The 288,358-nt window shown below is 38.7% G+C and overlaps 7 protein-coding genes, 1 long non-coding RNA gene and 1 other non-coding gene across 32 annotated transcripts; 6 read left to right on the forward strand and 3 right to left on the reverse strand.

Moving 5' to 3' along the window:
• The first annotated feature begins 349 nt into the window (after window positions 1–349).
• Window positions 350–6,441, forward strand: LOC146544316 (uncharacterized). 2 transcript variants are annotated; one of them, XM_085225258.1, is made up of 3 exons: window positions 3,813–4,117; window positions 4,316–4,454; window positions 5,685–6,441. In XM_085225258.1, exons 1-3 carry the CDS (start codon window positions 3,826–3,828, stop codon window positions 6,058–6,060), a joined length of 807 nt encoding a protein of 268 aa, XP_085081384.1. In that variant the 5' UTR covers window positions 3,813–3,825; the 3' UTR covers window positions 6,061–6,441. The 2 variants fall into 2 exon arrangements, 1 of the variants encoding a protein (XP_085081384.1); XR_014883644.1 differs by lacking the exon at window positions 3,813–4,117 and adding an exon at window positions 350–3,800 and having other exon boundaries at window positions 4,316–6,441.
• A 2,376-nt stretch (window positions 6,442–8,817) lies between these two features.
• LOC146544317 (uncharacterized) lies at window positions 8,818–12,024 on the reverse strand. Of its 2 annotated transcripts, none has more exons than XM_085225261.1 (2): window positions 11,638–12,024; window positions 8,818–10,662 (listed from the first exon to the last, which is right to left on the reverse strand). In XM_085225261.1, exons 1-2 carry the CDS (start codon window positions 11,827–11,829, stop codon window positions 10,513–10,515), a joined length of 342 nt encoding a protein of 113 aa, XP_085081387.1. In that variant the 5' UTR covers window positions 11,830–12,024; the 3' UTR covers window positions 8,818–10,512. The 2 variants fall into 2 exon arrangements, 1 of the variants encoding a protein (XP_085081387.1); XR_014883645.1 differs by lacking the exon at window positions 11,638–12,024 and adding an exon at window positions 11,260–11,630 and having other exon boundaries at window positions 10,532–10,662.
• Window positions 12,025–13,378: 1,354 nt separating this feature from the next.
• FOXA1 (forkhead box A1) lies at window positions 13,379–18,075 on the reverse strand. Of its 3 annotated transcripts, XM_085225257.1 has the most exons (3): window positions 17,690–18,075; window positions 14,573–15,796; window positions 13,379–14,342 (listed from the first exon to the last, which is right to left on the reverse strand). In XM_085225257.1, exons 1-3 carry the CDS (start codon window positions 17,759–17,761, stop codon window positions 14,283–14,285), a joined length of 1,356 nt encoding a protein of 451 aa, XP_085081383.1. In that variant the 5' UTR covers window positions 17,762–18,075; the 3' UTR covers window positions 13,379–14,282. The 3 variants fall into 3 exon arrangements, with proteins under 3 accessions (XP_085081383.1, XP_085081381.1, XP_085081382.1); XM_085225255.1 differs by having other exon boundaries at window positions 13,379–15,796; window positions 17,690–18,068; XM_085225256.1 differs by lacking the exon at window positions 17,690–18,075 and adding an exon at window positions 16,196–17,619 and having other exon boundaries at window positions 13,379–15,796.
• Window positions 18,076–18,319: 244 nt separating this feature from the next.
• LOC104911190 (uncharacterized) lies at window positions 18,320–22,627 on the forward strand. 2 transcript variants are annotated; one of them, XM_085225260.1, is made up of 4 exons: window positions 18,320–18,654; window positions 20,176–20,463; window positions 20,566–21,201; window positions 21,449–22,627. In XM_085225260.1, exons 1-3 carry the CDS (start codon window positions 18,595–18,597, stop codon window positions 20,719–20,721), a joined length of 504 nt encoding a protein of 167 aa, XP_085081386.1. In that variant the 5' UTR covers window positions 18,320–18,594; the 3' UTR covers window positions 20,722–21,201; window positions 21,449–22,627. The 2 variants fall into 2 exon arrangements, with proteins under 2 accessions (XP_085081386.1, XP_085081385.1); XM_085225259.1 differs by lacking the exon at window positions 18,320–18,654 and having other exon boundaries at window positions 19,745–20,463.
• Window positions 22,628–27,824: 5,197 nt separating this feature from the next.
• TTC6 (tetratricopeptide repeat domain 6) lies at window positions 27,825–84,224 on the forward strand. Of its 13 annotated transcripts, none has more exons than XM_085225266.1 (33): window positions 27,827–28,003; window positions 28,376–29,249; window positions 29,391–29,474; window positions 35,115–35,198; window positions 36,008–36,097; window positions 38,799–38,938; window positions 42,254–42,463; window positions 47,714–47,870; window positions 48,355–48,459; window positions 49,032–49,133; window positions 49,912–49,974; window positions 51,381–51,796; window positions 53,102–53,585; window positions 54,926–55,055; window positions 57,750–57,925; window positions 58,299–58,435; window positions 59,591–59,760; window positions 60,241–60,361; window positions 61,587–61,737; window positions 63,001–63,083; window positions 63,504–63,580; window positions 64,434–64,594; window positions 65,717–65,851; window positions 67,093–67,242; window positions 67,460–67,600; window positions 68,745–68,858; window positions 69,273–69,392; window positions 71,971–72,044; window positions 73,407–73,617; window positions 75,326–75,478; window positions 75,675–75,845; window positions 77,705–77,930; window positions 79,888–84,224. In XM_085225266.1, exons 2-33 carry the CDS (start codon window positions 28,689–28,691, stop codon window positions 80,022–80,024), a joined length of 5,334 nt encoding a protein of 1,777 aa, XP_085081392.1. In that variant the 5' UTR covers window positions 27,827–28,003; window positions 28,376–28,688; the 3' UTR covers window positions 80,025–84,224. The 13 variants fall into 13 exon arrangements, with proteins under 13 accessions (XP_085081400.1, XP_085081390.1, XP_085081391.1 ...); XM_085225268.1 differs by having other exon boundaries at window positions 35,118–35,198; XM_085225264.1 differs by having other exon boundaries at window positions 27,826–28,003; window positions 28,376–29,474; window positions 35,118–35,198.
• Window positions 84,225–98,799: 14,575 nt separating this feature from the next.
• Window positions 98,800–132,686, forward strand: LOC146544318 (uncharacterized). 7 transcript variants are annotated; one of them, XR_014883651.1, is made up of 6 exons: window positions 98,800–103,101; window positions 103,595–103,685; window positions 107,566–115,277; window positions 116,066–116,143; window positions 116,354–116,519; window positions 119,118–122,921. It is a non-coding gene; the product is annotated as an uncharacterized LOC146544318 (long non-coding RNA). The 7 variants fall into 7 exon arrangements; XR_014883647.1 differs by adding an exon at window positions 123,015–132,686 and having other exon boundaries at window positions 98,800–115,277; window positions 119,118–122,899; XR_014883652.1 differs by adding an exon at window positions 118,601–118,774 and having other exon boundaries at window positions 98,800–115,277.
• A 63,065-nt stretch (window positions 132,687–195,751) lies between these two features.
• Window positions 195,752–197,606, forward strand: SSTR1 (somatostatin receptor 1). Its single transcript, XM_010711703.4, has one exon. It carries the CDS (start codon window positions 196,000–196,002, stop codon window positions 197,176–197,178), a length of 1,179 nt encoding a protein of 392 aa, XP_010710005.3. The 5' UTR covers window positions 195,752–195,999; the 3' UTR covers window positions 197,179–197,606.
• A 12,973-nt stretch (window positions 197,607–210,579) lies between these two features.
• Window positions 210,580–212,158, reverse strand: CLEC14A (C-type lectin domain containing 14A). The gene has a single exon (XM_085225275.1). The coding sequence runs from the start codon at window positions 211,991–211,993 to the stop codon at window positions 210,953–210,955; it is 1,041 nt and encodes a 346-aa protein (XP_085081401.1). The 5' UTR covers window positions 211,994–212,158; the 3' UTR covers window positions 210,580–210,952.
• A 19,866-nt stretch (window positions 212,159–232,024) lies between these two features.
• On the forward strand, window positions 232,025–232,311 carry LOC146544320 (RNase MRP). Its single transcript, XR_014883853.1, has one exon.
• The last annotated feature ends 56,047 nt before the right edge of the window (window positions 232,312–288,358 follow it).

Consider the following 288,358-nt stretch of genomic DNA (forward strand, 5'->3'; position numbering starts at 1 on the left):
GGGAAGGGAAGGGAAGGGAAGGGAAGGGAAGGGAAGGGAAGGGAAGGGAAGGGAAGGGAAGGGAAGGGAAGGAGGGAAGGGAAGGGAAGGGAAGGGAAGGGAAGGGAAAAAGAAAGAAGAAAAGAAAAGAAAAGAAAGAAAAGAAAAGAAAAGAAAAGAAAAGAAAAGAAAAAGAAAAAGAAAAGAAAAGAAAAGAAAAGAAAAGAAAAGAAAAGAAAAGAAAAGAAAAGAAAAGAAAAGAAAAGAAAAAAAGAAAAGAAAGAAAAGAAAAGAAAGAAAAGAAAAGAAAAGAAAAGAAAAGAAAAGAAAAGAAAAGAAAAAAGAAAAGAAAAGAAAAGGAAAGAAAAGAAAAAAACCTGAAGTGATCATGCAGTTAATCTTGTTGGTTTAGTTGTGTTCTATGGTGATTTTAATTGCACTGTAATTTGAGCTAAGTCAAAGGATGGCAAGAAGGATGGCTGGGCAGAGGCTGGTGGAATGTGCATGAGAAGCAGTGGTGCTGGTGTTGGTGTCAGTGCTGGGGCGGATCTGCTAGGCAGGATCTGAAGGCTTTTAGGGGGGCATAGCATGAAAAGGGAGTGATTGGCTCTGGGGCAGGCAGGGCTGGCAGTGGGGGTGGCAGCCACTTACAGGTGACATGATGATATGGTAACATGGTGCTGACCTTAGCAGGGGAGAAACACAGCACTGAGGATGTTTAGGAGGAAGTCAGAAGGACCCAGGGCTGTGAGAAGGGATATCACAAGAACAGGACTGCAGAGCTGAATGGCAGCATGGGGAATCCACCAACCCAGGCAGGCACCACACAATATCTGAGGCAATACCTTGAGTTCTCTTGAGTTTTGCTTTAGCTTCCAGCAAGGCCTGCCCTTCATAACAGGAGGGGCAGCCAGCCCCCAGGAGTGACCGAGTGCCCAGGTCCATCAGCAGCAGCTGCACTCTGTCATTGTTATGGCACTGACAAACCATAGATGACTGCTGTTTAATTGAGAGATGCTATCAAGGATGTGTGCTCTGCAGCAATTGAAAGAAAGGTCATGTAAGTCGACTGGCATGGAGTGGCAAGAATTTTTGACCAACATATTCCTAGGAACATTAACTCTGGTTGAAATATAGTTGGCATAGCCACTGTGGGCTCTAAAGATGCAAAGGATGCACTGAACTTTCACTCCTTCAGTCTGTGCTGCAGCCTTATAGTAACAAGGTGCTGACTGAATATTAAGAGCACTCATTTCAGTGATATTTCATATAGATCAGAAAAATGAAAATTGAAATGAATTTGTGTTTCTGCAATATATACTGTGCATGTGGCAAATATTACAGAGGCAAGACATGGCAGTTTGTGCTGGCATGCAGCATATCTAGAGGCCTCATATTAGAAGACAAAGCAGCTGTTAGGAACAGGGCTGGCTGACAGAGCAGTGCAAGCAGAGGTCCTGGGGCTCCTCTGAGAGCCAGGAACTCCCCTTCAGCAAACCCTTACTGCCTCAGGGATCGAGCCCACAGATTTCCCCTTTGATTTCTCAAGAGCCCTTGTCATACCAAAGAAAAGACAACATTAAATGCGTGCCACTTTTGTCCCTGAACTTTGGGGAGCTCTTATCACGGGAGAAACTGCATTTCGACTGCAGATTTTAGCCAGACACAGAATCTCTTGCACTTCCTCACAGTGCCCTGAACACTGCTTCAAAGCAGAACACCAGTGATGGACAGGTTGCAAAACAAATGCCATGGGGTTTTCTTTGTGAACAAGCTGATCCAACTTTTTTTTTTTCCACAACAAAAACTGTCTCAGAGGGCCAACTAGAAGCCTCGCTACCTTTTTCCCTTCAATACAGCACCTAATGTTATAGATTTAATAGCGCATTTCATATTCAATTTATTTCTGTTACATACATGTACAGATGAGATTTTAATTTGCCTTCAGATTTTCAAGCACTGAAAAGTAAGAACTGTGACATTTTAGGAAAAATGACTTGAGCTCCATGTATTATTTTCATAATCCCCTCTCCCATTCCTGTACATCAGCATTTTTTCTGTATAGACCCTTTGGCTTCTGTAAGGTCCAACTTTCTATAGCATTTCCTGCCAGGTGCTGCCAGGTGCTGAGCAGCCGCTGCTGCCGTGGCTGTGGGTGCGACACCACAGCTCTGAGCTCCATTCTGTGGAATGCTACATTTGTATTAACATGTATCTCCCTTTGTGACTTTTTTTTTTCTTCTTTTTTTTTTTTCAGAACTGAAAATGATGTCCTTTAAAACCTCTTCCTGGAGAGAGAGAGAGGGAGGGAGGGAGGGAGACTGAGAGAAAAAAATACACTCCCCTTGGAATTTAACCTTAATTTGAACCAAGATCAGTGAAAGAAAAGCACTTTCGTGCATTGTTCGGCAGCTCCACCCAGCCAGCCCCTTATCTAACCTGAGTCTCTATTGCCCACAGCTTTGTAACTTTTGCAGCAGGAGCTCCACATGCTCTTACATGCTTTAAAGCAGGCTTGGAGACAGGGTGGCATTGCAATAGCAAGAAACAGTGAGCAGTCCCATCTTGCTCGTCCCCAGACCGCACTACACTGCACCTCTGAGGGCATACAGGGGCCTGGGAGCAGGGCATGCAGCCTGGGGTCAGCCCCCGCCTGCACCCCGAACCAGGGGATTTAAAACGTTTGTAACTCTTGGGTTTAACCCAGCTCTTTGGATTTCTTCTGCCTTCAGAGAGGCAGACAACCCTTGTATTGCATGACGTCAGCTCGAGGTCAAAATTCAACCTTAAGCACACACATAAACCAGCGAGCTTCCTTGTTTGCTATTCAGAGGCGGACTTCCACTGTACGTCTCCTATCGTCTAAGCTAGGGGAACAGCCCGTGTATTGCCTTCCTATCTCTTCTCACTTCCTAGAGAAGGCAGGCAGCTGCTCCAGGTGTGGTCCACATTTACACCGTCCACAACTCCTGCCAACCACCTGCTCCCTGCAGCCACCTCCCGCTCCCTGCTCCTCCTTGGAACTCTCCTGTCCCTGCATGCCTGCTGCTTGATATCCGTCTCTCCATGTCCTGCTTCCTCCTGCTTCATTCTTGCTGTCCTCCAGGCTCTGCTTTTCCAGTCCCACAGCTCTTTGGGCCTACTGCTGCCTCCCCTCACCCACACTTTTCTCTGTGGGGCAAATGCTTTAAATGTGAGGGCAAGAATAAGGCATCCATAGTAACTAAAAATAAGTACTCAAAATAAAGACCCACTATCACCGAGTTATAGAATCGTGGAATCATTAAGGTTGGAAAAGACCACTAATATCATCTAGTCCAATCATCGACCCATCACCACCATCACCATATCATGCAGTTCACGTGGAAAGGAGGATGCTTTTCAATGCAGAGCACTTTGCCACGAGTCCTCCCCTTTTTAACGACTGTCGGTTGCTTTTCTTCCAAAGGGAAGTTTTGCAGAATGCTGTTTGGTTTTGTTTCAAATCGAATGCAATAAAACCCTCCAAGGAAACATGTCATGTGGCATTGTTCTCATACTCCTCGAGCATTTGGAGGACCCCTTGGAAGGAGTGTGCACTGGAAGATAGAGAGAGGAAGCAGGAAAAACAAATAAATAAGAAATATCAGGGAGACACGGTCAGCGTGAATCATTTCAGGCTGTCGATTGACCCTGAGATGAGATCATGTTTCACTTCTACCCTCGATGGAGCGTTCTCGTGCCCTTCAAACCCATGGGCACGGAGTCTAGTAGTTAGCATGGAGCCATTGGCACATGTTTCAGCCAAACGTACACGAGTTGAGATTTTTTGGTGTTTTAAGGTAACCGCTGATCAGAAGAACGGTTATGCTTAAAGCAAAGAAATCACAGGTGCGGGCAGATGGGCGGCTGGGGAGGTCCCCCGGAGGAGAGCTACATGGGGCGGACCGGGAGGCTCCCTGGCAAAGCAGCCGCAGCCCGTGGAGCCGCCTTCCACGGCTTCCTCCGAGGCTCGGCCGGCGGCGGGAGGAAGAGGTTGGGAAATCCCCGGCGTGCGGCGGCGCTCCGACCGCTGCCCCTCCCCGCTCCTCCTGGGCTCGGCGGTGCCCGCACCGTGCTCGTTGGGCGGGGGAGGGGAAGCCTCTGTGCCCCGCAGAGGGTGAGGGTGCGGTTCGGAATCCCACTCCTGGTCCCAAAGCCACACTCCGTTCCTCCAAAGCACCCTGCTAAGTGCCGTCGCTGGGAGGTGCCACGTGTTTAGTAACCTGAGCGATCCGTTTATAATTTAAACCAGTGTTATTTTGTATACCCTTCTTTTCACCTTTTTTTTTTCTTTTTCCCTCCTCCCGTTTTCCAGCACCCCGCTGTGCCGACGCTGGCGCAAGCGCCGAGACGCAGAGCCCACGGAGCACAGGTCCTTGCAGATATGGAAAGCTCGAGGCTGCGACTGTGGGAATTGAGGAGCTCTGTGTCCTCATGTGTCTGTGCTTTGACCAGTTACGTAAGGCTCTATCTGTGCTTGGCATCTCAGTACTGAAAGGCGTTACTGATACTTAGAGGGAAAAAGCGAGAAAAAGATTTAATGGTATTGGTATTTGTATGGGTATTGGTACGGGTGTTGGTATCAACGTTAGTGTTAGTATTTATTTTCCCCGCTTCTATTCTATTCCCATCGCCATGGAGAGGATTGCTGCACTGCACCCCCAACACTGTGTGCTGGCTGCAGTCTGAAGGCTGTTAGAAGTTTTCCATCCAACATGTATACACTGTCTGGCTGTTGCCCTGCCACAGACAACGCACCCGGTTAGGTGCAGTGATACTCCTTTCTCTGAAATGAGAAATTTGAGAAAGAAAGACTCGTTTCCATGAATGGCTTTCCTGGTTAATGCATACTGCAGCTTTTATCCTGTTCCTGTATTTCTAGAATAGTGGGTACATACAGTGGGAAAACAATTACACTCAGAAAACTGATTAATGCACATTGGAGCCTTGCATGTATACCATGACTTGGAGAAATTGCCAGGCATGGCAGCATAGCAACTAAGGTGTTCTAGTTTCTCAGATATTTGCTCCAAAGTTCAGAACTGCTGTGTGAAGAAACCTCATTATCAGATAATATGCACGAAATATCCTATCCCGTTTTTACTTTTAGTGAAAGACCACCAAGACGAGACTGGAAACGCACGTCATTTCTCTAAGCTTTTAAAACCCTCACTGTGGTTAAGACTCCCTGAGCAGCTCTTGCAGGGCCGTCCTGCAGAGTGCTGTGCAACTCGTGGAAGCACCTCAAATCACTGTCATTTAACTGCGCGTTACTGGCTTATGGCATTCTGCACTGCACTCTGTAGCTGAGGGACTCCGTGGCAAGGTGTACCCCAGGGCTCCCACAGACACCTACAGGTACCCCGCTGAGAGAGGGAAAGTGGAAACCACCAGCAACACTTAAGCACTCTTGTCTTTTCTTAGAGGTTTTAAGACCTCAGTTGGCCTCGAACTTAGAGCAGGATGGTTTCGAGGAGAGACGGACTAGTCGGACATCTTTTTCATGTAGAGGGACACTGCAAATATCTCTCGGGGCTGTCTTTCCTACCCATCTCTTTTCCCAATGTTTACTGAACCAACAACTTGCATGTCCCTGGTTCGGTTTATTTGTTTGTTAATTTGTTGGTTGATTCATCCATTCATTTATTCATTCGTTCAATCGTTCAGGTATTTGTTTCTTCCAGGAGATCGCGGTCTGTTTCCATCTCACTGTTGCCAAACGGCAGTGATGGGGCGAAGCTGAAGCACAAAGGGCGAAGGGGCCGGGCCCATGCCGCTGCCCCCGCGGCCACTCTGTCCCAGGGCGGCAGTGCGGACCCGGGGGAGCCTCCTCGAGCCCACGGAGCGATGCTCTCAGGGCAGGCTGAGGGCGGTGGGACGCGGTTTGGGGTCCGCTCGTTGCTGCGCTTTTCTTCCGAATTGTCGCCGACCGCAAGAAATGAAGAAATCGGAGATCAACCCAAATGGAACTGCTATTGTAAATCCAATCGCCATTGCATCTGTTTCACTGGAAATGCGGACTGCACAGTGAAATGCACGGAGCTCACTTTATCTCGTTAGATAAATCGTGATATTTGGGGGGAAAAAAGAGAGAGAGAGAGAGAGAGAGAGAGATTTGGCGTGTCTCTTCCGTTTATTTTTGCTTAGCACTGCATGCCTTACACGCAGCTTTTGCCCCTGGGTTGTGTGAAGGGCAGATTCAGGGCAGCGGGTGGCGCTGAGCGGTGTCCGCCGGACGCAGAGGTTCGGGTTCTCCTCCTACCCGGACGGGGTCCGACGTGACAGCGGGACCCTTGTTGCCTAGGAATTAAGTTGTTTCTGCTGCTTATTCCTTACCTGAAGCCCTAATCCTCTGTTTGTGCTGCAGCACAGAACAAATTATTTCTCATCGACCAAAGAGCTCCCTTGTAACAATTAAAGTCTATTGTGTAAAAGTATAAATGGCGCCTTGATCCTTAAGGGAAGATGAGCTGTAAAAAGCAATCTTTGGGCATGATGTGGTCATTGAATGGATAATGTGGAGAAGTTCAGGGAGATAAGCTACAAACAGCAAAGCCCTCGGTTAGCTAACTTGTGTGCTTGGTCTGCATAGACCTCAGCAGAAAGAAAGTGAGGTTTGCTTCCATTTCTGCAGAAGATATTTTGCCACTGTTTTCCCTGGGAGCATCCACATTATTCTCTACTTTTAAAATTATTATTATTTCTTAAGCAAAGAAACACACAAAATCATCAAATAAAAATAAGCCCCAGAGCACTTTACAAAGTGGGACATTTTCTGAGATCCTTGAACCTCGGACTCTGCTGAGGTCAGTGCAATCTCGGTTCATACTCATTAGGGAAAAAAAAGTCTCTCCCTGCCCGGGGAGTGTTTAAAAGCAGTGAGGATCCATATAAACCAGCGCTGTCAAGGTCAGCTTTGCCTTGTGAAAGGAAAGGCGACAGGGTCAGCATTATTGCACATGAGGAAATCCCCACTGGGATGGAAGAAATCATCTCTCCTTCTTTCTCTCAAATGCCAATGCGCCCCTAATTCGGGAGCCGGACCGATGGGAACCCCTCATATGCCCGATTTGGGGTTCCCGGCTCCCAGTACAGGGTGGGAGGACTCGTGTTTCCCGAAGGAGTCCTCTGAGTTGTCGAGATGCTGTTTGGGGCCCCTTCCCCCGGGAAACATGAAGGGTGCCGCGTTGGGACGAAGGCACGGAGCTGAATCTCAGCCCACCGCGCACACGCGTGAGACCTCACGCACCCTACGCACAGGGACCCCCGCAGCCTCCCGCCCCACGTGCGATGACTTTAGCCGCTCCTTGGGATATTTTGCTTGGCTTTGAAAATTAGCCTGTTTGGATAACACTGGATAGAAAACATTGACGCTGGAAGCCAAGCAGACAAATATTTTGATCTCTCGTACGGGGTTTCCGATCGGTCGGGTTTTGTGCCCGATTATTTATTTATTTGTGCGCATGTTATTCATTCATCTACTGCGCTCGTTCATTCATCCACCCACTTCCCCCATTCACTTGCCCGGCCACCCTACGCACTTCACTTGACTTGACAGGACCCGGCGTCGGGGTGCGCTCGGTGCCGAAGACCCTTCCCCGACCCCCATTAAGACACACTCCGGGGGTCCACCCGCTCCGTGAAAGTGCTTCTGGGCGGAGGGGACTGCTCGCCCACTGGTGCTCGCCGGTCCCGTTCACTGCGACTAATTCGACGCGATGTCCCCGGCTGCTTAGGGGACCGCGGGTGCCCCGACGGCACACGGGGTGTCCAAAGGCAGGGAGAGAGAGCCCCGTGCCCGCCCGCAGCCCGACCGCCGCGGGGATAAGTGCGGGGACATCAGGGCAGAGCAGGGCAGGTAGCGGCAGCCGAGGGCAGCGGTGCCGTAGCCGTTCTGGAGGGAGACGTGTCAGGAGTCTCTAACTCGCTGGGTGCCGACTCGGCCGGCAAAGGGAGGAATTCGCAGTCGGACCACCAACGCGCCTTGATCCGTACAATGCACCACTTAATGCACTTCTGTAATTTAAACTGCCGGGGACCCCCTCCTTCCAAGCTGATTTTCGGTATAGGTGTTTTCTCATCCCCCCTTTCCTTTGAAATGCCCCCACCCCCCCACCCTCTCGCTCCCTTTCTTCTGAGCCCCGCTCTCTAATTCTAGATGAGTATTACTTTGCTCTTTTCGTTGGCCAAGCACAATTGTGTTATTGGAGATAATGAATTCAATCCCCATCAAAGAGTATTAGGAGCGCCTTGGCCCTGTAGTGCCTTTTTTCAAACAGGGAATGAAAGGCAGAGAGAAAATTCTCTGGGTAGCCTCCGCGATGGCCGCTTTTGAAGTGAGGGGAGGCGGGCATTGTTGTTCACATTTTTGTCCATACGGCTGAAGAAAGCCCGGCGGCTTTTGATGAGGAGATGAGAACCGCCTCGTAAGTTGAGCAACAAGTTCGATGGCGGAGCCTCACCGCTGCCCGCTGCCTGTGGATAACATATGTCCCGCATTAATAGGGGCTCGGGGGAACAATTGCTGGGGGGTGGGGTGGACAGAGCCGTGCACCGCCTCACGGCCCCTTTTCCCCTTTCCTCTGTGCTTAAGGGAGAGACGGGGATAGGCGGGGAGGGGGAAGCGGTTCGGGGCTCCGCGGCGGGCACCGCACTGGGGCATGGGGGGGCCTTTGAGGGGGACATGGCACCCCCCTCTCCCACAGCCTCTTCCTGGGTGATGCTTCTGGGAGCGATGCTGAGCGTGGGCACCCCCCGTCCGAACAGGGTTCTCTCTCTCTCTCTTAAAAAAAAAAAAATTTAATTTTTTACTAAATGTGTACTTGAGACTTCCTTTAATTTCCTTGTTTGTCTGGGTTTTTTCCCCTTTCTGTTTTTTACAGCTTAATGAAATACCTGAAGTCTGCAAAGTACTTCCTCAGATAAAGCAGCCAAGCAAGGAAAAAAGAGCAGAGGGAGAACGTCTGTTGGTACTATCAGATAACCTCAGAACTGGAAAACTTGTTGCAGACATGTGAATGAGTTCGAACGTGCTCTTATTCCCATCTCCTGCCCCTCAGTTCAGAGATTCCCCGCCCCGGGGTCTTTATTATGCTAAAGAGGTCATTACTGGGAATCGCAATGGGGAGATGTCGGTGTGCAGAGTGGGGCCCACCTCCTGGTTACCGACCTGTTTACATTTTCCGCCGGTCAAAACCGGAGGAAATGCGTGTTAGCAACCTGCCGGGCAGGCTGGGTGTAAAGAAGGAATAAAGGGGAAAAAAGAGATTTCTGCGCGGTAGCTCGCAGATGGAGGTGATGAACAGGCAGCCCCCGGAGCAGAGGGCAGCGGGGCGGTGTGTGCCGCGGGATGGGTAGCGGCTACCGTCCGAACCCTTCCCCGGGCGATCCCAGCGGGATCCACGCACGACGGCATGGGAGCTCCGGCCCGAGAAGGGAACGTCCCTTCCCCGAGGGCAACTCCTTATATGGCAGACACCATAAGCACGATCAGCCTACAGATGCTGCCCCCCCGCAGCCCTCTCTGGTTCACAGGGCGCGAAGCCCCAGCCCTGATCACGCTGCAGGTGGGAAGGTGCCGCTGTCCGGCCCCGGCGGCCCCGCAGCTGGTCCCGGTCTGACCTCGCGCCTGCTTCGGGACCCCGGACATCGGCCAGGCGGTGGGAGCACGGCGAGCTCGGGCTCGCAGCTGAATGCAATAGTCATCATTACCGTTAATAAAAAAATTCCGTTCTCTAGTAGGTTCCCCTTGGAATGAGGAGCAGGTGTAAGAGCTTTGATGGGTAAATTATAGCACCGATAGTAAATCAGTCGTGGCAAAATAACGATAAAAGGCAGCGAGGGGTTTGCCCTTAACAGAATCCTCCTGGGCAGAGACCGTTCGAGTAGCGCTCCTGTAGCGGAGACGCCATGTGGGAATTCAGTGTTCATGTGGGAGTTTTGGGGCGGGGGAAACAGAACATTTTTGCCTCTCACGGAGACCGATGGGTCCCGTCATGAGGCTACATGTGTTTTAAATCCTACTGCCCGGAGACAAAGGTGAGTGCTGGCAGTTTGATCCGTCCAAAGTTCAAAGATCTGAAATCTCAAAGAGTTTCTGTTGGAGGTGAAGGGGAGGAACACAAACACGGCGGCACGGCTCGGGTCGGGCGCTGCGCGGTGCGGGGCGAAACGCGGTGTTATGTACACTAATCTGCCCTTAACTGCAACTTTGTCACAATGGGCAGAATAATTAGCAGAAAATGACCAGGGAGAACAAAGGCAGGTTTTCTTCTTATCGCCTCCCATTTTCCACTCTTCCTCATTTGTTTCTCCCCCTGTAATGATCCGCAAAGCGCAGAAAAAGCACACTCCATTTCTTTTCTTCTTCTTCTTTTTTTTTTTTTTTTTTTTTTTTTATGAGTTTTTACTCTGCATTTGCTGGTGGATGGGTTTGCGTTAAGATAAAAAATGACTCCTTTTCACAATGCCGCCCTCGGCATTTAAAAAAATCAAACTGATTGCGTTTTGATTTCAGCTGTTAGCCGTTATCCCGCATTTCCGAACCCGGCACCGCAGCGTGGGAGTGCGGCGCCCACATTCCTCTCCGCTGCCGCTCCGCGCTCCTTTGTGCGGTGATTTTCTCCCGGCCATTGTGTGCTGTGTATATTTCCACTTGTCCCCCTGGAAACAAATACATATTAATTATCTATATGTTAATACATCCAATGTACGCACCTATGAGCCTCCCGAGAGAACTTTTCATCCCATTTATATGAGGATAATTAACTTCTCTATGAATTAAGATGCTCACTGTGAGTGCACACGAGAAACGTCAATTCATTAAATGTCTGTTTAAAACCGTTTTTGTCTTTTTTTAGAGTGACCGAACACGTATAGACACACCTATGTGCCCAGATCCCACTTTATCCCAGCAGAGAAGAATTAATAGTAGGTGCGCTACTACCGCAACCAAGCGTTTTAGCTACGCTATCTCTGTAAAATTAGAAGAAATTCAATTTCTTCTAAAGGAGAGTTGGAGCTGCAGCGAGAGGATGCCTTTAATTCTCGTTTAGCCATCGAAGTCTTCAGCATCAACTCCACCATTCAAACCAATATCTGAAGCCACGCCAAAGGCTGAAATGTTTTCTTGCGCCGTCCCTTTACGAGTCACTTTTTCTCTTTGAAACTGAGTCGCGTCGATAAAAGTGACCGGGAAATATTTTTCCTCATCTTTCAGTCCCGAAAATTTTAAACTAATTCCTTCCAATAAAGACGCACCCGCGGCCGATGTAGGTGCCAGCATTGTCCCTCCGGACCCCGACACTAGACCGAGACGTTCATGTGCCTTTATTCCCATCCCCGATTTGGGTGATGGAAGAGCTTTTATCCTACCGAGCCCCGTGGGGGGGTGTGGGGTCGGAGGGACCCGGACAGCGCTGCGGGGGCCTCGCAGTGCCCGGGGAGAGAGCGGAGCCGAGGGGGCAGCGCCGGCCCCACAGAACAACGGGGATCGCTGCCGGCCCCCGCTCTGTGTGCAGCTTTCAGTGCCCGCGCTCTGCGTGGGTGTGCAGCGATCCCCACCGCCCCGCATCACTCCCCTCTCTGCTGCACTCCGTGAGCCTGTCTCTCTGCCTCGCACGTGGCAGAAGTAATCACCGTGAAGCAAAAGGCGAAAAGCCCCTGTGAACGGCGCTGGTCGTGGAGATTGCAGCCCGGCGGGTCCCGCTTTGCTATGCTCGTGGCCGAGCCCACCACTGGCACGGGCACATCCCCACACCTCCCTCCATCTCCCTCCATCAGCGAACCGATCCCGTCGAAGGGGTCGCACGCTGATGGAGGGAGGGGCATCCGGGATTCGCCCTGTTTCTTCTCGAACCCATTTCTATCTTATTTTCATACTGTTGCCGGGTGCTACTTGAGCGTGGGCTTAAAGTGGGGCAGAAAGTACGGGGCTCCTCTTCCCTCTGTTGGATCCCGAGCATTACACTGCACTCTGCAGTGCCCACTGAGCCAAGCACCCTGATTTTTGCCCGGAGCCATATGCCTGCGGTGTCAGCGGGTCACTGCTCACCATTCGCCTGCAGCGAGAAAAGGAAAGAACAAGCTCTCGGTGGCGGTGGGGCACACGCATTCTCTGTGACGGGCTCTGCTCCTTATCTCTGAGAGGCTGGGAGCCGCGGCGCTCCGCTTAAGCCCTTTTACTACCCACGCCCCGAATATTTCCATTACACACGGTCTGTGCTCCTCAGCTGATATGCGAAACCCGCTGCCTTATCGCTGTCGGTCGATTGATATTTTCTGTGCACAAGCCCAAGGCATTAAATCAATGTCTCCGCTTCGAAGCGGCATATTCTCCATAGAGTGGTCTGTGGGAGACAAGCGAGGTCTTGCCGAGGACGGGCTCCATCCTGCCGCGGTGTCTCACCGAGCAGCTCCTGGCAGCAGCAGAATTGGCACTTTGAATAGCATCCACCTGCCTGGATCCGGGGCCGCGCTGCAGGGGCTGTGGGGACGAGCCGGGCGGAGGGCTGAGCCGGGGCCCCCGCTCCGTATGCCTACCCGTATCACAGAATCACAGAATGGCCAGGGTTGGAAGGGACTTCAAGGATCGTGAATCTCCAAGCACCCTGCCACATGCGGGGCCACCAACCTCTCCATTTAATATTAGACCGTAGCAAAGCAGAAGGGCTTTAAAATAATTTTCTCTCCTTTTTTCGCCGAGTAACAGCGTTGGAGTAATTGGGTTGGCTTAGGAGATTTCTGGGACGCTTGCTCGTTTGTTTTTTTTTTCTCCTTCCCCTTCCTTCTCCCCACCCCCCATACATCACCTTCTAAATGTAGTTTGTCGCCGCTGTCCCTAACCCATCAGGAGGCAATTATGCGATAATTACGAGAATGACACAGAGCTTTCATCGAGCCGTCTGGCCCGAGGGGGCTGAGCGCAGGGAGATCTGCGGCGGTGCCTCTTGTGGGGGATCGGCGCTGCTGTTGGGATTCCCGCGGTCAGCCCGAGCCGACACAGCGAGGGGGCATCTCCCTCAGTGGGCTCCGTGCCTTCTTCCCGCCACCGGAATGTTAACAACAACGACAACAACAACAAAGGTATATATGTATATATACATAAATACATATGATACCAACCCAGGCGCACGCAGCCCCTGCCCAGTGCGTGCGCGAGCTCTACAAAAGGAGCTCGAAAACCCACACGCATCGGCGCAAGCTGCGCGCCCCGCAAAGCCTCGCGCCCCGCAAAGCCTCGCTCTCCCGTGGCCCGCACCGATCCCCGCACGGACGGTGCCTCTCCGCACCCGCTCTCACGGCCGCGTCCGCCCGCACCGCGCGTGACTCCGCGCCCGGCGCCCACTGCAGAAATTTCGGAAGGAAACGGTGGCAGTCGTTCATTGTTAACATTTGATTTATTTAAAGTCCTTAACTGCAAATGATCAAAAAACCATACTTCACGCGTTAAATTCTCAGTTATCGTTTTAAATCAAAATATTTTTTTTCAATTACAATCACATTTATAAAATTAACAAAAAATTCTTAAATTCACGTGTAATTCTTTTTACTGTCATTTAAAGCAATTTCCAGCTGTAAAGAAAGAAAAAAAAATATAAACCATGCAATAAATTAAGGACATTGAGACAGCGAACAGGAATAATAATAAAACCCGTCTGGCTATGCTAACACCGTGTAAAACTGTGGAAAGTGCATTAACACTGGATGAAACAAGCTAATGATGGCGATAATTAAACGGCCACAAAAATGATGGGTGTGTAATGTATTAAACGAGGTGGGAAAGGGGAGAGGAAGGGCTCTCCTCTGTTCCTGGCGCTGGTGTGAGGGCCAGCGCCTCCCGGGAAGGCGATAACCTTGTTTTCAGTCCATAGCTCCGCTGGTACGCGACGAAGAGACTTTAAATTAAATAAGCATGTCATCCACACGTCGGCGAGAGTGCCTGAGGAACGAGAACCTTCAGTAACAGATGGGAAAGAAAAAAATCCAACTGGCTGTGACCTCTTGTAACTTTATATTACATCCCAAGACAGGTAACACTTGGAAAAAAATATAGGAAGGTTTGGGGGGGGTCTGTCCCGACCCCGGGCTGCAGCTGGCCGGGGTGCGGGGTGCGGCTGTCCGAGCCGGAGGTTTGTTTTGCAAGTATCAAAAGGATGATCCGAGAGAGCAAACAGTCCTCTTGTTGCTTAGAGATTCTTTTAGTGTGTTGCTACTTCACAGCAGTATTGTCCTTCAAAGCCTTCTTAATTAAAAAAAAAAAAAAAAAAAAAAAAAAAAAAGCCTTAAATCTCTACTCGCTTCTTCATCTCCGTATTGGTAAAGTATTGCCACATACCTGTAAACTTACATGAGATTATAGAGCGGGGCGGGGGGCGGAAAGCACAACGAGTAGTTTACAAGCTCACCCATTTTTCTCCTTTTCAATGACACCCTGCGGGGCGCGGGGCATATGTACAGCGGGGGGGATGCGGGACAGGGACAGCGCACGGCCATCGGGAAGTAACAGTCCTGTGCACGGCGTGCGGCCCGAGACAGCGAGCTACGAGGTGTTGAGCACGGGTCTGGAGTATACCCCCTGGTAGTAGGAGGGCTCCAGCGCCGAGGGCTCGATGCTGCCGCGGGCCGCCATGGAGCCGCCGCCCAGGGGCAGCCCGCCGGGGATGGCGGCCCCGTACGAGGAGTACTGCAGCGCCTGCTCGTAGGCTTTGAAGTCCAGCTTGTGCTGCTGCTCCGAAGAGGACATGAGGTTGTTGATGGAGAACGGGTGGTTGAAAGAGTAGTGGGGGTCCCCTTTGAGGTGCAGCTGGGGTTCGTGGGCCAGGGAGTGCGGGGGATGCGGGACGGATGCCAGGGCGGGCACGGAGCCGAGCGAGGAGGCGGCGGCCGGGGCCGAGGGCTTCAGTTCGGTGCTCGGGCCGCTGTGGTCCATGGGCTGGGGGCTGGCGGCCGGGTTGGGGCCGGGCAGGGGGGCGGCGGCGTCGGGCTGCGCCGCTTTTCCGTGGGCGCGGGGCAGGGGAGAGCCGGAGCCCGAGGCGGACGTCTGGTCCTTGCGGCCCTCCGACGTGGCCTTGCCGCCCGCCGGCTTCTCGCACTTGAAGCGCTTCTGGCGGCGGAGGTAGCAGCCGTTCTCGAACATGTTGCCGGAGTCGGGGTGGAGGGTCCAGTAGGAGCCCTTGCCGGGCTTATCGGGGGAGCGAGCCACTTTGACGAAGCAGTCGTTGAAGGAGAGCGAGTGGCGGATGCTGTTCTGCCAGCGCTGCTGGTTCTGTCGGTAGTACGGGAAGAGGTCCATGATCCACTGGTAGATCTCGCTCAGCGTCAGCATCTTGCTGGGCGCCTGCTGGATGGCCATGGTGATGAGAGAGATGTACGAGTAGGGCGGCTTGGCGTGCGGGTAGCTCCGTTTGAAGCTCTTGGCGTCCCGCGTGCGGCCGAGGTTGGACTGCGAGTAGGCCATGGGGCTGACGCAGGGGTTCATGCCGCCGTAGGGGCCCAGTCCGTTCATGGCGGCCGGCTGCCCCGACATGGCGCCCAGCCCTCCGGGGCTCAGCGCCGCGCCCATGGCCGCCACGCCGGCCGTCATCCCGTTCACTGCGCCCGCAGAGCCCGCCGGCATGGCGGCCACCGCTCCGGGGCTCAGCCCGGCTCCCAGCCCCGTGTTGGCGTAGGACATGTTGAAGGAGCCGGACGTCATGTTGCCGCTGGTCGTCATGGTGTTCATGCTCATGTAGGTGTTCATGGTGTTCATAGAGCCCAGCCCCGAGTTCATGTTGCTCACGGGCACCGAGGAATAGGCCTAGGGCAGCGAGACGAGAGAGGGTTAGCATGGAGCCCGGCACCGCGGAGCCTCCGAACCCGCCCAGGACCATTGCCGAGAGCCCGAATCCTCGTGACGGGAACGGAGAGAGACCGTTCTGTGCCGCCGAGCCCAGCTCCGGCACCGTGGGCCCCCAGCTCGGCTGCCCGAGTGCTGCTGGGCTCTGCGGCTCCGTGTCCCGTGTTTGAATCCGTCCGATTACTGCAATCTACGGGCGCACGCCGGTGTGCCAGGGAAAACTTTCCCGAAATAACCGCACGAAGCTCTCCCTCCGCGCTGATGTATATTTCTGTTCCTACAGATAATGTCTTGTCACAAAAAAAAAAAAAACTATTTGGGGAAAAAAAAAAAATCATCAGCTCTGCCTGCACATCATACCTATGGAAAGCTGCCCCTGTTCGCATTTCCGAGTCGGGCTTAAAGTTCAAACCCACCACCCCAGCCTTTCCGAAGCACGCCGAGCTCCTGCTGCACTGGATTCTCTGTAGCCGCCAACGTGGGGTATTGCAGCCCAATCTCTCCGCTCTGCTCTCATAAAATGCAGAACCTGGAGCCCCAAAATGTGCCTTCCGGGTCCGCATCTGACTTCACATGAGGGAGAAGGGCTCTGCGAAATGCGTTCCCGTTCACCTCGAACAAAGGCAACGCGGCCGAGGAAAGGTTGTTAGATGCGGGTTAAGCGCTCGGTAACATTCCCCATTATTCCCTACAAATTCCACGAGCTTCTCAATGCGGTTTGAATTTGGAGGATCTCTGTAACTATTCGAGAGGGCTCAACGCGGCGGGGCTCCCACCTCACACCCAAACAGCGATTCCAGTTCAATAGCACGGGAGGAGAAAAGAGCGGGGCTAAAAAACAGCAAAAGGGCAGGTCATGTAACTTAAGGTGCGTGGACAACAAGCGTGGCGAGGAAAAACCAGCGCGGTACTGACACCCCACGGGGATGCTCCCGTTTTCTGTGAGCTGTCCCCGCTGAGGGGGTGGCAGCGAGGTGACAGTGGCGTGGCAACGGGTGGCTGTGGGGTGACACAGCGCTGTGCGGCCCTGCAGGCGTGGGGACGGCGCCGTGTCCGGGTGCGCTGATGCAATGCCGGTGTGCACCTCGCGGCTCCCGCACTTCCTTAAAGCGGCTCCTGCCCGGGCACAGCTCCCGGTTCTTCCGCGGTGGTGCCCCGCTGCCTTCCTCCGCGGACCCCCGCAGAGGCCAGGCTATACCGGGGTCTGGATCACGGCGCTCCCCGGCCCTCTCCTAACAGCCTTCGAGCCGCTCCTCTCGCACCACGCCGGAGCACGGGGGGGGCCCGGAAGCGGCTGCCGGGTGCCGCGGGTCGGCGGCGGGCGGCCGGGCCGGGCCCCCTCCGGGTTCCCCGGCCGCTCTCCGCAGCGCCGCCCGCCGGTATCTGGGCAGTAGCGCCCACCGCGGGCGGGCTGTCTCGCAAAATCCGAAAAAACGGCGATTTATTCTTTTTTTCTTCCTTTCTTTTCTCTCGGCTCTAACAGGTGAGGCCCCGGCGGCAGCCAGCAGCGTGGAGCCCCAAGGGAGGGGGGGGGCGTGGGGAGTGTGCTGCCCTCGGCCCGGCGCGCCCTGTGCCCGTGCCATATGCTGTGGGGAGCGGGACGGCAACGCGGCGGTCCCCTGCTCCGAGCCAGGAGTTCTCTGGGGTGAGCTCAGTCCTGCCCCCAGCCCCTCCAGTTCTCCTGCGGGCGGTGCGGAGCTCCTCGGGGCGGCTTGGCCGAGGAGAGACACGATAGCGCTGGCGGGAGCCGCAGAGCGAAGCAATCCCCCCTCTCGCTGTCCCCCTCAGCACCCCAGCCCTTCCCAGCCCCCTCTCCTCCCCCTCGGAAGGACAGCGGACCCAGGGCTCGCTCACCTCCTGCGTGTCGGCGTAGTAGCTGTTCCAGTCGCTGGTCTCATGCCCTTCCATTTTCACAGTCCCTAACATTATGGAACCAACCTGCCCGGTGTAACCATCCAGCCCTCTTGCAAGCGAGCGACGGGTGGCAGGAAAAGAGCCCAGGAGGCCGACCTAGCAGGAAGCCAGCTCCCAGGAGGGGCGGGAGTGCCGAAATCGCCTCTATAATGAAGTCAAAAAGGAGGCAGGGAGCGGTGCGGGGCGAGACAGTCGAGAAAGTGAGGAAGTGCCGGCTGGGATGTGAGTGGAGTTGAGCTGATGTGGATCTTACGTCGCACAAAGTACCCTCCTCCTTCTCTCCCCATTTGTCCGCCTCACAAAGGCGTTCGCACCTACAAAGCCGGAGATGCACCTGCCAGCGAGGCAGCTCCCCTCGCCTGCGGCTCCCCTCGGGGCGGCACTTTATTTGCAAAGCGGCGTAATTGGTTTAAGCTTGCGGGGAAAGAAGGAGAGACGGAGGTGGGAGAGGGGAGGGAGGAAGTTCCCCCTCATAGACGGACAGGACAAGCTCTAGGAGGGCTCACTGGAAATGAAATGAGGTAGATAAGGGAAGGGCAGCCCCCTCTGTTTGAATAGAATACTAAAGGCCATCCAGCCCTAAAACCCCGAGATTAGGGGCCATATTTATTGAAATCCAGTAGATGCTCCTCTAACCAAATGGCAGGGAAGTCCTCGCACGCTCCCCCTGTTCCTCCCGTCGAGGCACCGGGGCTCGATCCGGGTCCCCGAGCCCTCAGCCCCGCGGAGCCTTCCACCCGTGAGTGTGACGGTGACGGCGATGGTGATACCTCTTTCTTGGTGTCTTACTTTTAGAAACTCTATGAGTCACCACGCTGAGCGGTAACACTCTAGACACCCAATAAATGCGGCCAGAGACTCGAATGTGGATCCACCGAGGTCAGCCTCCGCCTGACAAACACCAGGTGAGTCACTGGAACCATTTTATTTCTTTCCTGGCAAAAGCCTCCAGGCCAGAAGGCTGTTTGAGAGCCTTGGGGAGCCTTCTCTGGGGCCGGGCATCCTGGAAGCACCCCCTGCCTTCTTCCCAGGTTCTCTTGCGGAAGAAGGAGAATCTGCATAGGCTGGAGGGCGAAAAGGGGTTACAAGATAAAGTAAATAGACATTGGACAAAGCTCTTTAAAGTATGGATGCAGGGAACCTCAGTCTTCACAGATGGATCTAACACGCTCCCATTCTGTCCCTGCCCTGCCCGGCTCTTCAAGCTTATGCCAAGACCGCCGACAGTTCCTGGGTTTCTTGCCTTGTGCATTTTCGTTCCCAGCGACATTTATCATCTGATAGCGAAAAAAAAAAAAAAAAAAAGTAAACAAACCCAGAAACAAAAATAAAACACACACACACACGCCAACGAAGCAAAACGTAAAACCCCAAACTCAAGTAGCTATTCGTGGAATGGCAATTTGAAGGGGAAATATGGTTGTTGGGATTTTGAAAACCCTTTGAAAACCCTAGGCAAATGACACAAAATACAATGCCTGGATCCGATTTTTTTCCTGGCGTATTTATCACTCAGCTCCCGGTGCTCCCACACCAGTGTGTCCTCCAAGGCTCTGCGAGGATGTCACCACCACAAAAACGTTTTTTAAAAGAAGTTTATCATATAGAGTCCCGAGACCGAAATTCCAAGTTATAGGTTGTCTCCTCCTCGAGAACAATGTTTTAACTTGTCCTCTGAGTTTTCTGCTCTCCCTTTCTTTGTTCTTTCCCTCCTGTTGCCCCCCCCCCCTCCCCTTTTTTTTTTTTTTAATTTAAATCTGGGAACAGAATTAAGTCAGATCCCTGAAACAGACGCAAACCTGGAATAACCCAGCGAGAAAAGGAGATGAGAATGTGTCTTCAAGGAAACAAAATTAAAAAGATAAAAGCATTGAGTTAAACTTCTCCTCTCAAGTGGTCAAACTACACAAATGGAAATTGGATCAAAACCCAGAGGAAAATCTAACAGATACTCAAATTGCGGTCTTTATGTATGCAGCCTCTCTCTTTCCCTAGTGGAAACAGTTTGAACACAGAGACCCTTCGGTACCGGCTCGCTCATCCCGGTGCTCCGGCTCCGTTCAAAGCCTCCCAAAGGAAGGGAGGGCTCCGTCAGCCCGCTGCCCGCCGCAGGGTGACCTCGGGGCGGTGCTGCCGCTTCCCAGCACGGCCCCGCGGGAGCAACGCCCGGCGGGACGCGGGCAGCCTGTTCAGGGCTCGCCGTGTGCCGGGAGGGGAGCAGGCACGGACCCCACGGGCGGCACGTAGCTCTACGCTGGGGCACGCGCTGAGTCGCGCTGACAGTGCCGTGCCGAGCCGTGCCGAGCGGTGCGCGGAAGCCGGGGTTGTGCAAAGCCGCAGCGCCTCCTGTTGTCCGGCCGCGGCTTACTGCTCCTAACGTTGCCCCTGAAGGTGAGACTCAGGCAGGCGGTCTGTTATCTTCTTAGAGAGCGTTTCAGCTCGTTGCACAGATGGATCAGCGCGCCTCAGGCGCTGACAGCCGCTCCTGGAAATCCCCCTCCAGCCCCGGCGGCCGGAAGCCTCCCGTGTGCGCAGCGGCGGAGCGCGGCGGTGCGGTGCTTCCCGTCGGGCCGGGGCTCAGCGCCGTGAGGGATGCGCGGGGAAACCGGCTCGACGGGACCGTGTCCTTCCGCAGCCCTCGAGGGGAAGGGAGAGCAGGGCTCTGCGGGGATGGAGGACATAGAAAGACTTCTGCCATTCTAGCCGTTAGAACGGTAATCCCGGCCCCAGAGCCTTTCCCCGAATCTCGTTAGAGCAGTGCCGTTTTGCCGGTTTCTCATCAAGCTGTACCTGCTACATCTTTTTTTCGCCCGTAGGATGGCACCAGGGCCGGCACCGCGCGGGAACTCCGCACAAACCGGGAGCCCCGGCCCCGCGCTGCACGGGCACTGACCCACTCGCGGGATGGGAAATGGAATAGGCGAGAGCGATCATTTTTACTTCAAGGGGCGGATGGGACAGCGCTACTTTAATCCGCTCCTGCGTAAGAGCTCCTTTTCCTCTCGAAGAGGCAGCTCTTCTGTTCAACTTGTAGGGTCTTGTTTGATTATTTCCAGTGGACGGGAACCTCTCGGCAGCGTCCGTGCGGGGCAGGTTACAATCTCGGGAAGGAACCTCGAGACTGCATCAGAATGCCTTCCCTGTTCATCGCTGTTCGGCCACCTTTCCATTTCCCCGGCTCTGACTCCTGCCCACCCATCCCTTCCGGCGGTAGGAAACTCCCGTTCCACCCGTTTCCGACCTGGAATCCCCCCTCCACGTAAAAGTGAACACAGGAATCGTGTGCGAACCGCGCCGGTGCCCGCAGCCGGATGGAAGCCCCGGGACGCTGTCAGCGGCGGCCGGCGGCAGCCCCGCACCGAGGGACGCACCGTGCAGCCCCTGCCGGACTCTGCCTCCCCTTCTTCACCCGCCCTGAGCCGCAGGGCCGCCCTCCGGCCACAACCCCGCCGGTACGGAGCTCCCACTCGTACCGGAGCCGCCCGGGGTCTCATGCATGGAGCACGTAGCCTTCCACGAGGCCCCCAAGGACGTTGCAGCAGCGACTTGACGCTGCTGGATTTTGTTTTATTTCATTTTATTTATCTTTGTTATCTATTATTTTGTTACTCTGTTTCAATTTATTTCCTTTCTTTTCATTTCTCTCTCTCTTTATTTTTCTTTACATTTCCTTATAATCCATTACTTTTCTTTTTTCAGGCATCATTCAGCACACAGGTAGTGACTTGATACGCTCCTGACACAGAAAAAAATACGTTGCCTACACCCGAAAGCCCTCGCATATCACAGCCCAATTAAAGGAGAAAGAAGCACAAATAACGAAATGAAAAGCTACACATAACCTACTGTCCGACGGCCGCAGAAATCACAGTAAGAAGCCCCTGGGTTTGGATTACTTTTTCTTCAGTGCAACAGTATAGTTCTTAAGCAGGTAAATCACACGCCGGTGTATTCAGTCACTTCATTTTTGTTAATAGGGCTGGCTGTGGGCTTGCAGAACTTGAGCTAGCAGGATGCCCACCCAGCTGTGTATTGTTGGCAAAGTCTGTTTTTCTCTTCATAAAAATAAATGCATTTCACGCTTCTCACTTGAATCAAGAAGAGCTATATTGTATGCATTTCAATTAGTGGCTGTATTATTTATGTTATATTTCCTGAAACGTGAGTGGCAATGCTTCTGACGCTTATTTCAATCAGTGTGCCAATTCTGCAGCCACTGTCCCTTTTTGAAAGTTTTGTTTGCAAATTTTTTAAAAACTGTTTTTTATTTCAAAGTAACTGCAGTAATAAGGCACAAAAGAAGCAATATCAGAAGAGATGGGACTACGCATAGATAAATATACTTAATTGGCACCCAGCTTGTAGAGTTTCACCTGAATAGAAAAATTATTTTTTTAAATAATTTTTTTAAATAAAACATGCACAGACTTCTGCAACACACATATAAGGAATAAAGAAATCAAAATCTGCACAGTTAGTCTACTAAAATCAGTATCAGACACACTTTTGTGTAGAACCTAGAACTTAGAGAGTGACTTTGTGGACCACTGTCTGTCCATCTTTTCCAATATTATCTGCTGATTGAACAAAAAGTATTTTCATACCCCATGAATCTTCAAGCACTGCAATGAGTTCTCTGGGACAATATCTATTTCCCTGATATAAACCAAATATTGCTGTACTGGTCAACTGATGCAGAGCTGATCAGCGACTTGGGATATTCATGTCAACAGAAACACATCATTTCTTCTGTGAACTGACCTGCCTATGCAGAAGATTGAATTGGCAACCTGGATTTAGCACCACATTTTTAATTTTTTAATTCGTATTTTCCTTACCTAAAAATAAATAAATGAAATAAAAGATTATTTTCCCTTCTCTGTGTCTACAGTAGTTTTACAGAAGATAGAGAGCAGTATCCACTATAAATAGCTTCCTTGACTGCCTTCAGCTCTGAAGAATCAAATGTATAAAATCAAGGCTGGCTTACTTAAAGTCCTCCCCAGAGAGGAGTTCTGCAGTGTTACTTGGCTTGCACTTCTTAGAACACAAATTAATTCTGTCTGTATTAACGGCACTTTTTTTTGAGCTGCGTTAACAAGGACACCCGGAAACTGTGGGATATATGGCAGTGTGTGATCACATACATACAGAAACACTTTGGCCATTTTCTCCATCATGGGACATGCATGATATCCTATGATGTCCTGAAAAAGGACGCACAGAGGCCCTACATAACAATGTCCCATGGTTGTACACTGTACATTGAAAGTGAGACTGGAAACAGCCTGAAATCATAAGCAAGACTTGTAAAATAGGACAGTCAACTCACTTTTATGGGAAAGTAGAGGGTGATCTGGATTCAGGAGCATTTTGGGACTCCTCAGGGGCAGCGGTTGTTCAGCAGTTTGGAGAGTGGCTGGCTCGCCCAGCAGTTGGTCTGAGCTTCAGCTGCTGCTTCAGGCATTTCAGGGGTGAATCTCCCTGCTGAGCAGATTTAAAGGAATGGCAACAGGAAGGTCACTTTGCTCACCACATGCCTTCCCTTCTGCCTCCACACAGACTCTGCTCTCTGTGCAACTACTGGCGAGACAAGGAGAGCCAGGTTGGGCAGATGCAATTCATTCCTCCTCCACCCTTCCCCAGGCAATGAGGCAGGTGTCTGAATATTCCTGAAGTTCATGTGGTTTCAGGGTTACTCCTTTTTAGGTAGTTCCTTAAGGTGGGATGACTGGGAGAGAATCCAGCGCTGCTTTCCTTCATCTCCTCCAAAGAGGAACTTAGTCTTCCAGCCTTCATTGCTATTTCCTGTTATCTGTTGAACTTACAATCTTTTGCCTTTTTTTCAGGACCAATACCAAGGAATGTTCTGTTCACTACTCACTCTGTGTTCTTTTTTAACCTTTCCCTTAGATACAACAGAAACTTCAGCCTCTGCAGATCTCTCTTTTTACCCCTTGCAGGACATGTCCTTTTGCTGAAGAAACTGAGCAGATGTGAAAATTTTTCTTGTGATTAAGTGGGATTTCTATGTTCCCTAATGCTGACACTCCAGCTGTGAAACCTACGAGATCTACAAACACACAGACTTGTATCTTCCTATATATCCACAGTCAAGCTGCTGTCCTAAGAGAAAAGAGGAGTTGGACAGGAATAGGGGTCTGGAAAACCTGCTGTTTTCTAATATTAACTGAAAGACAGTGGAGAACAGAGATAATATGATAAAATTTTAGAACTTAAGCAAGTAAAGGGCTGAACCCAACAAAGACTTTGGCAGGTGCTTTGCTGCCAAAGTAATTTATCCGTTTATTGCTTACAGCCCTTTTTAAAGCCAGGAGTGCCTCTGACCTTGTGCCTATAATAAAGGCTGTGAGTGATGGGTTGCTAGAAGAAACTCATGTAATTTCTCTTGGGCTCTATAATAAAATGGCACATAACTGAAAATATTACAGTATCATCATACCAAAAAATAAACCTGGGATTCATGATCACTCAAGACGACCTGATTTTATCATTTCAAGTATAGTTGAAAACGAAAAGGTTCCGTCTTGTTTTCATCTTCTTATTGCATTTTATTTTCAATTATAAGGGATACATCATTATTTAAATAAAGTCTTTCAATTGTGTGGAGGGAAGCAAAGCTCAAAATCATAGGAGGAAGAAAAAATTTAACTACTTTTTCTGGCTTAGTACCAGCAAGTACAGATATCACACAATCACAGTGGAGATTAGTAGGGGCTGGGTGTGCGTATTTGTAATGCGTCAAAGAGAGGATATAGTGATTAGAAGCATGACGATGCTTTCAACACTCACAGAGGGATTGAATGTATGATTTATAATACTAATTCTGCAAAACCTTTCTATGCTTGTGCTTACTGCTCAAGGGATTCAGCATGGATTGATCACTGAAAAAAAAAAGGTGTTTTCTTCAGCTCAGCTGGATCAAACTCTTGCAACTAATCAAAAGCCTTTTCAGTATTGACACTGTCTGATCTAAGAGATTACTTGCCACCTACCTGTTTACTCCATTGTTCTGCTGCAGATTATCGTTCCCACAGTGCAATTGTCAGAAAAGTTTGTTCTGTGTCCACAGTGGCAATACTTCACTGATCGGCATTTTAGCTGATAATCATTTGATTTTCTCTGAGTATTTATGGCCATTTAAAAAATATATGTGTCGGAAACATTAAAACAAAGATGTTGATGCCCTTAAAGAGCAAGCAGTAACCCATAATCTGAGGATACGTATCCTTGATTTACCAGTTACTGCAAATCAGAAACACAGACTCACTTATGGGTCAGCCACCGATTCTACAAGGGCAATTTGGAAAGTCACTCAAATTCTACATGTCCTAGTTCCTGGGCTCTGAAATGGTATACTGGACACTGATAAGTAGCCTTGAATGAGTGAGTCCCATTTTGAGGCAGGGCACGCTTTGGCTGTACCAAAGGGAGATCAAGAGCACTCAGAAGGGCTGCTGAGGATTTATGCTTTTTCAGGTGAAAAGGTTTTCACAGCCAGCTGCAGCTGGATGCTAAGGTGAGGCTCAGCCTCTAGTGGCTATCTGGGTGTAAACCACAGAACTAACAACATAGTTCTGCCCTTACTTGCCTTTCCTTTAAGTGATTGCTATTTAGCTTCACAGGAACTCTTTCTGGCATTGCTGGGCAGCACATACCAAGTTGTACATATTTCATGTGCTTTCTGCTGCCCCGATTCACAACTGCCTAGATCAAGATGGCTTCCAGAGAGCACAATGCTTACTCCTGATTTCATGTTTGCATCCTCCCAAAGCCTGGGGGAAATGCCGTCAGTGTCTCACTCCAGCTTGAAATTGTATCATGGCAAATGTGTGCACCAGGGTGTGGACTCAGATGATAAATGAGAAAAGAAGCTGCACTTTCTGACCTTTTTCCAATCAACAAAAACAATTTTTAATAACTGCTTTTCTTCCTAGAAAGAAAAAAAAAAAAACTTATCTGTAACATTTATGGACAAATAACCTTACGTGATATTAGAAAGCTTAGTGATCTGGTAAGGCCTAATTAAAATAAATAATAATAATGTGCACCAAGGAATAAAATTGCAGAAGGTTTTCCAAAGCTTTCTCAGTATAAGGATTCATCTGCTTATTAAATTTTGGACTTTGCATGCTACATAGATGAGGCTTAACCTGTTTAAATAAATACTTCACGTTAATAAAAAAAAGAGAACCTGCTGGCCTCAAGTGGCACTGTGATTATGAAAGGAGGGGAACATACTAATAATAGTTGGGGAAATGGGAGAAAGATTTCCATGAATTCCTGTGTATCGGGACCCATTGTCATCTCCAGAGCTCAAGCTGAGGGATATACTTACTCCTGGGTTGAATGCTAAGCAAGGTATGGGGCTTAGTAGGTGAAATACATCACATTTTGGATTTAACTTGTCATCAGCCACCCTTGGGTGCTAATTCCCTTTGCTACAAAACTGAGAACCTCAATGCTGTAGCACAGGAAATACTTTTGAACTACTGCTTGAACCTTTCATGCAACTTAACTGCATCCTCCTGTAGCCAGTCCGTGCTTTACTACGAGCAGAGCTGATGAATAGCAGACACAGTAAGATAATACAGCATACTTGTTTTCCAGCTGGACATGACCACTTTACCACAGCTATTAACCTAAAGAAGAAATCCATGCCTAAAGATTTTTTCTCCTTCCTAACATTTCTTTTGATGCAAATACTTCTTGCCATTCAGCAGCTCCTTACTGGAACTTCCTGATGCAAATACCTCTTCACATGCAGGGTTTTTCCTTCCATGTCCCACTGTGACTCCTGCAGAGAGGAGCTGCTCTCAGTAAACCAAATTGCTGGGGCTTCACTGGCTGTGTAACTAGTTTGGAATTGATCTTCTCTTTCGACTCAGAACTACATTAAACTCCTGATCAGGTTTATCTTCAATGAGGAAATTAAACACTTTCATTCCTGTTTAGAACATCTCCAATGGCTTGGACAGGAAGTGGGAATCCTTCCACGTAGAACAAATGCTTTCTATTCCACCCACTCCTCTTCCTGCTATTCTGGTATTGCTGCTAGAGAGCAGGAGAAGCTAAGTAATACTAAATAGATATCGTTCCTAGGGTGTTACATGGCTTTCATCAGTTATCTATCTATAAAAAGAAGAAAACCTACTTTTAATTTGGTTTTAATGTGACTGGCTAATGAGTTTCTAATCTTTAACAAGTCCTTAGGTGCCTCAGGAAGACAAAATTTGGTCACCAAACCTGGTGCAAGGCATGTTGTCTGCAGGAAGTGCATTGGCCATCCCCTTGGGCTCCAGGAATGCAATTAAGAAGGAAAAAAGCTGTAGCTGAAAGCCACAAAGAAAGGAGAGGACAATGGAAGACACTTTTCCATTAGATCAGTAGAGGCTTTTAATCAGTTGCGTGGCTTATTTCAATCCAATCTGTGCCAATAGTTGTGACATCCCCTCGTTATCATACAGGTATTTGGTGATCCAAACAAAAAAAAAAGATTTTATTTTTTACCCACCATGAAAGGCATACTGGTTGCAAACTTAATTTCGTGAAGTGTTACAGCCCAGGGACTTCTGAAAAGCAGGCAGTGCTTTGAGGTGATTGTTAAAGGTCCCCACCAACCCAAGACATCCATGGCTCTGTGAAGCCCATTTTCCCTCTTTATGAGCTGTGAACTGCCTAAGGGCCCCTGTGAGGACCTTGTAGACCTGTACTTTTCACACTTTCCTTTAATTTATGTTTTGCTTTGTTTTGTTTTTTTGGTTCTTTCTTTATCTCACCAGATAATGGTGATTTTTGACACGCGCCATCGTTCCCACAATTCCCCTAAGAGAGCTGTTTCAGACTTCCAGAGGCATTAACGCTGCATAAGATCTGCAAGGAGCCTATCCTGCTAATAACTGACAAAGCTATTGGTGATGGTTAACCAGGCAAACGCAGCTGGGTTTATCTTTTGCGCTCCAGCTGAGCCTCCGACAGCAGGAGTGTGCGCGACTGCGTGGCACGCGCACGTGTCCTCCCCTCCGGTAGGGGGCACTCGCCCCCTGCTGGCCCTCTTGCCTCCCGGTTGCTTGGTTACGGAGCGCGTCCATCCGTACGACGGGAGCGGCGTGGCCCCGTCCGCGGCGCTGGGCGGGGAGAGGCGAGCGGCGGGGTCTTTGGGGGCTCGGGGGCCGTGCTGTGCCTGCTGGATGTGTTTGCGGTGTCGCGGCTGCTGGCGTGTCCTCGTGGGAGGTACTTTTCCCGCTGTGGGGGGGAGAAGAAAGAGGAGGAGGAGGGGGGCTGGCAGGGGCCTGAGGTCACTTGTTTTTGTAGGTGGAAAGCCTTTGTAGTCACTTTAGTAAGCGCAGAGCTTCAGCCTGCCTCGTTTCTTCCTCTGCTGGGACTTTCTGTGCGACTTCTGGTTTATGTTCCCAAAGATAGCAACAATTCTGTTGGTTCCCTTGGTAAAATGGTAGTAACTGTCACTGGTGCTTCCAGTTATATGCATCCGTGTTGGTCTTGATGAAATCCACGGGGATCTCAGCAAAATGCAGTCCTCTTAAAAGGATTGGGTTCTGCACTGGTGTATGAAGTATTTAAGCTCATTTCTGTTTGAGTTTACAGGCTGAGTACTGCAGGAGAGAATCGCTGGAAAACATGAGCACTTTGAACTGAGTTATCTGGAAGAGCTGGCTGTGGTTACAGGAACAGGCTGAGTGCGGGGAATCTCAGTGGGACAGCCTGAAGATCAAATTAGCAATAGTTACTGCTCCTAGAAAGTGAGCGTGTGCAAGATTTAACACCAGGTCAATTGCACTGTTTAAGAATATTATCCTCTCCAGAGGTCAAAGAGTTCACATAAGCCTGCCATGAATATAAATAAAAATATTCCTGATTAATTAATTGCTCAGAAAGTAAGGCTATCCTCTGAAGAAAAATGAAAAAACAAGCTTGTGATCACAGGGTAATGAACCACGGAAATAGAACTCTGAGAGAAGACAGTGATGAGAAAAATCAAAGTTGCTCTGAAAAAGTTAACAGTGAAAATGCCACTCATAGTCATAAAAGTAATGTTGTAAAGCTGCCAGTAATAGCATCGTTTGCAGGTACTGCTAAAAAAATTCCACCTCAGAAGCCAAGACATGGCAGATCTAATTTTCAAACCAGTAACTCCCCGGTCTTGTTAGAAAAGACAAAAGCTGTTAGTAAAGTAAAGGATAGAGCGCGTATGCTACAGGTGAATCCCTACAACTTAAGGAATGATAAAGCTGAAAAAATAGGTACTGTGATTAAAGATAGTGATGAGTTTAGCTCTGCAGATTTAGAGAGAAATGAAAACATTCCCAGGAAGGAAAAATTAACCAGGGAAAGCTGTAAGAAGAGAAGCAAAGAGATTTCAAAACTAAAGCAGCAAGATTTACGTGTTGAATTGGGACGATTGCTGAGAAAAGGAAGCAAGCAGCCAAGTGTGAGGTCTGCTCAGGAACAGTTGGAAGAGGTAAGAGATGTGATTAGACTAGACACTTCAAAAATATATGAGAACTTCCAGCAGAGCAAACCTGAAGAGCCTACTTCCACAGCAGCATTGCCTGTGAAACTGGTTGCAACGTCTGTTGATGAAATAATTGCTTCCCTGCAGTCTACTTCTCCATCTTCCTCAGAACAGATGATCAAAGAACTCCTGGAGAGTGTTCTTGGCCAGAAATGCAACATAAAAATGGAAGTAGGTGAACCAGAACAAGAGCAATATTTTTGTCTTAAGTAAATATTACTTTTATAGGAGTTGTATATTTTTTTTCCAGCTCTTACAACACAAAGCCAGACAAAACAAACAGACACAAACATTAATGTACCATAGAATATTCTCCACTGTTTCTTCTGCCAGATCTTCAATTCCCTTAACATATGAAAATGAGTCAATATCAAAATCTATTAAAACATAAACCCTTTGGGGTGAGAATTGTGTTAGTCTATTTATAGATTAGTACAGCTTTTTCTTTATGCTCTTTCCCCCTTTTTAAGGTGGCATATTCCAGTCTAAGAGATGATGAAGTGCACTAAGTATACCTGAAGCATTGTTCTTTTCAGTTTGGCATATGAAGTCTCAAGAAAATGATTTCATTATTGTAGTTAGGTAGATTGTATCAGCTGTTGTAAGAGTCCCTCACTTACAATAAGAGGCACCAGTAACATCAATATCATAGAAGGCTTTCCTGGATTCTCACCAGAGGGTAGCTCTTTTGTTGTTGCTGGTTTATTTGTTAACTAGTAACTTAGATTCACTAGTAAATTACTCTCAGCTCTTTGTCTTCTCTGAGCAAGAGTAATGGTTTTGTTAGAATGAGCCATTTCACAAGGGCTGAAGCTCATGTTACAAAAACGGCCATCATACTTTGTATGCATGCTAGCTTTTGTTGTGAGGAGGGCTGTGGAATGAATACACTCATATAGGATGCAATACTTACAAGCAGGAACTGCCGTTGCAAGGAATTATATGAAAGACCAATGTGTTTGTGTTTTAGGAAATATTAAAATGCTACCTTTTATGATTACAGAGTATCTTGCACAGAATGTAAGTGTAGTACCTTAATATTCCTTTAATGTGAGATTGATTGTCACTGGTTAGATGTAAGGAAAAAAAAAAGACACAAGAATGTAGAACTGATTTAATTTAATTATGTCTATGAGCAGCAATAGTCTGAAACTGCGTTTCTACTAGATTTATGTCCTATGATTTGATTTACTTTTGTTCTCAGAGCTGTTTGTGTGGCTAAGGTACTAGAATGTCTTTTACTCTGTATATTTTCTGGTGTATGTTTGGGTTGAAATGAGAGAAGCCTTTCCTCAGTGTGGCAGCATTGATATGATCCCTCTTCATTGCTTTACTCTGATTTTAGGAACGTAATAATTTGAGTCTCTTCTCTTGTTAAGTCTGGTTGAAGTTTGCCAAAAGACATGAGAGGATATTGGGAAATGAAGAAGACTAAAGAAAATCCCAGATATGGAAAACCATTTCTTGTTCAACTTACCAAAAAAAAAAAAAGTCATTAGTGTTGTGGTAATTGTGTTGCATTGCTTGTCCTGTCTTACTCATTTACAATCATGTTTTATGTGTTATAGGTAAGATTTTCAAAATCTGGTCTCTGTCAGGTCCTAGTGTTCTTGATTTGAAGTGAACTAAGTTTTCTGTTGTTTGTATTGGGAGTTACTATGCTCTGAGCTTTGAAAGTGATCTCTGTGATAACTAAACATATCAATCAAATTCAAAGTAAAACAAAAGTTGAAACTTGGTGATGACTTTCTGGTCCAGTTGTTAGTTGTTTAGTATTTTTTTTAGATATGAATTTATGGAAAATGAAGATGAATGACACTTACTGATTGCACTTTTTAAATCAAAGGCATTTACAGCTGGCATCTTATGAACTGAAGTGACCTTACAAATAGGATGAGGACTCTAGCAATTCTTTGTTATTATTATGTGTGGTTTGTTTGCTTTAGACTGAGCTTCAAGACTTGTCTTCTCTAATGAAGTAAGGAATATATTATTTTAAATGAAATAGAACAGAACGACTAAAATGAAAACAAGTTTTCAGAATTAAATGTGATTTTTATTCCCTTAAAAAAAAAAAAAGTATCTTATTTTTCATTTTGAGTTAATGACTGGTTAGTATTGATAGTTTGTGCTGTTGCTGTGGAGTCTGAGCATTTTTTTTTTTTTTTCCACTGTGATACAAAGAGCATTACATGGGAAATGGGATGCCAGCTCTGTGGGACGTTAGTACTTAGCCCTGTTTCCTTGGAGGAAATAGGTTATAAATAATTATTCCTACCACGTTTTCTGTTAAAAAGTGAAATGCTTATTATAATCAGAATATCATTTCCAATGCCTGGAGTCACTTTGTTGCCTTGGGGCATGTTGCTACCCCTGAAGTATCTTGTTATCAAGTTATATGTTGGATTTAGTATCCGTAGGAGGGTGTTTATATTCATTCCAGAAATACATTTTCTTGGTGTTCAGCTTTCTTAGTGATGAGTTTGCAACTCATCTTCTTTAGTTGGCTTATTGTTTTCAGCAGATCAATTGTTTGGTATCTCAGATGAGCATGAGAAGGTGGTAGCTAAAAGATAACACATTTTTTTTTCCCCTCTGGAAAAATAGAATTAGATTTGAATGCTTCTATTAAAGGATGACAATACAGTGTATCATGCCACCAAAGAACAAACATAAAATATACTTCTGCTTTGGTACATGTCTTTAGCTTTTCAACTACTCAACAGAAAGTGAGGCCTTGAGGGGCCTTTCTCAGTAAAGTATTAGTACTCTCTCAGAAGTACAGTTTTGTTTGCTTTAGCTACAAGCAAATATAAACAAGTATTTGCTCATCACTTTATAGCATCTTAAGTACTTACTGTATAGGTTCTTTATATTTCAGTTGACATGAAAATTATACATCAGATTATGTATTGATTTATTTTTTTTTTTTTTAACTAAAATGGTAGGAGGCTCACTGGAAATATTTTTCTGAAGTGCTGAAAGGTGTATTCTTTTCTTGGAAGTGAATGAGACTTCTATTTATTTAGCTGTGTAAAAAGTTCATGAATCACGATAGTGAAGCTTTATATTATGATTTTTCTACTGTATTATTAATTCTGTAACTGCATATTATTGATTATACTCAATAAGGTTATCATGGCATAGCAAAGGCAATGTTATTGCCTACCCTTGCGTAAGGGAGTCAGTTTTCAGGAGTAGACATTAGCAATCCTGGATATATGTTTGATTTTTCTTCTTTTATTTATTTTTTTTCCTGTGGAACAGTTGGCCTGTACTACTTCAAATGTTAGTGTTTTTTTTTTTTTTTTTTTTTTTTAAGATTTACAGTTTTAATGATGTTACAAGAAGCTACCTAATGAGAAATGCTTATTATATGATATACATGTGGGAACATCTGGAATCTAATCTGTTTATCTCTTCAGAGTTACTAATACAAGTAGCTAACTGAAGATAATTCAGTTGTGCAGTTTGTGAGACTTGCATCAACCATCACTTTCCAATATCCTGGTTCTTTATGCTTATTAGCATAATTACCACATAATCACCTCTTGTTGCAAGACATGCTGCAGGCTTCATGGACTGTCTTTTTACCCTGAAGTCTAACAAAAGGAGAGAATACTCCTGATTATTGTGGTGGGATGCTGTTATGAGAACAAACTGATTTTAATCAGATAAACCGTAATTTCATAGAGTTTCAAGATTTGTCAAAGGGGTACAGGATGAGTACCAATGCTCAATGTATAAATAATCTGTACAAGTTCACCAAGCTAAAAGAATGTTTTAGAATATTCGCATGATCACACATCAAGACTACATTTATTCTGCCATTTATCAGAGTCTTTTCTACACTTATGATTGGTTTCTATCATCAAAAGAGAGGAATCAATTGCAGTGAATGCAGAGCAAGGCTATGAAGATGATCAGGGTGTTGGAGCACCTCTTCTGTGAAGACAGGCTGAGGGAGTTGGGGTTATTTGGCCTAGAAAAAGTGTGGGGAGACCCCATTGCAGCTTTTCAGTACTGAAAGGGAGCCTGCAGTAAAGATGGGAAGGAAATCCTTATCAGAAAATGTAGTGACAGGACAAAGGCTAATAATTTTAAACTGAAAAAGGGTAAGTTTAGATTAAATATATAGAAATTATTAATGATAGTGGTGCTGAGACACCAGCATAGGTTGCCTGGAAAAGCTGTGGATGTCCTGTCCCTAGAGGTGTTTGAAGCTAAGTTAGGTGTGGCTTTGAGCAACCTGCTGTAGTGGAAGGTGCCCCTACCCATGGCAGGGGAATTGGAATTAGATGGTCTTTAAGGTCCTTTTCAACCAAAACCATTCTAGAATTCTATGAAAATAATTTATTTTAAAAGCATTTAACTATTAAAGGAGAAGTTGAAAACTTTTAGTAAGATGAATTTAGAGATAATTATTAAAAACACTAAAAAGTCTTAATTTTCTATATGTCAAGAGTCTCAAGATGTCTTTTCAGCAACCGAGGATACCAAAGACGTATCAAAATCACTGGAAACTGTTTCAACATTATTAGTTAATTATGAAGGTACTTAAATCCATAAATTGTTTTTTAAAATGGGGTGGAAAGCTATGATTAGTAAAACAGTATTGTTTTTTTTAAAGGCACAATAAAATTTTCTGTCACAAAATATCAGTGCTAGAAGAATCATCAGAATGCTTGAGAATGGACCCACAGGAATTAAGAGTTGCCATGGTCTCAACACTTTTATTTCTAAATAAAATTGGCTTAGTTTTTGTTATTATAAACACGCAACCCATAGTACATATATACACAGTACACATCATATTAAAATACCAGAACAGCATTGTGCCTGCAATTCTCCCATGGGGAATGAACAAAAGAGAAAACACCACACCCAGCAAAGAAAAGCAGTCACATAACATGTACAGGTGTCTAAAATAGCATGAAGATACTGTTTGTTCATATAATTTTGATGATTTTGATAAGGAAATTAGTATATAAAACTAATCTACCTATTCTGTCAGTTTTGATCCAGCCTGTTTGAATGAAAGGGTTTGTGAAAAATTCTCTTTGAATTCATGCATTAGATAATAAATTGTGTGGGGGAAAGAATTCCACTTAGGTAAGATGGAGTCTAATTAATAGTCCATTGTAATCACTGTGTCTGAAAATGTGCACATGTTGCAAAAAAGAGGAGCATTATTTGGTGTAGTTTAGGAAGGTATTGCTGAATCTGTATTTTAATCCAGGATGTTTCATTAGTTTATGTTTTTCCTTACCCTCATAGTTATGAAAAATGTATGTAATAGGATTTTTTTTTTTAAATTAAGCTCTGCCTTTTCTGTCAGAAGTAGCTATTTACTAGAGCTTTGTCTAAAAATAAAATCACTACTGCATGCAATATTCTGCAACTAAAATTTTTTTCCTTTTTACTATTCACTTTTTTTTTCTTGAGAACTCCTTTTGTATCATCTTCATTTTCTAATACTCGAGCAAAACAATGTGCAACTCAGACTACATTTGTTACGTTTTGTTAAAATTGAATTGTGTATGGCATGCAAAAAAATCCTAGGCATTAAAAATACACTTCTAGATTACTGGTTGAGCAATGCACAAAATAAGGAGTGAAATGTGTAGAAATCTTTTCGAAAGATCACCTTAAATTTGTTTCTGCATGTGTATGTTGATTTCGAGTATATTTCAAATACATATAATAAGGACCCAGCCTTTAATTTGTGCATGAATATTGATTTGATGTTTTATTTTATTAGGTAGTGAAAATTGCACTATATATATATATTTTTCTCTCTGGTTTGTGCAGCAGGTCCCAATTGAATGTAAGGAAATAAAAACTGATTCTCAAGCTAGCAAGGAAGTCCTGCCAAGTTTTCACCAAGCAAGCCTGGTAACATTCTACATTATCTAGGAATGTTGAAATATAATAAGTTAATTGTACTTCTATTTGCTTGTAGAGTTGTTAAGATAGGCAGATCATATTTTAAACTGATAAAACAGGGAAGGAAAGGAAATAGAGCTTGAAAATGTTTTGGTACCTCATAAATTATAAATATACTTTTATTTTTATGTCTATCCCTTTTGGGTCTCTTATTCCTTTCTTTTCTTTGGGAGTTTGATTCTTTAGCTACTGGATATGCAGAATTTCCCTCTTACTAAGTAGAATGAGGATTAGGGCAGTGAACTTGCAAAGCATTCATAGATATTCATGTATATTAATGCTCATCACTTTATGTCTTGCATTCAAACTGTTTTTAAAATTTAAATTTGTAAGCTTAGATGTGTTTGGAGATGTTGCTTACTGTTTAGAGGTGTTAACAATTTATTTGCTTTAAAAGATCTATAAATATTGATATACATTTCTGATGTATGATAATTCGTACATTTTTGAAGGATAATTTGTAGAAGAAGCTTTTTAGAAGAAATCTCTATACGTATTATTATTTAGTGTTAATCATTGTAAACCCTTTGCCCGTTAGTATACTGATTTTGTAAATCCAGTTCTCGATCGAAGAAATATTTGGCTTAAGATAAAATAGGTACAGTGATCCGGGTGCTTCACAAAATGCATGTACAATGAAAGAGTCATTGAAAACAATAAATATTGTAATGAATTATTTGCCAGGGAGCATAAAAATGTTTTTGTAAGAATATACTGTATGTTCATCTCCTAAATGGATTTTCCCTTTCCCTTAAAAGATACCAGTTGTTCAAAAAGAATCTCGCGCAGCAGAAAATGAATCTCAGCCTTCAGATGAGCTGTTAACATATAATAAGCAGGTGAAACAGGTAAGCAGGCTTAGTACTATTGTGAGATAGTATTAGTTTTCCGTGCTTGAGGTTTTGATGTTTTAAAGCATATAGAGATTTGTAAGCTTTTTTTTTTTTTTTTTTAACCAACTGCCATTTAAAAGACTCTTCTATAATACAGGTCTCCATACTGGTCTTGCAGCTTAACGTTAGAGGAAAAAATAAATTAAGGTTCATTCGGTCATATGTTGGGTTAGGCTTTTCATTATGAGATTGAGAAGATTAGGAATGAAACAATGTATAAATAGAATCCTCATTTACATTTAACAACTGTGTGCCTTCCTGGAAAATGGCATAATGATCAACATCCTTTTGGTTATGTGATGTTTCATACATGACAAGAGCTTTCATTTGATATCAACCCCTTAAAGCTTTTCTAGTAAAGAACATATACCAAGTTTACAGAGGCAGGACAAATTTGTTACAAAGACCAAAAAATGCCTTTGGCCATATGTTGCCAGTTTTAATCATTCTGGTATTTTGAGAATACAACCTTAACGTGCTTCCTTCTACTACTTCTATATGAGTAATTACCTTAAAATTACTACATTTGCTAAATGTATTATGTGAAGAACAACCAAGACTGGGAGTGTTTCCACTAGACACTTTTATATGCAAAAAATACTGAATAGTCTTGGCAGAAAGTTAAATAGAGGTGAACACAAGGTTTGATATGTTACATGAAGACAGATGCAGGTATTGAAATGGAGGAGATAAAAGGGGACAAGAGAGAGAGATATTTCTATCAACAAGAAATCCATATTATTGCAGAGCAGATTGTTTCTAGGTCTAGTCATAAGACAGATCTAATCAAAATGAGAAACTTTCTGCATGCCTAAGGGCCTCCCATTGACTGTAGTTTGGCTCTGGTTGTGTCTTGTCAAAAGGCATGGAGAAAGGCAGAGAGAATGGTTGTCATACCCTTAGGAACCCAGAATAGTAGTGACCATTTTCCTCATCAGTCTTAGGATAGCTAAGAACCTGTTCCGAAGAGCTAAAAGATGTGGGCTACTCAGAGAGTGATTTACAGGGAAATAAACAAACTCCTCATCATTCCTGGTGCTGCATTTTGTGTTGGAGCTATAGTGAATGTGAAGTAAAACCCTAAATGGTCTGAGTAGTTCCAATTGACTGGCGTTCTTCTACAGCCAAGGATTTGGGTGTATCAGTTCTTGTGGAAGCATAATAATTTCTGTTAGACAGATTGGATTGCTAATGCTGAGAGCATGAATGAAAACAGTAATTTAAAAAATTTCTTCTAAATTAGAAATAATATTCTTTTGACATTGTCCTTACAATATTTGTCTGTTTATAGGTCAAAAATTTTTCTAATCATTCATACTGTCTGTTCTTGACTTTAGATAATTAACAATGATGCTTGCCATAGGTAGTTGTAAGAAATTACTCTACAATCATACCCTTATATCTATCTATCCATGTATCTAAAAATATCCTAAAACTACATATTCTAAATTATATACTGTTGGTTAACAGAGTACTTTCACAGTTAGTTAAACAGAACTGGGGTACTCTTATGGTTTTTAGACAGTATTATTTTGGGCAACATGCTACTTCTGTAATGCTCTAGCAGTGTTGTTGTAACAACACCTATTAAATGTATGTTTAGTGAGGTTACAACAAAAAGCAGTTTCCACGATAGGTACCTGGTTCTACTTGATGTAAGTACTGCAGAATTTAAATGTGCTTTTTTTTTTTTTTAAAAAAAATTGGTTTTCTACAGTGTTCTGTTTCTATCTTTCATATAGCTTTCGTTATAGCTTTTAATTTTCTTGAACCTGCTTTGCTATATTATGTATGGTAACTTTTCAGGGGAGCTCAGGCGAATCCTTTTTGTTGGTTGCAGTTAGTCTGTTTTATGAAGATGTTAAACATCTTGCAGGAAACAGAATTGTCAAATGCTTGAGGTTGGAAGGGGCTTCTGTTTCTTCTAGACTATGATGGCCTCCAGCATATTCTGTAGATTTTGAAGCTCAAGTCAAGAAACAAATGTAGATGCCTTGGGAGTAGTAATATCTCAAGAGGTTCCTTCCCCTTGCTGTTTGCTCTTGCTCCTGGACTTCAGTGAGCTGCTCCATGACAAAATTTTTGGGTGGGACAGGGTTCAAAGATCAGGATTAATTTCTGCCTTCTCCTTGCATGCTCTTTACTATGTTTTTCAACAGTTATCTGGTCTGCTTTAACTGTGTGAAAAAAACAATTATTGGCATTAGTAAATTAGAATGATCAGCTGTAGGTGGAAACAATAGCAATTCCTTTTGTGTTGCTGTACTGAATAAACTTTTCTAAGTTTTATCCCTTAAAACACATTTGTCTATCTTAATTTGCATAAAAATACAAATTTTAGATGTACTCATGCGCTTCTAAGAGTAATAGTTCTGAATTTTGATGCTCTTTTGATTATTCTATTGATTATCATAATGGATATTTTGTTTTACCACACTTTTCTGCATATTCTATGCCCTGAATAGCTGTAGGTGTTACTGTGATCTGCTCAGTGACAGCAGTTATATGCTACTCTTGTTTAAATGAGTTTTGTTTTCTGTTAATCAGGGTTTCTTGTGTACCATTGCTTCTTGTTCTTCTCTGGAGTGCATATGAAAATATCTGTAAGCTTACAGTCTATAACACTGTGCTTATTTTTTGCTTGTGAACATCTTAGGCTCCGTCCACAGATGTGCTATGGGTGGAAGGGAAAACGATATCAAAAATTAAACCAAATGAGGTTCAGAAAGATCTACAAGAGGAACACAACTTGCAACAGTGTTTGTCTTTCCTGCCCACTCATGCTTCAAATGTCAAGTAATACTTTAATCTTACTTCATTATAATGAAATTAATATTGAAAATGTGTTAAGTTATAAATACATACGATGGCAGATAAGGATGGAGAAGAAAATGTTATCTCCCAAAATCTGGATCTGAAACATGCAGTTATGAGCAATTTCTGATCTATCAAGTTTAGCTTGGTGGTTTGTTTGCTACTTATCTCCTTGAAATGGATTTGATTTACTGTTTTTAAAATCTAGAGGGCCTGCTCATTCCTGCTATATGCAGATGAAACTTTTCTTGACTGCAGCAGAGACTGAAGTTGCTTATGCAGGGGTTGAATTTGTCCATACAATTCCAAGCATAATCTAATCAAAATAATTAAAAACAAACAATGGAACATACCACAAATTTAATATAAGCAATGCCAGCTGTAAGTCATCATCTTTAAATAGAGAAGACATATTAAAAATTCATTAACTTGAATTTGTATTACAGTCAGTGCTTGTCTGAAATTCAGGAGATTTTACACAGAGCAGTAATTTAAGGACAACTGCTTATTACCTTGCTGTTGTCATAGGTGGCATCTGTCATTCTCTAGTAGGAGTGCAGATTACAAAAGTAGTACAGCCTGTGTCCTGATTTAACTGATCTTGTCTTGTCCCATGTCAAGGGAGACTCCTCAATTTTATGGTGTTCACTACTAAGATCTTTATGGCTAGCTTTGCTTAGATATACCGTAAGTTGCTTCTTCACTTCTTTCTTTCGAGTTTTTTTTTTTTTTAAAGAGTGAGAGAAGCGGCTTTAATTATTAGCTTTTGTTGTTCTTAGGGTCTTGAATGGTCTGTTGGATACAGAAGAGAGCCTTTTTATGGGAGGTCTGAAGTTTGTAAATGGATAATACTTTCAATTAAGTAGCTGAGAATAGTCATGGGAAAAGAATGCTTAAGTTTATGAAACAGTCAAATTGGCATTTAAGTGACCCTTTGCATGCCATTGCTTATCTGCATTGCTTAAAGATCATTTGGTTAGCAAGATTATATATTAAAACAAATAGTGACAACAGACAATGAGTGTTTTACCTTCAATAAATACTTACTGTCAGATTATCAATGGTGCAGAAACTGCATCATTTTCTAAAAAACCTGTATTTAGTGCATTAAATGAGGGTAATGTAGGCCACACACATAGCATTGTTTCTTCATGTCCACTTTTTCAAAGAATGATAAATAGTCTGTTTTAAGAGTGTGTGTTGTAAAAACATTCACCTTTACCTGAGGCATGCCCTGAATATTTTAGTTTACATTCATAAAACATTCAGTTAGTTAATTCAATGAAATGATAAACTTCTATAAAATAAAAGTAATTATACTACAATTAAGATATCATTCAAGCTGTTTTTATTGATTTTAAATAAATTACAAAATCTATGTCAAAAAGTTCCCAGATGATTTTAAAATAATTTACATACATTACTCCAACTGTTTTAAGTTCAAAGTTGAATTGTTTGCCTATTTTTATTTTTAAACGCATATGTATTGGTTTGCAGAGTAAGTGAACTGTTAGAGAATCCTGAAATAAAATATTTCATATTAGGTGTTCTTTCTCCAGTTAAGGTATCATGGAATATTTCTTTTTATTTTAAATTAGCATGATCATCTTCTTAAAGCATTGATATCTGGAACAATTGCTTATTTCCATTTGTGCTGTGAGATGTATGAATTTAGTTCCAAAAAAACCCAACTCTATCGATTTCATTATATGAAACTGCTGTAAGCATTAAATTCTAATCAGTATTATGTATTCTGTGTTGCTTTTCCAACCGGATATTTCATTTTAAATGTTTAACTTCAAAATTTTATTCAATTCCTGTTTTCTTTTAGGAAAAAGAATCACAAATTTGAGTTATAGTTTATGGTGAAAATGTCTTGTTGAAGCATGAAGTGGCTAGGTTTCCTTCTATGTGTTATTTCTATATATTACATATATTGCATAAAACATTATGGCTTGACAAAAATTATTTTAAGATTTTAATTAAAATTAAAAATGTTATTTTGTTGCCACTCATTTATATTTTGTTGTCATGTGCCTGTAAACATCAGGACTCAGTTGAGAACAATGTAACTGATGTGGTGATCTTTTGCGAGTCAAATTGATCTTATACTGCACTGTTTTTTTGTCTATTTTCTTTACACGTATGATTTCTTTAAACAATGCTGTCATTGTTTTTCAGGAATTGTAAATACAAAAAAAAATATTTTACATTAACTTAATACGTATTGCATGATTAGACTGATCTTGTATTTTTTTTCCCCCGTTTTGTAGTTCTTACTAATTTCCCTTTTATAATCTTTTTATTAAAAAAAAAAAAAAGCCATAGTTATCAGTAAAATAGACAACTTGTTGAAGGACTAAAAAAAAAAAAAAAAAAAAAAAAAGTTAGACCTGAAAGCTAATCAGTATAATTTCAAAGTGGAGTTTTAACCATTTTCATTTAAGAATTTCTTTTAAATACGATGATATTTGTGAACTTTAATTAAAAATAGCATGCGTTTGGGGAGCCATTTCAGGGCTGGGATATTTTCTCTATGCTGTTTTTCACATTGTAGCTGTCTGCACCTTTAGATACTTATTAACTTTGTAGAGTTCATACAGTAGCTGCAGACTGTTTTTAGAGCTTGATCCATGGCCTGTAGAAGTCAATAGACTTTCATCACTTTTAGCACAACTTAGATTGGAGGTTTAAATGGTAGATTTTTTTTTTTTTTAGATATTAACTTTTTAAAGATAGTCAAAGGTACCGTGCTTCCCTCTAAAATGAACAGCTGAATTGAAACGTTGAAAATTGAAAGGAAAAAAGTTCAAATGATAGCATATAAAAAAAAAACTCATTCCAAGATTTAAGAGTACTTACGCGGTGTTCTGTCACGAGAGAGAATGCACAGATGAATGTACACATAACATTTGAACATAACATTTATTCAAATACCCAATTCAAGATGTAAATATACGCTACTTAGATACTTTGAGCTTTCAGGGCAGACAGCGTGAAAGCTCTACTTTGGGAAAGTAGAAGTGTGACTACTGCAGTTATTCTTTAATTTTAAGATTATTACCAACGTTTTTGTTTTTACCTGTGGGTCCCCTCACCTTCATCCCTACTCCAAATGATATTAACTCTGCTTTCAGTAGAAGTCATCTGGATTACCAGGCAACTTTTGCCAAGTATTTATTATTAGCAATTTATATACTATGGTCTGTAATGTCACAATGTAGTATTTAGATAAGTTGCATACTTCTACAATTCAGAGAATGGTTATTAAGACTTTTTATTTTATTCCCTTTCTAGACAGCAAAGTTATTTAAGCATTCATCATCTGTGTACTGCTTTTCCCGGATTTATGTTGCCTCCATATCTACAAATGGCTTCGAGAATTTATCATACTTCAGACAGAAGAGGTCACAATATCTTCTTTACAGCAGAGGATATAGAAAATAGGCGGAAAGAATCCATATGTTCTGAATATATTTACTTGAAAGAACAAGCTGAAAGGAAAAGGTATGAACTTATTATTGATGTTACTATGATTTAATTAATTTTGTAAATTAAGGGATTATATTTTGAGAAATAATTTAGTGGTGTTTCAGTATTTAGTAGTTTCTCAGAAGTGGCAAATAAAAAGGCTTGATTTATTTTTTTTTTTTACCTTGTCTGTAAGGTATGCTTTAAATTATATAGCCCAAAAGTCTTAAGTCTTATCTTGCTTAGAATGTAAAAGGTGGTGTTAATTTTTAAGAGTGACATTCACTTTATGTTATGAATGAGTTTTTATATTTAGCTTTATTAATGAGGAGTCCCACTGAAATAACAAGCGATGTTGACCACTTAGAGTATGCTTCCAATGAATGTAAAATTTTGCAAGAGTAGAAGGTGTATAAAGTGTACAGCCACTAACCTTTTATCAAATGGACAATCTTATTGATCCTGATTCTTCAAGCACTTAGGATCAAGCATAACTTTAAGTAATTTAATAAAGTTCTGTTGAGTTCAATGCATACAAAGTTAAGCACATATGAAATCTTGGATAGACCTGTAGTCAACAGTACTAATTGTGTATGTAAGAGGTACTCATGATAACTGCATTGTCATTTTTTAAAATTTGAATTCCTAAATCCTTACTTGTTGTTTTGTTAACATAGTTTACGCTAAAATAATGTGAAATAAAACTAAACAACATGAAGAATATTCATTTTTTCACTCCATATTATTTCAGTTATGTTTTTTCCTTCTTCTGTGTCTTTCTGGACGAAGATCTTAGAACTAGAACCTTTACACTCAAGTTTTTCCTGAAGATTTTTCAGACTGACAATTTGCAACTGAGTTTCTGTACTGCACCAGTTCCAGAAATATAAAATTATTGCTTGTAAAGTTTGTAGTGATCTAAAGAATGATAGAGAGGTAAATAAGGATAAGGACTGGTCAGTTTTACAGGGCAATTTGTGTAGCTTGTTAACTTGGGCTCCCTTGAAAAACATGCATTTTAGTGCAGCCAAATGCAAAGTCGTAAGACTAGGAATAGGGAATAGAAGTCATTGTTTGTAGGAGGGGAGATTGTATCCTGAAAAGCAGTGATTCTGAGCAGAGCTTTGCACTCTTGAAAGATAAGTAACTGAAGATGGCTATGTAATAGATTCAAACCTTCAAGAATGTATGTTAAAATGGAGATGAGACATTTTGAATAATGTAGAGAAAGTAATAGTTTTGGGGTTAGAAATCTTGTACAGACCTTTTTTTTTTTTTTTTTTTTGTTCCAGGTAAGTGCTCTTACAACTGAGACAATCATGCCACCACTTGTTTTTTCTCCTGGCTACATGATTTTTGCATTCTTTTCTGCTCAGCAGCACAACTTCCTGCACCCAGAACAGTCAAATCACGTAGTGGTGCGTGAGGTTTGAATCCTCAGATAAGCAATGAATTTTCATACCCTGGTTCTGTGCTTCAATAGTGAATTGTCATGAAGAGATAGAAATCGTCAGTCGTTGCATTTTTTCCCATTGCTGTCTTACAAAAGAAAGAAAAAAAAAAAAAAAAAAAGCAACAAAACACCACATCTCCCCTTCATTGGAGGGAGAAAAAAAAAGAGTACTCTGAGAAAAGGGCTCCATGTTCTGGATTTGAAATGGAGGAAAATTTCTGCTTGCAGTCTCTGAGAAATCTAAGTTTAAGAAAGGGGCAGTAGATTTCCTGTAGGTTCTGCCGTTCTTCCACATGCAGGTTTGTAGGAATGCTGTGTGCTTAATGCACTTAACAGTGAGTTCCAAATATCATTCTTGGGGAGCAAACAGAAATCTGGATTCCTGTATGTGATCTCTCTCTTACTTGAATGCCTGTTGTGTGTGAAGACGCTTAAAAAGATCATTATGTTGGTCTTTGTGTAAGAAATAAGAGATGCTTTTAATCTGTTACCTAAGTGACGTAGTTTCTGTTGCAGGAGAACTTGCATAAATGAAAACTTAACAGACTCAGTAGCTGACATTTCAGTCTAGACAAATTTGAGAGTAACTGTAAGACCTCAGTGTCATGACAAATGGCTTATTAGGGAGATTAAAAGAAAGCTTTAATTTTAGTATGTTGTGAATGTTACCTATTGAACGATGGGAGTGCTCACCATAGTGATGAAAGCAAGTAGTGGGAAAACCATGAATACTGCAAAGTCTCGTAAGATCCTTGAACTTCAGACTTGCTGAGCTAGCACTAGCATCTCTAGAGGTAGGTAGTCTGATATTTTTGTTGGTGCTGAATACTGATTCATTACTTTGGAGAGGCAACTTCTACAAGGTGTTTACTTGAACATTTTACTAGGAATAGAGGAAGTGAGTAGAGGACAGGATGCTGTAATGTAAAGAGATGCTAGTGAAACTAAGAACTGTGGAAGCTATGTGAAGATGGGGCTTGAAAATGGTTTTGTTTTCAAGGATTAGCTGATGAGCGAAGGATGAGCGTGAGCTTTATGTGTCAGAAGAAAAGTTTCAATGAAGATCTATATTTCCACAGATGAGAAGTTTTAAAAGATGCCTGTTTTCTTAAAAACAAACAAACAAAATCCTTGCTCAAATTTGTTAGATCTGGAAAAACTAGAAAACTTAACTCTGGAGCACTGCCATCTAGTGGCGTAATCTGCCACAGTCTGTTACTATTTTTGACTTATGTGAGCCTTGAACATAACAGACATCCTTTATATGGTATTAACTTAAGTTTATTTGCACTGCTCACATCTATTGCTGACAAATTCCTGGCATTTGTCTAATTTCACAAATACAAATAACCTAACTGAGAATAAGCATGATTTCTATTTATTTCATAGTAAAATTTAAATGACTTTGTCAAGCAAGTTATAATTGTATGATTTTTATAGTGGATCAGATTAATAAAGCAATCATTATTTTGCTTTCAAGCCTTATCTTCATTGTGAAAAATATCTGGAGGTTTAAAAAACAACAAAGAACTTTTCATTCACATTATTATGTGAATAAACATATAACAGAGCAGAGTATTACTTATCAATATGTATACATCTCTAGGTCAGCCATAACCTAGGACTGACTGCATTGTGTTTATTTTATGTATGACAAAGGTCCCTTGCTTTCTATGTCCTGCTTAATCTTGACATGCTCTGCAGGTATCAGTTGTTTGAGAGTTAAAAATACTACCCTCTAGCCATAAAGACTTGAGGGTTAATCAGAATGTATGTTTATGAACATTATATGTGGACAATCATATCCATTCCTGACAGAAATCTTGCGAATATTTTAACATGGTTTTTAGCTTCATCTTATTTTTGTTAAAATTCCTTCAAGCAGGAATGCTTTAATCTCCTGGAAACATTCTGATTGAATTTTTATTTATTAACCAGCAGGTGGAATAAGAATATTATTAGAATTTATTATTATTGCATTGAGCTGCTTTCCTTCGTGTTGTTTCTGTCTTCCAGAAGTGAGAAGCCTGAATGTTGTTTTGCATTAACTCACATTTTATTACTTGGTATAAACTCACTGAATTGAGAACTATTTATGACAAAAGTGCCCTAAAAGAGTAACAACTCTTATGTTGTTCACTTAAGATGGTCAAATGCTAAAGAATCTTTTGATTGTTTTATACCTTTCTCTATCTTGTATAACTTCTTGACATACCTTTTATGCAGACTCTCACCTTGAAGAGTCAAAACCATGGACTACTTAAATGGAAACAAAAACTAGGAAAGCCAAACACTCGCCAAAAGTTAGGCTTTCAGTTCGTTTTACATGAAACAGGCCTTTTTTCAAAGCTTCCACTTCAAGAAAGGAACATTCCAGAAAGAGTTCAAGAAGTACTCTCAGGTCTACAATCTTTCTTTGCACTAGTGCTGCATTTTAAAGATTCCTTTTCAACATGAGGTTGTACTTCAGAGGCATTTTGTTTGCTAAATCAAATGGCTGGTTCTTAGTTACAGCGAGACCTCCCTGCTGCTCCCATTTACACAGGGTTTTGATAAGTCTTAAATTAAATTCAACATATTTCTATTTTAAGTGTGAATGAAGCCCGCTGCAGCAGATATACACCTGACAGTGGCATTGTAAGTAACAGGAATCAAGCACTTTAATTCCACGAAAACACAAGGAAACTTCATTATTTAGTGTTTGAAAACTACCCCAAATCTGATTAACACCAGTAGATGTCAGTGTTGGTATATACCAATGTGCCAATATGTTACGAAAAATTGTGTTTATGTCATAAGTACTTTATATGCAGTTTGCATGCATATACCTAATTATATTTTTCTTGTTCCTCTGTACATATAACAATAGATGAAACATTTAATATATTTTGTGCTTGTAATTCTGGTACTGAATAATTATACAAGTGACAACAGAAGTAATTATTGTACTGTCAAACAAGCAACAAGAATAGCTAAATATACAGATGTATTTTCTACTCTCTTAAGTAAAAAATATGTTATCATTTTTTACATAAATCCTGTAAAATACATGTTTAAGTAATGAATGATAGTAGACCTGGAATAGTGATTACTGCTATTCTCTAAAATAGTTTCGCTAGTTTCTTAGAAGTAATATGTTCTTCAGATCTAAATCTGGCTTTTCAGGTGCCAGAAACAAAGGAAATAAAGATAAGTTATTGTAGGATTATATGTATATATGGACTTATGTAGATAAGTATGAGTTATATTGTGTTGCTTAAGTGGTCGCTATTTTTGAAATTGAAACATTGACAGAAAATTAAGATGCATAATTATTTACTACAGCAACTTTCAATTTTTTTTCCAAGGAGATTGCCATAGGTAAGTTTATTCAAAATAATAAAGGGCAAGCAAACAATAATCAGAATCTGATCCCAAAATAATCACAAAAAATACTGCTCAAAACCAGCCCAACATTCCTGCTGAAATAATTTCTCTTGAGCATTTAAGTATATCTGATCATAATCACAGTATTTGAATTGTGTATTTGCCATGCATAAAGTTACTTACTTTATAAAATGCACTTCATACTTGGAGGTTACTGTTATATTATGACTTTATTTACAGGTAATATACACCATAGACCTAATTGTGGAAGTCTTAAAATTGGAGGCTTAGCAGTAGGTTTCTTGAATGAGTTTCATTATTCATTCATTTCAATCTTTAGCTCTTCTGAGGGGAAAAAAAAAAAAAAAGTTTTTCTAGTTAGATTAAAAATTACCTACTTTTCTATTTTTCTAATTTCTAACCTGACAGCATCCAAATAACTTAAATCCTCTTCTGTGTTGCTGCAGAATTTGTTATGAAGGAGTTCCTGCTTCAGAACTGTTTCAGAATAATCAGAAAGATGGGATTTGTTCTCTTCTACCTCGTACATCAAAAACTCTAGCTGAGTGGCAAAAAGCTGATTATAGTCTTAAAAAAGCACAGCTTCAACTCATAGGAGAGAAAGTAAGAAATAATTTTAATCATTATGTCATGTAATTGTGCAATTCTGCATTTGAAGCACAATATTTTGGAAGTATTTTTAATTGCTTTTTTCTTCTGCTGCATGAAACCCCTAGGAGTAAAGATTTTTTTTTTTTTTGACATTTGACAAGATACAGTGTAATGATATTTAAAGTTTTTATTGATGGAGAGTGTTATTCTAACATCTCATGGCTCAGTTCTCATCTGTAATAATATTATAGTAATGTGCTAATAACAAACAAAACTACAAACTGTGTAATTCTTTCAGGTGGCAGACCCTATAGGTCACAAAATTTCATTGTATTTGGTGCGATTTAAAGTGGTGGGGATTTCTTTTGTGTTTTTTTTTTTTTTTTACAAAATCATGTACAGAATCATATTTTATCACTTAATAGTTCAGACTCAATACTGACAGTAATAAACTTGGTTTGTGTTAGATGATAACTGAATTCCATTGGTTTTGAAGGTTTCCATTTATCCAGAAGCTTTGAAAATGTTTTGGGCTCCTGTTCCACCAAAATTCTTTGCTCCGATTTCTTCTATGAAGGAAATTTTATTTCCTAAATATGAGGTAAATATTCTGAAAACATACCTTTTGCAAAAATATTTGATTTTCTCATGTTATATTTGTTAAATGTCATAGTTGCATTTTGAACTGCTATTTTAGTAATGCTTCACTATTTATAAGTGTGGTATATAACTCAATGTACAGTTTGTATTAATATACACTAAATAGTATTATTTAACTGACACATCTGGATTAATTAACAGCAGGAATAAACTTGATGTTATCTGCTGTTTCCTAGCCTTACTGAACTGAAAGCTGTGTTAGTGTTATTATATGGACTGCTGTGAGCTGACATAAATTACGGAGGGTACAGATAAAAACTTTAGGGAATCAGGTAGCAATAACTGTTTATTTCAGGTTATATGCCCCTTTTGCATTGTATCATTCTTGATCTTACTAAATATGTTCCACTGCCTGTCCTTCAGTAGCTTAAGATAAATGGCTTCTGTGATGTTGATCTTGATCATCTATCTCTTTAGCTCAAATAGGCTTGACTTGTCTGTTACTATGGTTTCTGTAGCTGACAAATAATAATGTTGTACTTATTTAAATATGTGAATATATTAATATTTCAGAGCAATGTTATTGAAGATATCACATATGAAGACTTTTTAAATGATTATGAAGAAGAGTTAGAAGCTGAGCAAGCTGATCTTGATTTCTATGGTTATTTGCCGGTGTGTATTATGGTCTTTTTTTTGAATGTAATTAAGCTTAGTAAAACAATTCGTAGTTTGAAGTCATAAAGCGATATACGTATAGTTGACTGCTGAAATGTGTGCAAATGAAATACAGTATTTATATTTGGTTCATTTTTGAATATGTAGAAAATGCTAGATTTCATGTTTTAGAACCTGAGACTATTCTTGGTTGCTTTTGGAGTAGCACCTATAATGCAAATAAGAGATTTCTCGGGGCTCAACAGCGAAGGTTACTGGATGTTCCGCTACATACAGCCATCTAAAAAAAAAAAAAAACAGAGGGAGGCAAGGAGGAGAACAGGGGAAGAGGAATATTTCCAAGTATGTGAATGTTTCATGTAGAATTTCCCCAAAGGTATTATAAATGTTAAAGAATAGTCAAGAAATTCTGTGCAGGTGATTTGTAAGCGAGAACTATGAATGTAAGTTGTAGTGTCAGTCTGTCCCTTTATAAAATCGTGCACATTTTAAATGCCTTTGGTCTTTAGAGGCAATGCAGTAGTGAGAGCCATAGGCTTCACAGAGAGCCTCAAGTGCCAAATGATGCTATTCACTTCAAAGTGCTAACTCCATGTAAACATATTTAAGTGAATGGATCTGAGAGGTAGAAGTAGGTAAAAGCTTACCCAGATCCCACAGGAAAATCTTTCCTTACCAAAGGATGTGAAGTACAGCTGAGTATTTGTGTATCTGAAACAACCGAAACCTGGTTTATTGTGATATGATTTACTTTCACTTTTTGTTTGACTTATAGACAGAAAATCAGCTGAGAAGATGCCAGTCTTTCTCACATTTTTCTGACAGGGAGAGCTCAAAGGTATTTTATACTTACTTTTATTTGTTCCCAAACTGTGATTTTTTTATTTGTAGAAGAAATTCTTATGCTGAACTACACTGAACTTAATATTTTCATATTAAATGAAAAGTGAGCACTTCAAAGATCTTTTTCAAGTCATTGGTTAAGCTAAAACTTTTAGTTTCCTATTAGGAGAACATAGGTTTGTAATGAGACTCTCCCATTAACTTTACAGGCACTTGGAAAGAGGTAAGTGAGAGGAGTCTACTCCTTCAACATGGTGTATGTGGATCAGTGGACCAGTAAGGATTTGTAGTATCTGGTTTGGATTTCTGATATATAGTGGTGTCAACATTAAGTTTACAATCCGTAAGGTGATGTCTAAAATGTCTATTGAAGTAATGTTAGGTGCTTCATGAAATACATTAAACTGCAATAAATCGTACATGTTTTACACCTATGCAACAAGGAGTTTATAGTTTATATATTAATAATAAATTGAGTAACTTAAACACTATGTCTGCAGTTTGAACTGAGCATTGATGCTTTATTTATTTACTTATTTTTTAAGCATTAGAGTTTCCTGTTCAAATACAAGTAGTCTTGTTGAATGCTGCTTTTTTTTTTTTTTTTTTTTTTTTTTCAGATTAACAAATGTTTTCTTTCCTCTCTAACTTTCAGGTAGTGGATATGAAATTACATTTTAATTTCTTTGACAAATTTGTGTTATGTCTCATATTATAGTGTAAGACAAGTGAAATGGAGTTAACTAAAAGAGTAGGATGCAATATGCTTTTAAATTGCAGCTGTTATATAACTAATATATATAACATGTATATAAATATATGACTACAATTAAACATCAGATCATAACAGTTATTCTTTTTTATTTTTTATTTTAGTCAGGTGATTCGGGAATTGGGACACAATATAAGGATGCCTAATTCAATTCAGATCTCAACTGTATTTCTAGATAGTACAATCGTATTTCCAAACTTCAGCTGTCTCATCTTTTGTTCTAATGTTATGAATGTATCTCTGTTCATCTTTTTTTTTTGTTAACGTTACCCAGTGGTGTACATTTTTTCACTTTAAAATTTCCATTCCTACAGAGAGAGGATTATCTACTTCAAGTTTCTCATGATAAAATTCTAGAGAAAATTAATTTTAGCCTTTTATGAGCTTCAAATAACTTTCACTTAATGTTTCAGATGTCTTTGTTTTGATGCATATCTGGAGGTGTGTGGTTCTTTTGTCCCATTCAATACTATGTGTTTTTCAAGTGTAGTATCCCTGTTGCTTTTTTCTTTATAATTCTATTCAAAATCAGTCTATTCAAACCAAGCAAATGTAAAACATAAATATTAATTCAAATGAACATTTAAATGAAAAAAAAAAATTCCTTTTTTTTTTTTTTTTTAAACCAGATAAATTTGATTAAAAGATCAGTCTCTGCTCCGGAGATGACTACTTTCAAACATGAAACTGTATTAAAGATATCAGCTAATTTCAAAACCAGCATGAAAGAGTTGAAGTTTATGAAGCAACAAATAGCTGAGCCAAAGGTTGAGACTGGGATTGTGAAAAGCTCCCCTGCCAAGCATCTTTTGAATCAAATCTGTGATGATTGCCCCTCAAAGCTGACAAACGCACCAGTGGAAAATATGCCTGCTTTGACTGGACAAGAGGATAGTGTACTTGCAAAGAGAGCTCAAAAGGCTGGAATTAAATATGTTATTGTCCCAAAAAGAAAGAAGAAGAAGAAATCAAGGAAAGCAATAAATACTAGAAAATTAGAAGCTGTGATTAAGAAATTAAACCAACCTCCAAGAATTCTTAAAAGGTTTTTTTACTGTTTTGCCATTTAAAATAATGTATTTTAATTTGTAGCTGTATTATCTAATTACAGGTGTTATCTTTTTACATATTAAGTATTGCTCTAAAACATTGTTCTAGTGAATGCTTATTACTTATATACAGGTTACCTTAGAAAAAAAAAAAAAAAATAAAAATCCAGACTGTAGTTTTGATTTTAGCAGAATGATACTTTTTAAATACAGGTGTTTAAAGTGTAAGCTCAAAAAACCTCCCAAAGTTGTTCTTGTTTTGTGTTCAGTCCTGATATGCATCCCCAGTGTAACTTATATTGATGCTTAGGCTTGGTTCTTCAGTCCAGTTTCACATTCAGGTTCTCCTTTTTCTGTCTTTACACCTTTCTGTATGTTTATTGTTAAGAAAATCAATTATACTGAAATTACTGAGTGATAAACTGCTATAATAAGAGGAAACTTAGGGAGATAGTGACCTTTCTCCAAAGTTCTCTTTTAGACAGTACTGTATAGTTGTTAAGTATTTCATATCAGTTTCTTTAATCCATGGATTTATCCATAAATCTTTGATTTATTTTATATATTCATACATAAGATTGCTTTATTTTTCCTTCAGTTTCCCTTTTTCTCAGTGGGATCTTCAAATTTAAAATATTACAAATATTATAATTACATATCTTTTATAAAAAAGCATTATAGATTTAGTATTGTCTCTTAGTATTTCATTCTATGTTAGCAAGGCTAGTATTCTTTGTGAAAAATATTAAACATGTCTGTTAAAGATTTGTTTCTTTTACTTCGAGTTCCCAAGCAGATATTAATCATGATCCTTTGTGGAGGCTCTTTTCAGAACAGACAGGTTTTCTTTGCTTACAATTTTGGATGTGTCCTTTCAAGTTCATGTGGTCTTGTTGAAGTTGTTTAACTTTGATTGCTAATTCTTATATTTTCATGGCCTCCTTTGAATATCATCAATATATTCATCCATCTAGGATTTGTCATCAACATATTTAGCCAAACTGAAATATTGTCCTTTCTTAAATTTAGCACTGTCATTGTAAACTGAAGTTAGGAGCTTTTGGAAGAAATTAGCATGAAAATTGCAAATAAGCACTGAACTACTTGGGATCACAGATCATTCAGAAATCTGCTTACCCCATAACTTCAACAGTATTCTTTATAAGTGGCTGGTGTTTAAAAGTCGTCATTATTCATAACTGTATTGTCAACTCTCTTGTTAATTGTTGACTGGCAGACTGTAATTTAATCATTAATATAGCTGGAAATATTTAGTTAATTTTAATATATTTTTTCCTTAGGTCTGTGTCTCTAGGAAGACTTCTTATTCATAATAAATTCATTATCAAGGTGTCGCCAGCAATCAAACTATATCAAAGCCCAAGCATCCCTTGTTTGTTGGATTTTGAAAAGTTTGCTAAAGTGAGGGGTGGAATTCCAAAAGAAACTTCTGCTCGTACATGGGTCAGTGGAATCTGGAGCGGCTGGTTTGATGAAACATTCCCTGCTTGTGGGACTGTTGTTGAGAAGGATACTGAATTGCTAGAAGGAGCTAAGGCAGCGGGCTCTAAAGAAACAAATCTACAAATAGAACTAGTTGACTCAATACAACCTGTTCTGCTTGATGATGCAGTAGTTAGTACTGAAGATTTAGAAGAAGAAGTAAGAAGACTGACTGATCTAATAGAAAAGGTTGGGCGTCCTTCAGCTTTTCAATACTGCAGGCGTGGAGCAATACGAAGAAAGTTAGGCAAGCTAAAATCAGCTATGGATGACTTGGAAAAAGTAAGCTTAATGCCAAGCTTTCCTACTGTGTCAGGCCCCCCTACCCCACCCATTCTTTTTTTTTTTTTTTTTTTAAACTGAACTTATGACTCTTGCTCAGGATACAGCATTTAAGACCTGAAGTGATATGATGTATTTTGGAGAGAGGATAAATGGAAAGGACGGAGGCTATTTGCTTCAAGTAATGCTGCTGACAAACATAATTTTAATTTCTGCAAAAGCATAGTGAGAAATTAAAATGGAAAGTAATGTATATTTTCTTTTTATGATTGAACTATCGTTTAACACTGATGGTTTTATACAGTAGTATTAGTGGCTTTCTATGCATATTTGTTTATATAACTTTGTTTCCTCTATATAGGGGAACAGCAGGGCTACAAAACCTGCTGTTAATTCTGCCAAATACCCCGCGCAACTAGTCAGAAGTAATCCAACAGAATAAAAACACTGACAGAAAGGGAAAAAAAAAGAAATGAATTTTTACCTTGAACTTCAGGAATGGGCAATCAAGTGATGAAGTGTCTGAAAAGGCTAAAAATTCCACACTGGCAAAATGACCCATTGACCAGTGGCCCCCTATTAACTGCTTGCAAAGCTATTGCATAATTTAGTGAAAACATTGACTGTTATTTTCACAAACACAACCTCTGTGTAGTTAATGGATCCTAGAAATGGCTTACAGACCCAAATCTGAGAATTACTTTTGTAGCAGACCAGTCTCAGATGTGTATCTGTCTCTATATTTATTTCCATATGGCTGTTAAGTTTGTATTATCTGCACAAAGAAATATATATGTATATATATATATATATATATATGTGTATGTGTTTGTGTATGCGTATGTGTATGTATATGTGTATATGTGGATAATATCTATCAAAAATCTTAGGATATTAGGAATATAGGAATATTAGCATATATTACGAAATGTAAAGTACTTTTATAGGAATCATGGCAGTGTAGTTTGAAAAACGGATACATTTTTCATGGAGACATGCTTATTTCTTACTTTCAGATAGATGAGCAACATTGTTTCTAATCATGCAGAGTTTTTAGAAATAATTCAGGTAACTGCTAAAGAAATAAATGTGGTAATATCACAGCTGATCTGTTTTATACTGAATTCTGGTAGTCTGATTTCTGCATATTTGTAAGCATATATTGCTTTTAAATGGGTGCATCAATCAAACTCCTCAGATTTATGGATTAAATAGAAGTTTGTCTAAGATTTATTAAAAATCATTTTGGTACAATAAGATTTCATTTCCCATGTGCTATTGTTAGCATAGTTGAGAAGTTTCTTCTGCAAAACAAACTATTATTCTTATTTTGTTTGTAGGCTATAAGCTTAGAACCGCTACTACTTGATGCTTACTGGCATAGGCATTTGATTTACCTCTTTCAGGACAAATTTTCTGCTGCTTTAAATGACCTGAATTTCATAACTAAATGGAACAAAAATAAAGCAGGTAAGAATCTGCTGAAGCGTAATTTAACTTTCTAAGCAGCTCACTTTTCATCCAAAGTAGATATTTAACTTCAGTTGGTTTATCTCTATTATAGAAAAACTATAAAGCTGACATCAAGTATTTGGGACAGAAAATTGATTTCTAAGAAAAAAATAAGTACTTAATTTCATTGTACTTAAAAAAAAAAGAAAAGAAAAGAAAAAAAGAGGATTATATTCATTAATTTAATGGGGAAAGCTGATTATCCTATAGTGGGGACAACATGCTATTGTGCATTCAATCAGACCTGTTCTACTGTGAGCTTTATACTATGAAGGAGGACCTTTAAAAGGAAAATGTGTCCCCTGTTGGCCAGAAGAATAAAGAGAGTCAAGTTTGGTCTGTCTTCTAAAGAAGAATTGACATAAGTTTTTTTTATGTGCCTGTTATCTGTATGGATTGGGAACTGGTGGCTGAGTAGCAACTCTCCAGAACAAGTTATGTGAGTCATCAGTGCAGCCTTGCGGCAGGGGAGGCTAGCCATGCTCTGGATACATTGAGAAAAGTGTGGCCCTGCAGGTGAGGTAAAGTGATTCTCCCCTGCCTGATTGTGGTGTTGCATCTCCGTTACTGTGCTTGATATGACAGAGGGAAACTGGAGAAAATCCTTTGAAAATCTGGATGGTCAGGTGCCTGAAACATCCCTTTTGTACTGAAAGGCTGAGGAAGCTGATTTAGCTTTGAGAAAGTGAGGCTAATAGGTAAATATGTCCTCAGCTATGTGATGCATAGTAATAGAGAAGACAGAATCAGACTTTACTTTGAGATGCTTTGTCAAGTGGGAGATAATATGTACAAGTTGCAACAATGGAGATCTTTGGGCATGAAAATATTCACTGTAGGAATGGTGAAGTACTGAAGCAGATACTTATTGGAGATTTTAAAGTCTGGACAAGGCCCTGCGTTGCTTGACCTAAAATTTAGCCCTGAAATTAAGCCCCTGGACTAGGGGAGTTGAAAGCTCCTTTGTGATCTACCCCCTTTTTTTTCCTTTAATGCTTTTTCAAATAACTCAGATGATTTTAATTTGCTGAAACCATTTCTCTGTGCAGAACATCTGAAGGATAGGTAAGCAATATGTTAAATTTTAAAGTCACTGTATTGTTTTGAACACAATACATTCATTATATGATCTCACTGTGATTACAATTAAATTGTTAGAGTTGATCAACAAATGCCTACATTTGATGATAAACATCTATATTTATACTGCAAGTAGGTGTGGGAAGTATTTTTCATGAGGAGAAAAACTTTAAATTGAAGGATGACAGTGCAAGATAGGTAGTTGTACATTTTTCATGGATAAATGTTGAGTTGTGAATTAGAGGAGATTTCTAACCATTTTAGGAGTGAAGCTCGGGGGTGGCTTTCTAAATTGAGTAATGTAGTTAAGTGAGGATTTTAAAGCAGAGTTCGATAAAGTGAAATGAATTTTATAACAGTATTTAACAGTGGTCATACAGATGTAAATTCATACTAGTTGTCAGGTCCTTTACTTTATTGGAAGTGAGGGAAAAGTGACGTGCTGTTTTTTGCATTACATCTATTACGTGTTACTCAGGGCTTTGGCTAAGCTATCTGTAAGGACCAGGGGGTGGTGTGGTTTACTTTGTCCCTTTTTTTTTTTTTTTTTTTTTCCCCACCCTCACATTCAAATATCTTGCTACCACTCTACTTATGATCAGTTCTAACTGATCAGAGGCCAGCCTTACTTAAGGCTAGGAGAAACTATTTTACTCCTTCATCAGATTGTCAGTGTCTACTGGAGAGTTCTGTTTTGTTATATTTGGTATTGTGATTGAGGCCTGCAACAGAACACAAAAATGAGAACATCGTACTTCTGAGGATCATTTGGAAGTTTTGTATTACTTGCTAGTGTGGAGGCTTAAAAGATTATTGGTGCCTTTGTTTTCTGTTGTTCTGGTGCCACTGTCCCCTGTGCTCTATTACAATTTTTTCTTTGAATTTTTTTCACTAGAAGTTTGTTAGGAGGAGTTGGGAAGTGTTAAGCCATTTGGGGTGTGGAAGTGAACATTTGGGATGAGTTGACTCAAGCCAGCGTCTAAGGATCTATATAGCTGCTCCCTTGTTCTACCCCACCCCTAGCAGGATGGACGAAAATAGGTAGATCAAAAGAGAGAAAACTTGTGGCTCGAGGTGCTGACACTTTAACAAATAAAAAGGAAAGATACAAAGAAAGGGAAGACAATCACTCGCCACTTCACACATGCAGTATTAATACCCCTACTTTTAGACATAAATTCAAAACGTAGCACCACAGGCAGTTAAGAAGAAAGCTAGGTCTATTTCAACCAGGATCAGTAACTATTTACAGTTACTGAAAACCAAATCTACGCTTTGTCTGTTTGTGGTCAACAGGACTAACTCAAACGGCTTGATGGGACATTTCTGCTGAGCTCTGCAGAGAGCGAAGAGATTTTAGCTCTTGTGGGATTCATGGGTACTATCAGTTTCCATCTATATGGGCTTGAGTACAGAGCACACGGCTCTAAATTTCTGAGCTCTGTTGCTCAGATTAAACAACTTCCAGACTTTTTGATTTAATTTCTACTGCTTGTTTCAAATACTGTGTAAGAAGGAGATGACATTATTCTGGACTGCTAAATAGTCTTCTGTTTTGTGGGATTATTTCAGATGCATACCTGTCAAAGGCTGAAATTTACAGAAAACAGGGTGATAATACAATGGCAATCATCAATTACAGCTCTGCAATACAATGCAACTCTATGGATGATGACATTTATTTCAGAAGGGCTGAGTTGTATTTTGAGGAAAATCAATTGTTGTTGGCTGTAGATGATTATGCCAAAGTAAGTTAACTTTTTTGTATTGTTACAATAATGTTGTAGTTCTTGTTAACTTTGAAAGTAAACTGTATGTGGATATATCTGGAAAATAGTTTTGAGCACAGATATCCTTTCTAATAAATGATGTTTTAAAAGAAATCAGTGTCATAAAAATTACTTATTTCTGTTATTCCGGTCTGGTAATTCAGTAAATTGCTGAATGTCTACACATTCTCAGGTGCTGATAAGTTTGTATGTATCACTGCTTCCCTATCTCACTGTATCATTAATGGAAACGATAGCAGAGAATTAGGGGGAAAAAAAAAAAAGAGAATAAAGAAATAATTTTATAACATTATTTTTATAGCATTATGTTATTCTTTATTTTTTATTATAGTGTTTTCAATATAACCCAAAAAGAACAGATGCACTTATGAAACATGGAATATATTTCTTTGACTGTTCAATTTTGACTACAGCTATTCAGGATTTTACAGCTGTGATTAGAGAAGACCCTAGCAATGCTCAAGCAAGGTATAATATAGAGTATGACATAAGTATTTGAATTTTAATTGGATTATTAAAACATTAATATGCAAAAGACTAAATATGCATTATACAGTAATAAAGCAATTACATTTTCAAAAAGGTATATGTCAGAAATAAAGTAAGACTATTAGGCCATGATATTCGTTGGGGAATCTTTGTATTGCTTCAGTGACTTCGGATTAGTACCTAAACCTTAATTTAACTAAGCATAGAACCATGTATTCAGATTCATCTGAAGAATTGCAAATATAGAGTAGGCTGGATTGTGTTTGCTGTAAAGAACTGGATTTAAATAAGTGCTTAAAGTGAAGAATATCTTCAGTATTGCGTAGATCTATGCTGAATTTCAATTTGTTTTCTTGACACTTCTTAGCATTATGCTTAGTTAATGCTTTCTGCAGGGGAAAAAAAATCCAAATATAGGGATGAGAATAATCTTTATTTTCAAATTACAACAATGTTTTTGAGTTTTAACTTTAAAAGACTGAATTTTTTTCTTTTTCTTTTTTTTTTTTTTTTGGAAAATGTGTCCAATTTTTTTTTAAGTTCCTACAAAGTTTTACATTATTTCTATACTGTAATCTGTGAAATAATTAAAAAGATGCAATATGCAATACCATATGATGACACTTGAATTTAGATGTAAGTGCTGTATCCTTGGGATGTAGAATTTTGAATTTCATTGAGGAGTAGTATAATAGGTGACTGTAAACCTGGCTGCTTTAAAGAAATATTGAAAAATAGAATGGATGATTTCAGAAAGCTTTAATATAGTAATGAGACTCCTTTTATTTCTTGTTTATGTAAGATTTGAGGAAAACTAGCATTTTCTGTACTCGAACTGCTGCGCCAATACACTGTGGAACTTGGAGAGTCTCCCATTCAACTTATCTCTAAGCTGATAGTGCTGTGTTATATTGAGTCTGGAGTATTGAAGTACAATAATCTGCCTATATGGTATAGGCAGGACCTTGTAGGACCTTGTTCCTTTAGACTTGTTTTAATGTACTGAGAAACAGAATAAGCATTTGCTTTTATTCTTCAACATTTCCCCCCCCTAAGTAAGTGCTTCAAATTTGCATGGCATTAAAGGAAGAATGCTTGGTATTAAGTTGACTCAAATTGTTTCTTCTTCATTAGGCTATATCGAGGAAGAGCATATGCTAAACAGAAGCAGTATAGAAATGCAATACAAGACTTGGCAGCAGCAATTCATCTAGACCCCTCTTGTTGGTTAGCGTTCTTCTATAGAGGTTGCATCTTACGGGAGATTGATCCAAAAAGAGCTCTGCAGGACTTCAGTGTTTCTGGTATTTTTACTTCTAAAGGTGTATGTTTGTTTAAAAAGAGAAATGATCATCAGTCATTAATTACTATATTATAGTACAGCAAAATTATTTCCTGTTCAGTTTCTGAAAAATATAGTTGTTTTTCAGTATATGCTAATAATTTATTCCTTTTCATTTCTATTAAGTTCATTACATCATCTGTTGCTGCTGTTGCTATTCCTCAGGTACTTTCACTCTGATTCCTAAGCCTTTTTAATTTCAATTCTAACAGTTTGAATGAATGTAACTGAGAATTCTATACATCTTGAAGATATTTGAAGCACTATTAAAACCAACTGTATTATGATATAATATGTTATGTTACAATGCTGTTAAACAATTATATTTTATAAAACTCTTGGAAAGCCAGAGTAAAGACTGAACCGCAGGTAAGTTGAGTGGAGTAATAGAAATACATGAGAATATTTGAACTATTGATTTTTCATTTCTTCTTTCTCACAGTACTCATCAATGACACTCAGGAGAATTTTTCTTCTTTTCTTCATCGTGGGGTCATTTACTCAAAGCAACAGCAATGGTCATTTGCAATCCATGACTTTGAAAGCGTCATAGCTTTGGACAGGTAACGGGACTTGACAATTTCAGCAGATTTGGTTTATATTCTTATTACCTGAAAGCATAAAAATACTAAAAACAAAACAAAACCAAACCAGACCAAAACAAAAACAAAAAACCCCACCACCCAAAAACAAACAAACAAAAAAAATCCTAAGGAAATAAGTACTAATAAAGGGAAGTGGAGTCACTACTTACTCAGAAAAGAGACTGAAATTAAAACACACTGAAATACAATGTTGTCTTTTCACAGTATCTTTCTTCTCTTTTACCCTAGTACAAATACAATAAAAATAATTATTTATTTGTTTTAGATTTAAATTTTATTTTACCTTACATGGCAAATTGAAATCTTAATTACAGGAAGAAATCATTCTTCCCAGAATTATTTCACAGATCTTCTGAAAGGAAATTTGCATACAACGTAGGTGAAAGCACATTTTTTCCAAAAAACTATGCCACAATATTTTGCTTAGTAAAATCAGCAGTGTCCATGAAATAAATTAAAACAAAAAATTCCTGATAACATAAAATAAAACAAAACTGCTTGTGATCTGTTAGTTGGTGACTAAAGCTAATGCTTTTTCTGTGTATTGGACTTCTTCCTATCACTTAGTACTCTATAAACAGACTGTTTGTATTGTTGGGCTTCTAAAGACAGTCTTGCAAATTGAAAAAAGCTTCGTATTCCAGTTATTTAGATTAGTTACTCGTTCTTTTAAGACAGAGTTCTTTCAGCCTCAACAGTCTTGTTTTGAGCAAAGGCTCCCATTCCAGTCTGTGGCAGATGTACAACCCCTTCAGCTTTCCTTTTTTCTTGGCTCTTTTGTTGGGAATCTAGAACTTGCCTAGTAAGTTTCTCCAAGAGATGGCTGCACAAGATATTGTAAATCCTGGAATCTCTGATCTTTCACACTGCTAGCCAAAAAGGTAAAGGAGCAGGCTAACTGGGAGACATGTGTGTTTTGTTGGAGTCTTTTGTAAGTAAACTTTTATGCTTTTATGTTGGAGAGTTCAGTGTTTCTTGGTGTATTCAGTATATGTGAATTACCATCTAGATCTACTGATAATCTATTCTGTGCATAGAAGCTGTCTCTTCAGCTGGAAATGAATATTATTTTGCTCAGTGTGATCAAAATATGTTGTAAATGTCATAAAAGCAAAGCCTGCTGCAGAGTTTATACAGTTATGTATTTCATGAAATAACAAAAGAGAAAAATCTTTTTTTTTAGCTCTATCATCTTTGCGTACCTAAATATTGGTTTGATACTGCTGTTGCATCTGGATCAGTACTATGAAGCAATTCAACAGTTTACTAATGCTATAAAAATTGATCCTCTCAATGTTCAAGCCTACTTGTATAGAGCACAAGCATATCACAAGGTAATACTCCCCTTAGTTTTTCATTGTCACTTGTACAGCTCTATATTTGGTGTTGTTGCAAGTATTTTAATATTTACACCTTGATGTTGCATTGTTATAACCTGTTTACAGCTATACACTTCAAGTAGTCCTTATCACCATAATAGAATTATGTACATTTCAAATACTATAAAGCAAACTTGGCATGTGATGCAACAAAATAAAATATTTCAAATTTCATTCAATTTTTTTTCTGGATCAGTGTTCATCTAGTCTGGGCTTTGATAAAATATACTTGAAATAAAAGAAATTGAAATACTTTTTTTTTTTTCTAGACATAGGGTTCTTGAGAACTTTTGTTTTTCAGGAAACTGGGAGCTGTTTTAAAGTTTTTTAATTTCCCATTAATACATTACATCTGTGTAGATGAGAGAACAGGTTCTGCTAGCAGTTGTTTTTTGTGAACTTCTCAGGAGCATAAGGAACATAGTCTTCAGTGTGACTTAACTTCTGTGGACTGTCATTGGAAAGATGGCAAGAATTATTTCTCATTTAAGTGTTTTGAGAGATTATTTAATACTGTTCATTTTATCTGTCTGAAGAAAACTACTTTTAACTCATCAATTCACTTGGATGGACTCTTATTAAAAAATAAAATTTAAAGATATGATACTGACTTTAAGAACTTGTCTCATAGTTCACATAGAATGTCTTCTACTAATGCTCAAGTTGCTTCTGTAGTTTTTTGAAATATGTAGAGTAGCTAAATTCATATTAGTATGTGAATTCCAGCAATAATATTTGATGGCAGTTCCAGCTGGCATCTAGCCATCTGGATAGATCAGTCCTTGGTATCTTCTCTGCAATGATTCCTGCCATTTCTCCTCCCCTTCTCACAGAAAAACAGTGAATGGGACTACAGACACAGTCTTGACAAATCATTGCTGTAATGATTTGCATTTAAAATTAATCAGGACATATGTGCATGTGGATATCGTGACCTACTCTTCTTCCCAGTAGTCCAGAATCTTATTTGGATTTTGGAAAAGTAAAGAAAATGTCTGCTGTTCAAGTCTGCCCTGTGGGACAGTATGGAAATCTGTAGGTGGCAGACCTTTTAACTAAAAAGTGCTGAGCCTTTACTTTAGAAGGCATGTCCCTCATGAGTTGTTATTATGTGGGTACTATGTCCTGTAGGACCACATTTACAGAAATAATTGTCTCCAAACTGTGTTCATAATACCAGCTAAATAGTTGTATTTTTTTGTTTGTTTTAAATTACAGATTCATAATTTATCAAATGCTGTGAAAGATATAAATCGAGCCATTCATCTTTATCCAGATAAATCAGAACTACAAATACTAAGGTAGGAAAGTGCTTAGTGGAAGTCTTCACACATACCTTACTCTTAACAGCATTTCCCATTGGAAATATTTTGGTAGATGCTTCGTATGCTTTGAACCTTGCTCTCAATAGGTTTTAAAAAAAAAAAAAAAAGTATTTTAATGGCATTTTCAAACCTTAGGAACTTCATATCTGTATAATGTCATCCTGTTAATATAATCTCAAAGGAAATGTAGTTTTGTAATTCCTACAATCTGCAAAGAAGTAAGCATGTTGTTTCTTGGTGCTTTTGTGTTAGAGAAAAAAAAAATATTGGAATACATTGGTTTTCATTTTTTTCTCCTTTTCTGTAAAAGAAAATAAATTGCAGCAGCATTTGCATTTTGACAGAAATACCTGGGAAGAACTTTACTAATTGCATCCAACAAATATTTCTTCACAGGGGACAGTATTTAATGGAGTTGAAGAAATATGAGCTGGCAAGCTTATGTATTCACCAACTCGCAAAAATGAATGAAGGTAATGTCAATTTGCCTGTGTTGTTGTGTGATCTCTAATCAAGGAATTACAAGTTTACATTTAAAAAAAAATATCTGTTCAAGCACTCTAGTAAGTTAGTTACCATGAATCAGCTAAAATATAGGGTAACTTTTAAAGATATGAAATATACATTATTTCCTGATTACTACTTGTGATTTCAGAATTTCTTTCGAGTTCTCGTGTTTTTTTTTTTTTTTTTTTTTTTTTTTTTTGAGTTCATGTGGTGGTGTTTCTTTGTTGGTTTTTTTTTTTTTTTTGGTGGTGCTTTTTCTTCCTTTCAATTTTGATAACTTCTGCTTTAAAAGGAATATTGAGTAAGGATTCTGTACTGTACTTCTTTATAGTCCTTCCTAATAAAATACTACGTAGCTCCAGGACTGAGTCTTTGCAATGCATTTGAACAGTAAAAATGTTGCAGTATAAAAGTTCCTTATGTGATGAGCATAAAGTGGCAGTGTACAGTGCATCCTTACAGTTATTCATGAATCCATGTGAATACCTATTCTACTCAAGATGAAATTATCTTTCTCTGGTAGGGACGAACTGTGGGTGCACACAGTATTATATAGAAACAATGCATGCATGTGGTGATACTTCAACATAGCACAGACTTCCTAGATGTGGGGAGAGGAGGGTTTGTGGGTGTTTAGCCATTGAGTTACACTTACTGATAATTGTTCAGCTTGAGATTTTTATATGGGATTTTGTTTAGTCTTTTTGAAACAAACTATTTTAACAATATTCTGAAATTTGCATGTAATTTAGAGATTTTATACTGGAAAACACATGTTGAAGTAAAAGATCGTAATTTTCTGTGGTGGTTTTCTTCCAGTGTCCTTTCAGATTCAGCCTGCTCAGCAAGCACTCATACAGTCATTTTGTCAAAATCACAGTAAAGCCATAGAGTGCTTACATGAAGCTGCTACAACTCAACCTGAGCCTTCAGTGTTTGTCCTCTTAGGAAAAATACAAATGAAAGCTGAGAAAACAGAGGTTAGAAACATTTGTTATACGTCTATGCCAACCAAGACAATGTTTTTTCTTAATTCTTTTAGTATTTTATGTCTTTGTATATAAATAAATCTTTGGTGCAACTTACTGTTAAAATTCAAGAAGACCTGTGTAAAACTTTTCAACAACAGCAAAACAGCAGTTCTGCATAATTTAGGCAATTTGAATTTTAACATGTTTTTGTTAAAGTAAATAAATTAAAAGATACAACTGATCTTATTCTATAACTCTATGTAACAATTTTTCTTTTTTGTGAAATAACTATAATATCTAGTGTTCTTTTTTAATTACTGTACAAATATTTTGTTAATGTACATGAAATGAATATATTATCATTGCAAGTATTTTTCAACTTTTTGATTACTTATGTCATAGGATTTAACTAATACTGTCATTTCTCTGGCTCATGTAGTTAGCTAATGCTTGAGGCCTGCTGAATTGTTGAAATCAGCGGTATGGATATGCAATTTTTTTGGTACAGTCCTATTTATTTATGCAGAATGTACAGTCTTGTTTCCTTAAATAAAAGCAGCAAGCTACAGGGAGATCAAGAATGACTTGAATCTACCTATATATTGAGTTCTCTTTGACATGCATGGTCCTTCTGTTTCATTTTAGGTTTGTGCATTTTTTTTTTTTTAATGAATGTTAGGTATACTCTATGCAAAGACTGTACTCCTGTTCTCTGTGTTTGTATCAACTGAAACATTTTGACACATGCAACTTTTTGTTAAGCTTTTGTGTTCTGTTAGTCTCAAATCATAATGGATCAATATTATTTCCACTGTTTTTGAAAGAATGCTAACTGGAAGATGGCAATTGTTAGTACCATCTGATCCAACCCATTTCAGCTGTCACGGTTAAGAGATGTATATTAGAGTCCTACCCTCATTCCTCAGAGTATTAGTCCCAGGGAGGGGGCCTCACTGCTGGACAGGAATTAGACAATTCTTCTAATATGAGTAAATGACCAGACATCAGGCTATGCTGCTCCAGCATTAAGGAACTCCGTACTTTTCATTTTTGCATTTATGTTTCAAAGACTAAAACATTTCAAAATTTTACTCAAGTACTTTAAAATTCTTAATATTCCCTGTGTTGTAGGATGCCGTGGGAAGTTTTAAACAAGCTATAAATCTCCTGATGACCTCAGAAAAAATCCTGCCTCCTACATTTGAGGCTGCAGAAATGTATTATCTTATGGGCCTGTGTTATATGGAACAAATAAATTTATTAGAGGTTGGTATTAGTTATATATATTTGACTCCTTTGGCTCCAGTGCCTATAGACAAAAGTGATAACCAAATGAATAACTTCAGTATTTTCAACAACCTTAACTACCTTAACAATTCTTTTTAACTTATGTTGTTAGATTGTCCTGCGAGTTTTTGAATCACTTTTCAGTGTTAATGTTCTGAATTTTAATGTATGAAAATAATTCATATTCTGATATCATTAAAGTGGCACTAATTTCTTACCTTCTTATCAATACTTTAACAAGATCTTACAAATACTCATGTAGCAATTAGTGACTTTGTCAGTAAGTACTGAACTTAGACAAAGAAAATCCTAGATTATTCTATTAATTATGGAGTTTGTATTTTAACTGCTTTTTTTTTGTATTACTGTAGCTCAAAACACCCCCTAGATGGTTCTGTTTGGCACTTAACTTATATATGATACTTAACAAAACAAATAGTAATAATAAATATTTTTCAATAAAATCAATAGCACACATTAGAGGTATTGAAAAAAAAATTAATACTAAAGTCGTCCTGAAAAAAGCATTAAAAGTATTAAAGTCTACCTGTGAGCTTTGTGGCAGGCTTAGTGTGGGTTATTGAAAATGTTTTCTATGTTGATATTTTTGTAAATATCTGCCAGTAGCTAATTTACTAAAGGCTCAAGACTGTAACTAGAATCAAATTTTCACAGGGCACAATGTCTTTTCATGTCTGCCTCTGATCTGAATTGTTGTAAGTCAAAGTAATATTCTTTTGGTAGAAGCTTTCAAAGTTGTCGTATGTTACCATACCAGATAATTCAGACAACTGATGAAGTTAACTATGCCACTGCACATCTGATATTATAGCTGTACATCCTGGAAAAGCCCATGACTGTGTAATGAGCAATGTGGAAGAAAAAAATGCCTGGATGAATTATGAAGAAGTTTCACATCAATCACTGTCATAAATAACTGCACAGTTTTAGCTTTTACAGACAGAAGACCATATGCTTTATAAGTTTTATTGAAGATCATAAAATGAGTTAGACTGTACCTCCCTGTGGTTATGATTGTATTATTAGGGCATTTTAAGTTGCAGTAGACAAAAACAATAAAAAAAAACGGATACATACATAAATTATTTATGCATTTGGAATATAATCTCCCTGTAAAAAATGAATCAGTTAATTGGCAGCCTATGGTTTCAGCTGAACAAACCGACTGTTTAAGTCAGATGATATGTAATTTTTTTTAGGCCTGTGATGCTTTTAGTATGGCTATCAGACTACATTCAAGTTACCCTGATGCTTTTTATCAACGAGGGCTGTGTCGAATGCAACTCAGACAAACAAAGTGCATCCAAGACTTCAATCATACACTTGAACTTTGTCCGTCACATTTCCAGGTAATATAAAAACTCCAGACAGTTTGTTTCCTTGATGCATGTTAGGATGGGTTCAGAGTATGACTGGTTCTTCATTTATGGGTATGTTGCCTTGTAATCTGCCAGCAAGCACAATGATGGATATTTTTATAAAGCCTTGTTATTTCATTTATTTAACCCTTGTCTAAAATAAGCAGATTTTTTTTCTTTTAGCATTATTCTGTCTTCAACTCTGTAGGCATATATGGGTCGTGCTGCTTACTATGGAAGTAAAGGCAGATATTCTAAGGCAATTATGAATTGTAATGAGGCAATCAAAATTCATCCTAACAGTGTAAAAGCTTATTTTTACCGAGGAATACTGAAGTATCAAAATAAGGTAGGTATCTCTTGTTGCTATACTGCCGCTTTCTCCCTTAGAACTTAGTGTATGAGGGCCACACTGAAAGTAATCCTTCCTATTTTATTATAGTGGCCCACAACATCAGAGGCAGCTGTTGGTGGTATGGCAGTAGAGGTTGAACTCTCTGCCAGTATTCCATTACATGTTGTTGCTTTGTGAGAGGTGGCAGCAGAGGGGTACTCTGACACAATGATGTCTGACATGGAAGTGTGTATGAAGCAAAGGTGTGGAATTGAATACTTCCATGTAGAAAAAAATTGCATTTGTTGACATTCATCAATTGTTGTTGATGAGACCAGAGAGTGGATGTGTGCACAGTGAGGCAGTGGGTGGTATGTTTCAGCAGTGCCAATGTTTATATGAAAGACAACCCATGTCCAGACAGACAGGGAGACAGACCTCTGTGCGTGTGGCATACTCACGGAAGTACAGTTCTTGTACAATGCTGGCAAAAATGCACAGCAAATGGGGTGATTATGTTGGGGGAAAAAAGGTGTTTTGTAAATGAGAAATTTTTTTATAAAATAGCTACAGAGAGCACTATAACACCGTTGTAACTTTCATGGAAACAGATAGGAGGCATTACTTTTGGAGCAGCCTTCATATCTTACTTATCACTTTATAATAGTAAAATAGTGGTAAAACTTTGGAAACCGGTGTTGCTGATGGAACCTGATGAATATGTTGCTTTCCCACTTAAAGCCACTCTGATCTGTGTAGTTTTAATGATGAACTGAGCAAGCTACTTGGCATCTATTTGCATATTCTCCTCTGAAGTTCTATGGCATAGATTCTCACTTAGTAATAGGCACAATATATACTTTTTAGGTTAGTGTTAGAAACAAAAGATAAACCAAAAAAATTGAAGGTTGATTATGTGTTGCAACATATAAATAATTTCTAAACAATCAGTAAAAAAGTCCTGACTGTCCATATGGAGCTTCTGAAGAAGCATTCCCTTTACATAAACTCATTTCTGGTGAAATGATACCTTTCAGTACTGATGAAGAAATAAGAATGGAAAACTATGAAATCAAATTTTATGAAATGCTATTATTTCAAGAGGAACATATGATGCTGTGAATTATAATTTGTACTTGATGTGTTTTTTCATTTCCAGTCATTTAAAGCTGCAATTGAAGATCTCTCAAAAACTATTGTCCTTGACAATACCTGCATTTTGGCATATTATAACAGAGCAATCTGTTATCATCAAATAAAGAATTTCAGAAAGGTACAATACACAGTTTTACAACATCACATGGTCACTCTGTTGTTAATACCTAGTCATAACACTACTTCACAAAATTAAAAGAAAAATTCAGTTAATGCAAGTAGTGCTTAGTCTTTTCAGTAAAAATAAAATGTATTTGAAAATAGTTTTAAAAGTACCTTCAATAATAGATAAAGAATAATGCATTTATAATATTAAAAATGGAATATGGACAAAAATTTTAGTAGTAGAAGCCATTATTTCAGTTGGTAAAAAAAAAAGTTGAAATAACAAAATGAGTTTTAATGAAGTCTGTTTAATATATCTATATTATCTTTGATTTTGTACTCTGGGTTTGGATATCCATGTAATTATGGAAGGCAATGTATATATCTCTCTGAATAAATAGTTGTGTAAAATGCCTTTTTTTAACAGGCCTTGAAAGATTACGGAATTTTTCTTCTACATGAGGAGAATAAGGAAATAGTTTTAAAAGTGTTCATCAATCGTGGACTACTCTACATGGAACTTGGTGATTACGCTAATGCCTGTGAGGTAAAATAAATAAATAAATGAATCCTTTGCGTAGAGCAAATTTAGAGTTTCTCTTAATTATGAGCCCTTGGTTACATAGAGATTAATTTGCCAGGTTAAGTATTTCTAAAATAGTTAAGGTTCCCTTTTTTAATTTGCATAGCATCTAATACCAAACTGGGCAGTGAATTTGCAAATAAAAGGCATTTCTAGCTATTTTACAACTTTATGCAGCTGGAGTTGAGCATAAGAATTGTAAAAAATTAATGACAACTGACTTGTCCTTTTTGTAAAACAAAAACAAACAAACAAAAAAACCCAAACCAACAACAAACAAAACCAAAAAGCAACTTTGTCATTTATTTTGGGTCTAAATGAGTACTAATTTGTTGCAGAATCCTAAGTAAATGGAGGGATCTGACTGTGTAAGCTTGTTTACTTTTTCTCTATTTTTGTGTGCGTAAGTGACTTTTACTGAAAGAGAGGGTCAGATCTCAAGAAAGAAATGTCTGACACAGTGCAGATGACTCATTCAGTGGGACTCCACCTGGTATTGTAGTAGCAGACTTAAAACCTAAGTATTAAAAACTACTTTTTCACATAGGAGGTTTTTATTTTTCAATTCTAGATAATTTGCAAGTTTTCCAAAACTTTTTTTTGTGTCCATGTAAAGTAATATATGTGTATGTATTTTTTTCAGCAGTGGTTGGTGCATTCGACTCTGTTGTGGACTGTTAGCTTTAAACTTCATTATCTTTGTCACATGATAGCAATGATGTCAACATAAGCATTCTAGAAATTGAGTAATGAGTAGTATTTCTTATTTGCAAAGAGATATTAAAGAAAGAATATGAATACCTTTCCATTAATCTCAAAATATCTGAAAGCTTGTGCCAAAAGCTCTTTACTGTTGACAGACCTTGGACTTTAGTTAGAAATAAGTAGAAACATTGCATAATTGGTCTCTTATGCTTCAGGATGAAATTGGTCAGTATAGTTCAGAAAAGATGCTGAGAGTAAAAGGAGATTGGGAAATGGATCAGAACCAGCAGAATGAGCAAAGAATTATTTGATTATAAGGAAGACAAATCTTAAAAAGGCAATTGAAAAACAGGCACAAAGTTATATTAGCTAATTTAAGAAAAGAATTGGTGATTATATATGTGCTAGAGCTGTATCAGTTCTGTTATTTCATTGCAGGCATATCTGTATACATGTATAGTGCTTGCTGAAATAAGATGTAATTATTTTACTTCTACTCAAAGTGAATGTATTTCTGAATTGTGTACACTGGAAGAAAGACAAAGTTGCAGTTCAGTTTATGAAAGATCTGAATTGATGCATAGAGGTGTCTCTCTTCTCTACACGATTCTATGAAGAGTGTGTGGTGATGTTTGAGGGTAAGACTTCTGGTTTAAGTAAGCCAAACTTAGTCCTTGGAATGATCCTGCATTTTCTGTGCTCCATGAATGCAGCAGAGTGTATAGTTCAAACTATACACATGAAGAGAATCACATTAGCTTTGTTGGGAATTCACTGAGAGGGCTTGGTAGATTGGAACATTGCTGCTCAATAGTGATATATATATATATTTAGAGTTTTTTGTGATTTTATGATAGCATTTCATGTTTACTGAAAGAAAGGTTTTATTTTAACAAAGAACTGACATACATACATACATATTTGTGTATTTATATTTATATTTCCATATATATTGAAGTATTTTGCCACTTTTGTGATTCCAGTAGTACTGAAGTCTTCCACATTTTTAAATTTGCACAAGTAGATTAGTGGATACATCAGCTAAACCACTCCTACTGCCTACTGATTTCTTTCCTGTAAAAAGTCGTGAAGTGCTTCCTTATAACAAAAATGAGTGTATTTGATTTTTGAATCACCTGTACAGTTTTTACAATTGAGTACATTATAGTTCAATTGCACAATTGAACTCACTAAGTGGTGAGTACTAAGGAAACTGTTTTAGTGGGCTACATGGGTGGTAGGGGGATGACAATACTAGATTTTAGACGGCTTTTCCAGTGTTAATGATTCTATGAGTCTATGAAAACCACAAGCATTTTGACAATGCTCTGAGTGTTAGTAAAAAGGAAAAGTTAAAAGCCCTGGAACAGTGATTTATAATAATTTATAGGATGTCCTTCACTAGAATGTTGTGAGTAGAGTTCTAATACAAATATGAATTTGATTTACCGTAACTTGAAACAGTAGTAATTAAATAATTTCCTTACTAAAAGAGTTCTGTTGAAATTGCACGTAGCAAAACATACTTTCAATATATATGTATTTAAGAATAGCTATCATTTCTATTAAAAACAATATCCCTCCGGGAAGCTTTTTTTTCCCTCCCCCTGGAGGTAGTACTTCCAGTTACGTGAGAAATACTGTGGTATCACGTAACTTCAGAGGTTTCACGGGTCATAAAATATGAAAACAGTTAATTTATGCAGTACTTCTGATATGCACCAACATCAGAAGTTATCTCCCTTTTCCTGTGGAGGTGTAGAACTGTTCAGGTGAGACCACAGTTCTAGTTGAAGTGAAATGATGTAAATTCTCATTTTGGATCTGTTCATTTCAGGACTTGAAAGAAGCAGTGCTGCTTAGTCCAGGTGATAGCCAGATCTTCCAAGCTATTGGAACCTGTCATTATCGGTAAGATATGCAACTTTGGTGCAGAGTAGAAAAATGAAATAATTCCTAGAATTTACTTTTCCATGAACTTTTTTCATATTGAGGGCACTGAGAATGGAGAGAAGGAAAAGTGGTAGAGAGGACTGCTTATCGTAGTGACACATGGAGTCAGTCATTCCCATTTCACACAAATATCACCTAGGATGAAAAAGGAATTTCAATGATTCTCTGCCTATTAGTCAATTTTTTTTCCCTAAGGGTGTTCTGTCATCTATCACTGTATAACCTTTTTTCTTCTGAGATAGTCTGGAAGTGGACATGTTCAGGATTGTAGCATTAAAACTTCTTGTGTTACTGTGCGTGCTTGTAGTTAAAGCACTGCTGGCTCCATCTTTCAGTGTCTGAATGATGCTGAATTAACACAGTGCTGATTTTTTTTTTTGTTTGTGTTTATATATAACTACCAAAAAGATTCACTGGCAACTCATCTATTATAAACTGTTAAGATGCATTTGGGATCCTATCAAGCAGGGTTGAGATGAAGCAAAAGTTTTTGCAATAGTTGTTCTACTTGGAAGAAAATCCACAACATTTGGTCTATATCCCCTTGTTTGTTATCTTTGTCTATAGTCTTTCCATTTTTTGTCAGGCTGTTCTTCAGGTACATTCAAAACAGGAAGCTTATAATCAGAAAACATCTTTCAGTTTTGTCTCAGTGAAATGGTTATTTATTTTGACATGTTGAAATTTTTGCTTTATATGTAAAGACACCTACTAGCACTCATTAACGTGTCAGGTATTTCTGGAATTCTATTTCTACTTGGAATACTCCCCAAATACATCAAATGTTATTTAAGGATGGAATTCTACATTTGGGCTACTCCTAAAACTAGAATTGGCTGTTGTCAATAGCCTGAATATTGGCCCTTTTTTGCCCTGCCATTTTAATGTAGTTTGGATAGTTTTAAGAATCTATATGAGGAAAGCCAGATAATATTATATCAGATGTAGATGATTTATGACTGAAAAAGCTTTGCCTGAGCAGAATACCAAAAGTATGTTTGGTCATGAGATTTGGATAGTATGAATGACTCAGATGAAGTCTGTATTAGACTCTGCTCAGTACAAACAATGAAAAGATGAAATTTTGTCCAGCTGAATGTTGAATGAGTTTTGCTGCGTTTTTCTTCAGGTCAAGGGATTTAAACTGATGTTTGACTATCTTCTGTTTATAATAACCATAAAGGTGCACATATAGAAAGCAAAGTTAAGAAACAGAGTACTCCCTTCAGTCAGAGCTGAACTACTTTTTGAAGGCATTATGGCAGTCTTGTTCATAAATTTTCTAAGCATTAAACAGAGTTAATATTAATCTTTTTTTAGACTTAATGAGTTTGAAGATGCTGTGAGGTCATTTAATCAGGTTCTCAGACTAGAACCCGTTTCTGTGGAAGCCTATATTGGACGAGGAAATTCATACATGAAAAAAGGACATGAGGCTGATCTTAAACAGGCACAGAAAGATTTCTTGAAAGCAATTCACCTGAATCCAATGTGCATGAAAGCCAGAATTTGCTTAGGATACAACTTGCAGGTAACTCACCAAAATTCGTTGTCAATATGATGTATAATCTAACATAATAAATTAATATTATGTGTGTATTTTTATAGAATCATAGAATGGCTTATGTTGAAGAGGACCTTAAATATCATCTAGTTCCAACCTCCTGCCATGGGCAGAGTTGCCAGGCACCAGACTGGCAATCCTGTCCAGCAAAATATAGAACAATCTGTGTACTTAAGACAGATTGTAGTGTGTTTTCTTTTTAAATCAATGGATAGACCACTCTTTTCCCCATACTTGTACCCAGTCATCTTGTACATCTGTTCCTAATGAAATAGCAAGTAACCTTACCTTTGACTTGCATATTTGATTATCTAATAAATGAACATTAAGAACTTGTATATTTTGTGTGTATGAGTTGTTTAGAGATTTAAGAAGTGGCAAAAAAAGGAAATCAGTGTAAAACAATCTTATCTATTTCAATTATCTATAATAGTGCTAGCAAATCTACTAATATCCCTTGGAAAAGAGCTTGTGATCACTGAAAGATACTTAACTACATAGAAAATGTAATTCTATATTAGCAAAGGGATATAAAATATGACTCTGCAGTTTTCCTTCCTCTAATTCTTATGATTTACGTACTCTGATTTATTATATCCACTTATCTTGTGGAAATGTCTTGAACTGTCATGAATCTTGCTGGGAGTTATTTCTACCAATGTAGCTGAGGGACTGTCACTGGCTTGGGTCAGATCTTTTAACACAAGTGTCAAAAATTTGCTTTACCTTACAGATTTACTAGTACAGTTGACATGTAACTAATGCTTTCGCAGTGCTCTCCGAAATATTGTGTGAGAAAAAACTTGGAGAGGCCACATAGTTAGAAATTAGATCTCTCAGAGGCAGGAGGAAACCCAGAAAATTCACGTAATGGCAGGTGCTTAATTTCAAGAGTCCTAAAAATCTCACTAAGTGCCTTTTCTTCAGCCTGATCATACCTTTAGGACTTAAACATACATGTGTGTGAGTATTTTGATGTGGGGAACTAGATATTTAGCTTTCCGCCTTTACATAATTAGTCCATATTATTGCCACAGGGAAAGGCAGATCTGAAAGTATAAGGGTTTTTTTTTTTTTTAATCAATGTATATAAATACATAATGGAGGAGCACAGAGGAAAGAGGAGCCAGGTTTTCTTAATGGTGCCTAGTGATAGGGCAGGAATAAAAGGGCAGTAACTAAAATAGAGTAAATTCAATTGAAAAGTGACATTATCATTATTATTTTCACTGGGAGGATGACCAAACGCTGAGAGTAATTACACACAAGCTGTGAAATCTCCATCCTTAGAGTTGTTCAAAACACAGCTGGACATGATGCTGAGTGACCTGCTCTAGATGACCCTGTTTTCAGCAAGGAGTTAGAATAGCCTTCCAACCTCAAATAATCGGTTAATCTATGATAAAAAAGGGAAAATACTTGCAGGTAAAACATGTATGGCTGATTGCATAGCTATAAAGCCAATGAGCACTGCATAATTAATAAAACCTTGTAATTTTTTTATTTTATAATTTAGGTACCTGCATTAGTAAATATAAGTGTGCTTCCATATTTTACTTAGTGTTTTTTTTTTTGTTTGTTTGTTTTTTTTTTTTTTTTTTTTAAGTTGGACCATTAGTAGGATTTTTGATATTTTGTAGATTTCTTATTGTGGGCATATTGCAATTCATTTTAGACCCTTGGAAAACTTCAGAGTGCTTGGAACCAGTTAACAGTTGTCATTGCTATTGATTCAAAATGTGATGCTGCATATGAAGGACGAGCTTCGATCTCTCTCCAAATGGGAGAAATTTTTTCTGCACTTCAAGACATAAATGCTGCATTAAAGGTAGGTATTAGGTTAAAGTGGTTTTACTAAGATTAACCTGTTTCTATGAAGCTAGCCAATACTGTACATGAACAATTGATGATTTGGATTAGAAAGTGTTATTCTACTTTAAATAAATGCATTTTTGAAAAACAGTGAATTACTACATAAGTGTAAATTTTCCCTGAATAAGGATGCCTCTACTATCTCATCCTAGCTCACTACTACTGCTCCACTGCTAACAAATCGGGGTGTCATCAATCAGTTAATGGGGTATTTATCCTGTGCCATGAAGGACTATCAACAAGCAATTTCTGTTGACCCCACCTATGCATTAGCTTATTTCAGTGCAGCAAATATCTACTTCCATAATCATCAGTTTTCACAGGTAAGTCTTCAGAAATTTTATACTGTCTCTATGCTATCTTTTTTTTTAAAAAAAAAAAACAACTTTTTTTTATTTGACTTATCTTTGTACCTACAGTATTTATTAATGTCTTCTAGTATGCTGAAGTTGAAACTTTTTTACATTTTTTTTTTTATGATCCTCTAACAGGAGATTAATTACAGTAATTAGTAATAAGTAATTGCCCTACTACTATTTATTGCAGCATTGATACGAATTGAGATTCATGACAGTTAAGATACTCATCACAAAAATTTGTAATGGAGCATGGTACCAAAATCTCACTGATGTTAAGTAACCTCCCTCAAGCCTAATTGCTGTGTGTTAAATAATTTGCCCAGATTCACCATAACACCATTAGGAGGAAAGTAAAGAGAATCTTCTGCTGATGAGCTTTGGTCAAGAAGTTGGACTTTACATCTGTTACTACAGTAACTTAAGAAGTTTAAATCACCTAATTCTGCTAAAATACAGTATGCATCTTCCAAATACAGAGGAAATATTTAAATTCCTCTTGAGAGTATTCAAAACTTGAAGGCAAGAACCATTTATTTTTCTCTCTGTGAGGAGGGTCCTTACACTGATATTTTTTTTTTTTTTTTTTTCCTTCTGGCTTCCTGTCATGCTGCTTATCACATTTCATGGGCAAAATCAGGCTTTTGATTAGAACATTATAGTCCAGCAGCTGTAGGAATGCAGAACCAGTAAAGATGCTTCAGCACTTCTGATCAACTTGAATTAATCCCCTACTAGAACTGCATCTGTAAACACTTCAGCTTGTAATTCACATGTTGAGAAATTCATCATGTATAGCACAGATTTGGCATATAGTTTGAAGTTGAGATTGTACTTCATACAGCACAAGAAATCAATGATGTCAGAAAGCAATTTAATGTTCCTGTTTGTTTCTCTGAGTTAGAAACCCTGTTGCTCAGTCAACAGAATTAGTCAGACTTGGATCATAAATTCCTTAAGACTACAAGGCCAGTGTCCTGCATGTGGCTTCTCCTGTGATCTTGTACTCTCTTTTTATCTGCATCTAGAATCATTCACCAAGACTGATCTTGGAAGAGTTGTTTTTAATCTTTCCTATATTTCTGTGATTCCTTACTCTGTCTCCCAGAAGCTGTTTCTTTATGGAGAAACAAGGAATTGGACTATAAACTTTGTATGTTAATCCAAACTGTCTCTAGTGTGTGGTTCATTTCTTCTGTGCTATACTTACAATTTAGTGAAGCCAGCTGTTCCTTTTTCAGAACTCTGTCTAGGTGGCTATTGACCCCATGTTGGATGTTGTGGGTTAACTCTGATAGGCAGCTAAGCTCCATGTAGCCATTCACTCTGTCCCTACCAGTGTGATGGGGAAGAGAACTGAAAGGGTTAAAGTGAGAAAACTAGTGAGTTGAGATAAAGACAGTTTAATATGTAAACCAAAGGCTGTGTGTACAAGCAAAGCAAAACAAGGAATTCATTCACTTCTTCCCATTAGCATGCATATATTTAACCGTTTTCAGGAAAACAGGGCTTCATTGTACATTGACAAGACAGACACCATCAGTTTAAATTTATCTCCTCCCTAATTCTTGCTCCCAGATTTTGACGAGCTCAATGTTGTATAGAATCATTAAGGTTGGAAAAGACCACTAAGAGCATCTAGTCAACTCATCACCATCATGCCAACCATGGTGTGGAATATCACTTTGATCAGTTAGGGCCAGCTGTTCTGGCCATGTGGATGCTGTGTGTGCCTCTCTTCTATGTGCAAATAATGCTAAACAGAATGTTAAAATTTGAAGAATGTTTATTCAGTCTATTTTATCTCCAATTCATGTTTTTTATAGGCTTATTGCTATTACTCAGAGGTACTAAAGCTTGAACCAAGAAATGAATCTGCTATCATGAATCGTGCTGTTACAAATACAATATTAAAAAATTTTGAAGAGGCAAAAGAAGACTTTGAGAAGGCAGTTTGCCTCTGTCCATTCTCTGCAGCAGTGTATTTTAACAGGGCAAATTTCTATAATGCATTAAAGCAGTATGAACTAGCTGAGAAAGACATTTCAACAGGTAATCTTTTTACCTACTGTATAGTAGCATACTAAACATTATGTTAGGCAACTTGGTTTTATTTCATAACTCAGCAACTGTGTATGTATTTTTGCTAATACTTTCGATCTACTTTGATCAGATATTGTGATGTGACTAGAAAGAGGAAGATTGATTAATTTCAGACTTTCTTCCAATCTTATAACTGAAAGAATTATGTAGATTAGAAGGAAAAGCTGTTTCATATTGTGTCATAGCAGCTGAATCTGTTCGGAACCCTGTTCTAAACAAAATTGCTGAAAGAAGTGCAGGAAAATACTGTACATGCCAAAATTTTTGTATGTGATGAGGAATCTAGGTGACATGAACAAGGGTTTCATGTAGCTTATTTCATGTATTGGCAAGAAATTTAGTGTATGCTTATCCTGGAACAAGTTTTGAAATGGTATTAGTCTTCCATAAGATTTTGTGGGAGAATAGCATGGTTTGTAGAGAAGAGGAACTGAATCAAGTTTTTATCAAGATCCAGCACTTGGGTTGGGGCAATTTCAAGCACAGATACAGGTTAGGTGGAGAATGGCTTGAGAACAGCCCTGAGAAGAAGGATATCTGGGAGGTGCTGGTTGATGAAAGATTCAATGTAAAACGGCAATGTGCGCTTGCAGCCCCGAAGGCCAACTGTACCCTGGGTTGCATCGAGAGAAGCGTGACCAGCAGGTTGAGGGAGGTGATTCTGCCCCTCTACTCTGCACTTGTGAGACCCCACCTTAGTTCAGTTCTGGGGGCCCCAACAGAAGGAGGACATAGAGATGTTGAAGCAGATCCAGAAGAAAGCCATGAAAATGATCAGAGGGCTGGAGGACCTCCCCTTGGAGAGAGGTTCAGACTGGAGAAGAGACGGCTCCCAGGGGACCTTTATGGCGGCCTTGCAGTACCTGAAGGGGGCTTACAGGAAAGCTGAGGAGGGACTTCTTATAAGGTCATGTCGTGACAGGACAAGGGGAAATAGTTTTAAACTGGAAGAGGGTAGATTTAGACTAGATATTAGGAAGAAGTTCTTTATGTGAAGGTGGTGAGACACTGGAACTCAAATCATTCTATGATTTTTATGTTGATCTTTGTAAAATAGAAACGTTTTGCTTAGGTTCAGAACAGCTGAACCATATTACACCCTTGCTACTGCTATCCTTGGTACTAACCAGAGATCCAGCAACTCTGGACACACAGGCCACTTCTTCCATGAAACTAAAGCTATATTTAGTTTGTATTAATTTTATGGAACAAAATTTAGTAATAGACTTTAATTTGACAACATTTGTTTGCACAAATAGTGAACTTTCCAGAAAGAATAATTCCAAGCTGTAGATTTTCTTTTTGAAAAATTAGCTATTTTTACAGCAAGATTTATCAAAATTATCTTGGTTTTTGTGACTAATAATTATTACATCTTGGCTTTAATGACTATTCCATAGTGTTTTGATAATGAAAATTGACTAGACTACTAATTTTCTCTCTAAAGCAGAATTTTAAAACAGCAGATGAAACTTCCCATCAATTTCCAAAGTATTTCTTATATAAAAAAGAAACTGAGTAGGATATTGGGTTCCTTGCTATGTTGTAAAATGTGGATGGTGAGAGTGTTTCCTCTTAGATTTTGCTCATTTTACAAAGGACAGCATAGTTTCTGCTGTTGGGGCAGTGTTGAAGGTGAGATGTATAAATTGTATCAAAAAGAAAATAAAATCTAAGAAATAAGTGTTGTGACAAAGTTGCCTACCTTTTCATGAAACATTGGTACAAGTAATGTTTTCTCTTATGAAAACATGCTTGGAGAAGAATCAGAACACAGACAAACTTTTTGACAATGCTTTTTTGCCTGCATTAGCAGGGGGTTGGACTCAACGATCTCTGAGGTCCCTTCCAACCCCTGCAATTCTGTGATTTTCTTTACCTAACATTCTATTTCTGATTTTTACAGCATTGTCAATTCAGCCTAATGATGCCATGATGTACAGACTTAGAGCTGATATTCGTGCTAAATTGGGTTTCAGTAGAGAAGCTGTAGAAGACTACAAGAAAGCAATCAGCATACAAGAACAGACTGATGACATGTGAAAAGATACTGGTTCTATTTACACATCTCTCACACTTTAATTAAAAAGTCCTATGTGCAAGAAATATCTTTATCTTAATATATTTTATACACATTGTATTTTCCTAACTAATATAACTACTTTGTTTCAGCTCTGAACTAGCCAGAGTTATGAAAACAGAATACCATATTTTAATTGTTATGAGTTATAAATTGTTCTTTATTTCTTAGTGGTTGAAAAAACATTGAATTGTTTGGTAAATGAAAGTAGTAGTAATTATAAACAAAAAGCTTGAAATTCTGGTGACAGAAGGATGAGAGATATATGCTACCAACCGGTATAAATGCTTACAGTGATGGTGGTTATATGTTGCCTGGACCATCTAAGAAGTAATAGTTTTAAGGTTGATGGCTATCAAATGCTGGTAACTGCTAACTAGGTCTCACTTTTTACCTTATTGTCCTTCTACACCTCTTCATAATATTCCCTGTTCCCTGCCACAGGCAGTGGCCAGTGTGCAACATAAGCTGTTGTGGTGCATGAGAACTACTCCAAGAACTTGAATTTGAGAGGAAAGTGTAATTCATCCTGAGAGCAAATCTTGAAGTCACGTTCTTCTGTGTAAATGTGTTACAATGTATCAGCTTTGAAGACGAATATAAAAAGCCAGAGTAATACACTATGGGTTTTATTCTAAATTTATAGTTCTATAATATCTAAATATGAAGATATCAGTATGAATCAATATGATCAACATTAAAAAAAAAAAAAACTGTCAGGTTCTACTCACATACTAAATTAAACTCCCCAGTTTTGGCATATTATGGAGAAGACAGCGAAAGGATGGAGCTAAATAGTTGTCTTTGCCTTAGAAAAGTAAAGAATTGACTTTTTTTTTTTTTTTGCACTCCAAAAGTGATTTTTGTTAAGTTGTGTTGTTGAAATGAAAGTAAAAAATGCTGTCATTGATTCGTCATTAAAAAAATCACATTTTATTTTCTGAGTACTTAACACTATGCTTTATGCTGTTTTTGTGTACTCCCTGTTCTTCATGCCTATGTGGTGATTGTGTAGCCAATATAATAGACAAGAAGTTTAGCTTTGTTCTGGCAGCTAAATTTTGCATTTGTAATATCACATTACATTATAACATTTCTATGCTTGTCATACTTATGATGTTTAGGATTGAAAAAAAAAAAAAGTACTGGAAATTGAGTATCACAACTAATGTCTTAATTCAGAAAAGCATTTGACTCTATCCCTGCTCTCCTTGATTGCCCTCTTATCTTGCTGCTTAATACCTACAGTGATGAGACTTTGTACTTTGTAAGATCTGTTATGTTATGGTTGACCGGAATAGATGAAGCAAAATTAAAATGCATAGAAGAAAAAAAGAATCCCCAAGTATTCTATATTTAATTTTTCTTTATTTGTGATTAGTCTTTGTTTAAAAACAGATGTTTATAAGCTAAATTAAAACAGGTAGGGATATTCTATGATGATACATTAATATTTCTGTTTGGTATTATAACATGGGGTATTGCAACCTACACAAATAGATCAAGTATAATTTACAGTGTATACATTTACATGCATCTACATTTAAGTGCATGTTTATCATGGTTGTTGATGCAAACTGGGAAACTATTTACCTGATTTCCTGCATGTGCACAAATCCAAAGTTTTCTTGCAAAGTGGTTTCATTGTGATGCAAAAATGGGGTCTTTTTTCCCGTTTTCCTTCTTCACATTTCTCTCGATTTTCTTTATTATCTAAAGAATTGTTTATTGATGAAATCGTTAAATTATGCATGATTCTATGGCATTTGCCTTTCTTTGATCTCCTTATGAATTACCTGCTGATGGGTTGTGAGATAGCAATGCCCTCATCATGTATAGAACATCATCAAAGTTAAATCAGAATGAAGAGGTCAAACTTTTCCCTTAAATCCTTTTCTTGCAGCATTCAGTGCCGATTTTCTTTAGCTTAACCCCTCTTGAATGTCAAACATAAATGGACATTTATAAGATTTTTATCTTCACATTTAAAACACGAAACCAAGGACAATCAGTTATGACTCACTATTAACAGAATAACTTAAATGACATGGGCTGTTGTTTTCTCTCTTCTCTTGTTCTAATTTTATATTCTGGATGGTATTTCCAATACTTAAAAAGTAAATTGTGTAATTCTGTGGTTGGCTGCATGGAGGTTTTTTTTTTTTTTTGTTTGTTTGTTTTTCCAGAGTTTTTCATCTGTTGCACAGTGCTCAGTGGTGACCCACTGTATTTCTGATTTCATAATTTAGCATCACACTCATTCCCAACTCAGGGAGCATGCTAGATGCTTGTGAAAGATGCTGCGGATGAAGAATATATTTGCACAATATAACAAGAAAAATATATTACTATTTTTCTTTGAAAAATATATTACTATCTCTTCAAATAGTTCTTCTAAATTTTCTTTGTAACATAAAAAATATTTTCTAAACCTTTCTAAAAGTCAGTGGAAGTGTTTTATGTAATAGTACTTCCTTGTCATTTAAAATAAAGTTGCTAATAAGGATAATAGTGATTCTAAAGACCACTGTTCCACTAAATTACAATTGTATTTTGCAGGCTGAACAGTAACACTTGAACTTCTATGTTGGAAGGCACTATGATAGAATTGCTGCAGCCTAGACTTGTCCCAGTTCAAAGTGGGACAGTTACTAAAGTCTGAGATTTCTTCCACTGCTAATAATAGATCCAGTGAATTTTAATACTTGGTACTACCAAAGCAAATTTGCTTTCCTAACTCATTTTAAAAAAAGCTCTTGTCTGTTGTTGTATAGTGGTAATAGCTCTTCCTGTGTTTACAATATTTTCAGTGTAGCTTAATTTTTTTCTGTATTTCTTATTTTGCCCAAAACAAATCCATTTAACCATAGAATCCTTACTTGGAAGGGACACATAAAAGCCATCTTTTCCATCTCCCTGCCATGAACAGGGATTTACACTGCTAGATCAGGTTTAAGTAATGAAGAGCAAAATACATAAGGAATGGAACATCTCTCTTGCTTTCGTATTGCATTTGTATGTGTTATGCTTTACTGTTAAGGACTGCACTACCTGTGATCCAACAGAGCTCTACTTTGCTAAACTAGTTTAGCTGTAATATCAGTTTTCCCATTCGTGTCTTCCCATATCCAGAATGACCATTTTATATACAAGTTATTTATCTAATTTAGACACTGATAATTATTTCAAATAAGAAATACTATTTCAAGGAAACTTGACTTGCTTTGATAATTATTTGATTGTTGTGTTAGAAAAAAACATTGTTCAGTTGTTTTTTTTTTTAATCAAAAAAGAAGAGCAGAAGAATCCATTCTATCTCTCTTTTTTGTTAATGGGATACATTTGATAATGGTCATCAAGTGGATCGTTCATTATCTCCATTGAAAAGTAAAGGAAAGTGATACTTTTTGAAATAAAATGGGAAATGATATTTGGGGAAATTGTGGTGTTTTTTACACGGTCTAATAGTGATAGGAGAAGGGGAAATGGCTTAAGGTTAGATGTTAGGAGAAAATTTTTTACTCAGAGTGCTGAGACCCTGGCCCAGGTGCCCAGAAGCTGTGGTGCACCATCCCTGGAGGTGATGAAGGCCAGGCTGGATGGGGCCCTGGGCAGCCTGAGCTGGTGAGGGGCAGCCCTGCACATGACACGGGTTGGGACTGGGTGGGCTTCAGGGTCGCTTTCAACCTAAGCCTTTCTATGATCCTATGTGCTCTGAAAGAAACAGTGCAAAAAAGACAGTGTCTTAAGCTTTTTTCAAAAGAAGAATTTATGTAAGAGCACCAGCAGATGGCAGCCTGTAATCTCAAGTGGGTGAACTTTGCTGGGAAAGGGAGAAGGAGGACAGATCAGTTATACTGGCATCTGCTGCTCCTTGTTCTGAGGAGGGATTACTGTATAACTGATTGGTGTGTACTAGGGTCTACTGCTTAACTGACAGTATTCTTCTCTTACTTCCTTTTTGGTATGCTATATACAATTATTTTTCAATAAAATAACTACCTCGCAAGATTTTAAGTAATATACAATGTTAATGTTCTGCATTAGTTATGTATTATAATAATATAATATTTAGAGTGTAAATATATATTTACGTGTGTGCATGCTTGAATGCAGACATATAGAGTAATGCAAGTAATAAACGGCACAACTCTTGAATAACAGCTCCATTTGTGTGCTGTTTTTTCTCTCTCCAATTTTGAGGTACATTTCTTCAAAATGAGGCATTCAGAAAAGAAAGGGAAACAGCGTGGAAGCTTTTAACTGCTCCCAGCTGCTATATTTTACAGCAGGTTGCTTTGGATTGTATGCCATTTCTTATTTGCTGTATGTCTATAATTTAGTTTTCTTGCAAAGGGAAAAGTGACCTTTGTGAGTCTCTCTCTCTCTCTTTTTTTTTTTTTCCATTGTCAAAATGGGCACAATGTTTCATTTGTAGAAAGTGAAAATGAAGTGCTTTCTTCCTGAAAGAAAAACAAAAATCAAGTCCAACCAAATCAACTAGCAAACAAAAACAACAATGCAACAGACAGGTTTAACAGCAGTGTGGCAAACAGCTTATTTACAACTCCTAAAATGTAAATTTATAGTGTATAAGCAAGTTTATATTGTACAAAATAGTTTTATCAAGTAGTGTGTGCAACTTCATTTTGCAGTCTCTTAAGCGTATTGTTTACTGACTTTGTTCACGTGGGGAGATAATGTGCAAAGTCTGCAGTGCAAAAAATTAACTGGAAATGCATATGCCATATGAGAGTAGCTTCCCCAGGCAGCCTGCTGTAGTGTAAAGGATGTCACAATGTGCTGGATTTAACTCTAGTCTTGCTAAAAAGAGAAGTCTGGTAAAACTGATGAAAAGCTTGGACATAGCAAAGTGGGGTTCTGCTACTCTTAGAGATCCCTTTTCCTCAAAAATACCAGGTGGCAATGAATGTTGGAGCTATTCTGTGTATCCTTCATCCATACGCCTAGTCACAGATCCTCTTCCAGTGATCATCTATCCTAACGTTTTCAGTCAAGGAAGAGCTAGTAAGTGTTTATATGTGTACCCTAAGATGTAGCAAGTATGTACCTTTTTCCATGTTGAGATGGTCATCCTTGAAATTGAGAACGTGGTTAACTAGAGGAATCCTTAACCACAATGCTATGACTAAGCTTGTCTTTGGCAGCATGCAGTTAATTAGAATGCATAGCTGGTCTGCAAGTAGAGAGAAGAGCCCTGTCTTTAAGAGACCAGCTGAAGGCTGTGTTGGAGAAGTGATCAGGAAATGAAAGTTTATTAACTGATTAAAAAGCACTGTGAAAATCTTAGTTTGTGCTAACATTGTGGAAGACAACCTAAAACTAAAACTTGTGCAAATCTGCAATAGATCAGTATCTCTTTGTGCACAACAGGCAATGAAACTGCCTTTGGGAGAGCACTAACTGAATACGACAGTCATACAATGAGTGATAAAGCTTTTAGAAAATTATTTTTCATGGTGATGTTACTTATTTTGAAAATCCATGTAGTAAGCTGATGATGTAGGTCACGTGGCTGCATTTTCCTAGACTTCATATCAGAGTCCTTTCACACAAATTCTTCTAAGCTTTGTGATTATAGCATTGACCTTTCTGATGTGCTTGTTCATTGTGAGATAAATTCTAATTTATTGTTTGCAAAATGAAATCTGTAATGTATTCCTCCAATGCCTTATTTCATAAAACTATGACAGCCAGTGTGGAATATTAATTACACTGGAGGGAGTCTACATAGTCTTCACAGCCAGTCACTATCAGGACAACTCAAAAAATTAAACTAAGTCACATTTTCACTTGCTTAAAAAGTGGGAATAGTATCTTATTTGCGTGTTTAGTAAGGCTTTTGCTTGGCCCTAGTTAACATGTTGATGAATCTGAGAAAGCCTACCCATACAGTTAGCAGCTGTAAGCTGGGTTTTAATGAGAAATGCTTATGTGTGTCTTTAAATAACCAGTTGTCTCTAGGTAAGTAATTTTCACCTATTTTCAGGCCCTCCAAATAGTATTTTAAATCTGATTAGTGTTATTCAGAAGCCGTGAAGAAAGAAAACCTGCATCATTGAAGATTAGCTCTTTAGATACTATGCTGAGTATCAAGTAGAACCAATGTGCTAAGGTAATATCAATAGGGAGCTAATTAGCTCAAGAGCAATTAGCCTTTTTTTCCGAATAGTAGCATTATCTAATATGCCAGCCTTCCCTCCTGGTTGTTTTCATGAGCTCATGGGGAGAAAGTACATTTTATTTTCTAACAATGCTGTAAACTTGCTGCCTTACTTAATCTCATTAAGTAATAGAATGTTATTTCTGTATCAGGGGACACTGCCAATTTTCAGGTGTTAAAACATACACGTGAAACATTTGGTATGTGCATTTAAAAAGCAACGACAAAACAACAGTAAGCAGGATGAGAGTATAGAAGAGTGTAGAAGATAGAGAATTGGCTTTTTGGAGATATAAATCCCATGGTAATCATCCCAAGCAATGTGAATATGACTGCGCAGTATTTATGCAATAAACCCTTCTTCAGCTGTTGCTCTCAGTCACAGGATGGGGTTCTGGCTTTGCAGTGTTTTGTACAAAAGGACTGGGTCTGTGCAAAAGCAACCTAGCAGACCTATTTCTGATAAGGAGAAGCTACCCTTGGCTGCAGATGTAGAGGACAGCTGGTACTATCTTCTAAGGCTTAAATGGTCTGCAGATCCTGGTTTAGCTGGTGTACTAAGATAAGGAAGTGGTTGCAGCCAGTCAGAGATGGAACTGTGCAGCCTCGCAGACATCCCCATGGCACTTGAAGGCTTCTAGTGGTTACAGCCAGCTTTTAACACCCAAGTTATAACTCACAATTTCTGGCAAACTGTTTTTCGCTCTCCTTGCTATATTATTACATGGGCTTTAAGAGTGTGAGTGTCTGCAGTATTGAGCCGTAATGGTGGAAGTGCATTCACAATGGAAGTGCAGTCCTTAGCACTTCTTTAGCAGTCCTTCTCCATGAAATATTTAACAGTGCATTCTGGAAGAACAGCTGTCCACTGCAGGCCCATTTGCAGAAGTGCTCTTAATTCATAAATTCAGTAAACAGAATTCCTTCTGGCATGGCACAGCAAGGTGTAGCAATTCAAAGATTCTGCCCCAAATAGAAGAGATGCAGAGAGGACTTATTCCTATTTCTGGAGACAGTATGCCTCTTGTCTTCAGAAAGTGAATGCCAAGGAAAGAACCCAAGTGGAGTGTCATAAGGTGGTAACATTCCTCTGATAAAATTGTGCAGGCTCTGTGCAGAAATGCTGGGTTACAAAGGCTGATGTCCGTTTTAGTAAGTGCATTAATGTGACTATCTGGAAAAAGACTGCCCATACTGTGAGGCTGGACAGACCAGCAGAATGAAAAGGAAGACAATTTTTTGTGAACAGTATGTATGTATTGTGAAATATACAGGTCAGTGAAATAATTGTGCCTGTTCAGTTGCAGGAGGCTGCTGAGGTTGTAATGGAGGCATCTTGGTTGTAATGGATGCACATGTATCTTCTTTCTTTCCTCTGTTTTGCTGTTCTGCGCTGATTTCTCTGATATTCATTATGCTATAGCAAAGGCTTTGTGTAAGGTAGCATCCTCTTACAGCATTCAAAAGTACTGAGGTAATCTCAAACACTGCAGAAATGAGAGCTGGACTTGGATAGATGAACAGAGCTCAGTGTTCTAGAAATGCTGGCAGTATCTTCCATCAGTTGCCATGAATAAGGATGACTTTCAGAGCTGCCAGCTCAGTCCAGTTGGAGGGCACGTGGCTACCATAGCTCTCAAGTTCTGGTTATTAGTTTCTCCTTTAACTTCTGGAAAATAACAACAGATGGATTACTTGTTTAGAACACACGAGAAAGCCAACAGTAGAGCAGAGCCAACTGTGCTGATATCCTAATCATTCCCTAATGATCCATTAGTCCTGCGACTGATGTGACTTTGTGTTGTCGAGCAGGAAATTACAAAACACAGTCCAACATGAATGGTGGAGCTTTCCTGCCGTCTGTTCTGGAGCGCAGTGGCCAGGATTTCCCAAAACATTTTCTCTTTAAGCAAAACATAATTACAAAATTAAACAGTTGAGCTTAAAATGACTATTTTCTGTATATTCTCTGAGAGAGAAGGAAACAAGGGTAATTCAAAATGTGATAATAAAATTAGATTTAAATCATTTTTTCAAAAATACCCAAATCTGTCAGAAGGTCATTTCTCATTTTCAAAAGTGATATATATATATTCTGGCACTCTAAAATATTCCAGTTAAGAACTATCTGCATGTTTAGGTGCCCACATAAATCTGAAAATCAGTGATGCTACTTTAACATTTGTTGAAAGACTAGTGTTTTTTGACAGAAGGTTTTTTTATCACAACTCAGACATTCTTTGAAAGCATGTCCCTGTCTCAGTATTCTTGTTTAGATGGAAGCCCGTTGAAATAAAATATCCCATTGACTTTCTATTTTGACGTTTACAGAACAAGTGCTTTGACTTTTGCTTCAAAACAATGCTTTTCTTTTTTGAAAAGCTGTATTTGCTTTACTAATAAGGTTGAAAGGAATATAAATGAGTTAGTAACATTTTTAATTAGCCCAAAAGAAAATCTTAGTCTACCAAAAATGAAATTTAGTCTGGAGTATTAGTTCCAAAGGGGACTTAAACTTCCTCTCTGAACCATATAAAGATTTCAGATTCATTTTACTCTCTCTAAAACCAAAAAAAGTCTAGTTCTCCTCCCAGTCAATGTGAGGATGACTAAGCCAAACTTGAGATTTTTCTTGTGCTATATTTCCAGTCAGTAACAGAAGGCTTATGTTTCCTGACTCTGTTTTCTGAATTTTTTTTGTATGCTTTGGGATCTATTAGTAATGTCTAAAATTCTTTGTTCTTACCATTTCTGTTTTTCTCTGTGCATTCTGTTTCTCTGCAGCAGAATGTAGCTATGGTGAAAGAAATTAAAGTGAGACCCTGTGTGAAGTTTCAGAAAGCTCATAGTTTTTCCCTTTCATCCTCATATTTTGTTTCTCTGGACTTGTGAGGCAGATTTTTGTCTAAAATTACAAGCATAAACAAAACTAAGAAAGATAAGAAAGCTAAGAAAGATAAGAAATTGTAGCGAGGCAAAAAAAATTCTTACATTAGTTTTCTGAAGGAAAGAGTACAAGAAAAGACATAGTGACAGAAACAAATCAAACAGTGAGAATCTCACTTCATAGGGAGAAATATCCATAAGAGAATAAAAACAAACTAATTAAGTTGAGATAAACCCATTACATTTTTATGGTAATGAAAATATTTTTATTTATGAACATTAGAAAAAATACTCCAGAATATAGCATGGTTATTTTCCTTCTTAATTGAATTTTGCATGCTTAATTTCAGCTGCAGTTCATATTAAGATCTGATTAGGACCTGGCAATGAACAATTTAAAGTTTTTGTATAGCTTTTGTTTCCTCAGTGGAAGTTATTTTCGTTTAAATTAATGAAAATTTAAGATTATTATACACATAAATGATGATTGCAAAGACCACCAAGCCTATTTCATGCTGTAGGTTGCATTGAAGGTTGGTGTTTGCCCCTCATTTTCCTTGTGCCATAATTTAGTAAGATTTATAGGATGGAAATAATGCATTTCTATGATCGTACTAAAAAAAGTTAAAAGGAGCCCAATTGTATTTGGTACCATAATGGTAAATGCATGGGGTTTTTATGTTGTTGTTGTTGTTGTATTTTTTTTTAAACTGAAGTGAAACCTGGGGAAACAGCAAAATAAATGTAAGCAGAACACCAGATGTGGAAAACCAGACATACTGGTTACCACTTGCTTTGGTAAGCCCTTGGACCAGGAACTGTAAAGGAACAGCATGAAGAATCAGAAACTTTGGAAGCCCCCATCTGAGAGGTGAGGTGCCTGGTTTTAGAACCCCCAGCTGACCTTGAGCACCTGATGCTGACCTCCCACACTGTGCTCCCCAGCACTCCAAGAGCTCTGAGCACTGAACTGCACAGAGATCCTGGGATCTGCTCTGGCACTGCTGCTAAATTGGACGCAGACAATGTTAAGTAGTCCTTTAATCAAATAACAGTGTTGAGAATGATGTTATGCTCCATGAGAGGTCATATTTTAACCTTTCTTGTAGAATAAAATAAGTCATTATCATTTTTATGTGCAGCTCTTTGCATTTTATGCATTTTGTATAACAATTGTCCAGGGTAAGGTTTTCAAAGCCATTTAGGAGACATGAATTTTATGAGTGTTGTTCTTGTACTGAGTAACTGATCAGGGCTGGGAGATTCCTTTTGGGTGCTGTTGGTTTTGCAAGGGCCAGAATGAACAGTGCTTTGGTGATTGCCAGGGATTTGACTTCCTCCCATAAGCAGGTGTCGGGTACTGGAGATTTATTTGAACTGATTGACTTTGTCTCTGCCATTCTTCTTACTGTTTGCTTTTCACTCGTTGAGTTAATATAATAATACCATTTCTAGGTGGTCTCACTCTTCGCAACCACTAGTACAGAAATTCATGCCCAAGATACCCCTGCAGCAATTTTTGTAAATGTTTTTATTTCCGAAGTGCTAGTAAGAACTACAAATCGTTCACAGATAATTTAAAAAAAAAAAAAAAAAAGAAAAAAGAAAAGAAAAAGACTTAAAGCAGAAACAATAAGCTTATTTTAGGTTGCTTGCAAAATAACTGATCAAGTAACATGGCAATTGTCACTAGATGTTTAACATAATTCCACAAATCAGGTCAGCATTGAGTCTTCTTTCTGAAGTTTCTGAGAATATTTTCTGTCCATCACTTCTGTAAGGACTACTTAATATTCAATGTCTATATAAAAGAAAAAAAGAGTGTTTTCAGAATTTCCATGCCCATTCTAAAGTCTTGCTTATTTGCATAGACACACACACTTCAACATTTATTCTGTGAATGTCTTTTGCAAAAGACTAAGAAATGTATTTCTCTTACAATACCTAATTTACTTTTTGAATACATGAAATTAATTTGTATGATCTCTGACAATACTGCTAACATAGGAGGGTGATTTTCAGTGGAAAGACAGAGTTACCACAGAGTAGACTGGAAGATTCTTGAAAGTGTAAATTTGTCTGGATGACTCAAAAAGGGCAGGCATACAAAACCTTGGCATGAGTCAGGACTAATTAATTTACCACAGCTTCTATCTACTTGTGCTCTTCGCAAGATTTTCAGTCTTTTTTTTTTTTTTTTGGATTCCATATGCTTATGCCCTTATGCCATGAGATGTATCTAAAATTTTTCCAGAGGTTAATTTCTGTTTTTCGTTAACCTTGTTGTGTTACGTGGCAGCTTCTTACATAATAGTGAGGATCTGGGGAAATCCACTAGTTCACTAATTAGGTGAAAATTGGCAGTCTTAGTGCTTAATACCTCTGCCATAAACAGTGTTTAGGGCATTACTGATTCATAGCCTCTGTCTTTTATTTACATCTTTCCAGGGCAGAGTCACCACCTTTATAGAGAACAAAACAAACCCTGGGGAAGTACAATGTACAATTCAATAAATATTATTTGTGTGCTGTTCTGTACAAGAGGAATTTTTGCCTTTGGAAGCTGAATGTGATATTCTTCTAAATCTTGCAAGTTAGAATCATAGAATCATGGGATCGTTTGAGATGGAAGGGACGCTTAAAGGTCATCTAGTCCAAATCCCCTGCAATTAACAGGGACATCCACAGCTAAATCAGGTTGCTCAGAGCCTGGTCCAGCCTGGCCTTAACTGTCTCCAGGAATGGAACATCCACCACCTCTCTGGGCAACTTGTTCTCACTATGTAGCACTCACTAACTTTATTGTAAAAAAATTTCTTCCTTATATTCAGTCTAAATCTCCCATCTTTTAGATTGAAACAATTTCCCCTTTTCCTATCACAACAGACTCTTCTAAGGAGACCGCTTCTTACTTATAGCCCCCCTTTAGATATTGAAAGGCATACCTCTGGTCTCTTCAGAGCCTTTTCTAAATTTTCAGATGTTATAATTAGACACATTATAATAGATCTTCCTTGACATATGGATTTCCTTCCTTTAAAACTTCCCTGACTTATTATGGAATATTGTCTAGTTAAAGTTATCTATTGCAAATCATTTCTTTATTTCTGTTTTGATAAAAAATTTTAGATAAAGAAAAAATATTTTAGATAAAGGACAATCATCACAATGATTAATTGAATTTCTGCAAGCTTTGATAGGTTTTTTTTTTCTTTTTTTTCCAGTCTTACTTTTTCACTTTTTCAGTCTAATAGTGATTGCAATCATACTGAAATACTATGAGCAAATTACAGCACGGCAGTGAGTGGAAGAATCAATTTACCCAGGAGAAAAATAAAACAAGCCAAACAAGACAGTGAGAGCGAGCCTTTCTTTGTACCATGCCTTGTTGTTGATTGAACCCAGAGGGTTACTCTGTTAAGCTCTGGGTCTCACTTGCATTTTCTTTCCCTCCATAAACAGAAACTTGTCAAGTTCCTTACAACCCAAATCATTCTATAATTCTATGAAATCTTGTATAGTCTGTGTGAAACATATGTGACCTATTTCTTCACGTCACCTCTTCTCCCTCCTGTGTCTGCATAGAGGACTCCTGTTGCTTGAGGCACCCATGGGAGAGCAGAGCTTGGGGCCAATATTCTTGGGAACGTGGGGCCACAACCACCATCTGCCACTGCAGAGCCCTTCCAGAAGGCTCCTGCTCCAGCTGAAGCCAACAGTCCTAAGAGTAGGATATTTAAAACTAAGTGAATTTATTGTTTTGGAGACAGTATAAGTGTTTGCAAAAGTGTGTGAGCTAGATTAGGCTGTAAGGACATAACTTTTTCTTTTATGTGCAATTAATAGGGAAACATAGAACCTTCTGCAACTACTGCCTGGCTGTAGAAGCTGCTGTAATTCAACAGTAATTATAATATGTCTGCAATAAAAGGTTTGAGTGTGCACTCATAGCATATACTATAGGAAGTTACTTCTTTGTTTTGGTATGAAATTGCTCACTAGGTGTCCTCACAGGATCAGGACTCAGGATATTTTTTATAAGCAAATTTGGGGAGTTGTATTTGCCCAGTGCTGAAAGATTATGAGCTATAAAGGGGGACCAGTGAAGTGTGTTTGTCTCTGATTCAGAGGGGGGGGGGGTTAGGCAGACAGATGGAAGTGTCCAGATCTGTATCCATTGCTACACTGCAGGTTTAGAACTGTTACGGATTACCCTACAGATAATGATTGTGCAGAACCAGCACAGGAAATTGAGCTAATATAAATAATAAGTTAGTATATAGGTAAAAGTTATTGTAATAATCTTTTTGAGGGTGGGAAAAGTGTGGAGTCATTAACAGGCAAGGAACTAACCAAGAATTAGTAAGCCATCCTGTTCTATATCATCCTGTGGAGGATTGTGTAGAACACAAGAATTACACATATTTCAAGTTGAAATTGTTACTTCTTCCAGAAAATATTTTATGTTCTGCAGAGGTAAGTGCAGATTTACTTGGCATCAACTGAGCAATTGTTCCTGTGTGTCTCTCTCTTCTGGTTCTTAATTCTTTGCCATCAGTATGGCTGAAACTACTCCCACTATAAGGCAGACTTTTATTTGGTTTTATGTAATAGTTATCCTTCTTGGGAAGCCAGCAACCATCTTTTCTAGGCTAGTTTAATGTATAATAGAATTTTCAATTGAAACACCAAAAGTGGCATGACATCAGTTAACATCCTCCACAACATAAATCATAAATGTTCAGTAAAAGTACATATAAGCAGTAATGGACTGTTCCAACTGCATATTTAGAGCTGTTGTCTTTGAAAAGCTTCTGCATATAGCAGCAGCCTAACGAGACTAACTTATTCCTTCTCAGATCCATGCTGAGCTGTTCATTTTTCCCCACATGGGACCTAGGAAAAGGGTTGCTATGGGGTTGCTAGAGTGGCGCTGCTCTATATGAGATTAACACACTTTCCCCATTTTATTTTCACTTCCAAAACAGAGATCTGAGTTGTGGTGTGAAGAACCTTTTTCTATTTGCAATTAGCTACACATAGTAGCATGAGTAGAATTGCCTTTACTTATGTTCTTAATAGTTTTAGTGGTGAAGATGTTTAGGCAGTTACTTGCTAGAAGTGTCATTAGTAAACTGTATCCCACAAAAACCTTTCAGTGGAACATGCTTCTTTTTGTGAGATAGCAAATCAATTGGTCTTCAACTATGCCAAAGATGGTTTTGGCTGGGGAAAAAAAGGACAGGAAAAAAAATAGGTATTTTGAAACTCAGTAACAAAACCTAGCTCAGAATAGGGTAAAACTAGTACTTTTCTGGGAGATAAACTTAGTGTGTAAAGCACTTCGAAGTGCAGACATTTGCATCAAATGCTTTGACAGTCTGTGACTTTAACTAACAATGAACAGCAAAGTGCTTCAATTGCTCACATGGATGTGCTGACCTCCTGCAAAGCATGAGTTCCAGCATGGCCTAAAGTAAAAAATCTTTATTTTCTTTGCAGCTGTCCATTTCCTCATGCACTTTTCTTTGTCTGGAACTAAAATGAAGCTCTGACCTCAGATCCATGAGCTTTGCTTTCTGAGTGCATTCATTATCTTTGCATGGCTTCACTTTTCGCTTTTCAGCTGATACGTTTCCCACTTAGTGCCATCTCCATTCTGTCTTGGGTCAGACTTGTGGGTGATGGCATCCACCTCAGTGAGATCAACCAAATATGTACCATGAGGATTCCACTGCAGGGCACATTGTTTCAGCCACTTTGCCAATTTTGATTTAGAATGGCATTGCTTTTTTATAGTTGTTTGCAGCCAGTGGCAATGTTTTTCTACTGTACTTCTCATAGAACATGAAACCACAAAGTTAAAATTTGTACTTTTCATACCAGCATAAATTGTTTTTTTCCTGTGAAATTCAGCAAGACCCATAAAAAGCAGATGGCAGTAAGTGTTTATGTGTAGAATGTTATTCAGTAAGTGTGAATATTTCCTCTGTTTTCTTATGGCCATGAGCTACAACTGGGCTAAGGTTCTGCAGCAGGATCTTGAGCTCCCCAAGTAAACATTGGACAAGTTGCCTCCAGGCAACAGTGTGCTCTGTTTAATTAGTCATAGGACAAGAGGCACATGGGTAATTTCATGGCTCAAGTATCCTTCCACTATGCCCATGCTGTGCCTTGTAAACATCTGGGCTTTTTAAAGATTGGTTGGGGACACAGGAACTTGTTTAGCACGTTCCTGCATTCTTGTTTCTAGACATGCTCATTTGTCTTGTCCTTCATGGGTTAAATGTATTTGCAGATATGCCTAATGTAGAAATACATGGCAAGTTAGAGCAACTACATAGTGGTTTGTACAGAAATAGAAATGACAAATGGAAGTGCATTGTTCTTGGAAATTGTACTCACTAAGAGGTATCAGGAAGCAGAGTGAAATAGTACCTGGAAGGCAGTTGTGCTAAAGTAAAACTAAATTTCATCATAGATGATGGTTTAATGTTAAAAAGAACAAGAAGTGGAAAATCTGAGTTGTAAATACTGAAACATCCAAACAAAGCCAATCTCAGCCAGCATCATCTGCATGGCTCAGCAGTGAAGAGGTTTGTTGATACAGTTTAAGTCTATGGAACAATTACAGAAAAAGGTCAATGTCAAGCAGAGCCGATTTATGTAAGAAAATACATTTTAAATCTTACTATGAAGTACTCTAAGAAATAGGAACTAAATTAAACTTATCAATAAAAATTTTATTCTGTCAAAGATCTACCACTGTCAAATGAAGGAACTGAGATTTAGCAGGGGCTGGTTGAATCAAGCTTGTCCCCTACTTACTAGCTCGGGCAAGTTTATCTGCATTCACAAGACAGATGTCTTTTCTATTATTTTTGCATTTCTCTGATTGATGCCAACCAACCTGGCACATATAAACAAAAATTTATTGTCTAAATGAGTGGAGGAGAACACTGTCTCCTCAGTGACAATCAGGACAATTTTAACAGCAAGAAAAAAAAGTTCAAAATAATTTTGATAAACTACTAAATATAGTATTGTATCAACAATGGCTGCTAGAAGATGATGCTCTGCAGAAGTTAACAGATATAATTTGTACTTTCTGAGATGCTTAAAAACTTATGGTGAGTGAGTGTTTTAAGACTGAGCTATAGGGAAAAGTCCTGCATTGATCAGAGAACAGACTCACCTGTTGTCTTTTTGACATTCATTCATAAATTTAATCATATTTAGTGCCACACAGTGAGTATTTAGTATATAAATGACAGAGGAAATCAGGTCTTCTAATTAAGTACTTTGGCAAAGACCTAGATTCTCTTCTGATAAATCTGTGTTTACATCTCAATCAATGTTTTCCAACACTTGGAAAGTATTGTTACACATTTGGGTAGAAGGAATGAGGGTGGCATTTCACTTCATCTGCTGGACTCCTAAACATAGCTAGGAACAGGGAAAACTCTTATCTGTGAAGAAGTGCTCAGCCAGTGTGGAATCCCTAGATTACTCTGGAAATGGGGACAACAGAATCCTGGTCTAGAGAAAAGACAAAATATTACATACACGGCCTGCCAGAACTGCAGTATTTTCAAAGCAGAAATGGAAGCAAAAGGAGGCTGTAGATGCATTAGCAACACTCTGAAATAAGTTATCTGAGAAATAACCACAGAAGTTGTAGCTATTTGAAAAAGAAATTAAAAGTCACAATGGAGAAGCAGGGAAAGGCATGCAAGAATGGTCACCTCCAAATAGTTGCAGGCTGAAGAAGCAGTGTTTGGCTTGATGACGAACGCAAAGCATCAACTGACAGACTTATTAAGAAAGAAGACTGAAAGATTTCAAAAAGTGCTGGGACTCAAAGTGCATATTTTGCTGAGTCAGCAAATGCAGGTAAGAGAAGGAAACAGCAATTACTGAAGCAAATTTGAGAGCCTAAGCAGCACAGTGCAGAAAGGCAGATGTAAAGACATGAGTTCTATCTTACTTTCTGTATGACTCAGGGATTCTAAGAAAGCAAGCACTGAAATCTCCTCATGTCAGTGTTGGTTTTTTCTTTTTTACTTTTAGCTGTTAGTACCTTCATATAAGTGAAAGCAGAATTTTGCCTAACTTTGCTGTCTTCAGTTTTGTGTTTTGCACAAACACTGATGCTCTCAGGCACAGCATTTCTGCTACAGTGACAGCATGACCCAGTGGCTGCTTCTTCAAACCAGAAACTAATCAAGCAATTTACTTTCTGCAGATATCAGTCCTTATGGGAAATTATTTGAAGATCACAGAATTTTTTCCATAGTACTTCTTTTCATGAAAAAGAGGAGATATTTTGCTTTCATTAGTGTTTTCTGAATGAGCTGGTCAGAATAGTTCTGCTTACCTGAAATTCTGCTATTAAACCAAATGGTTGGTCATGCAAAGATAGGTTAAGTCCAAGTGTGTGTGATTGCTGATGCTGCTGTGGTGGTTTGGTCTCCACTGTAATTGGGAGTGTCTCCATAGTTTCTCTAAATCAAAGATAGCAGGATACCTATATTATAGTGTTATCTTACACATAGAAATTGCCAAAACAGACCATCTCTGGATAGTCTGTTGGTTTCTCTTCCTTATCAGTGTGGTATCAACCATGCCCTAACTCAGGCATGCTATGAAATTTTGTGTCAAAACTCAGATGAGTTGTGTCCTTGGTCTAATTAGTAGAAATTCTGTTATTTATTATGTCTGTGATGTGATACCATAAATCCCTGGCACTGAATTCAGTAGGCAACAATTCCTGCAAGTAGAAGATTGCTAGACTTCAGTGAGCAGAAGCAGCTGCAATGAACCCATCTCTGAAAAGATAAAGAAAAAAAAGCATCAGTTCAGGCAGGACTGTCCTTGTTTTGTGTGCACTGGTGATTTATTCCAATCCTTCTTTCTTCTGCAGTTTCTACCTCTTAGCTTTGGAGCATACCTGGGCTATACCCCAATCTGGTCCTTTTTAGCTCACACCACCTTAGGTAATATATGGATTTTAACAAGGATGACATTTGTTTTCATCATATTGAGCTCCACCCCTATCTCCATGCGCAGCCCCTGTTTAGTGCAGGGCTGCAGCTGCTTGTAATTCTGTTAGTACAGTCTCCAGCATTGTGTAAGCAGGCAAGTGGTTAATATGGAGAAAACAGGCACAATAAATGTAATTATAGCAAATAACAGTGAAATAGGAGAAACTACTGCACATGAGTCTGTCAGTAAGGCAAAATTTTTATCTTTTATGTACGCTTTTTCTTTTCAAAATCATACCCTGACAGTCAAGAAAGAAATGGTACTTAATTTTAGCATTAAATTATTTTTCACCTGTTCAGTTGCTCCTATAGGGAAGTACATCTCAGTTTGTGACCTTTGCTAAGGTCAGAAAGGTTGTTTGAACTTCAGGCACGAGCAGTAAGATGAAACAGAAAAACCTGAAATAGCTCTTTAAGTAAGAACTAGCATGAGAAATTACTCTGAAATTTATTTTTAAAGCCACTGCTATGCTTGTCCTTCTCTTTTTTGGTATTCGAAAGGTCCACAATCACAATGGCCCTGAAGCCTGGACAGCCCAACCTTTGCTGTGTAGTCACTGGACACAGCTGAGGCACATCCTGAACAACCCACAGGTGAGGCCATAGAGCTGCTGCATAGGCAAGAGTGGCATGAGAAAATGAGATTGTTTATGTGTTGCCTCAATAATGTCATTTTTTGTTGTGCATGCTCTTTCAGTGTGTAAGAATTGGGTGTAGTGTAAGGGCACCCTATCAGTATGCAGCCTAGGTCCTGCAGAAGTTACAAACCACGTTCAGATAAACTCAGGATAAGTGGTTAGCCTTGATTTTGTGTCTACATGTAAATCTCTGTACATGGGCACGTGTGTTCATCTATTTTTTTTATATCCAAGTAAGACAAAGTGAAAGCTGTTCGTCTAACAATAATCTATTCATTGATATATTTTTTTCACATTAAAATATTTTTAGCAGAAGATATTGCATTGCAAACAATTTAAACTATCGTTCTAATGGTCACATTAATGCTGTGTAAAATGGAATGATCTTTTCTCAGGGCCTCAGCATGATGTCTGCCATAACACATAATGTTTTGGGACATTACTTCATTTTAGAGTTTTCATCTTTTAGTCATCATTGCTATCATTATCATCATTAATCCATCAGTTTTTCAGCCAATGCAACAGATCTTTTAGCATCTACTACACAAGCAGCATGAAAGCTGAGGCACTAAGATTACAGTTGTTTTCAGGCAGAGGCATTCAGACTTGTAAATGTGTATCTGAGATGTCAAAATGCAATGACCGTTAGACATGTGAAATATTAATTTTGTTGGAACTCTGAAATTTAATGCACAAATATGCACAAATTAAGAAATATCAACCCACTTGAGTTGTCCAGCGTTATTCAGGATGTTTGTAGCTGAGCTGAAAGTGAATGTGAATCTCTCACCTTCTAGTTTATTTACTATAACTCCCTCTTTCTGTTTGACATTTTCTAAATAGGTTTTTCCCAATTGTTTTCAGAATCACATAATTGTACCCCTTCCTACATTTTGCTAATTAGTCAGCATTTTATCTCTGTATGTCTTTCACTGACATTTTGAAGGTCTGTTGATGTGATTGCAATGCTGTTATCTGAGATGCATGTTGGACCACAGGATGACAATGGATTTTGCTGTTCCAACATTACTTTTTTTTTTGTATTTAGAGAAAGTATGGCTGTAGCTAGAGTAAAAGCAGCTATTTCAGTATAGTGGCTATATTAAAACAAACAAACAAACAAACAAAAAAATGGTGGAAAAATACAATGGGCTCTCTCCAAAATGGATATTGTTCATTATTTTATTTTCAGTGAAACAAATTTAATTTCTGAGCCTGGAAAAGAGAAGGCTGTGGGGAGACCTTGTCGTAGATTTCCAATATTTAAAGGGAGTTTATAAACATCAACTTTTTACATGGGTAGATAGCAATAGGACAAGGGGGAATGGTTTTAAACCATTAAACACTTAATTAAACTCTTAATTTGTGGGGTAATATTAACCCCTTAGAGCACTAATATCTATTATCTTTAGAAAAGGACATTAATCTTTAAATGAATTTGCAAAACATTCTATTTTCAGACAACTGAAACCTATTAATTTCCCGTTCTACCTAGTTGGTCTGGAATATAAATCCTTTCTTTCTCTTATGTTGCTGACAAGAAGAGAATGAGATAGGTGCAATGAACAATAAATGTTACTGAGCTCTTTCTGTGTTCTCATGGGGAATAAATTAAGCAGTCTGAACTACTTTTGGCAAGTCTTTCACATGCAGAAAAATCAGGTCAGCTTGCTCAGCTTTTGTCTGGTTACTGTGACACTGGAAAAAAAGTACAAACATAGTGTAGAATGGGTACTGGAAATCTGTAAATGTAGCATACCTGTACCATTTGACATGTAATTTATTGGGAAGAAGGCACACCCCAGGCACAAGTGCACTTAGAAATGGGTTGTGTTTGTCATTGGAAGCAAAGTGGTACCAAGTACATCATCAGCCTGCTATAAAGATTGCCAATGCCAAACGTCCAGTGTCGAGGAGTTTCCAAATAGCAGCTGACACCAGTGTTTGGTTGTTATATGACACAGATCAAATTCCTAAATGGTGAATAATTTTGAAGATAATTGTGGAGAAAACTATTTGACACATTTTTGGCAATGTCTTATCCAATATTTCTGTTCAAATGATGAAATGATATTATTTTGGGAGCAATATGACAAAATACTGAAATCTGATATGGACATAGCAAATTATCAGCATTACTGTCACTATGTTTGGGCACAGTTCACTGGTTATCCTCTATTTTCTCTTACTATTACTTCATTATTGTTTTAGAGTGCTTTTATTTCCTCTTGGCCCTGAAATGTCTTATGACACTGTAATCCCCTATTCCTCAGCCCAGCTGCAAATGAATCTATCTGAGAGAGAAGGAAAAAACTTCTCTGTTACACTTCTGAACTTGTCTTGCAGTAGGCTGTGTTCTTTCCCAGATTTCAGTGGACCTGTTTTAAAGTGTCATGGCTTCCTAATGTGACTAAAGAACTCTGGTATTTTTTTGCAGATCAAGACATACCTATGTCCTGTGCTGCTAACAAATAGTTTGACTTGTCTTTGTGCTTGAAGGAAGGAAGGGTTTCCTCTTCTTTTTTTTTTTACCTTAAGAAGTAGTCATTTTTGGTTTGTCTTCAGAGGATGAACTGTTCCTTGTTTACAAGAACGCATCTGTTCTCATATGTTTTACAAGTCTTTCTGAAGCTCTGTGATAACTTCGATACATGTAACTCTGGTGGAACAGCTCATCCATACTTTGAACTAAAGTTCAGTGACAGTAGTTTGGCATTTCATCATTCAGCATACAACAATCAGTTGTGTACTGTGTGGAGAAACTTTGATCAAAGCAGTTCACTTACCTTTCCTTTATGGTAAGTATTTATTTGCATAGAAAGTTATTTAATTTTATGCAATAAAAATGCTGTCTACCCACTTGTGATGGCATGAGCAATTTCAAGAGACATTTTTAATATCCAAACACTGGAGTAAAGCTAAAAATCAAGTACAAAATCTTCAGAGAGTTTATAGGAAAAGAATTATAGGATCTAGTTTTAGTTGGTGTGGCATATTGTCAAATGCCAATATAGATGATTTTGCAACAGTCTGTCCTACTTTCAGGTGGGATGGAATTGTTTTCTTCAGAGTGCCTCATATGAAGCTATGTTCTTCCAGGAGAAAAACAATGCTGATAACATACTGGTGTTTATAGTTGTGTGCTAAGCAGAGCCCAAGAAGTTGTGAGGGAACAGAACTAGGACAAATGATTTAAACTGCAACGAGATATTCCACATCGTATGACATCTTGTGGAAGGAGTTTTGATGGGGATGGGAGTTCATCTCTCTTTTGCTGCTCATGGAATGGCTGGGCATCAGTCAGGGAGTGATGAGGAATTGCTTGTGCATCATTTGTGACATACATTCACACACACGCACATACACATATATATAATCATAATCTTTTTTCGTTTTCTCTATCTTAGTAAATAGTTTTATCTCAACCCAGAAGTTCTACTTTTTTTCCCAGATTCTCCTCCTAATCCCATTGGGAAGATGGACAGTGAGTGAATAACTGTGTGGTTGTCATAGTTTTATGTTTTTTTTGGTTCTCAGCATTCTATTCTGTCATGATGCTGAGTCACCTGTTGGATTAAACCACAATACAGTCCCATTGGGGTGTTACTGTTTCTTGTTTCAGGAAGGATGTCCTACTTAAATAAATCACTTTAATTTCTCAGCACCAGTATAATTCCTAGCACTGGACTAAGAAGAAGTTTTAGTGGAAACATCTGTGTACATGTGAAGTACAGTTCTGGGTAATATTATTGATCTTTTATATTTCCAGTTGATTGAATTACATAGTTGGGAGTACAGTAAAACTTTGTTGACCTATTTATCATGGAATGGGTTCTTTTATGTCTATTTCTGGAGACATTTTTTCTTCCATAAAGAATTTTTAATTAGACATCTCTTTTTCTAGATTACAGTAAAAAAAAAGTGTAATTTAATTTCTCTTTATTACACGTTTGCTGCTGACTTGGAAAAATGAATCACTGAATTATTCCAGGAATACTTATCAAAATTTGGAGTGGACATGGATATCTGGTGAGGAAAGATAGGGTTTAGCTGCTACGCAACTGCAAGTGTATAGGGGAAGTACCACATGGGAAGAGCAACTTCTCGGACTAACTGAATTCCTTCTGAAACAGGAAACCTATTTGCTGACTTTAAAATTGAACTGATTCATATTTGATGGGTTGATGTTTCCTGCCAGTAGGGTTTCCTGATTGGCTTAGTTGGTGTTTGTTTGGAGGCTAAACATAAGGATATTGCCTTCAAAGCAACAAAGAGGAAGCAGATGAAGGTAAGAAAAAACAAGTCTGTTATTTGAAAAGATCTGGCATGAGCAAATTTCAGATAATTTCTGATATTTACTGTTTTTTTGTGACTTGTGAATCATCTATGTAAATTTTATTTGTAAATACAAGGTAGATAATTTTTAATGAGCGGCTGTTGATTGATCCCTCTAATTTTCCCAGACAGGCCCCAAAGACATTAGAGTGCATGGCTGGCAAAATAATAGAGAGTGATTACTTAAAATTCTATTTAGAAATTAGCTTTGTGTGGTACCCCGTCTAGCTCTACTTACTGACTGTCCAGACAATGTATTTTACATTTCTGTACTTGAATGAATCACAGCATGTTATTAAAAATTGGCTCTTACCATCTCTCATCCTCTAATCACTTTGTGCTATGCAGCAACAATGACGCTTCTGATAAGTTTACGTAGTTAAGATGTTGCTCTTACATTGTATTCAGCCCTCTTTTTTTTTTTTTTTTTTCAATGTATTTTCTAGAAAAAATTATGAAACAAAGGCCATGGCATCTTTATCTGCAGCAGAAAATAGGGGAGAGGAGACCAGTATCCTGACATGACAAGAGCTAATGGTGAAGGCACTGTTCAATCTGTTTCAGAGTCATTTTTTCTTATAGTATTGTTGTGGGCCTTTTGGAACTTTTGACAAGTATTAAGAGGAAAGAGAGGGAAATTGCTCAGTAGTGAAAGCTTGTGAAACATGTAAAAGAAAATTCCAGGTATGCAGATGAGTCAGTTGAAGAAAGATGTAGAAAATGAACGTATGAACATATATGTACCGCATATCATAGAATCATAGAATGGCCTGGGTTGAAAATAACCACAATGATCATCTAGTTTCAACCCCCCTGCTATGTGCAGGGTCACCAACTACTAGACCAGGCTGCCCAGAGCCACATCCAGCCTGGCCTTGAATGCCAGGATGGGGCATCCACAACCTCCTTGGGCAACCTGTTCCAGTTTGTATACATAAAAAGGATGCATAAATGTGTATGCAATAATATATTTATATTTATAAAGTATTTTCAGTAAGGGATAAAGAGGATCAGATCACATACTCTCAGTTTTTACAAAAAAAATTATCAAGTTAAATGTTTCTCAGGTTCTCAACATTTTCCTAAGTGAAGAAGTTGTGTAGGTCAATACATTAGGATTAGGTAGTGACATAGTGGGATTAGCAAATAAAAGTCATGAGTAAAAAGGAGCTGTTCCTTTCAGGAAAACTTTAGTCTTGTGCTTAAGACCCAGTGAAGTTTGTGAGATTTATCTGATAATGCTAATGCAGCTTCTGAATATATTACAGTACAGAAAATATACTGTGGAAATCAGTATTGTACTGTAGAGAGGAGACATTCTAATTTAAATATATAAGAAATACTAATGAGTGTTCATTAAATCTATGATTAATGGAAAGATAGTTATTCAATAACTTTCTCTGAATCCTTAATGCACACTGTAGAAAAAAATTAAATCTAATATTTGTTTCAGTGTTCTGTTCAGAATAAATAAAATTAACCCAGTGAAACATTGTCAAAAGATGGAGAGCACATCAAACTGGGCATATTTATGTGGACACAGGAATCAATTAACTGAAAAAAGGAGGATGTTTTGCGCAGCCCAAACTGTGGCAATGTACAGCTTCTCTGTTTAGTACTACAAATGTAGATATTTAGAAAGTACATAATTTTCTCCGGAGAATTCCACTGAAATGGCATCCACAGCTTGAAAACAGCCCCTCTGCCATAGCTCTGCATATAGGACTCCAGAAGGACATGTCTTTCACATCTCATTGAAAATGTTTCTATATTGAAATCTCCTATTTGGAACTGGGTGAACATGGAACTGGTGCATTCTGAAGCACTTCAAGCTGTAAGAAGAGAAGCATCTTAATTCCTCAAGGGAATCAATGGGGATTTTTCCTTTTTATTTTGTGGTTTTTTTTTTTTTTTTTGCCTGTTTTAGAAATAGAAAAAAATTGAAAGTGACATGTCAATCAGTTAGAAAAAGTAACAAATCTCTGTAAGAACTGAACTTATGAAGCTTATCTGGGATTATTTTACATGGATTGAATTTAACAAGATCAGCTTAAGTAAGAGGTGAGTTTTAAAACCTCTTACTTATTTGATTTTATTTTCTGTTTTCTTATGAACAATTTTGTAGATGATTTGTAAAGTCCCACAGAGAGAGACAATGATTTCTGCAAGTAACCATCTCTCTGACATTGTTCCTGCACATTCCTTAGAGAGTTACTGTCATATGTGACAGGCAGATGGGATAAGAAAATCTTTATTTTCTAGTATGAATGGCCTCTATCTTCCTTCATTGGATAGAGGAAGTTTCAAAAATTAGCCTTTCACTTCATCTTGATGTCGGTGGCGTAGGCATTCTTTAGTTACTCCAAGATCACGCTCTAGATAAGCTGGAATCTACAAGTCATGATCTATAGCATACAAAAAGCAGTAGGAATTGTTTCCACTGCCTCATATGTGATGTTCACTGGACTCAGAATGAATTTTAAGAGAAAATCACTCAAAATTTGTTCCATAAGTCAATGCCCATTGATGTAATCAAGTGTTAGAACTTTATTTCATTGAGTGAGGTTTAAAAGGGAATATATTACTTAAGAGAGAGAAATACTTAGAGACTAGTTATTTTTGCCACTAGAAAACTCATCTGTTTACTTACTAGCATATTGCCATATTTTCTACAATAAAAAACTATTCAGTGTTCTGCACATTGCTATGGTTATTATACTAATGCTAACTAGCTCATTATCCTATAATCTTCTTTAAATAATTTGATTTTACAGTTGGCTGGTTTGCCTGCGAAAATTAAGTAAATGTGCTAAGAATGGAGATGAGGAATAAACTGTTATCTACACATGAAATAAAAATAGCTGATGTTCTGAGGTGAATTGTAGTTATAGCACTCCCTTGTAAAGATGTCCTCTGACTTTGGTGAATTTGAAAAAGATTTTTCACAAAAACAGAAGACCTTGAAAATACAGGTAGAAATGCACCACAGGCTGCTTTACGGACATTCATGCACACTGTGGTTATGTAGAAGGTCAGTTGGTTAAATATACATGAAATGCACAAATTGGGAAAAGGCGCAGGAAAGAAGTAAAGAGAGGAAAAGAAAATGAGACCAAGAGAATATGGCTTCTTGATTTTCATTGAAAGCCAAGTTCTGGCAAAGGATTTTCTCTACTCTTCACTCATGTACTGTTACAAAATATATGTTGATGTGTTTGGCAGGATGCTAGAGGCTTTTTTCTTTTCATTTTTGTTTTCAGTACTGACTTGCTTTTAAAATGAGGTTCACAGCCCTTAGAATAGCCTGACATAAACAAACAGTCACATCTCTCACATTCAATGCACTCCGTCAGAGGAAGTATAGCATGCCATGATGGCGTCTCTCTACAACTATCATTTAATCAAAAGTGCAATAATCCATCACCTCAGCATAGGCAAGGATCATTGCCGAATCAGAGCATTACCAGCGAGATGAATATTTTTTATATTCTCCTATTCGATTTATGGAATTAAGGTGAAATAGTGAAAAGCTGATGAATAGCATTTCAGACCATGGTACAGAAATGGGAAAGAATTTTTAAAAAGCCATTTGCATCTTGGTATTGTTAGTTGTAGGGAGCACTTAGGAAGGTTCATCTGGTAAAGGAATTGAGATGTCATATCAAGAGAAACATATACAGATGCTAAGTTACTGATTAGAAACAAATCCAAAACTGTGGCCAAATAATAATGATGGCTGTGTAGTAGACATGGAGGTGAGCTGGCTGTATCTATTCCATTCATAAACAGTCATAGAATCATCAAAGTTAGAAAATACCTCAAGATTGTGTAGTCCAACCATCAGCCCATCCCCAGCATATCCACTAACCATGCCCCTAGGTACCACATCTACAAGTTTCTTCAACTTCTCCAGGGACTGTTGGTTGTGGATGCCCTGTCCCTGGAGGTGTTCAAGACCAGGGTGGATGGGGCCCTGGGCAGCCTGGTCTAGTATTAGATATGGAGATTGGCGGCCCTGCCTGTGGCCGGGGGGTTGGAACTTGATGATCCTTGCAGTCCCTTCTAACTGAAGCCATTCTATGATTCTATGACTGTGACTCCACTACCTCCCAGAGCAACATGTTCCAATGCATCACTGCATTTCTGAAAAAAAATGTTTCCTCCTCTGTTGCAACTTGATGCCATTCCCTCTTGTCCTATCACCAGTCAGCGTCCCTCTCACAAAAATACAGCTATAACTGATTCTTTTCTGAAAGGTTTTTGTTGGTTTGCTTTTCCTTTCAAGAGAAGAACATACAAGTGAGAGATAATGTAGTTCTTCTGAGACCACAGCCTTAGGCGGGATCTCTTACTGGGAGTTTTGTGCCTGCCAGGCAGCACCAAGGTCTTACAGCACAGTTCCTTCTCCTGCTGACAGGCAGGAGGTTTACATTTCTACTGAGGACACATTCAGACTGAAGCTGTGACTGAAGCACTGACTGAAGCAGATGAAGCAGCCCTAAGACTGATGCATCCAGGTCACTGCTCCTGCTATCTGCCAGTGTTTTCCTAGCCCCAGAAGAGAACAAACTGCCCAGGAAATGTAAGCATTGATGTCTTCTGCATGTTGTTCTTTATTTGAGGCAGCAAAGATATTTCCTCCAGATTGTTCCTCTGTGCATTCATGATCAAAGTCAGTTTTAAAGTGATGCATTCCTTAAATATTCTTGGAATAGGAAAAGGCTACACCCAAGGCAAAGAAGGGGGAAGATTGATCCTTAGATATAGAAATGCGGCAGCTCATGTTTCCTCTCTGATATATATAGTGTCCTTGCAATGGAGTGAGGTATTAAATACAAACTCCTACTTAGACAATAGGTTTCAAAGACTTCAGGGTCCTGAAAACTGCTTTTTTTTTTCATTCTCTTATAAAAGAAACAAATCTTTACATTGCTTAAATACAATTTCTAGAAAAATGAGTAATCTAAAGGCTGTGTTTGTGCAGGTAGTTTTGCACGTATCTGCTATTTTTCTAAACAGAGGCCTGTTTGAAATAATGGGTGCATATTTTAAAATGTGTGGTAGGCATATACCTGAACTTGTTATTGTCAACAGTGCTTGTGACGTCAAGTTCTACTATGTTGGCAAGCAATAGAAGGTACTGTGAACAGTTTGGGGAGTAGTTTTCCTGTGAAACTCTCTTCTACATTACGTTATTGGGCTTGTTTTTCTACCCTTTTAGGAAATAAAATGATATGATGATTTTCATGCTATTGCCATTATTATAGTTATAATGGTGAAACATAATATTTAGAAATCTTATTTTTAATGAGAATAAGAAAGCATGCTTCATTGAAAGAAATGAAGTTTAGACTGAACATATCATGATCGAGTTAAAATTTAAAGCAATCAAGAAGTTTTGGAACACAACAGCTGAAACATAGAGTTTCCTGCAGAGAAGGGTTTATGAAATGCTGCGGGGGGCAGGGAAGGATGCATTACAATATGGCATTTCCCACAGAGAAGGATTTTACAGAAATCTAACCTAAAATTGCCTCTCTTCTATAGGCATCTTAAAAGAAGCATGCTTCATTTACATGCAGAAGTGTCTGGCCTCTGCTTTTCCCCAGAGAAACCACACAGAAATCCTAGAAGAGTGCTTGTATACTTTATATGTGACTGGCTACTTCCAGAGCTGCTAAATTAAGCTGAGACTTTGAAGTGGAAATCTTATCCACTGCTTTATATTTCAGTTGGTGTCTCAATCTGACTTTGCCAGTATCCGATTCCCCCATGACTACTGAACCATATAGTAAGATTTTCTGACCATTGCATTAACTTTTCCTAAAGCAGCAAAGGATGCAGTGCTCTTTCTCTCTTGAGAAAGCAGAACCGCAAAAGCATCAAACACCAAGAGATTCCTAGTCTTTCAGGCCAACAGTGTCGTCTTCATTTACATCTATATTATTGAAATAGAGCATTTGAGTGGGGAAAAAAAAAAAAAGCCTGCAGGTAGGATGATTAATGATCTGTTTCAGATGTATATAACAGATTACTCCTGTGATTTCCAGAAATACTGTTGCTGTATTAAGGACTTTCTGTTATTCCTGGTACTGCATCCATGCTCAGAGAGTCCTCACTGTGGTTTCAGCCCAGTTTTAAGCCTTAACCTTTGTCTCTTATGTGCACTGACATGTAGCAATTGTGTATATAGCGGAGCCTGTGCAGCACATAACCAGATGAAATATTGCATGTCTTGGGTGTACTTAGTTCTTTGTTTTTGGGCTCTGGTGTCAAATGAGCATAAGTGGCTGGTGGTCTGGTTGTTACATGTTGGCACACATCACTTATTGGCTAACATGTGCTAAGAATTATTATGGCTATGAACTGCTTCACTGTGTACTATGAATTGGATTTGTACAATATAAAGCAAAATCTCCAAAATGAAATGAAAGAAAAGGGGCAACAAGAGTTGATTTCCATGCCAGTGGTCCCTGTGTTACTTGTGAATGAGAACCCACTGTAGAACTATCAGAATTTGCAAAGACAAGGCTATGAAAGCAACAGTAAGAGTACAGTGGACTGAGAACAGTAAGGGAAAAATATTGACACAGGCTCTGGAAATGCTGCCTCAGTGGCTTAGGGAAAAGGTTACAGAGTTGTTCATAGCTCTTAGCATTACTAAGACTAAGGCACTGAGTTACAGACAAGACAGATTTGGCTTTTATTACATCTGCATCCTTGAAAGAAAATGGATGCACTTGGGAGGCAGATACAGGGAGTATGAGGACATTTGTCAAGGCTCAGGCTCAGCAGAGCATTTAAGTGCAGAGGTGTTCCTGTGAATATACTTGCTTGGCTTTTCAGGCTCTGTGAGGATGCCCTGTGTACACAAGAAAGAGAGCAATCAATATGCTTTTTGGTTTCTATCATAAATCTGTCAGTGATGTTTTTCTCTCATCAGTAAGCAGCAATGCTTGGAAGGGATTCCTCTCTATTGGATGCATATCAACATGATGGAGTTGTGAAATGGCATGTATAACTATGATAAGAAGAGATGAACTTTCATAATGCTTCCTTTACAAGTAGGTTAGCCATAAGCAGCTAGGATACTACAAGCACAAACATTTTTCTGGAGATTGCACGGACATCACAGAAAGCCAGCACAAAACTACAGATGGGATGAGTTCACTAACTCTATTTTCTTGGATGTTAGATATTCTTGTCGCTGCACCAGTACTCAGACATTGGGTAGCACAGAAGTGCCAATACCTCTAAGACCAACTTATTCTGGTCGTTGTGTAGGATTGGTTTAGAAATGCCAGAACAGATGAAGGAAGGACATGAGCTGCCAAGGCCTGGTGTTAGATTAAAAAAGATGTTAGCATGTTCTCAGCAGGTACTTCCAGTTTTAGAGCAACTGGCTCTGATTGAGCAAAGTGACAGATAGACCCACGTCTGAGCCTGCCTTCGCCATGCAGAAACATTCAGGGAGTTCACAGTGACTCACCTCCATTATTAATCAGCATGGGTGGTGTTTTGCTTTGGGTAACTCCTCTATACCGCTGACCTTGAGGTACCATGATGACCTTCAAGAGTGTTAAAAACTGTCCCAACTCTTCTGTGAAATTAAAAAAAAATGCTACATTTTTTGTGTTTAGACTCATATTTTTTTCATAAGGTGAGATGAGACAAATTTCCTTTTTTGTGTATGCTGACATAAATTCTGTTTTGTAATTTCCACAGCATCTCCACTGACAGTGAATGAGTTTTCTAACAGCAAAACAAATTTTTTTTTACAGTTCAGCTATAGATGCTTAGTAATAACCTACACTGTGTCTGTTCTGCCTTTTCCCACCATGAACGCTGTTGGATAGCTGTGCTATGTCACAGCCAGTGCTGCCCATTGTGTGTGTGGAGATGAGGAGGGCAGCAGCTCTCTGCGGGGATGTGGCAGCACACCAACTGTCCCACTCTGCGTGTCACCTCATATGCACACAAAGCTTCCAGCCTGCACAATATGGAAGATGGGGAAGGCGATGGATCTAAATGTGCAAGTACCTCTCTTCTGTAGACTCTATAAGCCTCTGAGAATGAACAACTCTGTGAAAATTGTCATTTTGGCTGAGTATTTTTATTCTTTGTGTTACATTCCTTGCAAAAGTGCTGCTCTGATTTACAGCAGGGAGTGGACGGTATTTGTTTCTTAGTTTTTAATGCTTTGTTCAGTAGGTACTGCCCATGGTTTCAGAGGCTCCTATGTGGATAAAGGGCTCTGGAAAGCCATTCTATTGCTATGCAAAATCACTCTGAATTTCAGGATATACCTGCCCACATCCATATGAGCATAAATATAGATAGGAAGAGCTAGATCCACAAAGATCTAGAAACTGCACAAGTGTAGAGAATAAACTCAGGGCTGAGGTTTCTCTTGAGTACTCCTGGATACAAAGTGCTAGAGGACCTGTGGACTCAGATGGCTGTTATAGCAGGGTGAAGTTGGAGGTGTGCTCTCTGGGCTACCTCACTGCAAAGACTGGTATATTGTTCTGTTGGACTGCCCAGCAGCTCCCAGAGCCCACAGAACATCTCACCCCTCATTTCCCACTCTTGAAATAATGAAAATGTAAGCATATTTGGCTTTTTCAATGGCAACTGTATTACAGCTAAAGAGAAACTGCCCAGATTTAAATTTGCATTTATTGGATCAGTCTAAGAACATAAGATTATATTTCTACTTTCATTTAGAAGTCTGAGGTGATTCTAGCCAATGTTTTAGGAAAGCACACTGAACTATTTAATTTCGCAAATATGTATTTACTAGTATAAATATTAAATAACCTTCTTGCTTTTTGCAGAAATAGCAATTACTTACGTTAAATCATTTAATTTCTCATATTTTATTTTAGTGCATAAGAGACTCATTCCATAAGCTCAGTGTTCTCAGCCACAAACTGAACACAGGGCAGAAATTTGCAGAACCATTCTAAGCATAAAAAGAAGATAAGCTCGTAATCCTGACATAAAATAACCAAAGTATTATACCCGTTAGCAAATGTTACTGAAGCTGGCTTTCTTTTAGGTAGATCCACATTAATAGAAGTCTTATGGGCTAGGTGATACACTAACATCCATCTGTTTAAGGAAATGTTAATTGGCATAAACCAAAAACACAGTCCAGCAAATTATGTAAAGGGACTAATAATTTACCAGAGCATGTTTTAGAGTGAAAAGCAATTGGAAATTATTCTAAGAACTATTATTCCAGGTACGAAACAGAGTGAAGTTTTATTAAAGTTCAGAGAAAGAGATCAATCAATAAATTACATCTCAGTAGCTCTGCAGCTGAGGGGAAAGCAAAAGGTTCTCATGTTTGTTCAAAGCATGTAGCACCATTTTAAGCCTTTTAATACAGACTTGTCTTATTTTCAACTTGACCTAAAGTTACATTGGATTACCCAGGAGCTGCACAGAGAATAATACTAAAAATACATGCTTGGTCAGGGGTTGCAAGAAGGTATAACGATTAGAAAGTGTCTATAAAAAAAACACAAAATAACACACAAACTATGAAACAGGAAAAAACACCACCAACAAAAAACAACCACAAGGCCCTTCCAAGTCCTTCAAACTTAAATAGTTTTCTTTAAAAACTGGATTTAAAAGTCAGCTAATTAAAAAATCAACTAGTATACCAGAATATTAGTGACATAAAGAGGCTAGTCAGGTTTTTATAGGGAATATTTCTTGCATAGAGTGCAGAGGAATAGGAAGGTGTCAAAAAGTCTTTAAGGCATGCCATTCTGTCTTTGCTTCCGTGTTTTTTCTTGTGGAAAATTAATTCCACAGGAGGCATTAAGACATGGATAAGGAGAAGACTTAAATCAGACTGCTTTTCTGCTAATTTATAATGTTTCATCTGCCTGATCACCTGCAGGGAAAACTTTATACTACTTTTTGACATATCATTAGCATAGACCACAGGTTCCCAGCTACTAACTGTGTCTGTTTTATCTCTGTTGTCAAACTTGTTCACAATGTGAGCAATCTCTTTTGCATCTTCAAGGATACCTGGGAAGCTTTTTATTGTCCCTGCAGAGCTCACTATTGGCTCTTGTTCTGTTCACAGCTTATATGCTAGCGACCGTACACAAACAAGTCAGAATAAAGACATCTAAGAGTTGTAAACAACACAAGCAAATCCCTTTTTCTCTGCATCTTCTCCAGATTTGATGAATAAAATCTGCTCCAAGCAAATGATAAAAGAGGTAGAAAAAGAAACACTAAAGAAACTCTTTCCTTCTCTTTAGTATTCCTGTTCCTTTCAAGCAAATTTTATTGACTTCGCAGAAGCTACATTTCTCAGGAATAGGTGTTTATCCCACATATCCACATATCTCCACACTGAGAAACATATGAGGTAGACCAGTACTTCTGCTGTATCCAAGCAAAAATTTTTCCCATAAAGTTTCAACTACAAATGCTGCTTCTGAGCTAAGAACTTCAGAAAAGTGCTTCAGCATTCACCTAAATCTTCGATTTCTTTTCGGATTTATTAGGAGAGAAGTGGATTTGTTTCCAAACAGACAAGCCAAGAGCCTGCCATAGTGCAGAGCTGCATGGGTCGTAAAAAGGTTTTCAGTGTATTTGTTTACTACATGGAACAGTAGACATTGAGCAGCTGTTTTTCATTGCTCCTGGTGCATTTCTGTAACTGCAGCATAGGTCCATAATGGAATACTTTTGAGACAAGTGGATACAGAGATTTCTCAAAGCGTGCTCTCAAATAAGGTCTGACTGACTGCATGATACTCAGCCAGCTACGTGCCTTGTGGCAAACAAATCTCTTTTTCTACTTCTAGGTGTTAAAACCATAAAGAATTTCCTGGAAATAAATTCAGTATAGATGACAGTCCTTTTTTGGGAAGAGGGGACTGCTTTTGTCTTTTCAATCTTTCAGTTTTGTAAGAACTTGATAGGTGAAGTAACAATGGGAGGATCTCACCTGTTGTATGCAGGTCTCTGATTCCATGAACTTTAAAACCCTGGAGACTGATTTTACTGTGGATATGATAGAGCAGTCTGCTCTTCATCAAGCATAATATCTTTTGCTTGTTTTGCAAAGATATCTTTCCTAGCAAACGGTCCAAATTCTACTGTTCCTCATGAAAAAGCTGTAAAATTCTTGTTTGAAGGTATAAGTCCCCTGCAGGGTTAGGCTGGTAGTTCATGCAGCTCTTTATTCTGTCTTTTGACAGTGACAGAATATCCATGGCAAGGGCTTGCCCTTCTCAGGGGGAGTGCTCCTTTTGCAGGGTTTGTCTGCCTAGAAAATTGCTGATTGCACCAAGAGGGACCACTGGCCATGCTGTTCACAGCAGTATCTGAATCTCCTTTTGTTTGTCTTCTTTGGCAGCTCTCTACTATATGAGCAAATGTTGCTTGTACAAAAACTTGTTGTCATGCAAATGTCAGTTTAGACATTCCACAAGGTGTTTTTAAAAGTTAATTGCTTTATTTAATGTTCCATTTTCTGCTACAGGATGTATAAGTAAAATAATTGCTTCACTGCAGTGTGATAGCTGTAAGACTGAAAAGGTTTCTTTCATTAATTGTTCAAGACCTCCACTATTGTAGCTAAGATATAAAGTCTTTTCCAAAATAGAGCAAATTAATATTTTCATATGTATTCATATATGTATTTTACAATATATAGATCTAGTGCTATCTTTGCTCTCACAACTCTTACCAAGTCTCTTCTAGAACAAACGAGCATCAATCTCTATTTTCAGCTTGTGTTTATTTACAACCAATTTTAACTTAACGGTGCTTGAGATGACGCTTTTTGGATTCAAAATCAATTTTTTCCTTTTTCCTATCTGTTGAAAAGCCTGTACGTTCTTGTGATTATCCTATGAATCCACTTCAAGACTCATTCATTTTGAAGACTAGTGGAAATACTTTACTTGATGCACTTCATAACTGTATTTCCTTTTTTTCCACAGCAACATCGTATTGGTGGCTTATGGACATCCTATAACCAAGAAAAACACACTGTTTTTCTCTCTGTCATTCCAGATCAATAAGCCTCCGGGTTAATTGCAGAATTTCTTGCAGTTAAGTCCAGAACACCTGCTGTAAAATAAGAGGGTAATGTCCAGTTCTGTACGGTCCCATTAAAAAGTGCTTCTAGCGACCAGAAATAGCTCTCTCCAGGAAACAGAAAAGAGGAGCATGCAATATGAAAGTAGTTTCTCATGTTCCACATTAATCTGGGTGTATCTATTTCCAACAGCAATGTGTGGATTACTACTGCATGTCAGAGGAGTTATTTGTAACCAGGGACAGTACGGCAAGCAATTGGCATACAGATTAATGTTATGCATAGTCAATTGCACAGCTTCAAGGCATACATTTATGCCCTGCTAGTATGCATAGCAACAACTTTGTTCTGTAACTGTCGTGACCTCTTTAGGTGCCACTTTCATATCTCACCCAGAAGGGTTTTAGGCATCTTTTGTGGCCTCAAAAGCACCTAGGTTTCTGAATTGCTTGTATTAATGTGTTTGCTCCAGATTCTTTAGCTTCCCACTGCTATTTGCGATTTCCACAGTGCTGAAGGGGATCATAGATACTATCAGCAATTAATACTTGTGATATTAATTGGCTTGAAATTTATCCTTGCAATATTAATGGTTCTTGCAATTTTATAATTAGAAGGGTCATACATAACATTTTGCACTTTACTGTGTGAAAACTAAAGCAGAATTGATTGCTGAAATGTGTTTCAGAGTCACATCTATGCCATCGTAATGATTTGGGGACACAGAAAAAGGTTCTGCAATGATCTTTATCGTTTCTGTTGCAAAAGGATAGGTATACAGTAGTCACTGCACCAGTGAAGGATTCTCCTTCAAGTTCTCCACTTTCATTTCCAGGGTCCCAGGTGGCCAGGCAGGACAGGAGTGTTTGGTTAGAAAGTTTTGTCAGTCTGAGATGCCTGTAGGGCTGGGCTGGTAAGTATATGCTTTCAGAACTTGTATCTTTTTACCAACAGAAATTGGTAATATTAGGGAACTACAGTGCATCTTGGTTGTATCTGTCCTGAAATATTATTCCTTGGAATTACTGTTACTGTTACTTGCCTGCATTTGAAAAGGTGTCAGTAGTTCCAAAGAAGAAGCTAATTCCTCTTCTTCCTCCCATCTACTCACTCTGATTTCCAGAGTACCCTGAGGAAAACCAGCACTGGGCCTTCAGGACTACAGAAAATGTTACTCTTTAACTGCTCCCTGGTCTGAGATGGCTTAGAGTGCCTTACCTCTTCTACCACACAGCTCTGCCAGAAGATCTGAAGCACCTTGTAAACCTTACACCTTCCAGAGGTACAAGGTACTATGCGACTGGTGGGTTTTACTTGAGTAAAGTAGGAGAGAGCTCCTACTACAGCCAGTCCTCATCTCGGAAAAATATTTTTGTTGATGAAAAGATATTTGCCATTTCTGTTGTTTCGAAACCGTAAGATAAAACTACTGGAATTCTGCCTGTCTAGTTAGTTACACTGGTACAGAAGAGAGTCTAACTCCAAAACATACACATAACAGATGGGGAGCAACTGCAGTCCATAAAATAGGACACCTGCAGAACAGGGTCTGATAGGTAACAATGCATTTATTAATGGCTGTTCGAACCTGGGCATGTTATCTGAACAGATTTATTGCTGTTATTACTGTTACTATTCTACACCCTGCTTTGGAAAAAAATCAGAGCTGGGAAAGTGGTCCAAAAAGTACTTAGAGCAAGCAAAAACATGACATTACTTCCATGCCAGAACACCATGGGTGCAGGGAAGCTTTTTGCACGGCATTTCAAATTTTGAGACTAATTCTCACGTAAACGTTCTCATGAAATTATTGCCCATAAGGCTGAGTTTGAACAGCAAACCTGAACATACTGAGAAATGTGCTCAGTCTTTTTAAACATACTGAGTTCAAGCTGCCCCAAGAGTGACTGTTGATGGAAGGACCAATTCTTATTCACAGAGTCTGTGAGCAAGGTTACTGTTTCCCACCTAGTTAATTTTGATAGCTAGTCATTTATTATCTGCTTTGCAAGAACATAACTAAAAATTAAGTCTACAAAATAGTCCATTTCCATGCAAGATTTTGAAATTCTTAACTAACAAAAACAACAAAAAAAAGAGCAGCTCTGGGATTAGGCAGGCCAGTGGAAGAGACTCTCAGGTATTCTTGGGAATCTCTCTTGGTATTCTTTCAGGCAAAATCCTATGTTAGGTAAAGGCACTTCGTTCTTATATCTTGGAAGGATGAAAGCAATCATAAAACTGGGTAGAATATTTTAAACTGTATTTTAGCAGACTGTTAAATATATGCCATTTATGCAGAATTATCTATCTTTTTAAAAGCTCAGCTCTGATGAGTGGTTAGTTCATAACAGATTTGAAATAGTATCAAAAAGCTACTGTGGGGGTTTATGGGACTTGAAGGTCTTATTAAATGTTTTTCTAGCCACCTTTTCAGAACCTCAGTAAAGAGGTGCTTAATGCTGAAGGTGTTTGTGTTTGTATGTAAAAACATAATGTGTACATTTATATGCATGTGTACACACATAGCTCTCTCCAAAAGTAATGCCTCCCGTTTATTTCCATGGAAACTACGACACAAAAAGTATTGTAACACTTTATGATACAGAACATTCTCAGCTACATGACACCATTTTTCAACCCAGTCACTACCTTTAGGTGTGCATTTTTGCTAGCCACGAACAAGAGCCTGCATGCTGCACTCATGAACATCTGCATCAGTGGAGATTATCTACTGTTGCCCCTGCTGAAACACACCACCCACTGCCTCACTGTGCTCACATCCACTGGTTGTTCTCCACAAGTGTTGATGAATGCCAGTGCATGCCATTTTTTCTGCATGGGGGAATTCAATGACATGCTTTTTCTTCAATGGTACTTCCATGTTAGACACCATTTTGACAGACTGCCCCCCTTCTGCCATCTGTCATGTAGCAACAACATGTAACGGAGTATTGGTGGGAAAGTTCAGTGTCTACTGCCATACCTCCAACATCTGCCTCTGACACTGTGGGCCATCATAATAAAATAGGAGACATTACTTTTGGAGCAGCCCTCATATATGTATAGGGCACCACCCATATTTTCTGAAGATACTGTACTGTTAGGCAGGGTACTAATCGCTTACTATATTTTTAGCAATGCCCCACCTTCCCCTGACTCTGAAGTTGCTTCTATGCTCTCGCAGCATTTGGAGTTGTACTCTGTAAGTCAGAGCTTTCTGCATTCCCAGATCCCAGTGCAAGCTATGAATGCACAAGTAGACTGTTTTTTTGTTTGTTTGTTTTGTTTTGTTTGTTTTTGTTAATGAATAATGAGAACATCTTGAATTTTCTTGCAAATTCTTTCCCATTTTCCTTTTTATATTCAGAGAAACCAGGTAGAAATGGGCTTCCTCGAGTTCCCATTTTAAATTTCAGACTGGACTCCTATGCTTTCCTTACAATTTCCTTCCAGCTTTTTGCTGTGACAATACTCTGGCAGTTATGAACTCATCTTTTCTCATCCATGTAAATCATTAAGGCAATGCCCTTTCCTGCTACAGGTACAGTGGCCATTTACTTTAGTTTCTCTCCCAATTACATGCTTCACTGGGCCCTTCTTTATTTAAATATTCTCTCATTTTTTCTTTGTTCTAAGCTGTCAGCATTGCTCCTCAGCAAAGCCAAGTCGGGAAATCATAGTATCAGTTCCCACAAGATATTGTACCTTTTGAAATGCTGAGGATTGATTGCTTTTGTAACGGGCAAATATGATGGGGGGTTTTCTTGTGATTCTCTAAGTCTGAAAGGGGTTCTGTGTGAATACTCTCTGATTTTTATGTAGCTGTAAGTGTAGTTACTCAGCAACACAGCCTGAGACTTACTCTTTTTTTTTTTTTTTTTCAGTGCTTATTTCTCACAATCACAGCTGAAGAGATTCTTTAGTGGACACTGTGCAAATAAAGTCCATGCACCACAGACATCCACATCCTGCAGGTGAACAAGCCGGCAAGCAAGGATTGAAAAATATCAACAGTTTAAAATTGCTCATTTGTAAATTGGTGAACCTCAATGTCAAGTGATCAAAAGGCATTTGAAATGTTTGGACAATCCACACTCCAGTGGAAATTTTTCATGTAGAATTAACAGTCAATCAGCTCATAGCAGAGTTGGTCTTGTTGGGTTTAAGAAGCTTCTCTTTCTGGTGTGGCAGAGTGCAATGCATGCCTTCTGTCAGCATTAAGAGCTGTGTCTGAAAGACAGGTTTCAACTGAAAAACTGTAACAAAAATAAAGGTGAGCATCCTAAGAATAATCCTTCATTCTAGGAACCCTTTGAAGCCCAGCTGAAGTAAATCCTCATGGTTCCTGGGAATATTATTTAGACATGCTCTTCTTTGTCATTTCTGAAGTTTGTACCCATTGCTGAACTGCTTTTGAAATGTGGAGCACCTCCAGCTAGTAGTGGACTTCAGGGCTGTTAATCTGCCCTCTGTAATGAATCACTCAGGCCCTTTCTTAGGAGGATGGGACCATGCTATGTGATTGGTGGCATGCTATAAAACATAGAATGGTTTTACTGAAAACAGTCCTTCAGGGCATATCACGATACATATATTTTTATTTTTTTTATATATTTTTATTTTTATATTTTTAAACACATTTGCATATCAGTTGTTGTCTCATTTCAGAGAGTGGACCCTCTGGGCTACGTGACACCAGAAAGAGGGCTCAGTCTCAGACTTGCCTGCAGCACAGGGTGGAAGGGCTGATTCCAGGCACCAGCATTGGGTCACCTCTTAGTAATTACTGTCTCAGACTGGTCTGTGTGGCATTTAGGTATTCGTACTGTTGTATGCACATCCAAGGCTCTATTTTAATCAATCGTGTGTTATGAAACCCCTGAATGTGGGGGATGCATCCTATGTGAGAGTTTTGTGTAGCTTATCCTATTGTTTTCATGACTCGTTCTCTTCAGGTCAACAAAAATGCTTTGATTTATTTTGATGTCAGGAGATTCAAAATTGAATCTGCAGTCTTTTTTTCTCTTGGTATGGAGAGAAAACTTCAGAAGTTTTCTTCACCTAAGGTGAAAGGTGTAATTGAATTGTCCTACCCTGTAAGGTTGTTCTTTCTTTCTTTCTCTTCTTAAGACTGGAATAAGGTCATCCCTTTGCATGCAGTTCAAAATTAGATGCTCACAACTTGACTAGTGAACTTTATTATGGAGATGGAAGCCTGCCAGCATGAAGTCAGGGTTAGCCAATATTAGTTTGTGTGAAGTATTAGAGTCACCTTCACAGTTGTTGGGATCTATGTTTTGGGCACTAAGAAGATTGTGCTTCTTTCTTGAAGGAGAACAGTAAGGACTTTACACAGAGTCAGCCAATTATGCAGTTTGCTCACAGCTGAGCCAATCATTCATTTTAATGAAGAGAATTTGAACTTAGATACATAAGTATGTCCTTGACATTTTTAGTAGTGGTGACATTAACTGAGCAGCTTGTTCTAAGAGAAATCAGACAAGCACAAGTATGCCTACCTCTACAGGGAAAAACACTAAGCAAAGTGACCTGCTTAGCAAAGCCAGCAATAGCTAATTATATATTGCTGGAATTCAGTTGTCTTCTGCTCTGTTAATTTATGTAGACTATTTGAGACAAAAAGCTGCAACAGATGACTGTAAAACTACAAGATTCAAAAACAGCTTTAAGAATTGATGCTAAACAGATAAAAAATGGTAGTTAGTAAGCATTTTTTTCCTTAAAACTAATATCCAGAGTTCCTGCTTAACATTTGTTGTATAAAGGACCTCTGAAAATGGAGACATGCTAGAATTCTGTTCATCAGTGTTACCTATAGGGAAGTCTTTGATTTATGATGTCAGTTAATAGAATCATAGAATCAGAATCATTAATGACCACTAAGATCCTCTAGTCCACCCCTGAGCCCATTACCAACATCAGAACTAAACCACTCCCCTCAGTGCCACATCTCCATGGTTCTTGAACACCTCCAGGAGTAGTGATTCCACCACCTCCCTGGACAGCCCATTTCAATGCCTCACCACTCTTTTGGAGAAGAAGCATTTTCTAACATCCAACCTGAACCTCCTTTGGTGCAACTTGAGGCTATTGCCATTCATCCTATTGCTGTTATCTGGGAGAAGAGGCTGACCCTCACCTCACCATAACCTCTGTTCAGGTAGCTGTAGAGAGTGGTCAGGTCTCCCGTGAAACTTCTCTTCTGCACCGTGAACAATCCCAGCTCCCTCAGCCACTCCTCACAGGACTTGTGCTCCACACCCTTCAAAGCTTCATTGCTCTTGTCTGGACATGCTCCAGAGCCTCAACGTCTTGTAGTGCGGGGCCTAAAACCTAACACAGTACTCAGGTTGATAACACTATTTCTCTTCTGAGAGGTATCAAAGCATACTCTTTTCACCTCGTTAGAATATTCTTCTTGTGTACAGATTGTTCTAATTTTAAATAGGAAAAGACATTTTTGTTGAACCCCAAAATATTTATTCATTATAAAGCAGGTATCTTAGCAAACTTAATTTCAGTGTGTTAGTGGCTATAAAAGCTGTGAGAGTATAGACCAGGTTTTTAGATGTATTTTGACATTTAACTCTGTCTGAGCAGAATAGGAAATAGATACCTAAAATACATTTTCATCCATCTAGACAAGGCATGTGAAAATGTTAGGTTGGCATAAAGAAAGATTCAATAACTATATTTCACTGATAGGGATTAGAGATATGGAGCTCAAGGTTTTGTGGCATATTTTGAAAATACTGTAAAGACTTAGATGTATAGTGGATGAGTGATGGCATGTCAGAATGACTTTCCCAGCAGGAAATCCCCTCCCCCTCTTTTTTTTTTTGTTTTTTGTTTTTCTTTCCATTTTAAAGGAGAGCCGGGAGCTCTGGCTGTTGATACACTGCAATCTTGATTTGTGAAGTTCCTTGATGACACAGACAACTAACTTTTCTCATAAATATGGATATTACTCCATCTTGAGAAGAGCAGGTTTTCTCACATTTCCTGTACTGAAATTAGGAAAATTAGCATTGCATATTTTCCTCTAATTTACAGCTTTCATTTAGTTGGGACAATCCATATTTATTCACTCTAATTTCAATTCTGGTATGTTTTTGCTAGTTCAATAACTGTTCTCTATGTGTTGTTTAAACTTTGAGGTATTTTCAGCATTTAATTATAATTTCTTTGTATTTCCTGGTTATGATGTAGAATTTTTACGTTCTCTGATCATTCCATTTGTGAAAATTTGGAACAGTTAAGCCAAATAACTGAAAAAGCACTCTTGAACAGTGAAAAACTTTATCTTAACTTTACTGGACTGAAGTGGTTTCCCTACCGTGTTTGCTAGAGAAATAGGCTTTTTTCCTAAACTTGACACATTGCACCAATGAAAAACTGTTTATTATTGTTATATTTGTACTTATTTCCATTTTTTTTTCCCCCAACTCAGTGGATGATTGTATCTTCTATAAATTGCACTGAAGGTTTTCCAATTCTTTTTCATGCAGATGTTGGTATTCCTATCATACACAATTTCTTCAGTTTTGTCAGCCAAGAAGTAGAAGTAGAATTGCATTTTCCTTGACACATGATGTGTATATCATGATCTCAATATTTTGGTTTCCCATGGCCTTTTACAATAAAGGTAATAATTTTTGCCTTGAAAAGTTCCAAATATGAAGTTGATGTTAAATATCTTTAATGTGGTTTGTCAAGAATGGAATTTTTTTTTTTTTTTTTTTTTTTTTTTTTACCTGCAGGTTCTAAATTTGCTGCCAAGATTTGGAATAGTTGGATGGAGCTAATTTTTATAATTATGTGGAAGTTTTTCAGAGTTTTTAGTACAGTGAAGACTGTGGACTATTTCTCCTGGGCAACATACTTTCCCTCAATGTTCACCCAGACTGACAGACCAAATTTTGTTCTCTCTTCCTTTGAATTATGGAATCCTAGAATCACAAAATCATAGGGGTTGGAACAGACCTCTAGAGATCATCAAATCCAAAACTCTGCTAGGCTTCATATGTTTCTTTTAAACATTTCCACAGCAGAAACAGAACCTATCACAGTGTATTTTTTGAGTTTGACCTATGTAATTCTTCTAACGACTTCTCCATTGGTAAGTGTGGAGTGAATGACCTTATGAAGCTAAGAGACTGTGCTTGTTGAGTATGTTCTTCATTTTAGAGCTGTGTCACGTCACAGGTCACTGAGTCCTCAGAGAACTGCTAGTCTCTGAGAATGTGACAATGGAAAATGGAGCCATATGGAAGAAGGTTATGGCAATGTCATTACTACAGGAAAGTCATTACTACATCACTCACTAAGAGTGAACTAAATACTGTCAGACTCAGCAGAGACATTTGTAAAGCTAAAAATTCTTCTTGCTGCAGATTTAATTTATTTCTTTCTCAAAGCAGGTGCAAATAGCTGTAGCACGAAAGGAATCCCAGACTCTCTTCCACTCTGCCATATAACCCACACTTTTGTAGCATGATTTGAAAGGGAATCTTGGCATTTTCTGTCCATTGGCTGTGGCTGTGGAGTAGCAAGCCTGGCCTGATTTAACTGCAAGATAAGCTAAATGATTTTTTGGAAACAAAAGGTTGTTGATTTAGCTCTCTGTTTTCCAGTGAAGACCACCAGAAAATGTCAGTGTTACAGTCAACAGTCAAGGGTTCACCTGATTATTGGTGTGAAGACTTTTTGCACTGCTGTGGTTAACATGGCAGAAAATTCTAACGTAATGAGTCAGCTTGCCCAAGGCAAAGGCTTTTTTTACCACAAAAATTTACCACCATGAGGCAGATGCAATGCTGTTCTTTGAACAGCCTTTAACTGAACATCTCCCAGTACTTCACAGACATCAAGCCTGAAACATATGCTGCAGCTTTAACTCTATCACGGCAATTCATATTCCCGTACAAGACTCTTTGTTCTAATTTGAGAGTTAAAAAAGGAAATAGGCAAAGCTAGTACAAATTTGAAATCCTTGACCAATTCTTTGAAGTAGTTTGTTTATAGTGTCATCAAATGAACAGAATGGCATACTGTAGAAGTTGAAAGTAATTTATCTGAAGGCTGCTGGTAGAAAATGATGAAACAACAATTAAAAACCCTTAGGTATCATTTCTTTCTCTGCTTCAAAACAATCCAGGAATAATTCTTAAGCATCTCACCAACATCCAAGGTAATTTAGAGGAGCAAGTGTGTAAATTTCTCAGTAAAATCTACTATTTTATGTAAAATTCACTCAAATATTTACTACTTCTAAATTACTAACTACACTTTATGTTTGGTCACTGAAAAAATATTAGATTGTATTTACCTCTAAATTTGTGGTTTCTGAATGAGCTGGTAAGTCCATTAAAATGTGTAATCATACAAATGCATACCATACTTGTGTGCATTTAACATGCTTTTGGTTTGGTTGGGTTTTGTGTTTGTGTGTGTTGTTTTTGTCTTTTTTTCTCAAATGTGCCCCGATGAAGAAAACTTTATTCATATGAAAGTTCCCCTCATGTGGGTGAACACTATTCAGGAATGCCTTCAGACATAGTCTGATTTTTATTTGAATCAAGGTTCTAAGGACCATTTTATGCAGTATTGTTATTTCCACACCACAGTAAGTTTCAAAGTGGATTAACCCACAGTACCTGAGCTTTAATACTCTTTCATTCTCAATTTGAATTTATTGGCCATGGAGTTTCAGACTGGGAATATCTTTAACCTTTTAATTAGTTCTTCATTGTGGAGAACAGAACAAGCTGGCAGACTACAGTCACAGTTATCAAAAGCAAATACAGACAGCATTACACATCCCAGCTTCTGATGAAAAAAGATAATGAGAAATATGATTTGATCCACGACAAACCATGGATCAGCAAATCATGCCTGCTTCTTGTGTTCTGAACCATGCCTTTTTTTCACTAATTTTAACTTCAGGTTTTTTTCAGAAGGGCAAACTCATGAACACTCACACTTTCATCATCTGCAAAGTGCTTGTAATAGCCATTCGATAATTTAAAATTAAAATATCCCCCTGTTGTCTTTTCCGGGTATAATGCAAGACTTTTTTTTTTTTTTTTTTTCTTTTTTTCTTTTTTTTTCTGTAAGAGGATTTTTGAGACCTCAAATGACCAACATGTGGTCTGCCATTAGCTTCTGTGACTGGAGTAGTGTGGCACAGGCATCTAAGGGAAGCCTATGGAGGATGTTATGAAGGCTTCAGACACTTGTCTGAGGCAACTAATGGAACAATATAATCAATACAAACACCTTCAATAGTCAATAGAGAAAGAGAGAACCCTTCCCAGCTGCTCAGCCAACTACTCTGCTATGTGTCTCTTTGTTCCCTGCATTTTGCTCCAGAGCAATCCAGTGCCTCACTGTTTGCTGACTGAGAATTCTACTTTTATTAAAAAAGTAAATTTGCCTTGGAATCAGCAGGTATCCTACAGAAACCCTGCAAGGGTGCAGGCAGTAGGCCCTGAGAGCAGATGCAGTTGCCACATAGAGATTAACCAGATGAGTGTTTCAGATGGCACTGCTGGGATTTGTTACTGCTCTCTGATGTCCAAACACTGCGGAAACTATTATGAGAGTGAAATTTGCTCTGTGCGGTGCTGCCACAATACAACTGCTGTTTCTTTTCATCAGCATCAGAACATGAAAATAGAGCAAAGAATCATGCACAAGCTGCAGTGAAGCTCATATTGAAGGTCTTCATATTTTTTACAGCTAATAATGAAACATTGTTCTTCATACAAATGCCTCATTAACTCATTATTCTAGGCAAGGTGCAAGTTCATATAACTCACAAATTATGTTATTTCAATAATAGCTGTGGAAGTTAGAATGGAAACACTTTAATCTTGCAGAGGCAAATGTCATGACAACAATCATTAATGTTGTCTTCCCTGTATTAAGCCAAAAGCTGTGCTGGAAAATGAATACGCTCCATATGCTGCTAGGCACACCCAGAGCTGCATGCAGCAATCATTTTGTTATAAAGTAGGATTTAAGAATGACATTTATACAAACCTTTTCCTTTATAACAAAATTTTGTTTAAAAGCCTCCAACATATTTTGCTTATAAGTGAGGGCTTTTTTTTTTTTAAATACAAAGCTGGGGAACTCTGGGCTCAGGAGTTCTATGGCTATTATTTTTTGTTTTACAAGCTTATAATCCTGCACAGGTTCAGTTTATGTTTCTGTAGTTCTCATAACATAACTTTCTTTCTAGTGCTGGTGAGAATCAAGCCATAAAAACATGAATGCCTTCTTAATTCTTTTTCTCTAGGTAGTGACATCCAGCTAAAACACTTGAAAGAACGATTTAAGCAAAGTGACAAGCTAGTGGCACTTGTCTAAACTATTACTTTTAAACACTACAGGTTAATCTCTTTGATTGGGAAGCTTTAGGATTCTCTTTCTAGAGAACTCCCAGTGGCAACTGGTAGAAAAGTAAAAACAACACTTAAATCATCTCTTCTGAAAGCCATTGTGAAGGAAAGGCATACTCTGAAATCACATCAGGTCACAGCATAAAAGAGTGAACAAGGTAAACAGTCATGATCTGTATATCACTTTTTTTCATCCAGGAATAATTTCCCTTTACAAAAGATTGAGTCTGGATATAAAACTAAAAGCAGAATCTGTTTTAACAAAGCTAATGAAATTTGAGCAAAACTTTCAGTCATTTGCAACAAGAAAGGCAACCTTATGACTCCAGGAATAGATTCCTTTTATGTCTCTGAAATCTCAAATCTGAAATGCATTTCTTAGAATATTGTTAAAATGACAGTTTGGAGGAAAAATCATGGCTGTTCATCAAACGAATCTCAGTCTATAGTGCAGACATCTCTAAGCACTAATATATTAAGTTGTGGAAGGATAAGGTTCCAAGGCTGTCTCGATTCTAAATAATGCATGCATGCTTCAAATATCCAGTGTGCTTATTTCATAATATGGGGCACCTGCTGTTGAAATTTCAAATTAATGCATAAGAAAAAGAGTTGTTTCTGTCTCTTTATTGAGTTTTTTTTTTTTTTCATTCTACATTGCATTTTCAATATGAATTCATTATTTTCAGCTTGTTTGCCCTTTTTCTAAGAGCTTCGACTGATATGAGCACAGGGTTTTGTGCTTAATCTTTGAATGCAAAATATTATGAAGATTGAGATCCCATTTCCAAATTGTTGAGTAAATATTATGATAAGGTAGCAAAATATTAAATGTAACTTAACTAGATTAGATACTGAAAGTTATTTAGAAGCCCATTAAGCTTAATTTTTTGTTTTATTTGTGAATCTTAAGCTAGAATCATTTTTTAAAATACTCTGTACCTGTGATAAGCCCATATATTTGATTTCCATTCCTTGTGTTCACCATGAAGATACTTCTAAAACATTTATAATGATAGCATTGTGGTTACGTCAAATAATTTGTCCACTTAGAATGGAAAAAATTGTAAAAGAAATCACAGTGTCTAAAAATAGAGCCTATTTGTTGGAGACAAACTCCTTTGAGCAACATGTTTTTTAACAGCTGGTGAACTGTTGATTTTTTAAAGCCATGTAGGTGTTGTGCAGACACAAGATGTTAGTAATTGTGTACTGGGAACCATACATTTCCTCTATGTACACAGAACAAGAATGCTTCCTCTTTCTATCTCTGCCACTACTTATCTCCCTGGGTCATGTTAAAGAACAGATGGAGTTAGTCTTGCTGCTGATGAGAGGAAATGTACAGGTGACAAATACATATCCAATGACTTTCTGTTGCTGTTCTGGAGTGGAGACAAATTCAATGAGAATCTAAATGTCTGGTAACAAGGCACTGGGAAAATAAATGTAACTAGCATGTCGCTCACAAGAAATGTGGTGTGCTTAATAGACTGGATTGGTTTTCCGCACTTTGTGGCAGATTACTTAGGAGTTTCAGTGAGTTTTTTCCCAAATATTTGGGTTACTCTTACGACACAGTGATATGATACTGGCTGCACATAATGATCTGTTGGAAAGTAATGCCAGGTACTCAGATACCTGCAAATCTGGCAGCACAGGCAGATTTCACATTTATCTGATCTAAAAAATGTAACTCTGGGGAGACTCATCCTTTTGGGAAGATATTTTCACATTTTAAGGTATAGGGGACATTTTCTTCACCTTTTGAGCAGAGTGTTAGTTATATTAATTGTGGTGAACAGTTAACAAATACTGTCTTTGGCATATGCTATCATATTGTCTTAAAGCAAAAAAGAACATAAACTTAACAGAGCTGATTATACTGAAACATGCCTTTATACATTCTTAGACTCTCTTTCACATGCTGCACCTAATTTTCAATCTACATAGTCTATTTGAAACAGAAACATATGCTTTTTAAAAATTCTTGCTTATTAAGAAAGATTCAGATGATAAGCAACAAATGCACCTGACAATGCATTCAACAAATGTACAAATTAAACAGATGCATTTCAAGTAAGTGGGAGTCACTTCATTTACATTCATTTTTCATGAAGTAAGTCCTATAGCACCCGAATATTAGTACTACATAGACAGTAAGATGAAATAGAAACTGAAGAACTAAAAAGAAGAATAATCAAAGGTTAATTGTATGGAAAACTCAGGGTCTGTGGATTCCCTCCCAGGTTTCAGTTTTGTTTGAGACTTTTCTCCTTGTAGCCTTTCCATAGCCTTGGCCTATGTCCAGGGGTCATGTTTTCCTTTTCAGTACTTTCTCCTCAGTAGTTACAGCACATTTTGAATATTTATGCCTTTCCCTTGCAGTAGGAATGTTGAGAAATGTGCATTTTTTCTAGACAGAGATGACAGCTGAAGCTAACTGTATGTTGAAACTACAACTAACTATTGGGATTTGGGTAACCAAGAACAGAAGGAAGAAGCTGGGAAAGGAGAAAGTGAATGCTGTAGAATCCAAGAAAGGAAGATGTGAAGAAGAAAAGAGTACTGTAATTTAGTAACTCAAAGGACAAGGTGACATATTTGGTTTACGAGGAAAAAATGACCAATTTCTATCGATATTAAAATAAATGTATTTTTCTTGTAATTTTCATAGCAAGCACATTTAGCTTCCCTTTCCAGGATCTCAAAAGTCACATGGAGGAGAGGAGATAATTCACAGTTAAACATGCACACGCATGCACATTGCCTATCAAACCTCCCTGCTGCATATGTTAATCTAGTGCTGTTTTCTGTGTTTGTGAGTCGTCATTAATGGTCTAAATGTATGTACTGTCTGGAGAAATATTTTAATCCCTCTGTATTTTTGTTAAACTTCTGCTTCTTTTTTGACCCTGCTAGATAAGTAACGCAAGTAATTGAGAGACTACTTTGTTTCCCAACCCCACAAAAAGGTCTTTGGATTTTTCATTTGCATGAGAAACTTATTTTAGAAGGTAATTGGAAAGAAATTATTTTTAAAAACAATTCAGCAAAGCAGACAGTCTGCACTGGTAAACCTCATCAGAAGTGCTTCAGGCTGCATCATGATGGCCTGGAAATCACTGATATGCAGCTGTAACTCTAAATGAGGAGAAAATAATATAAAGATCATATTTTATTTGGCGTTACATATGAATATCAACTTAGCTGTCTGTTTTTTAAATTTAGGTTTTTTTAGTGAAAGTCAGCTGGGGCTAACAACAAAGTAACTGCTATTTCTTTTCATTAGCAATTAATGTTACGTATTATTTTTCGTTCTATTTTGGATCACCTTACATGAACTGTAGAGCTTTCAAAAGTCATGAGTGATGCCTAGTGAATAAATAACACTTTAGAAGCAGGCGTTTGAAGTTAAGGGGCTTGCTGAGGATAGCATTGCAAGTGGTAGATCTGAAAGTGGAACTCAGATCCTTGGATACCCGCTATTCTGTTTCAATCTGTCCAAAACTGAGGTGCTATTTTCAAGAACAGATATTATAGCCCTATTCAATGGTGTTTTGATGAAATAAGACAATCTTTAGATGCAATTTTTACTGCATTTTTGTTATGATTCTCACATTGGATAGTGTTCAGTAGCCTTGGCCATGTCAAAATCACATACTAGTCCAAGTTGATTGTCCAAGATCCGTTTCTATGCAGTGAAAAGGAAAGGTTGTTTTCAGGAAGTGGCTCCTCATAGACCAAGACTAATGTCTTCGCTATTGTATTGGCTTGATCTGTGGTGTGCCTTTCCCTCCTGAATGCAATACTGTGGACCACAGTCATGAGGTTACTTGAGGGTACTCCTGTCACAATAAGAATTTGTCACAGATTTCATTTCAGATATTTCTAACACTCTGTATTCTCCACAGAGGCAGGTTGCTGTTCAGCATTTAGGAAGAAAGATACTAGATGACAAACAATTCAAAATATTGCAAGAAAGAAACATCCTGAGCTGTCTTTGACTACTGTTTAATTTCGCTGTGTTAAGGTTAAGAGCCTGCACTGCAAAAATGAATCCCTCCAAAGGAGGACTAAGGGAAGTACCCAGTGATTAAATGGGAAAACAATTCTCATAATGTTAATGACATTCCAGCTAGGAAAGTGTTCCAGCGAGGAAAGTCTTCCAGCTGCATTCAGCATGGTTGGCTGCAGTTGTATCCTAGACATCACTGTGGAGCAGGGTAAGTGCACAGCAGATTATGGTTATGTGAGATTTTGCTTGGAGAGGCATTCTGATTACAGGAGAACATTCTGAAGGTATATGAGGGCATACATTTACCTGCAGTATGTCAGCCTTTCCATCAATAACACCCAGTTAATTGCTCTTTCATACAATCATAGAAAGGCTTGAGTTGGAAGGGACCTTAAAACCCACCCAGTCCCCTGAGTGCCTCCAGGGATGGGGCATCCATAGCTTCTCTGGGCAGCCTGTCCTGTGCCTTACTACGTTCTGACTAAACATCTTTCCCTAACATCTAACCTAAATCTCCTCTTACTTTACCACTGTCTTTTAAAAAGGTCCATTCTCCATATACTACCACAGCCTTTGAGACTGATGCTTGCAACATCATATTTATTATTTAAACTTTCTTTAAGTTTTAGTGTAAGGTTAGTTGGGATCTTAAGAATTAATCTTAAAGAAAAGCTCTTACGTGGCAGATCAGTATCATGTTCCCTATCTGGTTTTGAAGCATTGAAAATTGGATCTTGACAGATTCATGACCTACACAAATACATACATCTAGTCTCCTTTGAAACCACTGGACATGAGGCATTTTAGTATCTTTTGAGAACCTGTAGAATGATATAACACTTGCTGCCTGCTTGCTAAATGCAAACCAATCTTTTTCTTATAATTTTCTGTGGCTCAATATGCAGTTAATACATCTGCTTTCACAGTTTGCTGTGCCAAAGTCAGCAATCCCTTCACTTCCTATTAGAAGTTTGCAGGGAAGACATTTGATTATGGACCCAGAGATGGCATTTGTTCTAGTGAGGATGTTTGTTGCTTTCTAGACAGACAGAAGTAATAGCACCTGATGCTGGGTCTTGGTGAAGGTGAAAAGTATCAAAGACTGGAAGAATGCTGCAACAAACTTAGGCAATCTACAATTCCATGTAAAATAGCACAGTGCTGGAAGTTAGCCTGCATGCTATATGCAGCTGGTTAGCATCTGTAGGAATCATCTTATTTCATAACAAATCTGAAAATCTGTCTTTTTTTTAACTCATATTACTAAATTACCTTATTTCTGAACAAAATATTTACCCTTGAGGTCAGCTGATTTGAAATTACATTAACTTAGAGAATTCTAATTTAATGTCATCTTTCACATACAAACACAATAAAGTCTAATGACTTCGCTTTTTTATCCATTCATGACTTAATTTTAGTTACTAGTAAAACAGCCTTCCTCAGCCCTATAATGAAAAACCTGTGTTTGACTGTGCAAGCAGGTATCAGCTGACTGGAATGTGTATACAGGACAGGTGGCAGTGTAACTTCTAATCCTGATGGAGCTATCTTATGCTGGTTGGAGCAAGAGTAATTTCCCAAGATGCCTCAGGAGAGGTCTTTCTTTTAAAACAGATTTCAGTGATTGCAAGTGTCACTGCATCTCCCACAAAGCCCTTCAGTGTGATTACAGCTATTGTAGCTTGAGCACATTCTTCCTCCATTTGCTCTGCTATCTCTCCCACTCCTTTTCTTCCTTCACAATGTCTTAGAAGCTTTCTAAATATAAGAAAGTGGCTCTAGTTTCATGGAGTGCTGTGAAATAACAAAGAAACTCCTCTGTATCTAATTTAGCCTAATATGATTCATACTGCTTTGTTTAGAAATAGCTTGTAAGTGAGCACTGCAGCTTTGAGTTCTGTTCTGGGAGGTTTTACTTTGTAACCCTAGCCACACCTCCTCCTACTTTTTACACAAGCACGTTATTGCGCTTCCTTGGATTATTACAAAACTGTATACAAAAAATTGTGACTCAAGTACTTGAAAATACATTGTTTTGTTATTATCACTTACATACTAAAGCTGTGATTCATGATTATCATCTTCTTAAGTAGTACTAGCTCGTAATAGAAAAGCTGTCTGGTACTTACTGTTTATAACTCCTCTTTGTGCTTTAAGAGCGTACTCCTAAGTATACAGCATTTCTTTTCTGCTTTGTGATTCTTAGATTCTTGTTTGCTGTAACTTCTGACATTTCCTGAGACAACAGAGACTTGACAGCGCCTCATGTGTCTTTATGGTGTTAGCTACCTTTAAATCATTAACTAATTATTGGAAGTAAACCTTTACTGTATAGTGGTTGAACATTTTTCAGTTCTATCTTTCTAACAACATAATTACAGTTTATATAAGCTTTGTCTTTATTTGTCAAAATTGTCAAATTGTGGCACATTATAACTTTTAGCTTAAATACCAATTTATGTGCTTTCCAAAAAGCCCAAACACTTTAATCTGTCATTTAAATTGTCTTTATTCTCAATTTTAATCGGTTATTTATTTATTTCTTTATGATTTAAGGTAGTATTTTAGAATATTCTCGAACAGTGTTATATCTCCATTTGAATCAAGTATGAGTCCGTTGTGTTTAAGTGGTGGCACTGAGTCACCAGTGACTGCCCTTTGTCTGCCTTCAGATAATTTTTTTCCCCTCTTTGGGAGCTTCTTTTCAAAACACTACTGCTTTTTAGGAATGTCGTCTTCTGTGTGTTGAAAGTCACATTTCGTGATGCAACTGCATGGGGTTTTAAGCCCAAAGGCACTTATGCTCTCTTCATCTCCATAGTGAAACTGCAGTTTTGCAGGACTTTAGCCTAGACTCAGGTTCATAACTAAGCTTCTCTCACATCCCTTTTTGCTCCAGGGAGAGATGGAGCATAGTGCCAGGGCAGGTGTAACTGGAACACACAGACAAGTCTTTGGAGAAAAAAAGATTAAGAGGCTGTGACTGCATGAGCAGTCATACAGAAGCCCTCGCTCCAGAAGCAAGTAGCAGGTGTTCTAAACACAGATTTGGAAGCTAAGGGAGTAAAAGCAGCAGCTTTTCCAAGCAATGCTGATTACTAATAACACTCCAGTGGGGGATGAAGCCCAAGCAGCTCACACAGCACACACTCTTTTCTTGGATCACCCAGCCCAAAAGCAGGGCAGTTTTCTCGTTTCAGGAAATTGTGAAGTTGTGGGTTTTCAGTCTTTTCCTAAAGAAAGGAATTGTGTATCCCAAATAATGAATAAACAGTTAGTTAATACCAGAAGAGACCTGCCCTGAGGATTTGTCAACCTTCCTGTACTTTTGATCTCACACACACCCCAAATTTTTTTGTTACATAGGAAAAATAAAATTCCAAATCAGAAAAAGAGAGACTTCAGTAAGGAAATGCCCACATGGTTTGTTTAGACCATGTAAACAGTTTTCCTCTAGTTTTATTACATTGGAAGAACCATTGATTTTCCTCTCAAAGGATGTTTTAAGCTTTATGTACTGTGTTTTGCAAACTGTCTGGAAATCTTTTTTGTTGTTATTGTTTATTTGCATGTTCTGTTAGTCTTCATTTCTCTTCCTTGGAAATCTTTCATTACCAATCTCATTTTTCTTATCCTTTGTGTCCTTTCTATATACTGTCCTTTCTAGCTCACTGCTTCTCCTTTCTGCTCACTTCTTCTCAATCAATGCATCTTCACATTCCAAATATTTCTGCAAATACTTCGAAATCGTGATGATATTTTGGTTAGGCTTATCAATATTAAAAATTTAATATATTTGCCTTAGAAAAAGAGCCTAAGCATTAAAATAATAGATGTAATTTTACAAAGTATCTCTCTGGAACAATCTTTTCTTGACCCATCTGAGCCTTTTCAGATGGTCATTTAACAGAAAACTATGACAGACTATGTGTCCACACTGGCGTAAGATAGCATTCTGACTCACTGCCCATAAAGTTTCACATGCAGTATAATCACAAATGAATATATTAATTATACTGTTCCCCTGAGTGTTGTCGTTATTTTGCAGTGCTGAATTCAGAGCACAGTAAAAAATAATGACTCAGAGGAACTAATAGCCAAGTTATTTCTGATGTGGGCTGTCAAACTGTTTTTCTTTCAGGTTTTCCTAGTAGTCTTTTCCTCTGAAGTATCTAGTTTCTGTAATACAATCATGTGTCAGTGTCTTTTTTTAGAAAATATGTATTAGTAAAAGGGTAACAATGTTCATAATTTTTTTGTAGTAAAGCTGGATCAGTCAGAAAAATGACTGGAGGAACTGTAGTTGCTTTCAGGTTAATTTTCCAAATTATTCTCCTATGAAATAAAGATTTGTTTTATAATAGTCTTTATAGTTTGTCTAATAATAAGTCTTTAATGTCCTTTCCAACCCAACATATTTTGTGATTCTTTCATTATCTCCTCTAGCAGGCTACACATTCAATTCATTATAGAATTTTGTTAATAACCAACAGCTCTACACAATCTTAAATCTCATACCTGAATTACTGACTTCTATCTTTGACTACAGAAGGTGCTACAAGAGATACTATATTCAGAAAAGGTAGTAATTTTTGCAGGGAGTGAGTACAATGTTCTAAGGAGTAGCACAGATGTGATCTATACACGTTGGCTCTCTGAAGTAGAAGCATCCAATGACTTATTACCAAACAGATGGATACTTAGAAGTTAGGGAAGACACTCCCAAGGAAAAAATGTTGACTTAACTGGGAACTGCTGAATCAAGGCCTGAACGTCTGATTGACCACCTGAGGCAAGCAATGAGTCAGCCCTGGGAGCACAGATGAAGGCAATTCACCTGCCCTACCGGAAGGGGTAGAGCCTTGCTCCACCTCTCCTAGACCCCATTTAAGAGCTGACCACCACTGGGGAAGGATCTCTTTTGGGGATCGCTCCTCTTGGAATCTTCTCAGTGAGCCCAGGACAGGGGTAAGCTTTCCATCCATTCTTCTTTAGTATGATAACCTGCTTAGCCTAACTTTCTTGTATGCTTTTTAATTATAACATCCATGTATTCATTGATTATATACTAATAATATAGCTTCACTTACTCAGCAGTGTATTACGGGACCTCTCAACCTTTTTTCTTTCATGTTCCAGACTTGCCTCAGTCTCCTAACTATGCAGGAGGGAGAGGCCATCTTTCGTTATAGAATAAAAAAGAAAATGAATTGCAGATTAGCATAAAGCTATTTCTCTTTGCCCCTTTTCTTTACCTTCCCTGTATTTAAACTGCAAGCAGTGCTCCAAATATTTAAACATATTTATCATAGTAAAACTGTTTCTCTCCAAGTACTTAGCATCTGAGGAGTCACTTATCTCATACTGTATGTTCATTGAACCTAGCAGGTTACCAGCTACCTTTTAATAACACATACCTATCAAATGGATGCACCACAGACACATGGAACTGAATGGAGGAAAAAACTTTTCTGAAGGTCAGAGGCGTCTTTGTAAGCCTTTAAACTAGTATGTCATTCTCTTAGTTAAAAACTGTTAAACACATCCACACTAACTTGAGATGACTGCAGTATTTTTAATAAGTTTGTGATTTTTGTGGTGGAGGGGACAGAATCCATTGCATGTATCTTTCCCTACACAGGACTTACCTGCAGACTTCCTTCTCACTGTTGGAATGTTATTGTATAACACTAGCTGTTTTTCTCTGTATAGCCTCTCCCACCACACTTATCACCTCCATATTTGAGTACTGTTCATTAGCGCATTAAGCAGCTTAAGTACTATCATGTGTTTGTCTTCTGATGCTCCCTGTAGGGAGTGTAATGTGCTCAGTAAGGTGCTTTATTTTGATAAGATTTTTGTTGGGGTAGATTTTTACATGTACATAAAAACAGAAGGATATCTGCCTTGACCTTAGAGAAGGTGAAGATTTCAGTGATGTTCTAGGTTCCTTGTTCATGGGACCATTTAATCCATGAAATGGATCAGCCCTTAGGAAAGTTATGTTTTTCTAAGAGGACCCCCTGCACTTCCAGAAGGTACTGTTAGCCCTTTCCACATTTCGGTAGCTGTTTTAATTAGCCTGAGCTCACACCATAAATCACTTCAATGAAAAGACTCATGGATTTGATTTGGGTGATTTTTTTTTTTTCAGATCATCCAGCAAGATGAGGCAGAAGATGACAGCACTGCAGTATTCCAGTAGCTTCTGTTACTGAAAAGACAGATAATTCTTAATATTCTGCTTTCTACCTCAGATGGGTACTACAGTTGAGTTCAATGAGTCAGGATGCTTTTTTCACACTGCCTCAACAATGACGACATTATCTGTCTGCAGGCTCTCACCCAGGCCTTACTGAGGAAAAAAAAAATCATATCCCACTTTATTTCCTTCTCAGAAACATTCTGAACTTTCAAGAAGTTTTCAGGTCTTTCCTAACTTGCTGTTGGCCATCTTTAATTCCTGAAGTGCTCTCATTAATTGCTTCATTTTGGTTTAAGAGAACTTCAGAAATTCAGCAATTTAGAAGAAATGGATGGGAAAAGTAGGCAGCTCTCAGATACAGTCCCATTTGTGAGATTTAGAGTGTGTTTCTATATAAGCTGTATTTTGTTTTTCTGTACTTCGTGTTTTTGTTTCTTGTTTGTAGCATAGACAGACAGATAGACAGCTGAAGCCATTAGTCCCCAGATTATGTGTTTATTTTCAGGAAATTCTAAGAACTGCAAATACCAACTACTGCATGACCTTACAAAAGTTGATTGTTAAAGAATGTTTTCATGGCTAAATTGTGTGTAGTACCATTTCCAGTAGTAGCCTAACACTAAAGCATCTGCTATAATGAATAGCTCTGAAGTGGTGCAATTGATTTCAATGTCAAGAAATAATGGGTGAATGAATTCGTTAATAATATACAAGTATTTGTCCACAGGTGAAGTTAAGCATGGAGCTTGATAACTTGTAAATGAGTTGCAAGACTTGCTGTGAAACTCAAGATGCAAGATGGAAGGCAAGTGCAGCACATTTTGTTACTGCTTTCAAAAAAGCAGAAGAATCTAGAACTATTAATGTGGGGGCTGTTGTTACACCAGAATTAGTTCAGGCTCTCTGCTGGGCTATTGGTAATGCAGCACTAAGTTCTAGCCTTATCTCTGCTCCGTTGTGCAGGTATTTCTATGTATGTGATTCTTAAATCCATTTAGTGAAACCCAGCAATACATTCAGGGTGATTTTTGACCTCAGTTTTTAATTAAACTTTTAAATCATGGAATATAGATAAAGTCTTTATTGCAGTTGGTGGTACATCATTTCTGTACCCAGGCTGTTACCTGCTTCATGACAGGGCCATTGCTAACTTTAATTATTTTGGTCATTTTTCCCCTTCTATAAACAAAGACAGATAGTAAAGTCACGGCAGAGCTGTAATGTTCAGAAATCCAACTTCAACCTTTTATCTCTATTAGCTCTTGCTCACCTTTTTTACAGTTTAATTTTACTGTAGCTGATGTACCAGTGCAGAGCTGTGTGAAAAAGATTTTTTTAAAGTGTCTAATAAAATCTTCTTTTCAGATAATGCAGAGGTTTCCAGGCTCTCGTTGAGAGATCATATCTAATAATTTCCTCAGGACACAGTGGCTCACAGGTGCTAATAGGAAGAGCTGTAGCTCTTAAAGTTTGATTCAGTAAAGACTGTGGTCCACAAGGCATGGTCAGTGCCTTGCAGAAATCAAACAAAGCAGCAGTAGATGTAAAGGTCCTGAGCAGAAGCTGGCAGAGTGGCACCCGGAGATCTCTTGCAACATAAATTATTTTATGTGCAAAAATATAGAAATGTAACAGTAATGCTGTGTGGGATGATTGATCAGGGCAAGCCTGATCTATGTGGAGCAGCACCAATAGTGAAGATGTGGGAACTATAGAAGAGTAGCAAAGGAAAGTTCAGATTATTTTTCTGCCTTTACAAGCATCAGAGGAGAGAGAATCATAGGGATGAGAGGCTGTATAGCTGACTGGTGGGAAAGAGAAGATTTTGATTTTCTGGAGCACTGAACTTTGCGATAGTTTACTGGTGCCATTTGTCCAGAACATCTTGTGGGAAGGGAGCTAATTTTCTCAGCTAGAGACTAGCTTGGATAAGCAGGAAATAGCAATGTGAAACAGAGGTGTAAAAATAGCCGAAGTAGTAACCCTGCTCAGGAAATACAGAGCAAGAAAATTATGTATTGAAGATACAATTGATAACAGAACTACAACATCTTGAATGCGTATGAATCAATGTACTTACTCAAATGTTCAGGAGACTTTAGATCTGCACCAGAAGACTGTCTGAGTGCCTATGTGCATGCTTACTTCTATAATGTATGGAAGGAACAACTGTACCATAGGTGACATCAGCCCAGGAGGAGCAGACAGGAAAAGGCAGTCCTGTAAAATATTAGAGTTCCAAAAACTAAAAAATTTTTCTTTAAGTAAAAAGGTAAAGCTCAACTTGTTTGAAAATACTACTTTATGAGCTTTTATGATGTAGAGACTTCAGCATTTTGATAAAGCACTATTTTGTGACATGATGAAAAGGCACAATACTTATTCTCCTGAGAATTCAAGCAAAGCAGAAAAAATAAAATTTGTGTTTTGGCTGCTCCAAGTGTAATGCCTCCTGTTTTATTATGTTGGTCCACAAGGTCAGTGACAGCTTTTGGCGATGTAGCAGTAGATGTTTAATCTTCCCACCAGTATATCATTCCATGTTTTTGCTGGCAGCAGAGAGGCAGTCTGGCAAAATGGCATCTAACATGGGAGTGCAAATGAAGCAAAGAGGTGTAAATGAATTCATCGATGTGGGGAAAAAATGGCACCCCCTGACACTCACACTTGCTGAATGTTTATGAAGACCAGAGAGTGAATGTGAGTGCAAGGAAGGATGGGTGCTGCATTCCAGCAGTGCCAGTGACAGTGGACCACTTCCACTGGTGCAGATGTTTACAGGAATAGCATGCAGGCTCTTGTCCATGGCTGGAAAGAATGCATAGCTAATGGTGGTGACCATTTTGAAAAATGGTATTTTGTAGCTGAGAATTTGCTCAGTCAAATGGTGTTATTGTGCTCTTTGTATCTATTGTACATATAGGAGGCCTTACCTTTGGAAGGAATTATGTATATATATTTTTCAGAGGTACTTATCACTACATTCTACATCCTAGTCTGTGCAGAGCAATAGAATAAAGCTAAAATCAGGATCCAATCCAATGTTCTCTGTTAGCTAAGTATAAAAAAAATAAAGCAAACAAACATGTAACACCCTTTGAGGCTGAATCAGGTAGATTCACAAGATAGCTTGTTTCAGTGCTGGAAAGAAGAGTTTTGAAAGTGTTTTGTTCTATCTTTATTTTTCACTCCTTGTTATCAGCTTGTTAAAATGCTTCCAGGCTAAGAGAGAAAGCTCAGGACGTATGTTAGCAGTGAGGAAGGGGATAATAATTTGACAGGTATTTTTAAGGAGAGAATCCTTTTTTTTTTTTTTTAGTAAAACCACTAACTTCAATTTAAACAACGCTCCTGTCTGTCTTCATTTTTACTGTGATATTGTGTCTAGAATTTAAAGAGGGTACATCTTAATGCTTAGAGCAAGTGAGAGATTGTAGAATAACAAATCTGTAAATCTACTGGCTCCTGTTGGATGTCAGTAGCAACCCAGGATGTTTAGACTCTTCCAGGATCAGTCCTGGTATGAATTCCATCAGTTTTTCTGTAACAATGTTAATTCCTTCTGTCAGACCTGAACAAATGGCTTTTCAGTCACAGGACAGCCAAAGTGACAGGAATAGATTAATATCACACATAGGAATAGTTGGATTTTGCATATTGTCACCCAGTGCAGTCAGACTGAGCAAATTAAAGAAACAACATCTCTACCTCCCCTGCTTTCTGCAAATGCTAACAAAGCTGTGTGATTTGACTGCTGCTGACAGCTTGGTCTCAAGCATGAAAAGCAACATAAGGTTAAAGGACTGCTGTCACAAAATTGTTATATGCTTATTGGATCTGGCTAAAATGTTTCCACTTTAATGTTTTTCCATCATAAAACTGTAGCCATTTATACTTCATCTATAATGTTGAGAAGCTAACTTATAGTGTTGAGAAGCCATAAAACACCGAGGATGTCCTAACACTCTAATGACTTATAGACTTCTTTCATCTGCAGTTCCCTGAAATCTGTTTAGCTGGATGTATGGTTTGGGAGAGATGAAGTCTCAGGATTTCTGAATTCTGCTTTAAGATGGAGGTAGAAACAAAAAGATTATTGATCTAGGAATTTATTGCTAGAATAACCAACTGTTGGGCATGAAACTGGAGTTCAGCCTTGCTCCAAATAACTCACACAATTTTGTTTTCCCTCAGAGCCAGAAAGCACATCTTGAGTACTTTATGGAATATACAATTTGTATTCACTCTTACATCTTCCTGAAACTATAGATTTCAAAGCACGGGCCCACTCAGGTTTCAGTATATACTGTTTCACAGCTTTGAACGTGGATTTGCCTCCCTTTATTTGCTCAACAAATAAGAGTTCATCCTGGCTTTAGCCTTACACGAGCTTTACTCTCTAAAAGAAACCAATTTCCTTCCTGGTTGATGGGGGTCAAAAAGAATGGGGGAGAGAAATATTGGAAGAGGTGGTAAGAATATCCTGGGGGGGAAAAAAAAAAAACACCTAGTGAAAGATGGAGGAAAAGCAAACCAGGTATTTGTGACTGTGTTATACTGATCTCTGCTTTGAATGTGCATCATAACTAGAAAGGCTCTGAACATCTGTGAATTTTCTCATTAAGTGTTTTGTCTTTTTCACAATATTGAAATGTATTTACAGTGAATCAAATCCTGAAAGTCCTACAAAATTCCTGCCAAAACTTCAGATCCTTTTCACTAATTTTTCTAGGAAAAAAACTAGTTGGAATCCAGCTCCTTTTGTGGTGTTCTTATTGTATGTGTTCTAGTTTTACAGTTACAAATGCAGTAAGATTCGTAATGCACCAAACATAAAGGAACATACAGTGTGAGAGGCAGTATTGGTAGAAAATAAGACCTCTTCTGTGGCCTAAGAAGCAGCCTAAGGAAACCTGATGACAGGTTAATGGAAACATCACTGTGCTCATGTGCCCACTCACAAGAGACATCTGTCACAGAGACTAGAGATTTAATCGAAAGTGAGGATAAGAACAGTTCCTCAGTAACATGGCTAATCCTTATTTCTTCTGTGGTATAATTCCCGTCTGAGTGTAACACATTGCACGTATTATTATAATGACTTTTTCATAATTAATTTGAACATAAAGGTTTCTTTTCCTTGCAGACTGATCACAAGAAGTTATACCTTTCATATAATATCCTGTGTTATTAGATGCATTATGTTCAAATTCAAATTTGGACAGCTCTGTTTTTATAACTGTCTTGTACTTGTCACATTCTGGCAAATATTACTGATTTATTGAAGGCAGTAAAGGAGCATGGAAACTATTAACAGCAGCCCTCATCAATAATGCATCTAAATTCACAGCACACGAAAGAAGATATAATAGAAATGGTTTCTTTATGGTACTCCTCAAACTGCTTGCTAGCACAGGAGTTTAACTGTTACAGAGAATTTGAACTGAGATTTCATTTGCAGTTATTTCATGCCCATGATTATACTGAGGGTAACCCAAGAACTAGTGAAGATAAATCTATCTTTATTAACTATAGTGGAGTGAAAGAAAATGGCTTTCATGAATAAGTTAAAAGTAATCAGCATAAATCTCATGCTTATTAAAATTAATAAATAAGACTAAGTGAAAAGTGCTCTATGTCCAGCTTGATTTGTCTTTTGTATTTTTTTTTCTGATTTCTGCTGTTGCAGAGTAGACAGAGAAGCATTAAGAGGGACAGTGCATTGCTCTCTAATGATAAGAAAGGCAAGGTTGATACTCACACAGTATTTTGCTGGGCAACATGGGTAGTCCTTATGATCATATACAGAAAAGCGTATGTATGTTTATCAATATTTATTTGACTGTTCCAGATAAGTCATATAAGCTCTTTCTAAGCCTTTTTCCTGGAGCTGTCAGCCAAAATGCCACCAACAAGCACAAAAATGAACAATCTTCAGGGGTCAAGTCTAAGCAAGAGATTAGAGAAGACATACCCCCAGAACACTCCCAAACTAGTTTTTTCCTACTCTGGTTCCTCCTGAAGAGCAGATTTCTGCTTGGACAAATTACCTAAAGATTGCCTGAAATCCAAGGTGAGAAAACTAACGCTGTATCAATCCTGTTTCTGACTCCCACTGCACTGTTCTTCTCTTCTGCTTCCCAGCCACACTATGTATTTGGGGTGCAGAACAACAGAATATCCAGCCACAGTGCCTATAATCACTCTTGGGTAACTGTCTGGAAAGCAGTGATTAATTTTTTTCTGCTCCAGACTAATTGGCAATCTAAAAGACTCTTTGAAAGCAGAAACAGATTTAGGGAAGGTTTGTATGTTTCCACTTGGGCATTTTTCAAAATTGATGCTGGGCAGCATGTATCATTAATAATTATTTATTTCTTATTCTGTTACTTGAGCTGCAATTAGAGACTGTGCAAAATGCTTCACAGAGCAAAGGCAAGAATAAAAGCTATGATGCTCAAACTGCTTAGCTTAGAGATCTCAGGTAAATTCTTTCTCAAGAAGAAGAGGGTGTGCCAGTCCTGTGGCAGGAGAACCTACAGATGGACCCTTGTCTGTTTAACAAGACTCCTTCTAAAAGAAGAGAGATGCAAGGACCGTTGCCCTGTGTCCTACAATAGGCTGCAAGTCAGACCAGACAAGTGCATCTGGCACGTGGAAACCTATAGCAGGACAGAGACCATGACGCTGTGTTGTAAATGAATGAGATACAGAACTACCCTCCGGGTCGAGATGGAGAGATAACAGGACTAGCTTGCTCTATAGCAGTCTTGGCTGGTAGTATGGTGTGTAATTTTCTTGGGTGCAGAACTGAGGGAGGAAGGGAGGACAAGTGGAGATGGCATTGTTAGATGGTGTAGCTGAGAAAGAGTAAACAAGAAATACAGATTAATCCAATTGACATTAGCAAAACAAAAGTAGTCAAAGCAGCCTATTAGCATGCCCTTTCACATTATTTTGTATTCTGTTTGTCAATGTGATAGAAACTTTCATGAGAGTTTTCTGGCTTTCAAAGGGTCATTCTGAAAGATGTATAATTATTCTCTTTGCTGGCTTGTGAGCTCAGATGTACTGTAGTAACTGATGGAAAATATTTCCAGAGAAAATAGATGAGGAATGAGGACATACATTTGCTGTACATTCTTTGACATCATGGCTGTTTGCAATAAAGTACAATTTTGCTAGTTTGGTCATCTATATGCTTCACAGCCTATATGGAATTCAAAGGAGCTTCCAAAATGAGCAGGATGTTGCCCAATACGACCGATTGCCAAAGTGAACACAAAAGGAATCAGATGTCTCTAAATGGAAACACCTGCTCTGCTTAGAGCTCAGGTTCTCCCTCAAAACCAAGGAAGGCTACGAGTGTTGTATTCATCAGAGCTTAGTAGTGATAGCGTTATTGTAGAAGATAGATTCAAGGACTTTCTCTTTGTGAATTACAGGTTTGTTATCGTGTCAGTTATTGCTGAAAGAAATGCTGTAATTATGACAAATCTGCGGCTAGTAATTCCCAGTAAGTTGTTGAATTGTCATTAGAGATAATATAAACTATTCTGTGTTGATTTTAAATCCAACATGTGAGTATTCGAGAAGCTTCATAAACTCTTTTGCTCCATCATCTATGTATAAGAACATTAGTCTTTGCACTTATTCCTCTTCCTCTTTTTCTTGCTGATGATTTTCTGGTCCTGCATAAAATGACTATCTGTCTTCATTTTAAGTTATCACATTTACCCAATCCAGAATATTATAATCTGTGTTATAAAAGAGAGAATCTAAAAGTACTCTGGTTTCCTGCTATCTTCTTAAATTGTTTTTCCATTATCTATGAACTGAGATGGTGGCATAAAGATTATTTATAGCATAACTCCTGATCCCTTTAATGGTCAATGTTCTCCATAGTTATGATGTTAAATATGTACTATCTATTTGCTTTGTTGACCTCAAACTTAATACTGCTCATCTATTTTCATTAAATTACATTTTCTGTTTCCATGCCAAATTATATAAGAGATCAAAATGTTTCAAATTCTGGCCATGATATGCCTGAATAGTAGTTTCACCTTGAAATTATTATAATTGAACTTGGTTTATTCTTTAGATAGTTGCATAAAAATATGTAAACGCTTTTCAATTAGGACAGGTTCTCAAAATAACCTTACAAAGCTATAGTTAATAATAATGCTCTCACACCTTTTCAACTTAGTGTTAGTCACTATTACATTTCAAGTGTAAGTTCTTTTTTTTAATGGTATTTTAGCCTTCATGTAATTTTATTGTTTTTACCATCATAGTTGAGCTTTTTTTTTTTTTTTTTAAGTGAAAGCTTTGAGATCCAACATGAAACTCACTAAATAAGTTGGGATATATTTTCTGAGCTAGAGGTACAACAGTGTCTTCCTTTAGTGCAGCAGACAGTGGAATTCAGGATGTAGAGATCTAAATTCTGGGTGCTGTCTCATTCTGATCAGTTGATTAGTGGTTAGGGCATTCATTTAGGCAGTAGCAGTTATGCTTAGATCTTCTCAGCTAGACTAGTGATCAGCTCAAAATTACTAGTCTGCTCAGCTCCAAATGACTGGATAGTTACAGAAGATAGCATTTTTTTTCAATAGTTTTGTGAATTATATGCATAATTTCATTTGCTTACTTGTCCACATGCATAAACCTGAAGTGATTCCTAATCTAAAAGAGTAAATGAAACAAAATAGTTTTGGTTAGTTTTCCTCAATACAAAAAATTTTGCTTGGACTGAAGCCTTTCAGGTTTTTGGTTCATTTGTTGAGTTGAAAAACCAGTTGCGAGCACAGTCTTAATTACTTTTCAGTGTTCTGATACTTGTACCATCTGTCATAAGAACTTGTAGAAAGTTCATTGTCCCTTTACAGATTAGATGCAGTTTCTCTTGCAAAATACAATTGAGTTTCCAGATATCACAGGGGGTGAAGAGTACTGTTTTACTAAGGGACAAATCCAAGCTCTTTCACTGTCTTCATGAATTTGAGAAGGCTTTCAGAAAGGAACCCATGCTGACTTTTCTAGTTCTGTTGGATTTTCCCAGTACCAGGTTTACATGAGAAGTGGGTGTGGAAAAGCAGAATGAAAATTACAGATCTACCCATTCTGTGGCTTCCTCAGAGAAATGGAGAATGGAGGGCGATGGTGGAGTAAAGACATTGCCAGTTAAATACCACTATTGCTGAGACACGTCTGAGTCTGTAAAGTTAATCAGCAAGTTGGCACTGAGTTAGAACATTTGTTTTCTGTCAATAAATAATTATCTTGCATCATCCTAGACTTTGAATTTATTTAACCAAGAACAACTGTGTAACTATTTTGCAGGATCATAAGAGGTTTTGGATTTTAGTAAGTGTACTTTCGTAGTGTAAAGTAGATGGCAGAAGAAAAGAGAAATAGTGTTAAAAGTGGAATGCTCCCCATATTTCAAAGCTAACTTGGCAGAACAGGTTAGAAAATGGGAGATAATTAATGAATCCAGAGAATAAATCAGCATTCACTATGAATTAGAATGGGAGAGCCTGGTAGTAAACAAGTACTTTTAAATCTGCAATACTTTAGAGACTCTTCAGGAGATCTACAAATAGGAAAATAAATAGACTGCAATGAGGCTTCTACTGGCTGAGTTCTTGCAGGCATAAGCTTAAACTTGACATTTTCTGCTTGTAAAGAGTTTGGCTAATGGCACACTATACTACAGGTAAAGACAGCAACATTTTCAATAAGTAGCGGGTGGCTGACTGCTGCCTACTTTTACTCTCAGCTGGGAAGCAGAAAGGCCTTTTTGGCTTCCCTAATTTGCCTACTTTCTAAAGCAGTAAGCATGATTTTTAAATGTTTCATATGAAAGTTGCTCTTTGAATGTCACACAGCCAGGCAAATCTGTGTTGCTGGGCAGGAGTGAAAAGGGGTTCATGACGAACCTTTTATCACCAATGACAAAAGAAATTCCTCAAAATCTAAGCTGCTAGCTCTCTGGGGCTCTTCCCATTCATGTCTTCATGCTACTGTCAATGGCTTTGCAACAAATGGGTAGATCTTTCTATTTGACTCTTACATGAACACTTTGCTCAGAGAGAATGCAGAAGACAGTGTAGCAGGTTTCTACTTCCACTTGGTGTAATTTTGCTTTATGTCTGTTCTATGATTCCCTTTTCCTCCTATTCTCAATTGCAGATTGTATGAGGAGGAGGTGCCCCTGCTGTGGGCTTCATCTCCTTTCCATATTGGGTCTCAGAGATGGGAATGAAAGGCAAGAGGGACACAAAAGCCAAGCAAGACTGGACTGGGATGCTAGTTAGCAGACGCGCATGTAAAATTAAGGCAGATGCCTTTCTTCTCTGTACTGAAGCTTAAATACTCCTACTTTTTCAGGTCTTGTTCAGAAACAAAAATTCACCTGTATCTGCAAATGTAGCTCACACAGTGTACTCATCTCCCTTAGCTGTAAATCTGGTTCACAGAATTTTCCCTTCTTCTCTCCATCCCTAACCTCTTGTCATTTGAAACATTTTTTCTTCTCTTTGCCTCTGCTATACTTCACTACTCTTTCAGTGTTGCTTTCTAAAATATTTATAAATGTTTTCTTTCCCTTTCTATGCAAATGTTTAATGAGTCTCCTGTAATATTTTCAAGACCCATCAAAGACACTAACTAGTCCACAGTAAACAATTTTTTTTTGGTATTTTTTTATTGCAAGTGCAATGATACAAAGTATGTAAATTATATAGATGATTCTAAAACAGAATGAGTGACAACATTTTAAAGAGCAGTAGATTGTAAGGGGAGATGGCAACCATTAGGTTATTAGTTCTAATTTTAAAAGGAAGATAGTTTGCTCCTATCCATCCTTCTGTTTCACAAAGTTGAGCCAAAGATTAAGTTTACTAGGCAAGCCTGCAAATAAATAAGCTCAGAAAACACAACACAATGGTTTTGGTACATCATGAATTTTCAGTTCAAGGAGCATAGGCTTCTCTGTGTACAAAGAGCAGCAAACATCAGCACATATGCCAAAGCCATTTGAAATAATTGTCCGAAGTCAGAGATTGCTGTTCAAAGCTATGACTGTAATCCACAAAAAAAAAAAAAGCTTTTATGTTAATTATGTTCCACGCTATTTCCAGGATTTCTATTTGTTATTGCTGATTATACTTGGACTCATGTTTGTACTGTTTGCACATTCTACATTTCTACATTCTTCAGAATTAATATTTTGTCTCATTATTCAACTTCAGAAGATATATAACCAAAGCTTTGGTTTCATACATTTCAGCAGTGTTCTTTAAGTAAATACTTTTAGTATTCTATGCAAATAAGTTATAAGTCAGAGCCCTTCGCTGTATACAGAGGGAAATCCTGCTTAAAAATCTTGATGGTACAGTGCCCTCATTGCATATACAACTTGGCTGTTCCCGGCCTGTGATTTACTCTGTGCATATATTTAACCTGATGAACACAAATTGTTCCATTGGGACTACTCTTCTGTTTGAAAATATTTGCAGTGCAAGTACTTGTACTGAGGTTAATGCATAATGGAAAGGAAAAATGAATATCTTGCAGCTAAATTACTGAACCAGGTGGCAGGTTTTCCTTCTGCTCTTTGAACTAGGATACAAAGTTGATTCCAGGGAGTGATATTTTTGGAGCATTCACCAAGATTATACCACTGCAGCAGTGATTGTCTTCTGTATGGAGAACCTGCTAAAATAGACTACTGTTGAGGTAAATCTTTACACTCTATATATTTACTTTGCATCTGTTGTAGATAATGACCCAAAGAGCAACACAGTGCCAGAGCTTCTCAATAGAGTGGGTATTGAAAGGGTGTTGTGAAGCATATGAAATTGGTACTATTAAAGTCCTCCATGCATCTTGGAGGGAAAAAAACAACAACTGTACTCTGAATAATAATTACACAGATATTTTTCTTAGCACCTGGTTGCTCAACTCTTGGCTATTATTCAAGCCTGGTGCTAAAATATCCTCTGATGTAAGTGTTTGCAATCTCAATAAGAGCCAATTTCATTATTCATTAGAATGTATTCAACTGAGTATATTTATGCAGTTCATCCTTACTGCCACTTCTCTGACACAGTTGTACTCTTCCAGAACTTGGCTGCAGTGTGTCTATTTGGGCAGTTTGCTTGGTGCAGTCTTTGTGTAAAATCTTTTGCAGTACTTTTTGACGTTAATGAAATGACAGTTGAGCAAGCCAGACTGAAAGACTATTTGAGGTCTACGTCTTCTTCATTATCGACGATGCTTTTTGGAGAGACTAAGGAGACATTGAACACATCCGGACAGGTTGCTGATGTGTAGAAACCTGTGTGGAGATAGAGCCTGCAGCAGCTGTTAGAGAGATCTTTGTTTCTGAGCAATCCTGAAGCTGCCCTTTGAGAAAAATATAGACTTATTCATAGACTTGAGGCCTACATTTAGTCTGAACTGATGTTGCATGCAGCAGGGTATTGTGCTGTAAACCATTTTCTCAACTGCTCATATTATTCTTCCACGCATCCTTCACAATTTTAAAATCTCTCTTTTATGCATGCCTGACTAATTCTACATAATTGGTATCAGTCACATCAATGCTTTCACAGTATTAGTTAGCTGTCTTTTCTGTCAAGTCAAATATGTTTCATATTACATGGCAATGGACATCTGCAGTGGAGTGATAATACATCTGGAATAATCTTCTGGACTTCTTTTACTTTCAATGTGAAGACATAGAGAGCACTTTAATTGCTGCAGCTTTCTCTTAGCATCACATTTCATCTGAATCCGAGTCATAGAGCATTCCTTCTGGACTAGAACAGAACTGCAAGTGTCCCACTATTCTTGGGACAGAGTATGAGGAAAATCACATCATTTGAACGCTAGGAAATGTATAATAAAATGCTAAGGTGTTTTGTCATAAAGAGATCCATGTTCACAAAATATTTACAGGGTAAACTGCATTGCTGATCAACTTTTAAGAGAATAGTTTGAGGCTGAAAATTGTCAAATTTTGTTTGACTTGGATGAATATACTCCATTCCCAATTACTGGCACTGTGTTCCTGGTTGATTCATCATAAACTTCAAGTGAAAGTTGTATCATTCTAAAACTTATACCGTACTCTCCTTGGTACTCTGAAAGAACACAGTGGTTGGAAAAAAATTTAAGGAGAGTCTCATCTTCTTTCCATTTATATGGAAAATGATCTGAGGTAGTTGCAGAACAAAAAAGACAACTGCCAAATGAGAGAACTCCTTAGAATTAAGAATGTACCTTTAAAGTTCACTCTCAGGCAAGATGCGGTTGCAAGCAGTCGTACAATTTCAAACAAGTGTCTAAAAGCACAAATCTGTAAAAACAGAAAGCTGTCACGCAATTACATCTTTTTAGTCACAACAGATATAAAATAACGGTATACTGCGATTTGTAAAGAACAGTCTCAGTTACTTGTTTGTGTTAAATGGCTGAGTACTGGTGCATATTTAGTGCTGCACACTGGAATGGTATATGTCTCATCAAGCAGTTTCTGGGGATTTAAGGTCAGCTGAGCTTCACTGCTGTGAATGAGATTGCTGATATGCATTGTAGGAGATCAGCACTGCTTGGTGCCAGCAGCAGGTGAGATGTTGCCAATGCTGCTTTGCAAAGCAAATGTGCCACTCAGCCCTTTAAAAACAATGTCAGCCACAACTCACCTACATTTATTCAATTGTAACCAAAGTGTAGGTCAGGTGAGGCAGAGAAAATAAAACAATTTTATGTATGTGTGTATTTTTCACTGTAAGGCACCGTAAGGTACACATTCTGTATCCAGAAAGCTGCTAAAAATGAAAATCCATATAGTTAGATGGCTCTGTCATGGATTTTACGCTAGTAATAATCTTTCAAAAGAGATTTTCAATAGTTCTGGCAGAATAATACATAATATCCTTTGGCAAGATTGCTAGTTGTGCCCTTTGTTAATTTCAGTGAGGCCAGAACTGTGACTTAGCTACAAATACGTGTAATTTGTTGTATCCTACTTCCTAGATTTTCTGTGAATAATGCTCTGTAAGTAAGACAGTACCACACATGAAATTATATTTGTGGATTTTTAAAATTTATTAAAAAATATTACTAATCATCCTGCAATTCAGGAACGTTTATCAGTGTTCAATTGATCTGCCTGTACAATGCTTAAACAAGCTACAGACAGATGTGATCTGTGCTATTTGATGGTTTTCAATTTTGTGGAGTCCAAATATGGTCACCAAAATAACAGATCTTATATTTTCTCTTAATTATTTTGTAATTGTTAAGTAGCTTGCACATTTTCACCTACAATCAGTTTTACAATCAGCTGGGAGTTTTATTTTACCTTGTGAATTAATTACCACTTTCTGATTAAGTTGCAATAGGACCTGGAGCAGGATATACAGAACCAGGGCAACAGGGAAATAAAAATTAAGTAAACTCCAGAATCAATTTTTCCGTTATTTGTAGTTATAGTTATGTTCCTTTGATATAAGAGCTTCTAGCTATGTTGAATATTTATGCACTAATAAGTCTTTCCTAGCAAAACTATCAGAGGTGATGTCAGGTCATTTTACAGTACTGTTCTCAAGATCAACACTTGGAGTGGTGGTGTGTACAGGACTGCATCAACTGTCAGTGTGGTATATGCTGAGAGCAGTCACATTCCTCTGAAATCAGAGGTACTGTCGGTGCTAATTAGCAGACGTGTGAAATAATGACGTGCTTTTAATCAAGAGGTCTCAGTAGGAGCCAAGCTTATGCACATATTTTATAGTCTTTACACTGTGTTTAATTGGGACACCTCTGAGGCTACTTGCAGGATAACTGGGACAGTTGGAATTGCATCTGGTGGCTGATTAACTCTCACTTAGTTGTAATTACGAGAGAAAGGCCCAAGTGTTCCCATCAGCACTGCATCACATTGTGCTGTGGTGTATTTCTGTGTTTATCTTTTAACGTTCTCTCTCAAGACACTGAATATCCCTTAGCCAACAATGTATTGAGAGCTGATAAGTAACTTCAGTACTCTGACTGCAGCTGCCAAGCCTTCTGATGTCTTAAAATGTCTGGCATTGTCAGATTTCTGAAAGGCAAACCTAAGGTGTGGGCTCAGTCTGGGCTGCTGCAGCCACAGTGCAAGTTTGGACTGACCGGAACTGGACAACGGAGTTCTAACATATCCCCTGGGGGTGATGTGCTGCTACCAGGAGAAAGAATCACAGAATCACAGAAAGCTCACCCCCAATCCAGAAATTCTTAATAAAAGATGCCACACTTATAATAATTAGCACCAAAATATGTTACTCCTAGAGCAGCTTTGATGACTGAGACTTTGATGAATGTAGTTCCTTTTAAGGGATGTTTTAGGTTCAGTGGTATAGGGCCAAAGCCTTTTTCCTTCTGCAGATCGTATCCCTTCAGAAACATTTTATATCTTTTGATACTAATTAGTTATTAAAATTCCAGAGAACTGTAAACTACTGACTCTGGAGAGCAGTGATGCTGTCAGATACTGTCACTTATTTTAAATCTTAAAATGTTAATTCTTTGAGGCTTCATCTATTTCTGTATGTCTTTTCATCCCTACCACAATGTAGAGTTCTGTAAGGGAGTGTTCATGCTAGCAAGGCCCTATTGCAGTTTGTTTGATGAGCAAAAGTGTGTGTTTTGGGAAAAATAAAGTTGTTATTGGGTATACAACATATCTTTCTGGATCCCTGTTTGTGGTCAAACTAGAAGCTAAACAAAAAAATGTTTTGAATCCTTTGGCAGTATTTTGGACTCTGTATGGGGCTTGGAGAGGATAGCTGAACCAGCTTTTCAAATAATTTAGCCACCTTAGATGATGTTCTGGTGCCACCAACTTCCTTCTGGATAGAAATAAAGTTCAGCTACAGAGCTGTGAGGAGTAGATCCATGAAGAACCCCTCCTTGTGAGGAATGGCTTTATTAAAAGCATTTTAAAAGGTCTAATTTTGAAAGTATAACCTATTGTCTTTGTATAATTGTTTTTTAGTTCAACATGGAATTTAGGAAGTTTTCATTTTTATACCATATTTATTTAGTAATTGCTATGAGGTTACTGTCTCCAACGGAAAGATCAATAATGCCACAGGCAACAAAATGCCTAGCAGTCTTTTCACAATAAAATAAAATATCCCTGAAATATACCTTGCCTCTAATAAAATTCCTTCCAGCCTTTTTAATAACCACATTTTCTTCAGTGAATCTATTGTAGCTAACATTTTAGGATCAATTTAGTAGATGAAAAAATAATAACAATCATTTTTCCACGTCAAGGCACTTTGAAAAATGTGAAGAATTACTGAGCAAGTGCTTTTTTATGTCTGACCAGAAACAATATTTTTAGAAACTTCTACTGTGTTGACATTTAAAATGGGATAGAAATAGAACTGTCGAAAAAAAAAATAGAGAACAACTCAAGAAACGAAACAGAACAAAACTTTTGTGAGGGAAGCCAGATCAAAGAGATATTGCATTGCAATCTTATGATGAGGACAGGCCCTAGGGTTTGCTGAGGTATATGAACCAGTTGGAGAAATTATTCTGAATTTTGAGCATTCTGAGTTTGTTTAGAGAAAGCTGAACTGAGGTTCTTATTTCAAACACACACATAGAAACCAAGACAACACAGTGAGTAGATTCACAAAACAAGCAGCAGTTCCCAAGCAGAAAAAGAAATACTCCTTAGGAATAATGTCTTCTGTTTTTTTTTTTGGTTTGTTTGTTTTATGTTTTTTTTTTTTTTTTTTTAACTAAATCTCAAAATATATGAACTCATTGTGTTCCCACTGATGTTTTATAGTCAGATTGGGAATTGTTGAAAAAAACAGAAATGTTAAATTAGATTCCACTATAGAATGCAGCAATCAAGATGAGATGAGCACCTGACCTAGCATTACCTCTGGATCTGATATTCATAACAGATAATCTGTGCTTAGATGCAAGCTTCCAAGTTAACCTCAGCTCTAGAAGTTATTGGCTTGACCTAAAGCTTGTAAGTCAATGGGAATCTTACAATGGGTTTTGAAGAATTTTGGGTCAGGATTTTTGAGAATATCAAGTTCAGTAATGCATTAAGACCCACCTCCTATATTTTGCTTTGGACACTGACATTGAAGAAGGTCAGTCTGAAAAAAAGCCTTGAGCTGATGATTAAGAGGAAGCAAAGCTGAAATAGTAAATGATTATCTCACAAGGAGCTCACTTAGTGCTTTAACATATTCGAAGTAAGGTATTTACATTCTCTAAGGATGTCAAATGGAGATGTAAAAACACCTCTTAAGACTTACTTTATACTTCTGTGAATGTTTCCAGAGCGTGATTACCATTGTTGAGTTTTCTAAGTACAGCACCTTGACAGAAATAGCTTGCAACTTCAATGATTGTTGAAAAATTGTGTCTTTCACCCGGTTCTTTTCTCTGACTTGTTTAAAGATTCAGAACCAAGGAAACTGGAAAATGAAACAGCTCACTGATAACACTGGGTATTCGTTGCTCAGTGGGAATAGCAAGCAAAGACAAAGCTTCTCTAAGTGTGATAAAATTTTCTTATGCTTATAATGCGCTTGTGGAGTTGCTATTCAGACAAAAGTTCCCATTCGTTGAAATAAATTTAGTGCAACTCTTCAAGTAAATTCTGCCTGCTAATGAGCATGGCCTGTAGATCAGGCAGAAGATTGCTGTGTTGATGTGGGAGCACTGTATCATCACTTGTGGTCTGGAAGGTGTGATTACAGAATGCATAAAGGGGTTGTAAAGAGCTGAGATGTGTGTTTTCTGTGGTACTGTACAAACCAGTTCTAAGCCTGCTAATGTCAAATACTGCTTATGTGGGAGGAAATCACTGTCAGATGCAATCCAGTGACTCTAGACAAGTGGAAAGAATGGTGTGAAATAAAAAGTGTTCTGAAACAGTATCAATCATACTCCAAAAAAAAAAAAACACCAAACTGTGGTGAGGCAGAGATTATTTGGGGCAGACTTTTGCACTGTTAACTTGCTACAGAGCCAAAGGCTGTCCTTGACTATAGAAAACCATGGGCAATGTGTATGTTAGTTTATATTTTTATAGATGCTGCCCTTTGCAAGGCAAAATCAGGGAGAAGAGAGTTAATTATGCTTTCACACAGCAAGACCAACCTGTTTTGTGTTTGGAAAGGAGTGGTGCCAAAGTGAACCCCCTCCCAAAATGATTTTATAGTCAATTGTTTGTTCGAGGTGACAGAATATCAATTCCTAAAACAAAGAAAAGGGAAACGTATACTGTGGATAAGGCAGACTCAAGAGCCAAAATGTAGGAAGTAAAAACTAATGATGCTGACTTGGAAAAATTTAACTTACATCTAAATGCTGGAGCTGAACATGCAGTCTGTCATCATATAGTACCAAGAAAACTGAGCTGGAAGGGAAAAAGAGATCTCTGAAGGTTTGCTTGCTGCTTAATCCAAAAATAAGTTCTTATTTGAGATTGCTGAAAAGTCTTTGCCTCAGGGAAGTAACTGGAAATCAAAGCACAGAAGATGAAGCACACCACCATCAATGAAATTTGAAATTTCAAACAATGGAATGATGGAAAGAAATGTTTTAAATTGAAGACAAATGGATAAAATGGATGTGAAAGAGCAGGGAGAGGGTAAAAGTTGTGGAGTCTCAGAATACAAATAAACATTCAAAATTGAAAGTGAGAAAAATAAAAAGCAAAACAATGCAAGAAAATGTGTAATTAACAGTTGCATCTATGAATAAGTTGTAGCTATATCTGGAAACAACACTGCAGAACTATCTGCCTGTTCCCAAACCTGTTACCAGCAGTTTTCTTTCATAGGAGCCCTGTTTATCCCCTCCATGTGATCAGACACAGGTTGTCCGACAAAGAAGGTTTCTTCTGAGGAAATGCTCTGTATCACGTTACTTATCCATGAATTGATCTTTGCAGTTCAATGGAAAATGTGCCTCTCAACTACTGAGAACCCCATTACTTATTTTCACAAACACTTTGTCCTGGAATACCTATGTTCACCATAACTGATGATATCTGCCATATCTCTTCTGAAGTTAATATAGTCCAATGAGACATTTAATTTGGAAAAAAAAGTGCTCTTTTAGATCTCTACTAGTTAGTGGTTCAAGAGATGTGACCTTTTTCACTAAACTATATGTTATAAAAATTAAAGTCAGATGTATCACAGAATCACAGAATGGCCAGGGTTGGAAGGGACCTCATGGATCTCCAACCCCCCTGCCACAGGCAGGGCCACCAACCTCCCCATTTAATACTAGACCAGGCTGCCCAGAGCCCCATCCAATCAGGCCTTGAACACCTCCAGGGACAGGGCATCCACAACCTCTCTGGGCATCCTGTTCCAGTACCTCACCACACTCTATGGAAAGAATTTCCTCCTGACATCCAACCTAAATCTTCCCTCCCTCAACTTAAAACCATTTCCCCTTGTCCTGCAGTTATCAACCCTTTCAAAGAGTTGATTCCCCTGCTCTTTGTAGGCTCCCTTTAGGTGCTGAAAGGCTGTAATGAGGTCACCCTGCAGCCTTCTTTTCTCCAGGCTGAACAAGCCCAGCTCCCTCAGCCTGTCCTCATATGGGAGGTGCTCCAGTCCCGATCATCTTTGTGGTTCTCCTCTGGACCCTCCCCAACAGCTCTCTGTCTTTCTTGTACTGGGGGTTCCAGACCTGGATGCAGTACTCCAGACTGAGCCTCACAAGAGCAGAGAGGGGCAATCACCTCCCTGTCTCTGCTGGCCACCCTTCTTCTGATGGAGCCCAGAATACCATTTGCTTTCTGAGCTGCAAGAGCACACTGCTGGCTCATGTTAAGTTTTTCATCCACCAGAACCCCAGGTCCTTCTCGGCAGGGCTGCTCTCAAGGACTGCTCCTTCCTGTATAAATACCTGGGATTCCTCCGGTCCACCTGCAAAACCTTGTCACAGCATTTTGCTGTGTTGAACCTCATCAGGTTCACCCGGGTCCACCTTTCAAGTCTACTGAGGTCCCTCTGAATGGCATCCCTTCCTTCCATCATGTCAACTGCACCACTCAGCTTGGTGTCATCAGCAAAATTGCTGAGGGTGAACTCAATTCAGTCATCGATGTTATTGATAAAAGCACTGGTCCCAAGACAGAACCCTGGGGGATGCCGCTCGTTACTGGCCTCCACCTGGACACAGAACCTTTAATTACCACCCTGTCTGTGGCCTTTCAACCAGTTTCTTATCCATTGAGTGGCCCACCCATCAAATCCATATCCCTCCAATTTGGAGAAAGGATGTGGTGGGGGACCATGTCAAAGGCCTTGCTCAAGTTCCATGTAAATGACATCGGTTGCCTTCCTTTTGTCCACCAGTGCCATTACTCCATCATAGAAGCCCACCAGATTGGTTAAGCATGACCTTCCCCTGTTGAAGCCGTGCTGGCTGTCTTGTTTCTCACACTCATTCCTCATATGATCAAGCATGTCGTCCAGGAGGATCTGTTCCATGATCTTCCCAGGTACAGAGGTGAGACTCACTAGCCCGTAGTTCCCCATGTCCTCCTTGCTGCCTTTCTTGTAAATGAGAATGACGTGACCCTTCCTCCAGTCATCTGGGACTTCATCTGACAGCCACGACTTTCCAAATACGATGCAAATATGATGATGTATCGTTCCTGATTGCGTAGAAATATGGTTGTGGTACAGCTGATCCAGGCAAAGATGGCTTCTACTGAGTATTTTTCATATGAAGAGTCACATAACATCAAAATAAATAAATTTAAGTCTTTAGCTGTATAGCAGAAACACTAAGTCATGGCCTGAAACGGTGATTGAGCACCTGGTAGGAAGGCAGGACCAACATAGGGAAGCTCAGATGCATACAATGCATCTGAGTGACTGGAAGGGGTGGAGCCAGGATCCACCCCTTCTCAGACCTCATTTAAAGGTTAGCAGTGGAGGTGAAGGTATCTCCTTGGAGACTCTTGCCTTCCTGAGACTTTCTTAAGGTAAGCAAACTTTCTTTCTTTGTTTCTGTATCGATGGCTGCTGTATTTGAGCTTGTTATCATTTGCTGCAGCCAAAGCCTTTGCTACCCTGCTATTATTGTTATACTTTCTATCACTTTATAGCATTACAAGCTGTTAACCAGTGCATTAATCAAAGTAAAAACAAAACAAAAAAAATCAAACAAAACAAACAAACAAAAACAAACAAAAAAACAACCAAAAAACACATCTAACTTGCTAGGTTGTTTGCCATCACAGCTGCTTCAGTTCAGTGGGTTTATCAAGTATATAATCTGTCTTGCTAATTGGAGTGGGATGTAGTTCATTACAAGTGTTTTGCTCCTTCATCTGCCAAAAATTAAGATGAAATTTTCATCTGTTTCAGTGAGCAGAGGATGCATCACAGGCAGGTTATGGAGGCACGCGAAAAATCACTGAGGCTCTGTCCTGTCAGATGGTCTCCTGCCCTGCAAGCAATGTGACATCCACTACAACTAGGTAAACTAGATACTTATATGTGTCCTATTACGTGGTCAGATGCCCATCAGATGAAATGCATCTCAAGGAGTTGTCTTTCCCTATGACACAGATGTTGAAATGTGAATCACATGACTGAGGGCCAAACAAATATTTGGACCAATGAAAAAGAATAGTCAGAACCTGCTGAAGAAAGACACTCAAATTTTGATATGCCAGGAAAGCCCTGGCCCAAGGGAGAGAGTATGTATGTACCATACCTATATTAGCCCTATTGCTCCTATTTCACGTAATTAGTAAGTCCGTATTCCTTGAGACTCTGAATCGGTGAATATCTTTTCACCACCACACTGCAGCTTCTGTCTCCTTTCTCTAACTTCAGATCTGCTTGGGCTGACATGGATTCATGAAGGTTAATAGTGGAGAACCTTGATTTCAATGTATATTTCTGATATTAAATGCAGCCAGGCAAATGTAGTTCATCTGTTTTCACTAAAGCTAATAGAGCTGCACAGCAGGACTTGAAAGTGTAATTGAGACTATTATCTCTTATATTAGTGAATGCAAAAGCAATTCTCTTGCTGAAGCTCTATCTATCCCCGTATCTCAGAGCCAGGTTGGTTTCCAACACACCTGCTCGTAGCATTGGCACAGTACCTGCTTATAGACTGTTATGGCTGCTTAATTCAGTCATTTAGTTCTTCAGGATGCAGAAACTGCACATAGGTGACTTCACCATTTCTATTTGCATAAATCTATGTGCATTGCTGATGAGTTTATGCTCCAGCTGTTACAGAAACTAAGTCACACAGGGGCCAAAGGATTTGTCATGACATCAGGTTATATATGATCACACAGCATACAAAGAGATTAAACAGACCTTTTGTTTTAAATGACTTGGCACAGAGTCCAGCAAAGCATCTAAATGATTATTGTGTATTCATTGTCTAATTCCCCTGAAGGAGAGTTTTTCAGCCAGTATGTTCTCTCTAAAGCCAATATTATGATGATGCTGAAGTTAGCATTCTAGTTCAGGAAAACAGCTCAATGTTTTGAGGGTTTATACAGTCACATCTCCATGGCCTCTCATATTCTGTATGCAGCCTTCAAACACCAAGGGGGTGGTGATGTATCTTCTCTAGCAGAACACACAGGAAACTTTCAATTTTCTAATTTACTTCTGGTTCTGCCCTTCAGATAGGGATGGTAAGGAAGAATGTGTGCTGAGGTTGCGAGAAACAGTGACTCTCTGGTGAGTTTGCTTTTTTTTTTTAAAAAAAAAAAAAAAAGAAAAAAAAAAAAGAAAAAGCCATAACAAAGGTAAATGTGAGGAGGCAAGCATTATTTATTTATAGGATCTCTATGGTGACTTTACCAACTTGCATGCATTTGATCTCAGATTTCTTTCACTCGTAGGCTCACATTCACACACTCATTAATAGTGAATGCCCAAGTGTTCTGGCCAGGATCACCCACGTGCTGCACAGGGGCACAGACTGTTGAGTTGTTCTTGGTGTGTCTCTGAGGTTCTTTTGTCTTGCAACAGTGAAATACTTTGGGGACAAATCTTTTAGACTCTTGAGTTTGTACGGTACAGTCCTTTTTCTTCAGAAGCTTGCTTGCTTCAGTCCCCATAAATTATAATCAAGGTTATTCCTAATGTTGTTATTGGCGGGTTATTCCTAATTGATGGTGGTGTGGATTGTGTTTTGTGTTTTTTGTTTTTTTTAATCTGTGTCTGTTTTCCTGGTGGGCTGACAAGACAAGGAATGTTGTATGTGATGTGCTGCAACCTGGCTGCAGTCATCCTGTTAATAAGTCATTTGTACTGTGGTCTTTTCAGGGCACAGGTCTTCAGATCTTGGCGGACACAACACATGACTTAATTTTACTGCTGGGAAAGGTTTTCTGGGAGCAGTGTCCTGGGAATGATGTCCTCCATTATCAATATAGGCCATTCATTTAACCCTTGTTCTGTTGTTTCTTCTGGTGTTCTTACACACAAACATCCATTCGTAGTTCTCTATACCATTCTTATTTGCAGAGATTTGTAATAGAATTATCTTTTTTAAAATCATATTAGTATGAATGTATATTCCTCTTTGCCATGACTCAGTCATCGTACTGACGAATAGACACAAACTGTTTATATCTGAAAGTCACACCAGCATGCCAATAGAAACATTGCCTTAATCTGAACTGTAGTCAGCAATTTTGAACAAGGCATTGCTGCCAGATGGTCAGATATCAATTTAACACTCAAACTAGATATGTCAGAAAGTTGAAACTAATCAATAAAACTATTTAGAAGAGATTTGCGATGTGAATTTTCTGGTAACTAGCTCCTCTTATTTTTTTTTTTTAAGATAGACTGATTAGTTTTAGACACTATGAATTAAAAAAAAAAAAAAAAAGCAAAACACTGAAAGCCAGACATATTATAGTCTGAATTATTCAACAACAAAAGATTCAGAAAACAAATGTGTAAACACACTATCTACCTGTTAATAGTTGCTATGTTATTGCGCTCTGTCTTCTTTATCCAAAGTAAACTATTTAGATAACCTATTGAAATATCCTTGGATGAAATTCACTGTCAAAAACGTTTTTTTCTCCTAAAGCCAAAACATAGTATCATGCCAGACAATACAAAAAAAATCACCTCTGTCCCAGCTGAAACAAGGACAACAGGTTGGGTATGAAGTGCCAACAGTCAACATGATAGACAAAGAACAAAATTCAAGGGCATATTTGCAGATAGTAATATTGGAAAAGTGGCCATGAAATAGTTCTCTTTCCATGAGAACTTCTAAGAACAGCCTGATTTTCCAGCTGAGTTCATGCTGGCCTTATCCTACCTGTATATGCCCCTGCACTGAGGTTACAAAAGAAGCATATCCTTGGCAGCTTAGTGCCAATATTAGTGCTCATTCACTGCATCACCTCCTTAATCACATTTCTGTTATTAATGTTTATCTGATATATCTGAAGATGGAAATCTTTGCCTACATATACAGCAGATTTATTAGACACTGGCTGCAGCACATATTTATGTGTGTTCAAATGGGAACTGAAAAAAAAAAAATGCAAGAGCAAATGAAAGTCACAATTTAAGAATCAAAAGAGGTGTTAATTGGAGATAGACTATAGAGAAACTGTTTCTTTTTCTTCAAAGGAAACTTTTCATTCCTTTTGCCCTCATAAAACAAGTAATAAAGGCATAGCTTTGCTAATATCCTCTAGATTCAATAGCTCAATTCTGAAGTCTCCTTGACTGCATGTAATATAGTGCTTGAAATTCAGAGAATAGGAGCATATAGAATAGCACAAAGCCAAAATTTTGTGGTAGTCCACAAGCCTGTAACAATATTAAAAAAAAAAAAAAAAAAAAAAAAAAAAAAGCCATTTGCATTTAAAATTTTTGAAATCCTTACCCCTTCTGAAATCAAATATGAAGAGAATTGATTTATGGTCTCAGCACCAATGTAACAGATCCACTGGAGAAAACTTCCGTCAGCACAAATGAGATCAAGCTCTGGGACGAACAAACAAACAAAAAAACAACTTGGAATTGTTTTTTAAATGCCATACTTTGTGATTTATATGTGTAAAGAGATATCTGATCTCAAAGCAGACAGATGCTTGTTTAATTGGTTAGACTCCCAGCACAAAAATTGTAAAACTGGGAAAAACTGGGAATTTTGGAATTTTCTCTGCTAAGTCTTGCTAGTTGGATTTGCTCCACAAAGGGATGGTTGGACAACATGCGGACTCCTGAGTTAATAGAAATGTCCTTGGTAACTGTCTAGGTTATTTTTGCCTGTGGTTTGAGAGCAAGAATTCACACGTATCTTAATTTTTCCTGCACTTTTAAAATTTAGGTAACAATGGTATTATTTTGTGATGCATATTTTGGTCAGAGTTAATGCTTTCATAAATCTTATTTTGTTAAGAATTTCAGGGAAATATGCGGTACCTTCTTACTGACACAAAGTGCAAGCAGATGATGATAACGTTGAAGGATGCCTGTGTAGCGTGAAAAGTTTTTTTTTTTTTTTTTTTTTTTTTCCCCTCTCTCAGCGTATTCACACCAGGGTTGTCTTTTCTGCAACAGCAAAAGAAAAGGAGCAAAAGAAAAGAAACTTTTCTTCACTGTGCAAAACAAGAGATTTCTTTTGCACCATTGACCTTTTTCACTCCATAAGTGTTCTGAGTAAATATAATTTACAAATTTATGTTGTGACAGTCTTATAACTTTTTCTCATGAAAGTAATTGTTCTGAAACAGTCTTTCAGTCATGATTAATTTTATATTTGGCTGACTCATTTTTGTCTTGCAAATAGATATATTGTGTGCGTGCTTTCTTCTTTAGAGAAGTAATTGAATTAGTTTACATGTATAATTTTTTTACAGTTCAGACATGTTTAGTTAAATAGATAGTCTTGTTCTCTAATTGACTTATTTTGTTTTCTTTTTAAATAATCCTGCTAGCTCCGTGATAGTATGAATTCTGTGTTTTTCAGGAGGCTGAGAGCAAGATAAATGCAGTATGTTATGGTGCTTATGGAAAAACAAACAAACAAAACCAACTCAAACTATTGAACTGAGGAAAAACATGTAGTGGATGGAGTCTTGCTTCAGGTCCCTGTGACTAGAGAGATGCAGGCCTCCCAGTACGGACTTTATTATGACATCTGGGCTCAAACTCTCAGCAGTGTAAATCCTGCCCTGTGTTTTAGAAGGAACCCCACAGATGAGTTGTTCTCACACCAACAGTAAGTGCTGACTCTTCTTACGTTCTCATCTCCTGATAGATCAACTCTAATGCTCTAAGCTCATGGGTTCTCACATTGTTTTCTTCTGGGGCAGATCTCGGAGGAACTAAGCAAGACTCCATATCACAAGAATGTCACATCAGACAACGTATTTCTTAAATGCTGGTAATTTGTTCCTCACTTGTTTAAAAGTTCTCTCTATATTTTTTCCTCGAAACACCAGCAGTCTGGTGTAGTTTACTTCTTCATCACACTATACTAAGACATTTATTTTGTATTATCACATAACATAATATTTTATGTTGTAGTGATATCATAATTCAGTGCAATAGCACTTGCATACTATTACACTCTAGAAAATAATATTGCAGGCTCCAGGCAGTTCCAGTGTTAAGATGAGGGACGTACAGAATAATTGCACTAAAATTACTATAAACCCCTTTTCTTATTGTTCCTTAGCTAAAAATGAGTCAGTGATAGTGCAAATAGTATTTGAAATCAGGTTTTGAGTGAATCAGACATCTGAAGAAACAACAAAACAAAAATGTTGCAGATGTGTATAGAGATAATCATATCTCTAGAATCAAATTTAATTAATCCCTTCATGAAAGTAAGTAATGAATAATGTGTATTCGTACAGAGAGATTCTCTATATAAAATAAACCTGAGAATGATAAATTAATTTTCGTATTCTTACTGATGTTTTGCTAACGTTGTTAATTTGTACCTCCACATGATACTTCTCTTCTTTGAATGTGTCAGCTTTGAATGTGCTTGTGTGTGTGTGTGTGTGTGTGTGTGTACAAGATATTGACAAATTTCTTTACCCTATTAATGGTACTGGATTTATTTTGAATGTTGATGTAAAAAAGAGAAAAACAACTGTGCATTTATAAGCTTGAGTAAGATGAACAATGCCTTAAAATCTCTTTTAAAATCACCCATTCTCACTATTTTGTACTGCAAATGGGGAGGGGGGGGAAATTATGGCTACAGCAGAGGAAATATCATATTCTATGACCCCTTAGAGTAGCTAAATTTAGTAAATGGAGGGAAACAATTCCTATGAATACATTCATAAACATTCTACTTCGCAATTATTGTCTGCAATACTAATACCTCTTCAAACTCGGATGTTTAGTTCCTATTAATTTAGCTAGATAACTGTTCTTCTCATGCTTCACTTTCTAATTATCTAAACTAAACCATACCTTGACTTTTGTTAGACATTAGTTACTTTTGATGGCTCAGTCCCTTACCTTAATGAACTTTAGTCCTCACTAACTACATGTTTAATTAACCCTTCCACACTTCTCTGTTCCTTTCTGTTTAGCTCTTTTTTTTTTTTTTTTTTCTAGGCTGCAGTGCCTAGAAATGGCCTTCTGGGCCATGTAAAATATTTGGCTGTCCATTAATGCCCAAACCACCTATGCATGTCTCCAGCTTATTTGTAACGCTGGAGAAAGACCTTCATTTAAAGGCAAAGCTAACAAATCAATGACATGATCTCAAGGGTACTTTAAACTTGCTATTATATTGCTTCTGGATTCCACTGCTGTTAACACAAAAAGAACTAGATGAATAAATAGAGCTAATGAACTAATGAAATGCCTAGTTTATAAACTTTCCACTTAGAGACTTAGTTTTGATTTGGTTGTTCAAAAATTGGGAGATTGAAAGTCTTCTATTTATTGATGATATTCACTGCTAATGTATAATATATAATGCAGAGTGGGAAATTACATTCATCTTAAATACATCCAGAATAATATTCCTGTAATTTTTAGTTCTTATGACTACTGCAAAGAATGGAATCTTTTTTAAACACTGACAAAATCTCCAGTCTTTGAAAACTGTTGACTAATGTACGACATATTAGTATGGGGAAAGAAAAGCCAGAATGTTTATGGTAATCACATGTAGTATACTACATTTTTTTTCCAGTGATAGTGGCTTTTGAGAGGTGAGGAAGAAGATGGTCGAAAACCAAGACACTTTTCCACACGGACACATACAGATCTTTAATCTTTTTTGGGTTACTGTAGGCTTTGTGAGGCTCCATATTTCCAAGGAAATACTTATAAGAGAGCTGTACTTGTTTATCCTTTCTGTAACATTACTGCTGTCAGCACTATTTTAATGCTCACATTATCAAAATGACGGCAGAGTGAAGTTCTGGTATGATTAAATGGTTTAGAAGAAGCTTTCCCATTCTTTTTCCACTTTACAATGCTATTTTTCATAACTACTAACTGTAACAGAGAGTGAAAAAACAGCCTGCCAAAATCCAGATCAGACTCATTCACTTTCTTCACAGATGACCAAAGAAATCATCACTTTGAAGTTATGAAAGTGAAAAATATAAAATTTGCTTAAATATGCTTATAAGTTTTGATGACTTAATGGCTTTTTCTTAGGATAATTAGTCCTTCTGGGAATGGTAGTTCTCATATTTTCTATTCATTTATTCTTGGCATCTTGGGAACCTCCACTCTTAATTTCCAGTGAAATTTACAATGATTAGGCTCAGTTGCTGGTTTTAACTGTCCTGTGCAGAAAGTAGCGTCATTGTTATGGTATAGGAGCTAAGAGATCTGGACTTAACTTTTAGATATATAACTTGCTTACATTTTATCCTCACTGTAGAAATCTCATGTGCTTTTATTTGGCTACCCACTGGACAGATCACAATTGCTTTGTAATTGATTTTGTGAGATCAAGGTTATAAGGTCTTTCCATTTTTTTTTTTTTTTTTTAATTAATATCTTCAAGATCAGTGTAAGTCATGTTGACCAAAACTGGAGAACTACGAAGAATTGAAATACTTCATGTGGGATCCTTCATATTCTCTAATGTTCTACAATTCTTAGAATCAGAGAATCACTGATGCTCTGTTAAACAGCAGCAGTAGCAGTGTGCGTGCCTCTCCAAAAACTTGGTAATTTCCCCTGTTATTTTGTAACTACACATTTAGAAACGAAGTGGAATCTAGCTATCAGAATATCCCAAGCTCATGGAGGGCACATCTGAGTGACATGCCATAACTGTCCATGAAAGATAGTGAGGACATGCTGTTGCCTCAAAATATACTTCTTTCAAATAGCCTTACTTTTCTTCTAAGCTGAATAGCTTTATGAGTACTGCAGAAAAGATGGAAGCTACTCCAACTAGATAAAGTACTTTGGGTGAAAGATCTTACTGGTTTTGGAAATTATAAGTTCTCTAAGACTGTCTTATTGTTACCTAGAGAAGCACAAAAAGAACAAATCAAAATTGTTGTACATACTGTGAAGAAATAGATTTGATTTTCAAGACCTTAGAGTATTTTAGACTCATACTTGTGCCAATATGGAGGCATGGGTGAAATAGCACTTAGAATCTAGAGTCCCACTTTCATGATCTTCAAAACTCCAAGAAAATTACTTTTTGCAAGATGTTGGAATAGGTAGTGCTTTTTATTGCTTTAAAGAGCTTCTTCATAGGTTTTCATAAGGTTATTTAAATTGCTTTTAGTATCCCAGATGGCAAGATAAAAATTATGATTTTCTGTGACTGCAATTGCAGTTCTCTGAACTGAGAGCCAAGCAAGTTGTGATTAAAAGTTCTATGCCAGTGGCATTGAAAATGTGGCCTAACTAAAGCACTTGTGTTAAGTCAAGTAGCAGAATCTATTTGACACTTAAAATGCCAGCACAAATAGAAGTTTGAAGGATATATCACTCAATTCCTTCGACCAGTTCAGATGGATTTCTTCTTTTTCCCTCTGTTCAGGACTACCTACAATAAAAATAACCCTTTGTAAGATTAGTCTGATGGATATGGACTTGATCAAGTTACACCAGAGAATAAGCAGAATGGGAGCCAGAGGCAAAGAAAGTTGTCCTTTCTGTCCATGAACCAGACTAGTGTCCATAAACCTCTCTGAAGTCTTTGAATAACAAATTTCTGAGCAATATCTCCTCTCCTTCCTTTTTGAAAGCTAGTGGAAGAGTGAGGAACTAAAAAGTTCAGGTTGGATATTAGGAAAAACTTCTCCGAAAGAGTAGTGGGACACTGGAATGGGCTGCCCAGGGAGTGAATCACCCTGAAGGTGTTCAACAAACATGTAGATGCAGTACTAAGAAACATAGTTTAGTTGGCAACATTGGCACATGGACAGTTGGACTACATGATCTCAGAGGTCTTTTTCAATCTTAATGATTCCATGCTTCTACTCAGCCTGTCCTTAATCTACACAAATGATAGGTGGAGGGTATACAGTCCAGGCAAATTAAAGAGGTGGGACAAAATTAAAATTTTTTTAGTGCTGACCCCAGCACTGAGGTGAATAGCCTTGTGGAAACTTAGTGCAGCACAGATCAATACCAGCTGTTGTCTGGACTCAATGGAGAAGTGGAGGCAACCAGCACTCCTTATCCAGGAAGATCCCCACTGCATCATTTTCCTCACAGAGAGATGATTAAATAAATAAGGAAAAAAGGTTGCTCAGTTCCAATTACACACTCCTATGTGGTCCTGCTAGTGACTGCAGTGGCAGCTTGCTACTTGCTTAAGAGTCTAAACCACAATCACTCTGCAAAATGAATCTCAGCCTCCTCATTTAACACAGAATTAAAAACTCGAATAGCTCATTCTAGCATTAGTATTTGTTAGTTCTTCATTTTTATATTTTTAAGTGAAGTGGCACATCATAAATTATATCTAATAACTTCATGATTCTAAGTAGTTCTGATTTCTGCAGTAATTTATGCCTACTGATATGTGGATTGGCAGCTGTATGGGAATGTTGAGTCATGGCCTGAACCACTAATTGATCACCTGAAGAAAGGACTAAGTCAGCCATGCGAGCACAGGTGAAGGCAATTCACCTGTGTGACCAGAAGGGGTGGAGCCTGGCTCCACCTCTCCTATACCCCATTTAAGGGCTGACTGCCATTAAGGAAGGATCTCTTTCTGGAGGTCTTTCCTCTGTGGAGTTCTTTCATGCAAGCCTACATTGTTGGATACAGGTAAGCATTCCTTCCCTGTTTGTTTCTTTTCCCATTTTCACCAGGACAATCTTTCTAGCTGTAACACCAACTGCAACATTTCGTGAACCAGGCAGGTTAAAATATTAAAAGAAAATGTCTTTCCTTTGGAATGCCTTTAAATGGATCAAAGGGGAGAACATTATTCCTCTAGATAAGACCATTCCTGGCCCGATCCCAGGATTTCTGGGTCACCATACTATGAACTCGCAACTATAGTTGAAAAATGGGGTCCCCTGTAGGTTACTGGGAATATTTCTTCCCCATTCTACGTGGCAGATTATTTCTATGGCTTAGATAAAGATATATTAGTCATGAAAGAATGCCAACTTGCTGCTTCCACCATAGCATAGCTACTGTTAAATGCTTTAAATCAGACTGAAATGACAACGAATACTTTAGTAAATGAAATACTTTAGTAAATGAAAATCAACTATTACAAGATCGGATTGAAAACTTAGAACAACTTGGAACACTGACGGGGGGAAAAAAATAAAAATAAAAATCAAACCTGAACTTCCTGATGAAGCAGGTCTGTAAAATTTCATTAAATGATACCCAGGTTCCTGAATCGATGAACCTGATCAATCCAGAAGACAGGACTTCCAAATCGGATCTCAGAGCTCCATCTGTGATGGATCCCTTCAAGACCTGTCCCATAATAACTCAAAAAAAAACCCCCAAAAAAACAACAACCACCACCAAAAAAAAACCACCCAGGATAGACCAGCAGGGGTGCCCCCTGATCACTGGCCCCCTGCCCAAACCCACATGTAACAGCTTGTCCTTATGGAATTAATGGATTTGGTACAAAAATTCTGACAGAAGCCTAGAGAGAGGATACCAGACTGGCTTCTGAGATCACGGGATTCAGGGGCAGAGAGGGTCATGCTAAACTTCCAAACTGGCATCTACTACTTTTCACCCTGCCCTTAGAGAGAGGTTGTATTCTGCCCTTCAATATACTAATGAGAGCTATTCAATGATAGATTGGTTGATGGCAGCATGCTGTCTGGCTTGGCCCAATAAGACTGACATTCCATTGCTCATAGGTTTATGGTCCTCCATGGAGGACCTTCAGATTTATATTCATGAATCAGGTATGAGAGAAGCAATATATGAGGAAACTTTTGAGAGCCCAGACCTGGCAAAATCTACCGAGGGGAATGAGAGACCTGATTTTACAACAGGCTCTCTCCCACTTCTATAGAACTTTTAGTTTTTATATTGAACCCTCTAGTGACCTCAGAGGCTTTATCCAACAAGCTGCCCAGCTGGTAGTTGATTTGGAGGAAACAGAGCACTTAAGAACAAAGAATAATGTTCAAGTAATAGAAGAAGCTGAGGTTCTCACAGATAAGACCAAGAAGGCTGTGCCAAGGGTACCCTGGATCAGGCTCCACACAGGTGTCCTGAAAACAAATGTCTAATGACATTTGCCTTTGCCAAGATCAGTTGGCTGCCTAATTATGTTTTACTTCAATTATGGAAACAACTAAAGAATGATCAGAAACTTCAAAATACTCTTCGAAGAGCAAGACTACAAATAATTCAACAAATGCCAATAAGCAATTGGAATTTAGAGGACTTTATAGTCCCTAATAGAAGGAAAAAGCCTCCACAGGTGCCTCAGGCTATGATGTCTGAGCCACCTGAGGGAGAAGACCTGGATATAGGACAGTTTATGGCATGAGAGGGGATGATAGTTCCCGTAGGGCCTCCAGCTGGGACTGGAGGCCCTATGTTGAACTCACAATTTTTTGGTCTTGAAAGAACATACAAAGGGTTACAGCATTAGTAGACATGGGTGCAAACACATCAATTATTTGTGGAGATCCAACTAAATTTAATGGGGATAGAGTGATGAGTGGTGACTTTGGGGGATAGATCATTCCTGCCACCCAGACGTGTTTGAAACTGGGGGTTGAGCCATCTCCCACCCCAGGAGTATAAAACATCTATTGCCCTAGTCCCAGAGTACATCTTGGGCATAGACATTTTATGGGATCTGGCTCTCCAGACAACTGTGGGAGAGTTCAGACTTCAGCAGAGATGCATTAGTGTCTGGGCAGTACAGGCAATATTGAGAGGCCATGTGAAGCATGAGCCCATTTGCCTGCCAGAACCATGCTGAATTACTAACGTGAGACAGTATAGACTCTCAGGAGGGCAACATGAAATATCAAGGACAGTGCGTGAATTAGAAAAAGTTGGGATTATAAGACCTGCATATAGCCCATATAATTAATTCCCCCATATGGCCAGTGTGAAAGTCAGATGGAACATGGATGATGACAGTAGATTATAGATAACTAAGGTCACGCTGCCTGTTCATGCGGCTGTACCCAATATTGTCTTCCTAATAGACATGTTGAGTAGGGAGATGAAAACCTACCATTGTGTCCTAGATTTGGCAAGTACGTTCTTCAGTATTCCATTGCTCAAGAATCACAAAATCAGTTTGCATTTACATGGGGAGGCAGGCATTGGACCTTTCAAGTCCAATTTCAGTCCAAAGGGGTACATGTATTTGCTAACATATTGCCATAACCTAGTGGCGCGTCACCTAGCTTACTGGGCAAAACCTAATAATGTTAGCTTATACCATTATATTGATGATCTCCTGTTGACATCTGACTAATTGGAGGTGATAGGATAGGTGGCAGGTTCATTCTCTATCCATCTGCAAGAAAGAGGATAGGCTATAAATTCTCAAAAGGTGCCAAGTCTGGGCCTGTCCATGAAATTCCTGGGGGTAGTTTGGTCAGGAAAGTCCAAAGTACTATCCAGTGCTGTCATAGAAAAGGTTCAGGCATTCCCAGTCCCTACAACACCAAAGCAGCTGCAAGAGTTTTTAGCTATATTCAGATATTGGCATTCCTTTAAACCTCATTTAGTGCAACTGCTGAGACCATTATACAGACTCACAAAAAAGGGGCAACTATGGGACTGGGGGAGAACAGAACACGAGGCTTTCCAAGAAGCAAAACTGGCAGTTAAACAAGCCCAGGCATTGGGCATATTTGATCCTATCTTCCCAGCCAAATTGGATGTTCGTGTCACTCAGGATGGCTTTGGCTGGGGCTTGTGGCAGTGTCAGAGTTCTTTTTGGAGCCCCATTGGATTCCAGTCTCAGGTCTGGTACAGAGCAGAAGAAAGATACAGTATGATTGAAAAACAGTTATTGGCTGCCTACTCCACATTACAGGCAATAGAGCTGATAACCCAAACAGCTTCCTAAGATGGGGGTGGCCCAAGCACAAACAGTGGTGAGATGGCTAGCTTATCTTAGCCAGAGGAGTAGTCTGTCTTCATCACTGCTGAAAGAACTCCAGAAGATCTTAGGCCAAGTGACGTATCACAGTGATGCACCAAAAGAAACACTGGTCACTCCACCAGAGGAGTCCTGTTCAGGAGGGGAAATACCCCATTCCTGAAGATATCTGGTACACAAGTGGGTCCAGCAAGGGCAACCTGAGCAAGTGGAGAGCAGTAGCATGCCATTTCTCCACTGAAAGAATCTGATTCAAAGACGGGGACGGTCAGAGTACCCAGTGGGCAGAACTGTGAGCCATGTGAATGGTTATAACCAAGGAACCCAGTGATAGTGTCCTGAATATCTGCAAAGATAGTTGGGCTGTGTAGCAGGGGCTCACTCTTTAGATTGCACAGTGGGCCACCCAGGATTGGACTATCCACAACATAGTAATCTGGGGCAAAGACGTGGTTAGACATGGAATACAGTTAAACACAGGACTGTATGCGTCTGCCATGTTTCTGGTCACCAACCCCTACAATCTCTGGGAAATGATGAAGTGGACACACTGGCACGAGTTCGATGGATTAAGTATTCACCATCTGAGAACACTGCCCACTGGTTACATCATAAGCTGTGGCAAGTTGGACAAAAGACTATGTGGGCAGCTGCTAAAGCATGGGGGCTGCCCATACAACTATCTGACATCGCCCAGGCATGCCAAGACTGTGGTGTGTGCTTTGAGATGAGACCAAGGTTGTTGCCCAAAACAACAGCCCATCTTGCTAGAGGACACTCCTCTCCTGCAATGGCAGGTTACATTGGGCCCCTCCCTCAGTCTGAGGGGGCGAGATGTGCCCTAACCTGCATTGATGCCACAAGTGGGCTAATGCAGGCCTATCCGGTGCCAAAAGTGAACCAGACATATACCATCAAGGTACTTATGAAGCTGATGTCTGCCTACAGGACACCTCAAGTCATTGAGAGTGACCAAAGGACTCATTTTTCTGGTACGATGATACAATGCTGGGCAGAAGAAAACAACACTGAATGGCAATTCCACCTGCCATATAATCCGATGGGGGCAGGCCTTATTGAATGTTACAGTGGTATTCTTAAGGCTGTCCTAAAGACAGACTCTCAGTATCTACAGGATTGGACAAAGAGAAAGCTCTATGAAACCCTGTGGGACCTGAATGAAAGACCTAGAGACAGCAGACCCAGTGCCCTGAAAATGTTACAGACAACACGGGCCCCTCTGCTTAGGATCCAAATTATGGGCACTGATAATTGCCCATAATTATCCCCAAATTGGGGATGAAAATAACCTTCTGCCCCTGAGAACCTAGAACCAGATACCCATAGAGTAAAATGGCCTCAGAAGGTGCAGGTAGGACCTAGGTGACGTGGCCTACTTGCGCCTTTGGGGACATTACTAGAGGTAGGAGGATCGGTAATCCCTCAGGAAATAGGTACGTGGCCTACTGATATTGTGGTCAACACTCCAGTCTTCATTGCTAACAGGACCCCCATCACGTCCCCATGGCAGAACAGGACACCCTCCCTTTGGTGCTTGATATAGTTATGCAGCTGCAGATATCTGGCCAAAGGGTGTAGTACAGGCAGCCTGGGTATGCTCCAGTGCAAGCTCAAGTGTTGACCCAGGATAGGAATATGGCCTGCATCTTGCCCTGGAGGGCAGACTTTCCCCTCCTGGTATCCCTGAAACATCTATACTACTCTCCATGAGTCTCTAGGATCACTGGAAGAAGCAAAATACAATTGAAGTGTTCTAGAGTTGCTGTGAGATCAAGCATGACACCCGGTGATGGCCTATGTGAAACTGATGGAACATAGGATGGACCTGTACCACACAACTGCATACCTCCAGAAACACCACCAAGCACTGGCCCATGAAAGAACACAAACCTCAACCACACATTGACCAATCATCTTAAATTGTGCTAACCTGCATTGCAAATGGCAATTGTATAAGCATTGTGGTGTCTTTGGATCTCTGGAGCTCACCCTCCAGCTGCCTTTATCATTGGTGTGAAGGGATGGAGTGTATGGGAACTGGTGAGTCATGGCCTGAACCACTGATTGATCACCTGAGGCAAGGACTGAGTCAGCCATGGGAGCACACCTCTCCTAGACCCCATTTAAGGGCTGACTGCCACTAGGGAAGGATCTCTTTCTGGAGATCCCTCCTCTGTGGAGTGTTTCCTGTGAACCTAGATCTTTGGATACAGGTGAGCATTCCTTGCCTGTTTGTTTCTTTTTCCATTTTCACCAGGATAATGCTTCCAGCTGTAACATCAACTGTAACAGCAGCATATCACCATCAGCCTCCTTTTGAGTAATGGATTCAGTGTGGAATGCCAGAATATCTGTTGTGCTGTCTCTTATTGGTCACTTCCGTGATTACTGTATAGTGGAAAATAAAAATCAAAGCATTAAATTTTAGTTTAAAGCAAGCTGCATTTCTTAAACTGGGTTTGCAAGGTTAGTTTATCCTTTCATGGATGGATGCCTTCATCTGCCTTAATGCCCCGTGAAATCACTGGTGTTTGTGTCACGTGTAGAGCGGGGACAGTATCCATTTTACCTTTGCATTTTTAATATAAAGAATTGATCCTCCTCAAACCGTAACCTTTCTGCCTATCTTTCATACTTCAGCCTGGTAGCAAAGTTAGGTTGGGCTCCCAAGCAAATTAGGACAAGAGTGTACAGGCTCTGAATTTTTCAAATGGAGAAAAAGAATTAATTTATGAGTGTAAATATTCATTTAATGACCTCATTCTCCTCTCCAAATAGGCATGACCTATTAGCTCCACAGAACAATAGAAAAGGCACAAATTAGATGAAATCAAGAAAATGCTCTCTAAACATGTATTTCCTCATTAATGACTAGATGAGGAAAACAACAACAACAACGTCAAAGGGAAAAGAGAAAGGTACAAGGTTTTCTAGGATGAGGTTTAAACACTTGGATTCTTTCCCTTTCTGTTGTCCTCAGCTGACAACATAAAACATTACTCATTCAATAAGGAATGATGTTGGTGAGTAGACTCTGCAGATGGGCTAATTTCAGTCAAAGATTTTTAAATAACCAGTCTTAACCTTCTTTTCAAACAAAGAAGTAGGAAACCTTGTTTTGCAGATATATCTTTCTTTTGTTACTCTTAGAAGATGCACGTGTTCTTCTTTTGATTGGAATAGCCACTAATAAGTCAGTCTAAATTCATCCAAAACTAGGAATTTCCTTACACTAATCAGTATATTGGCATGTCTCTACTTGCATGAAAACAACTGCCACACGCTTCCTGATAATTGTAAGTTTAAGAAATTCTTTTGCTTATCCTACCATTTGCCAATAACAATCCTTGGAGGGAGTACTGACAAGGAGTTACATTTTTGTCACTGACTCATGTACTGCCCATTCACAAGTGACAAAGCTAAAGAGGAGTGTTATTCCCTTTGCCCCTTTCACACTACTGAAGAATTGGGAGCAGCATCAAGTTGCTGTTCTGTAGAGGTATCTGTTCTCAGTCCAGCCAGTCTGCCATGCCTGGAGGTGATGAATGTTGTTACCAGCCTCCGCCTGCTGTATTCAAATGCTAAAGCACTGAGCCCTAGTCACTGAGAGTCCTGCCTGGGCTATGTCTCACCCGGGGTTCCCCCTGCTCTCAGCTCACCTCTCTTAGGAGCAACTGTTCTCATTGCTCCCTGACCATCCAAGACAGGATTATGATTTTTACTCTTTTTCCCTGGCTTTTATAGATTGCTATGTGATCTGTACATAATACTCAGAAAAAGGCAAAAAGCTGAGCATAAGCACATCAAATGCCCAGTACTCGAGGGAAAGGCAAACCACCAGCTACTGCCTTGGAGCCTGTATGTGATAATGCTTTCCCTGGAAAACTAGAGGCAGATGAAAGAGAGAATCAGGATAATCCTCTCAACTGCTAAGAGACCTTGATTATGTAACACAAGCGCCCCTAACAGCAGAAAATGTTCTTTATTCTTGGTTAATGTTTAAAGGCTTCAAAGTGCAATGCTGTATGGCTATGATTGAAAAGGACAAATTCTGCTCACAAATACACATCAAGGTTTTCTTGCTTATTTCCTACTCAAAGCATTTTTTTCCCTTTCAAAATACTGACAGAAGTGTTGCTTAGAGAGACAACAGTGGCTGAAAACTATTTAATTGACTCCAGGAACATAGGGCCAGTAGGATAATGCAAAAGATTTCTCTTGCCTTGTGTGGGTCGTAGAACTCCTGTTTGTCATATTAACACGCCTGGAGAACATGTTAACACTCCCGATAGTGTAACGGTAGGAAGACTCCAGCCTACACAGCTGTTTTGAATGCCGAATTCCCATTTCAAAGGAATCCCTTGCACTAGCAAAAGCATAGAAAGCATAGAGTTTCTCCCTCCCCCCCCCAATTCATCACAAGTTTGGAAAAATCTAACATTTGTTTAATTGGATGGAGTATTTCTCTAAGGTAACAGAAGCTACATTAGTTCATGGATGCTTTTGGCTGCAAAGCTGCTTTAGATTCACCAGGATGCTCTCCACTCCTGGGAGCAGCACTGGTTTTTATCCTCTATTGAGGAACTGGGACTCTGAGATTTGCTGTAGCATCTCAGGAGCACAGATTGTCAGAATCTTTCCCGGACCAACATTCATTTCAGCAATGACTTAAGGAAGTAAACTGACTCATTAAGCCACATTCCCTAAACATACAAACACAACCAAAAGCTCCAAACCACCGAGTACATATTTTATCTTCATTTCCTGATCTTGTTGAAAGGTTGCAAGGGTGCCAGAACCAAACTAGCAACCTTGTGCTATGAGTGCATAGGAGAGTAGATACTGAAAACTAAACATTATTTCTGACCCACAGTGACTTTTTGACAGGAAACTGACTTGGAGGGATCAAGAAAGAGGAAATCTGTGGTGTCCTATTGAGGGTTTTTTTTTGGTAAAATCTTCCATGAGTTGAAAACATAGGAGTTGAGGAGGGAACTGCTCCCCAGCACACAGCATGTGCCACTCCTAGGAATCTCTACCCCACCCCAGTGACACTGTCAGTGTTGCTCCTGTGAAAGGCTATGAGAGCTGGATCTTGAGACATCTTTCCAGAAAGAACATAACCATCTGAATCTATACTAATATATTTGCTGATTCTCTTCATTGTTAATGAGGCCAGCACAGGTTGTTTTTACTAAATTACACTCTTACCAGATTTTAAGTTTCCTCTCTCAGAGCTTGAGGTGAAAAAAAATAGTTTCTGCAAAACTATCAAAGATTCATTAAGATGGTGACAGAGAACTTGACTTTCTTTAGGTTCCTACCCTAACCACCACATACAGTGTCAGTCTTCTCTTTTTTCTCTCATCTGAAGTAGCTGGGATAACTTCAACATGTTTTCTGGTCTCTGAATATAAGGTAGGACCAGGACTGAATTTGAACTTTTTAACCCCTGTGAAATGGGATATTCTGGGGGGGATCACAATTGGAAAGGGGATTCTCTCAAGTAAAGACTTGGTACATCCCACAGGCCTGGGAGCTGATGCGTATCTACCTTCCAGAAGCTGCCTACATCAGTTCTGAGAATCCCTGGCTGGCAACCTCAGTGTTTGTTTCTCAGCTCACTGGTTTCTGGGAATCATTTTCATTCATTCCACATGCCTCACTTTTTGTTGTCCAAGGCACTTGAATAACCATCTTGAATTCCACAGAGCTCTGTTGGTCTCAAGATCCTCACTGTGCTATCCTGAGAAACTAAGCCCTTGTTTCTTACAGTGCAGTCTAGGTCCAGGCATATGAAGGAACACTGAAAATCCCAGGTTGCTCAATACCTTCTTGAATATATGAGAGAGGAGACTAAGTCATTAGATGGTCTTCTCCTCAGGTGCACTGCATAAACAGATAATGTATAGACAGCTGAAGATAAACAAAGTTCATGGGGAGTACTGGAGAGATGGTTTTCCCTGTGAGGATCACAATTACCCTTTGTATGCTTTCAGTATAACCAGACTATAGCACTTTACTCTCCTTATACTTACAAGGTCTAATATTAGCAATATTGAACTGTGTCAGCTAATCAGACAAGGAGGAGAAAAATATATGCACCTGTATAATTCCTTTTCCCAAATAAAGTCTTCCTCATCCCATTCCATTCTCTTTTTACAGGAGTCTTACTATTATTTGCACATCTCACAAAAATACAATGAATGCCATCTTAGCAACACGATGTTGCTGCTTCTGCCTTTTACACTACTTCCTGATATTTGAGAAACAGTTTGTCAGACACTGAAATAATGGCACAGTATTGAAGATTTAACACCACTGGGTGATATTTCAAGCTTCAGAACATTTTATGTTTCTTCAGTGGTCTAATTTTCAAGGTGATTTGATTCATTTTTGCTTCTGTATCCCCATAGCAACTGTATTCAGAAATGCCTTCTACTATTTGGGCAGGCTAAAAGGCTGCAGCCTTTCTCCCAAGATGCAAGATGACATACTGGGATCAATGGTGACATCTTTGTCATAGGGAGAGGTGATGCCTACTAGGACTAAGCCTGTGGGCTGGCTGGAAGCTGCAGCTAATTCAAAATGCAGTAGTTTGCTAGAACAAAAAGATGAAAAACATCATACTAATTTCTAAATTGTACATTGGCCACCCAGTGGAGCCGGCTTTTAATTCAGTGTACTGGTCCTTATCTCTAAAGCCTTAAGACTTGGCTGACTCTGAGGACATCTATTTTCTGCCTGCTAGCATGACAGCTGTAGCTGATGCATGTTTTAGACTTTTCAGCTCTAGACTGACAGCCAAAGGATGAAGGGGCACAACGCAGTTACTTCTTCCCATTTTCTGAGTTCATCTCCTTTTGCTTTTCAATCTGCAATATACTGATGGATATTTTCCCCTTACAGAACATGGCTGGGAAAGTTCTCTCTCATGCAGATAGAACAGGGTGGCTTTTTTTTTTTTTTTTTAATTACTTTTGTGTGAAAGAAAGACTTGTGTTATCACTGGTGACAGTATCATCAGTTTTTTTTATAAACAGGCCTGCTAGAAATTATGCTAGGTTTTTTTTTTTTTTTAAATGTCTTAACAGTGAAGCAGAGATGAAAAGGAGGCACTTTCCTGTGTTTTAGAGTGGAGACCCAATAAAACTTAGCACTGACGCATAACTGATGCATTTATGCCATTCAACAACTCTCCTACTACATTAATGAAGTTCCTAAATGGATGCAACAAAAGGATAACTGTACCTCAAGGTTTGTTTAGTGAGGACACACAATATTCCTTGAATACTTCACAAATATCATACTTTCTGCAAGCAATGACAAATACTAATTCAGTTGTATTATTTCCAGATTTCAGCCTCACTGGTGGAATTAATTTAAATGTGGCTTATATTCATACTCTTAATCATAGTGAAAACAGGGGACTTATTAAAATAACATGTTTAAGTTTTTGTTGTTGGAACTGTTTAAAGGTTTCTTCAGGTGTTTTCAATTATGTTTTTGCATGTCTAAATATACCATAGTTGTTGTTGTATATAAAGGTATGTTGCAAATATAAGCAGCAGCAACTAAAAAAGCCAGAGCTGAACCCAGGGCCTATATAAAGAACAATAAGAACATGTAGATGGATACAAGCTCACGTTTGTGTTAAACACTTATCTACCTTACAAGATGAAACATTAATATGCAGTCTGTGATCTTTTTATCTCATTTAGCTTGAATTAATCTTCCCTAACCAGCACTGAAAAAGCTCTATTCTCTCTTAGGATGTTGGCTACAGAGCCATTGTTGTGACTCATTACTGAGAATCCTTTTTCTGCTCAGCAAAATTGAGACAAAGGAATGCCTCATCAAGTTTTTACTGTTCTGCTGCCTTGTATTTATAAAGCTTATGGAATGGGCTATATACAAAAGTCCTTCCTGTAGAAGGTCACCCAATTATAATACAGTGAACAAAACCATTAAGTTTGATTCATACAATGCTTTGCTTTAAACTTTTTTAATCTAAAAGCTTTTTTAAAATTACTAGTAATATTTCTGAGTATAGTTGCAACTAATTAATAGTAATTAGAGGAATTACATCTCTGTGTTTCATGTTCCTGCATATATTTCAGTATTTCTATAACATATCTATGAACTCTTGTGCTCTCTCATTGCTGCAGCCTCTTCAGAAAAATAGCTGTTTTTTTTCCCCTTCTGCTTACTTCCTGTCATCCCAGACCATGAATTGTTTGGGGTGAGGATTCTGTTTTATTATATGCTTACCTATCATTAAGGATAACAGAATACTGATTTTTTTTTTCTCCTCATCTAATCATTACTAAAGTAACTGAGGGAAGGCCAAAATCAGGAGCAGTTATGAATGGCTGCTCACTTTCCTCCAGCTAGACCATGTGTTGCAGCAGAAAGTGAAAGCAGAGCAGGAAATGTAGTTATTTGTGCTATTTCTTTACCTAGTTCTTCCCCTCTTTTCTTTCCTACTACGATAGGAGCTCAGCACAGGATTCTGCCTGAGAATACACAGTTATGTCTTTCTATAGTTCCCCAGAGATCACATCTCACAGGAGTCATCCAGTCAGACTTGCTAAGTAATCACCAAGCACTGATAGTACTTGAGGTTCCAAGAACTTTGTAGCAGAGATATTCGGGTGTTCACAGTAGGCAAACAACATGTAATGCAAATAAAAATGAGAACTTTTCACTTTTTATTTCATTTCTGTGACAAGACCAATTCAACTCATCAGATATGACCAGTATGCACAAAGAAGGGTTGCAATCTCAGTTCTCAGGATAAATGGGCTGTTCTACCCCATGCTCTGTGCCTGTTTATGGACAGCTTTGTGTTTTGCAGGAACACAATGAAGAACATCTCAGAATACACACAGTCTCTTACAAAGAAAAAAATAATTTCCAGCACTTGCCTAGGGAGACCTACAGAGCATTAAACCTTGCACAGTGTAATGTGATAGAAAGCACAAGAACTGTCAGTAGAGCAGCAAGATCCAGGCTACAGCAAGTGAGAATTCACTCAAACACAACAGTAATAAGCACAGAAACAAAGGAAAGAAGCTACTTACCTTCAGAAGATGTTAGGTATACAAAGATCTCCAAAAATATCCTTGCCTCCACTGCCAGACCTTAAATGAGGTCTGGGAAGGGGTGGATCCTGGCCCCACCTCCTCCAGTCACTCAGGTGCATTGCATGCAGCTGAACTCCCATGGGTTGGCCCTGCCTTCCTACCAGGTGCTCAATCACTGTTTCAAGCTGTGACTTGCATTTTCACTACAAAAGGCATTTGAAAAATATGATTAACTTCTCATCTCAGTGACAAATCATAAAGATCACTTGGAGGATCAAGCAGCACTTAACTTCCCCAGCTGCCCTTGCATTGATTATATAGTATTAGAATACAGTCATTCTTTATCACTGCTGAAGCATGTTCTCTTTCATAATTATTATTTATAATTAAGGATTTCATGAAACAGTTACAAGGGATACTGACAGCACTTAGCAGGTTTGGAAGCAGACCTAAGTTACCTATTATTGCTGTAACAAATCAATTTCACTGGAATTACTGCTACTGTAAAACTAATAGTCTGTAGGAGTTATACATTGTTAAAGAAGGTTCTATATCAGATCTTAGTAAATAGGAAATTAGGATATTAAACAGAAATAGACCTACTGATAAAAATGAGGTTAAAAAACTCTCACAAGGGGCCAACAAAGAACAAATGAAGATGAACAAAGGAAAAGCTTGATAGAATTGTAAGAAAGACTGAACAGGAAACAAAACAGCAAGCATGCTATCACAAAAATCTGAAATACTGAATGCCCAAAGCATTCACATTCTAACAAAGCTCCTGCTCTTCCAGCACTGTGGGAGTTGTATTGTTATGTCATTAATGGAAGGGCAAGGGAGACTTCTGAAATGATACCGCAAGGAAACACTGTGTGGCTCACTCACCTGAACCAAGATTCTTCATTAAAACAGATGTTAGGATTAATCTGTACAACATCTGGAATTTAGTCTGAAATTTTTATCTGTTCTGAACAAGCCTTTTCAGTGCTATATCTGTAGTTCATACTAAGACCATCATGGCTTCTGCTCATTAAGTTACCTGTTGATCCTTTGGTCAGTTTTTCACCTGAGAGTATCCCTTTTGCCCTCAAGAACCAGCCTCTAAGAAATGAAGGATCTCTGTTCATCGGCCAGGCTGGCTACGACAATTCTTGTTACATATCTCACAGATCTGTTTCTCTACATCCCTTAGAGTACAGAGTAACCTTCAGTTAATTATCAGCTCATAAAAGTGTGGAGATCTAGGACTTTTCAGGTAAATTTTTCAGTCTCAAAAAAAACAATAAATCTTCCCTCATCACATATGCACCCAGAAAATTTAAAAGCAGACCAAGGTCTTATTCTTACAAGGTGATATTTAAAAATGTTAAGTAAAAACTAAAAGTACCACTTACTATGTTTATCTTCAAATATTTTAGAGGTACTGAAACATCTTGGTTTGCAGTGCTCATGGTTTATTTATTTCAGATTAACTAGTTCAGATTAGAGATAAAGTAAGACAACAGGAAAATAATAAAGTGGTTTTGTAACTATATCTGACTGCAAACCACACTTAGTAGAATTATTTACTTATGAGAAAGAACATAAATTTATGCAGACAATAAAATCATCAGAGTAAGATCAACTCAACAACAACAACAACAAAAGAATATATGAGAGAAACATGCATTGAGCAAAAGTTTTGGGTGGGGATTTAGAAACCTCTACTGCATTGTTCAGCTGATTCATAACCATTTTAATTAAACTGCAGGATAGAAAGGAAAAAAAAGGTCTATGACTGTCACTGTGAAATCCATTTCCCCTTCACTTCATTCATAGCATTTGAAGAATGACTTAATATCCGTAGATGCTACTGCAACAGATATCCTCCTATTTTACCAAACTGTGTTTTTGTGCATTTTAAAATGCTGTCACAGAGAACTTGCCACTCAGACCAGATCAAAATAAGGTACACTAACAACAAGACTACAAGAGTAAAACTCACAAGCACAAATAACCTTTTGGGGTTTTAATTAAATTTGATCAAATCTGCAGATGAAATCCTCTTTTCATTCTTGAGACAAGATAGGAGGAAACATTTTCCTGCTTGTTTTCACCCTGTTTTCTTGTAGACAAGGTGATGCATGGAACGTATAGAAAACTTACAGTTCACTAGGGCCCTGTCAGAAGAGAGCCCAGGTTCATTCACTGAGCCTCTGCACAGCTGCAGAAAGAAGTAGTGCTAACTGACATTGAGCTTCAATTAAGTAGGTCTGAACCCACATGGACTGCATGTTTTAGAGACTCTTTAGGCCTAGAATCCTAATAGAGCAGACAAAAAACAGGGAGCTTAGATAGTATACCTGTCAGGTTACAGGTGACTGATGAGAATTTTCTCCATTAAGATGCCAAGTACTGACTTACCTCTGGTGTCAATCATTGTTCAGCAGTGATCTGACTCATTATCCCATACATGGCACACAGGGATGATGCTGAATACTGTTATGTCAGATCAGTATGTCTTAAAATAACCATGCTGGATCTTTAAGACATGTTCAGTCTCACAGCCCAGAAAAATTAAAGATTTAAAGATTGAATCTAAATAACAGAGGTTTCAGGCAACATGTTTGACAAATCAGGTGTTACTAGTTTATGAAAAATTAAAAGATGAGACAGAATTCTGGAACAGCATCTTGGGGCCTATTTTATATCTGTTTTACAGAAGGGTGTTGTGTTCTTTTTTTTGTTTGTTGGTTGTTTTTTTTTTACAATAAGACAAGGGCTTTAAAATGACCACATCATGTAAATGTTAGCAGTTTCTAAAGCTGTCTTGTTTATTTTTCTCTTCACATCAGAAAATTAGTCTGATGATGCTTTAACTGAAGTCAATAGAATTGTTCCCATTCAATTATACCCTAAACCTGAAATGGAATTTGCTAATGAGTAAAATGTCAAACCCTTTGGATGTGAGGAACACAGGGCTTTTATGAAGCAGTCAATAACAAATATTTTACTTTAGTTTTCCTGGAAGGTCTTAATTCAAAACCGGGGCACACTCAATACCAAATGTTTGTTTCAAAAGGAAATTCTACAACCAACACTTAAGCTAAACATTCAAAACCTGTGCAGAGTGGTTTCTATGGGATTAGGTGACACCTGAAGTGCATGAAGATAGCACCATCAGAGATTATATAAGTGAGAGCATCAATAACATAAGAAAACATGTAAAGAGCATTCTAAAGATAAAACAGGGCCAAGCACAGCCTTTATAAAATCTTCCCCTCCCAGTTCTTCTGTAGACAGTATTAGAAAAATCTTCACTGTCAGCTCAAACTTGTAATTCTGGAAATAATTCTGTCTATCCCAGAGCATGACAATGGTAATTAGATGAATTCAGCAGCTTTAATCCACCATGATCACCTGAAAGAAAAATCTCAGTGTTTTTCTACCTGTCAGTCCACTAGGATCATGGCCAATGTTACCTGAAAGAGATTTGAAAATGAATGTGGAAAAACAGGTGGAAAGGAGCTGCACTCTCAGTTGTTCTTTACCACTGCTAGTGATGCTGCCTAATTAGGAATCACCTCCACACATTTTTCCTTATTTTCTGGTAGTACTACAGATTATAAAATTGAGAACTATAATGTACTGTATGACATTTACTTTCTTTCTAATCTAATTAGACAGCTCTATCTTTATAAACATGGCTTTATTATCCTACAATCATGTGCTAGCACAATGTGATACATTTATTTCCATCAGTACAGGGCATACTGAGTTATATATTCATCCTCCACAGAATCCCCCAAATGATATATTGGCTTTCATGGAATTCTGGCCACAGCTGTGTCAGTATTTCATACTTCCTATCCTGAGTACATTAAGATCATGAAAATCTCTTATTCATTCTAGAGTTGAATTTGGATCAGGCAGCCACTTTTCATGTAAATCTTCAAATATTCCTAGATAGCAGTCTTAGGTTCACTTTGTAGAATGCAGGAAATGAGTGGATGCTCCACAAGCAACCTTGAATACTGCTGCCACAAACAGGTGCTAAATCCACCAACCAGATTAATCCTAATCCAAATTAAAAACCAACAACAACAACAACAACAACTAACAGACCACAATGTGTCTAGCTTAGACATCCATACCTCAGCACTAAATCTTTTCTCTCTACATGTCTTCTTTTGTTGGACTGCACTACTTGCTAATGTACACTTCGCCTCAAATATCACTTTTTGCAGGTGTTTGCAAATTCTGATAAAGTGAGAGGCTACTAAACTGGTTCTGGCATTAGCTAACAAGGAGAGAGATGAGGAGAAAGGTGAAAAGGAAGAGAGAAGGAGGAAAAGACATTCAAAGAGGAGAAAGAGTCCTACCAGTATGGCTCACAGAGAGAGTGACTCTGAGTCTCTCAGAAGAGCTGGAAAAAGAGTGGGAAAATGCAAGCTTTCTCCCACTACCAAAGGACAAAGTCTGAGGGAATCCAAAAGTTTGTGAATCATTTGTTTAGGAAAATAAGAACAGATGCTACCTGCTTTGATTTTCTTTGGATATACTGTTGTTAACCCAAGAGCTCAAGGCTGGATGTCTAACCAAAGTATATATCTTAAAAGTTTCTTTTTTTCCTATACTTCATTCATATATTATCACACTTAGCCTGCATTCTGAGATGACAGAGTGACATTAGGTGCATTATTGATTCTGACATAGAGATGAAATAACCATTTATCATCCCTGCTTTCTTCACGACCTTCACCTAATCATCTTTCCCTTCAGATATATTTGGATCTTGCATAATGTCTCTCGTGTTAGAAAATAACAGTAACTAGATAAATGCAATGGTAGATTGTAGATAGTGTGATGGAAACAAACAAAAAATTGTATTTCTTATGTCAAAAGGAAAGGAGATGTATAGATTACAAATTAAAAACAAGTAGCTAGTTTTAAATAGAGGTGAGGGGAAAATCACAAATGGATCACCTCATGCAAATGATTTATAGAAATGACCAACAGTGCCTTGACTCATCATACACAGATAAGTTTTCAACCTACATGAAGCTTTGCTTTGACCTCTGTCTACACTACAAAGATGAGAAGAGAGTTTACATGCAATACACCATAGTATGCTTTATTGTTTTATACCCAGAAGATTTTAGATAGTCTTCCTGTGCAGGAAGAATCAATGAAGGTGTTGAATTACTGCAGAGGTCTCTGTACCTGGGCATGTGCAAGCAGCCAGTTTTCAGCTCTAATGAGAGTTATTACCTGAAATGTTAAGTTTTTAATGTTAATTTGTTTTCTGTTTGTTTTCTGTTTGTTTATTAGAAGGAGGAGTTTTTCTTACAGTGCTGACCATTGCTAGTTGTTGCAATAAATCTATTCCACATCTGTATTTTCTTCACTGTACGTTTTTACTTTACTACTCTATTTTAACTTATTAAGCTCTGTGTTAAAAACATCTGGCCTCTGGCACCTTTTTTTTCTGATCAATTAGGAAATTAAACAAAAACACTTCTGCTTAATAAAACATGCAAGATACAACTGCAAAAATTCCTTGATCATGTCAAACTAGAAGAGACTGCCTTCTGTTTTACTGCATGAATGTTAGATGTGCAAAACACAGTGTCTGAAATGTTGAACATTTCAGTCTTCAGAAATGCACAAGTACCATAGATAACCAAAGGTAACTCTAGGATTATGCTTTTTTTTTCCAGTTAATCTTCATCCTGCAGCTGGACTTGAACTTCAGCGAACACAGACTAGATTTGTGCTGTCATTCTATGATGTGCGCTGTTACTTAAGTTGTTCACAGACATATTTCCTTTTAATTGTCTTTCCTCATTTCCATGATAAAAACAGCTTCCTGCTGCTCACAAATAATAAAAAAAAAACAGATTGTGATGAGACTTCAATTTTTAACAAGATTTACTGTGAATTAAATAATTGTTTCCTATATGTTTTTCAGGAGTTTGAGAAATGAGTTTTCCATCAGGAAGATCATCAGACCCTTAAATGAAAAGTCACACACTGTGAATACTTTCCACAAACCAGGTGGAGTAAGTCATAAAATGTAATTGGGTATCATAGGCAGCTACGATTATTCTGTAAGTTGACTTTGGCCAGAGTGGTATTTCCTGATTTCTTTAAAGCTAATACTATGCAAATAGGAACTCCTCTTCTCCCCAGCCCACCCTTTTCATAATTGATCATCCATAGTTCTGCTCATGCATTTCTTTTAATATTTATTTTCTGTCTATATCCAGGCCTGCTAAGATAAACACTTATCACTGGCAAACAGTATCCAAACAGCATACATTTAAACATAACAATTACTGTAAAGAGGCTGGCCAAGATATCTGTCCAACCAAACAAGACTGGACAAACCACCAGAGCACAGCATATGCTGAAGGAAATTGCTTTGTTAGAAGGTAAGGATCAGGTCACCATCAGCCATCAACTAGCATTTGCAATAATTATTTGCTATTACTTGTGCATTTATAGGTACAATAACAAAAGTTCTGAGTGTTACAAGTGTTTTTGTTTAAATCAGTTGTGGAATATTTCATTGACTCACTGGGAAAGTTCCATTTTACAGACATGATTTCAAGCCTAAATTATTTCAACAGATTTGCATATTCCTTGAATGCACATTTCTATCTCTGCTTGAATGATGAAAAATTACCATTCTTGTAATTTACATGAATGTATCTATTTAAAGATTAAGCTGTTCTCCACAACAAATAGTTTATAGTGAGTCATTTTTATCACATGAAAAAATTCCAAAATCCCAAAGATTACACAGCAGGAAATCAATAAAATTACACCAACACTTAGAAAAAAACAAGAGCAAGTAGAATATTACAGATTGTATAGAATTTCCCACAGAATTAAAATGGTGATTATACAGCACCCTTCACACAGGGATTACAAAATGAATTTGTGAATAAATTGTGAGCTTATTCTATCTAAAGCGGTTTTTGGCACTTCCATTTGACAATGACAATTTTAACAAGTTTTCATTTACTTTCATTTCCTTGCTCATTTTCAGTGAAGAGGTAATAAGTAAACACAACTCTTTTCTGCAGCTGAAATAAGAAAGGCTGCTCTTCCATTGTCTGTCAGATGGAGTGGACAAAATTTTTCTTGGAGAGTAATGGAGTCCCTGTTTCTTTTAGTACGGTTTCAAACATTTTCCCCTATGTAATTTGAGATATTTTAGCCTGCACAGTTATACGTAGTAAAGGAAACTGATGCAAACAACAGCATATTTCTTCACTGTGTGGAAATTTCTTTTAAGATTATTTTTGTGTCCAGCCAAACTAAATTATTCCAAAATGCTTCCTTGCTTAAATATAGTGGTATTTATCATTCATCTTGAAGTGCTGTGATTTTATATGTGCTAAATGTAAAGAGAATAAATAGAACTCTCAAATCCCTATGGAAGTTTCATAGCCATTTCTCTGAAGAAAATACAGTCTCCCTTTAAAACAGATCTGCATACTTGGAACCGCATAGGACAGTTTTAGCTGAGATCAAGAGGGCTGATATCCGAAAACTGCAAACTAACAAATTCCTTGACACTGTCCCCCATAATGTGTGGATGCCCACGGTGTGGATGGGCATATGTTCCGCTGGGTGAAACACTGGCTGGATGGCTGGGCAACGGAGTTAAATCCAGTTGGCTGCCAGTCACGAGCGGTGTTCCCCAGGGCTTGGTACTGGGGCAACTTCCATTTAACATCTTTATTAACAATCTTGATGAGGGGATTGACTGCACCCTCAGTAAGTTTGCAGACGACAACAAGTTGGGAGAGAGTGTTGATCTGCCTGAGGGGAGAAAGGCACAACAGAGGGACCTGGATAGACTGGATCGATTGGCCAAGGTAAACTTCAGTAGTTTCAATAGGGCCAAGTGTCAGGTCCTTTATTTTGGTCACAACAACCCCAGGCAACCCTACGGGCTTGGGGAGGAGTGGCTGGAAAGCTGCCTGATGGAAAGGGACCTCGGTGTACTGATGGACAGTTGGCTGAATGTGAGCCAGCAGTGTTCCCAGGTAGCCAAGAAGGCCAATGGGATTCTGGCTTGTATTGGGAATGATGTGGTGAGCAGGACTAGGGAAGTCATCCTGCCCCTGAACTCGGCATTGGTGAGGCCTCACCTTGAATACTGTGTTCAGTTTTGGGCACCTCAGTACAGAAAGGACATTGAAGTGCTGGAGCAGGTCCAAAGAAGGGCAACAAGGCTTGTGAAGGGCTTGGAGAATGTGCCCTATGAGGAGAGACTGAAGGAACTGGGGCTGTTTAGTCTGGGGAAAAAGAGGCTCAAGGGAGACCTTATTGCTTGCTTCCAATACCTGAAAGGTGCTTACAGCAAGAGAGGGGTTAGTCTCTTCTCAGTGGGGACAGATGACAGGACAGGGGAAATGGCCTTAAGGTCATCTCAACTTACCCTACCAGGGTAAGTTTAGGTTGGATATCAGGAAACACTTCTATACAGAAAGGGCACAAGAATAGGCTCTCCAGGGAGGTGGTTGAGTCACCACCCCGGATGAGTTTAAAAACCATTTGAATATGGTGCTGAGGGATATGATTTAGCAGAGGGTTGTTAGTTAGGGTAGTGTAGTTAGGTTGTGGTTGGACTCGGTGATCTTTAAGGTCTTTTCTAACTTGAGCAATTCTATGATTCTGTGATTCTATGAAGGATGCTATATTGGCTACAGTGTCTGCGGCTGTAATTGTATATCAATTTTCTCCTCAAAAGTTACATGTGAAATTATACAAATTATGCAAAGGTGAGATAATTACAGTGAAATCAGTTCTGTTACCATGGTTATAAGCAGAACACAATGTTTTCAAATGCCATGAATATCCATGGGAATCCGTTCACAGATCCATGCTTCCTTCCCTTTAAATAAACACAAGGTGTCCTGCTTGTTCAGGTGTGCTATAATAATGACTAGCATCTCAGTCAGAAGAAATGTTTTGCCCCTGAATGGAATATCTATTACCATGAAACCTCGGAGACAAGACCCAATTAATATAATAATCAATGCTCAGCAAAGTCAATAGAAACAGCAAATTTCACTAGCTGAAAGATACCCTTGGAAGATACCCCTACTTCCAAGCAAAAAATAAAACATGCATCTTCTTGCCATTGATATTTTAAGAACTTCATTTAATTCCTTCAAGGTGAGGAGTTGAACTTTCTTGCTTTTTAATGCAACAGGTTTTTGTATTGGATCGTGCACTGTAGCATAGAATGATGTATTATTTGGGGAGAATCACTTCTCAGCTATTGTTTTTCTGGCTAGAACAGCATATACAACTCCCTAATTCTTTAGAAATAGTCAAGTTAATCAAGCAGTAAAATAATATTATATTCAGATATTATATCTGCTCTGCTCCAGGCAGGTTTTAACTAGGCCCGATGAAAATCTGTTAAATATATTTTGTCTGTGATGATCTTTACAGCAAAAATATATTCAGCTACAGCTACTGCTGTGGCAACTTTCCACCAAGTAATTTTCCTAGGGGAGGCAACGATAAAAATTGAGATCCCAGCCACTGATACATCAATTCAAACCCAGTTAATTACAAGTCAATAGAATTACTCAGATTTGGAAATGTGTATATGAGATCACAATCTGGCACTATATCTTACATTGTTTGCTAGAGCAGCCTCACTTTTGAGAACACGGGGAGTGTGCTGACAGCACATGTATTCAACCTTCAGCTCTTCTGAGAAAATACTGGCATAAAGCAGCTTGTTGTATGATTTTGCGAGATAATTGATTTCAATAATGGTACTCCGTTTTGTTTATCAATCACTGCACTAGAAAAAGTGATGAAGTGAGGAGAACTGCAGTGCAACAGAGCTTTTGTCAAACCATTTGGTTTTAATATTTTCAGCAAATAAATCTGAAATAAGTGCATCTAGATTGAGAGACAAAGGGTCGTTTGTGTGTTCACTAAGCCACAGCTTGACGCTTTCTCTGATGAATTTGGTTTAAAACATCTGTTTCAACAGAATATATGTTAATTTCTCAATTAATTGTAAAGTTCAAAAGACAAAATTGTCCTTTTAGGAGAAAATGCTTTCTAACATACCATTATAATGAATCACTCCCATCTGTCAATTTGCACTGGATTTTCAACCATAACTAAAAATAATGTAAGTTTACACACTCTGCTAAAGTAAAAAGATAATCAGAATCGTGCCATCTCAGATACGACAGGTGTATTAAAACGAAAACATTTTAGAATATGTTGACATTCATTGCAAAGTTAAAATCTCTGCTGACTCACAGCTGACTCCGGTGATACCTCTCATAAAGCAAGACAGAATTCACATCTGAGTGGCTTAAGTGGCCCAAAATTTTCTATCTTAATAAAAAAGGTAATGAAAAATGTATGACTCCCAAAAATGTGCAATCTATATGGGTACTGAATGATTTATAACAAAACTGTAACAGATTACAATTCAACTGATTACTGAAAATATATCATATTTTGCTATTTTGTAGAAATAAATGGTTGTAAAAGAGCATTCAGTCTTTAAGTTCTCAGCAAGATTTATTAAATATTTGGTTTGAATGTTGTACAGGGTATCTGTAGTTTGAACAGGAGACACTTAACTGAATTACTCAGTGGAACATCATCAACATGATTAAGTCTACCAAAATTCTTTTGAATTTCCTGAATTTTCACGACATATAAAAATTAGAGATATTTCACAGCCTACTGCAGCACTGTAGCAACGAAAATTTGAAGGATATTGATGAAAATTATTCATATATTTCCCAGGTTTTAAAATATATAATACTATATCCTGAGACTATTTTTTAGTGTCTTGGCGGCTTCCTTTACTCTTCTCACAACAACCCAGGCATGGTGACACTAGACACAATACATCTTGATTGACAGAAAACATATCTGCCATGTGAGCCATTTCTAGGGTCCTTCCAGGTGCGAGACTTTGACATTCAAGGTCAGGCTGGATGGGTTGTGAGCAACCTGATCTAGTGGTAGATGTCCTTGTTCATTGCAGGGCAGTTTAAGTAGACAATCTTTAAAAACGTCCCATCCAAGTCAAGCAATTCTATTATTCTATGAATTTCAGAGTAAGAAGTGCTCTATCAGCTAGTACAAAAGTGAATGTACTCATCTGGAGTTCAAACCACAAGGTGATGTGGCTGTGATTTATACAGTCTGTTTGATTTTTGTTGCCCATCTCTCCAAAATTACCTTCCATTAACATAAGCAGAGGAATGGGGTGAGCTGTACTTGAGATGCCTAACCACAACCCAAAGGAATGACCATGTGCAGTCTCTTTCATCACGTGTCCTTTCACCTTGCTTCCGCACTGCTACAAGCTTCGCTCATATCATTCTTAACCCTAACTCTAATCCTTGGCATGGGCTAAGCATTAGGTCTAGGCTGCCCAGCATGGCTCAGAAGTGAGATTTTCTGGAGATAATTCATTTTTCACTTTGCCAGGGGAGGCAAGACTTGTTAAAGAAGATGTATTGAAATACATCTGCATGTATCCTAGGCATACCTACAGCCTGTTTTGAGATGATCAAGCTGCCTTTCCCCTTCTTGTGCAGGACCTTTATAATCACAAACTGAGACCACTAGTCTATTCACTACAGAGAAATCCTTAGGTTAAAAATGTAACCATAAAAGAAAAAAGAAATCCTAGCATGTTTTCATATTAGAGTTTATATGTATAAGAATTTCTTTTTTACAAGATATTTCTACTGTCATCTATTTCTTTCATTTTGTGAGGCTGAAATGAGCCAGTGCTGATATTTATAATGGTATTATATCATTGTTTGGATAATAAAGTATATTATTTCTATTGAAGCATTGCTTCTTTATTGTGTAGTTAAGGTTTGAAATATCCACTTTTGAATCATGAGCAGTAGAGGACTGAATGTTGGTAAAGATCTAGAATTTATCAGTAAAATATATGCATTGTGATAGCAAAATTTGTTCAAATGACAAGGCAGCCAATCAAACAACTTCTTTTTGGAAAATGGCAGCATTTTCTAAAATGAATGTAATTTTCCCTATCTGTGGAAAGGAGACATAGAAGTCCCTAAGTGTCATAAATTGTGCACCCGGCACTTCATTATAATGATGACTACAATAATGTTTTGTTTTTCTGGGCATATACATCAACGAGGTATGTGTACGATGCCTAATGAGATTTGTACTTCTGCAGGAGTAACAGTTTACAGGTAACTGATTTTGAATCTTTGCAGTAAGAAAGAACACTGCCCAAATTTATTTTCATAGAACAGTTTTTACTGATCATCTGGTGCGTGGCCTAGCCAACTGCTTGCATTGATTAAAATGGGACAAATGAAAAAGAAAGTGTCTAAAATACCTCCATGAGTGACTGTGTTTATGCATATGCAGATACAATAGAGGGCAATGAGGACAAGAACTTATATTTTGTGCTGACAACATTGCTATCAATCAGTCTCAAAATCAATCCCTTTTGCTCTTATCTTCACAGAGAGCAATACAAAAGCATTCAGATTCATAGTGAAGCAACTGTTAAATGCCGATTTATAACAATATGAAACAAGGAAATCCTTTAAGCAACACTCTGTACATAAGTATTCCTTAAAAGAAATGTTCACGTAAACAAAAATTGAATTATAGTTGAACTATAGGTTTTCAAAAAGACTGAAGTGCTGCAATCAACCAGATGTTCTTGCTGATGGGTTTGCAGTTATTTACTTAAGCTCCTCCTCATGTCAGTGACTGAAAGCTGATTCACATTCTCCCAGAATATAAATTTTAATGAATATCATTCTCCAGCTGAATTTATGTAATTGTGGAACAGTGGCAGATAGCATGCTGCAAATAAAGATTCCGCATGGTGTAGTTAAATATAAATCTTTTCACTGTATACTTGAAGTTCTGATGCTAACACATGAGAATGTACAATCTCTGAAACCCAAATTGTATAGATGAATTTTCTCAAGAAAATTTGCATGACATCCCCAGGTGCTCTAACATCTGACTAGTCATATACAGTGATGATCCTTAGAGTGTTAATATCATTTGCAAAGGTGACTCAGTAAAGGCATTTCTACATTTGAACATAAACACAAAAAGAACTCAAGATGACCAAAAGCTACAAAGAATATAGTTCAAATAGAACTACATGCAATCACTAACAACTGAGTGGGGTGGGGTTTTTTTGCTTTTTTTTTTTTTTTTTTTTAAATTATTATTATTTGGCGGGGTGGGTGATTTTTTTTACTTGTTGTTTTTTATCTTAAACTGTTAAATTTCTGGGTAATATTTTATATAGATCCTTATTCTCTTTTCTTCTTGGTCACAGAAGAAAAGGAAACGGTTTGCTTAAGGCATCTGCAAAAGAGTGCGTTTGTTAAACAGAATGCCTGTAACAAGGTGCCAAAGAGCACACGTTTGTTCCTTTGCTGCGCCAAGGTGTATATAGCCTGGAAGTGATGACTGACGTGAGGAAAATCACACAATCAGCAAGATTATGTGTGCGTGTTGGAATAGCTATTGGTGATATTGGGTTATAATGAACTGATTTTGTGTATCTTCATATTAAAGTGGTGGGTAGTGATAACATGTATAATTGTGAGGGTGGAAAGACGGTGATAATGGGATTTGTGAACTGTAGGAGGTGATGGGTATGCACGGTAAAAAGAGTATGTAGCGAGGACGCATGAGTGATGCTGAGCATAGTGATGTTAGGGGCATATGCACTGTGGTGATATTTATGTGGCATGGACCTGCTGTTTTTGGAAAAGTAGGCAGTACTCATAGGTGAATTCATGCGAAGAAGCAGATTGGTCTCCATAAAGGTGAGACATCCTCACACATTCAAGTAGCTGCAATAGACAGAATAAGCAGATATTGGTTTTGTTTTTCTCTTTTGCATATGTATGTGCTGAGGCAGTGTTGATTCAGTAAGCAAGCGTGGTGCACGTGTTAGTGAGCAACTGTGTCTGGTTCATACAGAACAGTTTGGTGGTTGTGTTTGGAAGCTGGCAAAATGGTTATATGTAAATACAAGAGCAGACTGCATGGAGTGATTGCATGTATGGAGCAAAGAGACCTAATGCCTGGAAGAAGGCGTGGATATGAAAGTGACCAGTGTTTGCCTGGAGTGCTGAAATGCACTTCTAGGGCATGCTGATGGTGTTAATGTGTGTTTGGAGCTGGTGGCGTGGATAAGGTGCATGAGGAATCAGTGTTTGGCATGAGTAGTGATTAGTTTTGACTGCATTTGTCTAGAATTAGGGTGCATGTATGAAACAGCACAGTAAGGGTCAGTTTGTAGAAGCAGTTTATTGCTGCACATCCCAGTCAGGGATATGCATGTGTTTTAAGTTGAGTATTAAGAGGTGTGTGTGTGTGTGTGTAGCAGTGGTGATTTAGCATGTGATGGTTCCATTTGAAGCGATACCATGAATGGAAGCAGTATGTGAGGGGACGGAAGAGTGGACAGATGGTATACTTGCGTGGCAGCATAGCTGGGATGTTCTTGGCACCATCGTGGTGCAGATGCAATGGTGAGTACTGGTGCTCAGAGCCAGAAGGTGTGCTAGGGTGTGAGAAGGGACAGGGCTCAGGACATAACCTGTAGAGCATGGCAGGGCTGTAAAGTATGGGATGCCACTTATATATGATGTACGATGGTGGAGGTGAGATAGAATGAGATGGAGAGCATGGAGCTGTGTGATGGTGCGAGGTGCAGGCATTGCAGGTTCCAGGCAGTGCTCAGCCCCAGGTTGTGGAGTATGTATTCAGTGCCGTGCATGGTGGCAGCTGTGTGGGGTGGGCAATGTGGAAGGTGTAGGGAGAGGAGAATGCAGCAGCTGTGTAGAAACGAAAACTGCCCGCCCACCCACGACCCAGGCTTTTATTCTAGAGAGGGAAGCATGGTCCTTCTGCTCGGGGTGCCCCCGGACCCAGATGTCATGGAGCACGGAGGGGCAGGAGGAGATGCTGGCTTCGTTGGAGCCAGTGAAGAGAGGGAGAGCAGCTCAGGATGAAAAGGGGCAATACAGCGTAGGGCAGGGGCAGTGCAAGCAGCCGAGGGGGGAGGCTAGGAGGCGGGAGGTGGGGAGGGACACCCACTAACGTCTCCTCCCGCATTTTTTTCTTTCCCTCCTCCTTTCGTAGCCGGTGACGCGCCGCTGCCTATTAATCATTCACCAGCCGGGGAGCAGCGATTCCTGCGCTCGGAGCGAGCGGCGCCGGCGGCCGCCTCCTTCCGTCCCCGCGCCCGCGCCCGGAGCACCGCACCGCACCGCACCGCACCGCACCGCACCGCACCGGAGGGAGCCCGCCGTGATGCTGCGCCCGGCGAGCGGCCGGAGCCAGCCGTGCTGAGCAGGAGCGGAGAGGTCCGGGCGGGGTATGCTCCCCGATGGCACCTGCACCAGGCTCCCGGTCGGTACAGGCAGTCACAGCGGCGGCAGCCACAGCGGAGTCAGCGGCGCCTTGGAGGAGGCGGCGGCGAGGGGCATGGACTCGGGCGGCAGGAACTCCTCTGGTGCCCCGAACAGCACCCTGAGCGAGTCCCAGGGCAGCGCCATCCTCATCTCTTTCATCTACTCTGTGGTGTGCCTGGTGGGGCTGTGTGGTAACTCCATGGTCATCTACGTGATCCTACGCTATGCCAAGATGAAGACGGCCACCAACATCTACATCCTTAACTTGGCCATTGCGGATGAGCTGCTGATGCTTAGCGTCCCCTTCCTGGTCACCTCCACCCTGCTGCACCACTGGCCCTTTGGCTCTCTGCTCTGCCGCCTGGTGCTCAGCGTGGATGCCATCAACATGTTCACCAGTATCTACTGCCTGACTGTGCTCAGCGTGGACCGCTACATCGCTGTGGTGCACCCCATCAAGGCGGCCAGGTACCGCCGGCCCACCGTGGCTAAGATGGTCAACCTTGGTGTCTGGGTGCTTTCCATCCTCATCATCCTGCCGATCATCATCTTCTCCAATACAGCAGCCAACAGTGATGGAACGGTGGCTTGCAACATGCTCATGCCGGAGCCCACTCAGAGGTGGCTGGTGGTCTTTGTGGTCTACACCTTTCTGATGGGCTTCTTGCTACCAGTGGTGGCCATCTGCCTCTGCTACATCCTCATCATTGCCAAGATGCGCATGGTGGCCCTGAAGGCTGGCTGGCAACAACGCAAACGCTCGGAGCGCAAGATCACCCTCATGGTCATGATGGTGGTGATGGTCTTTGTCATCTGTTGGATGCCCTTCTACATTGTGCAGCTAGTCAATGTCTTTGTAGAGCAGGATGATGCCACCATCAGCCAGCTCTCCGTCATCTTGGGCTATGCTAATAGCTGTGCCAACCCCATCCTCTATGGCTTTCTCTCAGACAATTTCAAGCGGTCCTTCCAGAGACTGCTCTGCCTCAGTTGGATGGACAATGCTCCGGAGGAACCCATCGACTACTATGCCACTGCCCTCAAGAGCAGGGCGTACAGCGTGGAGGACTTTCCCCCGGACAACTTGGAGTCAGGGAGCATGTATAGGAACGGCACGTGCACCTCCAGGATTACTACCCTCTGAGGAAGCATTCTTGCCCCCTGCCCCACTACCCCCCAGCAGGAGGGTGAGCGGAGCCAGGCTGTGGCATGGGGAGGCTGGGAGGGAGGGGGTTTTGATCCAGCCTACTGACAGCAGTGTTTGACAGAAGAGGAAGCAAAGAAAACCCCACGTCCTCGGTGTGCAGCCCCGTTCCCCTTGCCTCCTTTGAAACTGGGTGCATTTGCTGATGCTTTGACACCCCCTTAGTAAACTGCCATGCATAGGATCTGGCAGCCAGGCTCTGCTAGCCCTGTCTGTCTGACAAGCAGGTCCAACAAAAATTCTCCCCTTCTGTACAGGTCCCCTCCCCTTCCTCTTAGGTGGTGGGACCCCCTGCCACAAAGCAGAGCCTGTTTCAAATCAGGTTCAGACCCCCTTGACCAGTAGCAAACCTGCTCAGCAGCCATGGGTAGGGACCTGCCAGTCAGAGAGCAGAAAAGCTGGGAAAGGTCACTCCTGAACACATCTGCCTTCTCCCAGAAAACAGCCTCTCCCTGCCTCCCCATGAGGGGAAAAAAAAAAGAAGGGAGCAAAAAGGCCCCAAGAAAAGGAGCAGCTTTTGCTCTGCAGACAGCTCCCAGCTCCCTGGGGCTCAGGCTCTGTGCTGCAGTCACAGGCAGCAAAGCAGAAAAGCTCTTCAGAAAGGAACCTGATTGTTGCAGTGCCTCAGAACTCACAGCAGGATGCCAGTAACAGGAGGTGATGGGTCTGTGACCCACGGGCACAGAGCTGAGCTGGGGACAGGAGGAAGCCTTGGGCTGATGTGAGCGCGTTCCTCCACATGATGAAGTGTGCAAGTAATAAAGTTTAAGGGGAGCACTAGACTGTGAAGTTATTGTCTTGCACTGCTCCGCTGGCCATGAAACAGTGATGAAGGGACTGAGACAGTTTTCAATGACCTGAGTGGACACAAAGTCACTTTAACCAACATGGAAAAAGGGGATTTTGTTCAAAATCTCCACCAGGCTCTTAAATAAATACTTGACAGAAAAGTAGCTGTTTGACAATAGCTATTAGCCTAGCTCCAGTTTCTTCTGTTGCACTATGGGTTTCGTAAGTTGCCAATGTAATATACTGGCCCAGAGCTTCGGAATGTTTCATTTCTGAGAAGTGTTGGTTTTAGTGTGTCAGATGTTTTTTTATTTGATTTTTTTATTCTTGTCACTGTGCTGTGAACGTGTTTCTCTGAAGCAATTTATACTGTGTACTTATGTCTGTGGTGGCTACCTGCAAGAGTGCTTTTAAAAGGGGCAATGCTCAAGAAGGCTTCTTTTCAGAGAAAAAGGTTGTGACTTTTTCTAATTCTTTCATCTACATTGTCTCTCCCTGGAAAAACTCTCTTGAATTTTCCCTTTTCCTTCTCTGAAACAATACTTTTCCCATAGACAAATGAGGATTTACTGTTTGATAAATAACAGCTGATTAAACAAACCCTTCTCTCCCAGCTCCCCTCATCCCAGCCGCACACACCAGGATGAACCATGTTGAAACAAGCAGCTCTGTCAGTTTGTTTTCTACCACCTGTATTAACAGTATTATGCAGTGGCAGGTGTCCCAGTAGCTGTGACAAATCACTTTTCCAGCTCAGTGCTATGGTGGTATTAATTATAACTGCTGAGAGTTTGAAGCAAGGGATTGAGAAAAATCTTGGGTAGCAGTGCATCCGTACCCTGTGCTGGTAGAAGTGCACGCCATGCTGAGGGTGAGGCTGGCGGTGGAAGCATCCAGTACCTGGTGGTGGACATACTGCAGGTTCTTGTTAAATGGTACCTTTAACTTTGCTCAGCAGCAGTAAGTAGGAGACTACTTTGTGCATTTCTTTTACCAAAAATTAGGTACTGTTAAATGAATGTATAAATTTAGTATTTCAAAATTTGATTCAAAGCCCATTGAAATGAGAGAAGTAATACTACTTCATTTCAGTGGACTCTGAGTCAGCTCTGTTTAGTTCCAAAATTGCTGATGTGGAAGCTGTTACATCCTTATTAAAACATTTTGTGAAAAGCTTTAACAAGTGTACAGTTTATTTTCTTTTACTTCTCAGTGGACTTCATTTAAAGAAAGCATACAAATATGAGTTTCAGTAATGATTTGCATGCACATACGGGGAAAAATAGAGCCAAATCTCTCAATAAGCATATTTAACTTTCCATAGAGACCAAACATCTGTCAAATGCCCCACGCTGCCACATGGTGCTATTTGTAGAGCTTCACTTAGAAACTCACTCACAATCTTTTCAAAATGGTATAAATTTATTGTTTCATCCAGGCATCCTGCTACGTAGGATCAGACTAAACAGAGTCAGTCTTTGTTCTACCGCTGGGTTTGTTTAACATTAGGCACTATGAAGCAAAAGTGAAGGAGCAGTAATATGTATCTGATACTCAGCTTTGATGATAAGGTGAGCCTGGTTTATCACTTAAAAAAAAAAAAATCTGCGTGAATAAAAATCTTTGCCTTAAGTTGTTATGGATTTCTGTGCACCCTCCAGCACAGGCATTCTAATTTCAGTTCTCCCAGACAGAGAGCAGAGGGCTGCCCGCAGGCGGCAGAGCAGCTGGGATGCTGGTGGCACAGCAGATGGCAGGCTTTCCTGTGCAGAGCCATGCAGCCAGCACTGCTGCTGTGGCACTGCCTGAAACATTCCAGGTAGCTTCAGATGGAAACACAACCTGCTTATCCCAAACTAACAGCTCTTCCTGCCGTTTTTCACTCCGAGTTTTGACTTTGGCAATGGGAAAGGTGATCAAATGCTGCAAATCATTCTTTCTTTGCTTCAGGAAACACATTTAGATTTTTCTGTATTATTACCCTAAATTTTAGGACGTCTACCAGAAAATAGGTCGTCCTTGTGAAATAGTGCCACATACCAGAAAACAAACAGAATGCTACTAAGTACTTTCCAAATTTCAAATGAAACTCTACAAGATTTCATGCACTGAAAAAAACCAACAGTGCCATATTTCTTCAAGACATTTTGTCTCTTTCTGCAGTCATAACAAAATTCATCTTCAAATAGGCAAACCATAATTTATAACTAGTAGTTTGTTGCTGCATATTTCCCTAGGAGTTTAATATTTAAAAAATCTTTACTTTTATGCACCTCATCATCACAGAAATTGGTCCTCTGTTGCTGAATCCCAAGCAACTTTTGCTATGCTTTATTTAACCTGTTTAACTCTGCATAGCATGCGTTGGACTGGATCAGTTCCCCAGTGCACTAAGGGCATAATAGCCTTCACATGGATTTTCCTAGTGCATATACCAGGTACCTCTGCAGCATTTTCCCACTCAGAGAAAGGCAAGTGTGACATGACTCTTCTTTCTCACTAGAATTTCCAAGAAGTACTGATAGATCTAGAAGTGCAATAAAGAAGTTTTAAAGTCCTGCAACAAATACAGGAAAATAATAATAATAATAATAAAAACCCCAAACAAATAAACAACAAAAAAGCCCACAATCAAACAAGCAAACAAAGAAAACCACACAACCCAGAAAAAAAAAAAAAGCCTATCAAATAATCAATCCAGTGTTCTAGACTTCCTCCCCTAGAAACCTTACCTGACTCCAGGAATCTACAAACAACAATATTAACTGAATCTCTAGAGGAGAATAAAGTCTTTTTACTGCATTATAGATTCATGGCTTCCATCTCTAACGCAGAACCCCACTGGACTTATAACCGCAAGCCAAGACACAGGAAGAAGCAGTAATTTACTAATTTGATTTCTCTTAGAGAATAATGCTTTTAAATGTTATATTTTGTAGAGAGAAATAGCCAAGAACAGAGAAAACAGAAAGCATTTTTTTTTTATTTATAAAGTGTTTCACCAGCCAGCTAGACACCAAACACAGCTTTCACAAGATGCTTTTCCACAAAACCTATCTTCTGACTCTGTTCCACCAAACCCCTAAAATCTGGTTTTAGCAGAGCAGGATGGCATGTTCTTCCTGAAATGTATGGTATTTCATCTCCACTCTGCATTGAATACATCTGTCATTATTTGGCTATCATTCGTATGACAGCTAGTCACCTTGAAAGCAATATTGATGTACAAAAGGCCCATTCTACTCTATTTCAAATAAGCCTCTTCTGCATAGGTTCTTGTACCACGCAATGTGATTTGCTCTGCAGTATCCCTCTGTAGGTTACTGAGCTTCCTAGTTACAAGGGCTAAGATAAAAGGGCCATGATGCATAGCACAGGGCTGTGGAGGAACAGCTCCAAGCTATCATATTTATGACTGGGAAACTGCTGTTTGCCACAAGGACTGCTGAAACTGAATTGCATTTACTCAGTTTACACTGCTGCTAATGGTGCTGTTTTTTTGTAACTGGGGGCCTACCCAGCCATGAATGTGGCAACTGATGCGGAGGCTCTGAGCTCCTGCAATGGTTCCGCAGTTCTTTGTGCCTCACAGAGCCAGTCACTGTGACATGCTGAGGGAAGCCAAGGGCCATGGGCTCACCCAATCTATGCAGGACTTGCAGATATTTGCATTTCCAATGGCACGTTCAAGCGATTGCTGATCAGCTGGAATAGTTAAAGATGCAGCAGACTCCAATTGCTGGGCAATCAGTTAGTGTTGTTTTACTATATAGGTATTTCTAAGTCTTTGCTTTGCTTCTGTGCTGCTTTGATGTGCAGAGGAAATGGAAGTGTTAATTCTGCTAGATGCGAGTACATGGCTGGAAAAGTTGGAGCTGGTGGGAGAAGAACTCTGGAAGAAAACCATGTTTGAGTTAGACCTGGAGTGGCTGCATTTGCAGATACGCATTTGATGGTCACAATGAGCTGCATCTGAAAGGACCAGAGAGCTACAGTTTTAAGAAAACATGCCCCAGGCCTAAATGGACCAACCATTGCTTTCCTCAGCCATCTCTATCTGAGGCCTAAATCAGGAAGCTAAAGAAGGCTATGATTATGGTCGTTTCTTCACTTAATTAAGTCAAATAGGTTATAACACGTTGAAACTGAATGCAAAAAGCACTTTCGCTATCATAGTACCAGCAAAAGAATCGTTTTGCCATCTGATTCCATTAAATAGAGACATAGATGGATCTTGTTCCTCTCTCCAGTCAATAAGAGACAATCCAAGGATAAAAGAAAAATTCAAAAAGCACTAGTTTATTGAGCAGAAAATCAATACCAGTGTTAGTGAGTTTATTTTCCTAAGATTACAGCAGAATCATTTTATATACCAGAAAGAAAAAAGATGTTTCTAGAAGCTAAACTGACTGTACAACATTATAAAGCAGATTTTTAAGGAGCTTTGTACATCTTCTTGAAAAACTAGAAGAACTTCAATATAAAAACATGTTTATTTTCTAATGTTTCACATATCATCTTAAGGAACTTTATGCATCCTTCCGAAAAACTGGAAGAACTTTGATACTAAAATATTTTTATTATCTAATGCCTTGCATTTCCTGTATCATTTTGTATTCCTTCTACGAACTTGAGTGTCTTCATTAGAGAAAATTTTTTGCTCACTGAAAGTTCTTGAGTAGCATCTGTAACTCATTTCAATGAGGCTGTAAACTGCTACACCAGCTATAGACCTGCCTGGTCCCAGGTTCATGCCTTAGATTCATACAAATTAATTACATAAATTGATTGCAAGACCAAATGAATGAACAAATGAAATAAAACTCAATGAAAGGAATGATGAGAAGCACAGAAAATGGATTTTCTGATGGATCCTTTATTTCAGTTTTTAGATCGGTAGCTGTTAACTGGTCACACTGAGAATCTGGAAAAAATTGAATCTCATCTTTTACTACTTGTGCTAAGGCAGGATGGTAAAAAATCCTCATAAACTGATTGGGCAGAAAAGTTATGGGAAGTGTCTCTCATGAAGAATTAATAGTTGTGAGGAACACGTGAGGACATGTATAACTGTCACTGCTATTCTTGTTGTTCATGGTGGAAAACAAGATAGAAAGGTTGTTTTATGGGATGTTGTACAAGAACAAGCAGAACATCTCAAGTATGTTCACAACTGGGCTGTTTAGATACTTAAGGAGAACAGATGTTAAAGAAGGTCAACTTGGTGGATATCTGGCCACAACTGAGCACCAAATAGGAGAGGAGCTCAGAGCCTTAGAAAGAAGGAATCTGAAAAAGAGAAATGGCTACGGAAAAATACATAAACTTTCAACTGAAGTTGATTATGAAGTTCTGCTTTTGACGTCAGCTGCTATTTTCTAAAGCAACATCCAGCTTTGAAGTCAGAAAGCATGTAGGTACTTTCTCTAAGAACCAAGAGATAATTTAAGTGCTTTATGGAATAACTAGAAACTTAGGAAAGCAGTGCAGAAAACAGGTAATCTAACATTTAAAGAAAATCTGCTGTTTTTTATTTTTCAGATACATATGATTTCATGGACTATTTCCTTTCATTATTAAAATGAGAAAGTATTACCAAATTTTTGCTCAGTACAAAGATCACCATATCAACAGGACAAAAAAAGGAATACAACAATACTTTGTCTATTCTTTCACCTTCACAGAATGAAATTTGCAGAATTTAAAAACGTTAGATACTATGATAGTGAAAATTATTTCCCATAAAAGAAATACATACTCTTAAGAACAAAAGGTGATGCTGATGTATTCCTCTCCAGAGATCTTTTAACTCAGAACTAAACATAGCCAGAAGGCATAAACCTGCAATCCCCAAAGCAGATTTTCTGATCTACAGAGGATTTCAGGTTTCTGTACTCATTCAAGAACACTTCAAAATGAACAAAGATTTAGATGGAAGTAAGAGAATGAACTTCTTACACAAGGAAGAAAGTCTCGTGAATAATGCATGTTCTGGGTGGGAAGAATAGTGGTTTGTCCTATGGACTCTGGAAACCGTTTAAGTGCAAATTTAAGTGCTTCACCTGACCAGACACATTTTTGCTCATACAAAAAATTCCTACAGTCTCAGATTTAACTAGGAAAGCTTGTTCTCTTTAAGCATAAATATCTCATTTCTTTCTTTTTTCAAACACAAAAGAGGAAAATGCACTGAAACCTAAGTTTGTGTTTTACTACAGCAAAGTTGGCTTTAACTAACAAGCCAGCTTATCCAGAAGGATGTCCTTTTAGAGATTTAAATTGGATTTGTGTAATTGCAATGGATGCCTGCAGCGTTAGTGTGAACAATTTATCTGAAAGTAATGAGTGAGCTTCTATTACTATCTGTCTGATCATAGAATCGTGAGGTTGGAAATGACCTTGCAGGTCATTTCCTCCAACCATCTTCCCGTTACCATTGGGAACACAAGCACTAATCCATATCTCGCAACATCTCATCCAGACACCTCTTGAACACTGCCAGGGACAGCGACTCACCACCTCCCTGGGCAAGCCATTCCAGTGCCTGACCACTCTCTGAGAGAAAAGGTTCTTCTTTATGTCTAACCTAAACCTCCTTTGATACAACTTGTGGTCATTTCCTCAGGTCCCGTTTGTTGCCTGGGAGAAGAGGCCAGATGTATAGACAAGCAGAAGAGAAGTTGTTATGTAAAAAGGTGTAGATTATCTAATAATATGTCACTGAGTATAGGACAGAACATGGTAACAGCCTGATATTATTGCTATATATGGTTTCCCATTCCAAGTAACATTTGGAATCTAGAAAAAAAATGAAAATCAACTTCATTTTACTTAGGAAAACTAAGACGTTGTTATGAGTAAGTATTCTCTTAGGACATCAGAGTTGCTTCAAATGGATCTAAATCTGCTTTATCATCTCAGTAGCTAGGTATAATTAAAAGAGAATCAAATCATTTAAGGTACCAGTTATTGCTGAGAAATGAAGGAGGTTTGTATTCTGAGTAGAAGCTGCATACACCACATACACACAACTCATTACTTGTTTGGAGAGGGAAAAGTTTAAACAAAAACAAAAGTGGAATGCTATCATGAGAGGCTGAATGGTAACTAAAATTACAGACATCTTCACAGAATCTTCACTGATTCTTGGCATAATTAGTCTGACAACTACAACAGAAGAAACAGATCCTAATTTTGCCTTAAGAAATGGACAGTATTTGGCTGAATACTGACTGCAACATAGCTAAAATGAACAATTCCAGGAGAAAAAAAGCAAAAAAAAAATTTATTATGCTAATGCTAAATTTCAAAGCAGAGAGCTGCATATAAATTAAAAAGGTTGCTAAAAAGAAATTTAAAGGAACAGCTAAAAGGTAAAAGCTGGCAGGTGACACCAGGACTATTTAATGATAAGAGAACAGTGCATGTTACCCATCAAATGTTAAACTGTACACAATAAAAGAGTACCTCATTTAAAGTTGAAACCAGCAAATAAAACAAAAGCAAGAATGAACTTTGGCAAATAAATTGTAAAAATTTAAAGCAGGTCAAAAAAATAAGTAGTAAAAATAAAATAAGAAAAGAGAAACATCTGCATAAAGAGATAGTAACAACTAATGAAAAAATCTAGAAGAGCAGGAAACCAACCAGTGTGCTCACTGCTCATGAACACCAATTGTATTTAAGAATGTTTTGGGAAGAAAGAGCCATAAGGGAAAAAAAAAAAAAAAAAAGAAATCTTACTGTCTGTGCTCATTACAGACTGTCCTTTTTTTTTTTTTTTTTTTTTGGAAGAGAAAGAAGGCATGAGTCTGTGGAACTTCACCAGAATAAAGAATTTGAAGGAGTTCTGGAATAAATCAGAGAAAGGACAGTACAAAACCATCAGCAGCGGCTGATGTTTCCCTAAGAGTGCTGAGGGAATTCTGTAATGAAAGAGCTCCACTATCGATGGCAATAAAACCTGCTGGAAACCACAGGGCTCTCTCCTGGGGCTTATTCAGCTCAAATTTCTCATAAACGATCTGGAAAACAGAGAGAATTCTTTGAAAACACCAGCACTGTTTTCTGCAGTGGTCAAAACAAACAAATGGTTATGTAGGTTGCTTTTAGAAACCACAAAATACTGTTAAACTGTCACGGAAGACAAAAACATACCTGCCTCCTCAATAGTTTCTAAGTTTGGATTTCACAAGTAACAGTATAAAAAAAGGTGCAAAAAAATATAAGATGACAACCAGATCTATATAATCCTTTCTGATAGAAGAAGAAATTGACTCCTCTTCTTGGGATAGAGCTGACTGAAAGACTGCATAGCAAAAGCGCAGAAAATGAAAGAGGTAAACAAGTCTATTTCTTCATGTCACATATAAATAAATTGTGGCACTAATTGATACAGGTTTGTTGTATGCCAAAACTAATAAATTGGATCAAAACTCTGTTAGACAAACTAATGGAAGACTACCAAGTGTGTCATGAACTCAGTCTCAAACTTATTTTATAACCTGGTAGAGCATCTAGCAGAAGTGATGCTTGGAGATGCCAGATTTCCTATTTTCAAAAGCATTTGCCATTGTCAGAGACAGATTACAGAGTTTGAGTGAGATTAAAAGTCACCTAAATATCTGTTCTTATGTTCCTATATTCTGTTCCAGTGAATAGTGTAAACCATTCTTATCAATCCAAAACACAAGAGCCGCTGGTTGTGTTTCCCTTCCCCTCTCCCCCCCCCCCCCCCAAAAAAACAAATCTCACTTTCCTGACATACTGTAGGCCATGTGCTTTTCCTTGATTAATGACCAAAAAAATCTTTATTTATTTGCAGACCACTGCAGTTTGAATTTGTTCAAGCAAATAAATATACAGCAAGAAGATGTTAAGAATGGATCATATTTTCTGGTTAAAGAAGGATACTTGCCTGACTTTACCTCCTCACCTTAGGGTCTATACCTCCCCAGCTCATCCAGGATCTACAGGATTCTTGCTCTTTACATTATCCATGAAATACTTAATGTCATTTGACTTTCATACATGCTTTTGCCTCAGATTCATAAGTGAAAGGACTGGCAGAAGGGATAAGGCATTAACAAGTGTGGAACCACCACTCTGCCTTTGCCTTCACTTCTACCTAAACAGAGCTGTCCTTTTGGCTTACAGTAAGGAGCAAGGAAAGAAAAGGCTTGATAGCAAACAGATGACTCCCCACTCATATTCACGTTTGGTCCTCCAGTGCCACAGCTCTGCAGGTCCAAGGAGGACAGGCAAGGCAATGTATTGCTGGAGGGAGGACTGGCACCAAGCTTAATCCAGTTTGAAGCACTGAGAAAGTGGTTGTCTCTTTGTGTTTACTTTTCAAATTGATTATACAGCAGTTAAATGTAGTAATCAGCACTCTGCAGCCTTGATAAACATCCACATCCCGAAAAAAAGAAAATATTTTTTTCTATAAGCAATTAAGATGCATGTGTCAGTGATTAAGCTCCAAGTGATAAATGAGGAAAGATAGCGAGATCTGAAAACATGAAAAACTTCAAGTGATAGGAAATCATGCTTCTGGGGGATACATAGAATCTGTTTATTTTGAACTCTTCTTTAAGTAATACCACACTTAAAAAAGGAGGGCAGTTTCAATTTTGCCAGAGTCCACTTTCAGATTTCTCTTTAATCCCACAACACAATCAAGCTCAAAGCAGTATAAAACTATTTTAAGAATTGGGGAAAATGAAAGTTTTATTCCTGATTATTTGATGAATAAACTTATTTATAACTTAAATAAGTTATAAATAAACGTACATGCTACCTTTGGAGGACAAGAAAATCTAAGAAGCGTATCTAATAATTGGCAACAGGACATATTTTATGGATATAAAAAGCAAGCCAGATCTGACCAGTTCACAGCTGATTCATCCCTGTAATAGGAGCCAGCAGTACATGTTACAGGTCAGCTATCTGTTAGTTTCCTATCTAAGCCACAATTTAAATTGAGATTGGACAGCGAGTGATTTACCCTTTCTCCAACCATCTACCTCTTGATCTGAATCACTGAAAAATGGGAAAAGAAATCTGTGCTCTGTCATCTGAGGCATTTCAAACCCACTGAAGTGCCAATCGAATCCAATTAAATTTTAATTCTACCGACTGCAAAAAGAAGTTAAACAACCCAGACAAACAAAACAAGGATCTCTAGTATGCAAAAACAATAAGAGCTATGGTAAAATAATAAGCATTTAGCTGTGCCTTGAAGAGACACATGGCACTGTGAGTTGTTTCCAGACTTGCACAGCTACAGGCTTAGCTTTGCTGATTTCTCTGATTTAATTTCAGATCTGTGTTTTACAGGTATTTAAGTCCAAGAAGCCTCCCTTTTCAGTTGATGTGGAGAATTGACACTTCGAGGATTGTAGCAATTGGACAGATTAATATAACGGGAAAAGCTGTTTCACCAGAGGAGTAACAACAAAGAATCAGCATAATAGAAAGGTACTGTAAAGGAAAGGAAAAAGACTGCCTACCCATATCAGAAAATTCCAGGTTTGCAGAGGAAAGTTCCACCAAGAACAGATCTCCAGAACAAGACCCTCCCCTAGTGGCAGTCAGCCCTTAAATGGGGTCTAAGAGAGGTGCAGCCAGGCTCCACCCCTTCCAGTCACACAGCTGAATTGCCTTCACCTGTGCTCCCAGGGCTGACCCTGTCCTTTCCCCAAGTGCTCAATCAGTGATTCCCATACAAGGATGAAACTCATTGCTCCTGTTTTCAGCTTCTATTCTAAAATGAGATTAATTGCTACCTGCATATTCTTATTTTCCTACATAGATTGCAAGGAAGGTGATGCTAGATGAGCTGTTAGAGATGCCTACATTCGGTGTGATGGATTCTGTCCTTAGATGTAAAATAATCTGATTTCAATTGAGTCACATTATAAGACATGGAAAACAACAGAACCCTTGTGCAGTCCTTTAGGTGTGTGCCTAAAAGAATGATCTAATGCTTAATCCTCAATCTTGGGTATAAGAAAAAGAACTCTGAAATCAATATGCGATTACACAGGAAGCCATTGCAAAGGCTGAAATGCAAATAAGACAGATGAGTGGTTTGTAAGGGCATGAACCAGTGCATTTTAACTCAGTAGTCTGAGTAAAATCCTGAGAGATGAAAAAAGTATTAAAAAAAAAAATAATCCAACCAAGCACTTAACTCACCACTTAGCTGCGTGCTTGGTTAAGACTGAAACAAGGAATCAGAGTTTCTTCCAGCGCTTAGACAAATGAACCTGAATGGTTGCACCATCCCATGAAAAGGTTCACCATCTGATGTGTGAGAAAGGGGAGAAAAATACAGAAATAATAACTTGAGGAGGCTTTCATTCATTTAGTTTCACTACCTGCTCATGGAGCACAATGTAGGAGCATGGAGCTCCATGCACACTGTGCTAGAACAGATTGCTTGAAGTGATGCTTACAGTGATGGTAACAAGAGCAGTATAGAAGAAGAGGCATCTGAGACTGACTTTCCATATCTGTGCACATCATAGTGTTGAATCAAGCCTCCTACTGAAACTGATAGAAATGCTTGCCTTTCTGACATGGAAACGTCAGATAAACAGATTAGAAAACTATGCAAATTGTGAAACAGCTCTGTTATGACCAGTGTTCTGACCTGGCTGGATTTAACTGCTGTCATAATTAAGTGGAAGTTATGACTACAGACAGCCTGATGGCTCACAAAAGTCTAGAATCTCCTTAAGAAAAGCAAGAGAATGCCCCCAGATGGCTACAGTGGCTACAGCCTATCATCATTATAAGGGGAGAGGGAATAAATACTCATGCTGGGTCAAAACTTTATCCTTAGCAGATATTTATACCAGATTAATCTTCAAATCTTTGCTTGCAAGAAAAATAGATAATTATAATCACACTGTTTATTGTTTGAAACAGAGTGCTCCAAACTCAAAAGGAAAGTGAACAAAATGAAAATAGTAGTCAAAAGGTCAGCTTTAAAGAGAGGAAAGAAAGAAAAATAGCAGCTTAGAAAATGGCATTTCCAACTTTAATGTTCTCTTAAAGGGAAAAAATATTCCCATATCCCACAAGGCCTGGATGAGATCCAGTTACCTGTGTTACACTGCACTCAGAAAGCCCTGGATCAATATTTAGCATTGCTACTTTAACTGGAAATCAACACTGTAATAACAGGTGGTGAGCATCAGCATTTTTTGCCACATAGAGTGAGTCCTGTGGTTAGGAGGAGCCTGGTCCCGAGAAATCCAAAGGGAAATTACAGAGGAAGCATTTACCTCCTTAGAAGTGTGTGTGAAGTGTGAATTCTTTCCTTGTTGTCAAGGAATGCCATAGAAAACAACTGCCCTGGGATCTGCATGCTGTGTCCAGACACATTAGCACTTCGCTCAGCATGCAGCTTGCCTGCACCATGTCTGATCATAAGGGATCCACACAGAAAATAAGTTTTGCACTGGCAGCAAACTTAGAACTGAAAAACTGGGTGCTCTGCTACAATATAAATGAATATTGTATGAAGTATAAACAGAGCAGCAATAAAAGTTTTAAATCATCCTTTATTCTTTCAATCGGTGAAGCATAAAATGATTCCCCATTAACCTCCCACTTCTTCAGCAATTTAATGTCCATCTAGGTATGGAGAAGCTCCTGGTTTGTAACAACGTCACTCTCAAAAACTACGGGTTGCAGTTTCCTCCGAAATTGTGGTGCTTCACATCTCCGAACGTTCCAGCAATCAGCAAACAATCGAGAGCCTCCCGGTACCATTCAGATGGGTTCTGAATAGCAAGGCACTAGCGGGCAAAGCCTTCTACTTTGCAGATGCCCGGAGAAGAGGTTTTGGAAGGCGCCAGACCAGCGGCTGCCTCCGAGAGGCCGTAACCCCGGGCCGGTGCGGTCCTCGCCGCCGCTACTCGGCACCCGGAGCCCCGCGCGGCTCCGCGCCGCCCGTCTCCGCCTCGCCGCCCGCCGCCTTCGCGTTGAAGCACAACTTGAAGACCCCCAGGACGGTCATGACTAGGATCACCAGTACCACCACGGCCACCGTCACCAGGACGAAGACGTAGTTGGAGGACGAGGAGGAGGGCGGCGGCGCGGCCGTCCCACCGCGGCCGGCGGGCAAGGTGGCGGGCGACCCCCCGGAGCCGCCGGGTGCTGGAGCAGAGAGGCGGAGGTCGGCCGCGGCGCTGGGGGTGGCGCTGGAGGCCGAGGTGCAGCGCTCTTTGCAGGGGCAGTGGGGCTCCTCCACACCCTCCCAAGCGAAGCCGACCGGACCATGTCGGCAGCGGAGCAGAACCTCTCCGTCTGAGCACGCCACGGCAAGCTCGGTGCCCGGTGGGCTGAAGCCGGGCGCGGCGCTGCCAATCCCGAAGGGGAGGCGGTAGTCGAGGCTCAGCGCGCCGTCGGGACGGAGGTCGGGGCAGACGCCCTCCTCGCGGTAGCGGCAGGCGTAGCCCCGGCCGTACCGCTGGCAGGGCAGCTCCCGCCATCCGCTGCGGGGGCCGTCGGCGCCCGCCAGATGCAGCCCGGCGCAGCGGGCGATGGTACAGGTCCGCACGGGCTCTCTCGCCCAGCGGCCGAGCGCCGCCGGCACTTCCCGCAGGGCCGCCTCGCCGTGCTCCTCCCAGGAGAAGCCTCGGAGTGGCTGTCCCGCGTCGGTGCAGGCGGAGGCGTTCCTCTTCAGCCCGACCCAGAAGAGCGCGGGCCCCGCGGCCACCTCGGCCAGCAGCGCCAGCAGCAGTCCCAGCTCCGACTCGGCGCTCACCCAGGCCAGGCCGCCTCCCCGGCTGCCGCAGGCGCTGCGGGCCTCGTCGTATGAGGCGTTGGCCAGGTGGACGCTGAAGCACGCGCCGGCGGGCTGGCAGCGCACGACGGAGGGCGGCGGGGGCCGACCCAGGGCGCAGGCCGCGGCCAGGAGCAGGCAGCAGGGCCCGGCCCGCCATCGCCCCATCTTCGCGGCGGGCCCGGGGACTCGTACTGCCCCGTCGGTTCTGTCGGCGCTCGGCCCGGGTCGGGCGGGCCCACTCCACCCCAGCGCCGGCCCCGCGCCCGCGGCCTTCCCCCGGGACTACGCCGGAGGAAGCGCAGCGAGAGCCGGACCTGACCCCGGCATCCTCCGTTTGTTGGCGGCCCGGCCCCGTCTGGCAGGGCTCCAGGGGTGGGGTGGGTGGAAAATCCCGGTGCCCATCCACCCTACGAGTGGCACCAGGGACCCAGCGGTGCGGTCTTTAAAAGCCAGAGGATTTCGGAATTTATTTTATTTTCAGATGGAATAACTGTGGATGACAAATCCTGTTCAACCAGTGTGTGACTGACCTGCGTGGATTTCATTGATGCTAGGCCCACACAGAGATAAAGCCCATTTTCTCTGGACTCCTCAAGGAAGAACTTGAAAGATGTACGACACAGTGAATCACAGAATGACAAAATCATGCAGTTACTTTTAACCATCATTTTCTGCTGCTGTTCTGGATGGCCGTTAACATTCTTTCTAGCTGAGCATAGAGGCCACAATAAACCAAACCAAAAAAAAAAAAAAAAAAAAGGGAGATACAAAAAGAAAAAAAAGTAATCCCTCTTTTCCCTTGTCCAGCGTGATCAATTTACAATAATTAGTAAAACTTTTTTTTTTTTTTCCAAATAAAATGGACTTCCCCGCGTTGTTTATGTATTTTCAAGTAGAATTATTTAGATCACTGTTGGAGCAGTCTGTCCCAAAAATAGGCATCAGTTAGTTACTTACTTTTGGCTTTGGGAAACATCTTGCTAATTTCTTTTATGGTCCCAATAGACAGCAACGTATACAGAAATTTTATTACAGTTGGAAGAGTTAGCAAGGCAGCATTTCAAAATACATGAAATAGACTGGATTAGGGTTAAATGGAATTTATACATTCATAACCATATTTAAGCAGACTATTATATGTGGTTTGTATTTCTTTCCTTTTGCTATTCAGCAGAAGTGAAACTAGGTCAAATATTGCCTACATTCTTGAAATTACTGGATTTCAAAAGCACTTATAATGCTTAAGTAAAAATAGTTACATTAAATTTGCTAAATACAGTTGGCAGTGTAATTGAATTTGGGTGCCAGTAGATTTGGTTTTAAAGAAAGCAGGCTTCCCCAACAAAACAATAACCTGTAGATTGAATTCTAGAGGCTGTCAGAAATGCACTTAATCAGCATGTGCAGGTGTTAGAACCCCTGAGGTCACAGCAGGCAGTGGGGCAGCAGCTATGATTCAAGAATCTGCTACTTATTGGAGCTGCCACCCACATCCGTTCCTCTTTGAAACTCCAGGACAGGGGTGAACACGGGGAGATCTGTCTGCAGTGCTCTGCTAGGAGCTTAGTCATCCCACATTCAGATGGCTAACTTTTCCCTGTATCTAGCCATATATGCAACTGAGGAACCATTCCTTCAAACCTGTGGTAGTCCTTGGCGAGGCACAAGACTGCACTTCTACAGATATCCATCAGTTCGGTATCTTGAGCCATTTTCCTAAACTGTGGTTTATGATAGGTTTGTGAGAGACAAAAGCTTGTTATGTTAGTGCCTATAAGGACTATATTTGCCCCTGCTGTCCTGCTCAGGGCTGCTGACAGTGCTTTCCCTAATATGCACCTGTAATCCCACAGCTTTGGTTTGTTTTCTCTTTCAAAATGGAATTAATGCTTTGCAGCTGAATAGAAACAAAGCTATATAAACACAATGAATAAAACAGAGGAACAAGAACACTCTCCGTTGTGCCTCAAACCTCAGGCCATGTCCCTAGAGAGGAGAATGCAATTCAATCTCTGTAAACACTTGCTCCCTTGCTTCCCTTCCGACTGCTAGCTGTGCTGGAGGTGACCATCCTAAATGCCATCCACCATACAACTGCAGTACCGCTGCTCATTTCACACAGGCCACGACTTTCATTTCGTCAGCTACATTTGAACAAGCTATTTAGAAACAGCTGGGTGGACATGTGCAAGCTGGGCAGCCCTGCCTAGTCAGAGAAACCTGTGCCACTGGGAACAGACAGCACTATATGCCAGTACCAAAGGCTTTTTGCAGCCAGGTCTACAAAATCTACAGACAACAACTCTCTCTGGTTTTGAATGTTCTCTTATGTTCCATTTTAAGTAAATAAGAAAACACTCTTTCCTTAATTGTCTTAAGGTTTTTCCTGAATAATTCCAATCCTTAACGAGAGGATTAGCTGCTTACGCACAAATGCTGATGCCAGCGAACACGTGAGGCAATTAATCTTGTATATATAAAGATTTTATGAATGGGACTGCTTATGACTACTTGATGTGCAAGTCCTGCTCTTCTCAATAGTAAAGGCTTTATTTAGCTGTAGTTGCTCCTTAGACTCCTTCCTGTAAGATCCGAGCTTCTGAAAAAACAGTGGCTTTCTTTAATGATAATTCTATTAAGAACCATTAGGCTTTTTGTTTCATTATGGCAGCATATCTACCATATAGTATCAGTATGTTTCGATTAAAGAGTAATGAGAGAAGCAATAAAAATACTTTTTCTTTTATGGTGGTTTCTCTCTTGCATTCTTACAGAGTAAATTAAAGCAATTCTTTTTGTGAATAACCAGGATATATGTCAGCACATACTTCACAAGTGCTAGAGCTAAGGAGGATGCATATTCCTTACAAGTAGGCTTGCAAATAGGCACAGCATCTTCTTCTGAAGAGCTGTGTTGCTTTGTAGAGGTAGAGGAGATGGATAGTGCAATGAGATCTGCCTGGCTCTGCAGGAGACAAGCGAAACAATAATGCATAATGCTGTTGTGCTAGGGTAGGAGTGAGGTAGCTCAGCTGGCAGGTGGCATTTCTCATCCCCAAAGGAGATACAGGAAAGTGTCTGGAAATGGATGCTTATCTATTCCACCATAAACCTAAAGGAAGGAGCTGCAGCTTCTCTTTCTGCTATTGGAGAGGAAGGCAGTGAGGGTGCACCCCCGTTAGCTGTCCTGTACCTACAGGGTGGCTGAGCAAATCCGTTGTACAATGCAGATATCTTTGGGAGTGGAAAATTTGGAGAGAGAGCAACAAGGGAAAATCAGAAGTTCCTGCAGAAGTTGGCAGAAGGTCTGCCTTGACCCTGTGAGCTTGCTCCCTCTCCTTCATCCCAACCAACATTACAGCTGGATTTACACATTTTCCTGCTGAACTGATCGTGATTCAAATCAATACATTCTCCATCTTTCAGTTCCCAATAGAAATAGCTATTTTGAACAAGAGAGTATCAGTGTTGTTTGACAGCATGCCTCCAAACTCTGGGTTAAACCCTACTCCTTTTCTCACTCAGTTCTTCACAAAATTGATACCCGTATTTAAACAACAGTTTACCAAATAGTAAAACTGCCCCACATTTCACCTGTAAGCAATGACTAAGCAAAGTATTTTCTCACAGTAGGTTTTATTCTTCTTTAAAAAATTAGCTAAGTTAAGAATTAGACCCTCTTGAAATCAATGAGAACTGTCTCATTTTATCAGCATGCCAAGATTTCTCCTGAATATTTGACTGTATTCAGTCAAATAGCTTTCAACAGAGAGTGTAAATGCCAGGTTAAATGTGGCGTGTTTCTGCACTTTTCCAGGAAACAGGACAAGAAATCAAAATAAGAATTTCTGCCATATTTCAACAGCTTGCATGATCATAAGAATTTAATTATTCATTACTCAAAAGGACTACAGAGATAATGAGGCTCACTTACACAGTCTGGAAAAGATAACCCAGCAGGGGTCACGCAAGTTCCTGTCTACTGTAGAAACCATTTTCAGTGACATTATCACACAGCTAAGGGACTTTAAAAAATAAGTAATAATATTTAACTGCTGTTGTGAGCACACTGATACATCTGATACATTGATGATGTGGACATAAAATAGAGCTAATCCTGATCTGCTGAAGTGGCATTTAATGGATGGGATACACTGGCAAAAAAAAAAAAAAATAAAAAGATGTGGCTGTAATGCTATCAAATATGCATGTGTTACCCTTAAAGCTGTTTCATTTTTGATGTTCATGTTTCCATTGTTAATTATGCAAGAAAATAATGTATTCTGTTAACATTTCCATTCATCTTTAATGAGTTATTAAGAAAGATTCCAATCCTGTAATTAGCTAGGGGAAATGAACTACAGAATTCTCAAATTAAACACTTTAAATCGTTTCCAAAAATACCATACTCTATAAATACTTTTTATTCTCACTTCTAGCCTCTTCTCCTTATTTTTGTTTTTCTTTTGTCTATAATTCAAACTCATTCTTTCCCTGCCTCCAAATTCTTCAGTCTGCTGTATCACATAGTTGCCTCGTTGCCTCATTTGAGGTTCATGTCGAGCACATATAGGAACTGGAAAGAGGGTATAGCCACATGTGGCAGTTTGCAGCACTGGCAGCAAAAGGATGAACTGTCATGGTGTAATCAATTTTCCCTGCATCATCTTCTCTTTGTACCTTGAATAACACCCAGCAGAGGTCAGGGCTTTGACTGATGTGATATTTTAGTGGCCGTATGAGGTATCCACATGCTTCAGAACCCATCTTTCAATTGTGCTTTTGTGTGTGTGCATATATTTAGGTGTCTGTATATAATTTGTGCACATAAGTGTCTATTTGAATATAAAAACATTTTAAGTACTTATGATTTCAAGGAGGCCTTTTCAAATGCAAGCTGGCATGAAATTGTGTCTTCACAATTCTGTAAGTTTAAAACAAGGGGCAGAAATATAGGTGTTCTTCTTGTCATTAATTTCATTATGACTGACAGTAGCTCTGTGATACCTGAACAGTGTTTGGCTGAAAGTGCAAAGGAGAGTTGAGGGAATGGAGATCTGCTGTACAAAATAAAGTGAGTAGGCATTTAAAACAAGAGATAAAAAGAAGAGAACATGGAAGGAATCAAAAGAAAAGTCAGGAAAGCCTCTTATTTTATTCTGTTGGCCGGTGATGTAGGAGGTTGTTGGTGGTATGGCAGTAGAGGTTGAATCAATATTCCAGTATTCTCTTACATGTTTTTGCCGTATGACAGATGGCAGAAGAGGGGCAGTCTGACAGAATGGCAGCAGTGGGAGGACTAAGGGGAGTTCACAACCTCAAAGGTGCTTTGTGGCATAAAGGCAATCCTCAAAAAGCTTTACTGTCAGAATGAGCTTGACACTGTCTTTATGCCATTTCCTTTCTGGCCCATAGGGATGTTATGAGCAGGCTGTGTAAGCCATAGGTTTCAAAGGTGAGGGAAAATGCCGTGTGCAGTTTCAGCATCCTCATATTTTATTAAAAAAAACAACAGAGAGGGAGGAGATATTAATTCAAATTTACCTAATCCTCCACCAGGTTTTACCTAACTATGAGCATTTTGGAAAATTAATTCATTTTCATTTCAAGTGAGAAAACCCACATTTTTAGTAACTTCCTATAGAATTGCAGTTATCCAACAAACTGCTGGGACTGGCAGATTGTTTGGAATGAGGCAAACTTTCCTAGGGAAATAAAGTAAAATAGAAGGAAATCTAGTGGTAAAGAGGTGATTTCACTTCCTGGCATTTTGCCCAGACTGACCATTGAAGAGAGTCTTGAAGCATTTGCGTGAACACGCATGAGGAACACAAGCTTGTGAGAATAAATTCAAGAGAGAGCAGCTGTGAGATGGAGAGGCAGCAGATGCTTGTCAACACAAGCAGTTAATTCAGAGTGAAAAAAATAATAGGAAGGAAGAATATTCTGAACCTAGTGTATTAATTGTTGTTGTGGAGGTTATAGGAGGTAAATGTGCCTTTTTTAGAAATACCTATTGCCATTCGTTTGGCAGTCTGGAGACTGGACAGTCTAAAAAGGTTTTAGTTCATTTTACTGATGCATTTTCTCCCTTCCCCTTTATAAATAATTCCTTGTCTTGAACCATTTCCTTCTCCAGAAGTCTAATGCTTTAAATTTTCCTCACTATTTGCTTGCAGACTTGAAATTATTTGTGTCCTATAGAAGAAGAAGATGATTTTGGAGGATTTTTCTACATGGCACACAGGCTTTTTCCTCTCCTGTCTATCATGGGAAAAATACAAATGCCTTTCTTTGTACTTGCATTTTTAATGTGTGCACAGGTAAATGTTCTTGCATCTTAAATGGCTCTGGTACTCATAAAATTGTACCTAAGACCTTGAAATTTTACATGACATAAAAACATAAGGAAGTTATTGTTATACTCTAGAGGGAGTGCATTTTGAAAAGAGGTAGGCTCATGGATCAAAATCAGCATTTTCATATGGAGTTCCCATGTTCCATGTTGTAGAGGAGTCAGAACTGGCATGCTAGTCCTTGTCTAGATAAAGCAGGAAAATTCAAATAATACTTTAAGTAAAGTAGTGCTCACTTGCTAGAATTGGCTTATGATCTAAGTGATCTGAGATAATCTAAGTGTCACTTGCATTTCTTTCATGCTAAGCTTAAAATCCTAGCAACACTGACAGTCTTTCACAATTTACATGAACAAAATAAACATCTTTGCTATGACACATGATTATGTAGTTTTTCCAAAAAAATCTTAAAAGTTAAGGTCTGTTAGTGCTCAGCATCAAAGACCAACAGTTTGTGTGAAGAATAAAACAAGTTTCTGTTTAGCAAAGCCATTTCATAACACATAGTCACATATTCTAGGCATCAACAGCAATGTACCTGTAGACCTGTAGACTTGACCTTCTGGTTTTCATCCACAAGCAGGTTTTCTTGTTATGATTATTGTGACATCATTTTTGTGTTATGATTGTGTCACAGGCTCCATTTTCCTTTTATTTTCACAGGCCCTTATTATTTCTATTACATCTGCAAAGATAGCCAACAGGTTGCTTAGAGAAGCTGTGGGTGCCCCATTCCTGGAGGCGCTCAAGGTCAGGCTGAGGCAGGCAGCCTAATCCGATGGGGGGCAGCTTTGCCCATGGCAGAGTTTAGGGTTGGGTGGTCTTTAAGGTTCCTTTCAAACAAAGACATTCCATAATTCTATGATTCTAGGAATCTATTCTGTTAACATCTTAGGGCTGCAGACAATGTGTCTCCAGCAGAGCTATGCAGACTGGTTCCCACCTGAATTTATAGCTAATAGATACATATGGCTGCATGCTGTGTCCACTTGTGTGTAAAAGCAGAAGTGCTAACATGCCAGCTGCAGACCCAGACCCTTTTACCTACATCTGAACATTTGTGATTACTTGTCCCCTGATATTCTGAGCATTTTAGAAATGATATGTGATCTATTCATATGACAAAATAAAGCACTAACTATTGATATAATCATATTTTAAATAAGCCATGAGCAATAACTTGTGAGAACAAACTTCCTGGTTTTGTGAAGAATGATGCCAGTCACAGGCTACCCTTGAAGATTGTTCACGTGAACAGATTTTCTCTACAGGGAGGAGCAGTCATCACTGCTCTACTAGTTTCAGACCTCGACCACTGTACACTTTTTTTATAGTTTTCTGTCATACAAAAGCACAGTCACAGTAGTTGGTTCGTCAGCCGTCCTAAGGCTGGGAAGAAGCTACTATCTACAGGAGTTCCTTTTAGGCAATGATGAGCATACAGGCAGGCCAAAATCCCTGGGATCATTTATATTCAGTGGTGTTTTTGAGGTAGGGCAAGCAGTAACATCAAGTGTGACATGCCATTGCTTTAGCTGCCTCGGCAACAGGGCAACAGACTGCTATTCAGCTGCTCCACTTGGTTTAATATTAGTGGAGTAGAAAAAGTCAAGAAAAGGTTAGAAAAAATTGAATATTAATAAATAATAAAAGAATGAGCAGCAGGAATTGACCTATTCCTGCTGAGGTGATCCATCTGAAATGGAAGAGAAATGTTAAACTCTTCCCACCCAGAGGTATAGATACGATTCTGATGTCTGTCAGTAGAAGATAAGGATCAGACCAATAATATATTAGCAGATCTGACAGGGAATAAGACATAAGCAACTCAAGAACAATAGTTACTGTGTGCCATCCAAAGATCCAGAAATAAGATGTGATTACTTGACAGAGCACATCCTGCTTATTCCTGCTGCTTCAGAGTACGCCAAAGAGCCTTGTTCTGTCAGAGAGGGAAGGCACCAAGAGACTGCAGATGGCCCAGGTTACACGGGTGGAAGAAAGGCTGAAGGCAATGGATTTGCTCTGTAAAGACTTGCTATCCAATGTAATTTCTAATTGTGAAGTGTCCATCCTTCATTTTTTGCTGTAAGAGCACTTAAACTGAATCCACAGAGGATTTTAGGCATCAATCTACTATTTCCAGCTAAAGAATGGATCTTCAAAACCAATATTGTGCTGTTACTTAGTTCTCCATCTACTCTACATTTTTCCCCGTTAGATTCCCCATGTACACGTTAACACCAAAGGTAAGAGTTGTCCCTCCTATATTATTCTTATCTGCTGATCTTGGTGAATCGAACAGCTGAACACAGTGCTGCAGGAATTCTTGTGCAAAATACAGAGAGTAGAAGGGCAGACAAGGAAAACCCCATAGCCTGAAGGTTATGGCATTTTTCACGATGAAGCAGAATTACTTCTGTGCAGTGATTATTCCATAGTTCAGATCCAGTGGAAATATTTTGTCACAAGAGACCGATATTGAAACCCACCTAAGATTTCCTGAATCATGGGATTTTTGCTTCATATCCCTTCTGCTCTGCAATCTGACAGAGGAAGGATTTGAATGTATAGTTCTGACATTCAAGTAAGCACATTAATCACTGGGCTGTCTTTTTTTTTTTTAAGATAGGCTGACTACTTATCGCTTTTCTGATGTGTTGGAAGTGCACAAGTGCAGATTTGCACTCAACAAACCTCCTTTCCTTCCTTCTTTCCTGACAGAAAAGGATTAAGCACGTCTCCATCCCCAGCTGAGTTAGGCACACGGTGCATTTGACAGATTACTCCTTTGAAGTCGATGCTAAATTGAGGCCTGTCTGCAATATTCAGTTTGCTTTACAAAGGAAGGAATTCTTACAAAAACATCCAGAGAAACAGTGGTTTTTGCTAAAATGCTCTGCATTAGCCTCTTGCACATCAGGATCAGGATAGAAATGTTTGCTGCTGTAAAGCCAGTGAAAATCAACCGCTTTTAAATGCATTAATTTTAGTCATAGCTGCTCCTTGTGCCAGTGTCTGAAAAAGGGATTAATTCTCAAAGAATTATATTTCAATTTTAATAAAATTTAAGAGTATGAATATATCTAATCTCAGCTAAAATCTCATCATTGTATTCTAGTAAAGATGCTGAAGTAATTGTACTTTCAAGTCATCGTCACAACTGGTAACATTTCCAGGGGAAACAGGAAGGCGGCTGGGCTGGTGTTTGTACTGTTAGACAGTTCTTTGGTGGGAGACAGACAAGCGAGACAATCATGAGAGATAAAGCTTCCAATTCCTAATCCCTCTGCCAAAATGACCGTATTAGTTACTGCAGAGAGAATTTATCATTTTCTTCTACCACTGTAAAGATTAGCTTACTGGTTGAGTTATGATGAGTCACACAACATATTGATATACATATGTACGTATATATATATATATGTATATTAATATAAGGAGAGTATCCCATATCTACAGGAAAAGTCTGGAAGAGCTAATACTTTCTCCCTGGAAAATAGGTAAAACAGGATTCAGGAATGTTGGAATAATTAAAATTACTTTCTCTAGATCAGGAAAATGTTACATGAAAAATCCTTCCTTGAAAAGCAGGTTTTAGATAGACGTCTAGCTTTAGACTTTAAGTTTAAACATGTATGACCATACATATAGCTGTATATATGTATGCAACACCAGTTCAAAGATGTGCTTGGATACATTCGTTGCTTGTAAGCTGTATTTATAACAACTGGACATGAGGACTATGAAACTTTCCTCATTGCCAAAGGCAGTGAAATGCTTCTTGTCACCATTAAGATTCTCCCTAATATATTTCTCTGAGTGTGACAAATGAATATAAATGTGAGACAGGTTGCCCTAATTTTCACAGGGCTGATAATGGGACAGGAAAATAAATGTGCTCATAAGTCCTTCTTGTGCATTTGGCATTCTAGGGGCTCACTCAGTCCATAATATGTTACCACAGCTCCATGGTATCTTTGTATGTCACTTCCCACCTGTAAAGTGAGCACCCTAAAGTGTAAGACCAGGACAAATCATGGTAATTCCCCTATTGTACCCAGATTTTTCAGCATGTTTCACAGACAAACCTGAGATGGGTACAAACGTGCCTGGCACAGGCCGCTTGCTCCTGTGATTCCTCTGCTAGGCACAGGAGGTGGAAATGCTGAGCTGTGCCTGTATCAAGCTCCAACATGCAATGCCTAACAAACTCTCAAATAGTCAATAACATTTGAGTAAAACTCAGTTGTTCATGTCCTGGCAGAAAGGGAAATCAAAGAGTGATCAGGCATGGGTAAAATGTCTTCATTTTCATACCTGAGTGGAGAACAACATATATTTTGCAGCTGTCTTCCACCTCTACTCTCTATGATGCCATATTTTCTAAGGTGACCTGTTTCACGCGAACTTGTACTCCACAGTGTGGTTTGCAGATTATCCTTCATGCACATAAACAGTAGATTCCCTGCTTGAATGCATGAGGTCTCCCTGCGTGTAATGTGTCTCTGAAAACAACTCTCTCAGGGAAAGGGGCTAAGTGAGCAGAAATTGTGGCAAAACAAGAAATACATGCTGGAAAGCTGAACTAACATGGTGTGCCCAAATGCGTGCACATAAGAGCAGCTGTATAAATATGTATATGTGGAGAAAAGTCTTTACTCCCATTTATAGCAGTGGGAATTCTACCACAAGAATCAGAAAGGCACAGCAGAAAGGTGCCATCCAAAGCACAGCAGAAAGCATAAATTAATAGTTTCTGGAGAAAACACTAAAAATTATTTTTCTTAAAAGGGAAAAAAAAAACCACCAGCATTTCTATTTCAAAAGAATGCATTTTAAAAAAGCTCTATTTTCATCTGACTTTTTCTTGTTACTGCCAACAGCAGAAGTAAAAAGTGGCTACTATAGATTAATGAGGAAGTAGGTTACTGAAATTACTGGGCAATTAGTGCTCCATCACATCCAACACTAACCCTGATTTCTTCTCTTAAGATAAAAAGATTTGATATAGTGCCACAGTGTAACAGGGAACTTTCCTGTTATCTTTAGGTTGTAAGTAGATGCAGATTGTAAATAGATGCAGATTATAAGAAGCTTTTTAAAAAAACTGTATACAGTCTGGTGAGAGGCTGGTGTCGACGATTTTAGTTTAGCCTGGTTCAATGACTAATGGGGCAGGAGGATTCAAGGACCCATGCCCCAAGGGAGGGGGAAGGGGGAATAGGGGAAAAGGTAGGGAGTTTTACCGAAAAACAAAACAGCAGCAACAAGCTAAGGGAGAAAAACCAATTTCTAAGAATGATAGTAGAATGCGAGATATCACAATATAGCACAATATAATTGGAATTGAGGCTGATAAATCAAATAAAATGAGAGAGAGTGCCCAAAAACAAAGGTCTTACTCTAATGCTGAACGCGAGAGAGCGAGGGAGCACATACTGCGGGGATGAGCAGTAAAAGAAGGGATGTCTCATGATTTGTGAACAGTTTTATCTTTCCCTTTGTGGAATGGAAAACGGAAATGGAACAGTAAAAATATTCTGGGAGATGTAGTTCTTTTTCTCTTCTGAGAACCAGTACCTGGGAATATTGACAATCCATGGAACTGGAGCATTATCTCTTTAACTCCCAGTGCACTACATGAAGTTATGATGTAGAATACCGATAACAAAAAATCATTAAAACCATGACACTGGTACAGTGTACTAATGGTAGGATGTGACTCTCCTCTGCTTCCTTCCTGTAATGCAGTAATTTTTAAGTTGAATAGCCTTGGGATGTCATTCCCATGTCTAGGCAGTCTAGTCTAATTCTCATTCCTGCAGTCATCAGCCTGATAATGGCTGAAGCCTTGTTGACTGGGGGGGCAGCAAGCACTGTATTTACCAGTGATGTACAAGTTCTATGGAAGAAGTGAGTAGTTGAGTAGTTATTTTTCCAGCATTATCTGCCTGCCACATACCTTCAAAAGGCAAGCATTAAAACAAAGGAGATAGGCAAAAGCTGAATTTATTACCTTGATTTTATATTAATCGGTTCTTGGCAGTGCCGAAAGGCGAATCAAGCACGAACAAAGATTTGTTATATAAGCTGTTTATGTTTGTTTGCAGTGCTTGTGAATACAAAATTAAAACACTAAGCAGCTGTCACCTTCTTGAGCTCCAGCAGCTCAGTGACATGACCACTGCCATGGGCAGCGTGCTTCATGCCCACCACTCTCTGGTGAAGAACCTTTCTCTAATATCCAACCTGCCCCTTCCCTGATGAAGCTCCATGCCATTCCCTAGATTCTACAACTACCATCAGAGAGAGGAGGTCTGCGCTTGCTCTCCTTGTGAGGAAGCCATAGCCTGCAATTTGCCATTTAATTTTTAATTTAAAAAAAGATTTTTTAAAAAATCTTGAAGAAGGCTGTGAATAACTCATTACTATCGATAAAACTCATTAATATTTTGGAAGAAAATCTCTAAGTAAGGAAGGATCCTGTAATTCTTATTTTCCTTCTGAATTAGGCTACAGAACACTACGGGGTTGTTCAAAACCAAAAATTAGAATAATTTTATGAACTAAAGAAAGCAGCTTTTTGGTTCAGTTGAAGAGGTTAGTATTAGTGAGAGTAGGTATATGGTTAAACCTTTGTGGAAGTTCTTGATCTGAGCTGATTACTGTGGAGTATGAGAAAAAATGGGGAGATACCTTGGAGATTCTTGGAGGCACTGCTCTGGGAGAACTGAGTCAGCTGTGCTGCTGGTGTGTGAGGAGTCAAACAGAAGGCCATAGCTTGTTTTCCATGCTGACAAAGTAAAGAGGCAGGCAGTCAAGGAAAAAATAATTGTTTCAGGATCAAACAGATGCTTAAAAGTAGACTCTGCGGTGGCACCCAAAAACAGACATCTGAGAGTGTGCAGTTAGAAACTGCCTGTGAGGTCACTGAAGAAGATCAGAAATCCTTTTCAACAAGACTTTGTGAGCTGTCCTTTGAATGGTTCTTCTGAAGGTATCTGATCGGGTTTGGGAAAATTTAAAAATCAATCAATTGATGAAAACTCCTTTGATTACACAACTAAAATAGTTCTTGATGATGCCTCAGAAGCAGTTTCCTAAATTTTTAAAAGTCTTTCAAAAGAAGTGAAATGAAGGCAAATATTGCTTTTTAATGCTGAATTTCAAAAGGAAATATCAAAGAGAGAGAGAGCTGTTTCTGTTGCCTTAATAGAGATGCATTCATAATAATACAGAACTCTGAATGTCAAGCTTAAGTGCCTCAAATATCACTATTGAGGGATTTCTCCAGAGATCATATGCAGTTATGTTAACTAAGAAAAGTAAAGTACTGCTTCTGGAAGATGTTGAATTTCTTCATCTTCCTTTGAACTCAGAGAAAAAGATAAGGGTGTCCAGTGTGGGAGAAATTAGAAAAGTATTGTATAATGGCAGTCGTCATCTTACTTCCTAAAATTCAGTCTCCTTCGGGTTTCCTTTTGTCTCTCATCATTTCTAGATTAAAGCTTAGGGAAAGGGAAGAATATTAAAATGCCATCCAATTTATAATTGGTTACTAAAGTCAATTCACAGATGACCTTGAAAAAGAATTAATCCAGCAAGCTTATAAAATAGGATGACCCAGTCATTCTGATTAACATCAGAGCAGGTGATGGAACAGTGATGGGATGAGAGTGAAATAAGTCAGAGGAGATTAAAGCATCCGATATGTTGAAGTATTTCTTTAGAAACTTCCTCCCTGTGCATCCTGATAAAAGTCTACAATTTTCAGTCAACAGTATAAATCTATTGCAAATTCAGCATCTAGTCAATGCCATACTACCTGTAAAGCAGATAATTTAAAATTCTGTCAGAAAAATTATTAGTTGGATTTTCCATATAAGCAGCAGATAAACTCTCAAATCTTGAATGTTCAATAATTGGGTTTATATTTTTACTAGGGTGTGTGTCTAATTTTATTTTCTTGTCTTTTAAAACAAAATTTGTAAAGTCTGTTGAGCGAGGGAGAAGATTCCCTGCCTGAGTAGCAACAGGAGTGGGAAGATGCTGAGTGAATTTTATTATTTTTTTCTTTTTTTTTTTGGCCGCCAATCATATTTTCTTACTATCCAGAATTCAGAAGTTTAATTGGATGGAGAGGGGACAGAAAAATCTGAAACCCGCTTTACAGGACAAAATGAGAGACAACAAGATGCTCAAGTGTCTCTTACAAAAAAGTGGAGATTTAGATGCCTGATCGCTTTATCAGATACTTTAAAAACTCTTATATTGGGTGAGATTCTAAGTAAAATTTTGAAATAAACAGGAAAAATGTCAGCTACATGAAATGGTTGTTCTGTGCTTTGATGTATTTGCCAGAAGACATCAGAAGGGAAGCACCTCAAGCTCCAAGTCCTACAGTTCTTTACAAGGGGTTCCAAAGGGAAGACAACCCAAAGGCAAGAAGATAAATATGTCTGAACCTTTAGGAGTTGAGAAAGAAAGGAAACAGCTTCTAATTTCCCCTAATGAGGTTTACCTTTAGCACTAAAGTATGTAATTTTCATATCAGAGGTAAACTATGTAGTACTATCTAACAATAAAATAAATGAACACAAAGCAGTAAGCTTACATTTTGTCTTAAATGAACGCTACACTAAAGGTGCAATTTCTTCCTGCAGGTAAGAGGAGTGATGAGTGGCTTCCATGTTGCTCAGTGTGTTCCTGGAGACTTCCTGAAGAAATACGTAGAATTCAAACAGAATAGACAACTGCCTTGCATAAGTTAAAACTGCTTCAGATCAGGAATGGTACACCCACACTGGCGAATGTTAAACTATTTTTAATCCTTCAAAGACAGATGAAGTCCGTATAAAGGCAGTAGAGAGGGAGAAACCAATAGAGCTGTGGCTGAAACACCAAAACAGAAAGTAATCTGTAGGTGATGGCCTCCACCAAGCAAGCAGGTTTCTATCTGACAGGGCTGCAAGTATGTACATATTGGTGTCTCTGGGCACCAGATTTTGGTCCTGAAATACTGTCCCTTTCACTTAAACTGTTTATCTAAACATTGCCTCTAATCTTTATAATAAAGTATAAAGTGACAGAGCCAAATAGCTCAGTGTTGTAATTCTGTGTGATTTTCTCATCTGTGAGTATTAATGTCTTTTTAATTACAACAATGCTTATGGTCATTACTAATTTTACTTCAGCTTGGCTCTCTGCAGTTTTGTTGATCCTTCACACATAAGGCCAAATCTGAAAACATATTTTTAGTACTAGATTTGACAATAACTTGTTTTCTGTAGCTGATAAATAAATGAATAATTCTGCCTTTAGACTTCGCAGTAACTGTAGTTTGTTCTATATTTTTAGCAAACATATTAATTCTGTTCTTTGATACTGAGCCATTTTATTTTGCTCTGTGTCAGTTGATGGTATTTTCATTTGATTTTAGCTGTGGTTTTAAATTTAGAAAGTATACAAAATTGTACATTTTTTTTTTCAAAACAGTCTTTCTTAACCAGTGGATAGGGAAAATGTTACTAACTCACTATTCTCTATTCTTCAAAATCAAATCATTTGTAAGTGCTTATTTTCTTCAGATACAAACATCAAATTAAGAATCTATACTTCTGAAGCACCCAACCCATTTTTGTTTTTGTACTTTTCTTATATTTCACATGATTCTATCATTTAATACAGGGGCAGATGCATCACATACATAATGCTTATTTGATTGTAAATCATACCTCATCCCCTAAAGAATTTTTTTGAGTTTATTTTTTTAGAAAAAAAAAAAAAAATTTGGGAACACAAAGACTGCTGCTGTGGTTCATCTAGTTCAATATCCTGTTTGCAACCACAGCCAATGCCAAATGCTTCAAAGAGGCAAAGAAAGACCCTTGAAATGAACACCAATAAATCTACTGTATAGATTTATGCCTGGCTACATCAGTACAAGGAAAGTTAATGTCTGCAGGCATTAATGCCTTCAAAATTAGAGTTTTCTTTTCTCCTTAGACATTTAGACTATCCCAGAATAATTTAACACAAACTTTACATAACATCCTACCTCACAAAGGTACTGGGGATCACTATGAGTAGGGGACAACAAAACAGTTGTTTTTAGTTACAGCTATTTCGAAGTGTCATACTCATACTGGAAAAAGGAACAGAAAAAGCAAGAGTAGGATTTAACTGTGTCATTGCTTGTAGCATTAAGAAATTTTGCTAAACTCCAATTCATCATGCTCTAGTGATACAGCTGCAGGATAAAGCTCTGCTTCATCCCACTGGTATATTTTTCTTTCTTCTCACGCTTGACAAGCTTAGAAACTAGCATTAATGCAGAATTTCAAAAGAATCAGTTTAGCTGTTCTGAGGTATCAGACATGAAAAAAAAAAAGCAGCTGGAGATGTTTAACGAAAAATTGCTGAAGTTTAAGAGTTGCTGCTCTCAGGGGAACTTAAAAATCAGCATGTGCAACTGAAGCTCACAGAAAGATTTGTGATGGTCTGGTCAGATCAGGAAAACACAGTAGTTTCCATTCCTTGTGCCATTATTCTTTACAAGAAATTGGTTATTTAAGTGCTTGACCCAGAGAGTCATCCTGAGCCTGTACTGTCAGTGTCTTTGCTAGCTTATAGTCACAGGAAACCTGTTCCAGTTCACTCTGACATACACTTTCATTCTGAGTCACTGATAGTTCACTCAATACAGCAACAGTGAAGAAGTGTGTCACAAATTATGAAATATTGGTTATTAATGTCTAACTATGATGTTGCCACATGTACATTACCATTTTAGACTTCATTAATCCTTTCTCTTTCAGAATCTGGACCTCAGCCGTTGCTTAGATTTTAGCCCCTTTCCCCCACAAGCAAGCAGGATCCCACCAGGCTTATGTAGCCATCAAAAGTTGAGTATTTGCAGCAATTTCTTGGTCTCAGTCTCAGACTGCTGCACACCACTTCCCTTTGTGCACAAGCATCTTCTCTTTGATTCTGAAATATGGTTGGGCTCTAATACAAGCTCAGTGTGCTGCTTCAGGATGCTTTGCCAAGGCTTGCATGTAATTTTCCATTCATTGTTTTTGGTGTCACTGAATAATTCACTTCAGTTCCTTAATTTCTTAGTTGTGGATGAGCCTCTGGGTGAACAAAAAAATGTATTACCACCTAGGGACCTGATCTCACAAGGTGAAGAATGCTCTCATTTCTCAATAAGTTATGACTCTGACAAATTCTGAGATACTGCTAGAGATTAGTAGACAGCTCTGTGTTACTCAGTAGGCAGCACTGGATATGCTGCTATCCTAAATTTAAAATGTTTTTGGAACTGCAGCAGTACCTCACATACATCTCATGGAGGCTTTCATTTTCTTGGTAGGGGGTCACTGCCCTTAACCTTCTCCTGAAATCCAGCTCCTGAGAGAGAGTTCCTTTTCAGCTCTTACTTGAAATCGCTATTTCAGTATTTTACTGAATAAATGTTTAATGTAATGCACAAATATAGGAGTCAGATTTCAATGTAATGCATTTTCTGACAAACTTCAGAATGTCCAGCCTTGTGTCTTTACCCAGCTCTTGGGCATTGTCTTTCTTGACCTTTGAGTACTGCAGGAAAAGTAAGTCAGCTTCAGCTGATGAAATATTTTCTTACTTTTTGCTTAAGTGGTAGCCTGAAGGCCATTTGCTTAAATGGTAGTTGTGCCTCTCTACCAGAATAAATATGATTGTGAGTGCCCTCTTGAGAAGAAGCAGAATCCTCCAGTTTCCCATCCCCTGGCTGATGCTGACAGGAGCACAGGGACCCTGGTGGCACTGTTTCAGATTGAAGCAGAATCAATGTGTTTTTGAAGTGCATCTCCCAGATCAAGTACTTGAAGTGATATAAGCAAAGGCTCTGTTGTATTTTAACTCCCTGCAAATATCTTAATGACCATAATTTATACTAAAATAGAGTGAGATCAGATCTGGGTGTGTAAATTTTCAAGTTTTCCTTCCAATAGTTCTGAAGTACTTCTTGCAGGGTATCTAGATTCAGTCCTGTTTATGATGATTAGTAGAATATCTGAGTGCATGCACTGTCTTTTCAAATGGCTTGTTAACACTTGCTCATTTGATAGATTTTCTTAAAATGAGGGTATGAGAACACTGCTACTCTTGTTTGTTCTGGCAGAAAGTTAGAGATCACATTACTTTAAATGTTCATGCTATGGAACGAGCAGTTAAGAGAATCCTTTCATTTTGTGTAGGTACAATCAATTAACATTGCTTTGCAGTTACAATTTCAAATTCCTTTGTTATACTTTGCTAATACTAATAACCACAAGTACATCTAGAAGTACCTCTATTCATTATTCAAAGTGCTTGATTAATTTCAGGAGAACTGTGTCATGGTTTCATGATTTTTCATTATCTGTATTCCACATCATAACATCATGCAATGTACTGGGGGTTTGACTGCTGATGCTCAAGTTCCGGGTGCCATGTCTCCACCCACTAATAAGAAAGAGACACAATCGTTCCTGGGTGTAGTGGGTTTTTGGAGAATGCATGTTCCAAACTACAGCCTCATTGTAAGCCCCCTTTATCAGGTGACACGGAAGAAGAATGATTTTATGTGGGGTCCTGAGCAGCAGCAGGCTTTTGAGCAGATTAAACAAGAGATAGCCCGTGCCGTGGCCCTGGGGCCAGTACGGATGGAACAGGATGCGAAGAACATCCTCTACACTGCTGCTGGAGAGAAAGGTCCCACTTGGAGTTTGTGGCAAAGAGCCTCAGGAGAGACCCGAGGCCGACCCCTGGGATTCTGGAGTCGGGCGTACAGAGGGTCTGAAGAGTGCTACACTCCAACTGAGAAGGAGATCTTAGCCGCGTATGAGGGGGTTCGGGCTGCTTCCGAAGTAATCGGTACAGAAACACAGCTCCTTCTGGCACCTCGACTGCCAGTGCTGAACTGGATGTTCAAGGGAAAGGGTCCCTCCACCCATCATGCTACTGATGCCACTTGGAGTAAGTGGATTGCGCTGATTACGCAGCGAGCGCGGATGGGGAATCTCAACCGTCCAGGAATCCTAGAGGTGATCATGGACTGGCCTGAAGGCAAAAAGTTTGGAACACCGCCAGCAGAAGAGATATCACGTGCTAAAGAGGCCCCACCATATAATGAACTACCCGAAAAAGAGAAGACATATGCCCTATTCACAGATGGATCGTGTTGTATTGTGGGGAAACACCGCAGATGGAAAGCCGCTGTGTGGAGCCCCACACGACAAGTTGCAGAGGCCACTGAAGGAAAAGGAGAATCGAGCCAATTTGCAGAGGTAAAGGCTGTCCAACTGGCCTTGGATGTTGCTGAACGGGAGAGGTGGCCAATGCTTTATGTTTACACTGACTCGTGGATGGTGGCAAATGCTCTATGGGGGTGGTTACAGCAGTGGGAGCAAAACAACTGGCAAAGAAAGGGTAAACCTATTTGGGCTGCTGACCTGTGGAAAGATATTGCTGCCCGAATAAAGAATATGGTTATAAAGGTGCGTCACGTAGATGCCCATGTGCCCAAGAATAGGGCTACTGAAGAGCAGCAAAATAACCATCAGGTAGACAGAGCTGCCAGAATTGAGGTGGCCCAAATAGATCTGGACTGGCAGAACAAGGGTGAATTATTTCTAGCCCGATGGGCCCATGAGACCTCAGGCCATCAAGGGAGAGATGCGACATATAAGTGGGCTAGAGACCGAGGGGTGGATTTAACTATGGATGCTATTGCGCAAATCATTCACGACTGTGACACGTGTGCCACAATTAAACAAGCCAAGAGAATGAAACCTCTCTGGGAGGAAGAGTGGGATGTTCTGAAGACCTGCTCTCTAGGCTACGCACGGAGGACGCCTGTTCCTCGAGGGCCGCGCGCCCGCCTAGGGGAAAGTCCCCGGACCGCGGGCAGAGAGTGCCGCGCGCCGCCGGCGCCCGCCCCGCCCCGCAGCTCGCGCACGCCGCTGAGACGCTCCCGGGCCGAGCGGGTGAGCGCGGGGCGGGATTTCGTCACGGCCACAGACACGCAGGTAGTGCGGAGGCGAGTCCCGCCAGCCGGGTCCGCAGCACCAACAGAACGGGGCTCACTCTCAGGCCATCCCCTTCCTCCCAGAGAGGTTTCATTCTCTTGGCTTGTTTAATTGTGGCACACGTGTCACAGTCGTGAATGATTTGCGCAATAGCATCCATAGTTAAATCCACCCCTCGGTCTCTAGCCCACTTATATGTCGCATCTCTCCCTTGATGGCCTGAGGTCTCATGGGCCCATCGGGCTAGAAATAATTCACCCTTGTTCTGCCAGTCCAGATCTATTTGGGCCACCTCAATTCTGGCAGCTCTGTCTACCTGATGGTTATTTTGCTGCTCTTCAGTAGCCCTATTCTTGGGCACATGGGCATCTACGTGACGCACCTTTATAACCATATTCTTTATTCGGGCAGCAATATCTTTCCACAGGTCAGCAGCCCAAATAGGTTTACCCTTTCTTTGCCAGTTGTTTTGCTCCCACTGCTGTAACCACCCCCATAGAGCATTTGCCACCATCCACGAGTCAGTGTAAACATAAAGCATTGGCCACCTCTCCCGTTCAGCAACATCCAAGGCCAGTTGGACAGCCTTTACCTCTGCAAATTGGCTCGATTCTCCTTTTCCTTCAGTGGCCTCTGCAACTTGTCGTGTGGGGCTCCACACAGCGGCTTTCCATCTGCGGTGTTTCCCCACAATACAACACGATCCATCTGTGAATAGGGCATATGTCTTCTCTTTTTCGGGTAGTTCATTATATGGTGGGGCCTCTTTAGCACATGATATCTCTTCTGCTGGCGGTGTTCCAAACTTTTTGCCTTCAGGCCAGTCCATGATCACCTCTAGGATTCCTGGACGGTTGAGATTCCCCATCCGCGCTCGCTGCGTAATCAGCGCAATCCACTTACTCCAAGTGGCATCAGTAGCATGATGGGTGGAGGGACCCTTTCCCTTGAACATCCAGTTCAGCACTGGCAGTCGAGGTGCCAGAAGGAGCTGTGTTTCTGTACCGATTACTTCGGAAGCAGCCCGAACCCCCTCATACGCGGCTAAGATCTCCTTCTCAGTTGGAGTGTAGCACTCTTCAGACCCTCTGTACGCCCGACTCCAGAATCCCAGGGGTCGGCCTCGGGTCTCTCCTGAGGCTCTTTGCCACAAACTCCAAGTGGGACCTTTCTCTCCAGCAGCAGTGTAGAGGATGTTCTTCGCATCCTGTTCCATCCGTACTGGCCCCAGGGCCACGGCACGGGCTATCTCTTGTTTAATCTGCTCAAAAGCCTGCTGCTGCTCAGGACCCCACATTAAATCATTCTTCTTCCGTGTCACCTGATAAAGGGGGCTTACAATGAGGCTGTAGTTTGGAACATGCATTCTCCAAAAACCCACTACACCCAGGAACGATTGTGTCTCTTTCTTATTAGTGGGTGGAGACATGGCACCCGGAACTTGAGCATCAGCAGTCAAACCCCCAGTACATTGCATGATGTTATGATGTGGAATACAGATAATGAAAAATCATGAAACCATGACAAACTGGATGTTGTATTGACTGCTCACTTACTATGTGGCTGAACTACATATACATCTAAGGTAAAATTAACAAGGGAGAAGTACAGTGTTCACAAGCTGACGCTATGCAAGGCTGAGCGCATCCTCCTCTCTGCTGATTTTAGGCACAAGATATCTCAAAAACATAAGGAATAAAGTCTTCCTTGCTTTTTTTCCCCACCTTTTGCACAAAATATCTGTGCATTCTTGGGCAGATCACTAAAACTCAACCTAGTGATATACAAAACAATATTGGCACAGGTTGGGCAAAGAGACTTTTGCAGGATTAAGAACTGAAAGCAGGCTTCCAAGTTAGCAGTCGATGAAAATCTTCTTTGAACTTGACTGGCAAAGTGATGACTCCAATCCAGAGAGGACTGGAGCCAGAGTCTGACCTCCCAGTAATTTCCTCCCACCCCTCAAATTGCTGGAATCGTGCCAGTAGGAATGGAAAGTGGGAGAAGCCAAAGAATAAAACATTAAACTTTCAAACACACACGGAATGCATTTGTCTGGAAGAGTAAATAATAATAACATCAGTACTTGATCTACTAGGATCCTACAGAACCGAACAATATAGCTACAGTATCGAGAGTATCAGCTAGCAATATGCCCCATCACTTCCATTTTCTGAATACAAATGAATATTTCCAGTACTGTTGTTATTTCAAATCTCTTTTCAGTTTCAGGTATTACTTTTCCAAGCTCAGATATATTCTTAATTAAAACCCGGTAAAGAAAGCTCAAAGAGAAGCCTATGACAAAGACTCAGAATAAATTATAAAGGCTTCAGTAATTTAACACTGACGTTTTTTTTTCTACTTAGTGCAAGGGACTGATCAGCTGTTAAAGACAGAAAAGTGTAGATTAAACATTTAAGTCTTAAAAACTGAATATCTCACAGCTTTGTATCAGAATTAACTCAGCTTTACAGACCTTAACTTCAGCCAAATTAGCTTTGAAGTTAGTCTACCCTTGTAGATTAGTCCCTACTCCTGACAAATTTTACCAGATGCCTTGTAATTATAGCTGCAAGATACTACATGTTACATTTTAACATTTAGCTGGCTTTATCGTTTCAATCTGTCAAACCAAATCCAACCTATCCAATCTATTACTATTAGATAATCTTCCCTGCATAGATCTGTGAGACATCAGCTGAAGAGCACTTCATTTATATTTGCTCTTGGAGTTGTCCTGTTGGAGTGCCAAACCATCAGCTCCCAAGGAAGCCCAGAAGAACTGGAGCACTATGCATCCTTCAGGATTGGATCATAAACTGAATCATCAGCTTTGCAGCCATGGGCAAGGAAACAAGATGCAAGAAGAAACAACCCTGCCCGAATCAGCATTTCAGCCCAGACAGTTTTAAAATACCAGCAGTCAGGGCCCAAACTGTTGGGGTGCTGGGCCCTCCCACTGCTTAATCTGGCTGGCAGTTAGAGCTGCTAAGCACTTACCAACTTAGGGTCAGCAGCTGCCACTGCCTTCAAGGACAGTAGCCTTAAATGGCTGTTGAAACATATAAAGGTCCCCAGCCTTTGTGTCTCCATGCAATTACAATGCAGTACTTTTGCCCATAAGCAGGTCAGTTATGATTTTTTCTCAGCCTTGGTTTTGACTGCACTTGAAAACTTGCCAAAAAAGAAGAAAGAAGGAAAAAGTTCTTGCCAGGGGTACAGTGATAAATAGGAGGAGAATGTGGGAAGAGTTTATTTATGTTTAAGAGAAAAATAAGAGATACCTTCTTGCTGAATAGGTTAACAATTATGAATTTAATTCAGTCATAATTTCAGAAATCATACCACACAAAAGTCTGAGTTAAGATATCAACGGTAATAAGATATGAATCTTGATGAAGTATATAAAAAAAGATAAACATCTTCTTTGATGGCTTCCTCTTTCCAGTTAGTATGTTGGATCTGATCACATACAGGTGGAGGAATGGGGCTTTCCTCAGAGACCTTGTTCCTACCAGAATCTTCTCACTGTGAAATCCCAACACACCAGCATTCTACTTAAAGGGTCCTAATACTGTACATAAATGCTAAGTTAAGGATATGGTCAAGGCTGGTGTAACAATATCTCCTTTGCTTGCAGTTCCAAAAAGAAAAACAACAACAATAACCCAAAATGCAGAGGCCCCCAAAGCACCAAAGATCAAGCAACGAGAACAACAACAACAACAACAAAACAGCAACGAATTGAGTCTTACTGAAATCTTGAACAGATATTCAATTAGAATCGTAGAATCCTTAGAGTTAAAAGGGACCTTTAAAAGTCATCTAGTCCAACTTTCCTGCAGTGAACAGGGTCACTCACAGCTAGATCAGGTTGTCCAGAGCCTGGTCCAGCCTCGCCTTGAAATTCTCCAGGGATGGGGCATCCACGATGTCTCTGGGCAACCTGTTCCAGCGCCTCACCATCCTCAGTGTAAAAGTCTTTTTCCTATATCCAACCTAAATCTGCCCTCTTATAGCTCGAAGCCATTTTCCCTTGTTCTATCACTACAGATCCTACTACAAAGTCTTCCTCCTTCTTTCTTGTAGCTCTCCTTTAGATACTGACAGGCTGTTCTCAGGTCACCTCGGAGCCTTCTCTTCTCCGGGCTGAACAGCTCCAGGCCTCTCAGCCTGTCCTTGTAGGTGAGGTGTTCCATTCCTTAGATCATTTTTGCGTCCCTTCTGTGGATATCCTCCTACAGGTCCATGTCTCTCATATACTGAGAACTTCACATCTGGATGCAGTACTCCACTTGTGGCCTCACCAGCGCGGAGTAGAGGGGCAGGATGACCTCCCTCAACCTGCTGGCTATACTTCTTCTGATGCAAGATGCACCTTTTGATTACTTAAAACATTTTTTTTTTTAAACTCTGTTTGTCCTTCCTTTTACCTCCAAAAGTTGAGACACCACAACTGATTTCTTACTCCAGAAGCTGCTTGCAATCCCCTAGCCATATGCCAGCTCCTCTCCCATTTCTAGACTCCCTTGCAGAAAGCTGCTGGGTGGTATAAATAAGACATGATCCTCCCTGCTGGGTTTCTTTATGTTCAGCTTCCCCACTTTTTGAAGGAAGGACAAACTTCTATAAATGTGTCTCTACCAGGACTAAGACCAACACTGAACTTTTCCTTCAATCAGAGCAATTACAAGGTATCTCTCTTGTAGCCAGCAGTATTCGCTATGCTAATAGGAGCTTAACTACCTCAGCATTTCTGCCAAATGTCACAGGAATTAGGTGCTGGGTTCAGAAATTACTGGCAGAGTTGTTCATCTATGTTGCTAACAGGAATTAGCTGTGGTTAATTAGGCTACTAATGTAGCAAGTGAGGTTCCTTCTATGCAGATTTTTTCTATCCCAGCTGATGAGCTGGCCACACATCTTTATTGTGATAGAGCAGTAACAGATTCTTCATTTTCTAACTGGCTATTAGTGGAAGTGAATTGCTCTGGTTTGTGTGTAATATACGATCAACAATCTGATATGAAGGATGTTACTTATGCCTGACAGCTATACCTCTAAGTCTAGAAGCTGCGTCAACAGGAAGAAAAAGGGGTTGGGTTTTTCATCCCATGCTGTGGTCTGAGCTATACAGCATTATCATGTAGCATGACCTGCCCAAAACTGATGTTAGCCAGATATATATATAGATACATATATGGTGCAGCTTGATATACATAAAGCCACTGTTTACGGAAGTACCCAGCTTGTGGTACTCAAAATTCCTGCTTGTCTTAGGAAGAGTAAGAAGCCACTGCATCTGTACAGCTGCTAAGCTGGTCCCTGTGCACTGACTGGCAATGTAGGATGTTAATATTCCCAGACAGAGGTGCAAAACCATTACAACTTCTATATTGAGAACACATAGAAATGATTGCTTTCTGTGATCACAGGAATCCAAAAAAAGAAACAAGACACAGATACAAGCTCTCCACAGGTTCAGATAACAAGCAAATTCCTTACCCTCAAAGCTCAGAAAGACAAGGAGTACACTATATCTTTAAAATGTACCAGAGTTTCATAGTAATTAAATAAGTACTTTCAGAAGATAATCTACCGTTCTCCACTTATACAAGGTTAATTTTTCATGGTCTCTTGATCACACAAAATAACTAATCAACGCTGAGATTTATCTTTGGAAATCATTTATTTACCCTCTGTTTTCCTTCAATGCTATTACACTGTCCAGTTTAAATCTTCTTTAATCTACTTCAATTCTGGAAGGCTGATTAACAAATATTAATTATAAATGTGCTGAGTAGGCATTGAGAAAGAGGATGAAGTGAAGGTAATAGCTGTGGAAGGGAGGGTAATGTAACAATCTTTCTAATCTGTTGTGTATGTTACCATATGTGATTATATTTTCCCTCTCACATCATGTCCAGCAACTGGTCTCCTATAACTAACCCCTGACTTCTTCCACAATTTGGAGCTCTCCATCATGTGTTTGCAGCGCAGCCTGTTTCTTCTCTCCCCTCAACCTATTGTGCCAGACCTCGTCCATCATAGGTTTGCCCTCTGGCAGTCTATTGAGACAAGCTGTATTCATGTGGATATTCACCTGTTGTCCTGGAGCTGAGATTTTTCTCTAGGACTTGATATTCTGGCTGTAGCCTCAAGCTCATAAACCAGTCCAATGTTGCTTCATCAGTGATAATACCACCTGAGAAGTTTTTATGCTAGTCACCAGCAGTGAAAATAGGCCACAGTGGGGAAAAAAAACTGCTGTATTCATCTTTGTTTTCTTCTCTGCCTAACATTTTTTGACACTTGGTTGAAAAAAAGTTGCAAACGTGAAAGTCTGCTTAACTAGACATATAACCACATCATCACTTTATGCCCTGAGAGCTCCAGGGATAATGTCAGCAACAGAAAGTGTTGTGACAGAGCAAGGTATGCTGCCGTGGCAAAAAATGCCAAGAAGAAATACATAGAAAAGGCAAAGCTTAAAAATTTCATTTTCCAAATCAGATATGTGAATGAGGGTAATGTTCTCTTGAGATAGAAGTGGAGAATAAAATACTAGCTAATAGAACATATTTATCCAGGAAGATGTATTTAGATACGCTGAAAAACAGTAGCAAATATTTATGTGTATGAACTGTGATTAGATAAAGCATGTCTTTAAAGTCTCCTCCTTGATAAATCCAACACTTTACTAACAACACAGCGTATCATTTTCATATTTACTCACTGACAATATTGTTTTGTGGATAAGCTGGTGGAGTGCAAAATAGTTAAAGAACTTACTTTTGGTCTGACAAATCCATTAAAATGCAGCAATGTGGCAGGACAATGCCTTCAGGATGGAAACAAGAACCTCTGCTCTGCCTATCCCATAAATACCTTTATGTTTCTGTTGCTCCTGTGGTGGCTGCTAGATGGTTACCATGTTCCTTCTTAGTCATTAGTCCTTTATTACACCACATGGAATTACTGCTTGCTGAAGAGAAGATATACAAGAAGACACCAGACTTTGCAGCCACCTACCAGTACTGTTTCCTGTAGGCCCATGCCCCATGTCATACATCTGCAGAGTGATTGCGCTCCTTTTCCTCCGTCCTTCATGCAGACACATGCCCAAGTAAGTTCTCCATTTCACTATGTGAAGCCATTAAGTTATTCTAAAGTCTCACTAAGCAGAACGATACCAGTCTCTGTGAGAGGCAGGATCTTTTACTCTGAACACCGGGCCTGGGATTTCACCATAAAGATTTAAAATCTTCCAAATGCTTACATGATCTTCCTTTAGTTCTGACATTGGAAGACACTCAGGAAATACAGGTACTTTTCTTGCTTCAATCATAGGTTTTCTGTGCTGTCTTGGACTTGGAAGGACTTGTAAATAAGGAGACCATTTAAATTAAGATAGATTACTCAGTGAGCAGTGATTTCTGCCTTCTTTCTATCACATGGAAGCTTTACTGAGGCATTGCTATCTTTGCTTTTTATCTTATATGCCCAACATATTCAGGAACTATCTTCGCAACATCTTTAATATCTCCTTCTAGATTGCTTATTTCATTGTAAAGGACTATAAATTTAAATAGCTGCAATAATTGGTGGCACCTATACACTGGTATTGTAGTATAGCTTCTTACTTGTGCGTTTTCAGTTTTATGGTGGATTAGAATAAATATTTTGTTAACAAAATCTGGCATCTACTCAAAACACTATCTTAGAGATACATTCATTCTTATGCAGATGATGTTCTAATGATTCCTTTCATTTTTAAAGTTATTTTGAGGCATTCAAAGTCAACTCTATTATGCTGATACATCCAGATCTTTCATTTAGGTAAAGAAAAGCTCCTTGTAACATATAAGTGTCTGGCCCCCATAATGTCATTTACAGCTCTGAGTTATGTGCCTAGGCACGACGTTTCATAAGGCTTTTAACTTCTAGAACAGTTTTTATTCTCCCTAGATCCCATTTTATTTTACCAATGTGTGTAACTGTGAAAAAACTTCTAGTCTTCATGAAATATTGCTTTCACATCCTGGCTTAATCTAAATTAATGCAAGAGGCACTGTCAAAAGTTCACACCCGTACTTTCAGTGACATATGAGGACTAACAATTATTAGGCAGTCATGGCATTGAAATATTGATAGTCTTCTTTGAAAGCTTTTTTATGTTATTATTTGATGTTTGACTGTTTTACTTCATACCAATGTGCAAGCAATTTGCACCTAATTATGCACTTGTCACTTAACTCCTACTTGCAGTTTTCCACACTACTCTTCCTGATAAGAATGAATTAAAAATGATTTGTCTGCACTTGATCAACTATTTTTCTCTTGTAAAGTCTTTGTGCCCAGGAACACTGATGAACAAATTATGTTCCAACTATATAAGAATAAATTAATCATGAAAGAATTCAAAATAATTATAGCTTTCAAATGACTAGTCTAAGGTTTTGGGGTGATTCCCAAAACATTAGTGAATAGAATTATAAATATGACAATTCTTGTACAGTATGCACTTAGGTAAGCCTTAGAATTACCTCTGTTTTTCAAATGCTTCCACTTTTAGTAATGTGAGCTCAGATTCTGTGTTCTGGTCATAATTACTGTTTTTTGGAAACAGATATTTTAGGAAGATAGTTTACAGTAATTTTCCATAAAGCAATGCCTGCGCATTGCTTTGATATTCAGGCCGTGATCTTCCACAACCTTTCATATGTACTACTCTCCAGGTAGTAGCATCTATTCATCTACTATATCCACAGATCAGTTTTTTTGGATGGAACTGCAGTGAAAAGAGTTCAAATAAGCTACTGAAATGCTGTCATTGGAAATAGAAATTTAAGAGTGTCCCTTTTGCACCACTCCCAAGAACTCTATCTGAAAGTTGGGAAAGCACTACAGCAAAGAAGGAGCTGTGAGAAGTCACTCACAGTTAATCAAGTGTGATCAAAGTGAATCAAGTTTTGATACAGTACAGTTTTCCCAAACTGATGCTTACCTGGAGGCTTTTTAAAAACAGTTTTGAAATGAAGAAATACGCTAATAAAAGTCCAAAGCACTCCACAGCAATTCTGGTATACTAAATTTTAATATTATTGACAAGTTCTTATAAGGAGTAGAAAGGAACGGTAACAACTTAATAGAGAATGCAGTTATAATGAACTTGAAAAGCATATAAAAATGAGAAGTTGTGTCTGAATTTGTTCTTTAATGAGTTTCATTTCATAATGAAAATATGTTAAGTCACAAAGAATGCATCAGAAGATACTGCAGTTAAGAAAAATATGAATAGTTAACGCAATGTTAAAAAGTAGCTAAGCAAAGGATGATTTAGCTTGTGATCCTAAAGCCATTGTATTCTTCTGTATGAGAGGGCTGCAGGACCCAAGGGGGTATGAATCATTTGAGACTTGCCAGAACATAGAACTATTCTGCTGCAACCATCATTGCCAGCTGCACACCAGCAGAACAGCCTGCATCCCAGCCAGCTGGGGAACTTGATGAGCAGTTGAAGATGTTCTCCCTGAAGGGGGAAGGGAATCCCCTGGAGGGGAAAGCTTTCAATGCACTCTATCTGTGAAGAAATCACATTCCCAGTAATACCTCAAAACTACCTGCACATCTTCCTGTATTTATTTGGGGAGCTGTACCCTAGGATGATTGCAAAATACAGCTGTTGGGTACATTGCTTTTATTACCAGACTGTGGGAGATCTAACATCTGTCTGAGGCTTTTCCTTCCAAACCACAAGCTGTGTGCTGGTGTACAGCATAAAGGTTATGGATTGCCTTCCACCTTGTATTTGCCAACAAAACAATGTAAATCCCACTGTGCCCTGGTGCTTTATTCAAACTATGTTTGCCACATGAGCCTTCAGAAGTGTGCTGCTGCAGTTTAGCAGATAATTAGCAATGTGCATGGTTATTTATGCATTTCAGCTTATTTGCAGTAAAGATGCAGAAGCACTCTTGCACATTTTTTCCTGAGCAGAGCCTTGGTTCCTGAATTTGGACTGCAAAGAATAGAGCAACATTAATCATGTAGTATTTTACAGCTTCTATTTTTGGTTGACAAGACAAGTACAGAAACATGAGTTGTACACTTTTCTGTGCTCTTTGTGGTAAGATATGATGTAGCACCTCCTGATTAGGAGTTCCTTAGGTGCTGAGATCAGAAACTGCAGGAGTGAGCTACAAATCTCATCTCCCATGTGCACTGGGAGATCCCGTGGAAATGAAAATGGACGAGTAGATGTGTGTTATAGAATCATAGCATAATTAAGGTTGGAAAACACTTCTAAGATCATCTTGTCCAACTGTCCCACCATCTCACCATGACACATCCCCACCATGCCCACTAAGCCATGTCCCTCAGTGCCACATCTACATGGTTCTTGAACATCTCCAGGAACAGTGACTCCACTGCCTCCCTGGGTATTCTGTCTCGTATGCCTTGTCCCGAGGCTTCAGTCTGAGCCTGCAAAGCAAACCCCATAGAAGCTCTGCAGGTTCCTGGACTGACAGCACTACTGCTAAGTGGAGGAAAGAGATGGTGATAAAATCATGTGAGCACTGCAATTGTAAAGCATGGGGGGGCAACAAAGAAATAAAACAAACTCAGAGAGATCTAAGAGACAGAACTATCAAAATGTAAAATGAGCTTCATTCAATATGTAAATCAAACTGAATCTGCATTTGCTTTCTCTCTTACAACAGCCTGTAATTAGGACTACACTGACTGCTAACAGTGTAGCTGTTTGTGCTGATTTAGGAGCCAAAAGAAAATCTAGTTAATTCCCTAACACTGCAAAAGCCTATTGCTAAGAGAAGAGTTTCATTTCATGAAACAAAATTATGAAAATGACCCACTGATGATCAGGAAGTTATCTTATGAAGTAGACTAGTCCCTTTAACATACAGTTACATTTCTGGCTATCTCAAAATCCAGCTATAGATTACAGGAGGGGAGAAAATAAGATTGTATTATTAAATTAAATATTTGAGTGTGTCTGTCTCCAGTCAAAAAAGTAAGGTACTTACAACACGGTGATTATATTTTGTATGCATATGTTCAGTTGCTTACCACGATAACATTATAGTGTACTTTATTGAGTGCTGGGTATCGTTACTGGTCAACGTTAACAGTATATTGTAAAGAATAATTTTCAGATATATGGCCTTTAAAGGCATTTTCAGCTGGAGGTCCTCTGAATTAGTTGCTAGTGACTTACATGACTTGCTTATAATATGTCTGGAAGGTCACTGTGACACAGCTTATGATAACTCAGGATATAAATTTTAAAAAGCTACTTAGATTTGGCTTGCCTTTTAAATTAGCCCAGTCTAATCAAGACTGTTACCTTTATAAATAGAAGAGGTTTAAATTACCTAAAAAACAAAATATACTTAGATTACATTGAGAAACAGCAAAGCAATCACAATGGACAGGAAAGTTACTTCTATCACACAGCTGAATAGCTCCATGAATAACCTCAAAAAGAGTTAGAATAATATTTCTAAAGACAGAAGATTGATGATACCAGGCTGCCCAAAATTAACCAAAATGTGTATTACATGTTAAGGAACGAGACTGTAACCATTCTTTAACATACTTCCTGAAATATAATTTTCGATATAATCAGGACCAAAAACCTACAGTGACCACTACACTAACATTTTGCTGTGTTAAAGAAAAATTGATTTTCTAGGTGAATTTTATTTACTATTATGCTAAACAATGATTATCACAATGATTTCTGATTCCATTTCTTTCAACATTTATCATCTGGGTTTTAACTGTCCTACATGAGCTCCAGGAAATTCAGACTAAGTTAATAATCGTAGCAAAACTATCACACGAATTTTTGAACAGGACCTTATAAGAAGTACACAAAAACGATATCACAGATTTATCGCCTACTGTCATCAAGTTGAGCCCTAGATTTATATCCTGAATTTTATAATTGAAATACACTGTACATTAAAGCACGAAGGTGAAAATATAGTCTGAATCTAAATTTGATATGTCATGAAACAAACCTAAAACATTCTAATTTATCATGGTCTCTAAGAACCAAATTCATGTGACCTAAGTTCTACTGAAGCCCATCTTAGATGGCATTTTCTTTAGACTGGTTCTTCAGAAAAGCCTAACCGTGAAAAATGATACTCAATCTCACCAAAAGCTGTTTTATTAAAACAAATCTAGATTTTCCAGTAGAATACTTCAGTTTTAACAAATGATTACCAGATTATTATTATTTTTTTTTTTAAAAGACACTCCATCTCACCTAAACAATAAACTTTGTGACCATACTCAGCTTGGCAAGCTGTTCACCCAGGTCTGGCAGCAGTGCAGTGTATCTCTTGTTAGTGCCCCTCCTGCATGAAACAGGTGGCACCAAGATGGTTCTTGAAGCTTCACAACAAATTTTTCTAACATTTCCAACAGAACCAAGTAGGCCTGGTAAGCCTATGCAGTGATATGTTTCTTCTCTTAGGATAATAAAATGTTTTAATTATCATAAGCCATCCCCCCAGATCCTAGCAAAGATGCAATGTTCACTGCAGAGCTGACTATAGATTTCTTCCACAAACATTTACAATAGTTAAGGTGAATATCAGACTGTTTAGTATCCTTTTTTTTTTTTCCAGATAAAAACCCAGTTCTGCGAGAAGCAGAGCATTCACAACTTCCATTGAATTCAATACAAATTAAACGTTCTGCTTTTTCACAGAATTGCATGTAATAAATGGGTATGTCACATCTCACAGATGCTGTTATTAGTCTATGAATAACATCTGTTGAAAGACTGATCTTTACAAACACTAAACTGCTCTCAAATACATTTTAAACATCAGCTGTAAGAATTTCGTTTTCTCTGCAAAAATCAAATGTCTTCAAACTATTCTTCATTTGCAATCCCAGCAGCTCACACAGCCAGAATGAAATCACATTTGGACTTCTTGATTTGATTTTAATCATAGTAATTCTCTCCAGTTTTACTGACTACAATGGCATGAAGTCCCTTGTGCATAACTCTGCTTTTGAGCACTTTTTTTTCTTCTCTTTTAAGTATATGATTGTTAGCATCACTTCTCACTCCTTCCTGCTTGCTTACAGAATGAGTCACACTTACAGAGGACTTTTCCAACTTTCTGCTGGATGCTTATGCCAATTCACAATTGATTTCACCTCTTATTTTGAGACTAGATGCATCAGGCACTCTAATCTTTGCTCCTTCTGCAATAACATACAACTTGTGGCTTTATTACTACATGCAATTTTCCCACTATCCACTGGCATGAATAGTAGTCAGCACAATCAAACAGCCATTTATAATACTGTATATATATACATATACATATATATATTATATATATATGTATATGTATATATATACATAGTAGCAGACTGGTAAAATTTCTTGGTTCTTCTTGACCTTTGAGCTATTGTGATCTATGTGTGACTAGACAGTGTGGTAGGAAAAAGTTAGTCATTCATTAAAAGTTCGGTGTTTCTAACAAAGAGATGGTGAGCTCTAACACAGCTGTATAATCCCTGTTAGTGTGGGTGCACACTTGGTCATACAAATGGTGTCATTGTGCCCAGCAGCACTCCTGTTGGAGGACAGTGCTCACCATGGCTGAGAAAAGACTTTTCATCTGGCTCAGCAATACTTAACAGAATTATTTGTTTGCTCTCTTGTTTGTAGTGGGTGCATTCTCTGTATGGGGAAAGATATCCTTGGAGGAAGATGATGAAATATCAGATTATATTAGTTGTACATGGTGTATTGTATTTAAATCAGGTTTCTGCTTGATTATCTTGACAGCATCACAAAATTTTCACACAGAGTTACATTTTAGTGATGTACTTTATCAAGAATAATTAATTAAATGATAACAAGATGTATATAGATGTTTCTCAAGAAGATGTACTGTGCAGACAGCTGGAAGTCCCCTCCCTCCTCTTCCTTTCAGCAGAAGTAGACAGAGGATGGAAAAACAAAGTATTTTTGCCAGGCAAAAGCAAAACCCAACTAAACTAAACAAAATTAAAATACTGTCATCATCCCACAGAGTCCAAATGTATTCAAGATAATAATAATAATGCAAGCCAAAATAAGGTAAGGCTTTTTTTATTAAATTCCACATGATGTGATCAAATACCTTTCAACATCTCATCTAGAACTGACGAAAAATAGTAATAAAATATGGTCAAGCCTTTTGTACTTCCTGAAGTCATTACTAGCTAAAAGCTTATGATGCTCTGACAGCTATTAATGGAATAAAGTATTTTTGCTGTTCTCAACACATGCTTTCTTTTATTTTCAGTGTATTGAACTACATTGTTAAAAAATATAACAATAAAGGCTTGAACTAATAATTTATTAACTTATACTGAAAAGAGAAGAAGGACACCTTGAATATTCAGTTAATACTGCAGTGGGGTTAAAAGGAATGAGAATTCATAGCTTTGATAATGAGGATGTAAGAACAAAAATGACTGCCAGCATTTCATAGACTGAACAAGCTGTACAACCACAAGATGGGTTAAATAGGAATATTTTCTTGCATAATAATAGATTTACTTTGCATAAATAATACATTAGAATTTTACAAGCCTCTCCATCATACGTTTTGCCATTATTATTATTATTTTTTTCTGTTACAGTATCACAAAAGGATGCATTGCAGTTGCTAAAATGATTTCCAAGCTGACAGTGTCAGAGGTTACTGAGATTATATGTTATTTCTTCTTTGGTAGAGTTTCTGGTTCCGTCCTGTGTGCAAGAATCATTCCTGATTTACTGAAATTAATTTGTACTAAGGATCAATAACATTAATAGCATTCAGACAAAAAAGTCTTTTCAGAGGCTCATCCTTCTCTCCTTGACCCTATATGTTCAAAATAGTTTATACTATTAAACACTATGTTTTGTAACAAGACTGCATCCTTATGCTGCTTAATTCTACCCCATCTCCCCCATTATTCTGTCAAGGACTTATTTTTACCACGATCCTCTTTTATGAATTTTCAGATATATATTATACTTAAATTACCAGACCCTTTTCAAGTTTCAACTTAAGCCAGTATTTTGGTAAAGTATTTTATAGTTCACTTTTATTTGAATTGTGGCATCTCAGAGTAACCTGACCAAATAAATAAGCTCTCTAGGTGGAACAAAAGATTTATGATACATTTGTTGAATTTCCCCCTGCTGGAATAAGAAGCACCTTTGACACAGCTCTATGTAGAGACATATGTTTTCAGGGACAGTATGAGAATCAATGCTAAGCTCACCCATGAGCCTGAGGTCAAATCACAGAATCAGAGAATCAGAGAATCACAGAATTGTAGGGGTTGGAAGGGACCTCTAGAGATCATCGAGACCAACCCCCCTGCCAAAGCAGGTTCCCTACACCAGGTCGCACAGGTAGGCGTCCAGGCGAGACTTGAATATCTCCAGAGAAGGAGACTCCACAACCTCCCTGGGCAGCCTGTTCCAGTGCTCCGTCACCCTCACCGTGAAGTTCTTACGCACATTCGTGCGAAATCAGTAAGGACTCTTTCAGATAACCCAAATCTACCCTCTTTTAGTTTAAAACCTCTCCTTGGATCTGTTTTGCTTTGTATAAATGCCAGATAGTTCGTGGAGGCAACTGTCCCAACACCTACTTGGCAGAAAGACAACTCCTGTGCAGTTTGAAAGGATAAATTATAGGTACTGCTGTGATTTAGTCCCTCAAGGTCTTTCAGAGCCCAAGTATCCTAACCACAAACCTACCCGTTACTCATCAGTCATTATTCCCCTCTTCTCATTGTTGCCAGAAAGCAATGTGGTTTTCTTTTTTCCAAAGTCGGGTATATTTCCAAAGAAAGTTACTGTTTTCATAAAACATCATTTTTTGGGAAAGAAATATGACTAAAAAATAATCTGAATTGTTTCTTCTCACAAACATTATCATTAAACCTCATTCTCTTTACAACTGCTCCAACTTTTTTATCTTCCATTACCTGTACCACTTTGAAGCTGTCTATCTGTATGTGTGTCCTCTCAGATTACTTAGTGTCCCAATCTCCTCAGGCTGGTTCTGGGACAGTCCAGTTTCTTAGTGCAGCAATTGCTGTTCCAGTATAATAGGCAGTATAAGCCTATATACTGTCAGTCCTTTCAGTATATACTGACAGTATATACTTATACTGTCAGTCTCTCTTACAGTGGTTTTCAGTAATTGCTTGACTTTGAAAGGACTCCATCTTTTTTTTGTCCATATAACATTCTGGAGACTACTTTCATTTCATTTAAAAAAAAACAATTGCTCCCCAAGCACATGCTGCATGGCACATTACACACATTATACCAAAACATTGCCTGCTTACAGATATTTCAATTAGACATAGTAACAAGAAGAAAACCCCAGTATTTCAGAAACTTGCATATGCAAAAATACTGTTGATACAATTCATCCTGTATGAACTAATTGCAAGTTCAATACAAAGGATCCTACATTCTCTTGGTACATGCACAAAAATATTGCAGCTCTTTACTGTAGAGATGAAGTCATTCTGATCTGCTGCTGCACCCACTCTGCAGCATGGTTCCTTCACCAACAAAGCCCCACATATGTTGAGCAAAATCTACCAAGGTGGATTCTTACGCAAATTCAACAAACTCCAACTGGTCTATTCACTGTATAAGAAGGAACAGAAAACTATGAAAGATGTATCAGTCATGATGGCTTAAGAATGTATGTGATGCTAAGTTTGCAGGTAAAACATATTAACTTATAGAAGTGAAAAATACAGTTGAATGAACAAGTAAGCTTTCTGGAATGCAAGTTGTTTTCCTGGTCTGAAATAGAAGCAAACTCCACAGAGAAGAACAAGGTGGTTGGTAGCTATGAGAAAGAAGAGGATGTTCGCAAAGGAAGAGGTGAGACTGTACCTAGGCCCTGTGGTTAGAAGAAATATAAACATATTTATCATATGTAGCACACTAGAAGGTTGATTGCAATTGCTGAAAGATTATAGTTCATGCTAAAATCAGTATCTTGATTGTGTCTACAATTTGAAGGCAGATGGTAGAGCAAGAAACTTCCCAGCTCATATTTAAAAGTATTTGTAGGTCTAGGTGCAAAAAGATTTCCACCACTTGAAGTGGTAACTCATTTGATGGCAGTTATTTCCATCCGTGAATCTGTCAGGGTATATAAGCAGATAGGTTTTACCCTCACCTGTTCCTTGTGAAGTCATATGATATACTGAATAAGGTAAATACATATTCAGTGACACGGGAAACGAATTATGTGAGAAAAAGGCACGCAGAAGAACCTGGGTACACTATATTTCTCCTGTAGTTTCCACTGGGTAATTCCACAGTAGTGCTAGCAGCAAATTGCATTCTGTGACTTTTTATAGATCAGTGCAGTCAGCATACTGATATTTCAGTGTAAGGCTGTTTAGAGATACTTCTGTCTCTGAAATCTGTTTTTGTAGGTCTTTTTTTTGTTTCTTTTTTGTTTGTTTAATAACTTCCATTTTGAATACAAAGGATTTCAAAATAGGAAATTAAATTAAATTTAAATGCCTTAAATTCAGGCAGGTAAAATTGATAGAATGACTGCCTCAGGAACTGAATATCTCACAATCTATAGACCTAAATGAAATCATTATCCTAAAGTTCTTGCATTTATAATTCAAATTAAAACAAAATCTTCTAAAGTAAAGCAGCATGTATTGTAATTTGTTGTTTTCCAGCTATACTAATGACTGCTGTGCTTTTAACCCAGCAGACAGCTCAGTAACACAAAGTCACTCACTCACTCACTCTCCCCGTGTCTATCTTTAGTGCACAGCTTGTCACAGTCAAAGGGAAATCTGCAGAGAATTATGAGAAAAGCTGGACAAGAGAACAGTGCCTGTAAATAGTGAGCTTCTTTAAGTGAGAACTTGGTTGGCATGGTCTCTACTCTGCGGCACGTAAAAACACAGAAAGATATAACCACTGTATGGCCCTGAGAGATGTTATTGTGAGAAAGATAAGAATTGGACAAATGCATAACAGAGTAATTCTGGTGCTCCTCCATACATTCTCATAATACTGGGTTGGATTTTGATCTTTTATCTCTTGTTGCATGTCTTTAATTCTGTCTTTGACTGGGATTTACATCAGAAATGCTCTGTGGTAAAAGTCAAATTTGTTTACTTCATACACGTGAGTTCCACCCTGGGATGCAGAAGGTGGTCAATTATCTTTTGGAACAGTCCAGGCAGCTATCTCAAGGGGATTCCCAGAACAGATTAACTTCTGACATTTTATGCAGTTGAAATCCTCCCACTGGCACTAAAGGAAAGAAATACCAGCCAGAGCAGCCTCCAGCCCTATCCTAGGGCCAGGAGTTCGTTCACTCACTTACAGAATCAAAACCAAACTGCATGAAAATGTTGTAGCTGCATTACACAAAGTATCCATGTAAGATTAACATAGTTTACCATTCAAAATCTGCTCAAACCTTTTTGGCCAAACAAGTTTTTAGCAAGAAGATTTATGGTGGTTTAAGTAACACGTGTGGTTCAACATCCATCATAAATCTGGTATTAAAGCTGCTATAATTTTTTTTTTTTTTTAATATGTGTATGTGCCTGACTGTGATGGGTGAGTAGTATGGCAGTGCAAAAACCCAGAGTTAAGGCCTGTGAAAGGATAGCCTCAATATTCAATAACATGAAATCTTACTGTGAAAGTTATTAGTTTGCTTAAGAAACATTTTAAAGTGGAAACTTTCTCAAGGGATAATGATTAATGCAAGTTACTCCATTGGCTATCAGACTGTAGGGTGCCTGACTTCCTTTGTGCATTTGGAAATCTGTCGGTCTGTAGAACAAGTGTGTACTTTGAATGCAACACGAGGGGAATAAGCTAACAGCTATAAAAGATCACAGCTAAATGTGCAGTAAAATCCGTATTTATCAAATGCTCTTCTCCACATACTTGAATTACAAGTTTGCATTTTAAATTCAAATTTTAAAAATCCTGTAAATCTGTTTGCTTAGAGCTGTATATATTATGAGGCATATAAATGCTTGCCTCTGATGTATGTTTGATGTTAATTTTGTTTGCTAGATCCTTGGGGAAGGTCATTTCAAAACAGCTCAATTTTCAATGAAGCATCAAATCTTTTCCATTTCTTCAAAATAACTCTCTGACTGCAAAGATGTAATAGTTCAGTTAAAGTGTATGTGAATGCATGTGCCTATCTTGTAGCATGTGAGTAACTGATAAACATCAGTTCATATTCCCAGAGGTTATATGATACATTACCAAATCCCAATCAGCATAATCTACCTTATTCACTCATTCTAGAGCTCTACAGGTTGCAAACTACAAGTTTTGTCACTTGTAGGAATCAGAATGGCGTTTTAAATTGTGCAAGCTGGCAACTGCACCTGCAGCTTTCTTATTTATGATCTAATTTACAGCATTCTTTTCTGAGACAAATTATATTTAAACTAAAAAAAAAGAAAACCCTAAAAAAACTGGAGTAGCATTTCTGTTCTAAGAAGAAAAAATCTTTGCCAAATAAATGTCAAGGAAATATAGTTAAGTAGAAGATATTTCTCAGGAGAACCCTTCCATAGGATATTTCTCTAGATAGCTAACCTACAAAACAGACACACCAGAAATCTCCATTAATTCGGGTACTTATTTGCCACCATGTACTGAGCTGAGGTGAATATTTATACCTAAACTAAATATTTCATTTATAAAGATCCATAGGGGAAATAAAAAAGGATTATCATATTCCCATCACCCCAGACCAGTGGAATGAAAAAATGTCTCCCTTTTTTTGTTTAAAAGCTAGAATTTTTCCTTAATCTTGTATCTGTTTCTCTGGTACTTTTTTATTGCTCATAAATAAATACTTACGCTATAAATTTAATCTGTTGTTTCTTTTTTTCAATTTTAATTTGACTTTAGGGCTGAACTTCTGAATGAATGATGAATACATTATGTTCACTTATATCAGATACCAGGATATACTCAGTAAAGAAGACTCCCTGTAACGTTTAACAGGAAACTTTTAATTCTGAAATCTTCCTACTGCAATTGGCAGTAAAAGCCAGGATGGCTGAGCTGGTTACCAGCTGTCTCTTTTCAAAGATACAAAGATTTGGGATACAATTTTCTGTAGTTCTACATAGTTATCAATTATTCACTGCCACAATCAGCTATTAAAGAACCATCAGTAAATGATTCATGTCTGGTAGTTAAGAAGTCTGAAAGGAAATCTGCAGAAAAAGAAAAAAAAAATCTTCATTTTTCCTTAAATTCGTGAAAAAAAATCTACTTATAAGAATAATCTTCAATCAAGGAATAAATTAAACCTTTTGGAGATTCCCAGAAATGTATCAGTAGCTAGACCTAGAGGCTACAGCCAGGCTATAATGAGAAGGAAATGGGGTAGGATGCCCACAGGATCTGAGGTCTGCTGGAGGAGCACAGCATTTGGCCAATCCAGAATCCATATTGTGTGTGTGGCAGAATAATAAACATGGTCAGGAGAGAATCGGGGTTCAGGGCTATAACAACAGCACTGCTACAGACTGAATGAAGCCCATAAAGCTGAATAGTTGCAAGGGCTGAGCAATGTCAGACAACCTGGTGGTCAGCAAGCAGTACTCTGCCAGGAATCAGTTGTGTGTCCAGGCCTGGGGCCCCCAGTGAAGGAAGGACATGGAGCTCTTGGAGTGGGTCCAGAGGGGGGCCACTAAGATGATCAGAGGGCTGGAGCCCTCCTTTCCTAAGAGGAAAGGTTGAGGGAACTGAGCTTTTTTATCTTGGAGAAGAGAAGGCTCCAGGGAGGCCTCATTGCAGCCTTCCAGGACTTGAAGGGAGCATATAAACAGGAGGGGAAATGGCTGTTTACGAGGGTGGATAGTGATAGGACAAGGGAGAATGGTCTTAAACTGAAACAGGGGAGGTTTAGGTTAGATATTAGGAGAAAGTTTTTCATACAGAGGGTGGTGACAGACTGGAACAGGTTGCCCAGAGAGGTTGTGGATGCCCCATTCCTGGAGGCATTCAAGGCCAGACTGGAAGTGCCTCTGGGCAGCCTGGTCTAGTGGCTAGTGACCTTGCACATTGCAGGGGGGTTGAAACTAGATGATCATTGTGGTCCTTTTCAACCCAGGCCATTCTATGATTCTATGATTCTATGTGAAGAGACAGATAGTATATGCCAAAAATTAAGATTCAGTAGAAGGAACGAGAAGACGAGCATTAACCAGGATCAGCAGCCAAGAAGAAGGAAGCAAAGATGTAAACAAGAATGTGGGTGAAAGATGCAGAGACAAGATGTAAGCCTCATGCACAGCAGTAACCAAGTGGAAGAGTGGAGGGCAACTGATGGCATTGACTCATGCCTCCAGCAAATGGTGCAAACTGTCAGCCAGCCTTAGGACACAGCCTCAGGCTGCCTGACCTCCTGGCTCTCAAAGAGCTGAGGACAGGCACTGTTCCTAGAGTAAGATAATGCAGCCAAGACTGAAACACCTGGAAATAGGTGGGATCTGGAATTTCTCTGGGCAAGTAGAAGTTAAGTGGCCATGACTTACAAACTATGATTACAGGAAATATTTTTAAAAAATTGTTCATAATCTGCTTCCAAAACAAACAAACAAACAAATAAATAAAAACAAGGTGAGCTTTACTAAATGTTGTGCAACATTTTCTTGAAGCCTGACCAGGATGGAGTAAAGGACCGGGAGCTAACTGAAACCAGTGCTGCAATACAGCCAAACCAAAACTTATTTGAGTGAGGAGTTGTAGTAGGGTTTTTTTGGAAGACATTTTTGTAAGTGATCACTAAATATTTCAGGGTTTAATAGAATAAATTTGCAGCAGTGTGTGTGCCTGTGCTTATGTGCATGTGTGCAAGTACACAAATAGCTTCTTTCCCCTGCCCCCACCAGTTCTAATCCAAATCATTACATAATTGTATCTGATAATGTGCTGCCAGTTTTTCTGTCTACATAGACCCATCAAAGGACGTTAGGAACTCTGATATTTTACATAAGCATTCTCCAAGTTATTTTTACCTCATATACTCTCGTCTCAGAAACATTCAGCTTTTCACATGTCCTGCTTGTTAGCTTCAGCACAGAGCTGCTCTGACACAGATATATTGGCAATGTTTCTAAAAAGTAGCTCAAAGTATTACCATCTCCAACTTTCAGGTCTCCCATGCTGCCCAAGGGAAATGCTGGAAAACACTGGTAACCCAAACTCTGAAAAGGTCACATGAACAAGATTGGTATTGTGCCTGCTTTGACACTAATTGAGTAGCAGATTATCTCTCCAGATAACTACCTGTTACTTTTTTTTACCAGTGGCAAACAGCCTGTCAAGTAATACTTCTCCATGGGCATGAGCTGGTTATAAGCATTTTACATCTCATAGTTAATTCAGAGTGAATTACAGCAGAAGGTGATTATCATCTTAATTGAATTAGAAGTTTTAAAAAAAAGAAGAAACCCAAATCTTAATCAAACTTTCTACCTGACCAGATCCAATTATTTACAAGTTGCTTTGTTTTCTTTTTCTTTTTCTTTTTCTTTTTCTCTTTCTTTTTCTCTTTCTTTTTCTTTTTCTTTTCCTTTTCCTTTTCCTTTTTCTTTTCCTTTTTCTTTTCCTTTTCCTTTTCCTTTTTCTTTTAAATCAGTAAATAAATTTTAAAGGTACTCCTTTGAAGTTAACATATGCAATTTTTTAAAGAACATTCTTTCATTGCATTTGCATCAGATCAAGACAAAAATGGAGATCTAGCGCTTTCTGAACTGACTGGTTTGAGAGACTTTGCTAATGAAGAATGTTAGATATTGGCAGTAATGCTAAATCCCAGTTTAGTGAAGAATCCACAAATAAGTCTTTAAGTCTTACGTAAGATGCACAAATGAAGTGGAGAAAAGATCAGATTTATTCAAAAGACAATCCTATCTTTTGTGTTATCTGTGTAAGCAGTGCTTCTGCTTCATTTTTCACAAACCTGTGCAATGACTCTACAAACTGAAATGCTGATTCACAGGGATCACAACAGATTATCTTTGTTTTGCAGCTGAAATTCAGGCAAAATTTTCCAAAGTGTCTCAGTCATATAAGAACAGTTAAGCAACTAAGATGTATTTAAATAGATGCCTTCTGTGAAATGTCATCCATATGCATGCCATTTATTATATATATATAAGATAAAAATGGCTATTGATAGTATCTTGAATTTATTTAATTTTAAGAACAAATGCAGCAGCTAATATACAGTTTTTTTAGTTTTTGAAACAGACTTGATTAAGCTTTCAAATAAATTTACTTAATAAAAAGTTTTGGGGAATATAAAATCTCTGAGTAGTTCAGCAGAGCTCCAGAAATCCTTATAAAATCATTTTTACTGGAGAAACTACTTAGAATGTTCAGCTGAAAGGCTAGCGCAGTTATCCAACAAGTTATTTTTACTTCAGATAGCATTAATTGCTTGAGGGCTGTGTTGGATGGGGAACAGTGTGATCGTTAAATTTAAGGGCAAGAGAACAGTTGTATTACATCTGCCAAGAGGTACACAGTAGGTGAGTGATAAGAAAAAGTAGCATTGACATTCTTTGTAATAAAACCAGAAGAGATTAAGTCAAATTATGAATTCTTCGCAGTAAATATTTTATTTTCCCTGGTGCATTCAAGCCTGCAATGAAACAACTGGTATTTCCAACATTAGGTTTTATCTTTGACCATATGGTGCAGCTTAAAGAAGTAATTTTGGCAGAACCTGATGTCTTTTTATGTGCCTGCTAAGTCCTTCCTTGCTACAGGCAGATGCCAACATTAAACACATATCACTGCGTACTATTAGAGTAAGTACATTATCCAAACATGAAAAAAAAGAAAGAAAGAAAAAAAGCCTGTATTTTTGTAAATAAATAAAGATGCATTTTATACTGCTTTAAATTCATAGGTCTAAGTCACTGTCCTTTAGATGTGATAGTCACAAAGGAGACAGCTATGCCTGAGTTTTTACCCAAAAGCTTTTCAGATGACCTGAAGAAAGGAAAGCTGCTTATTATTGTTGTGGAAGAGATAGTGATTTGTGGGGAGATGAGTATAGCTCTGGTGGAGAAATATGGAAATGCACTCAAGCAGAGAGAAAGAAGGACATTTCAGCCCTGTCTGAGCTGTGTAACTCTTGCAGAAGTCCGAATTAGCTGTTGCAGAGGCTGATATTGGATCAGAAAAGACTTTTCTGGAAGTTTGTTTCTAGACAATGGGACATTCACTGCCTTGTATTTGGTAATTGTCAATTCCTCTTAAAAGGCACAGCAATATATATTGGATTTAGGCTAAGTTGGCTGTGTGAATTTTATTAGCTGCTATTTGCAGTGCTGGCTCCTTGTTACAGGTAGATTAACTTGGAATAACTGAAGCAGCTATTGCCTCCTCCGCCTCCCCCAGCCTTCTGCCATCCCGGCAGCAGACACTAAATACAGGGCTATGAATCAGAGTCCAGATCTAGAGCTACTAAATTCAACAGGATCTATTCCTTCCTCTGCAAAGAAACAAAACCAGGGCTGGCAGTCCCTGTGCCACCTCCCGAGGAAGGTCATGGAAAGATACCTCCTGCTTGCCTGGATCTGGCTGCTCTCTAGATACAGTCCATCAAACCTCCATACAGGGGGTGAGGGAATGAGGAATTTAGGCAATGACTGCAGAGAAGTAGGCTGCTAGGGACAGTCTGATTTGCTATCAGCCTTACTAACCCTAATGTCGCCAGAATTTCTTCCCCATATTGACTGCACATCTGCTGGCTTGCTGCCAGGACACGGTATGAGGGAGCAGCCAGAAGGAAGCAAGCAATGCAGCAACAGCTCAGCTTGCTCCCACAGAGCTGGGAAGCAGTGAGAAGGGGCCAGCTGCTAATTTCTTGCTGTTGCTAGCTGCTAGCTGCTGAACCAGGCATGAACTCATCACCCAGAGAGAAGGAAACATGACAAGACAGAGAGGTATGCTCAGTCCTAAGGGGAGAGAGGGGGTATTCTTGATTAGAAAAGGGTGTCAGATTGATATCCTACCAGCAAAGTTATTTTGCTCTCAAATTTTTCCCGAATTACTCTGAATGTAAGGAATAGTTCTAAATTTAATGTGTGTGCTTTTACACAGGTTGCTCAAAAAGTTATGCCTCCTATTTATTTCCATGGAATCTACAAAGGCTACAAAGAACACAATAACACTATTTGATAGAGCAAATTCTCAGCTACAGAACACTATTTTTATGATAGTCACCACCATTAGCTGTGCATTTTCACCAACAACGAACAAGAATCTGCATGCCACGTGTATAAAAATCTGCACCAGCGGAGGTGACACGCTGTTGCTGTCGCCACTGCTGAAACAGACCATCCACTGTCTCACTGTGCTCATATCCCCTTTTGGTCTACATAAAAGTTCAGCAAGTGTCAATGAATGTCAATTCCTTCATTTTTCCACATGAAGGAATCCAATGCCACACCCTTTCTTCATCTGCACTCCCATGTCAGACACCAATCTGTCAGACTGCCCCTCTGCTGCCATTTTTGCATGGCAACAACATAGAGTGGAATATTGGTGGGAAGGCTCAACCTTTACTGCCATACCACCAACATCTGCCTCTGACATTGTGAGCCAACATAATAAAATAGGAAGCAGCCTTCATACATCACTGAAAATCACAATTCTACTTCACACATACTAATAAGCTCTAAAAAGCACAAAAATGGATTATTTAAAGGTCATTTGGCATATTATTATTTGCCCCTACACTTAAGGTGCCAGTGAATCATGGACATTTGTAACAGTAATGATTGTTCTTCAGCATCTCAAATGTTCAGCTTGAGCAAATAACATTGTCTTAATGTGATAAAGAATATATAAACACTCGTGAGGTACATCTTTATTATATCATGTCTGCCATTTTGCAGCCCGTGTTGTGACACCTGATAAAACAGCCTTTCCTTTGGTAATTGTAGACACTGTATCACCGTGTCTTCCAACAAGTAGATTTAGGAAGCAAAGCAGTAATTTTCAGTGGGACTTTTATCATACACTGGATATGTAAGTTCTAAGTGTAATATGTAATTTTCTGTTGAACATCAACTCTAATGTTGAAAATATTTTGCTTCTATTACCACCTAAATGATCTAATCTATGTATAAACAAAAAAAATTATAGCTGTTTCTATTCATGCCGTTCATAAAAAACATGTCTATATAAGCAGATTATGTAGGTATTTATGTAAATTGGCATCAAAAGCATAAATAGAGACACTGAAAATCTAAAGAATTATATTACAAATCTCTCTTGACTGCTTTTAAAAAATAAAGTTATGTTGTGAAGGAAACAGTAAAATCTGAACCAAAAGGATTAGCCACACAAACTATCACAAAGTTACCCTAAGTCAATCAGCCTGGGCTAACTATTCATCTGCATGCCCTTAGCAAACATAAAGTAATTTAAAATAATGAGGCTCTTTGTTACTGAAGGCCAACCTAACCCAAATAACATGACATTCTCTATCGGCCAAATAAGGCATTCACACTGAGCCTGAGCTAAGAGCAAAGGTTCCTGTGAGGAGTCAGGTAATTATCCAACATAATTTCAATTTCTAAAATTAGATACTCTGTATACTCCTTTCTGAGGTGTACAGGTAACAGTATATAATTGCACGTGAGTTTTTGGGTTGTTCTTTTTTTCATTCTATTTGATCCTGATCTTTAGTGCTGCATTCTTTACTCAAGATGATGAAAAAAGACAAAGGATGAAATAATTTTTTTCTTCCAATTTCCTTATTCTTCTCAGACACACTTCACGACTACCCTCTGTGCTGACACTGTTAGTTGTTCCACTGCATCCTCAAAGAATCCAAGACCCTCTCAGTTTCTCCTATGATTGGCTCACTCTTCCTAAAAACTAGGATGTCAACTTCATTGACATTCCTGTTTTATTTCTTTTAGTAAATCACTTAGGTTAGATTCCTAAACTTTACTACATTCACAGAGGAACTCTGGCCTGCTTGGCTGCATGACTGCTAAGGCCAAGTGGTGTTCACATTTTAGACCTACACTTTTGTCTCGTGAAAGGCTGGATTAAGATGTGCTCTGAATTTGCCAGCAACATCCCATCAGTATCAGAATTGCATTCAGAACAAAGAACTCTCTTTGAGAAGAGAAAATAAAATAAGCACCTTTTTTCTTGTATAACATTTCAACAATTATAGCACTTCATCAAGGAGTGGGAGACTTTAGCTCAATTCCTTCTTCAGCTTGAAAAGATTTGAAAGTACATCTTCAGCCTCCCAGGAAGTTGTTCATCCTCTCTCCATAAAATAGGCTGAAAAATGAAGCTCTCTGCATCCTGCCTTCTGAAGTGAGGCCACTACATACAAAGTAGATTAGGATTCCTGGCACTGAAGTGAAACAAGAAAGAAGAAATTTAACTCTGTAGTAAAGTGACAATTTCATTCCTCTGGAAAAACTCACAAAAAAAGTTGTGAAACATGCTCTCAGTTCCATGTCACTTCATGCATTGCATTTAATGATGCCCTGATGAATGGAGTATCTCTAGGAGAACTGAGGAAAAGAGAGGTGATCTGAGCTGTCCATTTACTTTGGCAATTAAGATGGGTTTAAAGCAGTGAAACAAAAGGTTAATGCAAGTACACATAATTCAGCTGTCTGTGACTACTTAAAATTAGTTAACTTGATCAGATGCCATCTTATTAGTGTGTGAAACTGTTGTCAATTACTGTAACAAAATTAAAAGTAGAACTTTTAGAATGATTCTTTCATAGGTATTACTATTTGCTGCAGAAACAGATGGCCAAATAGACCAAATATGTAAGTTATGTTACTTAATGTGATTAATTACTGCAAACACATTTTTTTCAATTTAATAGATTCCAAATTGCTCATACAGAGCCATGTTTAGGCTGTCCAGGAATGCTTACCCATATGTGTGAGAAAAAAAACCTGAGTTATTCATTGAGTTCTTTTCAATTTTACACATTTCTTTAGTTTGTTTTAAACAGATATCTGTTATCATCAGACAACAGAGAAAAAAGAAAAAGAGACAAAGAGAAAAAGAGGCTGTGGGATTTGAATAACCACTCACATTGCACAATCAGTTCACAAGTGAAACAAATAACACTTGGGTGAGTACAGGCTGAAAATTGCTTATCCGTTCTATTAGACAAGGATTTAGTTAAAAAAAAATCAGAACAATATTGATCAGTTTGCAACCTATTTGCAGGTGAGAAAAATTAGGATGCTTTCATCAGATACAATCATTCATATTTAATAAAGTAATGCTATTTTTAGTATGCTGAAAATATGTTTCTTTAAATGCCAAAAACACTACGAGCTTTGATTCCTATTGTCATATAAAAATTCAGTCATGTGTAGTGATGACACTGGTGGACAAAGAAAGGGCAATTGGTGTCATCTACCTGGACTTGTGCAAGGCCTCTGACATGGTTCAATACGACATCCTTATCTCTAAATTGGAGAAATACAAATTTGAAGGCTGCATTGTTTGTTGGATAAATAATTGGTTGGATAGTCGTAGCCAGAAGGTTGTTGTCAACGGTTCTATGCCCAGGTGAAGATGGATTACAAGCTGTGTCCCCCAGGAGCCCATAATGGGATGAGTGCTCTTCAACATCTTTATCAACATAGACTGTGGAACTGAGTGTACCCTCAGCAAGTTTGCTGATGATGGTAAGCTGAGTGTAGCAGCTGACAGAACAGAGAGGAGGGATGCCATTCAGAGGGAGCTGAACACGTTCAGAAAGTGGACAGATGAAAATCTAATGAGGTTCAACAAAGCCAAGTGTGAAGTGTTGCACTTGGATCAAGGCAATCCTGGAAATTAGTACAGACTAGGAGAAGAATTCATTGTATTCATTCAGCCCTGCAGAAAAGGGCTATGAAGTCCTGATGGACAAAAAGCTGGACATGACCCAACAGTGCTCTTGCAGTCTGGAAAGCCAATGGTATCCTGGGCTGCATCAAAAGAAGGGTGGCAGCAGAGAGAGGGAGGTGACTGTCACTCTCTATTCTGCCCTTGTGAGGCCTCATCTGATGTACTGTATCTAGGCCTGGGAACCCCAGTACAGGAAGAACGTAGAGCTCTTGGAGCAAGTCTAGAGGAGGCCATGAAGATGATCAAAGGGCTGGAGCACCACTTCTATAAAGATAGGTTGAGGGGGTTGGCCTTGTTCAGCCTGGAAAAGAGAAGGTTCTGGGGACATTTTGTTGTGGACTTCCAATACTTGAAGGGAGCTTACAAGCAGGTGGAGGACCGACTTTTTTAACATGGTCTGATAGTGACAGGACAAAGGGTGATGGCTTTTAATTAAAAGAGGGGAAATCTAGGTTAGGTCTTCCTAACATCTGTTGGGAATAATTTTTTTATTCAGAGGGTGGTGATGTGCTGGACTAGGTTGCTCAGAAAGGTTGTGGATGCCCCATCCCTGGAGGCGTTCATAGCCTGTATAGCTTGGTCTAGTGGCTGGCAACCCTGCCCTTGTCAGGAGAGTTGGAGCAAGGTGATATTTAAGGTCCCCTCCAACCTAAGCCATTCTATGATACTATGCTATTGCTGTCCTCTCTGCATAAAGGTGTATTTTTCTGTTGGGATTTTGTCTTAGACCATCATCACCCACTGACAACGAAGGAAGAGCAATAAAATACAGTCTTCCCATAGTGAAAGCAAAATAAAGTGTGGAGACTGTTATGAGAGAAGCTTTACTCCTGGAAAGTGTTATCCTTAAATCTTGACATGGGGAAATGGCTGGTTGTTGAGACCACTTTTATTACTGACATAACAACAAAAGACATGAGATATCTGATAATCAGAACCAGAAGATAATGCACAAGTTGCAGAAAAGCAGAGGAAATACCTTTGAACTACACAGAGCCAAAAAATCTGAAGGGAACACATAGCATAACCATTCTATGAGGGCAGTGCAAATTTGCAAAATCTTCCCAGAGTATAACAGAGTTTACTTTAACAACATTGGGCTGCATACAGCCCAAATGGCTTTGGACATTTGCTATACCACTAGAATCAGAAAATATACTTATGTAACAATTTTTTGTGACATGTACAGGAAGCTATGTTGGCCCTTTTAAAAAAAAAGCTATTGGATCTGAGCATATACAGTAAACCTAACACCATTCACATGCATAGTTTTTGGCAGTTTGTTTTATCATTTTGTTGGTTTTTTTTGCTCAGATGACTTCAGACACACAATAGTTCCAGCACTTCTAACATGAAAGACCACTGCCTGACAAACGTATATTAACTCTAAAGTTGAATTTCAAAAGAAGAGGCTGGATACTGTTTAGTAAGGTCAGTACAGCTGAATTAATTGTATCTGTAGAACAGTGACTTACAAGAATAAGATAGAGCCATCAACAGAAATCTCGTATTAGTGAAGTTCTCGTGCTCAGCTATTAAGATAATGAGCACTTTACTAAGTAGGTTTGATACATTCTAAAACCACTGAAATGAGCCATCTAACAGGTGTTTTCCAATTATGGAAAAAAATGTTCATTGATTTTTTTGAAAGTTCACGGCAGAATTTATCATAGAAATCATTTGGTTCCAGCACCAAAAAATAATTATTTTGGTCATAGCATTCCTTCATAATTAGTTGTGACAAAATAAACCTTCCATCTTCTCATGCAGCACACAGAACAAAGTATTAACAATTCATGTCACTGTGTATTGATTTCATTATAAAAGGTCTGTTGTTTCAGAGATTACAATTATAAGCCCTACCATAATAACCCAGATTGTTCTACACTGGATTTCTGAGTTTCAAAGGCTTTCCAAATGGGACAAAAAATAGTGTAAGTATTTACAGAAAATAAGAAAATTAGATATAATTTATTCTTCTTAGTCTCATTTTAATAGTTTGTATTTAAAGAAACTTCCAGCAGACAAGTAAAGGGAGATGATCATTTTCCTCTAATCTGAACCAATGAGATCATACTTGGAGTTTTGGACTCCCAGTACATGAGAGACATGGAAAAAACTGAAGTCCAGCAAAGGCATACTAGGGTGATTAAGGGACTGTATTATGTGTGAGAAAATGCTGACAGAGCTGAAACTGCTCTGCCTGAAGAAGAGAAAGCACAGACAGGATTTTATCAATGTGTATAAATAACTTAAAGGAGGAGTAAAGAAGGTAGACCCAGACTCTTCTCAGTGGTTCTCAGTGAACTGACAAGATGCAATGGGTACAAACAGAAATATGAAAAATTCTACTGAAACATAAGAAAAAGTATATTTTGCTCTTGAGTATTCCATCTGGAACAGGTTACTGAAAAGTATTATGGAGTCTCCTTTATTGAGAGACACTGAAAACCTGACTAGGCACTTCCATGAGCCATCTGCTCCAGCTGATACTGCTTTGAGCAATGGAGTTGGCCTGAACGAACTCTGGAGGACCCTTCTAATCTCAGCAATTCAGTGATTCTGTGAATCTGTGATAATGAATATCTGCCTTGCAATTTTATTTCTGAACTACTTCTGAAATGAGCTGGCTGCCTGCAATTCTGGAGTAAAGAAAGACCTACAGCTAGGTTTATTAGCACTTGCCATTTTCTTGTAGCCACAGCTATTGCGACCAATAGAGAAGCCTGGACTTTCCTGAACAACCCAGCAATTTGCAGCAGTGAACAAATCACAGAAAATAATTGCTTTGGAAGAAACATTTGTGTTGCCATTGAGGGAGAGGTAGCAAAGGAATAGTAATAACCTGCAGTAGAAAGGGGACTGGATCAATGCTTCGTATTTGCAGCATAACAAGTTCCTCCTGTGTATGACTAATGTCACCTTTACTGCGTAGTTCCAGCATATGAGGAAATAAGTAGATGGAAAGGGGTGGAGAAGAACACTCCTCCAGGCTTAGGCTGCATTATCTTCACAGAAATTAGGAAAATGCAATAAATTTAAGGTGGTTGCAGCTAGAAACAATGGTATAACAATAATAGAAAGCTGAAAAACACTCTTAAGAGCACAGTAAATTAAAGGCATAATTTTCATAAGCCTAATTTCCAGAAATGTACGGAATTACTCATATAAAAAATCAACCATAGAAGTTGGCAAGGAATTGGATACAGAAAAGTCTATCCAATTGTTCTGTGCTCTGTCATGGATCACCATTTTTAATGGTTCTGGATGAGGCATACTGCAGGCTGCCTGTATTCTTGCTTATCAGGAAATCAAGTTTTCTGATGCCAAAAATGGGGGATTTTAGTTCCATAGAGTTTCATGAGGTAGATTTTCAATCCAATTCAGAAAACAAACAAGTGTAAGTGGTTTTTACCTATCCAAACAGTACTTTCATGTTTGTTTGTTTTTTTCTCTAAAATTATGCAAGTTATAAAGCCTTTACATATGGCAGCAACACTACAGTGTAGATTTTCCTTTTCCTTGCTCCTCCAAAATGTTGATAGCACAGGAAACTTTTGCTCTGAACGCTAAACAAAAGAACACTGGTTTCAGACACTGTCCCATTGACCTCCTGCTTCTCTTATGGGACTGAATACCTTGCAGAAAGGAGCCTGGATGACAGCATGGGCTTGCAAATGATATTACGGTACAGTCAATGGAACAGTGCAGTTTTTATTATAGAATGTATCTCTCTGTCTTCTTCAGTACCATTTCCTCCCCTTCTAAACATAGATAGAGCTTGACATGGAAACATGGCACATGATTTATTCTCATCTAGAAATGCTAGTTACAATAGAATGACACTATAATTAATTGTGCTGTTCAAATTCCAAACGATTTACAACCTGAAGTAGCACACCTGAATGAATCCTCATTCATTTGTACATAGTCCCACAGTCTCAAAAAGGTTCAAGAACAAACATGGAATGAAAAAAGTGGCTTCTGACCCCAAAATCTAAAATGAAAGAAAGCAGATATATATTCAAGTAGACCAAGGGACAAGGAAAGAATGAAAAAACACTTTTGATAAAAATGTTCTGAAGTTCAGCACACAGGCAGCTTGTCTGTGTAAACTGTTGTACGAAGACTGTAATAGAAAGTTTATGGATAATGTTTACAAGGACCTCTCACACTCAGGAGAGCAGCCCAGGAAGCTGATGAACAAAAAGTCTGGAAAATGCAATCAGAAGAGGAATAGCAGGTAAAGATGGACCAAAGTTACTGCATTCATTTGTCTTTCTTGGCTACTCAGCTCTTGGTTTACTAACCTCAGCTTTCTCAGCAAACCCAGATGAGATGAAGTTTGGAACAGAAAAATGAAGTCGTTGTTTTCCTATTTCATTTCATATGTTGGGACTTGTATGTTATCCTCCCTTCTTGTTTTTCTGAGTCCAAATTTTATAAGCTTGAGGCTGGAGGAAATAGGAGAATAGTTTCTACTGTTATTTCCTGGAGATAAAAACCCATGCCAAAAACATGTGATGTGAAAACAGTGAACTTTAGATGCTGATTAATGATCCCAAGCACAGAGCAGATTAGATGTTTTGGGCTAGACCACTGAGTTTCCTATTAAATCATCTTTAAGGCAGATTGTTTGATGCTGTGTCAAAGCACAATGCCCTTCCCTTATCTCGCTGAGCAAGGCATCCCTTTTCATATGAGAGACAGCTGAGATGGAAGTAATCCTCTTGAAATGGTACATCAGGGGCTGGATTCCACAATATACCTCTGAGGAGACTGCAACAACAGGTACACAAAAAGTCTTCCCATTCTTGCTGAGATCAACAGAATCTCTTGGAGCTGCTAGAAGATACAGACACTCTCACAACTTCTGTGCAAAGCACATTCCTGTAAAGGCTTCACTGAATAGATGGTACCTCAATTTCTTAAAAAGTTAGTGGAAACTTTACTTGTGGGGTTTTTATAATCAGCACAAGGGAACTGCAATACGAACTCCAGGCCAAAAACATTATGTGAACTGTAACTCCTTTCAGGCAGTAAAGTGATACTCTGTTGTAATCTTCAATAGTAAATAAAATGAAATGTGATCACCACTGAAAATAGCTGAAAGACTCAAGAAACCCTGCAATATCTTTTCAAGCTTGAGGAGCCTTTACTATGCATTTTCCTTTAACATTTCATTTCCTTGAAGAACAAAGTTATAAGACAGCGATTTAATGCACTCCACATAATTGCATCCAACATCCCTCTAGGATTAGAGGCTATTTTCGTCTTGCTCTGCTTCCTCTACATTTTTACCAAGACACATTATTTAGAGTCCCTATCTACATACTTCCATCAGTCCATTGTTCATTAAGTAAGTCAGGAACATGGAGAGCTTTGATCAGCTCTCAAACAACAACAGGAACATTCTCACTAATATTTTCCCACAGGATTGCCATAACTGCATAGACAAACCAGCCACCACACAAACAAGTGAGCAATTAATCACTTTTGCTTTAACAGTCCACAAAATTCGTTCTTCTTTTAATTTTTTGTCAATGCTAATGTTGGCAAAGATGTGGTATTATAGAAGTAAAACAGAGGCAGACAATTTAAGCATGGTTCTAAATATGTGTATACTGCAATAGATTCTATTTTGTGCATCTTAGAAAATTAGGTTCCTAGTCTATGTTTCATGCACTTATTTTTAAGAGTTTGAAGACAATGTGAACACTGCAGCACAAAGTATATATATGGCAGCCAACTTTAAGGTACTTTGTTCAGTAGCTCAATGCAAGCTCATCATTCCTTCTTCTCAAAGTTTTCAGCCTAGAGTTTTCTGCATGTTCTATCATTCTAGAATTAAACAGCTCAAGGCTAATGATAGGTATATTTTTAATTATTTGTCATAGGGTAAATAGGATTCTTTAGTGTCTAATAATATAGTTGAGCTCACTGTGAGGTTTCCACCAGTGGGATGCCAATTTGACTCTTCTTCTCAGTTATCTATTTTCCTGAAGCTAGGAGGAATTGCTGAGACATCTATATCTCTGTTAAGTTTGGAGAACGTGGCTGGCAGATTCAAATATTTTTGAAGGAGATAGAGAATGACAAATTGACAAATACTGGGACAGAGATGATGCCATCCCGTTAACTTAATTTCCCTTGGAAGTCAAGCTTTTGTAGAAGAAAATTCAGATCCATCTACATAGCAGTATTTAATACCCAGCTGTTCTAGCCCTTGCTTAATGTGATTTTGCTTCTCAGGCCTACTTATTGGAAGCAAAATCTCAAAGGAGTGTTTAATGTCCTCATTGCTAAGGAGACAATAGTCTTTTATCCAAGAATCAAAATTCTCACCTATAACATTTTTTTTTTTCCTAATGCCTAATTAAAAGCTTATCTTTTAAGTAAGTTCATTTAAGCTGTCTCCGCACACAATATATTTGTATTCCTTTTATGGATCTGAGGACATTGCAATATGAAAATCACACTTAACAAGAAAAATACTACAGTTCAGTTCCACAAATGACCATTTTCTTATGAAAAGTTACAGTGAATAGTGCATTATATAGACAAGCATGTTAAACATACTTGTTGGGTGTTATTGATTGAATACCATCATGGTATTGAAAATGGTAGAAAAATAGTTCACCTTTGTGTTACCTTAAGAGTTGATAGGGTTTGTGTCCACTAGAATAACTTCTTGCATAATACGGCTCAAGTCAGTCTTATAAAAGATTCAGGCCCCTCGCTATTAGGACAGAGGTTCACTCTTCCACATATGACTCCACCTCTGCCTTTGCAAGGATGTCTTAGCGAAGGATTACTTCTTACTGACCTTGGAGATCTTTGAGCAATCCTGCCAGACTCACAACCCACCCAGGGAATTCTACCAGGGCTGCAGCACTCAGGCTTCCAGCGCCCAGACCCTCAGTGAGAAGCAAAATCGTATAACTCAGTGTTCAAGCAGATGAACTGATGCCTCATCGAAACAAGCCAAAGACACAACATTCTGAGCATTGGGAAGACATACTGCTAGCAAACAGGGAAAGCAAAGAGCAAGGGAAAAAATATCAGCAATTCAGCCCCTGCTAGAGATTACACTTCAAAACTGGGGCTGTGAGTAAACACTCCCATCTGTTTAGCATCTATATCCTCCCCAGACACCTAAAAATGTCTTTGAAGAACTTAGCTCTTGAGTCTCTCTTGTGCTTTTCATGTCATACAGTATGGAATATCCCTTTGGCCAGTTTAGAACAGCTGTCCTAATTCTATTCACTCCCAGCTCCTTGGATCCTTTGCTGTAAATTGCTTTGGCTTTATACAACACTGCTTAGCAGCAACTGTAAACATCATTGTGTTACCAACTTTTTTCCAAGAACCAAAACATAGCATTGTACCACACACTCTGAAGAAAACAGCTGAAACTAAGACAGATTTGGAGATAAAAATTGATATTGGAAGCTCAATCATTAAAAGTATGTTCCTTTTCTTTTAAGAGAGTTCTTTTTTGTGTATGTAGATTCTTTTCGGCCTTTCTCTTCCCTGATTGTCATCTGTTGTTCTGATGATCACAGAGTTTAGTTTCACACTGAATGTCCTGGAATATATACATGAGGATCTGTGGATCACTTTTCTCCTTTGTGTTTCATGAAAGAGGAAAATCTTTTTTTTCAATTAATAGCAAGTCATTATTTTCTTTGTTGATGCACATTGATATTGTAATTGAACAAAACAGCATTAGAATAAAAACCAATAATGTATGAACACTATAAAAGCCAGAATTAAAGTAAAAAAGCATGAAGGTTGATGACTAAGACACAGTATATAAAAGCATTTGTGGTTTTGTCCTCTTGGAGTTCTTGCTGCTAAATCCTGCCTGTCAGCAATTGTCTACATGGGTTTTTCTCAGTCTGTTGGCCTTCTCACCTGTATTACCCTGGATACATTGCATTTGCTTTTTTTTCAGAATGCTTATAAAATACAGTAAAGAGTATTGCATGTTTTTATCCATTTGCTTTGCAAATAAAACAATATACAAATTTCTTCCTTGCTTCATTTAGTTCCAGTTGCAGGTCTTCTACTGATGGTAAAGATACTTGCTGCGTGGATTTCCATGACAGTGATACGAAAATCCACTGCCTCATTTCTTTTTTCTTCTACTAATCTCCCAAATCCACTTTGATGGTGTATACAAACTGCCAAAATTTTGTAAAATATCTCTACCTATCCCTATTACTAGGTTAAATTATCCTGGCATACTTCACTCTTAAAAAATTTTACTGTGAGAAAAGAGAGCATCTCTGAACCTCTTCTAAACACCATTTCTATACTATCAAGGAGGCATCACAACCTTGTAAAACCTAAACATATATAACGAACCTCTTGCATGCTTTCAGAAAGTATTTTTTATTTAGTGGTGACAGCTAATGGATCCTTGATTTCTTATACAATTCCCTCTATGCTAGTCTTTCTAAAGGTCAAGTAGGACATAAAAAAAATTATAGCCAAATAGGAATAGGTATATAATTACATCTAACATGTCATATCAAATATGAAAGGCGCTCTGCAATATGTAACAGCAAGGAATATATTTTATACAAAAGCAAAAGATTTTAAAAACGAAATGAGTTTACAACAAAGTTGGATTATATCACTTGCTTTTTGAGAAGCTCTTTGCTCCTTTGCCCTCCAAATATATGGCTAGGATGTGTTGTTCCCACTTTTGCAGAATTTCAGGCAAAAGCAGGGAAAATTCTTCACAGTTTATCTTCATAGCACTTAGCAGTACACTCACTAACCCAGCATAAAGGGCAGTAGGGAGAGAATAGAAAATATCAACACTTGAGACAATTAGACTAAAGTTAGAAAATCAAGCTGATCTTGAAGCATTATGAAAAAAAACAAAGAATGCCCTACTTCTCTGCCAGTCGCAAGCATATGAGAAAAATTGAAAGTATCCCACTAAAAAAAATGCAACTTTCTGTAAAACTCTTCACCACACTTTGAACTTTGAACTAAATAGTCCCATTGGTATTGACAGTCAGTGGATATGATATCACACTCTCTCAAAGTAAGATCTCCAAGATATGGACTGTAAATCAACATCTGCAAAACGCAGACATACATTCAAACTGTGTGACTGCTGGGCATGTGACAAGCAGTACGCTTTAGTATCATTAAGTGACTTCTTCAAAGATAAACATTTTTATTGTGCTAAGGAAAAATTAGATATAGGGAAACAATATGAATATATAACTGCCATAAAGATCCAGAAAAGAAATGCAATTAAAAATGAGGGGAAGCAATTAAAACAGGCACAGGAGTTCCTCAAGAAACACAAGCAAGTTTTTTTTTGCTATTTATCTAGTCTACAGAAATAATTTAGATCACAAACTAAGTAATTATCTTATAATACATCATACAAATGCCATAATTAACTAGAAAGCATAAATATACAGTGCTCTTTTGAAGTTAACATTTCCATGGATGGCATTTCCAAATAAGTAAAACACGTGCACAGCTGAACTGCAAAGTGAAAGGAACACTGAAACAAGGGCAGTGTGGTGATTTCAGTCTTAGTTCAGAGAGGTTTAGGGGGACATTAGAACATTTTGAATACAACTTCTCTAAGGAGTTACACCAATGTTGATTTCTATCTCCTCATCACACCTACCAGTACAGTTAGAAGAAATCTTTCTTCTGAGGTGTAGATCCCCCAGAACTCTATACTACTGACTATAGAAATACTTTAAGATGAGAGCTGCTTTATTACGTGAGATGGTACTTCTGGAGCAGTGGTTAGAACCAAGCACCCTCTTTTCCTGTGAACAAGTTACATCTTGTTACTGGGGGCCTTCAGAACAGAGGAAATGAGCACATTTTAAAAAGACAATGGGGGGAATGTAAAGGCCAGCAATGCAGAAGACAATTATGACTGGCTTCTTGTGGGAGAGGAAGCCAGAGCAAGTGTTAGGCATAAAGGTCAGAACATTGTAAAAGAAATGAGTAATCTCTTTTCTGGTATTTGAGGAAAGGAATTCCACTAGGATACAAATCTTCTAATGCTCGTGCAGATCCTTTTCACTAGCATGCAACTGAAGTTTCATGGTACTGACGATGTTATATAGCTCAGGAGGGATAATACTTGCTATGTACTTGCTTTTCAGTTTTTGATGTTTAGGAAGGGTGAGTTTAGGTTTTAAAAATAGTGAAGCATCTAAGATTGCTAATATAGAAAACACTTAAAAACCATGACACAGTCACAGGATGTAGATCTACAAACGAGTGAGAAGTTACTTTAGATTCAGTGCTTACAGGCACTGGCTCTGCTTTCCAGTTTTTTTTTAAGTGGTCACTCCTTTGAAATGCAAGAGTCTGTATCCCCCAAATGATCCTTCAATCTTTTCTGTCTTTTATGCATTCCTCTGAGATACAGCACAGTCCAACCAACATAATAAAGTCAGTCAAAAGGCTTGTTGTACACAGATATGACATGAGTTAAGCACAACAAACATCTCCGTCAATCAAAATTCATGTTAAAATGAGATCTCATGTCAGTGTTGTTACTTCTTCCTGACAGCTGAATGCAGTTTGAAAATTTTACAAGCCTTAGTGCATCTACAAAAAGGACAGTTCTGCTACTGCTTTCAATCATCTACAACAGCTAAGACTTTATGTTCAGAAAGAATAAATTCAAAGTTCAAATATTTGGAACAAAAAATGGAAAATGTGAAACCTCTTTAATTTCAGAATGTTTCCTCTTAATCACCTTTGGAGGTTAGATGTAAGAGTCACCAGGAAAAAGGAAAAGATTACATTTTCCTGTACGTTTATATCTCCCTCCCAGTTATAGAAAGATAAAGTGAAAAAAATCTTACTTGTGCTTCAATATGAAAAATCTTAAAACGATTTCAATTATTTTGAGAAATTATTTTGCTCTGATATCTTCTTGAAGTGTGAATGTCATTCCGTGGTAAGAACAATAACTGGAAAGGATAACGGGGAGTAAAAGTTTCTGTTCCCCTTAGAAGCTTACTGAAATATACATATGCCCTACTTCTCTCAAAGGATGTGGAGTTTGATCTAAGAATTAGTGCATGGGACTCAAAAAAAAAAAAAAAAAAATTATGATAATGTTTCTTTTGCCCTTAAACTCAGCATTTATATCTTCATATTAAGAGATTTTACATTATATGGGAGCTCTCCTACTACTCTCTTGTAATGAATTGTCACTACTGGATTGGTTTGAATTATGTATGTTCACATCCACTCCACACAAATTAGTCTAAATTGAGTTAGAAAAGAAAATGATATTAAGATACAAGCGCAAGTAATGGTAGGTGCGGAGTTATCTATAGGCCATTTCCCACCGCATTGGCTTGCTTTGCTTCAATTAGGCATTTTGGCTTGGGGAGAAAATGAGTTAGGTACAACTCGAACATACCTGCTAAACAATAAAGATTTTATTCATTTTAGCTCTGCAATGCAGACAAATGCTAAGAATATCACAGTGCCTCAGAAATGCACCATGAAGGAATCTGGAGAGATGACTTCACAGGTAGTGGGAACTGGTAGTGTAACCCCTAGTTTTTTCCCTTCTTCCACTAAACAATATGTCAACAGAAGAAATTAGCAGTCAGTTCTCTTCTCCCCATGATGCTCTATTTATGCTGCTTTCTTAGTCCCCACATAGACTTCCTAACATAAAGCTGGCCCTGGGGAAAGATTTACTGAATGGAAAACTCATGTCAAAGCAAGTGTAATCATTTTAGCAAAAGACAAAAGTGAACTTCATACACTCATACCGGAGAAAATTTGATGAATCATTTTGGTAATTTAATGATTTTTCTTGATCTGCTACAAAGTGTGCACTTGTCTGCAGACCCTACCCATGTGTAAACTGGTCTGGGCACTAAGCTGATTTGCTCCAGAACCTCTTCCTCATTTCTGACCTCATTTCAGAAAGGACTGTTTCTAAATTCAGAATTTATGTCCTACAGCTCAGCACATCCCATGCATAATTGCAAGCAGCAGAACTGAAAATTCCGCTAACTCTGCATTTATATCCAACACATGTCTAGATCATTTTCTATGCAAGAAATAATTAATCTTCCAGGGAGCTTTTCCATCAACCTAATAGTTGCTTTGAGAATTTAATTCCCCTTATCTCCTTCTAGCAAGTCATTAGAGATTAGAGAGATGAGAGAACATTGACAAGAATCTTGCCTTCCACTTCAGCTACAGTAGGCTAGGGCCAGACTTCATCAGCAAAAGTACCTTGAAAGAATTTTGGTATAAAAAGCTGAATTTTGCAGGAAATCTGAAGCTTTTTTGTGTTAGAAAAGAACATGAATGATTTTGCTTGTGTTTTGAATCAACAAAATGTTATGATCATCTGCAGAAAATAATTCCATAAAAATTTATGAGTTAAATTACACAACATAGTAATGAAATGCAAATATCCTTGTTCATTAGGCTCATCCATTTCAATTGTACCTATGGTACACATCTCAGCAGGGACAGTTAATCATACAGCAGCATGCAGAAAATAATATATTAATTAAATAGCCACATTATGCAGCTGAGTGCTTGAATTATGCCCATGAAATTCAACATAGCATATATCATTATTTTTATTAGAATAACAGAATGTTATGTTTACTGAATTTGGAAGAAGACAGTATCATTTTGGTATATATCATGAGTAACAACTTTAGAACAGTCCAGTATTTCAAATGATACACTATTCTTCACAATAACCAAAACTGATCCTTTTGTTATTCATAAGCATATGGCTCAGTCCATGCAGATCTCATAAAAAAACTGAAGCATATAGGAAGATTTGAGACCTGGACAGAGTAGGAAAGATTGGCAAAACTAAGCCTTCAAATGCAAGCATTCTGCAAAATTATTCACATTTATCCTAGACTGAATGCAGCTTATTTATGAAGGTCACTCAGATAATTTATCCACTACACAATATTTTCAACGACCCTAAGTACTAAGCTACTAGTATGCACAGAAAAGAATCTCACAGTAGATGCAGTGGGTAATGTGTACACAATGACAGAAGGTCACTGCTGTTAGCTAAGGAAACCCAAACGGAGTATATCTCACTTTCTGCTTCCGTCATTACACTTCACAAATCCTTAAAGACACTGCAAAGCTAGTTTCCCATTAGAATTTTGAACATTTAATGTTAACAGACGTTTAGTTCTAGAATCAGAGGTTAACATCCTTGAGTCCCTCCTAAAAATACTTGAACAGATGGCATAGCTGAATCACAGAAAAAATCTACTTCAACAAATCTACTCAAGGCAAAATATCATTTATCCTTTACATATGAAGTGTAGCATTTCACACTGTAAAATATGCTACAAAGAGGCAGAATGAAACATATGCAAGACAGGCAAATTGTGTCTTACAACACACTGTCAGGAGACTGAAATGTTAAGTTTCCCTCTGAAGCACCAAGATGTGAGAAATGGTGGCCACTAACATATGAAAAAAAAGCAGCAATTGCATTTATAATACTACCAATGAATTCAGGTTTCTTATAGATTGGTGGTGGTGTCTGAGATTTAAAATGCAATGTTAAATCTGTCAGAAGATTCTAGTTCCTTCTGCAGCACTTGTTTGCTTCAAGCCTATGGCTGATAGCTACTTAAAGCCATCATTTGCTAAACGTTTAAGAGAATGAAGCTGGCAGCATTCCACTTCTCAAAAGGAAACCACCCACTGCTCAAAAACCCATCACAACCAAGAGTCAACCTGCAGACTGAGAGTAAAGATCTCAAGTTAGAAAATATTTTCAACTGCATTTTCCACAGTTCCTTATCATAACTGGCCTAGCTATGAAATTACTTGTATTGTTTCTGCCTAATGCCTATCCATTGTGCACTGTCCTCTATTTTTGCAAATTGTGTGACTGGAATTTTTGAAGGGGTCTGAAATTTCACTCAATGTTTAAGATTTTGCCTCATTGTCATATGTTTAAAACATCTAATTATGGATAATTATGGATAAACAAAATCAAACTCATTTCACCAATGAAAAAGTAAATTTTTGTCCCCCAAGCATAAGGGAGTCAGGAGTGAAACAGGTGCCCATCCCTAACAGGATGGTAGATTTTAGGTTCTTTATCTTGTCAGTGCCTAGAAATACACATCACCAAAATTTGTTGTTTATAAATGCCCCACATAAGGAGAGGTAGAAAGATGAGTGGTCTCTTCTACCCAGCCTATGCTAGGGTGAGGTTATTCTCAAGCAGATGTGTTTCAGTTCACTTACTTGTAGGAGAGACTAGGATTTGTGCCTGCCACTTCCCAGAGAATGCTGATAGCCATATATTCCTATTCTCCACCCATGCTTCTGGATAAAATGATAGTGCCTGCTCTGCCTCATGCTGAGACAAAAATTTTCTATGTGCTTCCAGCATCTTCTCTTTATGCCTGAGGACCAGGCCCTCTGGTTTACAGATTGGGGTTTCTGTTAATACCCTATGAAATATTGCTGAATTCAGTCTATCACTCTGGCCCATAAAGAGTTTACTTTGCATCTAGATGGCATTCATGTTTCCCCACTAGATACAGATATATACAACTCCTGTTCAGGAAGACATGCGTGTGTGCTACAAAATAGTGCACATATAGTGCTACTGAGTCCAAGGGAGTTGCCTATCTTCCTGTGGCTTTCAGAAACTTCCTGAACAAGAAGCAATATCAGATTGGACATATTTTGTCCCATTTTTAATTAAATAACAGGACTAATCTAGTGTATATGTATAATGCAAGGGAAAATGTTCAAAATTATTTCAGAGCTGCTTTTTTTCCTGCTTCTTGCTAAGGAAACTTAAAATCACACTTAAAATGGATCTAGATTTTCAATCTTAAAAAACATTCAGATTCACAGTGGTTGTAATGCCATTCACATTGCAGTAAATACTGCAGCTATGGTAATATTGTCTTGTTTCTTCACTGATTTATAACTTCGCTATAAAACTTTGCTCTAGTTTTAAAATTTATGGAAGGCTTCTAGTGAGAACCAACTGTTTAAAACAGAAATGTATACATATGAATACCAAAACTGCACTGTGATAATTTGCTAGATTCCATTTACAGAATAATTATGTTATTAAGAGACTAATTTCTTGAACATTATGTTTATCTTGACGGTAATTCAAACAAATTAAGAGCGATTAAGTTAAAACTTGAGGTCTAGATTCACTTGAACAGGTTTACTGTGCTTAGTATTTCCATAAGAGAAGGAGATTATTTCATAACTGTTTGTGCTCAAAGTATCCCTGGCAAGATAGTTTGAACTTTCATGATGGGCAAGAAATCACTTAGGTCACCACTGTGTGGTCAAGCTAATCTTACTATTGAATGCAGTTATGAATTTAACAACAGATCCACAGATTGAAAAGGGTCGGCCTTTTGCACAGTATTATGTCATAACAATATTATTGTATGTTCCCTAGGTTTGTTTTAACATTTGTCTATAAAAAGAACAAGTTACAGCTAGAACCACTGCAACCTCCTTCTGTGACTTCCTACACAGAACAACTCATAGTACTTAGGGATGTTTTCATGTTTGTACTTTCTAGGATCCGTCACACATTTTTTCCCAGACTGCTTATCTGATGTATCAGTCAATCCATTATGATCTCCTTTATCGTTTCACGGCATCAAGATAAAATAGAGCCATCACAACAGTAACAGAGATTACTAAAGCAGGATGAGATTAAACAGCTGTATTCAGAAAAGACCAAATTACAAAGAGACAAAATTAATTTTCAAATTAATTATACTAAAATTCTAAAATTTCAGCCTCCATGTCTATTTTCTCATAAACTCATGTTGTCTGGTAATGGACTATGAAGCTGTATCTTTTAGAGGAAATGGTCCCAGATAAGTTGTGGCTTTAATTTTATTTTTATCATTTTAAAAGTTTCACATTTCAAACCACTTTTAACATGCTTTTCTGACTTCTCAGTTTTTGCAAACTTCATATAAGTTCAGTGGTCTAACAACTCTTTAGGCTATAGAGAGAAGGCTGACACCTCTCACCTTATGTAGCTGTTCATTTTCTTCTACCAGCTAAAATGCTTGCCTACCTGGCAAAATTGCTAGCAGCCTAGATTTTAGACAGCTAGGTTTAATGAGATGGGTATCCCAACTTCATTTCAAGAAAAGATAGATGTCCAGGTAATATTTCATGAGGAATAATGAGCATAACTAAAAAACAGAAGGTAAAAAATTAACTAAAAAATACTTTTTTTGTCGTTGTTGTTAATTAGAAGAAAGCAGATATTGAGGTACATGGAAATTTTCGTATGGGGTTAATGTATGAACTGAATACAGATAAGCACATGGCATTATTCCAAGGAGCAGCAACAATATAGCAGCATCTCCAACTCCATTTAGGGTCTCTGCCTTCAAGACACATAGATTTCGGAGAACAGAAACTAACCACTTCCGACAAAGGTACATTTGTTAAAGTTGTTCACTGTCCATATGAGAACAAAGCTGAATGTTTCCTTCCTATCCTCCACAGTTCATAAATCAAATGCAGACAATGAATTTGTTAGCAATTGAAGCCCGCAGATGCAATAAATAGATAGATAGATAGATAGATAGATAGACAGACAGACAGACAGATAGATAGATAGACAGAAGGACAGATATCAGATAACAGTTTGTTATTCTTGTTGCTGCAATTCTGTTAAAGCTGTAAACTAAAACAACTCCCTATAACGTCAACCAGATTTATTATTCACACAGTTACCTAGTATTGTCAGAGGCTGCTGCAGTGAGGTGTTCTCATAATGAGAGAGTTGAAAGCAAGGTCATTACTCATGGTTCTCTTACCCAGGCTCAACTGAGAAATATTCTTCTTTCTGCTACCCTTTTGTCATGTTTTGATGCTTTTGGTGTCAATTCTTGTCAATTCTTCCTTGGGCTTGCTTTCTTTGATCCCTTGTGATGGTGGACATGGTGCTAATATATCAAAAACTTGTCATTTAATTCCAGTACAAATATTGTTCATTGAATATGGTTGTATTTTGTGTTGTTTTTTTTTCCTCATGACTGTGTGTCTTTGTAACAGCATGTGCAACGCATACCATACTATGATAGATTTGAATTTATATACATATGACCTCTTCTCAGAAATGCAACTTGAAATATGTTACTCCAATTAGACTACCTCCAAGATTTTTCTTGATTACTTTCTCCAAGATTATGGAGGTGGTGGGGCAAGCAGTGAGTTAAAACAGAGCAAATAGCATTTGCTATCATAGTAGGTTATTCTACTTTTTTTTTTTTTTTTTTTTTTTATGTATTTATATTTCTCCAGAGAGAGTGAAGTTCTAAATATTATTCATGGTTCTACATTTAGTTCACTGTTTTCACTAAGAATTAGCCAGTGCTCCTTTTGAAAAGTATTTCATAAAATCATAGAATCATTTGAGCTGGAGGGGACCCTTAAAGCTCATCTAGTCCAACTCCCTGCAGTGAACAGAGACACCTACAGCTAGATCAGATTGCTCAGAGCCCATCCAGCTTGACACTGACCTGGGCATCCATCACATCTCTGGGCAATCTATTCCATACCCTTCACTACCTTTGTTGTAAAATACTCATTCCTTTTATTCAGTCCAAATATCCCATTATTGTGTATGTTTGGTTGAAAGAATTAATATTGCTAGACTAATGTTTTGAAGTTAATAATATAAGACTAGCTAGTGAGAGGATCCAAAATGTGTAGAAGTGTCACAACACTAACTTTTAAGTACCGGGAGCTCCAAGTAAATGGAGAATCCAAAATATATCCTTATGTTTCTAATATAACATATAAAAGGCAGTCTCCAGCCTGAAAGACTGGTTTTAGAAAGAGTATTCAGAATAAAGCCTTTTTTGTCAGTTGATACAAATAGTTGCGTGTCCAAGATCCTCTCTCTTTCTGTGATTAAATGGAGAAAATTAAGATTTCATTGATTTTATGCTGGCAGCATGAGAATGGACTATGCATGATCCAGCATAAAATCTGCCAATATCAACTTAACAGCAAAATTCAGCTGGCAGAGTTTTGACTGGATCAATAAATTTCATCATGAGAGCATTGTATTTGCACCCCGCTGCAGGACATCAAAAGAAAAAGTTATTCCTCTTCCTTTAGAAAAAGTTGCCAGAGGTAGAAGAGGCAGTAGTGCCTTTTTCATAGGAAAGTATGAAATGCTAGAGAAGCCATTCACCTGATAAAAAGACCAAGATTTAGCTGAAAAGGCAGGAAATAGTCTGAGTTATTTTACTCTCAGCACACTAACAATGGTAACTGATTAAGCATAGCAGGAAGATACAGTAACTAAAGGAAATGTATTTACTTTACAATATGGAACAAAGCAGCACAATGGAAAGGAATGAAGTTTTTATCATCAGGTCACTGCACAGAAAGTTCTGTATCATAAGGTTTACTATGAGACTTTGCATTTTATGTTGTATTTAATTTTACTTGCTTCATTTAGCAATATGAGATTTGCGGGACTTAGGTCTCTACACAAGACTCTACTTAACCTTAAGTTAAGCATGTTGTCAAAAAGGCATCAAAATTGAAGAATGGAGCCGTTTGTCTAATAAAGACAGTTTCAGTTTACAAGTGCTTAATTAAAACTTTGTTTAAAAGAGCTCAAAGTGAACTTTCCGGAAAAGGCCTTCATTATTTTCATGGATTATTTTTCATAGAATGGAGGCTGTCGAGTATAAATCATGTCTTTTTCTGCATCTGAATGATACCTCATGTTCCGTGAGCACTACTGTAACTCAGAATTTTTTGCTGACCTTTATATCTCTCATAGGCTATATGGAATGTATTTTAGGGGTGTTATATATCAAATGTTTCATCATGCTTTTTGTAACTTTTTATTCAGCATTTGGTACAAAGGATGTTTATTCCAAGTGAATAGCCAATAAAATGGCCAAAAATAGCATTACTGTGAAATGATGCAAAAGGCAGGGAAATAAAAGCAGCCTTAAATGTCAGACACAGTGATGGGCTCTGAGCTCATTGTTCCCACTAAGGAATGAAAGTGGAAATACAGCTCAGAGCTCAGGAGAGGCCTACAAAGCAAGGAAAAGACCAGGGTCCACAGGAAAGGAAAAAAAATACAAAATAAAGAATGTGAACATGCTGCTCTATACATACATATTTCTCCTTCATCTTGAATAATACATGTAATTCTGGGTTAGAGGTTATAGCAGAGCTGGAAAAGTTTCAAAAAACAGCCAAGGACAATCAAGAATATGGAACAGCATTTTCACCAGAAAACCTAAGTAGGCTAGGACTCTACAGACTGAAAAAGAAACATCTGAGGGGCAAGTGAGAGAATTCTACAAAATCAGAAGTGCTGTGGAGAAAGTTCATAAGGATTGATTGGTGCTCTCCCAAGAAAAGAACTGGTGACACGAAAACTGGAGACTGGCTTCAGCTAAGAGAAAGACCCTTCCAAATAAAGGAGGCTGTCACTCATACAACCAGCGGTTTAGGCACAGTTCTGCTTGCCACAAGATGCTGCAGAGTGGATACGTTGACAGGCTTTCCAGGAGGCATTAGCAAAGTTCACAGAAGAGCTATCTCCAGAGTAATTAAAAAAATAAATAGAAACTGCAGATGTCTCATGAAGTCCTGGAGTGGCAAATGACTGGATGCTAGGAGAATGTTTCTGAGGAGCATATTTACTTTACTGTTATGTTCCTCTCTAGGCAGTCACTTTTGGCCACTGAAGAGAGGACACTGGGCTAGATGGATTGATCAGACTGACACTTTGTGGCCCTTCTTCCTTTCTTAATTCAGATACAATCAATAAAAAAGTTCTACATCTCTCCCTGTACAATGTCCTCATGCCAGGTTGCCTATCTTCCTTTCTGCCCTAAAATTACTTGAAAGACTTTAGCTACCCTTTCAATCACTCTTTTAATGTTGGAATGCATAGGTGACACAAATATACAATACTATGAAAAATATAAAACAAAGAACTTTTGATTTAGGCTCAGTTATTTTTTCCTTTCAGTGGTAAGAATGCTTTGGAATGTTATTGTATTTCAGAATAAATTAGATATACTGTATCTTATGCCTTTTGAATTTTTATATTTAAAATTTCAATAAATATATTTAAAGATTCAGAAGGGATAATAAAACCCTTTCATCCTAACATGAATGGCTGCAGACATACTGTATATACGACATAATGAAAAATAATACTTAACTCACAGAAATCATTTCATAAATAATGTCTTTTACAAGTCAGAAATTGTGCTTTCATTCAAGCTGTAAATTAAAGAAAGATTCAATGTCTTGCTGTCAGTGCTATGAATACCATTCAAAGTCCTTTCCCTTTGCAAAGATTTTCCAAAGGATGCAATCAGAGACACACTGGCAGAATAGTTTGCAAGTACATTACGATTAGCACAGAAATGCTTTCAAAGTTTGCAGAAGTAGAATATGTTCCTCAGAGTGTTAAAAAGAAAATAAAGCATCTAAAAATTTTAAAAAAAAATCATATTCAGCAGCTTTTGCTGATAGAGAAATACAATTTCTAAATGACGAATTTTATTCCAATAATTAAAATTTCAATATGATATTTTAATAACATTTAAAACTATTTTGTGATGGAAAAAGATGTTAAAATAGCAAATGAAAACTGTAAAATTAGATTCTATACTAATTTGCAATGCCTAACAGATCCTTGGAGATTTTCCTCTTGAAATGCCAAAACAGATGCAAAAATTGACACTGAAAATGCATGACTTCAGTACTGTATCTCATTTTTCTGTGCCAGCCTCAATCCTGAATATGTTAATTAAGAACAATGTTTACTATAACAAACATGTAAAAATATAGCAGTGTTTACTCCCTGCAGGTCAATAGGACATTCTACATATCGGAAGTGCTGCTTGGTTATAATCAAAGTGGGGTCATCTTGGTACTGGGCAACAAACAAACAAACAAACAAAAAAAGAGTAAATAAGCAGATTAAATCAAACCTGAGAACTTATGATCATGGTTTTGAAATACGGAATTATGAATTAGAAGTAAGTAAACATTGCAAAATGCATACTCAATATGTGAAATATCAAATGAGCTCACTCTGTACTCACTCTGTCATTTTTACATAAATACACTAATGACTTTCACAGTGATAAATATTGAATTTTAGGTTATTACTGGAGAATATTCAGACAATTTTTAAGACCTTGAACAAGAAAAGGCCTTTGCACATAGCAGGATCACAACCTAAAGGTACAAACATTAGGATTCACCTCAGAGTTCAGATCTTGAGAAACAGTAGATCTCTGTTGTTTTGCTATTTATTTCTCATGGATAACAGAAAGTAGCATTTCATAAACAGTGGTCACAACAGTCATAAGTGTTTGCAATTCAGACAAGTATCAAATTATTTACGTTCAGTGGTCACAAGTCTGAGAGAAATAAACCTGCACTTGAAAGTATCTTCATATTTGAAGAAATTCAGAAGTCATTAATGGAGATGCATTACTCTTGAAAAGGTGTTTCGCCCAGAAGGAAACCTCAGCAGAGGTCCACTCATCATTTTTAATGAAAATGACTTAACTTCTAGGCAATCCTTCCCTAAACTTGCCATCTGCTAGTTCTGTACTGTGTTTGCTACATAATATTTTCATTGAAGGCAGCTACTAATGCTACTAATGCTACTGCCCAAGTAATTGAATAATTCATTCAGCAACTGGATTCTTTGCACTTTATGTCAGCCAGGTGTTTTTTGTTTGCAACTGTCTCTCACTCTCAGTGTTTTCCTTTTTGTTTTCCTTTTTATATAACTTGTGCTAATTATGATCTTAAGACAGAAATCTTCTAAACAAGTCCAGAAGAGAAACTTTCAGGACCTCACCTCAGCTATGACAAGCTGAGAAAACAGGCCAATAAACAGAATGGAGGTAGAACTGTTAATAAACAGAATCGCTTTTCCTATCATCAGAGCAGACTGATGTCTGCTTTTTTGACTGTTTTTGACTGTAAAACATACATGAGCCTTAATTTTTTTCCCCATCACACACACTTAGGATGTTTTGCCAGTTTTAAATAAAAACAAACTAATTAGCAAGGCATTCACAGAAAATGAAGGAACCTATTGATATGCTGACTTGTGAAGGCAGCATTCATCCTCAGATGTCAGGAACGATGAGAAAGTCTTCGTTGTTACCATTTTAGATGCTGTTAGATCCCTTCTAAAACATCTGTTACTGACTCACTCAATTGCTCTACTTTCATATTGTCTATTGCTGGCCAAAGTAAATTATTTTCAATAGATATGCACAGCGTGCAGAATATAGCTTGTAGGAGTTGAAAAACTGCTGTGTGTCACTGACAAACAGACTGCAGTCTTTAGCAGCCTATCAGGACTGATCATTAAAATAAATCAGCTCTGCAGGAGAGTAATGTTCTAACTACAGTCCACTGAAAGGAACCACAAGTCATTTGATAAGGAATTGGCTTTTCTATCTCTCATCTCCAGTACCATCTAAAGAACTAAGCTGCAGCTAGCTAAGTGTTTTGAAACAACAAGCACTCCATCAAACTCATGGAATGGGAAATTTCTGGGTAGATTAGCAAGACTCACTAAGTAGGCAATGCAGATATATGTGTCAAAACAACTCAACCAACTCAGCAAAAAGAACTTGTTCCCAAAATGCCACTAATCACACCACAGGGCTCAAACATTTATTCCAATATAACATAGACCATCTTGTACTATTACAATCTAAGATGACTGTGCCTTTTGCATCATCCATAGCTTCATACATGTACTGCATGGACAACATCTCCCTAGTAATTATGCTGCTATACTGGCTGTGAAACTGTGGGTCTCTTCCACTGGTACAGATTTTTATGAGCGCAGCATGTAGACTCCTGTTATCAGTGGTAAAGATGCACAGGGAATGGTGGTGACTCTTAAATTATAATGCTTTGCAGCTGAGAATTTGTTCTATCAAATAGTGTTATTGTGCTCTTTGTATCCACTGATATTTCCATGGAAATAAATAGAAGGCATAACTTTCAGAGTGACTTACCTATATTTAAGTTTTATTTGAGAAGAGAATAAAAGAAGGCAGCACAGAAAATTCTATGTACAGCAGTAGGTAGTCATCAAAAATTCTTGTCTTCAACTGCCCAGAAAGCACATACATCCCTGATATATTTCTGCACTAATACATGTGCTAGTAATACTAGTAAAACATTGTGTACTTCAACAGAAGGAACTTCTGAGTTACAGAGAAGAAAAGCTTTCATGCTTTGTGCATATAAATGTGTTTTGAAGAGAAAGATATAACGCAACTACCAAAAAAAATCCTTGACTAGCCTCAGGTCTTTACTCCAGAGGTAAATGGAATCACAGATATTTTCTTCTCTAGAATCTGATTATAAGTCCTTTTTTTTTTTTCCATTGCTTTTCATGACCAATTTACATCTCCTGACAAACTTAAACTTTACAGCTAAAGAGAGCTACATCTATTTCTTCTATTTGTTACAGATTTTGCAGCCCATTCCTGTGCAAACACAGATTTAGCCAGCTTTCTTTTATTTCCTGTTCCTAATTAGCCAGGGCTCTAATGCCTCCCCTTCAGAGCATGAACACTGGACACTTTTTATAGGAAAAGACTGCTCTTCTTTCCTATTCCCAGAGCAGTTAATCAACCTCTTCTTGCCGTGGTCAAAGGTGGGCCTTATCTCTACATCCACATTTTATTGTAAGAAGCCTCTTATATAAGTTTGCCTAATACTGTGAAGTACATTAGTGTTTAGTGCATGAAGTCATTACGTGAAATTATTCTCAATGCCTTTCTTTTAACCTACAGCTAGAGTTAGGTCCACTTGACATCTGAAACAAGCGGAACAAAGTAGAAAGGAGTAGAGTGGCTAAAAAATGTGGTTTCTTTTGAACCAAAAAAGTCCTGACAATTTCGTGGATGAATGTTATACTTATGTATACCTCTACCTGTTGATTCACTACTTTTTTCACATCTCTCTAAATATTGGAAATATAATGTTAAAATAACTGTATAAGAATTCTACATTTTCCTTTCACAATATTGAACACGGGATATGATTTTGCCTGTGACCTGTGTGCACATTTCATACACGTTATACATAATGACTGAGGAATCACTTAATCACTTCCAAAGTCCAACTTTATCCTTATTGAAAACAATGGGCAAATTACTTCAACACTATTCACTGTGCTCACTATATGAACAAGGAAATTTATTCTTAAACTTTTTCAGGATTAAGACCAAAGAAAACATCAGTAGATCAAGAAAACCATTGTATAAAGCTGATTTTTGAAGGGGGAGCCTTTAAATATTCCCACAAATACCCAAAATTGTTCCCAGCAGTCATAACTCATGAACCCAGAAATTCTTTTTAACAGAGTCTAGGATGTTAACACTTAAGCATCATCTGTCTGTGCCTGAAGGCAACATTCAGTTAATATAATATATTCATAAGGCAATTTTATGTTGCAAAACAAAACAAAAAAAAATTGCATGTCTAAATGGAGCAATCCTTTCAGCTCATTCACCTGTGTTGTAGGTTCCATACAGATACATTCTATAATAATATCTATCAACAGATGCAACAGCAAGGGGGCCAAGTCCCTAGAGATATTATGACCCAGATGTTTCTATCTCAGCTTTTCATCTTTATACTAAAAAATTTCAGATATATCTGAAATATCAAGGCATCCCAAATGTGTTGTCTGTTATCTTTAAAATAAGTAAAACCTATTAGTTTCACATATATTACTGTATATACTGCAACTTCATTTTTTATGTGTTTACCCAGGAGTCCAGGAGAAAGTATATGTAATGATATGAGCAACATTTAGAGAGAAACAGCAGCTTTATGGGGAACCACAGAAAATAAGTAATTGAGCCCTCTACTTTATTTGTCACTGAATATCAAAAAATCTCTAGTGATAACTACCCAGTTTTGGAGCTGAACAGTCCTTAGCACTTGTAGACCTCTTTTCTACAATGTCACAAAGATGCCCCCTCTTTCAAAACTTCTAGTTTTCAGCACAAGACCAGGTCACTGTTGTTTCTGGCTTACCTTTTTAACTTCTACAAGTTGCAGGTTGGCATCTGCAGAACTGCTTTTCTAGCATTCCCCATCTTGTATCATACAGCTGATTATTCTCATGTGTAAGTCTTTTCCCCTTCTCTGATTGATTTATATCCTGTCCACCACACACTATTGCTCCAATCAATCAACATTTCACATTGTAATCTTCCCAAGTGCTTGTAGTTTTCTCGCCCTTGCTTGTTTTTGCCTGAAAATTTAATAAGGGCATTCTCTATTCCACTGTTCAAATCCTTAATGAAAGCAACAAATAATACTGACCTTGAGAAATTTCACTTAACTCATATTTCAGTCTGTGAACAACAGATAGATTCTCTCAGCATGACTTCTTCACTGCTTGCTTTCCCACTCTACACTAGTTCCACAGTTTGCTAGTTTCTATAATTTGCTTATGGGAATGCTGTGCAAGACTATCAAATTTTGTAGAAAGTCAACTTATATGCAAAACTGTTTTTTTTTCTTCGTCCACAAAGTTTGCCCATCATACTGCAAGGGAAAATTAGATAGCTCGCAGTTTATGAATTCTAAACAGTAGAGATGATTCATAAAACAAGATGAGTTTTCATTAATAACATTGAAAATGCCACTCACTATGGCTGAGTTAAAAGTAGCCTTGAAAATATTTCCAGATAACTAAAATATAAACATTTCCTTAATTTGAAAATATACAGTACAAGACACGTGAAACATGTGAGGATATGGAATGTGGGACATGCCGGAAAATATCCCATATTTGTTTGTTGCTTGTTCTTTTTTTAATTATTATTTTATCTGTTTTAGATGCAATCACCTTACCTATCTGTGTACATACCTAAATAGAACTTAAGTATCTGGGCAAACTCAGTAATGACAGTAACTCCCATGCAGGAATTTATTTTGGTTTACTGGGGAAAATATCTTCAGGAGACAAATGTTACAGCTGCCTCTATAATTTAAAAGAGTTAGATAAAGATAGTAGCAACTCTACAGCTCTTTCAACACACATGCAATTAACAATTCCTAATAACCATTGGTATTTGAAGTCAAGAGAAGCATATTGGTATATCCATATTTTGCAACAAACTCACAGAACCATCTTTCAAGTACTCTCAGCTGTTTTTGAATTAACTATTGATAATAATAATCTTTTCCATGGTCTTTTTTATTGGCAGCAATACTTGTAGATACTGAGTATAGTCTGAGTCTTTTTCAATTGTCCATTACTATTCCAGATTTTTTGCTACCCCTCATGCTCTTCATACAGAATATTTTCACGGTCTATTTTTGAAACAGCCATCACTAAAGCCAGAGAGCCAGTGAAATAGTTTCATTTTCTATCGCTTATTTTAACTGCTTTAAGCTTTGTATATCACTCCAAATGAGTTCTACCAAAGCTTCTAACACATCAATTTTCCTGTGAGCATGTGCAACAGGTCTTTTTGTGCAACATTCATGGAATCTCTAGCTTGCTACTGTTCATTTTTCTTAATCCCAAATTGTAAAAACTCATGCTTTTATTTCCTTAGAGTTCATGGAACTGTGCGTCATCAACACCAATCAATATAACAGGCACAGAAATAGCCTCTGCAATTTATTGTGGATACCAATTTTTGTCACTAACTGTCCCTGAAAAAGAACTGTGTATGAAGAGATAAAAGTGCATATTTTTTGTGGGTCAGAATATAGAAATAAGGATCATCAAGCTTTGAAAAGTCTTGCTATTATTAATCAAAGAATATGAAACATTAAAAAATGTTCAACTTCTTGTTTCTAATATTCAAAAGGCTAAAAAAAATCCCCATCTTCCCACTTTCAAGAGACATTATAGAAAAGAGTCACAATCCCTAGAAAAAATTCTCTATGAAAAGTAAAGAGCCCTCAAATCAGATCTGTAAAATACTCAAAGTTATTAGACCTTTCTTCCTACAAACTGTTACAGTTTTCACATGCACAAAGTTCTTAGCAT

The sequence above is a fragment of the Meleagris gallopavo genome, chromosome 5 (assembly GCF_905368555.1).
Source record: "Meleagris gallopavo chromosome 5, MGAL_WU_HG_1.1, whole genome shotgun sequence".
Lineage (NCBI taxonomy): Eukaryota > Metazoa > Chordata > Aves > Galliformes > Phasianidae > Meleagris > Meleagris gallopavo.

Bases quoted from the DNA above. Each gene is read 5' to 3' on its own strand.
- LOC146544316 (XM_085225258.1), top strand. From the start codon at position 3,826: ATGCTTAAAGCAAAGAAATCACAGGTGCGGGCAGATGGGCGGCTGGGG. The intron at 4,118-4,315 runs GTGAGGGTGCGG...CCCGTTTTCCAG, and splicing joins GCCTCTGTGCCCCGCAGAGG to CACCCCGCTGTGCCGACGCT. The intron at 4,455-5,684 runs GTTACGTAAGGC...TGTTTCTTCCAG, and splicing joins ATGTGTCTGTGCTTTGACCA to GAGATCGCGGTCTGTTTCCA.
- LOC146544317 (XM_085225261.1), bottom strand. From the start codon at position 11,829: ATGCCCCTCCCTCCATCAGCGTGCGACCCCTTCGACGGGATCGGTTCG. The intron at 10,663-11,637 runs GTGATTACTTCT...ATTTGTTTCCAG, and splicing joins TTTTCGCCTTTTGCTTCACG to GGGGACAAGTGGAAATATAC.
- FOXA1 (XM_085225257.1), bottom strand. From the start codon at position 17,761: ATGTTAGGGACTGTGAAAATGGAAGGGCATGAGACCAGCGACTGGAAC. The intron at 15,797-17,689 runs GTGAGCGAGCCC...TCGCTGCCCTAG, and splicing joins ACTACGCCGACACGCAGGAG to GCCTATTCCTCGGTGCCCGT. The intron at 14,343-14,572 runs GTATACTCCAGA...ATCTCATGTAAG, and splicing joins AGCCCTCCTACTACCAGGGG to TTTACAGGTATGTGGCAATA.
- LOC104911190 (XM_085225259.1), top strand. From the start codon at position 20,654: ATGGGAAATGGAATAGGCGAGAGCGATCATTTTTACTTCAAGGGGCGG. The intron at 21,202-21,448 runs GTACGGAGCTCC...TTCTTTTTTCAG, and splicing joins CTCCGGCCACAACCCCGCCG to GCATCATTCAGCACACAGGT.
- TTC6 (XM_085225263.1), top strand. From the start codon at position 28,689: ATGAAAAAACAAGCTTGTGATCACAGGGTAATGAACCACGGAAATAGA. The intron at 57,926-58,298 runs GTAAGTTAACTT...TTTTTATTATAG, and splicing joins CTGTAGATGATTATGCCAAA to TGTTTTCAATATAACCCAAA. The intron at 61,738-63,000 runs GTAATACTCCCC...TTTAAATTACAG, and splicing joins GAGCACAAGCATATCACAAG to ATTCATAATTTATCAAATGC.
- SSTR1 (XM_010711703.4), top strand. From the start codon at position 196,000: ATGCTCCCCGATGGCACCTGCACCAGGCTCCCGGTCGGTACAGGCAGT.
- CLEC14A (XM_085225275.1), bottom strand. From the start codon at position 211,993: ATGGGGCGATGGCGGGCCGGGCCCTGCTGCCTGCTCCTGGCCGCGGCC.